The sequence below is a fragment of the Chrysoperla carnea genome, chromosome 4 (genome assembly GCF_905475395.1).
Source record: "Chrysoperla carnea chromosome 4, inChrCarn1.1, whole genome shotgun sequence".
NCBI classification, from domain to species: domain Eukaryota; kingdom Metazoa; phylum Arthropoda; class Insecta; order Neuroptera; family Chrysopidae; genus Chrysoperla; species Chrysoperla carnea.
Genome location: NC_058340.1, coordinates 62372527 through 62607591, shown reverse-complemented (window position 1 = coordinate 62607591; position 235065 = coordinate 62372527). Strand labels below are relative to the sequence as shown.

General features: G+C 28.5%; 5 protein-coding genes across 7 annotated transcripts; 4 read left to right on the top strand and 1 right to left on the bottom strand.

The window, feature by feature from the left end:
• The first annotated feature begins 6164 nt into the window (after window positions 1-6164).
• LOC123298333 (stress protein DDR48-like) lies at window positions 6165-8487 on the top strand. 2 transcript variants are annotated; one of them, XM_044880309.1, is made up of 3 exons: window positions 6165-6213; window positions 6275-6671; window positions 8305-8487. In XM_044880309.1, the coding sequence occupies exons 1-3, from the start codon at window positions 6199-6201 to the stop codon at window positions 8433-8435; spliced, it is 543 nt and encodes a 180-aa protein (XP_044736244.1). In that variant the 5' UTR covers window positions 6165-6198; the 3' UTR covers window positions 8436-8487. The 2 variants fall into 2 exon arrangements, with proteins under 2 accessions (XP_044736244.1, XP_044736243.1); XM_044880308.1 differs by having other exon boundaries at window positions 6275-6713; window positions 8305-8486.
• Window positions 8488-28815: 20328 nt separating this feature from the next.
• Window positions 28816-189479, top strand: LOC123298838. Its single transcript, XM_044880933.1, has 17 exons — window positions 28816-28920; window positions 162163-162210; window positions 167194-172140; window positions 172180-175313; window positions 175355-176570; window positions 177671-177884; window positions 178000-178186; window positions 178668-185022; window positions 185643-186284; window positions 186347-186603; window positions 186680-186934; window positions 186993-187065; window positions 187135-187291; window positions 187361-187420; window positions 187494-187605; window positions 188900-188977; window positions 189396-189479. Exons 1-17 carry the CDS (start codon window positions 28836-28838, stop codon window positions 189426-189428), a joined length of 17853 nt encoding a protein of 5950 aa, XP_044736868.1. The 5' UTR covers window positions 28816-28835; the 3' UTR covers window positions 189429-189479.
• A 15901-nt stretch (window positions 189480-205380) lies between these two features.
• On the top strand, window positions 205381-213714 carry LOC123297609 (outer dense fiber protein 3-like). Of its 2 annotated transcripts, none has more exons than XM_044879351.1 (4): window positions 205381-205572; window positions 211797-212063; window positions 212826-213259; window positions 213435-213714. In XM_044879351.1, the coding sequence occupies exons 2-4, from the start codon at window positions 211823-211825 to the stop codon at window positions 213501-213503; spliced, it is 744 nt and encodes a 247-aa protein (XP_044735286.1). In that variant the 5' UTR covers window positions 205381-205572; window positions 211797-211822; the 3' UTR covers window positions 213504-213714. The 2 variants fall into 2 exon arrangements, with proteins under 2 accessions (XP_044735286.1, XP_044735285.1); XM_044879350.1 differs by having other exon boundaries at window positions 205389-205572; window positions 212823-213259; window positions 213435-213713.
• Window positions 213715-215655: 1941 nt separating this feature from the next.
• On the top strand, window positions 215656-217009 carry LOC123297608 (outer dense fiber protein 3-like). Its single transcript, XM_044879349.1, has 4 exons — window positions 215656-215997; window positions 216270-216700; window positions 216762-216864; window positions 216942-217009. The coding sequence occupies exons 1-4, from the start codon at window positions 215757-215759 to the stop codon at window positions 216968-216970; spliced, it is 804 nt and encodes a 267-aa protein (XP_044735284.1). The 5' UTR covers window positions 215656-215756; the 3' UTR covers window positions 216971-217009.
• Window positions 217010-226338: 9329 nt separating this feature from the next.
• Window positions 226339-228449, bottom strand: LOC123297942. Its single transcript, XM_044879780.1, has one exon. The coding sequence runs from the start codon at window positions 228417-228419 to the stop codon at window positions 226515-226517; it is 1905 nt and encodes a 634-aa protein (XP_044735715.1). The 5' UTR covers window positions 228420-228449; the 3' UTR covers window positions 226339-226514.
• Between the last annotated feature and the right edge of the window lie 6616 nt (window positions 228450-235065).

Sequence of the window (235065 nt, the reverse complement as noted above, 5' to 3'; positions counted from 1 at the left end):
TAGATTAGATTTTTTCTCGACAGAAATATTTGATTTTTTTAAACTGAATAACTATTCAAAGAATGGAATTCCTAATTCCATACCAAGCCCCTGATCGCTTCAGATTTCCTTAGAAAATACTTTAGTTGCTCTTGGGTAGTTGAAATTCGAAATTAAATGGAATTTCAATTTGCGGTGTTCAATAAGTGTTCATCTAATCTTAAAAATTAAATATCGAACATTTTTGTAGGTATATTTTTATATGTAGGTATATTAAGAGTATATAGGAGTATACTTATATTAAATAAAAACCTAAATTTTTAAAGTTTATAAATGCTGATGAAATACTGTTTTATATAAGATGCAATGATATCCCAACGAAATAAAACATATTTTGGAACGACTTGCGAAAAATGTTTTCAACTTTAATGAAAGGCAGTTAATTAGGCATCAAAAATATTTTGACAAAAAAAATACGAAAATCAGATTTATTTGAACGTAGGTATATTTGCATCTGTTTCTCATAGACAATTACGAAAGAATTTTTGTTAGCGTTGTTTTCGCCCGGTTCAAATTATTCTATTGAAGAAACATGTTTAAAGATTTTCTAAAGGGCAACCCTTTGGAAAAAATTTTTTATTTTCAATTTTAATGAGTTGGTTACCTATTTTGAATAAATGTACCAATAGGAAGAAATGTTCGTGCTTGACACTCTACGAATTCGCTCCTGAAGGGAATTTTGGTTTTTATGTGATCCTGCATCATCCACTTTTATAATTATGATTTTTAGAAATAGGTATCTCGAAAGCATTTCCAACACCTTCTAAGTTTAGTTCTAACGCATCTAGTACACAGTGTATCTAATATAGAAGCTAGGACCGTCTTTACTCGGGAGAGCAAGGAGTGCGTCGCAGCCGAGCGCAGATTCTTGGAGGCGCGACGACGAACATAGCGTTGTTTATCCTCCTTGTCGCAGAAGTAAAATTTCGAGTTAGGGACGGCCAATCGACTTCAAATTTTTATGGTAATTGTATTATTACGAATTTCGAATTTTCTGCCACTCTGCACATAACGAGACAACAGCCCTAAATGAACAAATACCTACAACACAAAAATGAATGTTAAATATTCTTGTTTTTAAGGAGACGCTGACTGATTTTCGCATCCCGGAACTCAATATGGTTGAGACGGCCCCGATACCGATATTATTTTGTCTACTATTAGATTATAACTACCTACTATAAATAATTTTTGGGTTTTTAAAAAAAAGTTGAAACAATAACAATTAATTATTAGATATACCTAATAATTTAATTATATTATATATAGGTATACATCTTCCGCATAAATTATCTTTTGACGATATCACTGGAGATTAGATAATAAAATTAACCTTCGTGTCGCTTCCTATTATGTGCGAATTTTTAATGTGAGGTCAAGTGTTAAGATTCATGTTAACAAATACTATTCATTTAAAGAACATACGTGATTTATAATTTAAAATTACCTACTAACTACCTATTAATGTATAAATTTGGTGTAAAAACCTCAAACAGTTTTCTACATATTTACGTAACAAAAAAAGGAAATTCGAAAATATTATTTTATTTAAAAAAAATTGTTTTTATTTGATTATTTTTGCCTTTTTAACTCTTTCCAATTTCAAATTTGTAATAAATCATCACTTAAGTTACTGTATGTAACATATTTGCACCTGTAATGTAGGAAACGAAACCGAACTATCAGTCTAACCAAAGAAAAAACTCCGCGCCGGTAGATTTTTATGGGAGCTGATGGAAAATGTTTTTCTGAGTGTCCTCATCAAAATCATATCCATGAGAACTTGTCCATTTTCGATTTACGCCCATACGGTAGGGCATAAATTCCCTACTTCCGGACACCGCATTCTCTTTTTTTAACATCTTTACTATAACATTAAATGTAATTCACATATAATATTATAGCTATGACACTTAGAATGACAAAACACGTGTTTTTTGATGACACAGAGTGTACGACCCGACAAAACAACAGGTTGGATAACAAAAAAATCACAATATTAAATTGATCAGCTGATGTGACTCAAGTTAGCTGATATAAGTCACTTGAGCTGCCCAATAATTCAAAGTCAAAATTGATAAATTGATCGATTCGATATAGGATACATGGATATATCGAACGAAAAACAGCTGATAATTTCCCTTGAAGTTGATCGATTCAATCGAAGAACCCTAGGCTAAATTAGAAATACTTTGCACGCCCTAAAGAAAATGTTATAAGACATCTTAATACAACAACTTCTCAAGCTATCCCTGATCAGTTCATAGCTATCAGTGTATGGAGGTAAAAAATATGAGTCATTATGCTCATTTTTATTTCATATTTTCCACCTACACATAGTTTTTGATGTCAATACATTTTTTTAAATCAATACGACCTCAAACACTTGCCTAATTTGAATTTTATTTATTTTCAATTTTATGTTAAGGATATTTTAATAACTTTAAGGATAATGTCATGATCAAACACAAAAATGGTCAAGTATGAACCACACCTTTGGAAAAAATAGGTAATAAAGGTATGCGTGTATGCGACTTCTAAAATAAAATGTGTGATGTTAAAAGAAAAGTTTCCATTCTTGCACAATATAGCTGCTGTATTGAACGCTAGCTAAAGAAAATACCTTTTCATATTTCACTTTTCACCGTTCCACATTTTTTAAACTATATTTTCCGCGATGAAACGATGTGTAGATCTTATTGGAGCAAATTTATAATAATTGAGAAAATAAAATAGAAGAAACAGTCTGACTCAGAAAAATAAAATTTTTTCGCCCATACGCCCATAAACTGGGCTAAAATATCCTATTTCCGGACACCACTTTTTTTTATATATAACGTTTAAAAGAACTATTGAATTTTATATATTTCACAACTCTAAGCATTTTTTGAGCCTCATAATTGTTTTCGATTTAAGATTTAAGCATTTAAAAAAAATGTGGATTTTCTCCGAAAACTCTTTATTGACGAAAATAAAGATTATTTTGTAGCTCTGGTCAGTGATATTATACTTTGGATCATTTTAACCACCTGTTCAGTACCTACTAATCAATCTTTCTGAAGCTTTGATGTGTTATATGTAGTTTTTAATGGGACCTTCACTAAAGAGCAAGACCTGGATATTATTTAAAAAGCTTGTGTTCATTTTCGATTAATTTAATTCCATATTTTGCCAACTGTAAGATAAAAATTGCTATTGAAAGTTGAAAAAATTGGGCAAAAAAGGCAAGCATATTTTGTAGCCATTGAATTCGAACTTAGTTTTCAAGTTCAATTAAAATTACCCTCTGAATCATAACTGGTACCTAAGAGACATGACAACTCTATAAATTAGAAAGTTGTTCGAGAAGAACATTTTTTGTTTGAAACATTTTTTTGAAAATCGAATTAAAGGCAAGAATTTACCTTTTTGTATGCTCTTTCATTCAATTTTTTAAAAAGGTAGAGATAGAGAAAAACTTTAAACAACAAAAATTAACAGATTCAACAGAATGGTATACCAATTTTGGTTATAACTTTGCATTCAATTTCTGCCTATGCTATGCGATTTTCGAAGAAATGTTTCAAAAAAAAAAAAGTTTTCTTTTTAAAAAGAAACAACTTTCTAATTCAAAGGGCTCTTCTATATCTTACATACAGTAATGAAAAGCAAAGTTATGTTTTTGGATTAAACTTGAAAGCGAAGTCGAATTTAATGTCTGCGTCAAATGACATTGACGTTGTTCTCGATATAACTGATTTTTCAAGTTTCGAGTTCTTGTGCATATCAGGCAACGTAAACCAAACCCTTAAAGTTACACTAGTATAAATTGCAATGTCGAAATTGTCTATATGATTACCTAGTTTAAAAAAGCCGAAATAATGCAAATTTTCGACATTTCCCTTGGTTTTCAGAAAATGGAAATAATCGTTTTAAAATGTTCGATCTTGGTTTCGCTGAATTTTTTTTTTTAATAAAAATGTATTAATTCATAAAAATTGGAGTTTTTGTTAATGAAAAAAAAAAAAAATTGTTTCCTAGAATATACAATTTCAGTAGTACAATTTTTTTTCTAAGTTAATTGAAAAATTTACAAAAATTAAAAGTTGATTGACTTAAAAGGATATTTAAATTATATTTTCATTCATATAAAATAATAAATCTAATTATTTATTAAGTATAATTAAATTAATAACAAAATGAATATAAAAAAATACAATGCTTGAAAATTAAATTTCAGGTCAATTAATCTTTCATTCAAAAAAAGTTGAAGGAAGATTTTTTTTTTAAACGACATAAGATCCTGGTTGGTGGATCCTTGTTTATAGGGTGTCCCATAATAATCACGTTTTCAATATAGAAAATATTATTCTTAGCAGAGAGCCTATTAGATGTTTTTTTATTCGATTTTGATTTTGATTCATTAATTCAAATTATTTTCCAATATACCTCGACTTACGCACTTTTTCAAATCTGCCTATTTTACTACCTCGAATTACGCGACTATCGTACGATTCCACCTATCGCGGAAATTCAGGGTATTCTAGATCAAAATTGGCTTTATTTTGGAATAAATGTACTATTCTTGGGCACCTAAAGTACTACCATGATTATTACGAGAAATCCAATTATTCAATGATGTTTCCTCATTCGTCTAAATATGTACAAACCCAATTTCTTGTAATCCGTCCGAAAACCAAAATTTAAATTTTCAGTATGTGTTTGAGTTTTATGGCCAGGACAATGAATTAACACCAATTTTTTATTGATATCTGTGTGTATACACATGTGTGTATGAATGAATGAAAGGTAATAGTAATAGCGATCTCGGATTTGCGCTATTCAATGCGCAATTACTTAGGTTTACTTATCTGTTACTCGGGTATTTTTCTAGTTTTCTTGTCGCTTAACACGAATTTCGTGACAGAATTGGGTATTATGGGTACCAGGTATCAAAAATCAAATTCTGTGGCGATATTCTTGTTTAGCGACGCCAAAAATGCCCAAATAAGAAGTTTTGAATCATTTTCATCACGATTAACCGAATTGTGAATTTAGTATATTTACGGTGAATTTAGTATAAAAATTTCTTGTTGGTCCTGACGCTCTAACGAATCGAATGGCGAAAACCGCATTCAAATCCGACTTACTGTTCAAATTTTTCGAACTTTGACTGTTTGTACTGTTTTGTTTCTGCGACTAATCTGTCATCTAAGCTACACATCTCTGTTGCAATACAAAAATTAATATTGCAGTGATTTAGGCAGTTATATGGGCGGTTATTTTATCATCTGGGAAGTTGAATGAAAAAACCATAAGCGTCGCACTCACATGAACAGCTTTTTCAATAATTTAGAACTGTTCTGGGTGAGGAAATCTGCGATTAAATGCAATAATTCAGTTCAATTTTGGTGGGAGCACTGGTTGCATATACATTAAATAAATAAATATTTAATGCACTAAATTAATTGAACATAAATGCTGACTAAATTTCAAACCTTTTGATATAGTATGAAAATCCGTTAATAAGTCGAAATACGTAATTGCTAGGAAAATTATGGTCAGAGCGGTGATTGTCCAGGCATAATCATAGTACGATTTCAGAATTTTTTATAGACATGTCATTTTATTTGCTAGAGGCTGTTTTTTTTAAGTATTCCCTTTCTTTGTGTCATTCACAAACATCACCATGCCATACTTTGCGGAGCTATGGTGGCTATTTGGATCGATCGGAAATGTATGGCATGGTTATTTTCTTGCATCACAAGTCTAGTGCAATTGTACGGCTTCAATTTGAACATATTCTCCATACGGAGTCCTAAAAGTTGTTAGATACATTATTATTATGCATTTGTATTTCCGCTAATAAAACGGATCTTTATTTTTGACAATTAAAATATTAAAAGAAAAAAAACGATAACAAATTAAATCGTCAAAATATTTTAATGAGTTCCATGTTTGTAAATTATTATTGTACACGATATAAAGAATAAATTCATAGTACAAAACAATAATAAGAATTTAAAAATCCTTCAAGGTTTTTCCTCCCCTAATAAGTTCCATAGCCAATCAGTTATTATTTTTCCATGGCGGTCAATCTAAATATATATAAATTGGCAAATATTTGAACTTAAATCTCATTTCTTAGTAAATAGTCTCAGATACTACAAAATAAAAAAAATGAATTCGATAATTGTAAGTGATTTCGATATTTTGATAAATCAGTTAATTTTAATAATTTTTATTTTTGTGCTAGGTGTTTTTGTTAATAACTCAAATTTTATTGTTATTAACAACAATTATCCAAGCTGGTGGATATGGATTAATTCGACCATTATCAAATTATGGAAGTAATAGTTATGGATCGAATTATGGATCTAATTATGGATATGGATCATCATCGAATTATGAATATGATGATTTTTATGATAATTCAATACGACCAAGCAACAGACCGAATTATGGAGGATACGGTGGAAATGGTGCTAGTGGATCATATGGATCTTATAGACCTGGCAGTGGTTATGGTGGTTTAGATTATGGATCACGTGGGGATTATAATCGTGGTGGACGATATGATTATTATGGTGATAGTGGATATTACCGTGGCCGACCACAAAGTAATTATTATGGCAGACCATCGTATTATCGAGGTGAATATTATAATTCCAGACCGCGGTATGATTATTATTATGGTATGATTGTGGATATCATTTAATAATTAATACAGGAGCTAGTGAAAAATTTCTGAAAATAGAGACTGACGACATTCTAAGCATAGGGGAGACTGGGTACAAAAGTAACGACGGGTCCAAAGTAAGAAATGCTCTGTAGGTTTATCTAACAGTCGAAAAACCGTTTCGGTTTTCGGTGGCGTTCTCCTTACTTGAAATTCGTGTTCCGCGCTCGCCCTGCGCTGCCAGATTTTGTGAGAGGGAAATACGTGATTTTACAAATCAAAAGTAAGATTTATGAAGTTTACTTATTTGATATTTACGTCGTATTAATAGGCAGATATTAATCTGAATGTTTGCATATTATTTCTTGATTTGATTGATTTCACAGTGTTTTAATTCCTTTTTGCCAACCACATTCGTTTTAAAGTTATCTTTATTGCTTTACCAAAAATGTGATAGGGTACAAAAGTAACATAGCTCTGTGGCTACACAAGTAACATGTTACTTACACAAGTTGGTACAAAAGTAGGCAAGTAAAATGTTATTTGAGACTGATATTGAATAATCTGATTAGAATATATGATTATAATATAATAATAGATCTCATTACTTAAACTAAGAAAATTTCTATCAAGGAATATAGGAATATATAATTTTTGAATGCAAATGTTTATTTTTATAGCATATTTATTTCAAACCCCTTTGTCCTGTTACTTTCGACCCACAAAGTATTACACTTTCGACCTGAAAACGTGGTCGAAAGTAACAGCTTACGAATTATTTTTAAGTCTCTGTGATTCATACAAAATATACAATTATAAGGAAAATGAAGAAACTAATATAAAGACCATGAACGGAATTTATACATGGATATAATAATTTCATTAAAATACTAACGCCTAACCAGAAACCAAGGTGAAAGTACAAAATGTTGCTTTTGTACCCGATCTCCCCTACCTAAATTAATTAGTAGTTTAGTCTTTAGTGAAAAGCTGTTTTTGATGAAATGATGTATAACTTTAATACCTACTCGATGCTCTTGGTAATTGACCCAAAAAAAACTCGTCTTAAAATTAAAAGATTGTATTTTTCGAGATTTTTGACTAAAAAAAGGTAATTATTATAAATACCCTTAGAAACCCTTCGCTGATCTGTTACACAGTATAACAATGTCACCAAATTAGCGTTGAGTTACATCTCTTAGGAGAATAATTTCGATTAGCAAATTCAAATCTATGATCAGTACATTATAGTCGAAATACGTATTTGTAATAAAAAAAAAAAATTGATCTAGGCATTGGGGCGAATATCTAGAATTTCCTTTGATAATTAGACATTCAACATTTTTAATACAGTCCATGCTTTATGCCTTAATTATCTATTGTTTAATTCGGCCAGACCTGGATTTATATATTAGGGCACAATATTTTTGCATACCTACATGTGAATTTGATCTTGATATGAGAGACATGACGAAAATTGTTGAAGATGTTGAAAAAATTTTATACTTTTGAATTTCTGAATTAATTTGAAGTTTCACTAGCTCCTTACAATTATATTTCCTAGTGATAATATTTAATTTCTGAATTTTTTTTGTTTATAATCAAAGATGATCGAGAAAATTATGGAAATTATGGAAACGAAGGTTTTGGAGGTTCATACGATCGATATCGAAGTGGATATGGAAACAATAATAATAATAATAATCGATATGGAGGGTACCGATCAGGATATTATTAAATATTGATAATTATTTATTTTTCTGTGATATTTATTATTATTTTTCTATATTTTTGAAAATATTACGTTATTATATTAGATAACAATATTATATTATTTAAATAAAAATTTTATAACTACCTACACATTTTTGGATAATTTATATTCTATTTTATATAAATTTTTTTAATATACCAAGTTTTTATTACTGACTAAAAAGTATAAAATAATTAACGGACTTAACAGTCTAACATAACTCTTTATAGTTATGTATTACATGCGTCTCATTTTTTAAAAGCTTGTATACATACATTAAATAAAAGCTTTTAAAAATGGGATTCTTATAAGGATGTTACGGTGGATTCTTTGAACTCAATTTCGAAGTAGATATCTTCAACCGATTGAGCTTAAATTTTGCATGCACATTTAGTTTGGATGACAAAAAATGGTAAGGTTGCGTCCTGATTTTCCCATCGCTTCCACCATATTTTATAAAATTACATGAATTACATTACTTAAATGAAAAATTTTAATAAAAAATACTTTTTAAGGGAAAAGCTGGGTAAACGGTATCCCCGTCGTCTCCTGGAGTTTTGTGAATAGGCGTTATATAATCGGTCCAAACTCTTCGGTCTTTCTGACGCTCTAACAAATAGAATGCCGAAAACCGCATTCAAACCCGACTTACTGTTCTAATTTTTCAAAATTTCGTTTCAGCGACTAAAAGCTACTTTGTACATGGTAAAGTAAAAATTAGAGGCTTTGTCTCGTACGACAAGAGATAAAATTGAGACATTAAAATTTTTTTTTGTAGAAATGAATAAACACTTTTTCCAATCCATATGAGATCAGTCACCATGAATGAATCCCACACAAAGTGTCCTAGTTTAAAGACCTATGTATGATATGTCCAAAGATGTCGAGGGTGTGTGTATGTATATGTATATATCCCACAGTATTTTTTAATTCACGTAATTCATTTTATTATAACATAGAGATAGTTTCCATTACATCAGTTACCCATAAATAAATTGTAATAAAAATTAAGAAATTCACTTTCACTTAAAAACACGAATTAATCTACTTAGCTTTTTTGCATTGAATTATTTTGTTTTTGTTTTTTTTAAATTTCATACTTGACTTATTTTTAAACAATCATTTTGTTTTACATCAATTTATTGCGATTGAGATCTATGCGAATTGGCGTTTCAATCATTTGTTGTCTGTGAACTTATATAAAAGTGTTTATTGCATCAAAATTATATTTTTTATAAAATTAATTTTAAGTTTATTGACAAATCAGTAAAACTTTTCGTATGACTCCTGCAAAAATTATCCTACACAAAATCTTTCCGTATTTATTCTTTAAATAACCTGCGAAATAAAACAAAATCCCAGAAGCGCTTTAACTTTCCAATTATTAAGAAATTTTAATATTTTTCCGGGGCCAGGACTCTACATTCTTGAAACCTATTAGAGCTAGGTTAACTTTGTTCACAAATTTGAAAATTATAACCCAAATTTAGTAGGATTACATACTTGGTTTATCAAAATTGGATAAAATTTGGATGTGATGTGATTTGGAAATTAAATTTTTTGGATTCTGATGACGTCATAAAGTAAAAAAATCCGATTTTTATATAACACAGGCAAATTTGATTAGATCTTAATGGAATTTTTTTGAAACCCACTAATTTTGGGTCATTCTTTTCAGCTGTGATGTCAGTTTTTCGATAGCTATCACTAATGTGCTTAATTCCGCGACCAGGACTCCAAATTCTTAAAACCTATTAGAGTTAGGTTAATTTTGATCACAAATTTGAAAATCATGACCAAAATTTAGTAGGATTACATACTTATGGTTTATCAAAATTGCCAAAATGGAACTTTTAATACATGCTATTGAACAGCGAATATATTAATAATAATAACAATTTTTATCCAATTTTGTTTGTATTATTCTGTATTGTTTTTTTACTTTATTTATTATCAACAAAGCTATGATTTTGGAGATTAATCAGTTTCTTATACAAAATACCCCAGTATCATTTAGGAGAGTAATGAGTTCCTTAAAAATAGGTTTTGCTCTGAAACGTAGAGAGAAATCAATACTTAAATACTCTATCATTTGAAAAAATTAAAAGTATATCAATTAAATGTACAGACTCTTTATTTAAGGTAAAATGACATGATTATGGCTACTCTCTCCAATTTTGCCTTTACTCTTATGTTAAATACTATCAGTATACGAATTTTCATCAAAATAGTTAGAGCCGATTCCGATATGAATAGGGCGCAATCTAATTACTGGCCACCGGCGCTATGTTCCCTCATTACGGCCCTGAGAACTTGTATATTTTCTTTAAAAAGATTTTTTTTCAATTTTATGAAGACATTTTTGGAAGTATATTCCTACAATGGTTCTAGAGACATCACTATGATTTTCTTTATATAAAATCCAACTTTCAATAAAATTTAGAATCGAAAGACGTTAATATTTTTAATTTATGCGTGGGTTTTTTTTGCAAAATCTTCATTAAAAACTAAAAAAAGTTGAGTAAAACGACTTTTTACAAAAACAATAGCAACTTTTCTTCTCTCTCAAATTTTGTAAGACATATTAGATGAAAATCAAACACGCGTTTGAAGATCATCAACGAATTCTCTGCTTGTGTTAAGGATGTATGAGCATGACAACAATGTTTGATTTAAAGGCTCACAATTTTTGTATAGGCAGATTTTTACTCAAAGAATATGTGGTTAAAATTTCAGCTTAGGTATCCGTGCAAATTTTTAAGAAAAAAGTCATTAAAAATCGATATAAAATACATTGGCTCTTATGGAGGAATCTCAAAAAAACGACATATTTTGGAAGTTTTTGATAATTTTCATTTGGAATGAATGAAAACAAATTAAAAAAAAACTTTTTAATAGAAAGTAAACATATTAGCAATGAATTAGAAAAGAAAAAAACTAAGTGTCTCCGTCCATATACGGGATGTAAGAGCAGGGTAGATTAAGAGTTGAAATTATTTTTATCTTATTTTCAACTTTGATGATGAATTTTGTTATAACTTCATGAATGTAGACGAAAAATAAGAATAAAATTTTTCGATATGTGCCTTGGGTTTCGAAATATCGAAAGCTGAATAATTAAACAAGATTTTCAATTTTCGATATTTCGAAAATAACGCCAGATATTGAAAAATTTTATTCTTATTTTTCGTCTTATATTGTCAAGGTATAATATAATTTATCATCAAAATTGAAAATATATATTTTTTAAATTTGTGCTTCCACTACCGTGCTCATACATCCTTAAGATTCAATTTTTCTAAAAATATGGAAGGGAAAAATGGAGAAATCGGTCCTTTCTAAGAAAATTTCCAACAGAAGAATCAAAAAGATATATTTTGATGTCTCAAACTTCAATTGTTTTCATTTCTGATATTCAATTTTGACATTTATCTAGAGACATTCACCTAATAAACAGTAAAGGAAAAAAACTAAAAAACCCGACTGCGTTAAATAAAATGTGAAAAGAAAGAAACTTTTTGATTTTTTTTTAATTATTAATTTTATTGAGAGTTATGACAGAATACGAAAAAAATTGATCATAACAAATCAGCCAACCTCCTTGTTTTTGGACTCGATTTACAAAAATGATGAATATTTTGTAAATTTCCCATCTAAATGCCTATAACTTAAAATTACATAACGCTTCTGTTTTACATATAAAATTACTTAATAAATTTGGTATATATGCTAAATAGGTAGGTATTTCGTTAAAGTAAGATGGCTTAATTGATATTATCAGCTAAAAACATATGTACATTTCTCTTTTACAAATTCTTATAAAAGTATTTCTTGTAAAATACATCCAATAATAAAATATCAATTGTTTGTAATAATTCTGTTTTTATGAGAAACTTTTATAATCATGGTGTATTGTTGAAGAGAGTAGGAAATTAAACAATTTTATTCAAAAGTTGTAAAATATTTTCATGTCTAGTTATTTTGTTGACTGCGGGTGTTTTAAAATAGTGTTCGTTTTGTTAAAAGTGATTTCAAAAATTTATTAAATAATGTGGACTTTGGTTTGTATAATATTTATTAAGTTTACTTAGATTAAATTATGTTATCGTGTGACAAATAATTTTTATTGCTTTAAATAAAAATAGGTACAATGTGTCCAGCTCGAAATATTCTAATTTAAGACATTTTTTTTTTGGGGTTTTTACTGAAAAAGTTTATATTAAAACATCATATAAATTGCGGTTTTATTTCGGGTGCAAGTTTATAATTGGATAATTAGAAAAAGTACCTGAGTTGAATTGTGCACACTACTTTAAGCATTAGTTACCATTTTTTAGTTTCTTCAATTTTTTTAGTTTCTTTATCCTTTGGTTTTCACCGTCTGGGCCCGAAAAAAAAACCGAACTTCATATGATGTTAGAATTATTATATCATCTTATATTTATAAAAAGTTGGATTAAGTGTTTTAATTTAGGCTATTTTGAGTTGGACACCATATATTATGTAATTAATAATTTGGACGCCGTTTTAGTACTCAAATAAAAGGTTCTAAAAAGTTTTTACTTAATTCTTTATTATTTAGACACACAAAACATTTAAATATTAAACTAATTAATTCATTAATGCGTGAAGTATATAAAAATTTGTTGGCCTAATTTCATTTTAAGTGCTCGATTGTTAATTGTTAAGAGAGCGCGCGAAAAACCACCTAAAAATAACGATTTCCTGTTTTTTAAACATGCTATAAAGATCGGATTTTCACTAGCCACACGAAATTAAGTCAAACTAACTAATAAAAACTAACAGAAATGTTCCAAAATTAACAATATTCACAACGCAAACCCCCGGAAAGTTTTAAAAACCATTTTTCCGATTTTTTGGAGGTTGCGTTGTGGAAAATGAAAATTTTCCGAACTTATCTAATAATTTGACTTTATTACGGGTCGATTGGTGAAAATCCGATCTTTATACCATGTATAAAACAGAAAATCCTTACTTTTGTGTGGTTTTTCGCGTTCTCTCTTATTCTATCGGTTTATTCTATCGGTTTACCCACCGGAAACCGACACTTTTACGTTCAGAAGCATGTTTTAAACGGGATACTGAAAAAATTACCCTCGGATTTTCTGGGTTTAATATTTCTAATATTCATGGATTAAAATATAGAAATAACTTGATTGGTTAATGAATCTAATTTTCTTTTCAGGTGGTAAAAAATATAATTATTGCAATTATCCTTTTAAATTTGATCGAATTGGCATATTCACAAAGATATAATGACTATGACGACATCGGTGAAGAACGTTTGCATCATAAAAAGAAGAAAAAACAGGGATATCGACCATGTCGCCGATCAAATGACAATTACGATGGAAAAACTTTAGCTCTTAACTTATATGTGAACAATTATCCGGGTGGAGGATCTGGTAACGGTGGTGGCGGATATGGTGATCCTTGTCCTAGTGGATACCCAAGCAATGGCGGAGGTGGTGGTCATTTAGGTGGTCTACTTGGAAGTCACGGTGGAAATTTATTATCTAGTCACCCAATATTGAGTGGTTTACTAGGTAATTTCGGATTGGGAGGGGGTTCATCAGGTGGTAATAATCCAAGCACTGCCATAGCTACAGCAATAGCTGGTGCTGGAACAGGCAATACTCAACCAGAAAGTTTGGGTGGCGGTCAAGGTGGTAATCTTGGTACAATTTTGGGTGCGGTTGCAGGAGCAGGCAGTGGATCAAATAATAAAATTGAAGATAGTGTGCATGAGGACCAATCTGAAACAGATAAACGTGGACCAGTATTATTTTCGAGGGAAAGTAGTATTGTTGGGGCATATTTAGATTTGTTTGGTAATTGCATGAATTGAATTTATACATTTTTTGAAACATTTACATTTTGAACTTTATATTTTTATGAATTTTAGTAGAATTATTAAATGTTTATCGATCATTGAAATGATATTTGAAATCTGATCTTTGATGCTTTTGGTATTCGGCAGATCAAAAAAGATGGACTAAGTCTAATTCTATTCAAAAAATTTTAGGGTGGGGGGGGGGAGTTTGCCCGATTTTTTAAATAAAGAAATGACTTCAAAAGTAGGCATATTTAACATTGTACTAGGAAAACGGTAGATGGATGATATTTTTTTATGTATTTCCAAAACTAGTAGTGGAAATTAAAAAAAACTATTTAAATTAAAGATAAATCTTAATAAATTATTGAAAACTAAAAAAAAACCCGTTTTACTCGATTAATTACGGGGTAACGGGGACACAAATTTAAAAACAAATATTTTTTCAATTTTGATGGTGAATTGTTTTACAACTTGGCAATATAAGGCGAAAAATAAGAATATAATTTTTCGATATTTGGCGTAATTTTCTAAATATGGAAAATTGAAAATTGTGTTTAGTTATTTAGCTTTCGATTTTTCAAAACCAAGGCAGACATCGACAAATTTTATTCTTATGTTTCATCTACATTCATGAAAACTCGAAAATAAAAGTTGAAAATAAAGTACAAACAATTGCAATCACAAGTCTAAAATTGTCATGGCGCTCGTACTACCTTAATGTTGCAATAATTCTTGTTTTTTGTTAACAATATTTAATGTTATGTTAACAACAATTGATATTTCAAAAGCATTATCGTTGAGGAAGCATCAAAAGTCACAAAATCGTCTTAAAGAATATTAAAAAATTTTTTAATATTGTGTAAGATATGCAACTTGTGAAGCACATCTGTAAAAATATCGTATATTCGTTACCAGTTTACATCACATGCATATATAAAGGTATGGAAACTTCGTAGAGATCGAGATAGCTACAAACTCTGAATTTTCGAGATACTACCTACATTTAGGTATATTATCGGGATCTACATGAATTTGCATGAACTTAGTAGTTTTTAGAAATGCACATAGAATAGACTACACAATTGCATGAGTAGAAACTAGAAATTTTAGTTGTAGTAAAGTATGTATGTAATTTGTATTGGGTAAATTTTATTAGAATGTGTAATATTAACTAAAATTTGATTTATTTATTTATTTAGGTTTTGGTGGATACAACAATCGGCCACATATTTCTCATCGACCAAATTATAATCAATATAATAATAATCCAATTTATGCCAATCCTGATTATGGATATAATGATTATGGTCCTGGTTATGTAAATAATTATTATCGAGATCCTTCCAACGATAATAATTCAAAATTTTTAGGACATTCAAACAATAATTTGAATAATGGTTACCGTCAAGTGAATAAGAATATAAGTAGACCAAATTATAGGTTTTATAAATAAAAGATGATTACTTACTTTTATTATTGATATAAAAAATATTTATTAGCGTTTTCTTTCAAAATTTTTCGAAAAATTAAGATAAGTATTTTTTTAAATATCTATCAAAAATTACCAAATATGATACATTTCTTAAAATGTAATAAGTCTCTAAAAATCTTCTGCTGTAATAATCATTCAGTATTGAATTCTGGTTTGGAATTTCTATAATAATCGCAACTTAAGAAAACCTTTTGATAAAACTATTTTGTAGTAAATTTCAAAAGAAAAAAGCAATATCCATTGCCGGACAGAAGAAATTGACTGCCGAATAATTTTTTTCTGGTTACTGCTTTAACTCGGTTGTAAGAATCCGATGGTATACTCAATGTCACAAAAAATGCACTGAGTATACGTATTACGAAAAATTTAACTGCAGCCATGGACATAATGATGCAATAGCCTATACAAAACAATAAAAATATCTCTAGAAAGCCCAATATCCTCGAAACAAAAATTTGTGATAAATCCTTAAAAAATTAGAAAAAAATTGTGCTTATCAGTGATAAAATTTCAATCCTTTCATGTACCATTCTTCTGATGCGAGTTATCAAAAGAGTTAACAGCAGTCACCAGAGATTTTGTTTCTCAGAGATTTCGAAGAAATTTTTTCGGGATCTTTTTTCTAAAGATATGCTGCTCCTCTTTGTACATTAGGTACCGCAGTTTGTAAATTTAAAAATTGATTTATTTCTATAAAATTTTTAATAAAATGTATAATAAATACTGTTTGTTAAATTGATTATATTGTAAATTTATTTAATAAATAAAATATATAAAAATTTAATAAAAAATATAAAAGTATAAAAAACGTCTTAATATCATTAATTATTAATTAAAAAGGAAAATGTATTATTCCACAGTCGTATCTGAAATATAATTATTAATTTGTTCTTGTGTTGCTAATCCACCAAATGGCTTCTTCATAAATTCGGTGAAATTCGGGGTACCAAGTTTTTCTGTATCAATGGTATCATCGTTAACATCATTTTCTTCCCTTTTTACTTTATTTTCACCATTTTGTTGCATTTCCTTACATTGACTTATTGTTATTAAGCTATCTCCTTCTTTTTCTGCCAAAACACCTGACTTCGGTGAGTCATTTACTGCCATTACATTCGTTTCAGTACTGTTATCGTTACGAGATGTAATAGGGTTACTGGAGGAAAGATTTCCCTCTTCATTTGCATTTAAATTAGCTTGCGATGTTAGATTTTGGGAAGATGAATCGATTGAATCACTTTTACCTTCAAAATCTGACCCAACCACTACATTTTTATCCCCACTTGGCTCAAATTTTGTAGGTTGACGATGTATGACTTTTTTTAACTTTTTATTTGGTTTGCGGATTGCTATTTGAGGACTATATTGTGGTGTCTTAACAGCTTTAGGATTCTCAGATTTAATCAAATCCGATTGATCGACAGTTTGGGAAGGTTGGAAAGGTTCAGCAATAAAAAACATACGCCTTGTTGGAAAACCCATACGTGCCCATGACCGTCCCAGTGGTCGTATCATCATGTGCATATTTTGAGGTGCATTCTCGATTTCTGAATCTTGAGTTAATTCGCTAGCAACCATTTGAGAATCGCTTGTGGTTGATGGACCCATACGTGCCCATGACCGTCCAATTGGTCGTAGAATCATTCTCCTATTTTGAGGTACATTCTCGATTTCTGAGTCTTGAGTAGATTCACTTGCAACCATTTGAGAATCGTTTATTGGCTCATTTTCTTCGATATGATTAGTCACAGGGGAATTATTTTGCCTTTCCAAATTTCTTTGCCGATGTGCTTGAACTGCACTGCCTAACGATTGTATTGTATTTTGGTAATGCTGCACTGTTTTTTGACGATTTTCAGCTAATCTTTGATGTAAATTAGGATTTTGAGAATCACCAAGAGACTGTTCATTCATAAAACTTTGTGGTAAAATAAATCCTAATAGTGGTGTTTCAACTACATTAATAGCAGCACGCCCAGCCGAACCTAACGCATTTCGTAGATGAATAATTGGTGGTAAATTTCCTTCTGTTGGCGAGGCTGATCTACCCAGGGCATCATTGTTGAGTGCTGAAGGCTTTGCTAATAAATGTATTAGTGCTAACGTACGTTTTGTACGTTTCGTTTTTGGTAATTCTTCTTCAAATTCGTTAAATAATTCTTGTGGATTAAAATTTGTTGATAATTCTGTTTTTATAATTGGTTCACCATTTTTATCCTTCTCAAATTGAATTTTTTCGTTTATTGTATGTTTTTCTAAGAAATTTTCTACTTCTTTTAGTGGTCCCATAAAATTATTGGTTCCATTTTGATCCCCAAATAGATCTTCAATACCTTGTATAATGGGTATTAAAGAATTACTCGTTATATTTTGAGTTACAGAACGTTTTCTAAGTCGATGTGTAGGGGGATTTTGTACAAGCAACGTTGTCGGTGAAACTTTATTTTCTTGATTTGGATCGTTCATGCGTTCCATCCTAAAAGCTTTTATTGTCGGTTGTACTCCAAAACCAGATTTTCTAATAGTTGGATTATTTTCAATAATGATTGGTTCATTATTACCATCGTTGAACCTGAATCCATTGAAGAAAGGTTGTTGTGATACTCCAGAAGACTGTGCAAATGCTGATGCACTTGATCCACCTGATGGAATGAAACGATGAAAACCTCCACCATTTTGGAATGACGAAGCACTTGCTGACGATTGTGAAAATGTTTGGGAAGATGGAAAACCCCGATGAAATGATGAGCCGAATTGATTAATACTTGAAGTTGGTGAAATAAATTCGTGGCTCACAAAATTGTTCTTAATTATATGCCTCGCTTCGGAATTTCGATTATAATCTTGATTTCCATAATTATTTCCATGAGAAATCACATGAACAGGAGTAACGTGTGGAATATGTTTTATTTCTGGTTGTTGTTGAACTGGAGGTGATAAAATCCGTATTGGGGTTATAGTATGCTGAAATTCGTTTTCAGAAAATTGTTGTGTATTTCCTGCTTCTTCAATGTTATTATTATCTAATGGAATAACCAAATCAGCATCGGCTATAAATGTTTGACTTCTTAATTGATCTGGTAAAATATGATTTGAGGCATTATTTGCATCCGAACTTGGACTAATATCTTCTGGTGGCGCAAGTCGTTGAGAATTAATATTTATTTGTGGTAAGTCTTTATCATTTAGTGTAATGCAATACATCGAAGTAGGTTTAAAACTTGACTGGCTGGAGTCGTCAGAGCTAACTGAACGAGCTTCTTCTAGTGTTGATAATGTTCGATTTATTGCTTTTTGTAAGTCGCTAAGTTTTCCTGTTATGGACAATGTGGGTCGATTTAATTTATCTGAAGAGATTTCTGTCTCATTGGCTGATCTTGTCTCATTTATCATAGATGATCGATTTTCGGTCATTTGCTGATTGTTGGCAATTTTTTCAGTTCCTGTTGCGGCTTTCATGTTAGAAACATTTGGGTCATGAACTATTGGATTTTGTACTACACGAAATGCATTTTGTGAATTTTCATTTGGCATGTTGATTAACATTACTGTTGAGGGGGATCTAAATTCATTTTCGTCATTTATTGCTTGGAAATTTAAAAAATCATCAGGTAATTGCTCCATGAACGTAACTCCATTGTCATTCATATCAAAATAGTCTTCGTCGGTGAATGCTCGAAACAATTGTGCATTATCATGGCTCATTTCGTGAATCATTCCTTGATTGTCAGTTGTCACGGCACGGAATGATTGAGGATTTTCCATGACATGAACTACTTGTGGACTTTCATTTTCTGATTCTCGAAACATTTTTGAATCATTTGGCATAACTTGTATCATCATACCGCTATCTGCTCGTAATATTTGTTGATCATTTGTGGATTCACGAAGTTTTTGTGGCTCTTCATTTGTGGTTACACGAAACATATTTGAGTTTCCATTTTCCATGATATGTACTATTTGTGGACTATCAATTTCTGATTCTCGGAACATTTTTGAATCATTCGGTAATATCATTACCATACCATTATTTGCTCTTAATATTTGATGATCCTCATTAGTGGATTCACGAAGTTTTTGTTGGTCATCATTTGTAGTTGATACCATCATTTGAGGAGATTTATCTTTTATTGCTTGAACCATTATTTGGTCATCATTGGAAACAGCTTGAAACAATTGGGGATTATCACTCAACATTGCTTGAACCAATTCATGATCTTCATTTGTCATATCACGAAACATTTGAGGATTATCATTCATCACTGCTTGAACCATTGTAGATTCTTCATTTGTCATAGCTCGAAACATTTGAGGTTGGCCATTACTGGTTGTTTTAACCATTGTAGGATTTTCGACGACACGAAACATTTGAGGGGTATCATTTATGGAAGTTTGAACCATTGTAGGAACCCCATTTGTCATAGTTGTTGAGGCACGAAACATTTGATTCCTATCATTCATCGAATTTTGGACCGAAGAATCCGCATTTGTCATTGTCATTGCGCGAAACGTTTGAGGTCCAACATTAGTTACTGTTTGAATCATTGAAGGATCTTCATTGGACACGGCACGAAATATTTGAGGTTTGTCATTTATTATTGCTTGATTCATTGTAGGATTTTCATTTGCGGATCCACGAGATATTTCCGGATTTGTAATTTTGTCTTGTGGCATAACATTTTCACGCATAGTATTGGAATCCAAGGAATTTGTTTCTAAAATATTGAAACATTAATTGTTAAATGTTGATTATTAAACAAAATGAATGTAAAATTACACTTTTTGAAGTTACAAAATTTTGACTTTGTCAAAATAGAAAATATTTTTAGATTTTATGATCAGTTTTAAGCAAAAAAATATAATTTTTTCTCTAGATGCTTAGTTTACGAAATAAATATTCTTGAAAAATTAAATTTTAAGAAAAATGAGTTATTTCTTCAATTTCTGAGGAAATTCGCTTAGCTAACGCAGCTTCTGCACAAGGGTTTTTTTTATACTCATACATTTTTAAATAAAAAACATTATATATTACATAAAAATATAGGAATTGTGATTAAAATGGAACTGCTGCTGTAGTACAAATTTCGTCTAATTTTAGTAACTATGAATTTCACGAAGTTTTTTGGGTCGAGTAGCCCCAATTTTCTTTTTGGAACAGCTTTACAACGGCTCAGCATTCACTTGCTCGTCTTTTTCGGTTTCTGAATTGTATTAAATTTTACCGCTTACATATTATAAATTTTTTAAATAAATAAATAAATTTGCCATTATTTCTTACCAAAATCGTTGCCTTCGTCAGCATCTCTAAATATCGGTACAAGTTGCATATGTGGATGATGATGATGTGTTATTAAATTTGCACGTGCCATATTTCTTAAATGCTCTTGAATAGCATTATTTCGTATTTTTGCTGCAATCAATCCAGGTGGTATAAGCCCAACAATTTCGTCATTAATTCCATTTTCATTTTGTTCCGTTGAAGATAATGAAACAATTTTTATTACTCCAAATATTACATACATAAACTGTGGAAAGTATAGAAATTGATTAATATGTGTACCATTTGCCGAAAAAGTGAATAAATATTTTAGAGGAAGAAATATTAAAGAAAATATTAACCTTAGGAATAGAAAATTATTATTTTACAATGGTTAACTAGATAATAAACTTTAAATTATTGAAATTGGTTTCAATATTTAAACTTAAAATAAAATAGTTCAAATCGTTCATCGAAAATTGAAAAAAAATAAAAATATTAACATCTCTAAGAAATCAATGGTGCATGAAACTTTCTTAGGCAATGTATAATACAATTCAGTTGTAAACTTTGCATATAGTGTATATTATATGTTATTGTTCTAACATTTTTTTTCTATTAAAAATTAAGATTTTTAGCAAATTTTATGCGCTCACGTATATTTACGGAAATAAGTGAGTTGTGAAATGCTTCACTTCAATATATCGATACGTCTAACAATGGCACCACCGACCCGTCGATTTTGGTAATTGTTTACAAAAATTCATCAAAAAGGATGATTAATTGTGTCGAGTTGTTATATTATTTATTATGACTTTTTCATTACAATCCAGTAATCCGAAAATTTCAATAATCCGGAATCATCTGGTTTCTAGTAGTGCCGGATTAGTGAGATTGTACTGTATTATTATTTTGAAATATATTTTTCACTCACCTTTATAAAGTGTCCCATTTTAAATTATTTGTTCGTAAAATCACCATAGAATTATTTATCACTTTTTAAGTACCACAATTAAATTAAAAAACTATTTTTTATTAAAATAAAATATTACAAATTATTTTTTTTAAATATTAATAATGTTGTTATCGATGAACGTAAATTCAACGACTAACTAAATTTTTATTGAGTCCCGTGAATTAATAATAAAATTTTTAATATAAATATTTATATTTGATAACAAAAATAAAATAAATCTAATTCCAATATATTTAATAAATTTGTAATATAAAAATATTTTTTGCATTTTCAGCATAAAAAAAAGGTATTCGATAAAGTATAGAGTGTTTAATTTATGTTACTTTTTATTCTTTTTTATAATATTTGAACTTGAACATTAAATAAACCATTTTGGATGGACGTGGAAACCATTATAAATGAAATGTTGTTTAATCGACATCTTCTTATACCAATATTCTGCTATCGATGTCTTCTTTCAAGATGGATGAGTTAAAGGTCTCCAGTAGCACTTCAAAACGAAGATAATATCTTAAAGAATCATTCACAGGATCTTTCATTCACAGTTCAAATATTTGGGCCTCACATATATGGTTTTTTCGGTTCAGTCGAATGTACCTGAGTGTTATAAAAATCGCACGGATTTATACGATTGCGACCTCCTATCATGGAATTTTCACAATCTTTGTTTGAAAATATGAAAACCTGATAGATTTGTCAAAATTTTTCACACAAATTATGAAATTATGAAATAATAATATATTATGTACAGATATATTTTGCTTTACACAAAAGCGATAATTTATTATTAAAGGGATAGTTTTTCTAGATTATTGACCTGAAATTACAGGAAACCTATTGAGTTTATGAAATTAGTTTGCAATAAAGTTATTGGTTTTTGAAAATTTTCTGCATCTGAGCTGTTCTCCAGCTTGAACGAATTATTTTAAACTCGTAAATATGTACATAAGAAGCTATTTTAAGTTTTCGATTGAATTTTAAAAAAAACTGAATTGTGTTATAAAGAAGTTTGTTATAATGAAAGCTTTTTAAAAAAATGTATATTAGCTTTGAATTCAAATAGAAGTTACTTATTTCGATTATTCTTTTACACTATACGATACTTTATATGAATAAAATAGAAAATAATTAATTTTGATCTAAACTTTAAGAATAAATGAAGATTTACAAAAAATAATTTTTATTTATTAATTCTTTTAACACAATATTAAACAAGTAAACACACGGTGTATAAAAAAAATTTTCTAAATTTGATGACTTTTCAAAATCATTATATGACATTAATTAATAAATTTTTTTTAAATAACATTTACATTTATAAAAAATTTTGTTTTTAATAATGCGTTCTAAATTATTGATTTTGACCCAAAAAGAATTTGGTGTTTTTTGAACTAATTACAAAATATCGAAAATTTGTTCTGTAATTGAATAGGTATAATAAAATATGCGATTAATTTTAAAAAATCTCAAAGCATCATTAAAAAAAATTAGTTCGTAAAAATATTAAGAGAAATCATTCAATGAAAGTATAATCGCGAATAACTAAAGATTCATGGATTATTTTTCTTCGTTAATATGGATAAATAAGAGGCTAATGATTCAATTGCATTCGAAACAGTACTATTTTTTTCCTATTTTTTATCTTATCTTGTTTTCTACAGAGAACGAGGGTTGAAAAACAGAAGTATCTAATATATATATTTAACTAACTTTCGATAGAAAAAGATTTTTAATTTTAAATAATATTTTTTTAATTAGAAACACTTTTTGATGAGTCTGAACTGTGCCATTTTACAATTTTTCCTATAGATTTTAAAGCGTAATCTTAGGAATTATAACAATGATCTTGGGTTAGTTCATTTTTCGCCTTATTTAACCGCAGAGGAAGATAATTTATTTATAGTGGCGTGCCATCGATATGTCAAATCATTTGGAGAGATTTTTAGAGGGAGTCAATTTGATCTTTACAATCTAAATTCATTTTTTTAGGGTAAACAGTTTATGCCCAAAAATAGGTCAATTATACATTCTATGAGCATTTTAATCTTAAGAACAGAAAAATGCTATATTTTTTTCATTATACAATTTATCCATAACCAAAAAAAATTTTTTTAAAGTCGATTTGCAAATTTAAACGTTGATTTGTGAGAACTTAGCTTTGCCCCAGTTATTCATCAGAAAGTTATAAGAGTGACCTTGAGAGGTTAGCAACTTTTTTATTATAATCAAATGCGTATGCAATTTCTAAAAGCCATCAAGTTTAATCCTACTTTATGTTGTTTGCAAAGTTTAGGCGATTTAAATCTATAATAATAACGCAACCGATTAAATTAATTTTTTGGATTAAATTCATCTGGTACCTCTATATACAAAATTGTTGTACATAAAAACTATATATATTTTTATTTCGTTTCTGAGGTTTGTGTTCGGTGATAACTCTTATTAAGTTTAATCTAGATAACTCAAATGATTTAACATTCCCCTTGGTTTTTAACTTATCTACCTTAAGCAAACTAAAGAAAACTTCACATTTCAGGTCATATGATCTAAAATTGAAGAGTTTGAGACTCTAGCTTATCTAAGTTTTAGCTCAGATATAGATGGAAGTATGTGTGTAGGTTTTTGTACTTGAATTTTTAAGATATTTAAATATTAAAATGTATGTTATAGTACAGAAAATTTTACAAAAGATATTTTAATATCCGCAAACTTAACTACTGATATATGTATGCATAGTTATTATTTAAATTTTTACATATTATTATAGCCTCAAGGCAAATATCCTATTAAACTTTTACCTGTTGACTCTACTTAAATTAGTGATGAGCCACATATTTTTACTTTAATCTTATAATAAAATTTATAAATAAATTTTACTAAATTCATGTGATTATTACTAACCTTTCTCTTAATTGTTATTTTAGTTGAAAAAGTTATGATATTTGAAGAATTTCGTCTTCACATTATTCGGTTTATAAAACTTATTCATTCACATTATAGACTTGGAGATACTAGCACAAAAATTTCCTAACCATTTGTTACAGTATGCCAATCCACTAATAGATCAAATTATGTAATTAGTGATATACAAATGATCGTCATAGCGCTGATCGTCAGGGTATAATATACAGACGACTATAATCGAATTTTGATATGACGTGAGAAAAAGTCAACCAAACCTTTCCCCAAGTATTTTGGCTGGATATTCTCTCACTGAAAGAACGCTATACTTTTCTTGGCGTAATAATAATAATTACGTAACTGTGCCTATATTAACCAGTGTTTCCGGGGTGGCTTGTTCAGAAGTTTCATTAAGTGCTTTGAAAACAAACATTTTTAAATTAAAAATAACTCGGCATTATTTATTTAACTAATAAAAATTATCAGTCCATTTGGTAATTTTGAAGAGTGTTAAAATTAAGTGGGATCGCAAGAAATATAAAAGGCAATGTATTTCAAGCTTATTTCTAAAAATTTATCTATCTGCTCGCCCATCATATATATTAATTTATTTATACCATGTATATATGTAATATATATCAAGGTATACTAAGTTTAGTCCCGAGTTTGTAACGCTTAAAAATATTGATGCAACGAACAAAATTTTGGTATAGGTTTTCATAAAATTACCTAATTAGTCCATTTTCGATTGTACGTCCGTCTGCGAACACGATAACTTAAAAACGAAAAAAAGATATCAAGTGTCAAAAAGTGAGGTCGAATTCGTAAATGAGCAACATAGGTCAATTGGATCTTGGCTCCGCAGGATCCATGTTGTAAACCGTTAGGGATAGAACAAAAGTTTAAATTTAAAAAATATTTCTTATAAAAAAATAAACAACTTTTGTTGGAACATTTTTTCGTAAACATCACCGTTCAGCCGTGAGAGAACAAATTAGGCGTGAATTGAATGGTATGTATTATATAGGAATATCAGTTATGTATGTGAAATGCGACAGTGTAATTAACACTCTCTATACATGGTATTTCAACAATTAACTCAGTCAATTGTTTGTTTTCACTTGTTTTAAGATAAGTTTTCCTAGTTTAATTTTGGATACCTGTACCATTTAGATGTGTTAATGGACCAGGTAGTGTCTAATTCACACAATTTGTTGTTTTAATTATAATTTACAAATTTTTAATACAAAAATTTTACTAATTTTCGAATAAATCTTTGACAACTTATGAAAAGTGTCCCTTTCGCGTTATTGCTAACAAGGATTTATCCATAAGCCTTAGATTAAAAAAAATTGGTGTTTATCGTTAATTTTCATTTTTTTTTTTTTTTTTGAATTGTTTTTAAGAATTATTTCATAATTGTTTACATTAATTATTCAATAGCCACATCCTTTATAGCCCTTTTTCATGAAAAAATACATAAAAAAACATGCAATCAATAATTTCGAATACAATAATTACAATAACAATTACACGGTAACAATGGATAACCTAACTTATCATTGTATACAGCGAAAAATTGTATACACCTGTTCCCAGCACGTTAATTCATATATTTTTTCTTGTGGATGCAAAAAAAGTCACAAGTCTTTGTGTGTAAAATATACATATACCATTTACAGTGTCGTGCAGTGACTTGCGATTTGAAGAATGTTTGGTTTGGAAATCGGTCTTGCTTTTGCCCAAAATTCGATACTGAGACAAAGATCAATCCTGTATCTCTGGATGTGTGATGATAAAAAGGTTTCGCCACGTTTGAGACTAAGAACAATATCAGCGCCCTTGAGATTTTGCCAACATGTTTTCTACTTAGTATCTATCTTTAGAGAGAATCGTTAATTCATAAAAAAAGATATCTTCTTTTTCATTTAATTCAGCCAAATCGAAACATCTTACAGCTTACAAACATCTGTGCAATTAACTATCAGAAGAATTATTTAAGCCTTCCAGAATTTTTAAAACCTGCATTAAGATTGATGAATAGAAAGATTATTTATGATGGTTTTAAGAGCCTTAAATGCAAGTTCAAAACCAAGCCTAAGACTGGTTTAGGTAGATAGTTTAGCTAATCACTAGCAGTTATATAAGTTTACTCATAAGAACGTTGCATATTACTTATTTGGACAGCCAGTGCTGCTTATCAATTTTTTTTTTCTGTTTTTTTAACGTTTTTATCGTTAATGTTTATCCGACAGGAATTGCTATTTTATAGGCAGTTTTTACTTTTTTTGGATTAATTCGCAGTCAAAAATTAGTGGGTGTGTGTGTGGTTCTTAGGTAGAAAATAATAATAAGAAAGTGTATTAAGTTTTGGGTTTCGAAAAAATTAAAAATAGGACCTTTACCGCCGAAAAATTTGGATTTTTTTTTTTTAAATTCTAATAAGAATAAAAATTTCAAAAATTTCACTTTTGAATGTGTCGAGATTTCCATTTCTTCGTTTTGTTGAGGATCGGACAAAAGTTGTGAGCGTTGGAGAGTCGATTATCTGCCAATTACAATAAGCAATTAAGGAAAACTTGGACTTGAAAAAATGCTGCTCTCTCAATAACACTCTCTTTGAGCTTTGTATTTTTAACTAAGGCCTACGTCGCTATAAATTTTTGACTATCAAATAAGTCAAAAAAATGTAAGTTATATTGAAAAATCTATGGCTGATCAAAAATTGGGGGCACTGAGAAGAGTAAGTTTTATTCTTCCCTGCGCTTCCATATTTGATAAAAATATTAAAAGAACATACTCAAAATCGGTTCAGGTATGAAAGTTACGTCTCAACGGAATATAACTTTGGTGTCGCCAACTACCAGATTGTGAACAAAACTTTGGTTGTTCCCTTTGTCCTTTGTTCTTTGGTGAATAATTTTTCATCATACGACCTTACTTGGTTAGACAAGCCCTTGTATATTTTGTTCCGATACGGGGCATCAAACACAAGCTTTCTCGCAGAACTGGGGGAAACCAGGTTAAAAATTGTTAAACTTTTTTTATAAAAACAGTTTTTCTACGATTATTATTCCTAGTCCGATCTAATTAGAATTCATAACGCTTTTCATTAACCATTCTGTATACAAGATCTACATTTCTCTCCCACTTGAAATAGATAGAAGAAATATATATTGCTATCTTTTATTTTCATTAACAAATAAAATTAACTGTTTTTACATCGGGAACGTTATCAGAATATAGAAGTTGAATTAAATAAAGATCAACTTATACATAAACATACATTGATCTTTGTTAACCGGTTAACAGTATCTAATGTGAAAGTCTTACTATAAAAATTATAAAATTTTAATAAAGAAAGATGTACTTATTGAAATAAATATGATTATCTTTTTCTAACTGTTGTTTATTAATTTAAATTATTTGTGTTACACCTGAAGAATGGTTTTTTTTTTTACTTCTTCCACAACAATTCTATCAAAGAGGTCTTACAGTGGTGACTGCATGCAGTGTATTTGATCCGTTAAAGTCTGTGTGTACTGCAGAACATAAGTTCGAACTGCGATATATACATTATTGGCGGTGAGTTTAATAAGTGACAACAAGACCATCATCGTAGTATAGTTCCGGGAAAATTTTTTTGTATTTGGAACATAATGCAGTTTTTCAATACTTAAAATATTTTGGTGTTATTTTTAAGGAACTTTTTACACATTTTGGATTTGTGTGACATGTGGTACGGTGATATTAGTGTGATTTAGTGAAAATTTGAAATATTTTTTTTTTATATTGTGCAAATTTTTCTGGAGGCCGTTTTGATTTTGGATTTTTCACTTTTATTTTGTACCTTTGTAAATATTTTTAGATTTAAAAAAAATATGTTACAACCTCGAAGAAGAATGGATAACACTGCAACGTATGCTACGGCAATTTTATTGATTGCATTTATTAGTTGTAATATTTGTACAGTAAATTCTTTAAAAGGTAAGCAAGAATGATTTTGGATTTTATTTTTATATAATTTAAATAATTTACAATATTTGATTTTAATGATCTGGTAATGTTCATTACTGTCTGTTTTTTTTTTAAAACCGGCCCAATAAACCGTTATTATGGGAATATTACTAACCTATATTATATGATTCTAATAACAAACAAAAAAATATGTGTAATGCGACTAATTTCATATAAAAGTGTGTGAAATAATAGACATGTTCAAGTAACTTGTTGAAAAATTTTAATTTTAATATTTAGTTTTCCTTTTTACTAGGCCGTGTTTTTTTCTAACTTTTGCCAAAGTAAGTAGCAAAAAATGTGAAGATAGCTTTCAAAACTGCAGAAAAAGTATTTGAAAATTTAGTTCTTTAATAGTTGAAAATTACCATGAATTTAATAGAAAATTTCTTACGAAATGCACATTTCTCACACACAATACGCTTTAGACAAAATATTTTTATCAACTGTTGTAGATTATAGAAAAACAATATATTCTGACGAACAGTTTTAAAGAAATTCTAAAGCTTTAATCTAGAAAATACTTATTATCGATCTTATTATCTCGATAGTGAAATATTGTACAGTATAGTCATATGTACATTTCTTTCATTTTTCTCGAATTGTCTTCTAAGAAAAATCGACTGTATAATTTTAAAATTCGGGAGTATATAATCAGCCGCCAAAAAAAGCCAAATTCTGGATAAGTTATAGTTTAGATTATTCACTAGCTCTGATAAAATGATTATACTGTATAAGTAATAAATGAATGGCCAATATATTTTTCCAAGTTTTGAAAAATAGAAATTATTTGATAAAGTATTCGATATTTTAACTACGATTTTGTACAATATCATGTTTTTTATTCTCTTGCATAAACTATTTTTTTCTTCTCTTTTAAAATCTTGTTTCCCAAAAGGAGCTAACCTTGAATTAGTATGTTTAAGTAAATTATTTTTTAAAAATATGATAAATGTTTGGGAAATTTTATTTGTCGAAAAAAAAATCCACAAACCACTCATATTATTATTTTTTAAGTGTATTGGACGCCACTCAAAAATCAATTTTTGAGATTATTGTTAACTAATAATTTAATGCTCTTCTGGCAATTTCCATTCAGGACTTTATTCGTACATTGCTTTGAATTTAAAACTATTTTTAAAAATGGTTGGATATCTGATCAAGAATTTTGTTAGTCTCATTTTAAAATATATACAACCATGTATGCCATTTTTAAATTTTAGCTAATTTTGTATTCTATTCGTTGATATAAATGGCAATCTGGTCTAATTCTCGAATAAAAATAATCGTAAAAGAAAATAATCAGAGAAAGTTAAAATTTGAACAATTGATATGAAGGGATTATCAGAGATTTAATTCATTTTTACCCTCGACTTTTTTAATTTTGTATGAAAGGTAGTTTGATCGAGAGTGTTCTTAGCTATGTTTATAGTTTAGGGCTCCATACCGGATAATAAATAGAAAAGAGTTAATGACATTCTTGAAACATAGCTATAAGACCACTCTCGATTAAAAGACCTTTCAAATAAACAAAGAATCAATATCGGTTCATTCGTTTAGGAACTACTATTAACTATTAGAGAAAAATGATTTATCATACAAATTTATTCAATTAAGTGCCTCAATAAATTGACCAGTTGTCGTTCGAATTCAAATACTATACTTTTCGTTTTAAGCCAACAATAAATTTCAAACTATGTTTTTGAAATAAATTGTCTGCTCGAACATTCTTTACAATTTATATAAGATATGACTTGAATTGTTTTTAAATTATATACAATTACTTTGATGTATGAATGTATATAATACTTCTTATATTATGTACTGAAATAATGTTGTCGCTTGCATGGATTGAGTTTTACTTCCTATAACTTTGTAAATGAACCTCCTCCAAAGAAATATGTGAAAACATTATACTACACCTGTCTGAGTGTACGAACTTTTTTTTTAAACGGTGTACTGTAAGAGATAACACTTTCATTTAACTTATATTATGTCTATGAAACAAAAATATTATTTATTAACAAAAAAAAATAGGGACTGTTTTTTTCATCTTAATAAGTATAATAATTCAATAATCATATAACTTTCTAATAACAAAGCTAGAAATTTTTAAAGATTCTTTAATGAGAATATTACGTGTTTAATTTTAAGTATTTATGTCAAATTTAAGTGATTAATTTATACGTTTTTTTTTGTCTGTTATTGAGTGATAGGGTTTGTATCATGTACATGCATTGGTATCTCCATGTTAATTGTATATCTCCACTCACATACTGAATTGTATGTTTTAATTTTTTTAATATCGTTTAGTATGATACTTTTATAGAACTATTGGTAATTTATATCCAATTATCATCAAATTTTTTGGTAAAATACGACATTGCATTGCATTTTTCAGTTATGAAATCATTTTTCTCGTATTCGGTTTTTTTGTACAAAATAACTCATGTGAAACAATGAGGGATTGAAATGACTGATTTAATCAATTGTTCAAACATCTTATATATACAAGTTTATGTTTCTGCTGAAATTACGGTGCACCTGTGATGATTCCTTGATAAAATTTGTAAAGTCGGAAGCTGGGATCTTTGTGTCTTTGAGCATGTGCTCTAGAAACTAACTAATATAATATGATTAACTAGTTGTAACAGCGGAACATTTTGAGATTGTGGGTCTGTTTTTCGTCATTAGCTGACACGATAAGCTTTGAAATGAGGGCTAACTGACAGAAAACAGGCTAAAGAAATAATATATGACTACCACATATGACAAATTTATTATGAAAGGTTTATAGGAAACAGTTTGGTTAGATTTTATCATTAGTACAGATCATTTTTTAACCAGTTACATTTGTTTGATTGATTCTCTGTATAGAGGTACTAAAAATGGTTGATTTTATTAAAGCGAAATTTTTTAATTATTTATATGCTTGTTTTTGAAGGTCAAACTTTCATTTAAATTGATATTCGTTTTTATGTTTTAAAAATTCGTGCTCACCATTAAAAATACTTAAATCGTTCATTTAATTAAAATTTTAATAAACCACCAGTTATAATTATTATCTTATTATCTTAAATAAAGACTGGGTAGCCTCAATAAGTCACATATTTAACACATTTCTGTATAAAATTGATGAACACTTATTGAGAACGATATTCAATAAGAAGATAATTGGATAAAAATACAAAAAATTCGAAATTTTAAAGTGCTACCTGACAAACATCCTTGCTTAGTGTCGAACAAAATGACTTTTGCATTTCTTTCTCAATTATTTTCTTATTTGAACATCCGCAACTTCTTATTTGAATATTCATCAATTTTAAGCTTATTGCGCAATTAAAAATTTTGTATGTTCACTGAAACAGAAGTCTCCAGTAATAAAAATTTCCGTAAAGGAAACAGCTAATAGACACGACCTTGAAAACAGTCTGTCATTCAAGACTTTCTGATGTAGCTATCAAATGCTATATCTATTAATATCAAATGATTCTAAAACATTTCAAGGTTTTTATTTGATTTAAAAGCAGCTATAAATGTTCGCTTTGATTTTATATCCGATGCTTAGCATTCAAATGTTTCGATTAGCAAATAATATTGATAAATGCAATTTCTCCACATCAGAGGCAGATACAAGGCTAGGTTACAAAGGGGCGCACACGTGGAGGATTTTACACAACTATAGAATAAATTGTATATTTACTTATGCAAAAAATTACAATCCGTTGATATTGGCAATTTCTAGAGTTGTCCAATTGCATGACAGTCTTATCCATATAATTTTTGTAGAGAGGGAAAATTTTAATAAAAACAAGTGAAAACAAACAATTGACTGAGTTAATTGTTGAAATACCATGCATAGTCAGTTGATTTCTTTATCACATTACACATACAAACATGTGACACATACATAACTGATAATCAAGTATAGTACATATTATAAAATTTCCGCCTAATTGGCGCCCTCACGGGTAAACAGTGATGTTTACGAAAAAATGTTTCAAACAAAAGTTGTTTAATTTTTGATAAGGATTATTTTTTACATTTGAATTTTTGCTCTATCTCTAACGGTTTACAAGAAGGATCCTACGGATCCAAGACCCAATTGACCTATGATGCTCATTTACGAACTTGACCTCCCTTTTTACGTCCTGAGTACGCTGTAAAAATTTCAGCTCGATATCTTTTTTCGTTTTTGAGTTATCGTTTCCACAGACGGAAGGACGGACGGACGGACAACCAGAAATGGACTAATAAGGTGATTTTATGAACACCTATGATAAAATTTTTTTCCGAGCATCATTATTTTTAAGCGTTACAAACTTGGGATTAAACTTAATATAATATGTATATTTCATATATACATGGTATAATTAACAGCAAGTCTTGAAACTCGCAATATTCAAAGAATTTGAAAAGGACTCAATCCATGGCAGATGAATCTGCCGAAGATTTTACTTCTCCATGTTTTGGTCGAGAAATATTCAGAGTGATAGTATATTTAATAATTGTAGACAGACTTGTGGTTGAAAAGAGGCGAGAATTTTACAGCAATTTTAACAATAAATTTTCGAAATTTTAGGTTGAAATTATTTGTACCTTATTTTCAACTTTGATAATGAAATTTGTTACAGCTTCATGACTGTATGAAATATCGAAAGCTAAATAATTAAACAAAATTTTCAATATTTTGAAAATTATTCCAGATATCGAAAAATTTCATTCTTACTTTTCGTCTTATATATATATATATATACATATTTTCGTCTCTTCTAAAGTTTCATCACAATCTGATCAGCGGTTTAGGAACGCTTAGAACACAAACATACAAACATTTCTTTTTATTTCTATAGTTAGAGCCATAATATTATATTTATATGTTACTGTATACAGTTATTAAACAGTTTCAGTTCAAATACAGGTACTTGTGATAGTTGTATGATTGTTTATTACGTAATACCATATGCTCTCTTTATGCGACATAAGAACCCAGACTGACCTTGAAAGGATTTTTTACACTTGAAAGTTTCAAATAAAATGACTGAATTTAATATACTATCCTATATTTTCAAATATTTCAAATATTTAAGACAGTTTAAAATTTTAAATTAATACTTGTACAATATTTCGGTTTTTAAAAATAATAATTATGAATACATAAATCCTTTGTAATGAATATTATTTAAAATATTATATTTAAAATTATTAACCTACCTTGATTTGAACTTTCACTATTTCAAAAAATATAATATGACTAATTATTTATTGAATTAAATATCGACTTAAGTAATGTAATTATTATTTGGTTTAAGTCAAAATAATACATTATTTAAATATATTTAAATTTATCATATTTAATGTTTAGTCATTTGAAAAAGTACATTATTTTTAGTCCAAGAATACCTTTAATACATTTTTTAAATGATTTGTTCGAGTGTAGTATGCAAAAAAAAGGGGCAAATACCTTAATTTTATAATTATTTTCACTATATGGGCCAAGACTCAATCCTGGTAAACTGGTCTGAGATGCATCAATAACTTCTTTTAAACCCACGCGCCACAGTGTTTATCATGTTTTAAAGTCAAGATCTGCAAGTTTTTGAAAATGACCTAAGTCCTGAAAAAGACCACTTCCGATGAAAATACTTTAACGATTCCTTTTGAAATAACTTAAGTTCTACATTTTAAGGAAGGTTCAAATTATTTAAAAAAAAAAGTGAAAAAAGTCTCAATCTTCTGGAACCTTTAAATTTCGGTTCGGAATCTTCAATTTGTTTTTTGAAGTTGACATTTTTAAGAGTGAAGTTTAACGGCTGCTGTTGTATATAGATAACATGTCTCTCGGTATCTACAAATAACATGTCTTTAGGTGTCTGGTTTAGAGGTGTATCTACTTAAGAGCTTTTTGAGCTGCAGCCCAGGGCCCCATAAATACAAAAAGCCTCATTTTATTTTTATTATCCTTTTTTTTTCTTATACTACTATAGAAAATCATTCTAGAAAACAGTTTGCCTTCTATGTAAATATATCGATAAAACTATAAACTATTATTCCTGAACCATTTATACTAAAATTTTGAACTGATTAATATATTTAATATATGCTCGAATCGAAGTCTTCGTAAGTGAAATCTCGGACTACTTTTTGAAATATTATTTTTTATAATCTCTTTTCAACAGAAAACTATTATTGGAGTTATCAATAAAACTTTTTATATTTTCTTAAAAGTGTTTGGTAATTAGATAATGCAGGTTCTTGAAGGTGAAAAGATCGTTCACTTTTTTTCTTATTATGAAAAAATTGAATAAATTATGAGTTTATTTAAATATGTCTTTAATAATTGACATTGAAATTTTTTTCAATACAGTAATATATTGTTGTAAATCACTTTCAATTAATTTCAGTTAAATGAACAAAATTATTCAAAAATAATAATAATTTAATGCTAGTTAATACTTTATATCTAAAGTATTCCTATCCATGGGAAATTCTTGTATCACATATTTTTAGTTTTAACTCGAATCACTGGGATCAATCTTTTCGTCTTTCTTGGTTTACCAACAAGCAGAAAACGTGAAATTTTAAATTTGTTAAAAGCAATCCTAAGTAATTAGGTGGATATTTTAAGGATAATATTTTAATAGGAATTTTAACAACGTGAAAGTCAAAGGAGATCAGAGATCGATTTTTTCATCTTCAGATAATGTTTGGAAAAAGTTACCAAGTTTTAACAGTCGTAAAACGTATTACTTATCTATTCTGAGAGTTAAATTTTTTGATAAATTAGCTTCTAGAAATTCTCGCTTTTTCGTACTAGGCTCATAAACTTTTGAGAGTAAACTGTGCGTGGAAAATACTTTCGTTTAGGTTTGAAAGAGAATTTTTGGAATGTTATGTGTGGCACTAATACAAAAGTTTCACTTTAAATATTAAGAAGAATAAGGATATTTTAAAATTAAAAGTAAATAAAAAATATATTAAATTAAAATGAAAGTAAATCAATATTTAATCTCCCTAATAGAAGAAATTTTTCTATACTTGAAAACTTAAAGAAATTTGAAAGTTTTTTTTTATATTATTTTATCATTTAAAAAGCTACTGCTGCTATATAGAAGAAGTAAGACATGTTTTCTATAAAATTATTTAAATTGTGTGTGTATATTATATTAGGCTACACCTTAATTTGCCTTTTGGCTAAATTGAATTCGTGTTAAAGAAATAATAGAAAAAGAAACCATCTGCTATGGATATAATTTAAAATAAATATGAGATTTGTATTTACTATAAAAAATTATCTATTGTTTCTGCATTTTTTTTAAAATGGAAAATTGATTATTATTTTTATTGAAGGAGTATTTGTGCGTCCCAATTTTTTGCATGCTTGTTAATTTAAGGTGGGTAAATGGCTAAATGGAAATATATAGCAGACGATTATTTGAAAGTTAATTTTAAATGTTAAAGTTAATAATAAAAAAATCTAAATCAATTCGAATTTATAGTTTCTAAACTCTGTTTAAATATAAAACCAAAGAAAAATCTACACTAGTCATCATAAAAAAGCGAGTCACTTAGAAAATTATATGTTTTATTTACATTTAAAACAACCTTTAAACAAAGTTCCTCAGAAAACTTGCTGAAAATGGTAAAAAAAAAATATTTCAAAGCTCTGTGTACATTTGCGAAAGATCATCGGAGCTTCTTAGTTTATGCATCGATTGGGATGTAGTTTTCTCTATTCAAAGGCTATTTTATTTAGGTGGATTTTTAGCTCTATTAGCCGAAATGAGTAATAAAAATTTGAAGGCACTGAGAAGAGATTTTGAATTTGTGTATTTCATGGATTATTTTCTATTGAGATTAATTCAAGTAATCACGAATGCTAAAGTCAGTCACATGACTTATCAAAATTACTTTAAATTAAAAAAAAATATGGAGTTTTAAATTAAAATGGATAAAATTAAAACTTTTGGGTATTTATGGTAGATATTTGTAGAAAAAATTCACCATGTAAATATGTATATATAATTGAGTTTTTCCTTTAATGGAATTTGACCGATTGAGAAAATAAAATTTTAAAATATAATTAATATCAATAATAAAATAAAAATAATAATAATCTTTAAAACTTTCACTATACACTTACAGATATGTGGACAAATGATGTGTCTGTCTATACAAGTATTTTTGTTTTGGATCTGAAAAAATTAATTTGAAATTAATAAGACAACAAAACATTAAAAAAAAGTTATATGCAAGGGAAGTTATAGTACCTTGAATGTGTTTTTTCAAGCCATTTTTAAAAATTAGTGGAATTTGTATCTATTATTATGATTTAGGTAGGATGTGGTGTAGATTACAAAACCATTGTAAGTAAATCAAAATTTTTTAATTTGAAACACAAGAAAATTGTATTTCAACTTTACTTTAAAACACATGACCATGTTGGGAAAGAACACGTGAGCACATGTAGAAAATACATATAGAAAAATGATCATTCTTTTCGTTGCTTGCCTTTTAGCAACTAAACCTTGTCTTCAAATAATTGTTATCTCATAGAAAGTAATAATATCTGCGAAAAATTAGAGAATGTACAAAAGTATATATTCTACTCTTGGCACTACATCTTACCCTATACATTTGTCATCAATTATAAAGAATAAATTTTAACTTTCTATGAAATTGACTTTTTGTTTGTTTTTGTTTATAAAAGATGACAGTTTTAAAGCATTCCACCTGTAACAAGCTGGAATTTTATCTATAATTTATTATCAATAACAATCAATCTTGTTTAATGTCGTGAAATCATCAGTGGATAGCTTGATCTTTCCCATTTTGACTATGGAGCCCAATTACTTTTTTGTGATTTTAAGAAATCGGAATTGGTATTCTGTGTGATTTCGCCACTCTCTCAAAAGATATGAGAGATAATCAGTTGGGATTGACTGCTTTCCATTAATCAATGAAGTGTTGCAATGGGAAATTTTATAGTTTATTAAATCTATGGGATTCGTGGCACACACTAAAAATAAAGGCGGTACAGTAGATGAAACTGGTTGCAATAAAAAAAGATCTTCTAAGACTTATTTTTAATTCGAATCGCATCTAATCTACGCTTTTATTGAAAAAGGTTAATATCTTTTTTCAATTTGAATTTTACTGACGAGAAAATATAAAAAATCAAAAAATTCGATTTCTATAATCATCAAACTACCAAAAAACACTTTTGCTGTTTTAAGTTTTATAGTGTTTTAAGTGTGAAAAATTATGTGTATTTCGTCAGTGAATATGAAACATTTCGTGAAATTGATATTCTTTTCATGAATCTTTGAATGATGGAAAATTTAAAGATTTTTTTAAAGTCCTTATATATAGAAGGTGTATTTTAAAAGACAAGCTATTTATAAACGATGATTAAATTCCCTTAAAATAATTACGAAGCAAAAGTCGCACTAAGCGGACGTCGTCAATAACAGAGGAGAAGTTTATGTGTCAAAAAATTTATGCTAATTCATGTGAAAACCCAATTGAGGGTCATAAACAAGTGACAATGAAATTATACTGTGCTTATTTCTTTTGGAATTTAATTTCGAAAAGTGACTGCAGATATATGCCATTCTAGGATAATTTATAAGCCATATTAGGTATTTCCGATCAATAAATAAAAAATATATTTTTATATTTTATTCAATTTCTACATGCGATTAAATATATTTTTTTTTAGGTTATTTTAAAATTTAAACGCATTTACCAAAATGAAAATATGTTAATAATCTTACAAAACAACATTTTTGTTGTTTGATAGGTAACTACTCGTGGAAGTAAAATATGTAATTGTTTAATATACCTATACAATAAATAAATAATATTGGAACCTTTTATTATTTAAATAGTTACTTGTTCGGACCAACAACTTATACAGGCTGGCACATCAAAAATTATTCTTATTTTTGTTGGTATTCGTAATTCATATGATAATTAAGATTTTCTATAATGAAAATATTTCACAAAACCACTAGTTGAAGCTACCTGCCAATTCCTATCTTTTATAGTTTTGGAGAAAATGGGCACCTAACTTTGGTTCTAATTTGCGCCCTCACGGTTAAACAGTGACGTTAACGAAAAAATGTTTCCAACAAAAGTTGTTTATTTTTTATAAGAAATATTTTTATATTTAAATATTTGTTCCATCTCTAACGGTTTACAAAATGGGTCCTACGGGCCCAGACCCATTGGACCTGTGTTGCTCATTTACAAAGTTAACCGCACTTTTAATGTCCTAAGCACGCCATAAAAATTTCACCTTGATATATCTTTTCGTATTTGAGTTATCCACAGGCGGATAGCCGGAAATGGACTCTTTAGGTCATTTTATGAACACATTTACCAATATTTTGTTCGTAGCATCAATATTTTGAATCGTTACAAACTTGGGACTAAACTTCGTAGACCTTAATATATATTACTTGTATACACCGTATAAAAATGACTAGCCTATTGAGTGAATAATAAGTCCGTCCTGTATAAATTCGTGTATTTCTTTATACTACAAATAAACAGAGACACATGTATCTGTACACTTGAATAATTCCACTACTAACCCACTCACAAAATTTGCCTACTTGAAACACGTATAAGAAATATAAAACAAGAACCATTACAACGAGAGATATATAATTTTTTTTTTAATTCACCTACAGCTTCAGGCTTTTATTTTAAAATATTTTGAAATTTTTTTCTTTTAAAAGTTTGGTTTAAATATTTTGTTAATAAATTTTTTATTTTAAATTAATTTAAATGTGGTTTTTTGAATTCGATTTTCCAAAAAAAGCAAGTTATTAATTATTAATAGGCAATATTCATGAATAGGCATAACAAAATATGAAAATACCGTAAAAGAGATGAGAAAAAGAAAAATTATAAATCAAAATTGGCCAACAAATACGGATGATATAAGCATTTTAAACTAATAATTATACAGAGAGATAGCACACATGCTAAATTCAGTTTTGATAGAAAGAGACATAAACAAATCTTTGATGGCTTTTATCTTGGTTGTTTTTACAGTTATTCGAATGAATATTTCTAATTGCTAGTGTTTTTCCACAAAAATTGTATTTTTCATATTCTTTTTCTTCTCTTGGAGTATCTATGCGATTATTTTAAATAATTTATTTTATTTTTTTTTGTGGTGAATATCGGGTGAAACAAAAATTAAATGAATTTTATCAGGATATATGCTTCAATAGGTGCAAAACTTCTCATGTACAAAATATGAACAAAATTTAAGATGTGAATGAGGTTTTCAATTTTTAGTGAATCAGTATTCTTTACATTTCTGGCTTCTTTAGTAGATTAAAGTCCATTCCATGCAGTTTGGTTGCCAATCTGTAATTATCATCATATCTTTAAGGATTTATAATATATGAAGTAAGAATAGTGTTTATGGACGTTCTTATGTATAAATAAAGAAAGGGAGACAGGTAGGTAGTGTGTTTGATAAGCGTGTAATCAAACCATTTGATGTGTGTTACTTCATTTTTATACGTTCAGTTGTTAGAACACTGCTTTTGGTGATAACAATGATGTATGTTCATTCATTCAACGTGTTTTCTTTCTTTGTATTGTACGTAAGAACGTCTGCAAGAACTCTTCTTACTTCATATATTATAAATGCGTTACGGAATGGTAGCCAGACAATATAGGATATTTCAATGATATTTTGTAGTTTTCAAACTGATATGTCTAAAACCTCTTTTCTATGGTGGAGGTGTCGGGAAATATTATCAAAGCATTTTGTATAACATATGATGTATAACAAATGTTTACTTGTAATTTTCAAGATAGATATATAATTTTGAAAGCGAAAGTATCTTTTCACTTTGATCACTGTTTAGATTATAGAGAAATTTTTACAATCAAGCCGAAAACAGCCTTATTATCTGAGGGGTAAGGGAGGTAAAGCTGGTATAAAGTGGCTAAGATAGAGTAATTAGGGTTAATATTATTATGTGGTGACATTGATTTTTAAAGTTGGTATTGCCAACGAATCAGACTGGTAGCGGCTAGTACCTATATAAAATCAATTCAAAAAATATAAATATAATAGCGGTATTTAAATGATTGACCTCGTTTCTGCTCATATGTTTTTGCCTATTAAAGTGAACAACGTGAAGATTTTTTTAAATGTGTAAATAAGCAGTACGTACGCTTCTTGCTGTACCATTATTGCTTGCTTGACTCTTGCTACATTGAGAGAAAAAATCATCATCGGCTTTATGTCTTGTGTTGTACGTACACCTATCGTACATTTGTTGTTTGCTTGTCAGATGTTTTGTGAATTGAACCTGTACCTGTATATATTGTCTGTATCTTCTTTTAATACATCTTGTATATGGTTAAACATGGGATTCTTGTGATATACCATCTTTGTCTACTTCAATAAGTTTATTTTCATCTATATAGATAGCAGAGTACAGTCTATATAACTCGAACCCATTGTAACTTAAAGCTTGCTCAAGTTTTTGTTGTACATTGGATTTTTGGAACTATGTTCCTTATCGTACGTTATCTTTCAGATTTGTTTGCTGGTTGGGAAGTAAAACCAAAAAAAGGGCAACAAAAAAAAAGTCTAGGTCACCTAGGATACTTAAACTTTTTTAATTGATCCAGCTTACCATGAATTTTGGGAAAATGCAAAAATATTTTTATAATTTGTTAATTTGTATTTTTTGTTAAAATTTTATGTTTTATCATTAAAAAATAAATTGAGTTGTAAAAGTTATCAGAAGTTAAAGATAACAGAGATAATTTAATGTAAGTACAAGGAAATTTTAATGTTTTGTCCATAATAAATATCCTGATCAAACCAAACGTAATGTACGCACATATTGGGTTCACTATTAAATCAAAACTATGCCTTTTATAAACTAATATTACAATTAATTCAAACAGTAAAACAAGTGGTCATAGTGTCCGACAAATTCCTTGTTCCGTTTTTTCAAAACGATAACTCAAATATGACGTCATTTTGCTCATTTGAAAACGCATCTTTTTGAGAAAAAAAAACGTAGAAGAAAGTTTGGTAGATTAGTAAAAAGGAAGCCACTTACGAAGTTAGTGTATTCATCGTTCTAAAAAAAAAACGTGGTGTCCCATGTTTACAGACACATAATATAATAAATTGTGCAGCTATTGAAACCCCTGAATATGGCAGCAGCACGTGTTTTAAACGGATATTCATCACTAAGTGAACTAAACAAGATTGAGTCGTATTCGTTCGGATTATAGATATTGAACTGTATCAGTTAGTGACTTTATAAGTACAAACACACTAGTTAGTTAAATGCTACATGCTAAGAGGATCTATCTTTTCTGGGTTTACATTGTCAATTTTAATTGCTTTAATGAAATGACAAACATGAATTAATTTATCATTTGTTTCCACATTTTCTGGAGATCCTATTTGATACTAAAAAAAACTTAAATATTTTGATCTTATACCGAAGAAATGCGAAAATATTTATATTACCACGTACCTGACAAAATACTTTTGGCTGTTGGATTTTATTCAAACAATTTTGAACATAGCACAATGGCTAATATTATACTTCAAAATTTGTGCTAATTGATAGACCCAGAGGTATTGACAAGCAAGCTTTTTCTTTCTACTGTAATTTGAATTCTGGGAAAAAAGATGGCAGGTCAGTTTTTTCTTATCTCTCTCTATGGCATTATAGGTCCTTAATTGTTCAATCGATTTTTTTTTTTTAGAAATAATACATGTTTCGGCTTTTTTCTAGTGGATGTAAAGATCTTGAATTAATTAGAAGCATATATTAATCAAAATACTCAACGCTTCTTACTATGTTCCTTCTAATTTGAATTTTAAAATCCTTTTTTCCGTGACCCATAAAGATTCTGTTTCTTTTACATCAAGAACTGACGACGCGACGTAAATCTTTAATACATTTAACTACTATGATTGTGTAAAAAATTATTATTAGTCAAAGTATCCATCACAGATGGTCTAATTTAAATTACAGTAATTTTTTCTTACTTAATTTATTTTCTGATAGATAATACAGTTCATTTTTTCATTTGTATGAGAGAGCTTTGTACCTTGAATTTCAATTATCACTTACATGTTGTTTAAACCCATTTAAAAAAAATATAACAATAGAAATAGTCTCTTCTTAAAGCATCAATTCCACGCACTATGTATTTTTTTTTAGAATTAAAATATTCAAAAGCTACCGGTAGAAACTACATTTCACTCTAAGAATCAAAAAACCCTCTTTTTCTTATAGGAAGTTTCTTCTCGGAGCGTTATCATGGCTAATAAAGCTTAAACTTTTTATTATATTGAACAGGGATCTTTAGTACTTATTTGTTATTTTCTGGCTAAGTGGCATTTTGAACTATAGTAAAATAATTATAACATTGGCTATTGCAAACATTGACGTCGTGTTGATTTAAAATACATGACGGAATTCTTTCAAAACTTTACCTACTCAACATTTCACGTTATATTGTATAACAAAATACTTGTTAAACAGCAGGGTAGGTAATATGTTATTTAAAATATAAACATATTTTATTTTCTACATGAAAACAAGAGCTTATGAGTAAACAATAAAACTGAGCGATTCAAGGTACAACATTTTACCTTATAGAAGAAGTAAGTGTGTATTGAACTTTAAAATAATTATTATTTAAATAATAAATATTAAAAAAAAAATGTAGTAAACACAAAATAAACAAAGTTAAATATAGAGTAAGTAAATTTAAATATAATTATTTGTTAGTTGCACTGTTAATATTATTTGACGATGGCTAGGTAATGTTTGCTACCTCTATACAGGGTGGTCCAAGGTATGAGGTAGGATTTTATCAAATGAAAGTTAGCGTGTGAATTCAATGATAACTATCAGTGTATTGATAGCATTCTATTCTAGATAGAAGGTGCTTAAATATTGAGAGAAAAAGTATTTTGTGTGAATATTGCCAAAACAATCGCTAGAAAAATTTCGTATGATGATAAATTACGAAAACCGGTAGCAGGTATGTGACATCATCCCAGTTCGAGAAAAAAATATAGCAAATGCAATAACGTTATGTAAAGCTTTATGATTGTGGTACTGTGTACGTTGTTTCCAATTTTTTTTTCAGCTTTAGGTTTTGCACTATTCACAATTAGGCCCTTATTTCATCTGAAATTTAAATAATGTATCTAGAAACGGATGCTTTTCTTATTTGACTTTGATGAAATCGTGCTGTTATAACATGGACCATCCTGTACTAGTCTAGGTATGCAGTATTTTTTTACTACTGTAGTAATGTTCTTCAACTATCTATGGATATTATCTACCGTAAAAAATGTAATTTAAATAAACGGATTTAAAAAAATATATTATCAAACGGTATTCAAGAATTTTAATAAATATTTATTATATATTTTTTATGTTTAATTAATGTCCAAAATAAGTTTTTATCTGTTTGAAATTTTTCTTTTATAATAATAAAGTTGATATTTTAAGACAAATTTTAAATAAAAGATACTCGTGGGATATTTAGAGTTTCAGCTACGGAAAATAAAACCGGAAGCGTTATAGAATCGCTTCTACACACCCCAATGTGGGTCAATCTATCTCAAATTTGGAAAATAGATTTTTACCATTTTTTTAAAGTTATTGAGTATAAAATTTTGAGAAAACAATGTAAAATCGGGCCTCATAGATTGATTACTATTGTAATTACACAAAAAAACTTCTTAAAAAGTCCTTAAGTTTTCGGAAAATTAAAAAGAAAAAAATCGCAGCGCAGGAGTTGTGTTAGCTAAGCGAATTCCCTCAGATTGAAAATATAACATAATTTTGATTTGATACGTTGGCGGTGTAATTTATAACCTTGCTTGCAGTCCCTCGAAAATCAAATACCGAAGATTTTTTTAATAATAAATTTATGAATGGTTAAGTACACAATTTTAATAAAAAAATATATAATAATTTCATGGAATTAAACTCATTATTTGATTGGAACTTAAAGAAGCAATCAATAAATTAAGTATCTAATAAAAAATTAAATACTTTTATAAGATATATTAAAGTATCTTATGTGTATGTTTAAGTAGCAATATTTTTTTTTTTTTTTAATAATTTTTAATTGAGAAAAAAAATATTTAACACAAAATTTGTAATAGTTAATTTATTTTTTTGTTCAAATAAAAATTAATTGATTTGTTACAGAAAAGTTAAATATTTGTAACGGTTTATTTAGCCGTTTTAATAATAATATAAAGTAAGACATGTTTTAGGTGTCTTCATCAAATTACTCGCAAAAAAAAGTGTGGTTTGAATGTTTCATGCGACCTGTATATGCAGGCTGTCAGTCATAATGCTTTTGTCTTGCTTAAGCGAATGATTAACAGAGAAGTGAAATAAACCGGATGTCTAAACATCGAATGTATATAAGGGAACGGTCATTTTATATAAAGATTTAAATTTGATTAAAAAACTATTAAAGTAAAAGTTTTTCAAATCTATAAGATAATTTATAAATGCAAGACTTCTTGAAGTGGTAGATAAAGTTAAAATAATAATAATTCAATAATTTTGCCAGAAAAAAGTCTTTTTCAAGTTTAAGGGGATTGAAATTTTAGAAATAAGATATTATTGTCAATATTGCTAAAACGGCTGCTGAGAAAAATTGTAAATTGGGCACAGAATACGCCAAGCATAGTGTATTGCATAACGTTATTAGGCAGTTAGTGACGCTAGACATTTTTTCTCCAAACGAAATGATGCAAATTGTTTCTGCAGTTAGGTTAGGTTAAGTTTGTTTAGAGTGGCTGTCCTGGGGTGGGACACTCTTAGATCATGGGGTCCGTTGTGATACTGAAAAAGAGTTGGCCGGTCCGCGGCCACTTCTCCATGAACCATTTGGAGCTGTTTAAGAACGGCAGGAGTGCTTTGACGTCGACGGACTTTAGGTCGGAGAGGTCGTCAAAGAAAGGCTGGCTCAAGTAAATCCATCTTCTCATGCCCAGAGCTGGGTCATACCAAGATCTCTACAGTTGGTTTTCGTAATTTTCTCCATAAGTCTTAAATCATGAAAAAACTTTGCGTATGCTGTAAAATTTCGAAATTTTCTAAGCAGGTACTGTTATAGCATTGATTTTCTTGTATATAATAGTCTTGGAAATTTGATGATTCTGTATTTTCATCTATTTCATCAAAAATGTTCAAGATTTGTTCGGATTAAAAAAATTTTTTTAAAAGTTTTTTACTGGGTACGTGCAGGACTTGATCATAAAAAGAACTTAAAGGGCTTATGAAATATATAAAAAAATGTCAAATTAAGAATTAACTAAGCCAAAATTGAAAAAAAATAAATTAAAAAAACAATATTTAATCATTATATATATATAGAAGTATAAAAATTTTAAATTATTTTTTCTCTAATAATTAAAAATTAAAAAAATTTAATACTTATATTATACGATTCCAATTATTATTGGATTAATTGTTCAATTAAAATAATTTGGTTTTTATTTGTTATATTTGTAATTGGCAATTTCTTTTAGTTTTTCTGGGTGATAGTTTAAAAAAATTGTTATTATTTTGAGAAAGTTTTTATTTTTTTTTTTTTTTTTGTTAAATGGTATTTATTGAATTTTATAATATATATATATTGTAGAAATCGGAACATGGCCTTAATTAATTTAAAATTTGTAATAAAAAAGACATTTTTTTAATAAGACTTAGAAATATTTGGAATATAATATCTTGACTTATAATAAGCGATAATTTTTCGTTTTTATTATTATTTTATTTTATTATAAAGTTTATTAGGTTTTCTACAATTAAAGAATAATTTTAAAGAATATTAAAATAAATTTGGTGTAAAAGACACACAAGGCTTCTACTGGAGAAAAAGTGATTAATTTTTCAATTATAGAGACATTTTAATATATAACATAATTTGTTTTTCATGAATTTGTTTTACAAAATTTTTTTTGAAAATAACGAAAAATATTTTCTTTCTATTATTATGTTTGTAATAGCTTGTAAGAGGTTGCTCTTACATACATATACAAAGGGGGGAGTGTTGTAACGACCTGGTGACTATTATACATGACCGGAAAATATTTTTACTAACTTCTATAATCAGATAGAAGCTAGTAAAGAAGATATTTTTTGCAGCTTTTTAGGAATACGCACTTATCAACGAAGTAAACGCAATCATTATTAATAGTTAGACGCATTTCACCCATATTTAATTTCAATAAGATAAGAAATAGTGTAGAAAATTGAGCCGTCTTAAAATCAACTTTTTTTTGTGACGTTGCTAGTTTCTTAGCCCAATATTCATTTATTGAAAACCTAGATTTGTAAATTTTTTTTTTGTTTAAATTTTAATTTGAGAAATGTATAAAGGAAGTAAAAATTACTGTTAGATTATGGATATTGATTGACTACTACATAATCAAATGTTCCGTATTGATTTCAATAATATCCGGTCACGTTTTAATATATTATATACCTATATATCAATCAATCGACACCTCTTTGTACAAATAATATTTTTGGTTGTTTTTTTAATTAATGAAATTTTTTTTTTTTTTAGCATATATATTCTTTATTGATATACAAAAAGCAAATCAATTATTACAAAATTACAGCTTGTGTTACAGAATAGTACAAAATTATAAAATATGTATTTACGTAAAAATTTAAAAAACAAATTAAGTAAAATAACATAAATTCTTTACAATTTACTAGTTAAAAGTCAGAATGGCTCATATATACATTTTCATGTTTTAATGTGTGTAAAACAACAAACTTGGTCATCATAACAACAAACTCTTCGATAGTATGAAATTTGTATAAGTCGTCACTACTCCCATAGCATGTTTCGGTCGACTAAATCGAGAGCTTTTTTTTGAGTCAATAAAACAACAGTAAAGTTTTCGCCTTTTCATTGCTAAACATTTTTCATAAGGGCATCTATTATGACTATGTTGTCCATAGTTTCATATGATGCCCTAAACCCTGATTGGAATTCGGATATAATATTGTTTTCAATGATCCGGTTTTGTAATTCGTTCCAACCATTTTTGTGTGGTGACCAGGCTATGTCCTTTTGAAGGTTTGATATCTCCTTTTATGTAAGACCAAAGACATTTACTGTTGTGTTTCATAGAATTTCTTTTTTTACAACTGCTATTACATTTCTGCCCCTAAAACTTATTTTTACCCCACAAAACTTTATTCAAATCGCTTGAAATTTCTGTAATCTCTTAAAATTTCTGTACCTTCTAAACTATTTTTATAATATATTGCAATTACCGCAGGATTGCTACCTCGATTGAATAACCTTTTCCCACATTTACAATATTGTTAAATTATTCAATTTCCCACGGTTTATCTTTTGATGACCAAGTTTCAATCAAACCTAAAACATCAAATTTTTAAAATAACTTATATATATTGTAATATCGTAATTGTTTAATTAGGAGAAAAGTCCTTCTATATTCCAAAAAACTAATTTATACTTATTAACTACATAGGGATAATTTGTTTAATGCTTAATTTTTTCTACTAATAGCGTAGAAAAGAATTTGAAATACTTCGTCCTTCTCTGCTTTTCTTGTATTTAGGTTTAATTCCGTAAGTTTGACTATCTCCTTCTTCAGAAGATTGATGATCTGGATTATTTCTTTTCTTCTTTACATTTAATTGCTCTTTCAGTTTAGATCTTTCTTTTCCTAGTTCCATTCTTATTTCTCGTGGTAGATCGTTGTTAATAAAAATTTTTGTTCCTTTCAGCATCCTGCGATTTTTACATATATCTTGCTTCATCTTAAAAGTTGTAAACTTTACTTTGATAGGAGCTTTTGGATCTTTTCCTAATCGAAAAACTTCATCAATATCTGTTTTGTTAATATTTACATTCAATTGGTCTTGGAAAAGAGTAATAACTTCTTCTTCCAGTGTCGTTTCATTTTTATTCTGCTTATCATGACCAATAATGATTATGTTATTTTTGTTCATTTCCACTTGCATTTTAACAATTGTTCTATTTTGTTCCGCCAGCAAATTTTCTAATTCCTCATTCTTTTCTCTTATATATTTATTTTCATCTTTTATTTCTTTTAGCTGCGACATTATTTTGTTTTCAAATGTTTCCATTTTGCTGATTAGAGCGTCTATTTTACCTTCTAAATTACTCATTTTAATTATTTTATTTAAATCAAAAGTTGGTTTAATAATAATTATTCTTATAGTTGTTTAATTATCAGAACTTTTATGTTGTGTATTAAATATTTTATGGCTTATATTATTTTAAACTAGCAGAAATAAAATTTTTCCAGGAGGTGCCTAGCTTCGAACCCTTGTATGTAAAATTAATGATCATCAGATTGACGTATGCCTCTACCAATTGCGCCACGGACTGGTTGTATTACGTACACAATTTTTAATACTATTCAAACAGCTATATATTATTTTCTAATAATTATGTTTTTGCTGTGCTGTTAAATTTTTAATATTTTGTTCTTAAAAAAAACTTTCAAGAATATACTTTAGTACTGTTTTTAAAAAAAAAACTATGTTCCTTAATTAAAACACAATTATTTATAATTAATTATGATTAAAGTGTTTGAAATAGGTAAACTTCTGCTCCTTTTTTAAAAAATTAATGAAATTAAAATGTATAAAAGATATTAAAAAACAGTTTATATATAGGGTGTTTTTAATTACGTTATGTTTCAATATTTCATATAGATCATGATTTTCATTTAAATACTATTATATTAAAAACAAGATGATAATGCTGTTTCACAGAAAAATACCTGCGGTTGATATTAGTTTTCGTCTGGGTAAAATGACTCTATAGAAAGAAATCTGTATTACAAAATTTCGCTAGAAGAATAACTAACAATAACAATAGCAAGAGCCTATTGAACTTGGCACAAATTAAAGCGTTTAGTAAATATGAATAGTCTAATATCACCATGAAAATTTATAGCAATATTGCGCAATGATTAAATTTGACTATTAAAACTATGTTCCTTATAGCACGTTCTGATTTGTTTGCGGGTTGGGAGGTAAACCCAAAACATGTGTAACATGACACCAAAAATCGACATGTAGATTACTTAGGAAACTAAAACTTTTTTAATCGATTCAGTTTGCCATGAATTTTGGGAATATGCAAAAATATTTTACAATCTGTCAATGTATTTTTTGTCCAAAATTTATGTTTTTTCATTCAAAAAAATGAGTTGTGTGTTATCAGAAGTTAAACATAATAGAGATAATTTAAAGTAAGTACAAGCGAATTTTATGTTATGTCACATAAAATATCCTTATCACTTAAATTGTGGGTAATATACCCACATCTTGGGTTGACTACTAAATCATAAGTATGTCTTTTTTAAATTCATAATACAATTAATTCATAAAGTATAGAGTTAAAGTAAACAATAAAAACAGTATTTCACTTCTTAAATTAATACTTTAAATTTTCAGAATTCTGAATGCGAGATGCAAATAGTATCGTACAAAAAAAAAAAAAAAAAAAAAAAATTAAGAACGCACAAAAATGCAAAAAGTATCGAAGGAGAAAAACTAACTAATGTTTATAATTAATTACTAATACAGTTATTTGTACGAAAGGAACATGGTTTCTACCTGGTTCCCCACGAAACCTCTTCTTCTTTTTTACTATATTTCAAACATAATTCGTAATTAACAAGATATGGTAAAAAAAAGGCATATGCTAGGCATTAAAACTTCGATCACATTTTTGGAGAAAGGTCCACTTAAAAAGACCTTGTTTTAAAATTATATCGTAACATTTTCTCTTCAAACATATTGAACACATTCATTAACACCCTGTATAAAAATATAACCAATTCATGCATGTAAACATTCTTAGCAATTAAGTATGTTTTTTTTCTTAATGTTGATTCTATTAAATAATATTAGTTACAATTTTATGGTTATTTCTATTATACAGTGTTGTGGGTAAAGGTACCTTTTGTACGCGCTGCAATAAGTACGCATAGGCGGAAATAATTGTATTGTATATATTTTATTTATGATTTTGGAATGTAGACAAAAAAAAATTAATGAATAATTTAAATAGAAAATGTATCTTAATATGATGAAGTGCGAATCCAATTTGTTTATCAATAAAAACTCAATCTAAAAACTACTCAATTAATTTTGAAACTAAAGTTATTAGAATTCGAAAGAAGAATAGAATAATTTTGATGGAGGCATAGTTACCTTATTAGAATTCGAAAGAAATAACAAAGTTAATGTTTCACTAATGTTTTGGTATCACTTCGCTTTGTTTCGCTTTTTTAAATATTATGATGATGAGATTTGAAAAAAAATTTTCAAGTGTATTTATTAATTTTTGTATCATCTACAATTTATTTAATAATATCTATATAATTTTTAATAAATAAATATATTTCGTAAAATATTAAATGAAATTTATGGAGAAGGGATCGTTAGGCGAGGTTTTTGGGATAAATGTAGTCAGTTCGATTCGGTTTTTGAAACAATTTACCTCGCTTCGCTTCGATTAGTAACGAGCATTAAAATTTTAGACCTCGCCTCGTTCCTTGTGGCTGAGGCACGAGGTAAGGCTAGGTTACCTAAAACAAAACAAAATCAAATTTTTTGATGAAGAATTGGAGCGAAGAATAGCGACGCAGCAAAATTTTTCACGCATTTCACTTATAATATCGTCCTTATAATTTTGATGGAGGCATAGTTACCTTTATTATTGTAACAATTAGACAAACTTAATAAAGCTTCGAAGATTGGAAAACAATTCTTAATCGGGAACCTAAAATTTCTATTACAATTTGTGAAAAATAAATAACATACCTAGAAAACCGAGTCGAAAATTTCGAATAGCTTTTACGTAAAACATGATTTCATTCATACATTTTGGTACGGTACAATAATAATCTGTTGAATTATTTATTATTATTAATAAATATATGTAATAACCATATTAATATTATTTACAAAACAATATATAAATAAAAATTTATCAAACCAAAATTGTTTTATTCAACCACAAATTAAAATACCATTTTAAAATTTTTATTAAAAGTCATTGTATGTGAAATGAAAGTAAAATAATTTTTACACTACACATAAAAACAAATTAACATAAGTTTTGTTTTGTTTTTTTGTAATCTAAAGGTTTATATGGGTGCTGAAATATTGTCTTATATAAAAGAAATTGAAATTTTTATATTTCTCAAAATTTGAATTTTAAAATGTTTGAATTGCGTTGATATAACAAAATTTCAAATAAAATAAATAATTATAAAATTAAAAACAAGTTCAGTAGTTTACATAGTGACTTCAACAGTCGGGACCCATTAATGGGAAGATTTGAGCCGATCCAGATTTTAATGGGCACCGACTGCTATGTAAACTATTGTACATGTTTGTTCAGATTTTATTTCACACAGTCGGGATTTTAATTTTTCTAATTCTTTATTTTATTTTAGACTTTCTAGAGTCCCGGTACTCCTTTATTATAAATTTTAACATATAACTTATATTTATTTTTGTAATACCCTTTTAATGTTCTTTATTTTGATACCCGACTCGATAGGTTTTGTCATTTTTTTTTAAAAACGTATCCAAGGACACTTGGGTTTTAAAGATGAGTATAAATGTCTACATCCATCGAGCCGTTTGGAAGATACAAGGTAATAAAGAAATTTACAAACATACATACATACATAACATACGCGAAAAACATAACCACTTCTTGGCAGTCGAGTAAAAATTATTTTTTTAATGATTTATGAAGTTAAGTAATAAGACGAATTCTTTTTATTGGGAAAACTGCGTTAAGCAGTCAATAAAACAGTCATAAGCACTCTTGAATATTAAAATAACAGTAGCGGTGTATGGAATAACTAGACCATTAAAAAAGTGGGCTATGAATGTCAACTATAAGTTCATTTACACATTTGAACAATATTGTTGTTAATTACTATGGTTTCTTAAAGCTCATCTACTTATTTAATGCTAGCTGGAGTCCAATTTATGCCAGTTATAGTGATTGAATTTTAAGCCAACGGTTGTCGCATGTGAAAATGATTTTGCATTGTGATACCATATGTGTTTAACCACCTTTCCGCTGATAATTTCATTTATCAGCTCCTCAATTTCAGAGGCTGAGTGCATCTCCTTCATGCATTTACCATGCACTACACCAGCCCATTACAACTATTAATTCAATTAATTTTGTCGCGACGACGGGAATGAAACCCGTTACTCTAAGCATACCGCGGACGGAATTGGTTACGCCTTAACCAACTGAGCTAATAGGGCAACTATTAAAACATATTTTAAAAGAAAAATATGGACTGATTTTTATCATTAGGTTACTTTCGAAGCTCACCTTTATTTGCTCTGGTTTTTTTCACATAAAGAAAAAAATTAAATAAAATCGAAAATTTTGTTAACGATAATAAAATTCTATTCAAAAGTTGTTTCGATTAAATTTAGGTATTTAATATAGTTCTCATAACTACTATTTCTTCTAAAATGACAATTTTAATTTGAACAAAAAGTTGCAAGTGTAATAAGTAAAACTTGCTTTAACTATTAGCATAGTAAGTAAGAAGTTAGCTGTAAATTTTAAAATAAAACTGTAAATATAATAATATTGTGTAAATATATATTTATTATAACTTATTAATAAATATGTAAATTAATATAATTTAAAATTTTATTTTATTTCAATCAAGCGAAAATAGTAGAATAGTTTTTTCTAACACGAGAAGTGTGCCGAAAGGACAAAGTTTCGTTAATTGTTTTAGCTTTTTTAGGGAATTAATTTTGAAATATTTTTGCTTAGTCAGTTAGTTTTACAGGGTTGTTCTGTTAGATGTTACCACTTATATGATAACTACAAACTTTTTATTTGCAGATTAGATATGACCACTTGCCACGAAAGAAAGAACGAAGGTTTCACCTTAGAAGGACAAAACTGTTACCTTTATCTTTTTCTTTTCAAAATTAGTCGAACTGATTGGGGGCTACGATTTACGTTGTTTGGGCAGATAAAATGAAATGATGGATGGGCTAGATATATTCAGAGTTTGTAAGCTACTTAATATCTAATATGTGATAAAAATGTGACAAATAATTTTATTCTAAATCAGATAAGAAACATAATTTTATGAATTGTTTTTACTGTTAAATCAAAAGTTTATATTACTTAATTTTTTCTTTTGCCGCTATTTCAAAATCAAGATACTAACTATAATTTTTTTTGTCATAATATAGTAATAGTTGATTTAAGTAATATTAATTAAGAGAATATATACAAATTACTTTAAAAGCTGCATAATCTGAATCTTGTTAAATGTGTAGTTTTACATTATATAGCGGGAATTTTAATTTATATGATTTTTTAATAAAAATATGTTTTTTTTTAAAAGTATTAAAAAATAATTTTTAATATATTAGTCTACAATTTATATAAAACTTTAATAACTGTACAAATAACATACTGAATTAATTACCGCGAACGTATAAATATTATTGACAATTTGATTTTTGTCTTTTTTTCGACAAATTTTTACATAATTAAATTTTTATGGTATTTAACATTTTTATGGTACAAACAAAATTCAAAAAGATTGTTCCATGATGATGGAAATAGCGTTCCCGAATGGTCTTGCATCTTAACTGTCACTCGTCTGTCTGTCACCACGGTTACACAAAAACGAAAAGAGATATACCAAGCTGAAATTTATAGCCTGCTGAGGACGTAATTAGTGAGGTCGAGTTCGTAAATCAGCAACATAGGTCAATTGGGTCTTGTAAACCGTTAGAGATAGACCTATGTTGCTGATTTACGAACTCGACCTCACTTATTACGTCCTCAGCAGGCTATAAGTTTCAGCTTGGTATAACAACAGATGAAATATAATGTTTTCTATAAAACAATAAACAACTTTTATTTCAAACATTTTTTCTGAAACATCACTGTTTACCCGTGAGAGCGCAAATTATGCGCAAATTGTATACTATGTTTTATATGGGAATATCAGTTATATATGTATGACATGAATGTATGTGTAATGTGACAGAATAATCAATACTGTCTATACATGGTATTTCAACAATTAACTCAGTCAGATGTTTGTTTTCACTTGTTAAGTATATATTGTATACTTAAGTGCTTTTCTAAAAATGTTATTATTATACAAATTTCTAGTTTCTTAAGATTAACAGAAAAATTTCAAGATAAATTTTTCTCCTCTACCAAGCAGTAATTTCTATGCTCAGCTTTTGGCAACCTTTTCAACACATATCGATGATATTACGTATCGATTGGCGTAAATTCGAGAAAGATATTACTTTCATTCACGGGTATATTCTGTACTATTCTTGCACTCGTTCTTCTGTACTATTGTTCCTAATCGGGAACAATATTCACGGGTATATTGTTCCCGATTGGGAACAATAAAATGTCCTCAATCACACACACACACGCACGCATGCATACACATAAACATCAATCTAAAAGTGGTGTTAATACATTCTTATGAGCAAAAAACGTAAAGATATGCTGAAAATTTCGATTTGAATTTTTGGAACGATTAGAAATAATATAAGACGGTCAGTCTTTAGACAGTACTTAAAGAACAAATTATTTTTAATAATGTTTTTTTGTACAAAAACAATTATTTATTGTATTTATTATTTATAAACTGTAATATACCTACAAACAAACATACAGTATTGTGTTAATAAGGAGATCCCGCTAATCGGTCGGTTTAACGATTACAATAATTATTAGGTATATATATATATATATACTAAAGGTAAGTAAGTAAGTACAGATAATATACCTCAAGTCTAAGTACATAGATAAATATTATTTATTTATTTTATTTATTATTATGTCAAATAAATTACTCATTAATTGTTATAAAAAAAATGTATACGTAAGGGACAATTAAGTACCTGGGAAATACAATTTACATTTTTGTGTTTTTTAAATTTTTTTTAAGACTATACGTATATTTAAAGTACAATATCATAATGTACCATTAATAACACGCTTATAAACCTTGGATACTTCAATCAATTGTACATGAAGATGCTCCCTTCAATATGTAATCTTCACAGTCTAGGAAACATTATAATTAAATTATGTGATTGAAACATTGAAAACCCTATTTATTTGATTGACATCTAATTCTCTAGGCGTCCAGTGGTAGCTAGCTTCATCTGTTTTTATTTACTGACTTTGGTGAAAAATACTTCATTCTAAACATGATTTTATTAGCTTCATACGTATGTTAGTATCTAACGGAAACTTTGAATATGATTTTGACCCCCTTTCAAAACGTCGGATTAATTCGTCGGATTAACTTAATATTTAGCATACTTATCAAGGATCGATGACAATACAATAATTAAATAAGTTTACTTGATTATCCTGATCATACATTTATTTGCGCTTCCACCATATTATAAACTAAATTTTTATTAAATAAATAATGGTCGAAAAACTAAAAAACACGCTTTTGTAACAAGAGTAACTAAAAGGTCTTAATAATTTCTTTAAATTCCAAAAAAATCATTTTATCGTAAAAAAGCGTGGGATGCTTTTCAAAATATTTTATAATGACTTTTACCAATATCTGTATGTAAATATTTACAATAATTGAAATTTAGCACCCGACGTTTTTTTTTAATTTTTAGTTGGGCTTGTTACAATAGCGTGTTTTTTAGTTTTTTTAATTTATTATTTTTCCACTTTTACTATCCTTATATTTTTAATTTATAATAGAGGGAATAATTTTAGTCCATACCTATTATCATCATTTATTAATTGTTATCACCATTAATTTCAATTGATCAGACTGCCACTGGTTGAATTCGAGACCTGCAACCTTCCAGTCTAAGTAGTCAAACGGTTATGGACGATTACGCCTTTACTCGCTCAGATATTTAGCCGAGCTAAATAAAAACATAATGATTCACATTAAAAATGACCTTAGGTAATACACCTTACCCGATTGTAGTCATATTTTCAACAACGTTATAAATATATCATTTCCGGTTTATATATTTAAAACTATAAATAAATATATGCATGCAATCTAAATCTAACTTTAGAAGTGCACACCAATCATGTGTGAATAAATAAGTAAATGTATGATAGTTCGATCGATTTTTGAAAATGTGAGAGAATTTTTATCAGTTATATTGGAAAACATTCTCTTTGATACCTAATCAGAATGAATATGTTCATATTTTGCGTAAATGTTCTGTGTGATTTTTTCAGTCTAGCTGATTTGAGAACTGGCAGTGACGAATTTGTTGAAATCGATGATGGAAGATATGTTTTCATAGACTTCTCCAAAACTAGTAGGTGGAAATTAAGTTAAAACCTTAATAAATTATTCAAAAAAAAAAAATCTTGTACCCGAATAATTAAGGATGTATGAACACGGTCGTGGTTACAAATTTAAAAAATATATATTTTCAATTTTGATGGTTAATTATGTTCTAACTTGATATAAGACGAAAAGTAGGAATACAATTTTTCGATACTCGGAGCAATTTTTAATATATCGAAAATTGAAAATTTTGTTTAATTATTTAGCTTTCGACATTTCGAAAAACCAAGGCAGATATCGAAAAATTTTCATGAATTTATAACAAAATTCATCATCCAAATCGTGCAGTCCGCCACCAAATTTACAATAAGTAATATAATAATATGAGTAATTACGATTAGCTAATTCATATTGATGATGTCTACTTGGTAGTCGAAATACGTATTTATAAAATACAAAAAACTGATCTAGGAAATTGGGACAAAAATCGAAATTTATTTCGAAATATTCTAGAGTTCTCATTTATTATCTTCGATAATATTTATAATAAAAATAATATAGCATAATAAACATTAAAAGCTGCTCTCTATTTGTGTTCTCATAATTACTTCACTTAAGGAATATTAAGTGGATTACGGACTATTTTCTATAAAAAGTTAACACATTCTATTAAAAAATAATTTAATCTCCAGATATTGCCAGTGTGTTCAGAAAATTTTAAGATTCCCATTACCTATAAGATTATGTAGAATAAATTTTATAATTAATCTAAATTTGCTAAATAAGAAAATTACATAGAAACTTTCTACATATATTAAATAAAAACAATTATTATAAATTACCAACAAATCATCAAGTTTTAAACATCAAATAGGAAGATGACATCATATTATACAATTTTATGAATAAAATTATAATTTCATTTATGTCATAAGAAAATTCCCATAAAAAAATAATATGCGTTTACCTTTGAATGAGCGCAATAAAAATATTATGACATTTTGTTATAGAAAAAAATTATACCATAGATGACATAAAACTAAATATGTCATCATTTCATACAAAACAAGTGAAATATGTTCTAATTTAAAATATTTTGGTGTGAAAGTCACCCTACAACCTCTATATATATAAGAAAAATACATTTTTTTCTAGTGTTGCAAAAGCTGTTGCTAGCTGGCAAAAACCGTGAAAATATCTTTGAAAACCACAGAAAAAATTTTAAAAAAATTGCGAAATCAAAACATATCTAAACTTACAACTTATTTTCTCGGTAACGAATTGTGATCTATCGAATTTCACTTCAATAAATCTTTAAAATGATCTTATAATTGAATAAGTCAATTATAAAACCACGTATTGTTTTGTTCAATCGATACCTGAATTTTTTAAAGATTAATTCAGTCCAAAAATTAATTAAAATTAAAAAAAGAAAATTGCGAAAATATATAACAAGAAAAGGAATTGTTTCTTTTTGTTAGTTAATCTCCGTTTTATCAATTTGTAAATTATGAAAATATGTTCTATAGAATTTTGAAAATGGTTTTACTTTTAAACCAACATATTCATAAATTAATTGTTTATAAATATTCATACATTAATTCAAACGTGTTGAAAATCAGGACATTTTGTAGGGCTTACAAAACGATAGATATTGCGAAGGTTTTTTCCAGGGTTTTTTTGAAAAGAGAAATTTAGCGATGAGTAAGCCTCCGCTCTGTTCGTAAACCAAAACTTTAAAGTTCATTGGATACTTAGAAAAACTCTATGTGCCGTTTTTGAAAAAATTTGAATAAACCCATTACGCCTCATTTTTGATTGGGAATTGACGCTCATATTCCCATTTTTTGCATAATTCAAAGATGAAATTTTGGTAATACAAACTTACAACTCAATGACTAAACACGGTATTTTTAAACTATAAGCCCATAATGAAACGTAATTTTGACGATTCTAATTACCAGGTTTGGTAAAATTTGTGGAAATTGAGTTTTACGAATTTGCGTTACAATATATATATTATATCAACCAATTTTTAAAGATTTTCAGTCTATTTTTCAACTACTTTACTAGATGAAAATTAAACTTCATGCAAAAACATTGTCGAAATACAAAAATTGAAGCATAAAGATGGCCATATAAGATTTCCGTAAATTCGGTATTCTTATCTAAAGGAATTATTACAATTTCGCATCATTATGGGCTTACAGAGGATAAAAACGATATTTTTGTAATTAGGGAACCTCCGCCTGAAAACTGGAAATTGAATTTTCAGGTGAAAAACATAACTATTTTTATCATAGCGTACATAGAGGAGAAAAAAAAAAATTATACAAATGCATGTAATAGCACTTATATTTATTATTACAATAATTTTAAATAATTCATTATAAAATATAATTTTTAAACATACACACATATTGTTTTTTTTCTTTTTTACTTCACTCTCATTAATTAATTATTTAATTAATAATCTAATTAATTAATTTATACAGTGTGAATAGGTATATATGCAGATATGATTTATGAATATTTATTTAGTTTGTGTTTATGAAAGTTAGTAGTATTTGTTTTTATTTTATTTATACTATGAGAGAATTTTTGTGTAATCAATTTTTCAATTTAAGAGGAATAAAAGTAGAAATTATATATATTTTTGTATTGTTTTTTTTTTTTTGTAGTTTTGAGAAATTTTGTTTGTTTGTTACAGTTTGTGACAACATCTTTTTCAATTTAAACAAAAATAATTAGTGTAAACGTTTAATTAGTTTTTAATTGTTTTTTTGATGTGAAGCTATGAGTAGATGAAATATTATACCGGCATGTGAATAAAATTTAAAATAAATTTGCAACATAAAAGAGTCATAGAAATGTCAAAATAGAACCCTATTATCAAACTATTTAAAGATTATGGTTAGGGGAAAATTAACTCTCAAAATAGCTTAATCTCTCCTGTACATATAGCTATACACATCAATTTTCCGAAATTAAGAATCTTTTTTCGGCTATAAACTAACTTGTTTCGGAAATTCAATGCTGAATTCGATAATATGATTCGAAATTGAAATTGAAATGGTGGAGGTGCAGAGAAGACATACGTTTGGTTGGTATTAGCGGTTAGGTATTAAGGCTACGGTACATTTTTTGAAATGGTTTACAACAAGTCAATTATTTGTGTTACTCCCACACAAATAATTGACTTGTTGTAGTTTATGACAATTTTACAGAATTCTACAAAATTTTAAAAATTAGGCTTTTTTAAGAAATGCAGAATAGAGATTTTGGATTTTGACAAAAAATTTCCACTTTTACCATGTCTAGCTCAAAGCTTTAAAATGCTGTCTAGCTCAACTAAAAGTGTCACAGTAGCAAATCTAAACATTCTAGTAACAGTGTTTTAAGGATATTTTTCAAAATTTGACATAGCTGCAAATGTAATAAAAAGTTGAATGAATCTACATATCTACCTAAAATTCGAAAATTTCCAAAGTGGCCAGTTAAAAAATGTTGCTGTTTGATATGGATTGACAAATAATAATATTGGCCGATTAGATTTTTTTATAACATCCTTGTGCTTTGATAATAAAATCTTTTGTGGTAAAAAAGGGTATAACATTTTCTAAAATTCAATAGGTGGCCTCTTATAATCGTTATTGAAAGTGAAATTATTGGCCCAAAATTAAATCAAAATATAGCTGTAATGAATAATTTCTGTAGACATATAATTTAATCTAAAATATAACCCAAATAGCTAGTTGATTTATTTCTAATGTTGATCCACATTTATTAAGAATTTAAATGTAAACAAATCATATTTTTATTATAATAATAAAAAATTATAATATTTAATTTTTATTTTATGTTTGAGAAATTTTTAATTCGAATATGACTAATTAATAATAAAACAAAATAAGAAAAATAAAAATTATTAAAAAAATTAAATTTATTAGGTAAGTATAACAAATTCCATGAAATTTTTAATGTAAATCATTAAAATAATTCAAAAATATTCTTACTAAAAAATGATGAAAATGATTTCAAACTTGATACTCGGTGCTTTTTTGGGGTAACTAAACACGTGCCCATGCTACCTCGGGTAGTTTGGGTAGCTAGTTTGAACCGATTATGTAACGAATTTCTCGAAAACTCCAGGCGATTTCGTGGATATCGTTTAACCTGGATACCAGGTACCTCGGAAACTAATTTGACGCGATATTCGTGTTTAGCGAGCTCAAAAAGCCCCCGAGTAATAAGTTTGAAATCATTTTAATTTTTTTAAATTCTAATTTAATCAATGAAAACCGATATAAAAATGATGTAGTTTTTCGTTTTCTTATCTATAGAAAATTTAGCGAGATTATTTAAAATCTCGCTGAAAAATATTTTTTTAATAATTAATGACTAATTTTTATTCATACATTACCTCAATGTTCGATCAACTTTAAGAAAATAAAAGTGAATTTCTGGTACTTACAGCAAATAAACAAAAATAATTAATAAACTTGGATTGCGTTTATAATATAAATAATAAGCATTAAAATTCTTTTCTTACAAAAACAAACATATAATTATTTTTTAATTAACTATAGATAATTTGATTAATTTTTTGGATGATAGTAATGGAAAACGTGTCTTATAGATTTACAAATCGTTGAGAAAACTTTAAGTTAAGTTATAAGTGAAATTTAGTAATTATTAATTATTATGTATAGACGTATATATGAGATGGGTACTAATAAAAATGTTTACGTGTACTAACTACTTCGTATGTGGTAGAAAGTGAATGGATTTGATCTTTACCATTGCGAATCTGTTTATAATAAAAAAAATTGTAAGATCATCATCACATCTGCATTTTATTATAGGTTTGTTTTAGCTATTTTATTTACTGGAAATTTTTTCAGTTTCAATCTAATGAATCGAATAATACTTTTATACCTGTTTAAGACTAATTCAGGAGAGTATAATAACAATACATTTAAAAACTATCTTATTAAAAATATGTGAGTTAAAAAATAAAAATAATTTTCTAATGTAAAATTAAATGTTAAAAAAAAAGAGGTGTTTTCAACCTTCACTTCTTTTAAACAGTCTATCTGGCAGATATTGAGCACGATCATTTTAACATGAATAATTAAAATCATTTTGTACTTTTTAGTCTACCTGTAGATACAGTTTTTTATCTTTCAAAACAGATCAAACAAATACAATATATCTTATACATATTATCCAGACCAGCTTGATAATATTTTGCGAAAGTAACACTCACTGAATGTCAAACAAATATAGTAGTGGATTTCGCAAAAGTATTACCTCCGACATAAAACAGCAAATTATGAATATACACGTTTTTATACTATGTATATATGAAATATATCAAGGTATAATAGATGTAGTCCCAAGTTTGCAACGCTTAAAAATATTGATGCTACGAGCAATATCTTGGTATAGGTGTTCATAAAATCTATTTCCGGTTGTCCGTTTGAATGTCCGTATATCCCTTCGTCCGATAACATCAAGCTAAAATTTTTATAGCGTGCTCAGGACGTATAAATTGAGGTTGAATTCGTAAATGAGCAACATATATCAAGGTCTTGCCATAAGATGGGTCTATCCATCTTGTAAACCGTTAGAGATGGAACAAAAGTTAAAATATAAAAAATGTTAGTTATAAAAAAATAAACAACTTTTGTTTGAAACATTTTTTCGTGAACATCACTCTTTATCCGTCAGGCGGGTAATTAAGCACAGATTATATAATATGTATTATATGGGAATATTAGCAGCTATATGTGTGTGACATGTATGTATATGTGTCTCTCTAGAGTAGCTTTCTATCTTTATTTACATTGATACATCAACAATTAACTCAGTCAATTGTTTGTTTTCACTACAAATAAAAATTTCATATGTTCAAATAAAAATTTCATATTTTCACAAACTCTAACTTAAACATGGGCTGAAACTCTTTAAGCCTATTTTAAATTTACAAGTTGTAGATTAAGTTTTGACTGCTTAAAAAATTATTCTTACTATAGAAAAACCTTAAATGTATATTTATTTTAAAAACGTATTTCAAAACGTATTTTTAAACTGATAAATTCAAATTTCCATGGCTGCTTAGCTGTGTGCAATTATTTATTCCTGATAATTATCGGATGAGGCATTGATCTTTAAAACGACCAGCTGATTGTCTATTTTAGTTTGAGCTAGTTTTCAAAATAGAAAGTATAAAAGTTGAGAAAAGTGTTAATAATTAATGAATATGTTTCTAACAAAAATCAATTTTGTTACGAGGCGAATAACCGTATAGTATGTATATACCAATAGAGTTTCACCAATTACACCTGATTTATTATGTAAAGAAGGCTTTTCATCGACTCAAATTTAACCAAGATTGTGCATTCATACTTTTTGTAAAAAGAGCTTCGTGACTCTTTAGTCATAAAATCCGGTAAGATATTATGTAAAGTTAAATGATCTTATTAACCCCAAAGACTTTCTTTTAGGCAAAATCTTACAGTAGCTTATGTTAATTTCAAACTTTATGATATTTTGTAAAAAAAAAAAAAGAATTTTTATTACCAAATTCTTAAAATTTTATTACTTTCAACGAATAAAAAGATTATCTTTATACATAGTAGTCAGAATTTAATTTACAAATAAATTTAAATAAATTGGCGATTTTTAAAGCATAAACAAACTTAAATAATGTGCAAAATAAAAGAATATTATTTCATATATTTTTTATTGTAAAAAAGATAAGTAACATTACTGTTTTGTTTGCGAAGATGAATTAGTAGATTAATTTATCTGATATGCAATCTGCAAATACACACATAAACCACTTATAAATGAATTTAATATTATTTATTGAGTCATTAACCTTTTTATAACATCTATATACAGAAAATTAAAGGTGCAACGTAGCTTTTCAAACATTTTTCCACTTTTTTTGAGCTTACCGCTTTCTAAGGATTTCAGAAACAATCGACTCTATTTTATTTTGAGAGACGAAACACCCACAATTAAGAATTTTTTTTTTTTCAAAAGGCTATATATTCTTTAAGAAAATTGTAAGAAATCGAGGGCATTTTTTGTTACCGATTTTGATTTGAACTCTGTACATAAGGTACATTTTGCCCTAAAAACAATAATCGATTTTATATCATGATTAAAAGCATAAGAGATGTCATTCAAAATCCTATACTAAGCGATTTCTCGAATCAATATATTTTCGATCAAAATAAAGGAAGTAATCTTTTTATTCTAGATAGACCTACGTTCTATGGATCTTCACTATTCTACCTGTAAGGGTTTGTTCAATAAGATATTAATCCAGTAAATATGTATGAAAATATGCGGTTGCTGTGCAAAAGGTCGGGTAGTTTTGATTTTTGGATATGTTGTTAGTGTTGAGCCCATGACTTAAAATCCAAGTTTTCCACCTCGGGGTGCCAAGGCGTGCCGCGGGGCGCGCCACTTTTTAATGAAATATCGAAAATTTGACCATTTCTAAGTGAAATCTCGCGAACGGTTTATTTTACAGAAAATATTATTTTAATAAATTAAAGGGTAATAAATTTGTGACAGTTTAAGCCCAACACCAGGTTTGTAGCGTAAATAATGGCTGAATTATAGATCTTCAAAATAAATTAACTAAGATAATTGGGATCAATGATATAGGTTGGTAAACCTGCATTATTAATTGATCAGCTGAGTGTTAGTAGTTTAGTAAAAACAAATTAATTCTATTGTCATGTTATTGTCAGATTTGTTGTTTAAAATGATCTGAATGTTCGTGCATGGTTATTGCTTAAAAGTATCATTTTTAAGATACAGAAGTGGCTAGGTTAAGAGAAAAACCCTCTTGAATGGGGCTGGGTATCTACCAGATTTGGGCTCTCTCCCCTCAAAATGGACAGAGATGCAGATTGCCGTAAAGCTGGTCTTATATGTTCTTCTCTATGCACCTGTTCTCTAGGAGAATCTTGCGAAAACGTTTCGGAAATAAATCCGTTTGAGGGGAGCTTTGAAGACGAAGACGACATGCTGGCGTCAATAAATAACTCTAAACATGAAGATATAGGAGAGTTAAATTTTCCACTGGATGAAGAGAACAAGGAGCATCAGGCAGAGCTTGAGCATTTCCATCCTGGCCCATCAAAAATGCGAAAACTTTAAATAGATACTGTTATCGTTATTTGTAACAAATACTTCCAAAGTGTACTGTATTGTTTTAACTAAATAGGACATTCATTGATAAAAAAATGTTAATATATAACTCCTACAAACACACTTTTCATTCTTTCTTTCATAATTTTATTAATACTTTCTTTTATTCTTTTATAGCAAATAAACTAACATACACAATTAAATTATACGGCGTTTGATTTAAACAATTATATTGTGGAAATATTTTTAAAAAATCACGATTTTCACAAATCTTTGAAAAATTTTATTTACGCTACAAACCTGGTGTTGGGCTTAAACTGTCACAAATTTATTACCCTTTAATTTATTAAAATAATATTTTCTGTAAAATAAACCGTTCGCGAGATTTCACTTAGGAATGGTCAAATTTTCGATATTTCATTAAAAAGTGGCGCGCCCCGCGGCGCGCCTTGGCACCCCGAGGTGGAAAACTTGGATTTTAAGTCATGGGCCTAACACTAACAACATAGGAAAAAATCAAAACTACCCGACCTTTTGTATACCACAATGTATTATTTTACTGAACTATATTACAACTTGAGTTTTAAGTATTGTCACTCAATTTTCGTACCATTTGACTTTGGAAGAGAGAATGAACGTAAAAGTTTTATCCTTCAAAGCCGGTACTATTCTTCTCTCTGTCAAAACTAGTTGGACCTCCATATTTAGTCTACAATGGTAAAAAATGGTACCATCTTATTAAAAAGCCTTTTATATAGAAGTCCTATGAGAAATTATACTTGTATTATATGTGTAAATAATAATAAAATATGTTTTATAAAAATGCATATACAAAATTTTTTTATTCACTTCTGTTATTAATTTGCTCATCATTTTGTATTGTGTGAAACTTATGCTTATTTTACCAAACTTTCTTTTTTTTAAAAAGTTATTTTTGTTTCTTAAAATTTTAAAAGAAATTCCAATAACTTCTATAAAAAATAAATAAAGTAGTATCAATGCGAAGCGTTATGGTCACTTTTCCTAGCCATAAAAAAATATGGTATGATAATTTTTTTAAATGGGTGTTCGAAAATGATTACTCAGTAATATGATCTTCAGTATTCTTACACATAATAAAATAGGACCAGCAGCAAGAAAATATATGCTCTTATTTTCTTGGTTGAAAAAAAATTTGCTTGGTTAACTATAATTTTCAAGCAGTCAAATACCTCCTTTCTTGAATAAAGTATTGATATTGTTGATTCAAGAAATATTTATTTGTTATAAAAACATCCACAGCCAACTAAACACGCTTACTTCAATCTAGTATTTTTACTCTGTGTACAATAATTATGTAATTCAACTTAGAGGCTGATAAGAAATAATTTTTTAATTAAATTTTGTGTCAGTTCCTCTCGGCTTAGATTATTTTACAATGAGAATTCGCTGATCTGAAAAACACGACTGACGAAACTGAGAAACTACCTTAGAATTGATTCTTTTAATTTCGTTAGCAAAAAATTTTTAACTTTTCACAATATTAAAATGTAAAAAAATACAATAAGAGAAAAGCATAACTCTTAATCAAAAATGTAAAAGTTTTGTTTAATCAATGCAATTTTTTTTTGTACAATAGGTTGTGTTAAGATATTTTTGATATTACACAAAATAAAAAAAGAATAAAAATATTTCACACATCAAAACTATAAAAATTAAATAAATAAATACGGAAATAATTATATATTATCTATCTACATTTTTTATTATTTAATTAAAATTAAACAATTGTTTTTTTGTGTAATAAAATGTAATGTAAAACTTTATAGGTATTCTTTTTTGATTAAATAATATCTAACATTTATAAATATGTTACAATTGTTAAAAAAAAAAAAAAAATAAAGTCATTCTTTTTAATTTTATTATTGCTTTGCTAATGAAGATGCTGCTGGAGCACAAAAATTATTCATTATATAAATTTATTTTCTTAATTTCTACCTACTGTGTCATCAGTCAAAATTTATAAAATATTAATTATGTGTTAAGTTTAATTTTTTTTAGCGAAATTTTTATATGTAAGAAGTAATTTCATCCTATAATTCAATTTTTTCTTAATTTTAGGAAATGTTACTGATAAAAGTAAATTACATGTAAATATTTTGATTGAATTTCTTTATCACATGGTATTCTAAATGTACTAGTGTATATAAAAGTTCATGTTGTAATGTTTTCGAAGACAAAAAATTACAGACTTTAAACCTCCTGCTTTTATTACTATGAAAAAAAGGACAAAAAATCGATAGAAACATTAAGTATAATTTCACTGTGTAAACCGCATAGAAGTTGCTTTTTGGCAGAAAGTCATTCTGTTAAGTATATTATTGAAACTTGTCAGTTTTCAGCATAAAAAAGTAGACGTTTACTTCATCAGGTTATTATTTCTTTATCAGTGGGATTAGCTTCTAATTCAGTAATCAATAAAAGAATCATTGATGCTATATAAAAAATATAACAAAGTCATTATTATTAATTTTATTTGCTAATGAAGTTGTTGGAGCTAAAAATTAATTTTTTAATTTCTACCTACTGTGTCTTGAGTCGAAATTTATAAAATATTATCTAACAATTTTCGGTTATTAAATTTATTCGTAAATGCAGGAATAGATACAATTTCTTCATATAATTTAATATTTTTCAAATTTAGTTGACTGAAAATAAGTGAAATTTCGTTGATTGAAATAAATTATGCACTTTTTCATTTAAATAATAAAACAAAATGCACAATTTCTACATAAAAATAAGCCAAGGACGAATCGTTATACATTTGGAGTAATTCACTCTTTATTTATTGTAGTTATTCAGTTGATCCCAATAGTCGATTAAGATAAAATTATAAATTTTTCATCCAGCTAAGATCTCGCTCGAATGATAGATTCGGATTCCTATTGTTAGTTACCTAATTAAAAAATTATTAAATCTATAAAATACATTACAGCTTATCAATTAAATTGTTTTATAATTTATTTCAATATTATAAGAATATAAAAAATAACTAATTATAATTATTGATTAACAAGAAATTTTTTTAGCCATATTCTGATAGTATTATTAATATATTTCTTTAATTTTTGTTACAGGTGAGTTAACCGTTTACTACATAATTTTCAATATGAAAAACATTTAAAAGTAAGTATTTGAAATTATTATAAATAGAAAAACTTAGTTATGAATAAATAGAAGTGATTATAAAACGGCCGTGAATCGAGTATGGGTAATCTAAAAGAATCTGACATAGTTTTTCTATTATCTCAACTGCTCCATAACAACTGTTACAGCGAAAAATAATTGTAAGAATATTGCGTAATTCAAAGTTACTAGTTATAGTTAATATAGAATAAAGATGCCAACGGTCGTCGTGAAGAATTTAATTACTGGAATTATATTGTCATACTATTTTATTGACTATAGCTAAAAGCTTCATGGCCAAGAGATTCTAAAATCAAACAACTCAAGTTTTTTATTAAAATTATACAAATTTCTTATAAAAATTTAGGAAAAATTTTATTTTCATTTATTTAGATAATCAAAATAAATTATTTTTTTCTTGGAAACTCGCAGTAGAAAAGTTTTTGTAAATCGAGCATTGCCTACCTGCCAGATTTGTTACAAATGAATAAAATATATTAGATATTATAACAATTTTTTTTTTTACATTTTAATGTCTAGATCTAACATGAACTGAACTGATGCGTAGCTCAATCTTCATGTACCAAGTAACACACTATCAGAAGTTTAAAATAATAATAAAAATAAAGTTATGGTCCGGGAGATGCTTGGGTAAAATCCGTGAGAGAAGACTATATTGAGATTTTATTACCAGTCGAACATATCGTCCTATCTGCCGTTGCTACCAAGACTAAGGGAAGGGATTTAAACCTGTTTAATTGAAATAATTCCGGATTATTTTCGACATGGATGTGTTATTTTTTACAAAGGCGGGGATGGATGTATCTAACACGATCCAAATTTCGTCTATCTATTCATGGAACTTTCGTTTTTTGGGAAAAATTTGGTAACGTATCTGATTGTAGGACTTCCTTGACCATGTTCCAGAAAGAGTCTAATCAAAGCCTCTTTGGATCGATTTAAATTTTGGAGGCTTATATTTGCCCTCTCATGGAGTTACAAAATCTCATCTTGGAGCAAAATAGCAAATAGGATGGATTAAACCTTTGGCTGGTGTACGTAGGTTTGGCTTGCTCCGATTTTGTCAGTACAACTCCCGGACCAATAGTTATATATTCTTTATTTACATACATTCATTACTTGCAATAATTTATGTAAATCATATCCATTTTTCCGCTATATTGTTTAATTTAGTTTAAAAAAAAATACAAGTAAATTCACTTTGACGTTTAATATCGTTTATATTTTGTTATTCAATGTTTCATAATCGTTGTACATCAGTAAAGATGAGCGACTTGATACTTTTTTTATTTTTTAAATGTAAATAAATTAATTTATGCTTTCTTAACTTAATTAGTTATTCATTTAGTTAATAGATAAACACATGAATGTTTCAAAAATAAAAATGATTGCTTGTGTTGGTACTTGAGGTAGTTACTTTAAGTATTTAAATAGAAGAGAAAAATAACGGAAATGGTTGTATACAAATTTTGTTATTGTATTTAGCAAGGAAAACAGTAGTTGGTCTTTATTGAAATTGTGTTTATAGAAAATTATCATTGAGAAACAATCAGTCCATGGCTGCACTTAAATGCTTTCCTCTTTTTACTTAGGACATGATATAGGAGACATATTTTTAAAATCCACATGTTTCTCAACAAATTTTAATATCACAGAGTGTCACATTTGTTAGTTGACATAAGCTTGAAACTCAAAAAATAAGTTTTATCGATAAAAATGCTTCACGTAAAAAATTTTACGCAGTCATGAAACTTGACCTAGGTTTTCAAGCTCAACAAGCTTTATATTAGGAAGTTTTTATTGATTTTATAGTAACATTTTTGGACGAAACATTTTTCCACAAATCGTACATTTTTGGCAAAGTTTTTCCCAAAATCGTCAAAATTGTTAATACGTATAATTGTTTTTGCAAAATCTAGACACTCTTCGAGAAAAATTTTACAATAAAAGTGGTTTGTTTTTCTATAAAGATCATTTTTGTTCAAAATGAATGAACAAACGCACAAAAAGCAAGATTTTTACTATCAACTACTGTTTAATCTATTTGTTTTATAAAAATATGTTTCAGACAAAAGATGTTTGCGTATTTACAAAGAACAACTTCTAATTAAAAGCGTTCATACAATGTTTATCAGTTATGAATTAGGGTAAGGTTTTAATTGAATCTGAAAACTAAGATGCCGGTATAAGATGTGTGCCTTTGTCCACTTAGAAAGTCAGTCTGTGTATATTTTGTGATTTTTTCCCTGATACTAAAACGGAATCTAGAAAAAGAGGTTCAAAATTGTTTTCACCCAAAAACATTTATTATTATTATTATTTATTATTATTGGTTCAGATTGTATATAAATAGATAATCTCTTGTGACATAATTAGCAGACTTTTGAGTTTAATTATTTTTTATTTTTTTAACATAAAGCTATCAAATCGAGACCTAATCAATCTGCAAGGTTTAGACATCTGCAAGGTACCTAAACAAAAGAATTTTCCATAATTGATTGTTAAAAAAAATTGGAAATCAATTAAACATCTAAATTTAATTATAATATCAGTACCTTTTCAAAAGTTTACACGAACTTCACACAAAAAGATTCAGTTTCTTACTCAAAGTTTATTTCTTACTTTGCATATCAAATAAACACTATATCGATTATTATATTATTATAATTTAAAATTAAACAAAACTTTCACCATATTATAATATTTAAATTTAAAAAAAAGTATCGATTGATATATTATAAGAAACGCAAAATTAAAGCCGTTTTATATATTATCTAGCTAGCTAGTTAATAAATAATAAATATTAGCTAAAAAAAATTTATATTGGTTGGTAGCTGTAAGTTAAGTTAGGTATTATAATAAATGAATACCTTTCTAAAAAATCTGTGCTAAAAACATATTAAATACATGATAAATTATTAGTCAAAAGTGATCTAAACCAAATCAATAAATAATTTTTTGACTACATCCGTAAGAAATATCAAATTTTCCATGTTTGCTATGAATGCTGGACTATTTTATTGATTTTTGGGTGATTTTTTCATGTAAAATATTTAAAAGTGCATTCTAATTTGAGATCATAGTGCAAAGCGGTTAGAAATTTTGATCGACAAAAATTTTGATTTTGTGTTCATACAATTCAAAGTAACTTCTTCCAGCCAAAAATACGACTTTGAGAATTGTTAATGAATCTTTTTGGCGATTTTGAAGATAAGGAGATTTATGGATGGATGCGAAATCCCAGCTAAATAATTTGTTGTGAAATGTTATAAAAAGTTTGATTAGGTTATGTTAGGTTTTATTAGCTGTCCACAAAGGACACACTTAGACTATAGAGCCCATTGTGATAGCATATATGGGTTTTATCACTTTTCCGCTGATAATTTCATTTATCAACTCCTCAATTTCAGAGGCTGAGTGCACCTACTCTATGCATATACCATGCACTACACCAGCCCATCACAACTATTAATTAGAATAATTTTGTTGCGACGGCGGGAATCTAACTCGCTTCCCAAATCATACCGCGGACGGAATTGGTTACGCCTTAATCAACTGACCTAACAGGGCGAAAAAGTATGGTGGGCTTGAGAAATTTATTTTTTCTAATTTGTGATAATTTTTGAAATTTATTTTTATTGTGTTACTATAATTTTTTTCCCAATTAGACACTTTGCCAAATCATGTAAATCTCACTCTTCAGAAATCTATTTTCACTTTTCCAATCGTTAAGGAAACTTTTGATTATTATATACATGTGATAAAGCTTCGATATGCGTGATATTTATATGCCTATGATATTTGAATGCATGAATTGACACCAAAATAGAGTCTTAGCCTGTAGCTATGGAAAATATTTGAGTTCATGTTCAGTTAAGGAGCATGATCGTGGTACTTGCCACACAATAATACTAAATATTATAAATAATTTCAATTTTTTTTCCACTACGAAATTATCTTTAAAAGAATGAAAGTTATACTTTTTTTTTTTGTTTATTTTGTGGTATATTATTAGACAAAAATAAAATGACATTTTGAAATATAAATAATTGAATTATTAAATAATTATAATTAAAAAATTATGTTTATTTCGTTACACAAAAAAATAAAATTATATTTGTAATTGTTTGGAATCTAAACATATTACCACCTTTAGTTTATTGTGGTTTTAAATGATTTTATATATTGAGTGTGGTTTTTAAGTTAAATGTATATTTTATAACACTTCAAGTGAAAATTTATTCATATTATTAAATATACATTTTTTTTTGCATGCTTTATTTTTGTAATTTGATTTGTAGAGAGTAAAAGTAAGATGGTTTCTTTATATAAGAATTCATGTAACAGTATTCATGAAGAATATAAGTATTCATGTAACAGTAGACGGTTATATTAGACGATGATTGCGCCATGTATGGTAAAACATGAAACTATTCTTATTGATCCAGTACAGGAAAGTCTTAAGCTCTAAGCTATGTATCTTTGTTCCTATTCAATTTTATCACTTGAGTAAGCCAAGTCAAGTTTTGTTTCAACTTAGCCGATTATACAATCCCAATTGCTATGGCCTTTCAAATCTAAAACGAAATACCTATACATGAGTTGTTTTATCGAGGCCCAACTTTTTGACCTTCTAAGTGTGTTTTCGAGCCTAATACCTAGTACAATTTAAATGAATAAAAAAAGATTGTCATATACGTCGTGTATGGATAAGTTCGAAGCAATAAAATTTAAAATTTTCGGCGTTTTTTATTATAATTTCATGCAGGTTCAATCTAATTAATTACTAAAATTATAGATGATCAAATAGAATACCTTTTTTTGGGCAGGATAATATCCAATTTCTATTTTTGGAAAGCTGTAAAAATAATTAGTATAGAATTCTTAACTTGTTTATATAAATATTTTTCATGACCAAACAGAACAAATATGTGCCTACTGGAACAAGGATAACCACTTGATTTGCGATCAATAAAATACATATAATTATTAAAAATCATTTTAAAGAAATACCTATGAACTGCTCTACAATTTTCATTAACACAAATACTTTGTAATATATATTTAACACTGCACCTGTAGGTATAACAGATACTAATGCCGCAAGATGAAATCATACAAGAAAAGCATGTTTCTTATATTGTATCGGTTTGTAAAACTTTTCGGTCAGTTCTCGTTCTATATTTCTAACATATTCGCCCAAAAAAATACAAAAAAAGAGAAGAGTACAACATACGATTTACGCCCTTATCTCATTGTCTACGAGAGTCCACGATTCCAAATTTGCAAAAGATCGTAATTCGAATTTTCTTCTTGTCTCGATGACTTATTTCCGCCTTGTTTTGTTTTCTAGTCTTTTGTGACAAATTTTTATAAACGCACTGTTGGTACTAAGATGTATTAATTGCATCATATCGCAAATGTCTTCAAGGAATTTACTTTTCCACGTTTGAATCCTTTGAAACGATTTCTAGACTTACCTTTAGGAAAAAACATGTAAATACAATTTTTCCAATTGACTTTAAACCGGACTAATGGCAATGGATTGGCGAAAAGTTTTCAAAGAATTAAAGCTATGTGATAACAAAAAAATCATTGAAAATTACAAAAAATTCAGAATAGTCTTAAACTTTTGAAATTCTATTAACTTTTAAATGTTTTAAAAAGAAAATAATTATTCAACCAAAGTTATTGATAGTATTCTTCTCAACAGTTATTTCCCAATGTAAAACCAATATTTGACGGAAACAATTGGCTTCTGACCTAAAATTTTGGATGGCCGCTATCCTTAATGAAATGTAAAGTGAAGGATTGTTTCTTTTTTTATGGACTTTTTCTGAATTTAACGATGTAATAACCAATTGAATGAATAAATATTAAGAGTATGTAAATACAAATCTCATTTAAACAAAATTAATATTTAATTACCATTCAAGACCACACTAAACAGACAAAATCTAAAAATAATTTATTTGTGGTAAGATAAATTAACGGTTGTTTCAAGGACAAATATATAAATAAAAAAAAACTGTTTAATAATTTATTAAACGAATACATATTTAATAATAATTTTATGCTTGTAACACTTCATTTAAACACAAATAAATAATACTTGTGACTGTAATCAATAAATAAACAGTTGAACCTGTAAATTAAAATCAAGAAGTCCTTGACAATAATAATAAAGTTATATATTATTAATTTATTTATTTTATTAATTATATTAATTTTTTACAACGCTCGCACGGGAAGTAGACTTTTCGAGCGCTGTATGTCACCTTCAAAATACACAATAATCGCATACTTAACTATATGTGTTTCATAAACGCACATGTTCGGTTATAGGTGTTTCATAAACGCACATGTTCGGTTATAGACTACATAATTGTATGTACTACTGACACGCCATCTGTACTAAAAAAAAATAAGTAATCAATCTTAACCCTCATTTATTAAAGCTACCACACTGATTGTGTCAAACGCGAGTGTTACATACAAAAAAACAAAATTAAAAATTGAAATTAAAATGAACGAGCAATAAAAATTTGTATGCAATAAAATTTAAATTTAAAATAAGTAAATAAATCATTTCTCAAATTGATAAATTTCTCTCAAAGTCAACTTCCCGAGCGATTGTTGTAAAAAGTATTGAATGCTACTTGCGGAATAACTAGCAAATATGACAGTCGTGATTACGGCATTCGCTCTAAGGTTATGAGACATTCTTATGAAGACTCGTGTGGTTGTCGCAACTCGCCTACGGCTCGTAGCGACATCTACCACACTCGTCTTCATAAGAATGTCTCATAACCTTACGCTCATGCCGCAACACCACGACTGTCAGATTATTTGCTAGTTATCCCACTTGTAGCATTAATAACTATTACTTTATAATATCGAGTGATTTTTAATGATTCATGGTTATGAAACATAATTTTAGCAAATTTTGTATGGATTTGAAAACTCGATAAAAATTAATTTAATTTTATTGTACATAATATGTGTCATAATTTTTGGAATTTATTCTTGACATCAAAGCAATACAAAAAATTCATTGAAATTTGGGTCCGAAAAAGGCTTCTTTCGAAGCTATAGCAGTCACAAATTTCATTAAGTAATCATGATAAGTTAGCTAATCATTAAGCCTGCAGAAATATTTCCGCCCATTTTTTCACTTATTGATAAGCTTGAACTGAATCGATCTCAAATTCAAGATCATTTCGGATTAAAATAACACTAAAAACATTAGGAAAGAAAAGGTAAAGAAAAACTATGAATGAGATTAAGTAATTAAAAATACAATTTTTTTGTCTCTTACATTTTTCGGATAGCAGCTTGTTTTAATTATTTGATTCGCCAAATTAAATTTATTTATTTTTTCCAAGAGTAAGTACGATAGACAGAAATACAGGAGAGAAAATATTGTATTTTTAACCAAAAAGGGGATTTTTTAAGTTTGACCGCTATGTCTGTGTGTCTGTTTATCTGTAGCATCGTAGCGCCTAAGCGGATGGATCGATTTTGATTTTTTTTGTTTCGTTTAAATGGTCATTTAATGGAGAGTGTTCTTAGATATGTTTTAAGTGCGAGTTTAGGGTTCTGTACCCGAAGAATTTGTCGGTTTTTTTTTTTTAATTTTGTAAATTTCACTTGTCAAACAGTGACCAGCCCAAGTTTTTTACTAACATTATTGATTTGTATTTCGAAAACGAAGCATGATTACAAGATATGAACTTTTTTGTTTATTTTTGAGACATCTATCGCCTATTCAGTTTTTCGTATTAAAAGATGAGAACCTTGTATTGTTTTTCAATATATTACAACCCATTCAATCGTTATTAATCGATCTGTAGTTGTTCAGCCAGTAAAACAGTAATTTAAACATACCAATTGGTACTCATCACGTATGTATATCTATTACTTAAGACATAGTATTTATTTATGTCGATCAAATATAGGAGTCGATTGTAATACCTAATTATTTTGTATATAATTATGGCTACTTTATTTTTTTAATAAAATTATTTAACTGTAAAATACAGAAATTAAATAATAATTATCGCATACCATTTGTATAATTATGTGTACGATAATTAATTAATAATTATTTGCACGTTAGTAAAAATTGATTGTATTATATTGATTAAATTGTTTCAATATAGACATTGAAAATTTAACAAAAAACAATTATACCGCCTCATTAATATTTTTAAATGATTGACTGTATACAGCATACAGTTAGAAAATTGTAGGGTATTTATCATTTTAGGGGCCATGGTCTAAACAAATATAGACTGCTGTTGTATTTAATAGTACCTTCATTGCGTGGCAAGTATCCTAGGCCTCTTTCTTTGTACACTGTCATAAACGTAGCAACAAATATTTAGTTGACTTTTCATGAAGTTAATTAATAATATAATTCGTAATTCGGACAAAAATTAGAGAACTTAATTTTTTTTTAATAAATTCATATATAAATGAAAGAATAATTCATCTGAAGTATACTTAAGTAAAAGTTATTAATTATTAATAAAAAATAGTTCTAATTTAAATGAAAAAAATCTCTTGTTATTGGTTGTGGCGTATTAACACCCGTTGATGCTAAATTCACATTTTCTGCTTGTTTCTATGGAAATTATGTTATATTATTGTATAAGCAAGTACAAAAGAATTATATCTTTGTTGTTGTGGCGTTGTTAAATCGATATGTTCAATTGAAAAGTTACATGAAAAATTATATTGAAACAAGTGAAAAGAAACAATTGACTGAGTTAATTGTTGAAATACCATGCATAGTCAGTGTTGATTTCTTTATCACATAAGCACATAACACATACAAAAATGTAAAGACAGTGTTGATGCGCAAATGTTTGTTTTTTTGACGTCACGTAAATAACAAAAGATATTCACTTTTAAATAGACACGCCCACAACTGACATTCCTATATAAATACATACTATAAAGTTTGCACCTAATTAACGCCCTCGTGGGTAAACAGTGATGTTTACAAAAAAATGTTTCAAACAAAAGTTATTTATTTTTTTATTAGGAACATTTTTTACATTTAAACTTTTGTTCTATCTCTAACGGTTTACAAAATGGGTCCTACGGACCCAAGACCCAATTGACCTATGATGCTCATTTACGAACTTGACCTCACTTTTTACGTCCTGAGTACGCTGTAAAAATTTCAGCTCGATATCTTTTTTCGTTTTTGAGTTATCGTGTCCACAGACGGACGGACGGACGGACGGACGGACGGACGGACGGACGGACAGCCGGAAATGGACTAATTGGGTGATTTTATGAACAGCTATGACAAAATTTTTTTCCTAGCATCATTATTTTTAAGCGTTACAAACTTGGGACTAAACTTAATATACTATGTATATTTCATATGCATGGTATAAAAAAAATTTTTTTTAATATTTCTTAGTAATTTTTAGTAAACTTTTTAAAAAAAAAGTTCCTTACCCTTAGAAGTGATTCCTCAAAATTACATAAGCCTTTAAGAATTACATAAGCCTTTATTAAGCCCTAGATACTTAAGATTTTTAAAGAAATTAAAAATAATAAAATTTTGACGATTTTCAACATATTTAAATTGATAAAAATTGTACATATATTTAATATAAAGTTGTATATTTAAAATAATAGAGTCAATATGAAATCTTGTGAGGAATGTTGAATATTAAACCAATATAACAAGAATACAAAAATATAATATAAAAATTTGAATACTTACAATGTGTGCCATCAATTGTTGTAAATAGCAGAATAAATTTCAAACAAAGTATTCTAATGTAAAAATATTTTGATGAATATGGAAATTTTTCTCTCAAAAGACACTTTTACTCGAGTTGGATAAATCTTCAAATAGATAAAAATCAAGAAGTTTTGCCATGATATATCACGGCGAAAATATGAGCTACGATGGCCAAATAATGAATGGGGTGAGAAGCACCTAATATGCAGTCGTATAGCAAAGCTCTTAGAAATTTTGAATTTTATTTTATTCGAACAATATAATCTTTTATCGTGAGGTTACTTAAAAAATAAAAGTTTTAGTATATTTTAATTTAATTCCAACGATTTTAGACCAATGGATCAAATGATGAACAATAAAAAAGTTTTCAATGCTTTCATTACGAGAGACGTTTTAATCGTATTATGGATAAGTTTATGATTAAAAGGATATAGTAAGTCAATAAAAACGTATTAAAGTGAGGTTAATTCTAGGTGTGGTGTTTTATCAACTAATAAGAAAAGGTGCGCCTTGTTTTAGTAGTCGTTGCCTTGCAAATACATACATACATACATACTTACTACTTAGCTTATTTTAGATATATTAACACTTATTAGTCACATACTTTTTTTATATAAGAATGTGGTAAATTTCAATTATATTGAAATTTTAAATGAATATTTCAATTAGTTGGAAATTTTTGAATGTAGTATAAAGATACAAATCATGCGACTATAGAGCAGTTCCAAAAATTTGCCAACAAAATACTTACCTTTCACTGTTGTAAATATATTCTTCTTGAACTCCAATTTTCAACCATCGGAGATAAAATGGTAGTTAAAGTGTTGATTTTTAAACGATCGTACAGATTTTTATCAAATACAGATAAGAACCGTTCAGATTAATTCAAGTTTCAAACACAATTCCTTGAAAACTTTGATATATTTTACTGTTTGGCAAAGGTTAATAGGTATACTTTAGTTAATATTATAGACCTAGAGTGTGCATTGCTTGTTTAAATAAAAACTTTTTATTTTTCGCTTTTTAGTTTACTCTATCATTTAAACTATTATTAATGGAATGTTATCTGCGCTTCCACCAGAATATTAAGAATTGTTTATATTATAAAATCGTTAATTTAGTATATCCTGATTAAAATAATCGAACAAACTTATTAATTAATTGCCTTGGTCATGTTCAATGATTCCGTTTCATTGATATATAGATATAAAGATACATAGATACATAGATATATAGATATATTGATAGATACATAGATATAGGTATACCAAATTAATAAAAGCGTGTTAATAAAAGCAAGCATCACGTAAAAGTTGATTTTAAGACTGATAGATTAAGGACTTTTTGTTATAGATGTTAATTAGAGATGAAGTACGCCTGACACCTGAGAGCGTTTGCTGCTTCTGCAAGCGCGTGTTCACGAAAAAAGCTGCAAATATTGATGATTTTAAAACTAATTAAAGACAATTTTTTTGAAATCATTTTTAATGTCCTTTAATCAATATTAATTATAATTCAGAGACAGTTTTGGCGTTGCTAACACTGCGTCAGATATTTTTCTTATAATTACAAAAATATCAACATTTCAAATAATTGAAGCGTGGCTGTAATTTTATATGATTTAGTTTTATAGTAAGGTAAAGAAAGCAATTTTCATTTGCTACTTCTTGATTCGGCTACTTCATACCTTCTAAAGTTTAATAAGGAAAGAAGTATCCGAAATCGAGCCATAAACACTTGAAATCATTGCCACCTCTCCCACCATAATTTTTTCACTTTTAGAGAAATATTCAAACTCCTATTTCTCAAGACAATTTTTTACTTCTGTTGAAGAAAAAAATTAACGGAGGTTATGGAAAATTGAGATATTGAATTAAATATAATAACTACCTAGGAAAGTTTATACGATTGATTTACCATGCTATTTGTGAAAGTTTTCTTGAGAATCATATAATTAAAATCGTGTAATCCTTGAAATAAAACTTGCTTGCTTAACAGAATACGTAGAGATGTGTGATAAAAATCGTGCAGGCAGGCAGTGCAAAGATTCATCTAAACACAAAAATTATTCATTCAATTTAATTGAAAAATAATATAATTATATATAAAAACTTGTAATGCACATATACATATACATGTATTACACACACATACCAAGTTATTATATGAAAATGTCCCTAAAGGCAAATTTTAAAGTGACCTACAGAAGATTATTAATAAACAAAGACAAAATGATCATATCGTTAACAAACAACTGTATATCTTTCTTTACTGTATTATTAGGGTAATGGGTCGTACCTTGGATACAATGTACCTTGGACCAATGGTTGCCAACTCAAATTTTCTTTTAAATCGGAATTAAATATTTAGTACAAAGATTAAATTATAAAATTTCGGGTCTTAAATTATACAATTTTCTCCAATGATCTTCTATCATTTTTTCGTTAAGAATACGAACACCAGTTAGGAGGGGGGGGGTATAAAGCCTAATTTTTTTAATATGAAGTTAGCCTAGGTCTTAAGCAATTAAAAAACGGTAGATGGATGATATGTTTTCATAGATTTCTCCAAAACTAGTCGGTGGAAATAAAAATTAAGTTAAAATCTTAATAAGTTATTGTGAAACAAATAAAACCCGTATTGCTCGACTAATTAAGGGTGTATGAGCACGGTCGTGTGAACATAAATTAAAAAAAAAATTTATTTTTTCAACTTTGATGGTGAATTATGTTATTTTTTGATAATATTAGACGAAAAGTAAGAATACAAATTTTCGATATCTGGAGTAATTTTCAAAATATCGAAAATTAAAAATTTTGTAATTATTTAGCTTTCGATATTTCGAAAACCAAGCCAGATATTGAAAAATGTTTTTGTTATAACAAAATTCATCATCATAGGTGAAAATAAGGTACAAATAATTTCAACCACAAGTCTAAACTTGCCTTGGCGCTCCTACTTCCTTAAAAACTCCAAAAGTATACGGGGTGTACATTTTAATAATAATTGATATTTTTAAAAACGGCCTTGTCGTACCTTGACCAAGGTATGATAGTCTGCCCTACTATATATATATAACAGTTGCACAGTGATTGTGTCTGTGTGTGAGTGTGTTAATTCTTGGATGCTGCAGTACATCAGCCAGCGCAAGCAATACTTAAGCTATAGAGGATGATGATGATGACAATAAATCGACATCATGACCTACCAAACAAGAAATGATACAACTGATACCTACCCGGAGCTGTTTTTTTCTTTCTTCATACAGGATGACTCACAATTCATTGATTTTTTTTTTCAAATACAAAAATTTTTCACTTACATAATAAGTTTTTTTTAATGACAAAATTAAATAAAACCGTGATGGCTCATGCTAATAATATTGGTTAAAAAGAGAAATTTACCAAGTTTGAATCTTCACCGAAATTATTATTTTATTAAACAAATATCATATTATGAAAGTGCAGAGAACGAATACATGTTAATAATTTTAATACAAAATCAAATTTATTCCTCTTCCCAGATTTTCTATACAGGCATTAGATCCTTCATAAAAGCTTCGACAAGCTGATAAGATTTTCCAAAAACAAAGTTAACAAGCCTCCTTTGATTTCATACAAAATAAAACGAATAATTAAATTGAAATTTTATTAAAACTTGTTGATTTAAAAAAATCTTTACTAGTATGAAAAATTAGAACGTTTATAATTCCTAATTAAACAAAGAGGAAGGCTCCCACTAGTGACGTCATACGTGGATATTGCCATACAGATTACATATTAAACTTTGTTTTGCTAAAAAGAGATGGGTAACCTTTGAATGCTATCTTGGATTGCTTCTAACTTCTTCGTTTTTTAATCAATTTAAATTTCACTTTCAAATTTTGTCATGGTATCAAATCTTGTTTTACATTTTTATGGATAATATGGCCAATTCGACATCAGGTTTATCCCCTATTGCAGGCACCAATAGCAGTGCGGTGCGTAATTTCGAACCTTTAGATTGAATTACATTTTTTTTGCGGATCTAGTGAGGTTAGACGGTATAGCAAAAGTTTTCGCCACAAAATGAGGAAAATTAGTTTTAGAAAAAGCTGTTTTTGTTGTGATTTACTCAATCTTGAATATTAATAAAGACATTGTTGTGTTTTATATTGCCAACAATACAAGAAAATTTTTAATCAATTTCGAGAGTCGAGGGCCGAAATAAGAATTCAATAAAGAAATAAGTAAAACCGAAATGTTGCTGTTTGCGACGAGAAATAAGAAATCAATAAAAAATAAGAGAAGCTGTAATACTGTTTTCTCTCAACATAATACTTCTTTCAAAAGTTAGAAACATTAAAATTTTACCCATATTCCAGTAAAAATTTGCTTCCATTCTTTTAGAAAAATTGATTTTTGAAGAAATGAGAAAGCGATTTTCCCACCAAACTAAATGTAGTAGGTACACCAGAATTTTAACTTATTTTGTTTTGGGCAGAAATTATTTTTTCGTCATAAAAAAAAACGATAAAAGTTTAGCCATATAAAATATATATAATATCGAAAAAATGCATTTTTTGTAAAATAAATAAATAAATAACAATTAAATTTAATTAAATAAATAAATAACTAAATAAATAACTAAATAAATAATTAAATTTATATTCTTAAAAGGCACGCTGTGCAAATTCACATGATGTTAAATGCAACGCCCAAAAAATACTTGAATTAATTTTTATCTGCTTTCATTTTAGTTGTTCGCATGAATGAAGAAGACATGCAAGATGTATTTTGGGTTCAAAATAGTTTTCAGTTTAAGGTTAGCAAAAGAAATGAAAATAGTTTAATTCGAAAATAAATATCTTAAAGGTACAATAAAAATACGACGGTTGAGCCATGAATGATACGTATTGAGAAGTGTTTGGAAATTCAATTGCTCAGGCTTAAGGTTTACGGTTAAATTCAAATCGAAAAATGCAAAGTTTGGCTGATAGTAATTGAGATTTAATTCATTGAAGGTTCTATGCGATTCGAACGTTACCTGTTAGTAGAAAAAAGGAAATATAATGTGGTTTCCGCCTTTTAAAAATTTTAAGGTTAAATTTTAATGACATTCTTATATTCAAAAATATTTCGTTATTGACCTTCAAAACAAGAACACACTATAGATATTGTTATACAAGTACGCATCCACAATACAATGTGTTACAACTAGATAAACACCGACCGGATTGTAACAGCATTTAAAGCATCTTGACTCATTCAAGAAACACAGTAAATCGTCAATAAATGAGGATTGTAATCAATCAATAATGCTAATAGAATCTAACGGTGGGGTACTATCAGCCGTTATTAGTATAGCGCTACGATAGTCGGTGGAATACTAAAAGCTTGTTTTATTACATTTTACCTTAAAGTGAGTTTATGTCTCCGCAAATTAAAAGTATTTGTCATCCAATTTATATAATCATTGCAATGGTTTTTTGAATTATACAATAGGGAATATTCATGAAATTTAACTAAACCATTATTTTAGTAATTAATTACTTAAAATTAATTAATAAAAGTACAAATTCAGTGAGAAAAATTCAAAATTTCTAAAACAGGAAATTCAAATTTTTAAACGGACGTGACATCATAGTACTCGTTTGTCAAATTTGTTGATATACTGTATGATATTAATTACTTACATTAATGGTATTTCATTAAATTATACAATTCTACGGCTTTTTATTAGCAAACTTAATAATAACGAGTGTAAATTCTATGTTGTAAATTTATTTTTGTAAGTGTAAATTATACATTGAATTGTCACCAATTGACAGATCACGTACTTATACGTCATCAACAGAGAGCGCCAAAAAAACTGCGTTTAAATATCTTAAAATTATAATGTATTTTAAATATTTTTTTACACTTAAATACAGCATTTTTAAGCAGTATTTATATTTTTTAATTTGATATAACGGTGTAAACAATGAATTGAAAATATAAAAAAAATACATGAATATTCCCTATTATTGCAAATTTTTTTTTTCATGAGAATTTAATTTTTAATGTGTTATCTGCCAATTCAATATGATACGTGGTAAGTAAATATTTGTGTATCTTTAAGAAGTCCTCAGAACGCTTCCAGAGTTTTTAAACTGTTTATATTATACATTACCCCAATGCGGGTCGTCAAAAGTATTAAACGTTTTCCTTAAAGAAGTCTTCGGAATAGAAAGCAAGTAGACTTCAGACTCAAATATCTAAAATAAGATATGGACATCAACAAGAAAAAATTATACAATAGGGAATAAAAAAACTGCAAAAAACATCTTCTGGTACAAAAACAATTTGACTAAAAAGATTTTGATTTGATCAAAATATTTAAATGACTACATTTATTATGCACTTGTTTGAATAACCAAAGCGTAAAAGCAGAGCTATCTAATTAAATGTGGTTTATGAAAAGAATATTTTTTTCCTTGAATTCGGTAAAACATTCTGATTTGATCGAAATATTAAATTGCCTCGATATTATACAAAAGCGTAATTTTTTGCATTCAAATCTCTTTCTGAAATATTATAGAAATTAAGATTGAGTTTGTAATATTATAAAAATTAAGATTGAACTATAGATAGAACCAAAAATCTCTCTATGATCGATTTTCTTTAACCGCGTCAATAATATCCCAAGTAAAATATGTATAGTAATTATCGGCTATTAATCTTTAATTATTTGAATTATTTAAGATTTAGCTATTTCCATTTGATATTAACATATACTATACGCCAAAAAAGACAAAAAAAGTTTCAAAATAAAATTACGAATAAGTTTTTTTGTATTCCAAAATAGTAAACAGCTTCAATTTATTAGTTCTAAAGATCTTTGGATATCATGGTTGAAATCTGATAGTATTCAGTATGTAAAACTTGTATTTCTTGTATAAAAAAAGTGATTGTCAAGGATAAAATAACTGATTTGCGTTGAATTAAAATTTTTTTTACAGTTTTGAAGCTTGTTTTAAAAAAAAAATACTATTAATAATTATGTATTTATGAAGTCATAATAAAACTTAAAATGTAATTATTAATTGATCACTAATTATTATTATATTTTCTTTTTTGTTACAGGTAAGAAAATCCATAGTCAATTAAATATTATTCATTATTTTTCACATTAATATTCATCAAACGGTAATTATGAATTCTTTTTTTTTTTTTAAATATGTATTTGTAATTATGATCATTTTGTCATAAATAATAATGAATTAATGAAAATGATGATGACTCAGAGACTTATCAAGCCAGTATCCGCATACCAGGAAATCATAATTAACATACACTTAAAATGAAGAAAAATAACAAGTGGAGTTGATTTCAACAATATATTTAGCTTTATAGATCGGAATTTATGCTAAAAGTGGCGTGAAACAATAATTCAGTAAACTATATAAGTAAACGTTCATTTTAAGATACGGATTTTTATAAATTTTTGGATTAGATAAAACTGTTAAACTAAATTCTTTGAAGGTCCAATTCCCTAATCTTTTCTCTAACTCGGTACTAATTCGAGGTACTGTGATAAGTCCAAGCTTTACTCATGAAGCCTTTTTAGTTTTTATATAGATATGAATGAAGAAAATTCCAATTTTGTTACCTTTTCAAGGGATTATAAATGAAAATCAAAAGCGTGAGATCTCCTATATGTTTCAATGTATAGATTGGAATCAATATTCATTTTTTGGGCTATATACCAATTATTAATAATTGTAATTTTATAAGTTATAAAAACCAATAAATTTTCATTTTCAAACATACAAATTACATTATATAAGATATACTTTAAATTATATTATTATAAAAAGTGAATTTAATGAAATTCATAAAAATAGCATCATTCTTATAAATGGTACTTAAAAAAAAAATTACAAAATTGATTATGTTGGAAAAAAAATAAACCGCAAACACAAATTAATTTAATTAATTAAAAATAATTGGTAAAAAATTTAAATGAATAAACAATAATTTTAGTTTTCAATATAATTATTACTTAGATGATGGTATTTTTGTATGTTTATTTTTATAAAAAAATCATTTATTTTTTGTTTATTTATTGCATAATGAAATTTTAATTTTTTTAATGATCTTAAATAAATAATTTTATTAACATCATTATTATTCAATTCATTTTTAGTTAAAAGTAAAAAAAAGTTAATTTGATTAAATGATACACGTGAAAAGTTATTATACTTTCAAATCCATAGATATTTCATTTGATGTCGTGAGGCTACTCTAGGGCAAAACTTGCAATTAAAAATACTTTTTTTTTTGTATTTTTCGAGAAAAATTTTTTTGGATTGCAATGGTCGCGTTGCGTTAGTGGACCAAAGACCTAACTCTTTTGTTACTAAAGCTGTGATTGCACTGTTGAAAATTTGTTACTAATAATAAAAAATAATATATTTAAATAAAAATCATAAATCTATCAAAGTTATAGAATGTAAATATGATATATTATTAATATTTATGTCGTCTATATATGCAAGTACATTGTTATACCTATAATATATACATAATATAATATAATTATGATGAATAATTTTATAATAATGGAAATAAGAACTGTTATATAACTTTACAATTACAATAACAATAAATTGTAACAACAATAACATTAGTGTAGTGTTATAGTTACATATATGTACTTACATTGTACATATATTTATACAAAGTGGTCAAGGTAAAAGAGACCAGGTATAATAGTTTTTATTAGAACTATGTTCCTTATCGCACGATATTTGTTTGATGGTTGGGAGTGAAAACCAAAAAAACTGAAACATACACCAAAAATCGACATCTTGGTTATCTAGGAAACTAAAACTTTTTCAATCGATTCGGGTGGCCATGAATTTTGAGAAAATGTAAAAATATTTTTATAACTGTCAATTTGTATTTTTTCTCAAAATTTTATGTTTTATCATTTATAAAAATTGAGTTGTGAAATTTATTAGAAGTTAAAGAAAACAGAGATAATTTAAATTAAGTACAATGAAATTTTTATGTTATGTCATAATAACTATCCTGATCAAACCAAACGTAATGTACCACATATTGGGTTGACTACTAAATCAGAAGTATGTCTTTTCTTAAGCTAATACTACAATTATTTCATACAGCAAAAACTAAAAGTAGCTATAAAATTAAATTATTTACAGAATCAAACAAGTATTTGACTTAGTTTCTACCAGGTGTCCCACGACTCCTCTCGATTTTCATAATGATTAACATCATATTGAACAATCAATAGTTGACAGGTGTTGACAGTGATAACAATGAACTAAGATACAGAAATTTGCACATTCGAACATGTTTTCGAAAAATTTTGCCAGTTCATTTGGTGTAATGTTATTTGTGAATATTACATTCCAAATAAGTTTCAAGAATAAACATTCTTGATTCGATGAAAAACTGTGTTGTGAAGAACTTTAGTCGCAACCATCAACAACTGACAACGCGGGCAAACATGAAATGGTCATTGGTTATCACATGACCCTTCTCGAGCGCTTAAAAAATATCACGTAGAGTAACTCCGGACCCCTTTTATCATGACCACTCTGTACAACTAAGTATGTTATTATTGTATAGATTTTTGTATGTCGACGCGATGCAGTTAATAGAAAACATTGATGCAGTTTAATCTGTCAATCCTGGTTAATTCAGTCATTTTTCTTTTATTTTTCGAAACTAGCTTCAAAGCACACTTCACTGCTAGAAGTGTGTTTATTTTCTGCTTCTCTAGGATAAAAATGTATATATCCATCCGTACATATATAAATTTTGAAGTTCTTATAAAATAAATCGAAAAGTCTCTAGCATTAAATTTTCTATTCAGTCAACCGAAAGTCCTTTAGAGAATGCATATGGAAAATGAAATAAGAAACGGATTTGAATATTGATGAAACTACAATGATAAGGAAAAGTTTAGGTATGCTTATAAAAGACTGTTTTCGAGTTTGATTGAAAATTTTTGTTCAATAAATGTTTGGTCATACCAAAGAAAGTGTAAGTAATTACTAAGTAAAAGTATTGTTTTGAATTTTCATAAAAGGCATTGATTAATTTTTATTAAAACGTTAAAAACTCGTAAAGATAATAATTATTCGTATGACAGAAATTTCTTCAGAAGACAATAGAATGTATTAAAGTCTAATTCGGTTTTACTTTCATGCCTTGTAAACTAGAGATTGTACATCGGTATTTCCATCAGTGGATCCTTACCTAAAAGAATTTCCAACTTATTTATTTCTATGAATAATTTTATTTCTAATTTATTTCTATGAAATTAATTTGTTCCCCGTCTTCTAGAATATCTGTCCAATTTCTGTTAATATTATTTTTATATTTTTGTTTCCCCTGGTCTCATGTCAAAGCCACTTATCGACCAGTCTCATAACGCTGTTTACGCGATAGGTCTAGAAATTTAAACACAATTTAAAAATTTTTTGACACCATAATTTATTGAAACAAGTATTATTCAGTTTTACTGTTTGTAGATATTATGTATTTTCGACCCAAAAAGCAAAAAGTATTTAATGTTTTCAAAAATGCGACACAAATGCCCTATTTTGATTTATGTTTGGCCATTTTTATTATTAAAAAAAACTTCATTGATAAAACTTTCTAAAATTCAATAAAACTTTAAATAAAAAAAGTGAATTTGATCATATAGGTTACAATCATATACATGTATTGAAGTCTCCATGTTATAAAATCATATACTTTATACTTATAGTAATTAAATTACCTTTAGTCAAATATACAGTTAAAGAGTCATAAATTCACACATTTATGTACAAACTTACGTGTACAATGTATACATTATTGTGTATTAAATCATATATATAATTGTATTGAACGTTCAATGGTCGATATCTGCTGTCCTACAAAATTCAAGTCATTTCTATTATTTTGTCTTAATTTTTTGGAATAAAAGTGGAAGAAATATGTAGACATGTTGTGAAAGATAATTTCAATTTGTACCACCTGTGTCATATATCAATTGTAGAGGAAAGTTTATGGATAAACAAGTGAAAACAAGCAATTAACTGATTGATGAGTTAATTGTTATAATGTCATGTATAGACAGTGTTGATTGCTCTGTCACATTACACATACATACATGTCACACATACATAACTGATATTCCCATATAATACATACTATAAAATTTGCGTCTAATAATAACAGTGATGTTTATGAAAATATGTTTCAAACAAAAGTTGTTAATTTTTTTATAAGAAACATTTTTTGCATTTAAACTTTTGTTCTATATCTAACGGATTACAAGATGGGTCCTACGGACCCAAGACTTAATGGACTTATGTTGCTTATTTTTACGTTCTGAGTACGCTGTAAAAATTACAGCTTGATATCTTTTTTCGTTTTTGAGTTATCTTGTTCACAGGCGGGCGGGCGGCCAACCAGAAATGAATTTATTAGGTGATTTTATGAACGCCTATACCAAAATTTTATTGGTAGCATCAATATTTTTAAGCGTTAAAAACTTGAAACTAAACTTTGTATACCTTGCTATATTTCATATACACGGTATAAAAATGCTGTAAAATGATGTAGTAAAAAGCGAACAACGACAAAAACGTCCACCATTAATTAAAAAAGTCGATAATTTCTGATTGAATGGAAGTGAATTTGCCCGGAAACAGTTTGATTTCCAGTAGAACTGTAATTATATTATTTCATCATTATTTCTATAAATGTAAAAGCTTAATATTCAGTTTAGTTTAATGCCGTTTTCATTTAGTGACCAATAATTTTATCTTGTCATGACAAAACCATTGGCTGACTTTGCAATACTTAAACTTGATTTTTCTTTGAATTTTACTAGTATTATAAATTAAGAGTATGTTACAAAAATAAGTATTTTTCCGCTATTAAATGAAACAGTTTTTTTAAAACTAAAAATTTATATTTCATAACAAGAATGCGATGTAAAATATGAAATTACAAAATCGTAACTTTCTTTAATTGTAATATGGTTCTAAAAGTACAAAAATCAATTTTAAATTTACGATACAAAAAAGCATAATGTGCTTGATGATATTTTATTATATTTAAAAATAATTTTTTTATTTTTTAGTTTATATTTAATCTTATCTTTTAAAATGGTCGTCTTAATCTTAATAATCTTTCTAAAAGTCTTAGTAACAACTTTTAGTTATTTAACTTTTTCGTGTTAAACCAATTTAAATATTTTAAAAGTTCTAATTACAAGTGAGTGCAATAGGAATTGTAAAATTTGTTTAAATACTTGGAAATTCGTTAGTTAATTAATTTAGCTCTTTCAAAAATAGTACCTACTGTAGATTTTTCAACGTGCTCTCCATATCCCATAATGATAAAATTATGTATAGTGTCAAGGGTCATTCAACAGAGAAAAAACCAACGATGACTTGTTTTATTATTTTACATTAGGCTATAAAACTTCTTTAACAACTTATGGTATTGTTTGCGGATGGTATTAAAAATATTTATTGCGTATAAAAATATAATTTGCATTTTACATTTTAATACGATATGATTTAGGGTTACTACAAGTGTGTGTAGGCACTATTATTAAGGTCAACAGTAAATTTTATTCCGGTAACACATTTTTTATAACATTAAACAGGTGTATTTACAGGAAATATTAAGCAGAAAATAATACGATGTCAACTTTCTTCTCCTTACGTGTTTTTTATATCGAAATTTCACATTTTTTCTACGGTTTTTAAGATTTAAGGCTTTACACACTTCTAGACTTTAAATTGAGTTAGGTGGCTGAAAATTTGTTTGTGAATTGAGTTAATGATAAGGAAACGATTTTTGATAGTGTGTTCACTCTTGTATATTTATTCATTTAGGGGCAATGGTCTCAGTATTGGAGCTCTGATATTAATATTTAGTGCGTATGACAAAGCGTCTTGTTGTATTTTACAGTTTCTTTTAAAATGCAGAAAGTTTCCTTGGAAAATTAGATTCTTATTTTAAATCTTTAGCCACGTGCAAGTGTTATATCTATCGTTTTCCGATGAGAAGTTCTATTCAGAGCTAAAAAAAGTTGTAGGTGTTTTGAAAAGTTGAAAACAAATATTTCGATATATTAGCCAACGCGGTAAATTTCCCCTCATTCAACTCAAAACTTATGTATTTTTCAGTGTACTCCGAAGGTGAGAAAATGAACTGCCTTTTTGAGAATTAATATTGATAAACTTGGTAACAAAAAACTTCGCTACTTAATTCGTGGCTCGAGTGTTGAATTTATAGAAATCAAGGCAATGGCAGCTTGCAACTATTAAAAAATGTTGAAAAATGATTTTGTGTTTTACGATTACATTTCATTAGAATTTTTCACGTTTCCAAACTTCACGATTAAAATATCAAATTGTTTGAGATAATTCTTAAAACAGCAAACAAAAAATAAACCACGAAATTTCAGTTGATTATGAGCTCACAGTCTATATTGAATAGGTAATATTTTAGCTAATAATTCCAAAAATGTGTTGTATTATTATTATTAATAATTATACACAAAAAAGTTATATAATGTAATAATTGTTTATATAAATAAAGGAAATGTAACATTTAAAAAAAAATAATATTTATATCTAGAAATAAAAATAGATTTTTAGATCTAATAACAGTTATTTTTCAATCATTTATTTAAACAATAAATATATAATGTTTTTACAATATTAGTAGGTATTATTGTCGAGTATATAATGCACATATATATACATTGTCTTCTTGTACAAATATGTGAATTATATCACAAACATACATATTTTTACTTATTTTTGTATGTCTTATGTACTACAGGCTGTGTAATTGTTGATAATGTATAATGCGATAGTTAAATGACTCCATAAACAATAAGTATAGCAGCGTCCGAAAGTTTAAGGGTCGTAAGATATGCGGGAAAATCCATGCAAGATGGTAGCGTTGAGGTTTTAATAACAGTCAAAGATATTGTTCTATTCCTAATTAAATCTACGAATCGATTTCATCACTCTAACGGGGAGAGAAGTAGCTCCGGGGAAGCTTTTAAGACATGCCTTCTTGAAACATGAACAGATCGATAACGATACAATTAAAAAGCTTATCCTCTACTTTGTACCAAATTTCTTTCACCTTAAAAATATAATTATGTATTTATTGGCTTTGTAATTTAATTGTTCAATTAAACCAGTATTACAAAACCATTTTTATGTTCAATTACCTGTATGATTCTTGTTCTAAAATTGTCTAGATAAATTTTTGTTTTGGACAGCTTTTACTGAATTCGATTTAGCAATCATTTGAAAAGAAATACAATTTAGTTTAATAATGAAAAAGTTTGATTTGTTTGTTAATATCCGATACATATGAAAAATATACTGAAAATTTTGATCACGTATCCAATTTTTTAACCTTAATTTTTACAATAAAAATTAAATATTGGAGAAAAAAAATTCAACATTTCAAAGCATAAAAAAATAATTAGTTCATATATGTCCTACAATTAATTATATTTTACTTACCTTCATCAAAATCAATACAAATATTTTATTTATTTATTTTTTAACAATAGAATACACGTTCCATTATTAATTATTATTTATTAATGATCTATTAATTCATTAATTAATACCGTTACTGAAAATATTAGCTTCATTCATAAATAGACGGTACGCGTCTAACGCGGTCTAACGCGGTTTTGCACCTACTTAATAACTTTTGTTGAATGTTGTTTAAAATGTAGTTTTTAAAGAATTTTATGTATTGTGTGGGAAGAAAACCCTTTAAACATTCCAAACAAATACCTAATTAAATAATGTTTTGTTTAAAATATTTTTACATATGTGCCAAGGTTCTTAGTTTGGCATGTATGAATTTTTACAATAGATGCAATTTATAAATGGTATTATTTACTAAAGCAAAAAAAATTTATATTAAATCTTTTGTCGATGTTATTGTTTTTAATGGACATCGTTTTTTTTTAATAAAATGTAAAACAGTATTTAAAATATTTCATGGCCACGCAGAAAAAATTAAGGATATTTCTTTGATTATATTGGAAGTGTTTTTAAATTATTTTTCGAGATTTAGGTGCTAGGCGGATATGGATTTCTTCTGTAATTTTTAAACCATGTATATATGAAATATATCATAGTATATTAAGTTTGTAACGCTTAAAAATATTGAGTCTACGAACAAAATTTTGGTATAGGTGTTTATAAAATCACCTAATTAGAGAGATAACTCAAAAACGAAAAGAGATATCAAGCTGAAATATATAGCGTGCTTAGAACGTTAAAAGTGAGGTCCAGTTCATAAATGAGCAACATAGGTCAATTGGGTCCTTAGATAATAGTTTTTAATGGAGATAGATCAATATTGGAAAATCACTCTTATATAGATTGCTTTTTCACTATTGAGATAGTAGAGTGAAATTACGCCTTGTGTATGGATTAAAAGTTCGAGCAGCGAAACTTTGGGGTTTTTCTTTTCACATCAAAATAAGTATTTTTTGAAATTTTTTACTTTCCCGGAGTGGTGCAACATGTTTAAAAAACAAAATGGCGTCAAAAATGAAATTTTTTTCAGAAATTTTATCATTTTTATTTTATATTCGCAAAAGGAGACATCGGTGCATATCCAATTTTGGTAGGTTTGTAGTCAATGTTAAGAACTACTCCTCATAATTTTTTAGTGGGGTTTCGTCCCTTCCCCACCCAGTTATATATATATGTATACATACATATGGTAAAACAGTTCATTTGACTGTAACTTGAAAAATATTCGATTGATTTTATTGAAACTAATATCAATAGTAGGTTTTATTACTTACAACTTTCGGTTAAAATTTTAGCGAAATCCGTTAAATAGTTCGGCCAAAATTTATAATTTAGTAAATTGTTTAAAATGGCTGCCATTTTATGCCATTTTGTCCTACGAGGTTAAATTTTTTTTTAAATTGTAGCATTTTTTATTATCTTTCGATTTTATAATAAGTGACTTACCCGTAAAATGATTCCTTGATCCATATTTTTGCGAAAAACGGAAAATTTAACACTTTCTGGAAATAATTGTTTGGGGGGTGTATGGACTAGCTTTGGGGGGTGTTTTTTGCTTTGGCATGAGAAAACTATTTTTAAAAGAGGTCTATATGGTTTAAAGCAAAATTTTTAAGTTTTAACCCCCGCGCTGTAAGGGGGAAAGGGTGTATGAAATAAATGTATCTTAAAAGATTTTAAAAAGAGGTCAAAATGGTTTCAAATGCTAAAGTAACCCAAAATTTTAGCTGTTTATATTAATATAGCACTTTTTACAACATCCACCCCTTCCGCTCCCGCTTTCATATTTTTTGCAAATTCAAAATTTTTAAGATTTATGAAGGGGTTTTGGGGGTCGCTGATTAACTTTTAATCCATATAACAGCCTTTTTTTGCTTAGATTTACTCCAGTAAGAGTATAAGATCAATATATTCAATTGTAAGTAAAACTAAGTAAAACTTTTTGAAAATGACTAAGTTTATTTAGTAAATTCTATTAAATAATAAATATGTCAAATATAGAAAAAATATAGGTATTTACTAATTGTGAATGTTAAACACCAACTCATTTAGCCATGTTAGTTAAATAATAATTTATTGAAAGTATATCAATATTAATTAGTTTTAAAATATATTAAATATGGTTGTTGTTTAATGTATAAATTACTTGTTGGCTACTATGCAAGTATGTAATGATTTTAATCCAAATTCTATATTTAATTCTCAAGGTTAGGTACTTTAAATGAGTTTTTACATATAAAATATTTATAATTAGTTTAACAAAAATATCAATCATGTATCAAATATCGACTTTATATTAATTTTATTTAAATATATTTTTAATATTCAGACAAAGAGTAAATTTTCCTCTAGTGCTTTTTATTCCCTTGGCTCGTATAGAACCAAGTTGTTGCGAAATTATCCCATGATACTTACATAAAATTCAATAAGAGACTTTTTGAACAGAGCTTCAATAAAAAAAAAGTAGATACTATTGTGATTTTTTATCTAGACGCTTAGTTTTCGGAATAGAATTATCGAAAAATTAAAAAATATTTGATTTTAAGAAAAATGTGTTACTTCATTAATCTCTGACGGAATTCGCTTAGCTAACGCAGTTTCGGCGATACGAATTTTTTTTATGTGGGTAGACATTTTTATTGAATTAAATATCGTTGCTATGGATATTTTTAATCGCTGTAAGTATTTTATTCATTAACTATGAATTTCAACATGCAATTTTTTGTAGGTATGTTCGATTAAACTTCATTTTACATCCATTACTTATTTTGATCTCAAACAGCTCAAATATGGAATATAATATTGGGAACTATGTTCCTTATCGCACGATATTTGTTTGGTGATTGGAAGTTGCAACCAAAAAAACTGCAACAGATACCAAAAACCGACATCTAGGTTACCTAGGAAACTAAAGCTTTTTCAATCGATTCAAGTTGCCATTAATTTTGAAAAAATTCAAAAGTATTTTTTTATAGCTCTTAATTTGTATTTTTTGTCGAAGTATTATGTTTTATCATGCAAAAAAATTGAGTTACGAAAGTTATCAGAAGTTAAAGAAAACAGAGATAATTTAAAGTACAATGCAATTTTTATGTTTCAATACAAGTACAATACAAGTAAGTACAAACGTAATGTACTTACATATTGGGTTGCCTACTAAATTAGAAGTATGCCTTTTTTAAACAAATACTACAATTATAAAAGAATCAAACAAGTATTTGACTTCTAAAATTAATATTTTAAATTTTGAGGAAAATATCTTGTAAATAGAAAAAGTAAGCGCTATATTTATAGTGTATCAAGGTACGAAATGAATCTAGTTACTACCGGGTGCCTACGAAACCACTCCATCTTTTTTTATAATTATAAAATTCTTCTGAAAGAACACAATGTTTTTGTAATAATTTTTCATCTGTCAGTCTTTTGCAGAAGCTTTTATAATTTTACTACTTTCTACTTTCTTAACGTGCTAAGAAAATTCTTTGACAGTTTATATCTTAATAAAAAAAAAACAATAGAATGAGCGCTTCTTTTAATATTTTATGATTTAAACAGTAAAAAATAACCCAGCTAATTAATCTTTAACCTCGTCCGCTGTTCTAACTAACTTAAATAATTCTATTATATAAACAACAACAAAAACCACAAAATCTATTAAAACAATTATATTTATTGTTCAATAGGTCTGTATGTCATCATAATAAAAACAAATAACTTATGAGTGTATGTCTGTGTGTGTGTGTGTGTCATCGCCATGAATACGTGCAGCTCAGTCCACATAATAATAAAATATTACAAAATAACTAGGTAACCTAACACATCCAATTGATTACGTATTCAGATTAAATAATTATTATAATTTCATGTCTATTACCATACTTACCTAAAAGATGTGACTAAAATTTAGGTGTTATAAAATATTAAGACGAGACATTACCAACGCCTTGGCTTGTTCTATGTAAACACATTATAATATAAAGTTACAAAAACCTCATTTAATCCTTTGCATACCAATTAATGTTTAAAGAATATTACATATCCATTCAATATGCTAAATTCTTCCGCGTAAGTTTGCTATAATAGTAACCTATTATAGTTTGTTTTTAAGTCCATTTAATTACAGTTTTTTGGACTCAATTTAAGTTTAAAAAAAATTTCAAGTATAAGTCATAGAAACTTTTGCTGGTAAGAATATTTAATAAGTTTTATGGTTTTACCTGTACTTATTTTGATAGGGGGTGGTAAAATAACAACTGGTTATAAGCGATTCTCTAACTCACAACAAGGAATTCCGTTTCAAAATTGATTTGATGTTTTCCAATTGGAATTATTGGTATGTTTCTTATGGAAATTGAATTCAACTTATTAAACTACGCTGCCCTTGCAATTCTATTACCATCGTTTTGTGATTTTCTACAAACCAACATAATACTTTATTTTAGAAAGAATAGTCTACATTTTGATTGGTTGGGTATATTTGTTCAATTTTTTTAATCTACACTTGTTGTTGAGAGTGTATTGAATGATGTCGATATGGTTCGATATGTAATATAAGTATTAATTGAAAAGCGTCTGAGACTGAAAGTATCGTAAAATGATTCTGAAATGAACACTATATTATGAAAATCGTACAAGCTGTATGTAGATTTTTTCCAAATTTAAACGGTTTGGACACAAATGTTAGTCAAGCTTTACAAATTTCAGTCACAATATTATATACGCTTTTTAGACCATGTATATGTGTAATATATATCAAGAGGTTTACTAAGTTTAGTCTCAAGTTTGTAACGGTTATATATACCTAGGTGTAAAAAATCACCTCATAAACAAAAAGATATATAAAGCTGAAATATCTATAGCGTGCTTAGGACATAATAAGTGAGCTTTAGTTCGTAAAAGAGCAACATAGGTCAAAACTCAAAACCTGTCCAGCTATGCTGTTTACCATGAGGGTGCAAATTAGAAAGTCCGCCATATTTGTGTTGGTTTCTTAAATTCTTCTAATTAATAAAAAAAAATTCAGGTACTGACATTCAATACTTTTTATAAAGGATGTTTCAAAAATTAATTCAGTCAATTATTTCACTTGTTTTTTTATAGTTTTTGTACTAACTTGTTTTTAGTGAATGAAATCCTATTTAGCACATATTTTTCACATTGATTCTAACTGTAAAGAATTAATTGGTGGAAGTGTCGTGAAAAATACTTAGACTAAAAAGCGATAAAAATCGTTACAAAACATACAAAATATTTTAGCTCACGGTAATAATTTGGCCGTTAGTGATGTGCAAAATTAGCGTCTCCCTTAAGTTCAAATGAAATGAAATTCAGCATGAATTTTTTTAAATAATTGAACTAAATGCATGTTTTTAAATAATATTGTTAACTTTGTAATACGCAAAGCGATATGTCATATTTCATATAAAATTTCTATAGCTTTATGTAACAATAATAATTCATAAATTAATATTGATTTCATGTTATACTAAAAATAGAAATTATATTCAAAGTTTATTGACTATGTGATTGAATTTTTGTTTATGTAAAATAAATACTAATTTAGTCATTTATAAATAAATAATAGGGCATTATTTTTATATTCATAAATAATAACAGAACATTGTTTATTTGATTATACAATATATATTATTGATTCTAAATAATACATAAATAATTGTAATAATTATTGTGATATAAAATATTAAAATGCAATAATTTTATAACGAAAGTTTATTATCAAAATTATTTTACTTTATATGAATTACAAATATGATATTAATCAATAATAGATGATTTACATTCTTTAGGGTTATTGGCAGTATGTATTTACTTTCTCAATTTGTTTGTGAATATATATATTATTATAATTATGTAACGAAAAATATAATTTGATAAGAATATTTTATTTATATTATTTATATGTATTTCAAAATCGTAATTTATTTTGAAAATGATTTTACCTTGCTTAATGATGTATATTTAATGATTATCCGAATAACAGAAAATATTGGGAAAAAGATTCACGGACTGGTATGCTATCCTTGGCTGGGATTATGTCAAACGAGGGTGATATTTACAAAAATAAAGATATCTATAAAATTTTTTTTTTTAGTTTAAATATATATGAGCTTATATATTTTTACTCAGATTTACTCTAACTATTTTTAATTATTAAAACTCACATTCAACATTTTTGTTATTGAAGCATAGTTAGAGCAATAAGCAGCAAAAGTTTCGCCAGCACATGAAATAGACATGGAAGAGTATCAGTAGGGCACGCCATTTGGAGATGTGTTGATCACCAGAGATACAAACCACTGGGAAAATCGAAAACATTACGGTAACCGCTATATAATTATCTGAATGTCCCACTTCGTTTTATGACTGGCTCAATTGTGACTTAAATTGCTTCTTTTTGATTGCATATTTATTATGCCCACTCATTAAGAGTTAGTTTGATAAAAATCTTACGAATCATACATGAAAAGCGATTGATTTTAAAACGATGTAGTTCGATGTTGAATAAAATGGTCTGTATTTTTTGCTTGAGGAAACCCTTGTTAGAAAAAACAAAACAAAAATTTTCATGTATATTCTCACAAAGAAAGGTCTGACACAAATTAAGATATCAATCTTTGAATTGCATGAAAAAAAACAATTTTTAAAATTCCAATATGGCATATAACATGTATTCAATGATTTGCGTGCCGGCAAATTAATCTCCAAATAGTAGAAAATAGTTATAAACAAATAAATACCAGACAAAAAATTTTAATTCATTATTTACCTAAAGACCTATTAAAAAAGGTGAAAAAAATATCCAATTAATATAGGTAACTGCGACGCACAAAAACATTTAATTACATTATAATATAATAATTAATTTTAATGAGACAATTTAATAATTATTAATTCGATTCGGAAATTTTTATATAAATTAAATCAAACATTAACACAGTTTAATAATTAAGTTTCATTTCTCCAATGATATGGAAATAATAGAAATATCTCAATAAATACTTACCTTTATGTTATAAATTAATTACACCTAATCATTATGCATACAAAAAAGTTATTGCGAGAATGTCGTACCTAAGATCATAATTTGTTTTTATATGTATTTTATATTATTCGATCGATAATTGACTGAAAACCTTTTTAAATGAAAAATAGAAAACAATTTTGGAATTTTTCGTAAAAATAATTTATTTGCGACGGTAGGTCTTTGTCCTGATGACAATTTCAATGTGTTTTCGTTAAAATTTGAAAAAAGTGCGTGAATAGATGAGAAAATTTAAAATAAGAAATAAATCGATTGATAAGCATGAAAGATATAAGAAACTGTATCGTTCAATGAAATTATAGTTTTTTATAATTTTTAGAGCTTTTAAGTCTCTTTTTATAGAACCATTTAATATTATCCATTTAATACTATCACACTCCAATTACTTTTGGAACAAAACACTCTAAGGTACATTACAATTTAAAACATAAAACACGCTGGTCAAATTGTAAATAAGTAGAAAGTTAATTGAAAACAAAAGCTCATGGATAACTATTCTCTCGCTTTCTTGTCTTCTGGTGGAATATATTTGGTGTGTTCATATAGTTTCTATATAAAAGCTATATCGTTGGAGAAAATGAAGAGTGATCCATAGTAAATTGCTTCATGGCACAACACATTACCCACGAATAAATGAATTATAGCTAATTTTTTATGCATACAAAAAATATATGATTTATTTATTGAATTAATTGTAGACATATATCTAACCAATAAACCCACATTTCACTTAGGATATCAATTATTTATTAATTCATAAAAAAAAATATTTACCCAAAAGGAAGAATGATTTTATTTTTCATGGAATTTTATTAGTTTGGTGGTAGTCATTATTATTATTTTCGTCAGTGATGTGTTATTAAATTTTCATTTTCGATTTCCATTTTACGATTTAATTATTTCCTGAAATAATTAAATGCATTAATAATAATTTCTCTAAAAAATTAATTAGCGGAGATAATTTTCTATAGAAAATGCATCAAATGAAATTGTTTAAATTAAATTTATAACATTAAAAAAACTATATTCACAAAACCGTCGGAGTTAATAAATCAAAAAAATTTTCATGCATATTTGTTGGGAATACCGATTAAAAAATGTTTTGCGTGTAGCATATTTGTAGAATAATAATTGAAGATCAATTCTTCCCATGTTATACAGGATTGGACAAAAATAAAGTACGAATTTCATTCGTTGATTGTGCATAAAATCGAAAAATATAGAGTGCGACAGAAAGGATGTTATTTAAGTTATAATGGAGTGACATGGAAAAGTCCCAGATTGGAACACGTATTAAAGGAGGGTCTCAATCACAGCTTTTAAAAATGGCCTCTTGTTCATGGCACTCTCTGTAGCATGAAACGGATCAGATTACGTACTAATTATGTGATGTTAGAATCTTCCATATTTCTCAATATTTAAATGCAGTTCAAATTTGTTGCCCCGTGGTTAACATAGTAATCTCCACTTTTGAAGTACGCTTCAATCACAAAAACGTTATAAATTCTATTCCAACGCTCCATTACAATTCAAAAAGCATCCGCCTTACTACAATCTACGCTATAAGATTTTTTACTTGCTGCTTGGTCAAGAATAAGATACCTAGGATGGAAGACAGTAATGTTTTTCTAGTGAACCCCTTATAAGTAAAGGAAGAACCAATAAGAGTTATAAACGTTTACATTGGATTAAAAACAAGACGGTATGAGATATCATTCTGATTATAAATTAATCGTATGGAATCGTACGATATGATTCAATGAATTCATGTAAATAAAGGAATCTTCGAAGTTAAAAGAAGACTAGTTTCATTTTCAATAATACCATCCATTTACGCCACTATAGCTTAAACACACATCAAACCCTTAATTTTTCTGAATGTCAAGCAGATTCTTGAACTGGGTGTCCTACATAAACACGTTCATGTTAATTCCCGTGTTTAGTTTTTAGCAGATCCATTATTTTTTGAAAAAACGAATTCTTTATTTTATTTTATGAAAAATCTAATTTTTTTGTTAAAAGGATTTATGTATCTATAAGAATAATTGATGCTTCGAAGTTAAAAATACTTCCACAATAATATTATCAGTTTTCTGTGGTTTGTTTTATATAAGTGCAAATGGAAAATATTCTTTGCAAAAGAAAATAGAATTACTGTGATCGCTAAAAGTCGATGATTTGCATGCAATCAATTTTAATTATAACTGTTATATTTTTTAATATCCTTGTAGTTTGTTACACAAATTAATTAGATTTTCTTCTCGAAAGTACATACGTTCGTTTCTTTCAAAGGTAATGTTTATTAATAAAGTATATAATGTTTATTATTTATTATAAGAAAGTAAATGTTTTTCATGTATGAAAGCAAAATAAAAAATTTTTTTAAATCTACATAAAATAATAATAAAATGATCATTATTTTGCTATCATCATCAGCGTAAAAACTAATATGATGCTTTATTTCCTCGAATAAATTCATTTATAATCGGATGCAATCAACTAAGTGTATACATCATAATAAACAATATGATTAAATATTATGATGGATGTAGACACATCACTGTATAAATACGTTTCTCTAGCCAAACCACATTAAAAAAAAGGGAAAAGTACTAACTTGGAAGTACTAAGAAAACTGCATTAGAGTTTGTTTCCTAAAGATTCCTTTTTGCTAACTTTTATACTTCAAGTATAGAAATCGATGTTTAAGTAGAGAAGCTAAAAAAGGAATATTGAGGAATTATTGCTATTTGTGTTACTTATTTACGAATTTTTTACTAAAATGCTTTTTCCATCATTTTGTTGGCAAATATTATCAAGAACAGATCCAATTCATACAGCTTTCTATTAAAAAATTGCATTGAAATCGACTAATCGTCTGATACCGTAGAACGTTGGAAACGAATAGGTAAATATTATTTGATTATATGAATCACAGATATTCTAAATACTTCTACTTATAATTGTAAAATTGATTTTCATCAATAATATTTTCATTATCGATTTTCGATGCTGTTAAAATATTTATTTTCTCGAGTTAAAACCTAGGTGCCAATCAATTGATTCAATCCCAGGAATCGTACTTCTCAATAAATATGTGCAACATTGGAGAACTTACCGAATTTTCTATTGGTCGTGTTTCTAGCAGTTTCCATATTCTTAACATTATTGTTTTTAAAAAATTGAGTTTCTTGGGAGGTATCTCAAAGATTATTCAATAAGAAATGTTTGAGTCGAATATACCGACACGGTACGAATATGAACTTATGATTTAAAAAAACGGAAATACGCATGAGATGCTTAACATTTATACTTTTTTTATTAATATTTATTAATTTAAAAAATCAACAATAAATAATGCCTTATCCACATTTGATGCTTTATTAAAGTGGAATAATATTATTTAATCAAATATCGCACCACAATGAAATGAATCCAATAATCGCAATCAAATGAATATCACTATCAAATGAATTCAATGTTTAAAATACAAATAATAATGCTTTACCGGGATAAAACCTTGCTACTGGAATAAAACCTTTATGGCCACCAAAATATGGAAAATGCAGCTTATTAAGACCTTACGCTTGTATTTCTGAGCATGGCTATCTGATCACGAAATCATTTTTATTAAATTTATTTATTTTTTTTTGTTAAATATCACATATAACAAAGTTAAATTTTTTTTGCATCTAGAGGATAATCTCTGGAACTAGGAATTGGACCAATTTTTTCAAGAATAAGGTGTCATTGGATTTATTTTAATGTTAAGAGTAACATAGGCGGTATAGTGTCCCGGGAAGTATAAAATAGCGGCCACCATGTCGCCTTTAGCTTTACTTTTGAGATAATAAAAATTCGAAATAAATTTATAGCAAAAGTTACTACAGCATCTAAGATATAGATATTTACACTATAAGAGTAATACATATTATTATGAATACTATGAGTTCAAGACCAAAAGTCTACTAGCGAAATTAAGTGACCTACGAGCGGGGAGTAAGAGAGTGGTTGGAGAAAAATATTCAGGCCGAAGGAAAAGAGGTGAAAAAAGAATCAAGGGTGGCCAGAGAAGGATCAAGAAGTGTCAAGAAAATTGGCCAACAACACGGGCGGTACACGGCACGCTAGATACTACATGATAGTATGATATATCATGATACTAGATACATGTGAAACAGCCAGTCACTCAATAACAAAGTCATTCATTAAAAAAAAAAATACAAAAACATCATTTTTTTTATTGCTTCTTGAATTTTCATAATAAAATTGTTAAAAGAAATCAATATAAAGAATACAATCAAAAAATAAGGTTATGTTCATACATATGTTTTATTCATATGTAGTATGCAAGGTTATGTGAACTACATATTTTTCAATAAATGTCAAATTACAAAACGAAAAATTAGGTTAGATTTTTTAAGCATGATATATTTAACGTTTTAAAAAAAAATCTTTGTTATTAATGGTTTTTATATTTATTGTAAGTTCATTGTTTCTTGATCAAATCCAATGATATTTCTTTAATATAAAAATATATCAATGTAAATTGTAATTATACTTTTGTTTTCGCTTATATGATTTTATAAATTACATATTATTTTGCATTAACAAAATAAAAATAAAAATAAAAAGTATATCTAAATAGATAAACAAAAGATTATTTTTTTATGTATGAAATTTCTGGAATTATTCAAGGTTTATAATTACTTAATTATAATATTTTTTTAGTTTTATTACACCTACAACTTATTAAATGAAATATATTATTTTGTAATATTTATTAATAAATAATTTTGCCATTCTATAATTGTACCGGATCAGTGGACATTACCCTTATGCAAGTGAAATTTGCGAAAGAACCTTGTTGTTAAATAGCAAATCCTTGTCGCACCAAGTATGAATAAATTACAGATATTTATTACCGAAGCTTTTTATAAAGTGCATTTTACACCAATAGTGAAATTAAGCTCAGGGTTTTTCTAACTCTACACAGGTTTTGCACATTGGCCTTAGATGCTTACTCATCTAGGAAAAAATGGGTTTTTCATGTCGGTTTTTCAAATTGATTTAATTAGTACCTTTTAAACATTTAGATACCGAAAAGAGACCAGAAGAACGTTAGATAATATAAAAATACAAGTTTCTCCGGCTCGAAGGACCAGTTCAAACCATAAACAATATTAAGACTCATCTACATTATATATTGCTCTTAGGCTTATAATATTGTAGGAAGTACAAATAGATATCTATATATTTTTATTATAATATAATCTTATTTTTAACACAAGTGAATATGATTATATTTTGCTTTCAAATTCACTTTTATTTTAAATAAAACAACATGTATTTATTTATAATAATATTCTTTGATTATACCTATATTACAAGCTGTATTCTATCAAATCATTAAATAGATACATACATAATCCATATACATGCATACATACACTGACTTAATAATATTGTTTTAAAAAATTTCGTTCCATTTGAGTACAGAAAATAAAACTTTGTTTTATCTAACAATTATTATTTATTTTAATCAGATTTTCTTCTATGTAATCTAAACGAAAGAAACATGTCAAAAAAATTAAAACAATGCTCCTGTATGGCACAGAAGCTTCATGGCCATGGTAAATTGTCACTGTTACAGAAGCAAATTTCCAAATATATTTCATGCGACTTATCATCATGACAATCATAGTATCATTTTACGCCTTACAGCTCAATTAATTTCCCTAAAATGCTTATAGCCTGGCACTGATAGTAAGTATGCAGATATATCTTATACAGTAAACATATTTTGCATTTGTTTATCTCCATAAAAAGGTAGCCGGACTATTATAAAGCCTATGTTAATCCCGAGATAAAGATGAATGCAACAATATCTGATTTATCCAAATCGGCCCAGTTTTTATCCTAAAAACAAACATAAAAGAAACAAATTTTATCTCTTTATAATAGTTTATCTCTGTGAATTTAACCGAATCGACTGTTCTTATGCTTCGAAGTATTACATTCAATCAAATATATCGGTTTTTTCCATTTGAATAGGGTGAAGCGTCTTCTAGTCATTTTTTAATTTTATAGCTATTAAATATAAATGCAATAAATATTTCGAAGTGATTTGTACTTTAATTTCCAGAGTAAAACTTCCGATTAAGAATGAATGATGGCTTGATATGCAGTAAATTTTTCTCAGTAACCCATTTTTCAATGGGTAGATTTTTAATGGTTTGACTCTATTGAGTTTAAGCTTCATTTAGTCAGTTTAATTACGCCTTTCAAAGACTTAATTGATTCTGGGTGATTAACAAAACATTCATGCATGGCTCTTCGCTATTTTTTTTTTTAAATTTTTGAAAAATACTAATCCGATGAAAAATTCAATGCAAAAAGTTTATTTAAAATTTCTCTAAAATTACATACATTTTCTCGAAATTTTGCTTAGTTTATGAGATATCTGGAAAGAACCAAAAGGGGTGCTTTTTCATCCCTATCTTCAATATCCATCCCTTAATTTAATATCACTCTGCGATTTTTTTCTTCTTTAATAACCCCTTGCATTGATTTCTGCAATAAAAACCCGTGAACGTCTTAGTTTCTTTCTATATGACATAATCAAAATTTTATACACATATCATCAAAATTTACACAATTTTATAGTGTAAAAATATTGTACATTTCAATACTTTCAATAACATTTTTTTAAAATATTTTCCAACATCGGAAATATAATATTCTACTTTTATCACTTGTAAGACGTCCTTAGAACTCCGATTGACGAAATAATCGCTAACTCAAAAACTTTTTACTTCACGAAGACTAATGTCCCATGTTACTCTTTTGTTCTCTTTGTTCTGGTTATACCAATATTTTTTAAGATTAATCAAAAACTTGTATGGCTAAATTACGTTTAGACATATAATTGACAGGTATGCCTACACTAAACGTCTTGTTTTAAATATAATAATTTATCTAATATGTTTTTTTATGTAATTATTGTTTAAGTATTTAGTTCAGGAATTTCACCATTGGACCTTTAATAACAAAAAAAACTAAGTATATACCTACATAACGTTGATGTAATAACATGTAAACCTAAATAAAATTCAACCACAAATTGTGTTTAATTATAAAATTATTACATTTTATGTGTCTGTATGTAGATATGCATGTGTTTGTTTTGCTTTGAGAAAGGTTAAGAACATCATAAAAAAAAGTGAAAAAAATGTATACTTTTTAAATAATTTCATTGCATAATCAAGAAAAAAATAATTCTTGTTAATATAGCGTTACGATCACAAAATAAAAAAATAAATTTTTTATTAATGAGGCTTGTTATTTTGTACTAATTACTTACTTATATGATCATTAATTAATTATAAACAGTGAGCAGATTAATTGTCTTAAACTAATCAGTATTAAAAGAAACTAAAAATTACCAACAACAAATTCTGAAACAAAATCTGTGCTATTACCGCAATTCGTATAAAAATTTAAGGTGGTACTAGTGCTAAGGCAATTTTGACTTAGGGTTGAAATTATCTTATTTTCAACTTTGATGATGAATTTTGTTATAACTTAGTGAATATGAACGAAAAATAAGAATAAAATTTTCCGATTTTTAAGACCAATGTTAAATACGCCTTTGAAGTCATTTATATATTTTAATAATCGGACAAACCCGTCTAAAATTTGCAGAGTTGTTTTAGGCTTAGTCCAAAGTAAGTAGCTTGGCACTGGTACATCCTTAAACATTTTAGATACCTTAGTGAAAATGGTAGGCACAATTTACAGAGGGTAACATATAGCCTTCATATTGTTAGTAATCTTCCTGCCATGATTGGAATAAAAATGCTTTCTTTACATTCTGATAAAAAACACATATTAATTTATTAGAATCACTCTAAAAATGAAACTATATTAAAGTTTTTTTAAAGAAATTTTTCAATATTAAATTATAACAATAGAAATACTTTTAAAAGTTCTTTGAAAAAGAAAAACAAATTCTTAAACGTTCCTTCATTTGAAAACCACACCCATTGTACATTTTTCAATGAATTCCTCTCTTTCATCTGCAATAAAAATAACTTTAAAGACAAATGAATATCAATAACGATTTATATTTAAATTCATTTGTTTTACAATCAATTGTATGACCTATCATGACTTTACCTTCTCAATCAGATAAAAAGAGAGAATCTTTTTAGGTATAAGAATTCAAATTGTTTTCAACATAAAATATAATTTATAAGTTCAATGAATTAAAAATATTTACATTTTTTTTATTGTTTACCATCATTTTAGTTTACTTTTCAATATTACTCCAATTTTTTCCCGATTTCGACAAAGAAATTAATTTTCGTACACCATTTTTAATGTACATAAACTTTTTCGAGATCTACTCTAAAATAATTGCATCAACGCTAGAATATTCAAAGCACCAACGCTAGAATAATTGCATCAAACTAGCAGTCTGATGAAATTGAATTCGGTATTTTAATTAGCCCCCAGTAAACTAGCAGATATTTTCTAACTACTAAGAAAATAAAACTATTAAATATATTTTTTTATGAATCTGACAGTTTTATTAATATATATTCTTTTTTGTTACAGGTGAGCTTACGATTTCTACAAAATTTATTTGTATTAAAAAACTCGCAGTAAGTATTTGCAATATAAAATACTTCTTATGGATAAAGAGGACAAAGAAAGGTTTTTTTCCAAATTTGATTGGCTCAACTGATTGTAATTTTGTAGCCGTAATACGACGGTAACTTATTGAATCTAGAAGTAAACAGAGTTATCGCACTTACAAATATTTTTGTTGTCAGTTAAAAACTTGACGACAAAATATTTATCAGTGGGATACCTATATTTACCACCATAATCAATAAGCCACCATCACATTACAGCTTCTAAATAAAGCCACTGTTCTCGAAGGAAACTAATAACTTGTAATAACTTACAGAAGTAATAACTTGAATAAACATTAACTAATAAGCTATTTTCAATCATTGACTTAGTTAGATTGATTTCTTTTAACTGATGACGATACAATGACGAAATAAAGAGTAAAAATTAATAATAAATAAATTGTAAAGAGACATTAAACTGCAATGACAGTGGTATGTGAGTTTTTTATACAATATATGTATTTAGGTATATGTACTGATTTACTACAGTAGTGGAGAAAGTATCTCTATCAGAAATAAAATATTAAGAAAATAACATAATTATTATTATTAAAACAAGATATATATTTTATTATTTATCAATCATTCAATACACATTTTGAGTAGATTCAAGTGAAATTTGAAAAATTTAAAGAAGGCAGTACCAAAAAAACAATGCCATAGGTAGGGCGACCCTTGAGGTCCACACAAATTACTTCCCAACATAATAAATAGTTGAAAAAAAAGTGAAAAAATAAAAACTCGACCGAATCGACACCTAAACGCAGTCGATATCATATTTTGTCCGTCGTAGATATCAACGACGAAAAAAATATCTATAGACGTACTTATGTGCACACACACGCACATACACATACTTCTTCTCAAAATTGGTGTTATAGCCTAACTATGAAAGGTAAAGATATGTTGAAAATTTCATTTCCGGAAATTGGACCCATTACAATAACTTCCTATACTGGGAAGTTAAAAATTAATTACACTAAAATTATTTTTTGAGTCTCTTGTGCGTTATATTCTGTTAGTCAATACCCACCTTTTAAGGAGGAAAATGTTGGAGAGTAACCTTAATACGCAAAATACTTAATAAAACAAAAGTTGTTCGGTTCAAAAAGGCACAAAGTATAATAACCTTGAATATGATTTTGATCTTCAGAACTATTTACAAGTCGAGCAAATAATTAATAAAAGGTAGATTGCTTTAGATTAAAAGATGGTTTGACATTCAATAAAATCATAAATTACTATAATTTTTTGTGCCTGCCAGAAAAGTTTCGTTTGTGGCTTGAGTGAATAAAATTCTGAAAGGAAAGAAAATCGTTAAACATAGGTATAATAAATAATCCTTTTTTCGGAGGAGGGATCTAAATTTTTTATTGATAATCGAAATTACCATATTATAATTACCAAAGAAAACAGAAAATGGAAAACAATTCTTAATTTATGTATTATAATATTAATATTTATTAATAATCAAGTTTTACTGTACTCATTTATCTTTTTTTCATACGAATAGTCTTCGAATAGTAATAAAACTTGACCAATATCGTTCACTAAACCAGTAATAAAATTACTATTAAAAAACTTTCAACAAATAATGTAATAATTTTATGTTGTAATTTTAATAACTTGTTAAAATTATTTATTAATTTTATAAAATCTTTTATTACTTAAACCATACAAGACATTTCAATTATGAATACATAATAACCAAACGAAATCCAGAAATGTTCTATAATCTATACTAGGACTTCAAAAATTCTTCTTATTCCATAATTTGAGAATTTTAGAGGCATTTTTAAAGTACTGTTGCACCCAACTCGACTGTTGCGACAAGCTGTTATTATACTAAAAAGTAGACAAAAATTGTTTCTATAAGTAATTCATACACGAAATCTGTAAAAACTTGCTGGAATCTGTATTATCCTTGATATCCTTAATTGAGCGCCTTTAGTTTTTACAAATATTTGTGTATGAGTGGCTCATAGAAAAAGTTTAAGTACTATAAAAGCTTGTACTTTAAAACGTATTTTTTATTTAATTTTTTCCCCCAAAATGACTTCCTGATATCTACATACATCTAAGGAAAATTTACGTTATTCAGAAATTTCATTCTGTGGCCTGGTCATGGTATGAATCCAAGAAGTCCGGGTTCGAGTCCTGATTCGAGTGTATTTTTTTCAATTCTCTTTAATTAAGATTACTAGACAAGATATTTGTCAATATTTAGTTTACGCCTGTATGTATCATATTTCATCAAATATAGTCGAATAGACCATGATGTAAATAAATATCGTATGCATGACTATAAGTAAACAAAAAACAATAAATAAAAATTTACGTTATTCAGAAATTTCATTCTGTGGCCTGGTAATGACAAGTAAGTTACTTAGAATTAAATAAGTATGCATTTATTAAGAAAAACTATGCTCTCAATTCAAACCATCAATCGTGAATCTAGATTATTATTAAACAAGCACAGAACGCACCCTATTACATATTCTAATCACCTTACGTCTTGTATGCTGCTTACCTGTACATCGTGTATACTTCTTTACATGTGTGTTCTACATACCTGTATACATTAAATATTAAATTGTCACCAATAATTATAGACTACGAACAAACTATTCGTGTTTACAAAAATCATATAGATTTAAACAAAATACATACATCCGGGTATCAAAAAAAAACCGGATATAGTGAAAATAAGCTCTTATAAATTGTTTTTACTTTCTTTTTATTTATTGATAACAATTAAAAACTGTTTATTATTATCTTATCAATTGTTATAAGTATTTGAAGCGTAAAAACATATAATAATTGTTGGCTATAAGTAAATTATAAATTTCATTGAACCCTTAAATTGACAAAAAAAAAAGTTTATATTGTTTAAAATATAAAATTTCCTCATTTGATCTACATTAAGATAATTTGTTTAATGGTTTCAATTAACAGAATATTCACTTTTTAAAAGGTAATGAGATAAAACTTAATTACAGACGCATATGTTTGAAAAGTAATTTCGTATAGTTTATCTTAAATTATATACTTGCATAAAATTTTTTGAACCCATATCAAACTGTTGATTAACGATATTCTAACTGAAACTTAAATGATTCTAACTGGAGATTAAAAACTATTTACATTTAGTACAAGCTTGCTTTGAGGTAAATTTCTAGATCATTCTACATAATTGTCCCATAAAATCATTCGTAAAAATTAACTGAGAAAAACTGGTTGATAATTTGATGAAAACTGTGGTTTTCAAAATATCTTCATAACGTCATAGGAACTAAGGACCGTCTGATTGACGTGTTCAAGGAAATATAAAAGAACGGTAAAGAGCTAGGACTGAGTGTCAACGAAAAGAAAACTGTCTACATGTATATGTCAGCCTCACCCGATCTGAGGAAAGTCCAAGACCTTCAGATTGAAAATGTGATATTTAAAGGAGTTTCTTCATTCACCTATCTCGGAGAGAAGGTAATAACGAAGGAAAAACTAGCACAGTGATAAAAGAAAGACTCCAGAGAGGCAATCGAGCATACTTTGCAAATGTGAGGCTCTTGAAAAGCAAGCTGATTACAAGAAGAGCAAAGTTGAAAATATACAAGACTTTGGTTCGACCAGTAATAACCTATGAGAGTGAAAACTGGACACTCACTGTAGAATATCAGGAGAAGATAAGCAGGTTCGAACGGAAAATAATCAGAAGAATCTATCGAGAGGTACAAATCAATGAGACAGAATGGCGTATCCGGAACAACAGGGAGATATAAGAAATCCTGGACGGTGGAGTTAAGTTCATCAAATCCCAAAGACTCCGTTGGTTTGGGCATGTCCAGAGATGGAAGACGCCAGGATGCCGAAGAAGATACTTAACGCCAAGATCTATGCTACCAGGAAGAGAAGAAGACCAAGACTCAGATGAATGGACCAGGTGCTTGATGATGTGAGGACAATGCGAGTCACTGGATGAGGAACCAAGACCCAGGACCGCAACGCCTGGAGGCGCATTGTGGAGGAGGCCAAGGCCCACGTCGTGCTGTAACGCCTATTGTTGTTGTATATGTCTTATATATGTGTCGTTATTCAAGAATTGGACTTACCAAAAACTATCCTTATCTAAATTTTCCGCTGACTCCTTATTTTATAAAGGTCGTATGCCGGGGCCAAAGTAGGTACCACAATACAGCTCATACAATTAAAATAAGCAGAAACAAGCAGACCTTAAGTAAATTATTTATCTATTTCATAACCAATTACTGTCAAAATATTTTTTTATATAGTAATACTGGGAACAGTTAATTCTTTTATATTACTTTATTTATATAATCTAAAAATATCAAAATAGCCAAAAGCTAATAATTTGGCATGTTTTATTTACGAAAGACCTAAAAATAATGATATCTTTTTTTTAACAAATCGATATTGAATTGTGGGTGTTGGGTAACAAAAGTAATCATAAATTTAGTTGTCTTAAATATTGCTTGTCCTGTGTTCCATGTTTTACCAGTCTCGAAAAAAATGAGATGTTTCAAATTTGATTATGGCATCAAAACTTCGTAACGAGTGTATCCATTTCAATTTATTTAATTGAAGAGCTTACTGTTAAATCCCAAATTTTAAAACACGAGAAATTGCGAACTTTTCAGCGGAGTATCTCGCGATCTAGACTACAAAAAATTCGGCAACATCTGGATCTCATAGTTAACATTTTCTGAGTCTGTGAATAAAAGACTAAATCATTCGACAAGTGCTTTCATGCTGAAAATACCTTAAGAGTCGTATAAGTGACTTTTTTCAAGAAATATGGATATGGTTTACCAACTTTATGTGAATTGAGCAAGACCACGTAATCAAAAGTATACGAGGTTGTAGCTAAGTGATCCATAATATTTAAGCAAGCCTGTAGTCGTGGAGACGTTACACACAATATTCATGTGTACGTATACAACAACAATCCTAACACTCTTCTGTTTGACTCGCTACTATGTATACTCGCTACTACTTCTTCCTGTCTGACTCGCTACTATGTATACTTGCTTATAAACAAATCAATTAATAGACTGTTAGTTTTTGGAGAATATCTGACAGTTAGTTTGTTTTTTATAAATTAATAACTGATGAAAAAGTATAAAAAGTGTATACCATACATGTTAAATATCGAACTTTTAATTAATTTTATCTCGGATATTATTCAATCAGATTCAAATTTTAAGGGTAATTGTATAATCATATCTTTAGTAAGTACACAAAAATTTAGAATTTTCTGACGCTACTCAAATATCGCAACAACAATCTTAAGGGATGCATTATTATTACCCCTAAATCTCAGACTTTTCCATCTTCTAATGACCGAGTATTTTTTTTATCAAAATCCATTGATGGTTGATATCCTACTCTGTAAATTGATCGCTTATTTGATGTTTAAGTTTTTCAACGAGTTTTGTTAACGTCTCGTAATGAACGGAACGGTCTCGTAATATATGCTCTATTAAATCAATACGTTGACTTTTGTAAGTAACACAATTAAATAATTATTAATTTATATTAAAAACCTATTAAATCAACTTTCTTTTTGAGACGGTAAAACTGTATCAGCTGTATCTTAAACTAGTGATTATGAAACAAATGGCTTGAGTAGATATATGTAATGTATCTTGCTAAATTTTTAAATGCCTAATTTAAATTTTGATTTATTGTTAATCGTATGTAAATAATAACAAGACAATTTTTATTACCGGAAGTAGCTCACATCTTGTAACGTATGTAAAAATCTACTTGAATGTAGTAAAATTATTTTTACACAGTACTAGGAAATAAAGCATATTTTTTGCCTACAGTAATTACATTTAAAAAAATCTCAATTAGTTTTGTATTATTTTATCTTATCGAGAATAGAAAATCTAGAAAATGACTAACATATATTTTAACGGAATTGGTATGTGTTCATACTGTCATATTATTGATGTTTATATAAAAGTGAAATTTACAGAATTTAAAAAAACCTCCGACAAATGCGGTTAATTCCTTGTAAACCGATTTTTGGAATCTTAGCTATAAAATGTTCTGAATCGAGTCGGTTCGATCGTTAAGGGGCTACGATGCCACTGAGAAACGGCAGGCGCACCGATAAACACTTATAACACTCCTTCTTAAATCAATATCAAAGTGATGGTCAAGGACATCAGATGAGATGAAAAGGATACTTAGAGAGCTATCATTTTTGGGACAAATTTTTGGAAATATTTTAATTGAAATTGGTTTAATATTATTAATTTTCGACTTTCTGTTACATTCTTTTAGCTTCCCACTCCGAATGAGCATAAAGATTAATAAGAACCAACAACTACATAAGGTCTTGCCCAGAAAAGTTATTTTATTGTAAGCTTGTAAGCTTTTATGATGATCATGAAGTTTGATATTCATGCTAAGATTTTTGAGTTGAAATCTAAGTTAGTAAAAATTATAAATAGTTTAAAAATTTTGATAAATGGACCAATTTGATTTTTTATCAAATGTAAAATAAAAGAATCTAGACTATCTTTTGGATAAGTAAATCAAAAACTCAAGTCACTCTCACCCTACTCATATTTCACAATAATTATTCTGTTTTCAAAGATGCCAAGTTATTTTTTCAATCATCTAAACATATGACTCTGTGCTTATGACTCATACTGTAATATATTACAATCAACATTTTTTACAACATTTTTGAAATATTTATTAGATTAATAAGCGTATTATGTATAATATCTCACTAATTTAAATCTATTAGCTCGCTAAAAACTTCAGTTATATGCAAAGAATTCAAAAATTGGTCAGTGTCATATCATTTTATGAGGGACAACTACATTTGCACCGTTCATTGTTAAGCAGGAATATCTTTCTTTCCAATCAGCAAACGAATATCGTGTGATAAAGAACATAGTTCCAAAAAACGTATAAATAACTTGGACTTTAATTTTGTCTGCGTTTACAGGAGCTAAACTAAAAATACCTGGAAAAACTGCTTGACAACAAAAAAATACTGAGAAAGTAAATTGAGTTTGTAATTTGATTTTTTTTCAAAGGCTTTTCCAAGGGTTATTTTTAGATGGTAATTTTCCGCAAGCACTAGTTTTCCCTTTTTCGATTTACAACTTACAGGACACGAGTCATTCTTTGAGATTCACGCAGGATGATAGGATAGCTCTTAATACGCCCCTGATATTTATGATTTTATTTATAAGCATAAACTAACAACCTTCATTAGACTTCTATTATAAAATAAATAGCGTTACTTACTAGGCACAGCAAAGCATTGAGAGAGCATACCACTTATATTAATAAACAAATACATATTTTATTACTGGAGTGATACCCACCCGCTTCGTTGGGTTTAAAAGTAAAGATTGATCAAGTTTGCTCTCGCTTATTCCCTTTCTATAACACTTGAAATAATGGGTAGGATTATTTTACACAGGTAAAATATATGTATGGTTTTCTATTTTTTTAAATTGTATAATAGTCGTAATTATTCATTGAGTATATCAGAAAAGATGGCCGTGAAATTTTATATTGACTATTTTTACAGATTTCTGTAATTTATGGAAATGTCAAATTTAATTTTTGAATTTTTTTTAATAACGATGTTCCAGCATGGTATTTGCAGTTTCTATGTTAAAGCAATGGTACAATTTTTTTTTCGACAGAATTTAACGAAAAATTAAATTTAAGAATTAAAGAGAATTGAAAAAAATACACTCGAACCAGGACTCGAACCCGGACTTCTTGGATTCATGTCAAGCGCCCTACCAATTAGGCTATTCGAGTTCTAGACACGAATGCAATTTTTTCAACTCAATGAATTTTTTACTTTGTTTATCCACCTTATTTATTATTATTACTTATTATTGTTGTTCACATTTAATTATGCACACAATATTTACATCATGGTCTTTCGACTAATTTTGATATATAATATGTTACATTCAATCGTAAACTAAATTGACAAATGTCTTGTCTAGCAATCTTAATTAAAGAGAATTGAAAAAAATACACTCGAACCAGGACTCGAACCCGGACTTCTTGGATTCATGTCAAGCGCCCTACCAATTAGGCTATTCGAGTTCTAGACACGAATGCAATTTTTTCAACTCAATGAATTTTTTACTTTGTTTATCCACCTTATTTATTATTATTACTTATTATTGTTGTTCACATTTAATTATGCACACAATATTTACATCATGGTCTTTCGACTAATTTTGATATATAATATGTTACATTCAATCGTAAACTAAATTGACAAATGTCTTGTCTGAAAGACCATGATGTAAATATTGTGTGCATAATTAAATGTGAACAACAATAATAAGTAATATTAAATTTAAGAATTTAATAATGCTTACTATTAATTCCCAAAGTTTCAGAAATTTTGACCGTTTAAAATGGGAAATAATTATGCCAACGTCCCAATTTCGATCAATTTACGTCAAAATTAATATCTCGAAAGTGAAAATTAATTTCTAAATTTTTTTTTTTAGAATTGTATTGTATAAACATTTTTTTCTACTTTTTCTTCAATATATAATAATATCATAAAAAATAGTTGGAGAGACCGGACATTTTACATGCTTTAAATGGGACATGACCCTCAAAATCGCGAACTTTGTTTTTAAATATCTCGCGATCTAAACGGTCAAAAATTATGAAATTTTAGGAATTCATAAATAAAGCTATTATAAACCCGAGAAAAAAAATTCGGCCAAATCTGTCGAAAAGTGATTTCATGCTGGTACTACCTTAATATATCTATATAAATTATATCTCATGTGTTATTCTGATATATCACCAAATTGCTGTACAGTTTAAGCAAAAACCATTCGCTAGTTTTAGCGTGAAAGCGTAACATACAAACAAACAAACATGCTTACTTTCGCATTTATAATATATAAATAGGTGTATGTTATATGAAGAGTATAATAAAGTAAGAGTGAAAATTACCTATTAAATTCTTCAAGGACACGATACACACACAATATAAAGATTATTACATTGTATTGATAATTTATTTAATCCATAAATAATCATAGATATTTTTATAATCTATACAGTTAGTAAATACTTTTATGATAGAAATTAGAATTGTTTTTTTTTTTTTACATACAGTAATAATTATTTATTATTTTTCTAAAATATTCATCTTAAATAAATACAAATAGGTAGATAATTGATTGATTGTGAATTTTTCCTTGAATATCTTTGAAATTTCTTACATATTTTGCATAGCTTTTCAATATTTTTTCGAATTTATTTTGATTAGTTTTATACATAATATTGCCTTAAATGAATATGTATTTTTATTGATGATTGATTGGTTATTTTATGAATTTTTACTTGAAAATGATTAAATTCTTGTATATTTTACAATACTTCATTGGTGTGATTATTATTGCCCAAAATATTTAAAGGCAATCAAGAACGGAAACTTATGGCAATCGCCCATTCAAAGAAAATGTCTTAACTAGAAATTATTTTACGGTAGAAAGTGATACGCATATACTTATTACGGGTATGAAGGTAAGACCGTTACATCGTTACGTTAATTTCATACTTTTTGGCAAATAGAAACTAAAGATAATTTGTGCAATTAGCTAGAAAATGTAATAAGTTCTTGCTTCTCTTAATATTTTATCTTTCATCATGAATTGCATCTCTTGTCTTTTTTGCACTTTTTGCCGTCTCATTTTCTTAATTTCCTGTTTACCATTTCAGAAGCCTTTGTCTCCAAATATCAAATTCTTCAATTTTGCAGTCTCGTAACTGCATTATTGTAGTTTGGACTCACTAAACTATAATAGCTGTGGTTAAAATTTTTTGTTATGACTTCCTCGAAGGTTGATTTGAATTTAGTGTCCCTACTTTTTCCACTGATTACTCCTTGCCAATCGTAACGCGCTGTCTTATTATTTTTGTGGAAAATCGAATACGTTTCACAGAGGATATAAAATTATCTTTTTCATACAAAAAAATATATGTATTATTATGCTTCGATTATTTCATTATTTATTCCATACTTTCGAATGAAATAAAGAGACTACGATTATAATTCCCAAGACTATAAGACTTGGATCTGTCTCATTTCAATTTATTTTCGATTTTATTCTATATAAAAAAATGCAACATAAAATAATTATTTGCTTCTAAAAAATAAATTTCATCTTCAAATTCTAAACTATTGTATTTAATCTACCTGGAATACTTTTAAAATACGATGATCGTGACTTTTGACAAATAAAGGTTAAATTAGTCAATATATTATCCAATTACCGTTAAAGGCTAATATATTTTATTAAATTACTTTCATTATTCTCTGATCATACTCTATCTAATTGAGATGAAATTTTGTTCACAGAGTTGTATAAAAGTAGGTATCATGTTTGTTTGAATGATTTCTTAGATTGTTGGGTTTATTATTTCTGATAAAAATTATCATATTTACTCTAAGAACCGAAAGGTTTTTTGTTATTTTTAGTTGTTTAAAATTGTTTAAAATACTTTAAAAAAATGTATGTGTATACTGTATATGTACGACTGTTTGAAAGCCAGTCTCTCGGTTTACGGCCAAATTGTCGATTTTAATGTTTCATATTACAAAATCGAACTACTTTCTAAAGATCATACCAGTTACGGCTAGTTGTGATAATTTTCCATTTCAAAAAAAGCAAAGCTCCACATTCAAATTTTTACAATTAAATCCAGGGCTTCATTCCTAAAAAGGCTAAGCTTCCTTAATTATTTACGAAAATATGAAAAAAACCAACTTCAAAAGCTAGGAATCGAACTTCGGACCTTTTTTTTTGCCGGTTGGATGTGCTTTATGCTATTTGATATTTTATAAACGAGTTGAATTTTTAAACATAAGAAAATGAGTAGGTATTGAATAAAATCGTTTCTTCATAACATAAAAACTTTAAATTTGAATTAAACACTGAATTATTTTTCAGTTTATCAATAAAAAACCAGAATATATTGATGTCTGTTTAAGACAAAGTGCAAATAATTATATGACAACGATTATTTTTACATATATCTATACGATTTTAAAATATATTTTACAAAAGTTGAAGTGAAAGTCGTATTTATTAAACAAGTTTGTTTGTATATATACATATATTTCTATTGTATTTTATGTATAAATAAAAAAAAATAATTAATGCCATCGGCCATCACAAAACGAATTTTTTAAGCAGAGAAAAAAAAATCTATGTAAATCTTTCTACAATACATTCTTATATTTGCAAAATAATATATTATTATCAGAGTAATAACATTGTAAAATGAACCGTGTCACCATCATAATTAAAGTGGCAGTTTGGTTGACACAAACTATTCATTTACATACTTCAGTGTTTATTCGATTTATTACTTTTATACTAAAAACAATAATAACAAAAAAGGCCTTAATTTTTGGCCAAATACTATAAAATTTTGGCAACAAATACTCTTATATTCATTTGTTTTACTTTATATCAATACACATAGTGTCACCGGCCATAAACTTTCAGCGATTATAAAAATTCTATTTTACTACTACAATTATTCGATATTATCATTATGTTCTTTACCATTGTACTTCATCGAAAAAAGTCCGCTTAAACTTTCAGTTCTTGTTTGGCCAATGTTTATTACGCTTGCAAAAAACACAACAGATTTTAAACCCTCAAATCATGGAAAAAAACGCAAGAAAAATGGAATAGAAGTCTATGTTACACCAAAATAGAAATAATGTTAAAAAATACTGTTTAATACACTGTATGTAAGAAATACAGGTCAAGGTATACTTATTTTAGTCCCAAATTTGTAAGGCTTAAAAAAGTTGATGCAACAAACAAAGATTTGGTATGGGTGTTCTTAAAATCACCTCAGTAGTACATTTCTGTGTGTCCGTCCGCCCGTGAACACGCTAACTCAACAACGAAAAGAGATATTAAGGTAAACTTTTTATAGCGTGCTCAAGACGTATAAATTGAGTTTTTAAGTTCTTTAAAAAATATTGTTTAACATAAAAAATTATTGTTGTTAATTTTCTCCAAAACTGAAATATATCGGAAATTTTCGAAACAACTATGTCAACTTACACGGATTTTGTTACATATTCCAAAGATCTTGCCATACCTGGCCGAGTCCATGTTATCTGACATCGAATTCGTAATCAGCTACCAAAAGTACATCAAGGCCAAGACTTGGATTAAAAATGGTACGATTTTTGGAATATGTAACAGAATCCGTATAATCTGATTTCGGATTCATTTTCAGAGACCAAAAATACGTACTAGATGACAATTTTAAGCCAAAATAAGCATTTCAAATGAAATTTGGGATACACATGCCCACCACTAGGGCCCTATGCTCGACTGTGGCCAGATTAAGTTAGCTGAATGTTCCTTGGGGTCCTATAAACACATTACAAAATGTTTTATTAAAATCGGTACTGTTTCCCAAAATTTACAATGCATCCCATCTTATTAACTGCATTAATTGTTAACACTCGACTCCCAATTGCTCTGCTGGTTCAGTTTTTTTTTTTTTTGAAATTTGCAAATGGTACTTGTTAGTAGCTAGTAAAAATAACTTATTTAAATTTATAAATAAGCTTGTTACATAAAAGTTTACTTTTAAATATATTTACTAAAAACAAATCTTGCATATCTTTACTTAAGTTATATTGATGTTGATAATAGATATATTACATTTTAATTAGTTAAAGAATTTCAATATACGCTTCAATAAATTAGAATGTTTTAATTAATAAATTATTGAATACAGTAGTTTAACTAAATAAACTATTCAACTAGTATTGAGAAAATTATAAAAGATTATGTAAATTAAATTATTATAAATTAAATTGAAAGTAAATGATCCTTTTAAGTAAAGTGAATAAGATCATTTATAATTAAAATGCTTGGAAGTAGACTGAATTTAACAGGTAAGTTGGTAAAAAAATTTACCGTACAATTATGTTATAAGACCAGAAAAAAATACCGTTTATACATATTATTTTGGAAAAATCAGTACAGCAGTGAGATCATTCAGTAAAGCAGAAAATCCGATAATTATTCTTTATTTGTTTTTCTCTCATGTACCCAGCCTCTTTCAAACTTTTATTAGCAATTTTCCCCTCTACTTCCTCAAAAATATTCTAAAGTTCTAGATAATTTGATTTGATTTTCTCAAGATGTTGATTAAACGCCGTTTAAGGTTTTGTAGAAAAGGGAGTATTTTATTAACCAGCTGTAATCAGCGAAACTTATTGATTTATTATTGTTATAAATAGAAAGAAGATGCTTCTCCAAATTGGGTAATTTATATTTCAAAGTTGTAGTTACTAAAAAATAGCTTTAAATTCGAAATAGTAAATTAAGTTTTACGTATTATTTAAGTAAGTGAACTCGAAAGTGTCGAAATCACTTTCACAGCGGAACTTTTGTGCTGAATCCAAAGAGTATATTCTAAACAGTTTTAAAAAATAAAATAGGAAATCTTTTTAAATTCGAAAGTGTCAAACTTGCTTGGATATCGTTTAACTTAGTCAACAAAGCTCGCATGAGAATAAACTTTTTGTAAAATTTTTTACAATTGATTTCTTCTAAAATTTATGCGGTCCCGTGTAAGCTTTCAAAATTTTTCTAGATCTCGATACTAAAGAATGCAAGGGGGGTTATATATAATTTTCAATTTCATAATAAAAAACTACAATGTTAAATGTTTTAAATAAGTTATAGATGATCCCGATTAAACCAAATTTCTTGAAGATCCGTAGCAGTTTGAAATTTAGCTAATATTTTATAATACTTTTTTATGGTCATTGTATTTATCTGCAATTTCCTTAATTTATGAAACATAAAAAAAAAATTCCAAAGAAATATACAAGGAACATATTTTCTCAAAGGAATATTTAATGTCTCAAAGGAATTATAGAATTATTTAATGTCTCAAAGGAATGTTACTCACATGATGAACCTACATATGAATGGTATATTATTTGAAGAAAAAAAAAACATAAATTATTTAATATTAAAATTAACGGAATTCCTTATAAAATAAAACAGCATTATTAATATGCAATAATTAAATAATTATTTTCCGCTTAGATGCATTTTAGCATGTAAACAGTCGTTCTATATCATTTTTATGTAACAAATTCAACAAGTCAATAAAAATATTACTCGCAATTTTTTACAAGTCACATTAAATGCATTTTATAAGACGTAAGTATAATTAAAAATTATATCAAACTAATTGTAAGTATAATAAAAGTAGGTTGATTCATAAACCAGACAGCTTGCTTAGCAAGAATAAACGGTTTTACACGCATTCTCTTTTATACGGTCGCTTATTCCTGCCAAAAAAGCCCATTGATATGGAAGGTGAACAAATATTTTACAAAAATGTTTTCGAAAATTAACTCCGATTTTATAAGTTTAGTATATGTAAAAATTAGATCCGAATTTATAAGTTTAAGATAAGTCTCTCAGTCTCAATAAACCGGCTTTTGATCAGCTGAAATTGCAATACTTTACAAAACACAATAAGTGTATATTTTGGTGGAAGCTTATTTTGGTTTTACAGCAATCCTTAAAAAATTATTTTATATTATTGGCCAGCAGTTTACCAAAAATAAGTTTTCTTAGTTTTTAAAACTATATTTTTTTACAATAATCTGAATTGAATTTTGTATAGAAACGAATTAATAAATCAAATTTTGGTTCATTAAAAGAAGTAGTGAAAATTATTTGTAAGTTCTCAATCAAGGACTCTCTGAAACAACAACAAAAAATCATTGAGGTAAGTATCGCGAATATATAGTGAGAATTATGTTGGAAAATATGGCAGGCGACTATTCTTTCCTATTCGCTTCGTGCGTGAGTTTCGTTTCCATGGTAACGATACACTACTTTAATTATAGAATTGTATGGATGCATATATAATTGTATGGATTGCATTTAAGACTTACATTGAAAATTTAATATTATTGTCTCACAAATTTAAATAGATAATTATGATAATTTACATTTGAAAAATAATATTTGTGCATTTTGATTTCTTATTTTCACAATTTTTAATGCATTAAGTTTAATTAATGAGTGTTTTACAGTAATTTTAATTTGACATTTCTATAACATTAACATGTAAAGAACTGCAAATTAGTAATAACAGCCCCCTTTAACGCCAAAATTTTTCACTGTAAGCGCTGGCATCGATTTTATTGTCCCTACCATGACTACGCACACAACGAATACGTGTTTCATAGCTTTCTATAAATAATAGATTACCGGGACATATCTACCCAACTTCCGATTTTTATTATACGGCAAGCAAAACATACAGTTAAACATACAATACTCGTTCATTGATTCTTTGCAGTCCTTAGCATATGTAAGAAAGCAGCAACAATTGCTATCATTTTAAGTGACTTTACAAATGACTTTCACTGTACTATACATAGATTTTTTATGCATTTGTAACCCGTAACAAGGCTACATTAATTGACATTTTAATATATTATGTTATAATAACATACGGTAGTCATGGTTGCATTTGAATGCCATTTTAGATAACATAGCTTACAGAAGTGGTTAATTACGTGTTTATGAATTTTTTTTTTCTTTTCTTTAAAAGTTGCCCTTTAAATTGCACTAATAAATCATTTATACTGTCATGTTAATTATTCAAAATAATTTATTCATAATTTAATTTAAAATACCGTAAACAATAATAATTACTATAAGGAATAGTTTAAAATATCGTACAGCCATCAAAGAAATATTCTAGAGATGAAAGAGCCTAGTCAACAAAGAATGCCGCTGTCCTGGTTGACGCTTTATAATTAGTTAACTGTTTTAGCTCAGTAGCATATCAAAATTAGTTCCAGTAAAAAGTATATTTCCATAAATATTTCCAGCAATCGGAATTAATCGGTATTCGTTGATCCTCTGTCTAGAATGTTAGCAAATTTTATGATTATCGAGTAAGAAATAGAAAATATGTCCGATGAAATTAATTTAAATCGTCTTCAAATTCAGCAAATATCATTCTAAAATATTTTAAAACATTTATACTCTAATAATACTTAATCAATTTTTTGTTTTTGTTACAGGTGAGCTTACCGTTTTCTACATAAATTCCTTGCCAATTTTTTAGTAAGTATTCTATTATAGCATAGTTGTTCAGTTCTTCTATTTAAGCAAATATATCTCGCAAACTAAGGAAAAGCGTTGTGTTGGATTCCAAATTTTTTGAATATTCTCCACAATTAACGTATAAAGCTGCCAAAATGGAAAAAAAGATAAATGATAAAACAAAAGCAACAGAAAATTTGGTAGATATAAAATACAGGCGACAACACATTTCATTCTCAAACATACAGGGTGGTTCATAAATTAGGACGTTTTTAATATGTACATTAATTAAGAAAGTATTTTCAAGTGATGATTTCATCATTTTCAAGAATTAAACTTCCGTTAAGGAATGGAAAAATATTTTTTCATCGAAATAATTACCTTGGCTGGGCAATTACTTGTCTTTATTTCATTTACTTACTTAAATTACGTCCTAGCAAGGTAGCAAGGTAGCGTACCACAAAACTAATATTTATAATTAATTACAAATAGAGTTATTTGTACGAAAGGAATAAAGTTCCTACCGGGTGCCCACCACACCTCTTGTTTATTTTCTATAATTTATGGTGTCGCTCATCAATAATATTTTGATTTATTACTAATTAACCAAATTTGAATAACAAAAAAAAATTTTTTTAACAATACTTTTATAAAAAAGTTGAATGATTCATACAGTTTTTATTTATTTATTTAATAGAAATAAAATGATAATAATAATTATTAACGATATGTATATGTAATTTCTATTAAATTAAATGTTTTTTAAGTGTATTATTTACAGTTAGAGAGAGCTGTCTTTTCTATTTATGTAAAAATTTTACATTGCATTAAAGAAGAAAGACCTGTCTTTTTTATTTTATATATATTAAAAACTAAAACAACACACACACAACACAAACATGGAGTTCCAAGATGGAGTCAGAACAACATACCTACCTAATATAAAGTCTCTTATCTATTGAATACTTATCTCATATGACTTACCTAAGTCTAGTTAATAAATTACTTAGTTTTATTACTTTAGTTCAATAGTATTTATAGTCAAGGAGTTACATGCATTTCTATGAATAAATCCTAACTTTTTGGTCGTTGGTAGTTGAGGATAAAATAAAAATAAGACTTTAGTTTCCTCTACACTTGCCATTGAGGATTCTGGAAGCTAAGTGTTATTAAAATTCTTTAAATCTTTTACTAGGCCAGCAGAAATTTTAATTTTAACCTCTATTCTGGGTTAAAAATCAATATTGAAACGTTTGATAGCTGGAAGGGGTTAAAATTTATATTTTTTTTAAGGCTGGGACAAAAACCAAGTGTACAAGAAGAAACAAAAGTTTTATCTTATCGCTAACTACAAAATTATCAACCATTTGAAGGTTGTTTTTCAGCTTCTAGACTAATCATATTTATAGTAGAATAATTCCAAAAATGAGAACCAAAACTTGTTTGAACTTCCATTCATTAGTTAAAGAAATAACTGTAGACAGAACTTAAAACTCAAAAAATGGATTTTTCACTTGACGATTGATCGAGTAAGCATTTTCTATGTTGTTGTCCGAAATTCTATATACCGTGTGCCGCACTTAAGATGGAGACACGCTCATATTTTAGGATTTATCGTTATTTATAGGAATGCCAAATTTAAAATTTGCAAAGTCATACAGGATAATGGGTTACTTTTTTAAGATGCTTATCCGAAATCTGAATTTTAAACTCAGCCTCCTACGAATTGACAAAAAAGGCCGATTCTTGATATTTTTCCTAATATCATAGTTGGTTAGACATATCGAAGAAAATTATAAGAAAAAGTTGCTTAGAATAATTTTTTATACCCATATACCTACCGAGTTCATTGACTACTACTATACATAACACTATTAAATTATCGATTTGTCCAGTTTTTTCTTTCTATAGCACTCTAGTTAAATAAAAAAAATTATAATAATTTTGAGTACCTAAAGACCAAAAAATGGAATAATTAAAAATGCGAATTTTGTCATGAAAATCGGTATATATTAAAGTTCAGATTTCGGTTAACTACCTTAAAAAATGGGACCTATCACCCTGTATGACTGCAAAATTTCAAAACGATATTCCTATAAATAACGAAAATATGAGAATGTCTTCATCTGAAATGCGACTCACTGTATAGGTATAGTCCGATATATTAGACACATTTTCCCATCTAAGAACATCGCATTTGGTCGCCAAATTAACTGCATTTTTGTGATTTTTTTGAGTCTAGAATCCAATGTTACAAAAATAGAGACCATAAAAATTTAAATGACTTTGTATATTTTTGTTGCGTATCAAAAAAATCCCAAAAATAAAATACTTAGAAAATATTTTAAAAAGGTGGTTTGTGTGATTTGGATTAAAATTATTGTCTTAAGATAATTAAAATTCATAAAATATTAAAATTCATTTTATTTTTTGGGTACTTTCCAAGATTTTTTGATATTTCTTTTATTTCCCTATCTTTACTTGTTTGACCAGATATTTAGCCTTTTTTTTACAAGCAGGAATTTTTTATTACGACTTTTATTGCGTAAAATTATAAACCAAATGTTTTTTGTACTTTGGCCAACTTCACATGTTGAAACAGATAATATATTTAGGTACGTTTACTATATAATTACTACAAGATAGAAAGGTGACGGACAAGATAGAAATAAGCATTTATTTAGAAAGGCAACGTAAATTTTAATAGAAATAGACAATCTTTTGTTGATGTAAAAACAGTTCGCAAAATTTTAACTTTTAAACGTTTGAAATAAAAAAATATATAATTTAGTAGATTTAATGTTTTTCTAATATCAGTACCTAATTTTTGTAAGAAATTAAACAACACCATTTGAAATTTGACAAGTAATTAAATTGATCACGTTGTCAAATATAATTAAAATAGATGAACTCAAAATATTGGTAATAAAAAATAATGAAGTATCAAATAAAAAATGATTGATTGATTTTTTCCCAGATTAATTGTACACTTAAATCATAAAAATTGAACCAAGCTAAATAAAATTTTAATAAACAACATATTTTATTTAGTTAAAATTGCCTTGGTGTTCGTACATCCTTGGTACTGTATTTATTTTCAATCCGGACTGAAATATTCAAATGAAAACATATTTTTTCACTATACTTGTATCAATAACATTATTACATTTTTTTAGAACTATCTTTGGCCAAAAACTTGTCTGGGTGTAGTTGTTAGATGGCCCGAAAACATTAAGCAAGTGTTGTTTTGAGAAAGTTATGATTTTTAATGTACGGGTGCTATAAAAATTTTAATAGCGTTACCAGATAAACATTGGTAAATATTCTTTTATTGCTATTCTAATCTGAAAAAGTTATTTTGTCCATGTTTTTCATTTATCTGCTGAAGTCAACAACATAATAAAGATTTTCATCAATTTTGAAAATGATGTCCCACATGAAAATTGGTCGAGCGACGTGCATAAAAGAAAGCACCGTGCGTGAGTATTATTGGAGGCGATTCCATGGTAACGATACACTACTTTATAGAATTGTATAGATGCATATATAATTGTATGGATTGCATTTATGACTTACATTGAAAATTTAATATTATTGGATCACAAATTTAAATAAATAATGATAATATACATTTGAAAAATAATATTTTTGTAATTTGATTTCTTATTTTCACAATTTTTAATGCATTAAGTTTAATTAATTAGTGTTTTTCAATCATTTTAATTTGACATTTTCTATAACATTAACATGTTAAAGAACTGCAAATTAGTCACAACAGCCTCGTTTATCGCCAAAATTTTTCACTAAAAGCGCTGGCATCGATTTTATTGTCCCTACCATGACTAATCACACAACGAATATGATTCTACATATGTACAGTTTTCTGCAACATGAATTTACTGTGGATTTTCTGCATAAACATTACCTAATGTAAAAATAAAATCTATTTATTACTGTATTTCTCTGAAAACTCCATCTATTCGTCTCAAATATTTATTCTATTAAGGCTTAATTTTTTTTAATCTACAGTGTACACATATATTTCTAATGAGATCTATATAATAAAACTCCAAATGATTTATAAAAACAACAACAAAATATTATTGTAATTTGATACGCCTAATATTATTATTAATATTTTGGCCTTAGGATATCGGTCAATAATCATCATTATCATCGGTTTTTTGATACACATTCATTTGTTTTTTTCTTGTTTTTGTTCTAAAGCATATTTATCAAAATAAGCAAAACATATAAGTGAAATTTCTTTTTATATTTGTTTTTTAGAAAGAATGTCGTACAATGATGTGAAAAAAATTTTTTTTTGTCATATTTGTAAATTAAAATTATTTTTATGAGATATTTCAAATTTTATTTGACAAAATATGGTAGGTACTACATAATGAAAGTGATTTGATTTTTTTTCCAATAATCTTGTGAATTTTTTTTTTTTTTTGAAACTGGTATTTTTGTTACCGGATTTTAATACTATCACATGTTTACGTATAATTCGGTCATGGGGTCTATGTATTATTAATTAATATGTGATTAAATATTGAAATATTTTAGAATAAATGCCAGTGATTTATCGATTTTAATACATTTTTGGTAACTTGTAATACTTTTAATTTGTGAATATTTTTAAGAAATCAATCAATCTAATTTTTTATTGATTAATTAAATTAATTTTTCCTATTCTAATTAGTTATTGAACTTACCAGAATCATGTAATTTTAGTAGGATGGTATATTTATTTTAGAGGATATTTGGCAACAATGTATTTGTGATGACTGGATTTTATAGCTTTTATAGTAAACATTTAAGCCAAAGGATTCTCCTACTCGTATAAGTCCCTATCAAAAATGCTAAATTTAGCTCGTCTAAATAATCTTATTTTTTGGAAACTTATAACGATAATAAACGAGTTCCAAGTTTTAAGGTTACCTAGCCTTGAGGAATACGAAAGTACATTCGAAAATAAAATAGAAAAATCTTTTAGTCTATGTGATTCAAATTTACTATTAACCGAACGAAAAATAAAGACACGTTTTTGGAGTTATACGATTTTCAAGTTGTGCTCTTTCACGATATTAAAACGATTTTCTCTATAAAATTATATAATTTCTATACGTTAATTAGCTTATTGTATAGAAATATTGATATTTTCAAAAGTTTAATTTGGTTCATTGAAAGATATATCAAGCTAAAATTTTATAGCGTATTCAGCAAAAAAAAATGAGCAATATAGGCCAATTGGACCTTGTAAATCAATAGAGATAGAACAAAAGTTTAAATATGAAAAATGTCCTTTATAAAAAATTAATAACTTTTGTTTGAAACATTTTTTACTGTGAGGGCGCAAATTAGTTCTAATCTTTGGGTTCCGTTTCCTCCAAAACTTGAAAAAATAGGGAGTTGAAAATTTGCAGGTAGTTTCATTAAATGGTCTTGTAAAATATTTTTGTAAAACGAAAATTCTTGAAAAAACTTTCGAAAATTTTCGAAATTTTCGAAATCAAGATAAATGGCGGCCGAAAGGCTACCATAATTGTGTTGGTTTTTTAAACTGTTCTAATTTAAAAAAAATGATGTGGGCACTGATATTCAATACTTTCTATACAGATTATTCAACAATTTACTCAGTCAATTGTCTGTTTTCACTTGTTTTAAATATCAATTGATACATGCAATAATATACATTAATACATAATTATAGGTAGTTTTGAAGAATCGAATAAGTCAAGAAATTCAAAGACGAGTAACCTGAAAATATTTTGAATTTTTCGTTAGGCATTATTTTATATAGAATGATTAAGCCAATACGGACACTATTATTTCACATTGCTTTTTTGCAGCCCAAGGATTAAGTATTTTTTACTGTTTTAAAAATTAATAAATATTACATACCTACCGGAAATTATTTTTTTACCCACATCTTTAAGGACGGGTTATTTAAATTCATTCTATTTAAGATATTGTAATGATTCATAATTCATAAATAATTTTTTCTTATTATTTCTTATTATATATTCTTATATATATTTATTAAATGATTTCGAAATTAAAATCATCAACGCAAATTTTTTCATAAACATAAAAAATAAAAAAATTTAATATTATAAATAAAAATGTAGGTATTTAATTGATTTAATTAGCACATGCATTAATTTCTAGGTCAAACGTAGTAAAGTTAGCTTAGCTAGATAAATAGCTATATTCACACTACTAAATATAGTAAATTTTAATTATTTTAAGGCGGCTTGCAATAGAATTATGGAGAAAAAATGATCGCTGTAGCGCATAAATACATACACATATACACACACCCATTAATAAATTAATAAATAATTAAAAAATTATTATTTTAATTTGCATACAAAAAAAAAATAAAATAAAAATAAAAACTATATTTAAATAAATTAATAAAAATTATTAAAATATTTGTTTGAATGAATGAAAATTATTTATGATTTCACAAAAATCACAGCAGGGGAAATTATTTTAACACGTAGGAATGAGGACAATGACACTTCTCTTACGTTCAATGCAGAATAATTAATATAATTTTTGTTTTGATGAATCTAAATTAAATAATTCATTGAAATTAGATGCAAAAACTTCCAAGGAAATAAATCCAGTAAACTTGACGTTCTGCAATTCGATGGGAAAATGGTTAGTAATAATTTTCAGCTACATCTTTTTATAATTCTGCTTTTCAACTTTATAATTCAACTTATCACTTCTAAAATCAACTTAAAACTCTTTCATGTACAATTTTTCGTTTTGCACACAAAAGTCAATAAAAAATCATGGTGATAAAGAAAATAGTATGGCATTTTTGAAAATTTCCATATTTGTTTATTAGGTTGTAACAAATCGACCTCTCAGAGGAGGGCCTAAGCCCCCTTTTTTGGAAGATAGTTGGGCGTTTTAATCAGTTTTTTACAAATTACAAACAAAATGTATCAAATAAAAAAAATTCAACTAAAAACTCTAGCTGATTTAACTGTACACATTTTTTCGGCTTTTTAACTTAAAAATTGACCGAAATATGTCAATTCTAAAATGGTGTATTTTTTGCTCATTCAATCACATGAAAAATGATCAAACTTGTAAACCGTTTGAGGTAGAACAAACGTTTAAAAGTAAAAGTACTTACTTTTGCTTAAAAAACAATTTTTTCGTAAACATCGCTATTTACCCGTGAGGGCGCAAATTAGTACAAAACTTTGGCGACCCTTTTCTCCAGAACAGCCCTTGTTTTTACAGTTAAAATCGCCCAATGACACTTGCGCATAGCTACTAGTAGTAAATAAAGAAAAATGTAAATTGTAGAATTCCAATGATTGAAATGGGCAGAAAATATAAGCCCAGTAAAACGCAACAGCTTTCATGTGGCAGGCGACAAGTATCTTCACTTTTTTCAATAAAATAAGAAATATCCAAGATCCAACCGCCTTGAAATAATCTTTTCCGGGACGTTGCCAAGTCTTATACCAAAAATGTAAAAGACAATAAGCGTGAGTTTTCAACTGAAGTTTGCTACATTCTGTATAGTGTGGATAGACAAAATCCATAAACTTACATAATTTAGATGAACAAAAACATAAAAAATAAAATAAAATGATTAGTACACACTAAATTAATTTTAACTTTCTTTTAATTTAAATTAAATGTCAGCATGAATAGAAAGAGAAGATGTTACATATTCAAACATCTGACATTCATTAAAAATAATAAAATAAAAAATAAAAGAGAAATATTTTACTTAAAAATTGTGGTTTTAATCATTATAACCAGAATTGTTACATAAAACATTTTAAATGGAAATTTTATTTTAAAAATTGTTATATTATGTGAACTAAACTGAACTGTAACTAGTTAGTTAATCGTGAATGGTGTTTGTTTATTTACTACGTATCATTGTCGATTCATTATTTGGATATGATGAAACATGATGGTCAAGCATACCGCCGTGACCATAAACCGTCGAAATAATCTTTCATTAAGAAGAAAAATTCGTTTTTGTAACAACATGTGTGAAAAAAAGTAATTCTTCACTAGCTCTGATCAAAGTTTAAAATAGATAAAATAATCATTGCTCTTAATAATGTAATATTTATTATCTTTTTGATATAATGAATAATTACTTTACACTCTTATGAAATGAAAATGGAAAGTATTCAAAGAAAAAGTTTGCTAAAGGAGGTCCATACTTTTCAGCACATAACTCTTAATGATTGGTTGTAATGGAAATTAAAAGTATTTTCATGAAATTTAATTTTTTTATTTAAGCCACTTGATTAATTATAATACCTAATATTATGGTTATTGATAAATTATGCTTTCGATAAAGTTTTTTGCTTTTATTGGCTACATACGTATGTTAGTATGTAACGGAAAGTTTGAACATGGTTTTGACCCCCTTCAAAACATCGGATTAACTCTAAAGTTGGCATATTTATCAAGGACCGATGATAAAACAATAATATAATAAGTTTATTTGATTACCCTAATCTGGGTTTTTGAGGAACGATTTCCATATCTGAAAATATATACATTTATTTGCGATCCCGCCATATTTATACTGAATTTTTGATAAATAAATAAGAATAGTCTAACAAAAAACAAGATAAATAATAGTTTAAAAAATTAAAAACCTGCTTTTGTAACTAAAAGGTAGAAAATAATTTCTTTATTTTATCGTAAAAAGCGTTAGGTGCTTTTAAAGTACAGTTATTAATTAACATTATGACGTTACACGATCTTTTAGGAACATTTTTTTGTCGGGCGTTTTCGTTTCTCTTTTGATAAGTTCTTTTATAACTGCCTGTAAATTTAAAAATATCATGAAAAAATAAAAACGGTTTGTTATACAACCCAATTCAAAATTTCAAAATTACATTTTTATTTTGCAACCTTCAATCTTTTATGGTTTAGCAAAAAAAATTCCTTTACAAAAATAATCATAACCATAAGCTTAAAGTATAAAATAGTGAGAAAAAATTTTATAGTCTTTATTTTCAAGGTCAATCATGATTTATAATCAAAACCGCCATTCGCATATATTCTTAAAAAAAAAATTAAATTAATAAATTAAAACTTTTGAAAAATTCCTACCCATATAATTTATTGGAATAAAAATAATAAAATTATTTTTAAAACCAAAATCTAAAGCCTACTCTTCTATAGATGTTCTTTAATATTATTCTGATTTTATAAATAAATAAATAATCTAAGTAAGATTTTATGTTGCCGTTGCGCATTGAACATATTGTTTTTGTGAAAGTTAAAATTGTTAAAACAACATCATAACAAAAAAAAAAACCATCATCAGAGTTGATTTGAAATTTGACGTCTGTAAGTCAATTAGTTTGTGAGATAGAGCGTCTTTTGTGAAGCAACTTTTGTTATTGTGAAAAAAATGGAAAAAATGGAATTTCGTGTTTTGATAAAATACTGTTTTCTGAAGGGAAAAAATACAGAGTCCGGAAACTCATTATCAAGCCAAGTTTTTGCTTCCACTGTATTTTTTCCCTTCAGAAAACAGTATTTTATCAAAACACGAAATTCCATTTTTTCCATTTTTTTCACAATAACAAAAGTTGCTTCACAAAAGACGCTCTATCTCACAAACTAATTGACTTACAGACGTCAAATTTTGACACGAATCATTTGAAGGTTGGTACTATATAAAAATAATATGCATTTAATACTAGCGACGCCATTTATGTGTCAGACCGGGGACTTATCAGCCAACCTATTATTTAGTCACTATAGGTTTAAATAGAAATTATAATATTATACTAACACAAAAGGCAGCATCCCTAAAATTGATTATACTTCCATATTTCAGTCTAAAATTAAAAAATGAATATTTTGCCATGGGACATATAGACACACGGCGGATCTTTAAATTAACGATAATAATACTATTTTTCTTCCTTTGACTTATATAACTTTCTAGAAATTTCTTCCTTTAACTTCCTATAACTTTCTTTCTTTCTTTTTTTTAATGCCTCATAAGCCAGAAAATGTTTGAGTAAAATCTTTTACCGTTTCCTGGTGGGGTTAAATTAAAAATATTTATATTATATTAGCTTTTATCCGCGGCTACACACTCGGTTTTATGAAACAAACAGGCTGAAGGAGATACAATTTCTTGGAACTGTTCGAACAAGATTAATAAGGAGAAAACAGGATTAAAACCAACCGTATTTTCAAACAATTTTCTTTTGTAATAAGTGAAAATGGTTATTTCTTTTAAACTTCTTTTTTCAATGAATATGTAATAATCAAAAGTACACTTCTTCGATTGATTTACACAGATAAAAGTATATGTATCAAATAATCAGTTTTCAATTTTTTTTTAAATATAAGAAGTATGTCTGATAACTTTGGTTGAATAGATCCTTCACTCTGTTTTATGAGAAGTCAAAAGAATAAATATAATGTTTTTATTTATTTATTTTTTTAAATATATCTTTATAAATTATAGCTTATGTGTTATTCTGATGTATGAGTTATATTATTATCAAGTTTTATTCAGATCCATTGAGTAGTTTTTTCGTAAAAGCATAACAAATAAACAAACATCCTTACTTTTCCATTTATTATATAAAAAGGCCACATCCGCTTCGGCCAAAATGAGAGTGTAATTTCGTAAACACTTCGACTCAATTATGAAATTTATTATGCTAAATAATCACACACAAATAAACGAGCCTAATTTTCTCCAATGATTTATTTTAATTGAGTTTTATAACAAATTTGATTAGTAGCTCTCCTATTTTAATAAATACACCCCTGTCTGTTCAATATATAAATTCAAAACATGATTATTTACAAGAACTGAATAAAATAAAACAATGAAATTGTATTATTTTTTTTTCAATATTATTACTTCTATGTACAAATCCTCAAATCTAGAATACGACTAAATCAAAAGGCTTTGTCCCATCTAACATGGATTTTATAAATATATATAATATTATGATTATATTTATTTCGGCTTAAAACTGAAGGCATTATATTTTCATAGTTAAAGAAATCTAAACTTGGAAAATGAGAAAGATTATTTGCGTTTAATTTCTTCTTATGATTATTTTTTGGATGTTTTGACTTACCGTTGCTTCCAGACGGTTAGGTTCCACTTTTTTCTACAGATTTCTACACCCTAATTTATCTCTAAAATGGCCAATCTACTGCTTTATATATGACCTATGAGAGAAAATACTCCACATCAACTCAGAAGCTTTTTAAACATGCGGAAAGTTGTATAAAAATCAAATGTGTTTCTCGAATATTTTTAGTTGGAAAGTTTCTAGATTGTTGCTTTTAAACTAGTATAATAGAGGATAATCCTGATGTCGAATTGACCATATTACTCATAAAAATGTAAAACAAGACTTGCTACTATGACAAAATTTGAATCAGAAATTAAAATTGATAAAAAAAACGAAGAAGTTAGCAATCAAAGATTACATTCAAAAGTTTGCCACGTCCTTTTAGGAAAACAAAGTTTTATATGTAATCTCTATGGTGATACCCATGTATGACGTCACTAGCGGTTATTTTCCTTTTTGTTTAATTTGGAATTTTTAACATTCATATCTTCTTGCCTGCTGGTAAATATTGTTAAAAACCAACTTCACTTTTCTATTCGTGAATTGAGAATTCTTCGTCTGAAGTGAAAAATTTTGGTTCGATCTCCTATTATAAACACTGGATACTTAAGTAGATAATATTTAAATTCTTTTTCTTTGAAATAAAAATTTTGCACATTTTACTTCTTTTAAATTTTTTTTTTCATCGTTTTTAATGTTGAAACCTTGCTTTTAAGTATATAGAGGTCACGTGAGCACCAACTTTGTTTGTTTTTTCATTACTAGTAATATATTATTTTATTTCAATTATTTAAATAATTCTATAAAAAAGTTTTAATAAGAATAAATAGGTATAAGGTATATGTATCGCAGCACTTTGCGTTAGTCATAATAGTAATAATGTTCACATGATTATAATTCAAAATAGTGCATGTATACAATTTTTTATTATTTTAGATCAAGTAATTTTTAATTATGAGAAAATCTAATTAATTAATTAATAATAATATATGAAGTGTTACATATGGCATTTATGAAAAAAATTTATAATATTACTTATTAACGATTTCAGTAATAAAATTTTATTCAATATTTTGAAACTGGTAGAAAGTGGTTTAAGAATATATTCACTAATCGTTTAAATCATACACGAAAATGCTAATATTTAAAAAAATAAAGAATAAAGATAAAAAAACAAAATTTGGCAAAAAAAATATCAAATTTTATATTTTCGAGTATCGAATCAAAACAGCGTTACTTAATCAAATGTTTGATAACGTCAAAATAATGAAAATTTATTAATATACTTATATTTGGAAAAGCGCCTATCTTTAAATACAGGGTGTTGAAATTTTAGGAAAAAAAAAAGATTATTGTGAATATTAACAAAACGGCTATACTTCAAGGGGTCTCTCTGTGTGACAACAAAATTTTGGAAATTGTTTTCGACGAACAATGCAAGTTTTTATAATTTATTATTTTAAGACCATTTAAAAAAACGGAAGCTGTATCACTTAGAAGACATCCGCCTTGAAAACAGGACGCTAGCTTCCTCCACGATTTCGAAAAACGGCATTTTAATCTAGGAGTTCAATGTGCATGGAATATAGTTCAATCAAGAATTTTGGAAAAATTTACAAAATATCCTTTTTCTTTCAAAATATAAATATTCTGTATCTCGAAAAGAGCGCTATCTTGCCCATTAGTTTATTGAGAAATAGACATTATTTTAACGTTACCTACCATTTGATGAAGTCCTGCTGTCATAACTTGAGTTATTATTTATGTATACGTTCACATATCTCTGTAAATACTGACAGATGAGGGATTATAAGCAGTAAAATTTTTACAAAACCTTGATTTTTTCTAAAAATATCTCTGAAACGTCTAATAAAGGTCTAAAAGTTTAAAAGTTTAAGATTATATTTAAAGGAGCTCTATCTCGCGAGTGATTCATTCAATTAAAACATGTTCTAGGAAGTTTTTTTAACAGTATTATGTTATTCAATTAATTGCCATCCAATATTCAATTCATTAATCGAAGTAGATCGATGCTTTCACAATGTTGCTTTTCCACAACCAAAGACGTTTGCTATTGTACAGCTATACATATATTTCTATCGAAAATATATATAAAATTACGATAAAATTACAAGTTTTGAAAATAAACATAATGCATGGAATTATTATGTGAAAATGTGGGTAAATCATTTTGCTAATGATTAGAGGTTTTCTCTCTTATAGAGGTATAGCCAAGTTTATTAATTTAGCCAAGTTATAAGATTTATATTTGATTATAAATGACACATTTAAAAATTTATTTCAAAAATATCTCACGACATAATATCGAATGAAAAGACAGATAAATTTTATAAATGGATATATGTGTTAGATATTTTGTATTTGAGTATTTAGTAGTTTTAAAATTGAAAATAAGTCGAATAAATGTAGGAAAAGTAATATGTTTTAGTAGAATATTTCTTTTATAAAAGGGTTTCCTCAATTGTAAAGATGTTTGATAGTTAAAACGTTAGGATCTGAATAATATACTCATTCGTTGAATTGCTTACACTAGGTTATGAAATTCTAATTCATCCAAGTATCGTTACAAGTTTGTAGCGATTAAAATTAGTCTGTGCACGATTCCATTCAATAAGTGTGTCAGTTACATATCACCACAATAAATATACATTTTTCGATTTAGTCAAAGAAATTTTTACAAATTATAAAAATATTAAATATAATCTTCATAATTATGTGTTTATTTAAATAATAATAATATTTAAATAATAATAAATATAATTTCATACATGATGTGTATAAAGATTTGTTAATTTTCATGATGCCACAATTTGTCATATATACCACATCACACTTTACCACAAAATTATTACTACACATGCAATCAATATATGTGGAAGAGTACTGTACCTTGGATCGTGATGAAAACTGGATCAGAAAATTCATTTTTAATAGTCTCCTTTTATAGCATCATTATTCATACATACTTTGCATTTCTTTGAGAATTAAAATATTAAAAATCTATCAATAAAAATTTTGTTATATATTTTATATAATATGTGATCTGGAAGCAGCGGAAATGTAGTTTTATCAACAAAGTGAGCGTCTTTCATGGACTAACCACATCTCCTATGACAAAATGCTAAAAGTGTTGGGTGTTAAATAATAGAAATTTTAAGAAAATGGCAAGTTTATTCTTTTTGACATAGTATACGAGCTAAGAAGTTGGAATGCAATTTACTAACTGGGAAAAGTGCGGGATCAAAAGCAAGAGGAAAAAACTAAAACTTCATTAATAAGTTCTTCCATTCACAATAACAGACAATAACAGAATCATAGAAGATATGTAATTCATATATTTAAAACCTTGCAAGTTTCTCCTACATGCACCCTTTTCTGTTAGGCTCCAATCACAGCTTATACTAATTATTTCATTAACTTAGAGTATGTTACTTATGCTAACCTATAACAAAATAGTTTTGCTCGTTGGCCACTAATGCAGGACGTTGTTTTAACCCAAGGTAAATGAAGGTATTTTTTGAAATTTTACTCCCTGACCCTTCTACTTTATGTTTAAAACTAAAATATGGTTAAAAAAATTACCCACAAGTGAGTAGTTTTCCAAAATTGATATGAACTTATTCTAATCTCTCAATTATTCGCTTTCTGGTATATTAATTTAATCTTCATCTAAATCACAGTCACATAGAAAGCAATATCTTTCAAGACATTGAAGATATGTGATTTTGTTTCTAAGGTACAATACTTTATCCTAAATTATTTGTAATTTTACACGTAAAAATGTAATAATTACTGTATATGTTGGTACTCTTTGTAAGTGTATGTGTGTATAAAATGAATCCTTGGCATAATAAATGAAACGTAGATAATTATATTAAGTTGTATGTATTTATTATTTAATAAAAAAATATTCGGTCACAGATGAATTTTTTTGACATACAAAATGGTTACGAATAGTTTTATGAAATAATGATATTTTTATAAAAGAAATATTTTCATTTTAGATCAGACTATCTTGTTGCGAGTCTATGATTCCATGCTGACGTTTAACCATTGAATGTTTACTTCCTCATCGAGAAAAAACAGCTATTATATATGCACGACAAAAAAAGATCTGAGTATCAACAGAAAAAAGATTCTAAAAACATGAGCAACAAAAAAGTTGAGGGTAAAATTTAGTTCTAGCAGATTGGAATTAAAGCTAGAAACGGACAAAAATTGATTAGATTATCAAATTTAATCACTCGTGGTTATTTTCAGAAAAACTCTCGGTCATTGACACACTTCACTTTTTAACCCAACAGCACTCGCGGTGACCCTTCGATAAGCATTAGTCATTTGATGAGAGATTTTCTCAAACGTACTGCACATGCGTCGAATATTTCTCGCGTTAAATATTCTTCTACTTTGTAAATCATAACCTCTACATAATTTTATTTTTTAATGCACTAGCTAAAATATTAGTACAGAGAAATAATGTAAATAATTTCTAACAGAACAGAAAAATTTCCAAAGTTAATATTTTTTTGCTTACACCTTTACTCTCGTGATGAGAAAAATTCTCGCAATTTTTGAAGGATTTGATAAAGCATATTTTTTAAAATACTGTATTGTTCAAAAATAGATAAAAGTATATGAAGAGAGAAAAAATTTCAACCATACATATAACATTTGAAAGAACGCGAGTGCTTACATACTTCTCTAATTTTTTTGACTAATACCTAATTTTTCTTTTTGCTAACAAGTACAAGTACTGACAACCTTCTTCTCTTGCTTGGCCTGGCAAAACTGAATCCTTGTGTAAGACCTATTTAACATGCTGTATTGATTCTTGTACAGACGAATGGTTATAAATGAAAATTTTTTAATAAGGAAATTTAAATAAAAACACATTCTTTGAATCATGTAATTTTCGTTATCTTTGCATTGCCTACCAGATATAAAGAAGAGATCTGAAGGCTCGCACAAATGATGCTTGCGGTTTTATTACAGAATCCTAAAAATCTTGCAAAAAAAAGGATGAATATAATTAGTTATAAAGAAGTGATATGTTAAAATATTTTTATCTCATGTTTATTTTAATGTTGCTACTTATTGTTTGTTTTAAAATTAGAAAATATTAACTAATAATGGTCATTTAAATGATCGGATATCCTATTCAAAATATTATATAGCAAATACACTGTACACACGTTTATTAATAAATTAATTATACGATAATGAAATATTGTATTTATGCAGACTATAGTTTTATAAATAAATTATTGAATATGAATTCAATTTGAATACTGCAATGCGTTTATTACAGTAAATGATGTAATATTTCTAGATATAGTCAAAAGTAAACGTTATAGATTTACATGGATCTTGGTAAACATTTTCTTGACGAAGGATTTTGTGGGCAATCAATTGAGCCCTTTAAAACTATTCAGTTTTTCTAATTAGTAAAATTCTTCATCTGAAAGTGTTTTTGTCATAGGAATCTACTTAAGGTAGCACCAAGCCAAGTTTAGGCTTGTGGTTGAAAATATTTGTATCTTTGATATAGATTTGAACTTCATGAATGTGGACGAAAAATAAGAATAAAATTTTTCGATATCTGCCTTGGTTTTTCGAAATATTGAAAACCAAGAAAAATTCGTCGGGAGTTTTTCAAATTTTGATAAATTTCACTTGTTTAAATTCATCTAAACCGGCATTTTTTGAATCAAAAGTTAATAAATATCAATAGATCAAGTTGTATATTGTGTTGCATCGTTAAGAGTTACAGCTTAGCACACCTAATTCGAAAATTCTCAGAACCGCATGAATATACCCACAAAACTGAGGGATACTTTTCAAAATCAAACTACTTGAACATATTACGGAAACAGTTTATGATTGACGCACGTTTTTCAAACTATTTTTATATGATAACTTAAAGTTAATGTGTAATTGTTTTACGTATAAATTTTTTTTTTTATAAAATAAAAACAAGTCACCTGATAACCCACAAATAAATAAGAGAACTCACATACATATACATTCATGTCTGTCTGTTTGTCTACATGTAAACATGTTCATTCTATAATATAATAATGTATACTACACACACTTCGTGTAAAAATACTAAGTGGTTATTAAAATACCAAACCAAATCCCACGTTATATAAAATTTTTACTACTGGTATATTAGACCGTGAGCCCATAAGGAAGCGAAAATTTCATGGTTCTTATAGTCGGGCTTTTTCAGGATTGGTTACGTTAAGTTTGGTAATGAAGAAATATGATTAAAGTTATAGTCTTGGCTCGAATAATAAATTAGAAAATTGAATTCGATTTGCCCTAATTTATTAACTCTTATAGCTTTTTTGTTTCTCATACTGTTAAAATATGGCTGTTGAATGTTATATGTGATTAAAAATGGTAGTAGGATCTCAACTACGAAAAGTAAAATGGTTTTGTTCTTAACAACTTTACTCCATTTCAACTTTGCGAATATTTAAAAAAATGTCCATTTTCCCTATTACCAATCTTAAAATGGCATACAATTAGAATTATTGGATATTTTCTATTTATTGTGAGCTCAAGGTCTATATTCTATAATATTATGTATGGTTGCTTTAAATTTCTATTTTTTGTTTATTTCTCTGAATTGTTTGATTGAAAATAAATTGATTAATGTATTTACGTATTTATGGTGACATTATAGCTGTGAAAGTCATCGATTCGAAAATCTCATATAGAAAGCATAAGAAAAACGGTAGAAATAAATAATAAAATAAAAAAACGATATTTTTTTTTGCGCTCCCACCATATTTATCGAGTTTACTATATCGCATTCACAAAAAAGATGCCAGAAAGAAATTAGGTTGTTTTACCATACATCCCTCGTTAGATAATGCAACCACTCTTGAGTGCAAGACGTATTTCGTGCCTATCTAATTTCAATAAGGAAGGAAATATCCAAAGATAATAAGTATTTATATTTATTATAATCAGATGTCTATGAATATACCTGTCAAACTTATTTGTGTTATTTCGTATAGTGATACCCATAGTACGTCATCAAATTGGATGCCCGCGTTTTTGACAGTTTAAAAAAGGTTTTAAATTTAATTTCAGTTTTTGGCAAGAAAAAGTGTGTATTTTTCCGAAATACATTTTTGGTGGCTTTTTATTAGCAAAATCAACATTTTGAAGTACTTTTTCAAAAATAGTGGAATACCCTATTCGGACCACAATGTAATCTATACGGTACATTGTAAAATGTACTTATTTTACCTGTTAAAGTAAATACAAGACTCAATACATATAGACTTACTTACGGACACTACAAAACGGACAAACAACAAACGAACAGACAAAAATATAAACACTTATGTAGTATGTATATAAATATGTTGTTGGTCAGTGCAAAGTGTATTTAACAATCCGTTATTATTAAGTCCATTGGTCGATTGGATGTCGATGGCCACCTATGATCCGCAACTATCTATTAATATAATACCTTTAGGCTATTAATAAATACATATTAAAATGAATTGGATGGAGTTTTAATCAAGAGTTTTCCACTAAGAGTGACCAAACTTTAAGCATAAGATGATATGGCAGTAGGGACGTAAGAATTATCACATGAGTAAAACGTTAAGTCTAATAGACCTATAATCTATATATCTACTATCAGACCCGGCCGACGTTGTCCTGTGGAAACGTAACTGCAATTCATTAATAACTATTCTATATTTAGCCTGGCCGCTAAACCCATCCCGCTATACCCATCGAGCTAAACACAAATTTTACTCCTATCTATTCGTTGTGTGCATAGTCATGGTAGGGACAATGAAATCGATTCCAGCGCTTCCAGTGAAAAATTTTGGCGATAAAGGAGGCTGTTATGACTAATTTGCAGTTCTTTACATGTTAATGTTATAGAAAATGTCAAATTAAAATTATTGTAAAACACTCATCAATAAAACTTAATGCATTAAAAATTGTGAAAATAAGAAATCAAATTACACAAATATTATTTTTCAAATGTAAATTATCATAATTATTTATTTAAATTTGTGAGACAATGATATTAAATTTTCAATGTAAGTCATAAATGCAATCCATACAATTCTATAATTAAAATAGTGTATCGTTACCATGAAAACGCCTCCAATAAAACTCACGCACGGAGCCACGACTTGACCTTCGGCCTGGTTGGAGCCTTCAGCAGTGGAGCTTGCTGCGCTCGTATATAGCTCTAATAAATACCTATTCACAATACCTGAATAATAATAAATAATACCTCAATACTATAAAAAATACATAGTACATGGTAAGTTCTAATATAATGTAGTATATGATTTATATGCGCTCCCACCATTTAATGAAATTTAATTTTTTTGGTGCGGAACTCTCAAGAATAGCTGTAGGGGACCGAATCTAAACCATCATCGGATCCACACATCGAACACACACACACACACAAATTTCATCAAAATCGGTCCGCCAGTTTAGGAAGAATGCAGTCACTAACATTTACACACTCCAAATATAAATAATAGATACCTATTTTAATGAATACCCTATTTACAATACTGTAAAACACGATATTTTGCAGGACAAATTCCGTTTGCAGAAAAAAGTCACTTTAATGCCATTTAAATAAAATACTAGTATTTATAAAGCCAACACATATTTTTTGGACTTTGAAACAAGTTAAACATTTGTGCGGGCGTAGTTCTTAGGTAGTCTGGGCAGAGTTTTTAAATTCTGGTCCTATCAACAATTATTAATCGCAAAATGACGAAACAAAATTTGTTTGTTATATCTCATACAAGTTTAAAGCTCTATCACTCTTCATGGCAAACACTATATAAAGAGAAAAAAAAATCAATGAAATTTAATTATTTATTATTATATTTTTTAAGAAGTAGTCCAATGAATGTTTTGTAAAATTATTAATATTATTTAGCAAATTTTTGGTTGGGTACTTTAATTATAGGAAATAAATTAATTTTTTTTAAATTGCAAATATTGTAATAAGTAGTATTTTTGATGTTTAGCGGCTATTGAGACGGTAATTAGGTTTGTGTGTGTACAAAATGTTTTCTCATAAATTTTTAAAAAGGACACGCCTGTGACTTACACGTGGTGTAACACTGACATTATTACACAATTAAACGAAACATTGATTCTTAGAATAGGTGAAATTTAAAAAGTTTAAAAATCCCTGTGTTTTGGTCTAGACATTATTCTATGAGTCTTTCGAAATACGTCATTTAAACTTCTTGTGGCTGATTCTTCTTTTTTGGTCAATATAGCATTTAAATTATTTCACGATCACAAAAATATCTTTAATTTTTGATGCGTAAAATTTACATTTGTTGTATATCCCTTCCCATTAAAGCCCTCTATAAGCAGGTAAATTTGTAAAACTAGTATTCATTAGTTAAAAGCTTGAAAAATAATTTCCTATAAAGAAGGTGATAATAAACGGCTCGTTTTTCCATAAAATACATTTAAAGTGTTGAAATTACATACATTTGTGTATTAAGTGGTTTTTCTAAATCTTTAGGCATCAATATTTCAAAAACTATGGTATCGAACTTATATCGAAAAATTTCACTCCTAATATTCGTCTAATTTGCCCAAGTTTTAACAGAATTTATAAATAAAATTCGAAAATATCACCATACATTAAAATATTTGAGAAGCCACATGGAAGGTGTACTTGATCATATAGAATTTGTTGAGATACCCGAACCCTTCAATTTTTACCAAATTTTTGCGACTATCGATTCAGTTACTGATTGTTGTTTTTTAAGCGTTGTTTTATTATAACATAAATGCAATGGTATGTTACGTTTTCGCGATCATTCACGGAACTTATTTGGTAAGGAGCAGAAATTTTTCTCAATTTTCACAAATTTTATTTTCCCCCTTCCCCTCTTTGTCGAAAACGATCGCTCTGCCATATACAGGTATGTTCTTTGAGCGAAAATGCTTTTCATCGACTAAGGATCTTATTTTGCCTAGTAGCAGAAAGTTTGAGTTCATGGATTTTCTTACGTACCATATCCTAGAATAATATCTATATCACCAAATTCTTTTTTACTTGATACTTTATTGATATTCCAATAATTAAAATTATTTTGTATTTTCTAATAAATTTTTATTAGATCAAACAAAGTGCGTGCATATTTTAACCTCACGTATCTATATAAGTGGACCCAACAATTTCAAATTTTATGTAATTGCAATTAAATACAAATTTCAAAATAAAATATATATATTCCGAAAACTTAATTAATATTAATATAAATTATAGTTATAAAAATCTTTGTTCATATTAAATTAATATAGATCCTTTTATTACTAAAATAATAAAAAAACCATCTAAAAGTGATGAGTAGTTTTAATTAAAAAAATAAATAAAAAAATTACACAATAATTTTCATCTAAAATTCTCCTTCGTTCTTTATAAAATATAAAAGGTAAATCTAAACAAAAATTTAATTATAGAAATTTCATACATATTATAAGGGAAGGTGTTGTACCTAGGATCAAAATTTACATTTGTGTGTTTCTCAAAACCATCCATTTAAATATCATATACAATGCATATTGTCTCTGTTTGTAATACTGTTATTCCTCAAAAGTATGTTTTCTTTTGCAAATTTAAGTATGAAACTACAAGGGTATGAATGAATGATGGTACATGATGTGTGAACCATGGTACTATGACACTCCTTCTTCTCAAAATTTAACATTATGTTTAAAGTTGTAATATGGTATACCAATTTACTTGCCAATGCCCAATAATTAACGTTGCGTATGATTTATTAAACAATTTACATTTTTAATTAATAGTAACTTTCTAATTTAAAGGGTTTTTGAGATTGAAAAGCTAAGTCAAGTTTAATGCCTGCGTAAGATGTGCACCTACAAACCCAACATTTTTTGGTTGAAGAATTTTCATCGAAAAATAAGTTTTATCGATAGAAATGCTTCAACCCTGTTCACATATTTATTTTTACGTACACATACATATAAAGGCTATTATCTATAAATGAATATTGCTTTTTGCCTACATTATCGATTATGATTTCCAATAATTTCGTTGAATTTACTCACAAATGGCGAAGCTATAGTTCACTATATATCTTAAAGAAAATTTGCCAACTAGTAAATAGACATTCAAGAAAATCAAATTTTATTTTTTATTTTAAATTTATTCGAAAACTAAACCACATTGACAATCAGTCTTCACCCTACCTGCGTTCTCATAAAATACTCTTATTTCAACACAGATGCTGTCTAGTAAATAAGAATATCTACATGGTACATTGGATTCTAGGTACTACTTCTTACCATATTATTAGATATTACATAGAGTCAAAAAATAATAATTATAATAAAAGAATACAATTTTTAAATAATAATAATTACACTAACAATTTATCGTAATATTTTTGTTGCGATTCATTTAATTTACTACATACGAGTATTTTTACTTTCAAAATTTTTCATATTATTACGTATATTTTACGTTATTTTATTTTATTTTTTTTACATTTTTGGTAGTAAGTATGTAATTTAATTAGTATTGTGTATTTAATTTTTTAATTATTGTACAATAATCATTATAAGTAATATATGAAATTAATTAATGAATATTGATTAGAGTTTAGCTTTTACATGGTTTATTCAATAATTTTATGGTAAATTTATATTTCTTTTTATACAATTAATTATCTGTATGTATAACTTTTTGGAGAACAATTAATCTGTCAGTTTAGATTTTATCATGTTATAAAACACACGATGTGTAATAAACCAAAAATTAAAATACAAAATTATATACATTAAATTATGAGAATGGTCTGACACTAATTATTCAAAATTATGAAAAGTGAATTCAAAATTAAAATCAATATTGATTTTTCATCGAGCATATCGAGAGCTTCTTTGGCATATTTCTTCAAATACCTTCTCTATATGAGTATTTTTGTCAAGATTATTTTATAAAATTTTACACCAAATTTGCAATTTTATTTGGAATTAATGCTTATCCGTTTATACTTCAAAATAACCTCTATAAATAAAACAATCCATTTCTCGATCTGATTACAGTGGAAAACTATAAAGCACGATTTTCGTAGCAGATCTGTAGAGCTTTGTAGAAATCGCAAAATACCTAAAATGAACATGTATAATTTGTATATTCATTGCTATACATAATTTCACAGTTCTGTAAAGAAACCCAAGCTTAAATTCAGATTAAAACAATCCCTTATAATGCCAATTATTTACATTTGAGTGTATTTTTGCGAATATTCTCGCATGATTTTAAAAGTGAATTCTAAAATATACCGATTGAGTTAATTCTGTGTTAAAAACTTGCTAATAAAGTCAATGACAGATTAGTTAGATTTTTTTATACTATTTTTGTTAAATTTAAATGCAAACCAGTCTAGAACATATTTAGAAAGGTGTTGTTAACATTATCAAATGACCTATAGATTGAAAATATCACTGAATTTTTGATTATAAATGTAGGTATATTAATAATTTTATTATTTAAATTATTCAATTCATTATCTGACATATACAGATTGTCCCAACAAATGTCTAGTTTCGTTCAAAGATATTTTCTCTAAGTCTGTTACGTCTCTTTTCATGTAAAACCATTTTTCGTGAATAATCTTATCGAAAATAAAAATCGCGCAGCATTGAAACAAAGTATTTAAAATTTTGATTAATAAAAAAAGAGTTTCTATAATAAATCGAACCGAATTTCTTATGCTGAGGCTTGAGTACAAGTGACCAGAAGGAGATTAGGAATGTTGCACCCGTAGGCAGTTTCGAAAAAAGTTTATCAATAAAGACCATTTCTTTTCTTCTCCGGCTCGACTATCGTTGTTAAATAAGAACGTAAATGGATGGAAAAAAATAACATTTCTAAATCACTAGAATACATCGTTATTAATACACTTGCTCTTTTTTTAACTTCTTCAATGTTCAAATAGATAAAAGTGCTTCTTAAAAACGATAATTTGCCACAAGTTTGTCTTTAATTACTAGGTATACTGTCACTCTTAAGGGGAGCTTTTTGCCGCCAATGTTAATTAAACAATTTTAGATTACAAGGAAAAATAATTTTTTAAAGTAAACTTTCGATCATACACGTAAATTTTTGTGAAATATTTTTTTTAAATGTTAACATTTATTAACGACATTTGTCTTACGAGAAAGTAAGACCCAACCTAATTTGCTTGAATTATTTCACCAACTATCGATTAGATGGAGTAGAAAAAATACTGAAAATTAGTTTTCGAAATATTCAGGTCTCTGTTTTGTAACTAAAACGTTGTTCTTCCGTACTGTCTTTGTATCCTTGCCATATTCTTTGACTATTAAGATTTCCAAGGATTGTTGTTCATTTTTATTACAATTTTCCAATAAATTTTGCAAAAATTATATTAATCTGAATGTCATACATTTGAATAACTGTACAAATGCGAATACCAACGGACTGTTATTTTTGCATACTTAGTTACACAATTAATTTTATGTTTTGTTTAGAAACTTCCGTAGATTCGCCCACTTAGCCTTATGGATAATCTGCCTCTACAAGCGACCAAGCATAAATGGCTTTTTAAATATTTTATACAGATATGTCCACTGAACTGTATGAAACAATGGTTTTTTATGGAAAATTATTGAAATTGTTTTTTATTGAAAATTATAAGTTTTTGTTTAAAAAAAATAAAATTACCTACTGTTCTTTATAATTTTAGTATAAGTAACTTGTTTGCAAAATTTGTTATGCCACCCTGTTTACTAATATTAATTAATTTATATAACAATAATTTTTAAAGTTAATACAGAATGAGCTAAATAAGTAAATAGTAGCTAGGTATCCCAGATATCTATAGTGCCAGATGACATTTTATATGCCTATACTCTATATAATGCCTTATAGTCTTAGAGACGGTATATGATCGATCTTCACCCATTTGAGACAAATTTTTTAGGAAATCTTATTGATTTATATACATGCTTATGATAAGCACTTTTTGTTAGATAAGCTATTATAGGCATGTTTAAAAATAAATTAAATTTCATAAAAAATATATCCTATCTGGTTATCAGATGGATGAAGTTCGATCTTAAATCGTCTCCTGCACTATCATATCCATTAGACATGTTTAAATGAAAATATTTACGAAAATACGCATGGTCTTGAAATTACACCCGGAAGAAGTGTGCTTTTGACTAATTGTATCAATGGCCTTTAAAGTGTCAATAACTATAAAAGTTTAAAATAAAATATGAATCCTTAACATTAGAGCTTCGTTAATTCATTAGGAAACATTTTAAGGAATGGCCCAAAGGTTCCAAAGGTTTCACCAACTTTGCTGTATGGCTATTACCACTGCCAGGACTTGAACGCATTACCTCTCAATTTTAAGCAGGCATCATAGAAACGCGTTCTCGCTCACTTGGCTGATTTTTTGGAATTTTTTTTTTTTTTAAATCAACTTTCTCATTCTTTTTATTTAATAAAAGCTTGCCACATTAAAATATATTTCTTAATTAAGGTATTTCGAGATCCAATTAGCAATCAATGTCAGTGTTTTTTTGATAAAACAATAGTTGATTTCTCATAAACCGTGCAGAGAATGGATATGAATGTTTTACAGATTTATTAAAAAATAAAATTTTAAATTTTTGGTATTTAATGTTACATGTATACTGGGTTTCGAAGTACCTTAAATTTTTTAATTTGTAGATCCTGTACAATAAAATATTTTTAAATTTATATATAGGAAATTTTAAACTTGTTTAATAATTAAATGCAGTATTGGACCCTGACAACTTTACCTACTAATACAATCAATAGACTAATAGTAGGTACAATATATTAGTTTCAATAAAATAAAATTATTTCCTTATGGGCGGTCGCCATCTTATCTACGTTGTTATAATTGCTATGGAATTGTCGTTATGGAAGTTGATTATTATTAATTGTTTTTATTTCAATTTCTTTATAAATTTTATTTACTTTAAATTACTGTTCTTTTTTTTAAATATATTTCCTCTTAAATACCGTAAATAAATAAAACCGTCAAATTTCCTTATGAAAATAACATTTTTACTTTCTTATTATTTTCTAAATGCAAGTTGGTGATTTTTTCTTTTAACGACAATCACTATTTCTCCATCCCTTTAGATAGTCCCTAAAAAAACAAGCCATGCGGTGGGTCTGGTATGACTCTTAATAACAAGTGACATTTACAAAATTTAAAAAACCCCCGACAAATGCGATGTATTCCTTGTAAACCGATTTTTGGAAACTTAGCTATAAAATGTTCTCAATCAAGTCGGTTCGACCGTTTATAGGCTACGATGTCACTGAGAAACACACAGACGCACAGATAAACACTTTAAACTTATAACACTCCATCTGAAATCAATATCAAAGTGATTGTTAATGACTTCAGATGAAATGAAAAGGATACTTAGAGCGCTGTCATTTTTTGGGACAAATTTTTGGAAATATTTCAATTGAGATTAAAATATTGGAGTTGACTTTGTTCTTTTGAATTATGGTTTTGATTTACCTAATTATTTACCACTTTTCGAAATGAATGGAGCCAGGTTTATTTGGCCAAGTTTATGCGTTATTTCCATAGTAATTATATATGTTAAAATTATAATAATAATAATAATAATAATACTTTATTATTTCATAGAAAAATATACAAAATTTGTACATGAAAATTGTCAAAAAAAAGAAAGAAAAGAACAGAGTAGATTTACATGTCCAAAAATTCACTGACACTATAATTGCATCTCTCCAGTAACAGCTGCTTGAGACTTACCTTGAACTTATGTTCGTCGCGGACTTGACGAATTTCAACTGGGATTTTGTTGTAAATTCTTATCGTATTGTTGTATGGCCCTTTTAATATCGTGCTCAATCTCGTTTGCTGAATCTTGTATTCCCAGGTGGATCTAGTGATACGCGCTCTCATATTTTCCTTACACTCGAAAAGTTTTGGGTTTCTCTTTACGAATAGGGAACTTTCTAGAATGTAGATGTCGTATACTGTCAGAAGTTTATGCTTATTGAAGTAAGGTCTACAGTGCTCCTGTTGTTTTAAGGTGAACATTACACGAAGGCATCTTTTCTGGCATTTAAATATTTTTTCAGCATATCCCGCATTTCCCCAGAAGATTATTCCATACCTCAATATAGCATAAACTTGACTATAGTATACTTGTAGTAACCCATCAATCGGCAACTTAGACTTTAGAATCCTCAGTAAATATATAGATTTGTTGATTCTTTTTGCTACATAATCGATGTGTTTTTTCCAATCTAGATTTTTGTCTACAAATATTCCCAGGAATTTACTGCAGTCATCGATTTTAATTATTTGGTTGTCTATTATTTCTAGTTCTCCCATCTTTTCGCCATAATTTCCAAATTTTATTGCTTGCGTTTTGCAGACGTTTAGTTTCAGACCATTATTTCTAAACCACTCAGATAGTTCAGCAATTGAATCATTGATTTCTGTTTTCAAATCTGCGCTGTTTTCAGATGAGTATACAATCGATATATCATCTGCAAACAGTATCGGGTCATTTTTTATATTAGAAACTATGTCATTGAGGTATATTATGAACAGATATGGTCCCAATACACTTCCTTGAGGCACTCCTCTTTTTACTTCCTGATATGTTGATTCAATTCGATGATTATGACTCTGAATAACAACAGCTTGCTTTCTAGTCGATAGATACGATTCAAGTAGCTCCAATGCATTTCCTCTAATGCCATATCTCTCCAGCTTGTAGGCAAGAGCTGAGGTTTCTACACAGTCAAATGCTTTTGATAAATCGAAAAAAAGGCCTATAGATAGTTGTTTATGATTCCAAGCATTCAGTACCTTTGTTATTGCCTTGAATATTGCTACTTCTATTGAGCCACCTGCAATAAATCCATGTTGTTGTTCGGAAATAAGTTGGTATTTCATCATGTATTCCTCTATTCGATTTTTTATGGTTAGCTCAAATATTTTGGATATATTGGACAGCAACGATATTGGTCTATAATTGTTCAAGTTTCCTTTGTCACCTTTTTTATAAGCTGGTATTACAATTGCTGTTTTTAGGACATCTGGGAAACTACCTTCCTCAAAACATCGGTTTATGATTCTCGACAGCGGTTCACAAATTGTATGTGCACTTGCTTTAAGAACTTTTGTTGGTATGTCGTCCCAGGATACCGAATTTTTGTTTTTTAGGGCCATGCATATTTTATAGATTTCAGATGCTTCACAAGGATAAAGAAACATACTCTGACGTTGCCGTTCAATATTTGAATCTAATTTTGATGGTGTTAGATCTAGACTTTCTGAAATGTTCACAAAATAATCATTAAATTTATTTGCAATTTCATGCGGATTTTCAATACACGTATCTTCGACTTTAATTATCTTAATGTTTGAGTCATTGTTTGCATTTACGTTTGCTGTTTCTTTTATTAAATCCCAGGTAGTTTTGTTTTTATTGTTGGAGTTTTCAATTAACTTATTATTATAATTTAGCTTTGCCAAACGAACTTTAGCCCGAATTAATTTGCAGATTCTTTTGTATTCTTCCTGTTGAATGTTTTTTAGTTCAGTTTCAAGGGAATTTTGGAGGTGTTCAAAAGTTTGTCTTTTTGTCTTAACTAGTTCTTTTATCTCAGGAGTAATCCATTTATTTTTAACCGTGTTTTTATTAAGAGTTCTTGTTTTTGGAAAGCTGATGTCAAAGTTATAGGAATATATCTCAAAAAATTTGTTATACATCACATTTACATCTTCGTGGTTCTTTACTTCTGACCAATTTTCGCCACTTAACCTCCAGTTAAACTCATTTATTTGATTATCTCCATAATGCCTTTTATAAATGGAGTTATCCATTTTTTGGATTTGCTGATCAAGTTCAAAGCTTAAGAGTTGAGAGGTATGATCAGATATTAAATTATTCAATACATCAACTGTAGTATATTTTACATTTGTAAATATATTGTCAATGCAAGTGGACGTGTTCTGTGTGATTCTTGTTGGGAGGAATATTGTCTGGTTTAGGTTGAACGTAGTCAGAATTTCAATTAAATTTTGCGCATCTTTATTGCCTTTTAGTAGATCGATATTAAAATCTCCACTTACAATTATATTTTTGGTCAGTTTTTTTGATTTTCCAAATAGTTTGTGAAGACATTCATATAGTATTTCAAAAAATAGTTTTAATTCTCCTTTCGGTGGCCTGTATATACAGATTACAACTAGTTCTAACGCCGTTACTTTTATAGCTGTGCATTCAAACAAACCCTCTGTATTGAACATATCTAACTCTGGGATAGTACCAAAATCGAGTTGATGTTTCACGTATATACATACTCCTCCACGATTCATTTGAGATCGGCAATAATATGAAGCTAACTTAAAGCCATTTAATTTGATGTACTCTATTTCGTTCGTTCGAAGCCAGTGTTCAGAAAAACAAAGAATACTCGCTTGAGTATTAAATTCATTTAAAAATATCTCTACTTCATTGGTTTTTTTGCCGAGCCCTTGAATGTTTGTGTGTATGACTGTAATTTTGCACGGTGTCATATGTTTAACCTGATTTCGTATCAGATTGATTGTTGGAGAATCCTTTTGTATTCCAGTTTTGGTCTCGAAAAAATTTTATTCGAAATCGTCTAACAATTACTCCAGCTGGCCAAAATTCAGATTTATAAAGTTCATCTTGTAGTTTACTATCTACTCCAAGTTTAAAGGCAATATTTTTTCCTTTTGTTTCTAATTTTTCACATATAACTTCTTGGGTATTCGTTTTTTCCATGATATACTTCTTTACGTGTTCTTCAGTGATGGTAGATTCAATTCCTCCAGCATAAATCCATACTTTTTTTGGAGCAGCTCGAAATTCGGCGGTGTTATCCAGTTGTTGCCCTGTACCTATTATAGTATTCTTTTTTCCCATTTTTTTTTTTATTTGCTACTATTTTATAACCATTTTGAGAAATATCGTTGCTATTTTCATTTGCTTGTCTGTCTGTATCACTTTTGTTTTGCATATCTGCATTACTAATAGCTTGGCTGTATAACCTTTTGCCTATACTCGAAGCTGTAGATGAATCAATCAATTTTTGGGCGTGTACTTCTGTCAAATCAAGTGTTTGACGTTTATTTTCCAACTGAGTTAAAACTCGTACTGGTTCTCTCACCGATTCTCTGTCCGAATTGTTCTCCTGTTTCGATTTCAATTGTTTTATGGTTTCATCTTTATCTTGGATTTGTTGAATCAGTAATTTGAATTTGTCATCCATTTCGCGTACCAGCTTTTTCAAAAGTAAGTTTTCATTTTTTATATATTCATTCTCTTTTGTTATAAGTTCAATTTCCCATTTTGAAATTGTACTATCCTCCAATCTTGCTTCGTTTTCGCTAATAGCTTTTTCAGGAGACTTATTTGATATTATAACCTCTTTTTCTGTATGACAGGTCGAACATTTCCACATTTTTGTAGATTTTTCTTCAATCATTATGTTATATTCTTTAACATCTATTCCTAAACATTGTATATGATACGTATTGCTACACTTTACACATTCTAATGTAACATGATTACGATTTGTAACACTTTTACATTTCTCACAAATAATTCCACGTCCACCACCCATAGTGGTAGTGGAATATTGTGGATTATATATGTCATGCCTTTTCCAAATTGAATCGATTTTGAAGACCATCGCCAATGTTTTAGTTCTCTCGGGTACGGAACACTCACTAATCTCGCACTTGAAACATAGCTAAGAACACTCTCCGTTAAATTACCTTACAAAAGAAAACAAAAAAAATTGGTTCATCCGTTTAGGCGCTACGATGCCACAGATTGACAGACAGATACACACACATAGCGGTCAACCCCTTTTTTATAGTTCGGGGTTTACAAAAAAGAAGAAATTCGATACAATTTTTTGGTAAAATTCTCGGAGTAGGCTATAATTGTTTTTGGAGGCATTCTAACAATTTTTATGAGTAACGTCCAGATCAGAGGTTCAACCTATTTGTTCAGAATAGAATACTGACCAATAAGAAGGAGACAAAATTTTTTGGGTGCCAGCTACAGAAAAACGACCCACATTGATCCATTTTAATGATAAAAATCATATACTAAACATTTATTCGATTCACATATATGCAAATTTTTGTTGCAAACAACAACAAAAATAAAATAAAATAAAACTGACATAAATTTGTGTTAATTCACAATGGTAATAAAAATAAATAAGATTACTATCTCTATAATAGAATTTTATTTGCTATGTTTCATTAACATGGTTAACAAAAAAAAAAAACATACACAAAAATTTCACACACTTTAAAAACTAATTCAATTTTATTTATAATCTATTTAATTATATAGTTTTTACCTCTATATATACAACTTACGGTATAGTATTTAATAAAGAGGTTTTTCGATTTGTATAAAAAGCTCAAATTTTTTTCCATTCTTCAAACAAAAAAGGAGGAGGTTATCAATTCGACTGTATTTTTTTTAATGTGTGTTACCTCAGAACTTTCGACTGGGAGAACCGATTTCGATGATTCTTTATCTATTTGATAGCTGGTGGTCCCATTTCATTTTGGCCCAATTCTGACTACGGCATCCATGGAAAAACCATGAAGTTTTAAATTTGCATTAAATATGCACGGCAAGAGGACGAATAACAACTCAATATCACGCCAACCGATTTCGATAAAAATCATAAAATAAAATAAAAACTTTTAACAAAAAGAAAACCGACTTCAAAAGAAAAACTTTTCCAAAACAAATTAATATGCATTAAAAAGTAAAATATAATGATAATATAATCTAGTTAAAATAATTTTTGGTGTCGGTGTCAGCCAAATTAATGTAGCAAACTGTTCTGTCATAGTTGTTTCCTTGGCTGACACCGACTCCAAAAATAACAATAATTTTAACTAGATTATATAAGAAAAAATTGAAAGAATGCATTGAATAAATAAACAAAATACGCAGTAAAATATTTTTTATACACATAGATGTCTTGGAAATAAATGTTTTTATGATAGAATTTAATAGTGAAATTTTAAAATGAATCTTTTACCTATTTAAAATCAAATCATATACGTTTTTAATTGATTTCATTTGTCTTATTTTAAATGGTATATGATGAGAATATAATTAATTAAATTAAATTTAATGAGTTTAGTGTATTTAATTTTATTTACATATCCTATATTATATACCTACATTTTTACCAGTATAGAAGTATTTACCATTCATTTCACCAGTTAATCATTGACAATTATTATTAATTTTTTAATGGTTTTCCATTTATATTGAAGAAAAGTGATGATATTTATGTGTTTATCTTCATCTATATTTACACGGTATTGCAAAATAAATAATCCCATGATAAATATTCAGTTTCTTCACTCATATCTGAACTATAAGAACTGAATCGATATAAATTTCAACATCGATTTGTATGTCAAAAAATATCCTTGAAAAACATTCGAAATACAAATTTTAATAAAAAACATTTTTTATATCTTTTTTAGGGACAAGCTTTTATTGTACGAAAAAGTAGAAATTAATTTTTCCTTTAAGGGACTCATAAACAACTATTAGTCAAACCCCTCAAAGCCCTCAAGCTTTTACGATTAATCGTGTGTGAGTGACTCTTAACAAAAATTATTTTCCACTTTTTTCTACAATAAAAACTTGTCCCTTAAAAAGTATTTTTTATTAAAATTTTTAATTTAACTGTGCCCAAAAAATAAGGTGACATTGTATTTATTTTGAAAATTCTTTATTTCTCTTCCAAATCAATTTCATCCCCTTCAAAGTAATCAATCCCCTCCCGATGCAATGTACTTATGCCAACGGATTTTCCAATCTTCGAAATACTGGTTGTAGTCACTTTCCGGGATTGCCTTCAGTTCCGTCTTCGCTGCGGCTTGAATCTCCTCTGTCGTATCAAAACGGTGCCCTCAGAGCGATCATTTGAGCTTGCTGAAGAGCCAGAAGTGACGGCGCCAGATCAGGCGAATACGATGGTTGCGGAACGATTTGGGTTGAGTTTTTGACATAATGATCACGAATTAGTATGTGTAATACCTTATGGTTTAAAAAAAAAGGCCCTACAAAAAAATATAATCGGGCAGTAAGCATAGATAAAACAGAGGAGATATAATTGGATATTTCATAATTTCATAAATACTAAATGAATATGAAGCAAGATATATGCGAGCGAGGATCAAACCAGGTTTGAGCAATTTCTAGCAGACATTGATTTCATTTATTATTTACGTAAAATTATTTCAAATGTTCCTTATTTTATTCTTATTCGATTAATAACCTTATTCTGTCACCGTCAAATATTAGAGCAAAAAATTAATTTAGCAATATATATTGCAAATAATATGTAAAACTAAAAAGATCCGCTTCCATCTATATTTAGCCATATCTATAAATTATTCAATGTTCAAGCGCTGCACGTATTAATACTTATATCAATTAAAAAATTTCACTATAAATCTACAAATATATAAATAAATATATGTTGTGTAAAAATTAATAAATATTTGTAAATTTTAATTAAAGAATTCTATATGTTATTTAGCTAAAAATATAAAAATATGTACAGATCGTACATAATAACGTGGTAAAACTAGTAAATTAATGTTAACATTTCTCAAATATCTTATCGTAATAATAAACAGCCTTTATTTAACTATATAACATTTTTTCAAATAGAATGACTTAAATGGACTATTTGATAATTTTCCGTACAAGTTGTTCATAAATGTATAGGAATCGAGACTTCAGCTCCTTTTAATCATTTAATCGGTACTCGTACCTATTGTAGTGATTCGCTATAATTTACTGAAACCAAATTGATTAATTACAGATTGGTTGCTCCAAAAATAGTTTTTTCACACAAATAATACTTCAAATTAAAAAATATCTTTGAAAACTTGATTGAATAAAATTTAAAATCAGCGTGAAAAACAATATAACTCTTTTAAGCAGGGTCTTAAATTGCACTCCTTCAATTTCGTTATGATTTATTAAATTAAAGCTGGGAATTTTGAACTGCTAATGTTCATTAAACAAAGCTGAAAATGGTGCATATTAAAAATTAGTAACAAAGCAGCATTAAAATCGATCAATCCATTTGGGAGCTACAAAAAGCAAACCCACCAAGTTTTACAAATCCACTTTATTTGGAGGTGGCTAATAAAACTAATCTAATAAATAGATGGGAGGGAGCAAATACGCAGCTGTATCGCCGCACAATTTTAAAATTTTTCAATTAAATAATTTGTTTTTTCATACTTTTCTGTCTCTTCTTTTAAGTCAAATCCCTCGACTTGTTAGAAATAAAACTAAAAAATTTAAACCATACCATTCAACCATGGTAAATTATGGGCATCTGATTGAAATTGTTAAAATTTTTTAGTTATATTTTTAAATAAATAGAATTAGATACAATTTAAATAGAAGAACATCATAAGCAACTTCCTCCTGCACACTAAGTATATTATTAGGAAAGTTTAAAAATAATAAAGTTGATAAAATATGAGAATTGCAATGATTGAAATTTACATTAACTGTGGCAATTTATAATTAATGCAAAATATCAACAGTAATTTTTCCTTTTTATTGTGTATAGGCAATTTTATGACATATATGATTTACAAATTACCTACTTAACAAAATTTTGTATTAATAACCAAATTGATATGGTAAATTTTTAACCGTGGGTCTAATATATAAGGGAGGCATACAAATATGTTTTTGGAACTACAGGTTATACTGAAATCAAAACATAGTATAAAACAAAGTCGCTTCTCGCTGTCTGTACCAATTATGTCTCTATGCATGCTTAGATCTTTAAAACTACGGAACGGATTTTGATGCGGGTTGTTAACAATTAGTTTTAAATAAACTGACATTAATTTTTGCTACAGTCATGATAATAGATAGATAATAGTAGGAGAATTTATAATTGTAAGAAAAAGTAGTTATTTTAGAGAAATACATGTGAATTTTTAATCCAAATTATAATATTTTATTTGTAAATATAGATATATATTTTATAAACACGAATTTAAAGAAATGAATCATAAAATTATAAAGTACCAACTATGTTTGTATTTATATATAGGTGCACTTCATGAAGACCCACTTTCAGCATTATTATTAATCGCTAATTCATGATGATACCATCCGATTCATGATGGTGACGTGGGTGAATACATTAAAAAAAAACTACATAAGATATATTCAGAAGATAGGTATTGAGAAGATATATATACTACATACACAATCATCTTTAGAAGAAGGTTACATTTGAAAGGAAAATATTCCGATTATACATACTTTTGCTAAACATATTATAAAGGTTTTTTTTTTTTTTTTTGTAAGTATTATCTATCAACAAAAACTTGTAGAATTTTATAAAATAAATAAATAATATAAGATTCGATGATACTTAAAATATTTTAGAGAAACTTTGAAAGTTATTAGTGTAGTTATTTGCTTAGGATTGCTACAGAGGTAGATTGGATTTCAATAACAACTAACATTAATTACAATTATAGAGTTTTAAAACTCTATAATATTAACTGGCTTAAAACTCTGTATGGCTTAACAAGTAAAATTTACAAAATTTAAAAAACCCCCTATAAATTTTTTGGGTAAAGAACCCTAAATTCGCACTTGTAACTTATCTAAGAACACTGTCCATTAAATTACCTTTTCCCTTAGAGCTATTAGAGCCTATTTTTTTGTTTCGGGTATGGAACCCTAAATGTGCACTTGAAACATAGCTAAGAACACTCCCCATTGAATTACCTTTCCAACGAAACAAAAATAATCAAGATAGGTTCATCCGTTTAGGCGCTACAATGTCACAGACAGACAGACACACATACATCGCATCGCAGTCAAATTAATAACACCGCCATTTCTTGGTTCGGGAGTTAAAATGAAAATTATTCAAGCAAAAGGCACAATTTATATTTTTGAATATTTTGTTGACTGATTTCATTCTCTCGCGAAATCAGAGATATTTTACAAAGCCCAAGGGTATACTATGGAAATTTTCTCTTTTTGTCCTTCGTCAATCGTAGTGAATGATACAAAAGGGAAATTTTTGAAATTGTGTGTGATGATTTCATGCAGATATATTTTTAAAAACTTTTAGCCACTTGAATAATCTGATACACTGAATTTTAAAAGTTTAACATCATTGAATGTTAAAGTATAACTAACACTTTTGTACACGCAATATACTAACTCAAATGTCTAACAAATTGCCTATAATCATAACACTTTCTTAAAAACATAGGTAAGCAGAATTTTCGCTAAATATTATATAATTCCTCTTAGGTAATTGTCCATTTGCTAAACAAACTTAATATCTGTCGGTCCACATTTAATTTAATATACCAACATAACTTTGATTTATTTTTCAGCTAAAATTCGATTTCGAATTCGATTAGATAAGCATATTAAAAAATTGTTCCGTGAAAAGGAGATAATATAATGAAAGATAAAATAAGAAAATTTTATAAATTTCATAAATAACAAAAAATTAATAGAATTTGGCATAAAAAAGTCATTAATCATTAAGAATTTTTCTATCGCCCAATATTTTCTTTTTTTTTATAATTTTAAATATCTCTGTTTATTTGCATACGTGCATACTTCGAATTTACCGAAAATGAACTGATTTTCATATAAGTACATTTTCTGAAATTCGGATCATATTTTTTTTATCTAGTTTATCGAATTATTATTAAACAAATTAAATGATTACGAATACAAGATCTCTCAATTCTTTGAAATTTAGAAATAAGAACAATTGCAAAATACAAAATCGTGTATGAATTAAAATAATAATAATTGTTAATATTTTTTCTATTTATTTTCAGATGACATAGAACATGGAGCTCGTGTAAAAAGACAACAAAATGGCGACGGTAAGTTATTTTGAAAATATTATTATCAATTATATTTTCACACGATCATCATGACACCCACATAAATTTGTGAAACACGTATAAAACCACACCGGTATATTTATAAATATTAACGTAAAAATATTCAAAAAGTAATAAAAAATAAAACTGAAGATGATGGGTACTATATGACTTCATAGGAAATATCCTTGAAAAAACTAATACTCAGCGGTTGATATTTTTTTAGTATGCTTACGCTGTTTATTTTATGCAAAATTATTATTTTTACCTTGACATTTGAATATCGTTGATTTAATCTTCTGCTTTTTTTTTTTGGACAAAATTTGTGTATCTTGTTGACTAACATTTTAATTGTTTGAAATAAAAAAATATTTTTGGAATATTTTATAAAATTTATACAAAGTGAATTCAAAGAGAAGATCGAAAGGCGCTTACTTAATACTTACTTTTTCTTCATGAAGAAAAATAATTATTGTTAAAAATATTAACCAAGAGCACAAAATTTTTTCTTTTTCTAGATAATTTCGGAAATTATGTCGAAGTAAATTCAATTAGTATATTTTTAAACGGTCTCTTCTATAATAAAATTTTGAAGAAAATAATATTTTGAAACAAATCGTACATAGAAAACAAAATTTGTAACTTCCCAGAGGAAGTTAATATAGGTAATAGGGCCGATTTTTAAAACCTCCAGTTTTACATATTTCCGCGGTTTCAAGGCCGCAATATTCGAATCAAACCTTCTCAATATGATGTCTGTGTGTGTGTGTGTGTGTGTGTGTGTGTGTGTGTGTGTGTGTGTGTACGTATGTGCGTATGTTCGTATGTTCGTTCGGATTCTTTCGCCTCGATTATCACACGAACCCGTCATGCCATTAACACGTGACTGGGCTTATTCGACGCGTAATTGCATATATAAGAATTGAATATCAGCAGAATCAGTTGAGCCGTTTTTTAATGGTAATAAAAAAAAACTGGAAAAAACTGAATAAATAGAACCTTAAAAGTGGATAAAACATATAATTTATCTATGGAGATAATGATCGTTCCAGCATAAGCTGCAGTACATATTCGAAGAATAATCTATGAAAGCTAACAAGACCTTTTTTAATGTTTTTTCCCGTCTAGGAAATTAGTCGTGTGGACTACAGGGATCGCACTCACACGACTTCAGTACCACACTGACTATGTACTGCGAATTTTATTATTTTATTTTGATTCAAATTTCCCCTTTTTTAATGCTTTTAACTTTTTCCCTTTCGTTCGCCACCCTTAATATTAATATTACCCATTACTTAAAATTAATCACCTGTCATAATTTTTAGTAATTAAAAACAAACCTTGCTCGCCATCTAATTTACTATAAGAGAAAATGATTTTTGATTATTTTTACGTTATATTTTTAAATATATCATTTTTATTAATAATTGAATATGCGCTTGGCTATTAACAAGCACACATTTTTAGGATTCATCTCAAAAGTTATTATTAATTTATATTTGCACTTCATGTACAAAGCTTATGTAAATATACTTTTTAACTTGCTACATTCATGTAATGAATTTTCGATCATTTTTCTAACAACTAAAAAAATTTCCTTTTATCATTCACTTTCCTTAAAATATAAAATTTTATGTAATTATTCAAACTTCATACTAAAACTTGAACGTGTTTAAAATATGAAGTAATAAATTATCGTTTATTTTATGTGGTTGGAAACTTTTTCTCAAAAAATAAATGTTAGTATTTAGAAATTCAAGGATTTTAGTTATTAACTACGAATTGGGGTTATTGAGCCTGAACATAATTTTTGAAGGTCTTAAATATTTTCGTGATTTATTTTAAATTTCATAACTTTGTAAAATTATTAATTTTACAAATGCTATTGCAATATTAAATAGGAAGATTAATTTACATTATAAGTAAATGTTTTCCAATATACCTACGTGGTTTGATGTAATTGGCGACTGTTCCTTTTTGTGATTCTGGAATATTAAGTACTTTTAATAGTTGCATCAATTGTTATGAAACGAACTCATTATGGGACTAATGTTTCATGTTTCCATGCGACATTCCGAATAAACTAGTGAAATCAGTAAATAAACTACTCAATAAACAATTAATTGAGTTAATTCTTGAAATGTTCTATATAGACAGTTTAGTCCCAAGTTTGTAACGCTTAAAAATATTGAAGCTACGAACAAAATTCTTGTACAGGTGTTCATAAAGTAACCTAATTAGTTTTTTTCGGCTGTCTGTCCATCTGAGTTCGCAAATGTGTCCGGACCCATTTTGTAAACCGTTAGAGATAGAACAAAGCCTGAATTTATTTCATATATACACTATATCGACTCCTTGACGTCTAAACTGTATACCTTTTTTTACACTTAGCAAAATATCTCGTTAAAAAAACTATGCTAAATCGCTAAAGCATGACAATCTTTTGTAAAATCATACGCAAAGATACTGACAAAAATCTTCCAAGCACTTAAGAGAAACGATCAATATTATTTAATTTTCTTTAATGAAAGAAAACCAGGAACAAAATTAACATAAACAAACATTCATGATAGATTTTTCAGGTGTTATGTTTAAAAAACAAAACACCATATATAATTTTATAAAATCTCATACTAATTATCTATTTACTTGTATAGTAATATTTTTAATGAATAAATTAATAGATAGATAAATATAATTATATTATTTCATATATGAATTTATTTATGAATAATAACTGAAAATATTTAAATAATTTCCGCGTCATTCATTCCTCATATTACAAACTTTCTCCATGTTTTTATTTTATTAAAAACATTATCAGTTTTGTACATATTTGATATACCTACCTAATCATTTTGATTAATTGTTTATATTGAAAATATTTGAAATGGTGATGGAATACTTACTAAAAGACATTCTTTTATTTGTAGTTTTTAATTGGGTGTAGATATTTTTGTTTTGCTTTTAATATTTTTGTAATTTCAAGAACTCATAACGATTACATGAAAAAAAAAAACGTTTAAACATTATTGGAGTAAGACGCTCAAAATTCAGAGACTTCTGTATTGTCTCTTCAAATGAGTGATCGCCTTTATAAAAGCATCGAGAAAATCAAAACTCCGGTAGGGTATTTAAAGTCTGGGATTCGCCTCAAGTCAGTAATAATACGAGGCTGCATTACTTATACATTACTAGTTGGGGAAAGGCAGGTTGGGGTTATTTGTTCAACTCTTTTATAAAGCTAATTGCAATGTGAAACGTTGAAAATTAATAAGTTGTCGAGTCAAGTAAATAAATAAATAAATAATGATAAAACCATTACTAGCAGAGGATGATAAGTGATTTATTTTGCTTGATCGGAGCTTTGACTGCGGGTAATCAGTATAAATTAGGATACGGATATCCTGGCCTATTTGTTTTTAGATTAGCCACATTCTTCCAATTGGATTTATACAGCCTAAATAAAACCAAGATAATATGATTCGTTTCCTGTCCTGGTTAGATTCACTGGATCGAAATTTATTTTGACTAGACACAGTTTAAATTGCGACCTAATCTGAAATAAAACAGACTGGTAGTTTTTCGGGAACCTAATAAGTCAATTTAAATTTCTATCAGGAATTTAAAGACAATAACATAGTCAAGAATTTGGAGAATATTTCCTTAAACTTTAATAATATAAAGAGTAATAATACTCGGTAATATATGTGCGCCTTATATAAAACTGAAACGCAGAAAAGTGTGCGATTTTAAGAGCGCTGTAAAATAAAAACTCATTATTTTGTTCAAATAATTTTTTTACCATCTTAAAATACATAAAAAACCATTTAGAAAATAATGTAAATTGTATTTTAAAGTGAAATATAAATTGTATTTTTAAATAAATTAAGTAAATTGTATTTTTCACGACTTAATTGTTATATTAGATGAAAAATTATTCAAGAAAACTAACTAAATATAACTGAATTCAAAAAATAGCTCCAGTAAGATGTTGTCCATTCAATCGTACACATTCTTCCATATAAACAAATTATTCATCACAATTATTGCTTAAAGTGTTGATGGTTGGATATCCCGCGACAGTGTCTGTCTATTTTGATACTTATTTTATGAGTCGGAAGTTGTTTGATTCGATTTATTTACAACTTAAATAACTTTAGTTAAAAATACAATTTTTTATGTATTTTAAGACGATGTAAAAAATTATTAAGAAAAATAGAAGGGTGTTCTATTTACAGCGTTTTCCAATTCGCATACTTCTCTGTCCTACCCTATATAACAATTACTTCGGTGGGTAATAACTAAGCTGACTGCTTACTATCAAATAAAAACAATATGCAAAATTTCTAAAAATATTAGTTATTGAAATCACATCAATATTGCTAATGCTTCATCAATTGTCTGCAAAACATGCTTTCATTTTTGAAACATTATACAAATCAATTTTTTTACCCATGAGGAAAATGTACTGTCTTCTGGAATGGTTTTTCATGAATTAAATACCTAAATATCTGATTGCGGACGGAAAATTTACGTGTCTCATGAAAATTATAATTTGAGTTTCACAAAATATTTTTTCGCACGCAAAGGGAAATAATAGCTATTGATTGTACCCTTGAAGTCATGCAAAGAAAAAGAACCTAGCTGACATTCGTAATAAATAATACTATGTGCAATGCAAATTATTTTTTGATTCTTCTAAAAATTTTGGTAGAATCACCTAATGAATATTCGTTGAAAAACTAATTTGTAAAATGTTTCAAAATCTTTTTTAAGTTTTTGTTTTAAATTATAATTATTTTATGATTTTGTATTTATTTTTAATTTATTTTTTTGTTTATTTTTATTTTTGTTTTCTTTCCGCTCTTCTTCTCTACAAAAAAAAAATTTAAATAAATCTTCTATAAAATTGGTTCGGCTCTCAACAAAATAAAACAAATTCCAAACAAAACCAATATCTTCCTTCTGTACACACCACAGATGTCACCACTGTTTTATTGGTGGACAACAATGGGCAACATGGGCATGGAAGATATATCAATTTAAAACCGACGATTGGCCTACTGACATCGACTGCACGGACGTTTATACAAGAAGGTGTTACGACTGAGTACGCAACACAAGTACTTGGAACAACACTTGACAATGGACGTTTATACGCACAATTTTTAACAAAAAGTTCACGTGTAATTTATGACCATAATGATACACCAGCGACTAAAGCTAGTTACCAATTAAAAGAACAACAAAATCCGAAATGGAATTTTGACAATAACTTAGTATTACCAGAAAATGTAAATATTATTAAAAACACAGACTATATTACACCAAATAAGGCTGACGCATATTTAGTATTCCCTACTACACGACAATCACCTTCCCCCTCACCCTATAAACTCAATTACCAAAAGTTTGCTTCTTATGATCCACATGCAGCAGTTGTTACCGCATCGCCATGGGCTTGGACAACAAGTGCAGAAGATGAAGATACTACGAATCCAACAACAGAATTACCAGAACAATTACCAACGCCAAGAGCACAAGTTCAACAAAATGATGGTGAAAGTGATGAAATTATTGTACGTCAAGAGAGCAAAACCACCTTCAATACCAATAATGTGAAAACTTTCAAAGCAAATCCAGCAGCAATTAATTTAGAAAATTATTATAAGCTGAAAGAAAGTCAAGAAAATGATATTCAAACGGGTGCTACATCAGATACACGTCCGCGACAACCAAAACAATTAATCACTCCTTCAAAAGTTCGACCGCAAGGTCAATTACCCACATTCACAATTAAAAATGAATTTTCACCAAGTGGTTTTGATTACCAAGAAGATCGTGACCGTCGTGCTGGATCTTCCAATAAAAATAAACAATCTGATAAAGAAACACCAGCAGATCGTAAGGCCAAATTATTATTCCGCGGTGGTGTTAAACAAGATTTAAAAGATTTAGAAACAGTCACATATTATGGTTTTGCTGATTTTACGACGATCGTTGGAGATACTGTGATTGTATTTTCTCCAAGTACAACTCAAGATACAAAGTTACAAGGTTCAGGTCAAATAACTTCCATTAGTGGTGAAGCTACACTTTCTGATCAAAATGTGGCAACTACAGTTAAAACATTCTATTCACATGAACCAGGAATGGTTACGAAAACTGTTACTGGTCATAAATTTAATATGCACACAAGTTTACCAACAATGGTGATTGACGCATCAAATCGTCAACGCGATGGTAAAAGTCAAGATTTTGATGATGTAACAACACCCAGCGAAATTGATGAAGCCGCTAAATCTTCAGTATTAGCACAAGAACAAGACATTAATAAGGAATACGACGATATAATTATTCAATCAACACCAGAATTCACAGAATCTGATATCGCTACTATATCAAGTAGTCAATCGACTGAAACATTACCCTCAGCTGAAGTAATTCAACCATCTGAAGTATTAAGTCCAACATTAGATGTGACTCAAATGTTATCAAAACCATCAGATGAGGATATTGCACGAATTGTTGCATCATTAGCAGCAAATGCTCAAAAACAAAAGACAGAACCCTTAGTTGAAGGGTCTGCGACAACTATATTCGATAGTGTTGTTGAAGATGACCAATACTCGGTTGCAATTTTGAAAACTGACTCTGAAACACATGTGCTTGGTGGTGCTACAACAATTTTCTTCGAAGATGATCCGTTCTTAGCCACTGATTTCTTTAACATTAAGAGTACAAGCCCTGTTGAAGCTACTACACAAAGTACAGCTGCAATTACTACAACTGAGGATCAAAACAACGCAGAAACTACAACTACGAGTAAAGCTGAAAACTCACCAACAACTATTGACGATCAAAATAAACCTGTAGAAACAACTACATCAAGTGAAAAATCAACAGAAAAAGAATTGTCATCAGTGGTTACCACAGAATCAAACGAAAATTCTTTGACAACAACTTCTAAAGCTGTAGAAAAAGAAGATGAAGATGAAAATAATGAAGTAGACTTTTCAAAACAAAATGAAGATGACCAGCCAGTTAAATGTACACCAACAAATTTAGTTGAAACATCAACATTGTACAAAACTTACACTTATTTAACTACATTCTTTATTCCTGTCGACGATGACATTACAACTACATCAATAAAATCACATGAAGTAACGTCGACTGAAATAGATTATAACACGATAATACCAACATACTGTGAATCAATTGTTCCGACTTCGACTAGTTCAACACCAGATATTGAAAGCACTGTTGATGTAAATACATTGACAACAACAAGCGCACAACAAGATTCGGAAACAACAGAATCCGTAACAACGACTGTTAAAGCATCGTCAGAACAACCAACAACTGTAGATAATACAAAAGAATCGATTCAAACAACCACTGAAGAACAAAAGCCAACGACAATCGATGATAACAATGATAAAATAACAACGTTGAGTGATGAATCAATTATAAATACAACACCAATTGAAGTTATTACGACAGAATCATCAACTGATGACAGTCATGATGAAACAACAACAGAAAATCATGAAGATGGTGTTGATTATATCTATAAAACATTATACACTACATACAATTATTTAACGACATTTTATCTCGAATCAACAACGAGCATTTCGAGTCGGAAAGTAATTATAACAAATGTAATTACATCCACCATAAATCCATCAAAATCATTACAAATCGAAGAGGCAACAGATCCAGCTGTTGCTGGACTATTTGCTCGAGATGATAGTATTGTAGGTAATTTAGATGAGGATCATAATAGTGTGTTGTATTCAAAACCAGCTGTTAGTTTTGATGATTTACCGGAAATTGCACCGACAAGTGTTGGTATTGGACGTCCAACAACTTCAGCAAGCTTTGAAAATACTAGTGATGATGATATTTTGAGTGAGCCGACCGAAGATAATTTATTACAAGCAACACCAGCTTTGAATGGAATAAAAACGTATTATACAACTTATACATATTTCACGACAATCTTTGTTGATGGTGAGACTGAAATATCAAGCCGAACAGCTGTGTACACTAATTATGTTACTCCAACACAACAAGAAAATGTTAGTGCAACTTCTATATCAAATTTAACAACACCTGAAGAAGATGATAACGAAGATGAGCAAGAAATTGAATCAACTGTTGAAACAAACGTTGATGACTTAGAATTAACTGATTCGAGCCGAGAAAAAATTATGAATTTAAATTTAGACGTTTATAACAAATATAACAGTACAATTGTCCGAAATAATAACAAACAATTAACAATTGAACCGACAACGGTTACTGAAACAACCAACGAATTCGAAAAAACGAATGATAATGCAGAGAAAAATTATAGTACCATGTTACGATCAAAAGAACCAAATACTTCGGAGGAAGAACAAGATGAAGATGATATATTAATCGAAACACATTCAAGCAGTTCTTCAAGTTCAACATCCAGTTCACAACGCATTACCGATAAATTGTTCGATAACGTAGAAAAACGTAATATATTAGAAGATCAAATTAGTTCAGAATCAAATAATAACGATTCAGAATTAATGCCTTCGCCTACGTTACTATTACAGACTAGTTATACAACATTCACATATTTTACGACTATGTATTTGGGTACAACATCCTCAAATGTTGTCAGTAGATTAGAAACAGTGACAAATATTGTGACGGAAACAATTCAACCATCACAGATCACTGACGATTCAGCAACAATTGACCCATCCGCTGCACAATTACCAATTACATATTTTACGACTTTCACATATTGGACAACATTATTTAAAGATGGTGTTACGACAACTACAAGTCGAGAACAAACTGTTTCGAGTATTTATACACCAACTGCCACATTGCCTGCTATTGAAATCGAAGCAACTCAAGTTGAGAAACAAGAACTAGAAACATTCAGAGTTGGTAGTAAAGAGGAGGAAAAAGAAATTAATCCAACTACAACTGCTACTGACGACTTGACAACTATTTATACAACTTACACATTTTACACAACATCCTATATTGATGATGAAACGATAATTAATAGTCGTTTGGAAACAGTGACAAGTATACAATCGTCACAAATTGAACCTTCTTCGACTGTAGAAATAGAAGCTACGCCCACTGTAGTAGTGACTAACGAAGATAATTCATTGTTACCAACTGGCCTGATTTCTACTATAATTTCAACAAATATTGAAGATGACAAAACAATCTTATACTCAACTGATGTATATGGAACTTATATAAACGGTTTATATGCCAAAATTTTAGAAAGTACTACTAAAACTTTTGATCCAGAATCATCCACATCTTCAACGACAAGCACCAATAGTGTGATTGCACCAAGTAGTACAGCGATTTCAAGTCAACAACTAAAACCAACAGGAATAGTAAGCATAAATCAAGGAAAAATAATTGATGCGGAAGGAATAAGTACATTATTTTTCACAACTAAAGCTATTGGCACATATGTTGATAACTTATATGCCCAAGTTGTACAAAGTACATCTTCTCTAAGTGTTGATGAGGTTAAAAAATCACAATTACCAGTTGAACAACAATTACCTCAACAAAAACGTACTGGTTTAGTACGACTAATTGATGGTACAATCGTACAAAACCACACAACTACTTTATACCAATCAAAAGTTTTAGGAACCATCATTGATGGTCGATATGCACAAATTATTGAAAGTACATCCAGTTTTATAATCGAAAAAACAACAGCACCATCAACAATATCACCAAGTGCAACTTTAAATGCTGCCAACGAAATTAAAGCCACTGCTTCGCCGACAAGTAATCTAATTACACCGTCGCCAGTAACAATTGAAAGTTCTTTAAGTGATGATATTGTCGGTAAAAATGACGATGAAAATCGTACTGATCAAGATGATGATGAACAAGGTGAAGGTGACGAAGACGATGAGGAAGATGATGGAACAGGACGGAAAAAGTCAAGACTGACATTCTCAACACGTAAACGTACATTTACACCTGTAATACGACCATTTGCAATAAGAAATCGGCCAACATTTGCACCAAAACGAAAGAATATTGGTCCAAGCAGTGCACAAACAATAACACGATCAGACTTCACTCCCACAATCACGGCAACCCCAGCAATTAAAACTGAAACCACACGTGGCCGATTTAGTGGTACTGGAGGAAGACGAAATAATCAAATAATTGCTCCTTCATCACAACAAAATGCCATTTCACCATCAAGTAATCGTAAATTCTCTAGACAACGTGGCGGAGCAACATCAGCTACTTTCCAAGCCAGTTCTTCTAGCTTTTCTGGACGTAGATCGTCATCAAGAGTTCAACCAACAGCAACAGGAGGATATGGTTCTAGCTCCAGACGTGGTGGATTTAGAACTAGCATTGCAGTATCATCACCAGTGAGATCTAGTGCCAGCAATATTTTTGCAAGTAGTTCAAGATTCCGTGTACGACCTACACAAGTTTTGTCATCATCATTATATCGAGGTGCAAGTTCTAGATCTTACACAACTCCATCCACAGATACAACAGATCAAGAAAATGATCTAACAACAATTGTAACAGATGATCCAACTTCATCATTTGCTGATGATGAATATGAAACGACTTTGGCTTTAACTAGTACCACAGAATCGCAACGTAGACAGAATCCACTACTACGATTCAGAAGGCCTTTAAATCGACCAGGAATTTCACCAGTTGCATCAACACCTCGAACGGGAACTACATCACGAAGAAATACGAGAAGAACAACTACTACAACAACAACGACTACAACTTTGAAACCAAAAGGCAGACCTTTCCGACCACCACCATCAATTGCTCCACAAAATAGAGCACGACCATCCAATAGTTTATTCCCACGTCGAGAGTTATTCAAACCACGTACATCCACAACAGAAGAACCAAAAGCAGAAGAAATTCAAGATGGAGATGAAGAATTTGAAGATGAAGAAGGCTTTGATGATGGTGATAACGAATACGAAGGATCACAAAAGGATACACAAACTGAAGTTGCCCCAGTTACTATTAATCGGCAAACTGGCAAAGTATACAACGCTGTTCAAGTTCGTCCATTTATTCGACGTCGTGTAAAACGGCAAATTGACTATGGTAGCAGAAGCACACCAGCAAGATTCCGACGACCAAACGGTGCTCGCGCTATTTCCACACCAATTTATGAAGAAATATATGAATCATCAGAATTAACTACACCGTCACCACCTTCAATAAGAACAACAGCTCGTCGATTTTCAGGCCGAACTCGAAATAATCCAACAGTGCATCCCCCAACAACTCTACACACGCCATTTAATAATCAAAGGCCAAAAATATCACCTTCAAGGCCTACACCTAGTACTGCTAGATCACAGTTTACGTTACGAGAACGGGATACAACACCTAGATCAAACTTCAGGCGTGGTGGGCCTACAACTGCAGCCTCAAGGCGTACAACAGGATCTCCACAAGCAAATACACGACCAAAACCACCAAGGCTACGTGGAAGCTACGGCATTACAACTGAAACACCACGCCGAAGTACAGCACGCTCACGTAATGTAAATCGTCGTGGTGGAACCACACAACGAACACGTGGTCGTGTTAATTCTTACGATGATTACAGCTATGTTGCACCTAGTTTTGATGGTACAATCACTGTCACACATCATATACCAACAGAAGTAACAATTCCTGTTGTTAATGGCAAAATAACTGAATATAAAAATATTATAACAGCAAAATTAAGTACAGAAATTTTGGGACCAAATCAATATTTAACATCTACAGGATTTGCTGGCAATCCAATTTTAGTATTGACTAGTGAAGCCACAGGATTGGCTGCAAATGGAGCAACTGAAATTACTCAATTTATTTTACATGAAACACCAACGACAAGTGTTACGTTTACACCAACATATATTCGAGGACGTAAAACATCATTTTCACACATAATACCAAGCACAGTTTACGATGTTGAGCAGGTTGTATCAACAATTACACCACCTTTAGCTGCTCAAGCACCGTTAGCTAATATCTTATTATCACAATTATTATTGGGTAATTTAGGTGTACCAAATCAAAATCCGTTATTAGGATTACAAAATCCTCTATTAGGTGCGCAAAACGCCGTGCCACAAACTCCAACTACTGAGTATAAGACACGTACGACTACATATGTAACCACAGTAACATCGGCAACATCAACAATTATTCCACTAACTTTCCGTGGAAAAGAAATTTTAACAACAATTGTTGATAGTTCTGAAAATGTGATTACTGCAACGGAATTTATCACCGATACCGTAGTGGTTACTCCAACAGCGGCTTTACCTAATGCAAATATCAATAGTTTGTTATTACCATTGCTCCAACAACAGTTACAACCACAAACAAATCCATTTGGTCAACAACAACAATTAACTTTATTGCAGGATCCAAATCAGTTTTATTTACAAGATTTGGAACAAAAGAAACAATTATTAAATTCTGATGAGCTACGAGATATTCGGGAACTTGATAAACTTAAAGATCAAGATGTCATAGAAGATGATGAAAATTTAAACGATAATTTATATGATTTACCACCAACACAAGCTCCAGCCCGCCGAAAACCACCAAGCTCACGTACAAAACCAACCACCAGCAAACCTAAACCAGCTCCTGTACGCCAATCAAGTGTGGTTACAATTTATGTCTCTGGTCGAAGACCTGGAGAATTTAGTACCTCATTATCAACTGTCTATTCTGATGAAGAATATGCAACAAGTACCTTACGTAAGCGTGAAATAGATCATCATCATACAATTCAAGTAGAACCTTCAAGATTACCAACGAAATTTGAAAGCAAACAAATTGCTGATGATTTAGAAAAAATTTTATTATCAGGTGGATTCAATGATATCGTACATAGTAGCGAAGAAATGAATTCTGGTGCTACAGAAAGTTTAGAAAGCGTTGTAGGTGATTTAACCAAATATTATAATTTAAACACACAAACTGTTGAAACATTAACAAATCATTTAAATAGTCAATCATCGTCTTCCGATCGAATGCAATCAACTTTAACAGAAGATGAACAACATTTTTTAGTGTGATAGGCCTTGTGAATACAACCCCGCATATAGAATTCACGCCAAAGGTCGAAACAATACAACGGGGTGACATTAATTTTAATTTAACTAATTTTAATTGTAATTATAATTTAAACAATGTTTCGATGAATTCATTTACAAAATTTGGCACTTCACAAAAATTACGTTTAAAACGAGATGTAAGTGACGCAATTGGACGAAATGTTCGAATTGTTAAAAAACTTGTAGCAAAACGAAAATTAGAAACTAGTGAAATAACACCAACAAAAAGTCGACGAGTTGTTGTACGTACACATCGTCGAAAATTGGGGAAAAGTTTGCAATTCCCTGAAGAAACAAATTTAATTTCTAGTACACAACAGCATCGTCGTAAAGTAATTGTGACACGTAAACGATTATTAATTCAACCAACAGAAACTTTAGAAAGTATTGTAGCCACCACATCTGATCCAACGCCCTCTGAACTTGATTTGGAAATTGAAGTACCCCCAGAATTATATTTACAAAATACCGATGAACAAGTGATTAATAAAACAAAAATTTTCGCATCCAATAATTTAGTGAAATTCACTACATATATTGAACCAAATATATCACTAGATCCATCATTAATTTTACCAATACCTACCGCAATAGATAGAGCTGCCGAAGAAGATATTCCTTCATTTACAACTCTCAGCGAACCAAATACATCACTAGAGCCATCATTAACATTACCTAGTGAAGAAGAAACAACGGCTGAAGAAGAAGACCCTTCATTACAAACAGTTATACACATAACTCATGATCCTGTAACTATATTCCCTAGTGATGAATACACTGAACTATCTTCTCCCACTCCTAGTTCTTCAGTCCTTCCCTTATTAAGTACCAGTCTTATTTATGAAACCAAAGAATTATTATTTACAAAATTACGAACGTATACATTTGTTGTGACTCGTGTGAATGGAGACGAACAAATTGTAACATCAACAACGTCAATTAAACCACAAATTAAGACAACAGCAATTACAAATACTTTGACGACAATATTAACGATTTTACCAACCGAGACTACTGTTAGCGAACGAATAATGACGACTGTAACGAACATTTCGCCATCGTTGATTATTGATACAAAAAATATAAATAATATTAACAAAAATAATACTAATTTAACAACTATTGTATATTCTTCCGATTTCGATGCGCTAAATACGTCTACAGCAATTATCAATGAACAACAATCAAAAGTCGAAGGTGAGTTATTAATTACTAATTAAATGCAAATTTATTTAGAACTTATTTACGGCAATTATAAAGTTAATGAATTTTACATCAAAATTGGGCCTTTATTAGCAAAGTTATGGCTGGACGACAGGCATGCTGGACGCCTGAGCTTGACAGTGCAGGACGGCTATTGTAGGAGCTGCCACAGTGAGGAGGAGAAGGAGACAAAGTCTCATCTTCTCTGTCACTGTCCAGCTCTTGCATGAGAATATGAACTTACTTGAGCCAGCTTCTCTTTGACGACCTTTCAGATCTAAAGTTTGTTGACGTCGAAGCACTCCTGCTGTTATTTAACAGCTCCAAAATGTTCATGGAGTAATGGCCGGGGATGGGCCAACCCGAGTTGGTCCGAGTGCTATCGAATGCTATAAAAATATCAAGTGGTTACGCCTATGATCAAAATTCAATCAATTGAAATATTCAACTTGCCTAATAAACATTTAAAAAAAATCTTTTTAATAACAAGACGGTGTTGAATGAATGCTAGGGTAAATAAATTTCTCCAATGCAGGAAATTCAAGGGGATCTACACTAAAAAGACCATGAAAGTAATCAAAATCCATTACCCACCCCATTCGGCTTATTGGAGAATTGGAGCTTGGCTAATAATGACTGTGTTAATTGACTTTATAATTGTCTTAAAATTCTACAATACCTACTTAATACTTACGCAATTTTATGCTGAATTTGAGGACAATATAGAATAATCTTTTTTACGTGGATTACGTTTGTAAATTTACATTTTCCGTAGTTAGTGGATAAAATTCCTTTTTTTTTCCTGTAGATATATACAGCAAAATCAACTATAATTTTAGCTAAAAATCCCCAAAAAATTTTGTATATATATACCAACGATTATTGTAAAATACTTTTTTTTTAATGTAACATATTTTTCTTTTTTTTTTTTTTTTTTTTTTGTTATTTTAATTATTGTTTTTAATTAAATGTAATAAACCAAAATTAATAGATTCCTACAAAATTCTAAATGGTATGTTTTAATATAAGCAAATTTTGTAAATTTTGGAAAATTTACCTTTGACAATATTTAATTTGATTTTGTATTTATAAAGCGGACGAAGAAGACATAGAAGCCCGAGGATATAATTTAGCCACACGAATTATGAGTAATGGTGTTGAAGTAATTGTTGCTGGTGATAAGAGCACGATTCCTGGTGATCCAAACTATCGAAGGGTATTAAAAAATACTCAATTTAAACCCGTCACACTTGCACCGTCTACTTTACGAGATCATATGATGTTATTATCACCACAAGAAGCAACAAATGTGAGTTATTTGTTGATAATTATTACCGCAGAATTTTAATTCTACGATAATTCTAATTGTAGTGAAATACTAATTATTACTGTTTTTAAAGGTTGATCAACTTTCATCATCTTTGTATCCAAATCAATTTGTTACGAAGACTTGTATGACCACATTTACATATTTAACGACATGGCTACAAGATGGTACCACAACAGTTAGTAGTCATGAACAAGTAATTTCAAATATAGCAACCGAAGAACGAAACACAGCGCATGCACATATTGCACCCACATCAACTGCTGGAATTACTCTAACCCAGGTAAAATAGCTTTTTTGTATCGAAACTTCATTTTGCTGTATGTTTCTGCATGGTAACCTGTCATGCCATGCATAAACGTACTTAAAAATCTGGCCTCTTGCGATTATAAATTATGGCTGTACCAGTATGATCTCTATAACATTTGCAAATAGCTCTCAAAATTATATTTTCAATTATTAGTTTTAGAATAGTTTTAAGAATGATCGTCACTGAAAATTTCCAAATCCATATTACCTCCGTTGATTCCTTTTGGGTCTGAATGCCTAAAAAGACAGATTGTCTCTCATAATACTAGTTTATAAAAAAAAAAATAAATCACCAAAAAGTTTTGCAATTGTTTTGCAAGGTGGGGGCAACCCTCTCACCATCAAAGGGCCGCCACAGGTTAATAGTGAAAAATCATTCTATTACTTAAGGCCAGTAGTTTTAAATCTCTCGAGGTATATCTTTTGTGATTAAATATTATTTCTTAAAATTTCAGAATCCAAACTTGGCAACAGGAGTTTTCCATACAACGTACACATATTTAAATACGATGCATGATGGTGATCAGCCGTTAGTAGTAACATCCAAGCACACTGTTGCAAATACAGTAACTGCTCCAGACGACTATCTGTCTTTATTACAACCGTCTGAAACCGCAACACCTGTACACGATACCAATACATATTACAGCACAGTTTCTTTAACAAAAACATTAATTGAGGGTACAAAAAGTGAAATAATCAGTACAGAAGATGTGATTACACAAGTGGTAATTACAGAATCAATTCCACCAAAAGCTACATCAGTAATGACATCCTACATTGCCTTGGATGTGGAAGATATTGCACCCACAGCTACCAAAGAATACTCGACAACTGATGTAGTAAAAACATATTTTGTAACGTATACGTATTATAATACATTTATGGAGGATGGTAGCACTGTCGTTAAAACAAATGTTTCAACATCAAGCGATATCGTAACTGAAAAACTATATTTGTATCCAAAGCGAACACAATCAACAACTTCTGGTAGCGCTGTTATTAAAACAAACCCTGTAAAATCATCAGCGTCGTTATCAACGCGTAATACTGGCGAACCTTTGGAAATATTTGCAACCAAAACATATTTAACAACTTTCACTTATTTTACAACTTTGTTACAAGAGAATGGTGCCAAAGATTCAACAACAACGATTATTAGTTCTCGAACTCGAGTAGTTGAAAATGTAATCACTGAATCAATTGCAACAAATTTATTTAAATCTGATTACATTGATTCACTACGAACATCAGTAAAGAATGCTGGTAATGAAGTTGTACAATATGCCACTATGTTAGGTGGAGAAGAATTAGAAATTACTGCAGTAGATCATAAACAAGAACATACGAAAATAGCTCCCACAGCAACTAGTTCTTCAGCATCAATTGTTGCAACGTCATCACATACTGCAAAACCGATCACAAAATCAACGACAAAACCTTCTAAATCTACAACAAAACCGAAAATTGAGCCAACAATTTTAGAACCATCAACTCCATCTGTTATAACAGGGTCTACAATTATATTTTTTGATGAAGATGATCAAATCGATCAATCTACCACTATTCAATCCAAACAAACATCGTCGCCTACACCACCTCTAAATTTTAAACCAACAAAATCAGCCATTGTAGAAAGTAGCTCCAGAATAAAAACAAAAAATAATTCAAAAACAAAAATTAATAAATCAACTACACACAAACTTGAACAAACCAAAACCCAGTCGGTAAACTCTAATACCAAAGCGCAACCTCAAAATTATACTACTTCAATTTTATCTTCAAAAACAGTGACAAAAAATGGGGCCACATTAATGCCTGGTGATCAAGTAATTGTGGTCAATCGTAAAAATGGAACGAAAACTATTATACCAGTATCAGATCCTTCATTGAAAAAGCCAGCAAATAAAAATGAAGTTGTTCAAGACTTGTTGAGTTTAGGATCATTAGGAATCAATAGTTTAACTGCATTACGTCCAGTTTTCAGTGCTATTGGTGGTATGATTAAAAATAACCTAAATTCGAATCGCCGTAATGATACATCAGTATTAACGAATAATACAACATTGAAACCCCAATATGCCGATGTGATGAGCAAAAAGAGTAGCAAAAAGCCACCAGCAACTGCGCTAGATGCACAAAATCGTTCTCCAATCTACATTCCTGTAGGCAGTATTGGAGATGATGGTTTAGAAGTAGCTGAAAGTCAAAATATCGCTTCACATCTTGCTCTTAATGGTCATTTACTACCGGATCAAAAAGTAAATCACAAAAATCAAGTTATATTTGGAAAACCAACTTATGAAAGTCCACTTGTAAATGGAGGAATTCCAATATCACCTGGTCAGGTTATCACCGCTAATTCTGATGTAATTGTTGGAAAACCAGCTATAGTTGGACCTCGTGTACCGTTTTTAGAAAATAAACCAGAAACACCGATTGGCATGCAACCACCACCAAAACTTGCTCAAAAAGAAGTAATAAATGATGTAGAAAAACATAAGCGTAACCCTGACACATATTATGGCCCGCCACCACCTCTCAAAGAATCTTCTCGAAGGCCATTAATACACATTGAAAACAGTAATTATCATGACAATAAACCTTTATCGCCTCCACCATTTAAAAAAATGCATACACGAATCAGAGATTCGCATGGATCCCAAAGTATCCGCTTTCCTAATATTCCAAGCAACAGAGAAGATAATTTACATCTTTCACCACCTCCAATTCCAAAAATTCCTCCGCCATCGAGCTATCAAGAAGTAAATCATGCTGGAGTGTCCATTTCACATAAACATCAGCATGAAAATTCAGGAAAAGTGGTACATTATGGTCCAACTAGAGCTTCTGAAAGCATTGAAGTTCGTCCAATAACAATAGGCGATCCACATTTACTCCCTGAAGTTGTAGAACGAGCGACAGGACAACCTCTATTGGTCAACATTCAACCATCACAAGTGGCGAATGTAATTATACCTCCTGGTAGCTCAACAGCTTTAATTTTTGGCGGAATATCTGAGCCTCACAAAAATGGACAATACTTTGATGATCCCTCGCCATATCCTGAACCAGAAACAACATTTACAGGAATTAATCCACCAACTCATAAGGTAATGCCTAAACCATCTGGAGGTGTTATAAATGTTGATTCAAACACTGCAGTCCATGGTATCGATATAAATGTTCCACCACTTTCATTTGGGGTATCCCCCAATGAAAATCCAGTAAATGTTATTAAACCATCCGGAAGCATTATAAGTGTTGATTCACACGTAAACCATCATGATATCAGTGTAAATGTACCACCTATATCATTCGGTACGGTCATAAACGAAGATATCCATACTGCTTCGAATACACATCACTACGAAGGTGAATCAATAAAAAGTCAGGTTATACACCATGGAGTTGCATCCCATGGAATCAAAATAAATGCACCACCTGTCTCATTTGGTGTAAGTAACTATGATGATGAACATCGTCCTAATCATGGACCAATAAAACCAGGTGTAGTGCACAACGACTACGGTCCGCATGATCATGGCATAACTATTAACGAACAAAAAGTTTCGTTTGGGGGCCCAAATCATGACCTTCCTCCATATGGAATAAAAGTACATTTACCACATATGGACGAGGGGAACATAAATATTAACGTTAGTCCACAACCACTTGGAGGTATTAATAGCCACGAACATGTTGTGCCAAATGGAATTGTTTTAGACGCTCCTTTGAACAATAATCAATTTAACACCCGACCTGGATCTGTGGCGTCTAGACCTAGCATACCATTGAATAATTATGATCATTCAGTTTCTTTCGTAAATTCTCAAAGTGACACACCGAATTCACAATGGGGAAAACCACAACAAAAGCCTTTATTACCACCGAAACAACAGAATACTCCTTCCGAGTTTATGTCGCCACCGCCAATTTCACAACCAAATAAGAAACGACCAGAAGTGTATCATTCAACACCAAAACCAATACCTTTACATTCAAATGAGGATGACTTGCCATCCGATGAAAACGTTGATCAAGGTGAGAGTGTTCAAGAATCAAATCAATATCCATTACGGCCAGGACAATTACCGATAAATAAATATACAACTTTAAAACCGTTGACCACAAAAGCGGTCCAAAAGAAACCAGCGGATAACTTTACGATCATTAACGATATTATTCATGCATTTGATACTTCATTAAATGATCAAAAAATTGGACAAGTTTTTAAAATACCAATGGCTCATGATGACCTCAGCTACAACATTCCAAAACCACCGATATCAAATGTTTATAAAAAGCCTCCAACAAGGAAACCAATAATTGAGAGACCTACAACACATCGGTATAACAATAAATACCATAACGTACATCCTACTTCATTACCTGTGGACAATTCGCATAAAGTTGGTACTCGTAAACCGCCGGTAACTAACAATTACGAAAGTAAAGAAAACACTGGATCTCAAACTGAAAAACCATTTAACACCGCGTATACGAAACCTCCAGATCATAAACAAGCACATTATGCAACTACCACTCCGAGAACAAGCTTACATTTGGATAATTCTCCATCTTCAAATATTCAGATCAAATCAAACACCTCAAATATTCTAAACAATTCAATTGTTCTGCCACATTCCAAACCAGTAAATCCTCTTATAACATTATTAAATAAAGAAAAATTGGATTTGAATTTAGGTGAAATACCAAAGCCACCGACAAAACCATCGAAAGCTCCATCTAATATACCAAATAAACCACATAATGGATCAGAAGATTCCGATATTATTATGTCTGACGATGAAAAATCTGAATTATTTGTTACAAAAGAATCCACAAATCCGCACAATTATGGATCCGTACAAATTAATCAAACTGTGGATCCATCTAGTTTAGAAAAAATGCATCCGCCAACGATTGAAAATATATATGATAAAATGAAAAATATGGATATGGATATGAAACCACCGCCTCCTGTTCAAAACACTCCAACAATAACTCCAGAAAAGCCTCTATTAGATACACAATCTGTAATAACTCCAAGTTCATTCATACCAAAGCCATCGGAAGAAATGAAACCACCTCCAGCAATTGAGTATCATTCACAATCGTCTATAAAGAATGATGACATTGTTATGGGTTTAAATCCACCGCCCGCTGTAACAGCTCATACTTTCACCGAAACAACTCCTCAACCAGAAATTTCTACATATCGACCTGTGTTTAACATCGATCATTACAAAAAACGACCCAATTTAAATCGATATCCACAATATTCTACAACAACCAAAGCAACAGAAATTGTTCAAAATGTATCACGTCGACCACAAACGCCATCTCCACCAAGAGCTACAAAACGACCAGAAAGTTCCACCAAGAAAGCTCCAGTAACACCCGATCATTATCCAATTACAACGAGGCGTCCAGCCTTTTCATGGCCGAAACCACGACCACCGGCTCATAAACCGTATGTTGTACCGCCAATTCGACATCCACAAGGAACGACCGTCGCTATTACATTTTCACCAACTTCTAGCCATGTTACACCCAGTATGGATATCATTATTGGCAAACCAGAAGAATCTATAAATCCAACGCATGTTAAGGAAATATTCATGACAAGTAAAGTCGAACCATCAATTCCAACATGGAATCCAGATTCAATTTTAGAAAGTTCAGAAACTTTACTAACAGTTGACAGCATGAATATAATCAAAACATCATTAATAAATGATGTACAAGAAAAATCGGTTCCAGTTCTTGTATCAGATGGAATCACTACAATCTTTGGCAATTTGTTTACTAAAGATTCGAATTCAGAAATTATCTCCGGTTCTACAATCAGAGATTCAACTCCAAGTTTAGAAACAACAATGACACACCATGCCGGTAATGAAGTAAAAATTGTAGACGAAAGCATTCAACCCACGTCTAGTAATACGCCAATAATTTTACCGACAATAATTGAGGAAGATATATTACAATATCGTAAAGAAACATCGAAATCTCTACTGCCGACGAGGTACATAACACATACACAAACTTTAACAGTAACCACGACCAAAACTACTGTTGTCAAAAGTTTGGGAGCACCACCATCCACATTAACTTTGCTGTTAACAAAGACTCAAACATCCACAATTGTGGATACGGTCACTGAAACATATGTTCACACACTTGTTCAACCAACGAGCATTGTTTCCACAATAACGACAACTATAAACCATCATATTCCACAACCTACTAAATCTTCCACATATCCACAAAAACCAGAACCAACTACATATCCATCTGTTCCTGTAGCGACATCAATTGATAATTCTTCAGGAGAGATTGTGATTGAAGGAATAACAGATGAAGAAAATTTGAATGATTTTATCATCGACGATAACGAGCCACCACCAAATGTATCAAAACCGAATATAACAGAAACCTATAACGACAATGAATCTATATTTGTTGTAATGACCGATAAGAACAAAGGTGGTGTAGTCAAAGTACCTCCACATGATGATAAAAATGATAATAAGAATCATAAAGATGGAAAAATTGAGCATGGATATGAAACCGAACAACGGGATGAAATTGTTGAAGGCAACGATATTGATCATGTTATGGTCGGTGGAATATTAATAGCTACACCACCCCGTTTGGAAATTCCTGATATAAATGGTCGTCTAAATGAATGTAAACCCGATTGTAAACCATCCAGAAATGAGTTGTGCCAACGCGTTGAAGGCATAATGCGTTGTGTATGCCGTCCTGGCTTCGCTAGAATGTTCCCAGATCGTCCATGTAAACGTAAGTCAATTAAACTTACTTTTCTTTTAAAATTATTCTCCTTGGTTTAAAAATAGAAGAGCCTAAGTAGCCGAGCGGGTTAAAGTTGGACTTAAGTTGCGGGTTCGAATCCAGGCAGCGTTAGTGTGAATAATTATAATTAATGGGACGGTAAAATTGACCACACTGTCGTCATTTGGATAAGAACGAAGTAACCGATTCCACCCACATCATAAATTTATTTGTATACGTATGTAGTTTAATAAGTGACCTCTGTTATAGACGTATATGTCCGAGAATCGGAGTTTAAACTAACATTATAGTTTAAAAATAGAGTTCGCTAGTTCGATAGCGAATTGCCTAACGCCTGCGTAAACGTCCGCTAACGCCTGTATAAACGAAATTTACCTTTTTCAAATGCCATTTGCACATGTATAAGCGGGTCCTCTTTTTTCTCATTAGACGGTATATTACTTTGTGTAAAAGAACTGTTTTAGATTATTAGAGCGATTAAATTATTAACAACTGTTGATCCGTATGCAATCAATCTCTTGTATTTCCAAACAATATATTCATTTCTACTATTACATAAATTTTTTCTTTCATACAAATATTTTACTATTAATTATTTTCATTTTTAGCAACTTACACTTATCGAATGAAAATAGCTTTGGCACGTCATGGAAAAGAAAGATTACGTTACGTAGACAAATTAAATAACGAAAATTCAAACGAATTTACAAAATTAGCTCAAGCTACTCATGACGGACTTGATCGTATGGTTATGCAAAGTGATTTACGAGATGTATATCATGGTGTACATGTGGATAGTTTCGAACCAACACCTTCTGGCGAAGGTGTAATTAATAAATTTTATGTTCAGCTATCCGATAATACAGACGAAGGTCGTTTGATGGATGTGTTTAAGAAATACTTACGAAATAATAACTACAGTTTAGGTGGTACCGAAGTGTATGCTGCTAGAGAATATGTTGAACAACTTCAAGCTTCTGATTTCAACGAATGTATGAATCCACAATTCCATGATTGTTCCGAGCATGCTGAATGCTTCAATTTACGTGGAACTTATACATGTAGCTGTAAGGAAGGTTTTGCTGATTTATCCGAGAATCCATTATATCCTGGACGAGTATGCTCTGCGGAATTGATTGGTTGTGAGAAATGTAATTATCATGGAACATGTTATAATCGTGGCGATGAACAAGTTCTTTGCGAATGTTTCCAATGGTATGCAGGTCAAAATTGTCACATAAATTTGAAAGGTGAGTTTATTCACTCTGCAAAATGATTTGAAGCAATAACTAATACATTTTACGTTTTTCAGTTATGTTAATTGGTTTGATTATATTGGGTATAATTCTCTTCATTCTGTTGATTGTATGCTCAATTTTAACTTGCGTTCGTCATCAATCAAGTGATATTCGAGTGAACTCTCATCGAGGATCACGTGGAGCTCCGCGTGGGCAAGGTGGCACGTCGTTTTTACCACAAAGAGCGTCTTTAGATCGTAGAGCTATGATTCAAGATACTAGCAGTGAGGGTAGTCAAAGCGATGCCAACACTTTACCTTATGTAGTAAAAGTAATTTCATATTTTATTTTATTTCATTGTAAGACTGAACTATTTTAATTTTTTTTTAATTTTTACATTCTAACAGAAAAGCAAGAAACAAAAATCTAGTAACAAGAAACATGTCTCAGTTGCTGATTTAGAACAAGGTGATTCTGGAACGTTAGGTGAACAAAGAGATCGTTCTTTGACTGTAATGATACCTCGAGCTAAATATCATCCGGCTGCACCAAATTCCCCGTTAATGACAATGGGGCATGGTTATGAAAAAAGAAAAACTTCGGCTGGTAGTACGGAAGCGAAATTATTATCGTACTTAGATGCTGGGCCTTCTCCTAATAGGGTAGGAACATTAATTTTCATTATAATTTCCAGACTTATGTTTATACACTATTTTACAGCAGGAAAATCCAAGCCGAAAACATAGTCAAGCTCAAAGTGAAAGAAAATCAAGTACACACAAAAATTCCACAGGTAATTTATAAAAAAAAACTTTGCAATAAAATTGTAAAATACGAAGTAATGCTCGAATTAACTGCCTAGGTGCACTGGTTTCTGCTGGTTTTGAAGTATCGGCTACTGTTGGTAGCCAAGGAGTGGAAGCAGATCGTAGTGAAAATGCAACATTAATACATAAAGCCGACTTAATTTCAAGTACTGGAACTCGGTCACAATTTACTACACTAAGAAAGTCAACAAGGTAAGTAAAACGAAATCACTAAAAAAAAATTTTTTTTATTGTCTTAATACCAATTTATTGTTTTCTTAGCCACGAGGATCTTGTGGATCCAATGGCAAATTGGCTAGTAGATACAACACCTCGAGTCATGTAAGTTAATTTCACTAAATAATGTTTAAAAATTATTAAATAATTTTAAATAAATTTTGTGCAAATTTTTAAGGACCGTATCAGAGGCAAGATCGTATGATGAAACAACAATACAACCTCCAACGAAATCATTACGAAGTGTTGGAGGTTATGATTCAAAACCATCTTCACATCATAATAACGAGGTAAAAATATACACACAAATAAAAACAACTTTTTTCCTCTTTTTTTTTTTTAGTTAAAATCACAAAGTTGTAATATTTTATAAATTAAGAACACTCACAAAAATATTATAAATTTTTCATTAAACTGTCTTCAAAAACGTAAACAAATGTAGTTCACAAAATAAGAATATACTTAGATGACCTTACTCAACAGTAATTCAGGGATTCTATAAGCAGACGCATCTCATGTAAAAATGTTACAGATACTGGACCTAAAATTTTTAATTTTTTAAAAGGCAATGTTTTTTTTTGTCTCTTATCCATAATAAAATGAAATAATTTATAAAAAAACAGATTAGAATATTTAATTTTGAAATCAGGTTGAGTATTTTTACCGCCATGTTTAGTCAAAAAATATAGAAAGTTTCTGTTACACCACTTTCTAATTTGACTAAACATGGCGACTTCAACTTTTAACGCCAGTAAAATGTTAGAAAAAAATTAACAACAACAACAACAACAACTAAAATCACAAAACTTGATGTAAAGCTGATTTTTTGCTATGTTATTCTGACCTCTTTGAGGATCGTAAAACTGCGTTTTGCAAGCAAAAAAAGTTGTTCTACCTGTGTAATACATGAAAATTGCAAAATTTTCGGACTTTTTCAGTTTTTGCTGTTCAATACAAAAATTATGTGCTTTTGAAATTTGTTTCTACTATCATTTTGAAAGTAGGTATATTTAACTTGAAACAATTGAAGCCAACCCACTCCGTATGTTTGATAGTTTTTGAAACGTGATGCTTAAATTTACAAAGTTTTCAGAAATGTTAAAATTTTGTTTGAAACCATTTTTTCTTAATCATTATTTTCTCGTGAGGGAGTGAAAATAGGACAAAACTTTGGGATACTTTTCTCCAAAAATATGAAAGATAGAGAGATGAAAATTTGTAGGTAGCTTCAACTAGTGAGCCTAATGACAAATTAAAAAAACAAAAAACAAAACAAAACAAAATAAAAACAAGTTTTCTAAAAATTATTTCGAAAAATTTTCGAAAACTAGTATAAATGGCGGCTAGATATGTTATTTGGGCCCCTTAGGGGCAAGTAAAAAAAGTTTTTTTGTTTTTTTACACTCTCTTAAGAGATTCAAATATTTATACCAAAATAGCAGCTTTACATCGCGTTTTGCGACTTTAATGTAAAATCTAACTGCCGTATTTGTTAATATTATTAATATTATTCCCCAAAAATAAAAATTAATATATTTTATAATCACGGAAACTTTTTAGACTATAAACCTGGAATTTTTTTAGGAGGCAAACACGATGGCAGAAAGAGATGTGGGATCAACATTTTTATTACCCCATACGCACTTATATAAACCAGATCGCGTAAGTATTATATTGCATTAAGAGGATATAGCAACAAAAATGCGTTGATTTTGTAAAATCGATAAAATTTAGCAATTTCGAGCCGAACTCTATATATAATTCTCCATATATAAATAATTCTCCAAATGTAATGAAATTCGGCATGCACTCTGTAAATGGATATAAAAGACTCTTCGCTATGCTTTTTGGACAAAATTTAAAAAAATGTAGCCCTAATACATATTAAAATCAAATTAGAACCAAATTTATCGGTCGAACTTTGCACCAAAATAAATTTAGTATAATATTTTTAGTTATACAAACAAATTAATAGACGACAGTAATATCAAACAGAGAAAGATATTTTCAGAGCCATTTCCACTTAAAGTGTAAAGCTTCAAAATCAAACACCAGCTTAAAAAACGTTTTATTTTTTCAGGGAAGCGATATATCTGGGTTCGATTCACTTTGAATGGAAGAACAAATAATTTAAATCAAAAGTTTGAATTATAGTGATTGGTTTAAAAAAATTTTTTTGTTAATAATTATTGTTTTTACTTAAATTATTTAAATTAAAAAAACTGAATTGTGTGCCGTTTCGTTAGTGTGATGTGCCAACTGTGTCATTTTAAAAAAAAACTATATGTTTAGTATTTAAAGTTATAATTTAAAAAATATTTACTAACGAAAAATTTACACAATATTTAAAGCCTATTTCAAAACTAATTTGAAGTAGCCTTTGAAAAAGAGTTGAAGCAAATTTAGAAACCACTTATTTAAAAAAATTATAGTGAAAATTTTTTATTTTTTTAAAATTGTAAAATAAAAACTTTTCTCTTTTTATATTTAGTGAAATAAATAAGTGATTTTTAGTTTTGTTATTAAAAAACTCATTTAAAATGGAAATACGAAAAAGTTACCATTGTTGTTTTTAAACATTTCAGTAAAAAATCGAAATGTGGATGGTAAAAAAAAAAATATATGGAAATTTTTAGTCCATAAAAACAATTAAATAATCGAGTCATATTACAAGTTTATTGTAATTTTTATAAGAAAAAAACGTAATGCTATTATTATTTGTGTAATAAAAAGAAATTAGCTAAAAATATAATTTTAAGCAATGTAAATAAATTTATTAAGCTAAACAAATATTTTGTACATTATATTATTATTAATTATTTAAAAATCATACTGTGTAGTATAATATAATATAAATAACATATTTTTTTTTTAATATTTAAATAATTTTTTAAATGCAATATCAAGTTCTACTTAAATATTTTTTTAAGTAAATTCATAAATTTTACAATAATTGTGAATATTTTTATTCAAGAAACTACAAAAACAAAAAAAATTAGTAAATTGTATACCGGTTAAGTTACATTATTGCGTTAAAAAAATTTTTTTTTTTAAAATTTAATTAAATTGTGGCTTTTGTGACTTTTATCTCGGGGCATTTCCTATTTTGTTTTCTTTTTTCTTTCTTTACTCAAACGAAAAAAATACTTTTATTTGATTTTTTTCCACTTTCAATTTTTCCAATTTGTTACTAAAACTTCTTAGCTTGCGAGATAACTTTCAAATAATTGACCATCTTCAATAAAAACCTTCCGTTTAAATAAAAATTTATTTCTATAGCTGAATTTCAAATCTTCGTGTAAAACGCCGTAATGTAACCAGTACCTTTTTTGGTAAAATTGTTTATTCCAAAATTTTTATGTACAGCCTCTTAAATTGGACAAATTTGTAGTTTAAAAGCTACCACTTGATTGATGTCTATTAATTGTAAGTAAAATTTAATTGATTCTTCTAAAGTTATTTGAATATACATTCATGCTTTTTTGACTCAAGAGAAGGCAATGCTCTCCGATTTGACGCGGTCATATAGTAATACGCTTTTGATCGCCGTATAGTTGCCAAATTCAAAGGTTTTGAAAAGAGACTGAATGTTAATACACTCTCACTTTTTAATCAACTTTAAATATTTTTGTTGGATAAACCTGGCATACGAATCGGAATATTTCTTAACCGGCTCTGGTATGTTCTTTTCGTAACCTAGTGTTTAAACTATTTACTCCGAAAGTTAGTAGAAAATGATGGTCTGGAATATTACTATCCTTCTCTACTAACTGTCAGTGTAATAAACCATAGAGAATGGCATAAAAGTTTTGGAATATACGCATAATTAAAAAAAATTACTGTACGAAACATGAAAATTAAATTTTCCAATCGAAATGTGTGGGTTTTTAGGTATTTTTAAACAAATATTAAAAACTTATTATTTAAAAAAAAAAATACATGATACGATTTTAAATGAAATAATCAACATATACATATAAATACATCTCTTATGTAATTTTGAAGCGAAGTGCCAAAAAAGACTTAATTATTAATTATAATGTTTATACTAAATAAATAAATATATAAATATAAATACAAACAAATTTTTTTATACATGAATTATTAAAATATAATAAATTTATTTTAAACAAATTTATATGTTTTTCTTTATTTTTCCTCAGCCTCACAAATTAGCCTCAGCCTCACCATAGGGTCCAATGTGCAATAACCATAGGTTTCGTTGTGATACCGAAAAAGGGTTGGACCATCCCCGGCCACTACTTCATGAACTATTTGGAGCTGTTTAAAAACAGCAGGAGTGCTTTGACGTCGATGGACTTAAGATCGGAGAGGTCGTCAAAGAGAGACTAGATCAAGTAAGTCCGTCTTTTCATGGCAAGAGCTGGGCAGTGACAGAGAAGATGATACATAGTCTCCTCCTCCTCACCACTGTGACAGCTCCTGCAGTAGTCGTGATACACTGTCAGTCCCAAGCATTCGGTATGCCTGCCGCCCAACCAGTGTCCTGTAAAAGCCGCAACAACTTTGCTAACAGAGGCCCTTGGAAGTGATATAAGATCCTTGGGACGCCTACGATTGTACTCGTATCATATCTGTCTTGTAGTACCACAAGTTCGTTCCTCCCTCCATCTAAGATTGGTCTTTTTCAAGATATCCTCTTTGAGGAGCAACTTGCAGTTCGAAAATGGGACTCCCGGATATTAATTTATACTTATGTCTGGCAGCATTGTGCCATTTCTGGCAAGCTCGCCGGCTTCACAATTTCCTGGAATGTCCCTGTGTCCCGGTACCTATACCAGGTTTACATTCATTTGTTCAGCTCATTTAAGGACGTACGACAGTACTGTGCTACCTTTGACGTTAGATAGACTGAGCTGAATGATTTAAGAGCTGCTTGTCTAAATGAGTAAATTTCTTGACTTATCCAGTGTTTGGTATTTTCAAGATTTCGATCTGCCGATACAGTTTTACTAGTACAGATCCATCTGAACATAAGTGTCCAGCTTAAAAAATTTCCATAACAATATAATTTACCTACTGTAATATAATTTTTATACAATAAGATGACTCATTTTCCCAATTACCATAAGTGTAAATCAGTATTTATTTATAAACCTAACTAAAATGGCATATGTAAAAGTTTATTGCATTTTTTAAATTATATAAAAATAAATCGGATTTATTATAGGTACATTTAAAAAGAAATAGTGTCATAAGTTTTAGATTTATAATTTATTCACAAACAATATTATTTTTAAAATCTTGACCTCATTTTAATAAATAATGAACTTAACAAATATCTTACAATTACCTTCCATTATTTACGTGGGTAAATTTCGATTGGAGTTACAATATATTGTTTATAAGATGCAGTTTTAGTGGGCAATAAGTTATTCTTTTTACAACTGGGAATTTGAATTTATATATACCTACATTCTCTTTGCTGTGGTAAGCAAAGATTTCAAGCAATAGGGAATATTCATGTATTTTTTTTATATTTTTAATTCATTTTTAGAGCTATTCAATATTTCTCAAAAGGGATCGTTTTGACCGACCTCGTAAGAATAGTGAGTAAAATGATCCCATTACATTTTTTACCATACAGTTCACAAAAAGTATAAACTTTCTTTTACATTGCATCAACGATTAGCATGAAAAAATCACTGGTAAAACCATCTAAATCAATACATTCAAGACCCGTCAGATGATGGGAGATCATTTTACCTATTATAATTTTACACACAAAATAGGGATCATTTTAGCGTATATAAAGGGGATCATTTTATCCGTAGCGACATATTTGAATATCATCATAAAAACTGACCTTAACTGACCGTGTTGTGATATTATTAAAAGCCAACGAAAGCAAAGAGTAAAACAACCAGCCCGCAAAGACTTACACAAAAAAAGAAGTTTTACTGAAATTCGTCATACTATAAATCATAAGCAGTTAAATTAACATTATTGTTACCAAACACAAATTAACTTATACATCACCATAAGTCTTTGAAAAACGATTTATTTGATCGCGCGGGAGTAATTTGTCGATAAATGACTATAATGGTTCACTTAAAACAACGAGGGGTCATTTTATTCTGAGAGATTATTATAGGCCACTTTCTCCCTAAATAACGCCTTAGATAAATCGTGTCCGTTGGTAAAACATAGCCTTAATAATATCGTTCCTAACAATAAATGGAAGAATTTGGAAATTTTGCAAATCAATTAAATATAGTTATAAATATTATACTATAATATGTGGTGAATAAATGAAAAAAAAAACTTTTTGTGTAGGTACAATTATATGCAGCCATTAATTAATTACTTTATGAAAATAGACTATAAAAAAGTATCAAAGGAGTTGGATAATAAACAAGATAATTATTATTGGTAAAAAACATATAATTACATAACAATTGAAAAATATACATATTTATAAGGCTTTAAAACTTCCTATAATAACCATTAAGTCAATTGAAGGACATAATGTATGTTTCCTAAAAACAAGCTGATTGACAATATTTTAAAAGATATTGATTGCAATTTAAAAAATTAATGAAATATTTTGGAATTCAACTATTTTATATTGTCATTATGTACAAAGTGTACAAAAAATCGCAACAATAAATTATTCATAAATTCTTTAGCCAGTCTCTTACGCTAAAACATTCGTCTTTTACTTAAAAGGTTGGTATCACTTTAGTTATGTCCAGAATTAAATAGAAAAGTAATCATTGTAAGTTTTAAAGGCATCTGTAATCTTTTAACTTCCCGTAAATATTCGTTTTAGACACTAAACGGAAAACGTCCCTTGTAATAAAAAAAATACCAAACTCTAAAATGCTTTCAAATTATCTATATAAAGTATCGTCACTCTAAAAAATGTATGGGATCAATTATATTTTCTATTTGTTTAACTTAAGCAAAAATTTTCTTCAAAAAAAAATTGACTTTTTTATAAGGATTTTACAATAAAACATTTTTTTACATTTAGACTTTTTTGGGACTATGTTCCTTATCGCACGTTATCGTTCTGATTTGTTTGCTGGTTAGGAGGTAAAACAAAAAAAAAGCAGCAAGAAAAACGACACCAAAAATCGACCATTTTCACTTAGGTCACCTAAAACTTTTTTAAGCGATTCAGCTTGTCATTAATTTTGAGAATATGCAAAAATATTTTTATTTCTGAATTTGTATTTTTATCAACATTTTATGGTTTTTCATTCAAAAAAATGTGGAAGTGATTTAAGTTAAAGATAATACAGATAATTTAAAGTAAGAAAAAGGAAATTTTATGTTATGTAATAATAAATATCCTGATAAAATCAAATGTAGGTATGCACATATTAGGTTGACCACAAAATCAGAAGAATGTCTTTTTTAAACTAATAATAAAGTAAAAAGTAAAAGATAGCTAAAATTAAATTTTTGAAAGAATAAAACAAGTACTAAAATTAATACTTTTTTACAGAAAAATACCTCAAATAAAAACGTAAGGGCTACATTTATAATCAACGAACAACGAAGATACAATACTAACATAGTTCCTACCGGTAGTACCACACGGTAGATCCTACGGTTAGGTTTTATGGTTCCAAGATTCAATTGACCTATTTTTCTCGTTTACAAACTCTAAATTAATTTCTGCGTCTTAAGGACGTCATTCAAAAGTGGGATCAATAACCAAAAATCAACCCTTTTTCAAAATGTTTTCAAAAAACCCGTCATAAAAATCGTTCTGATTAAAATTTATTTTTGATAACATTAGGAATCCATCTCCTCTCAAATATTGAGACTGAATAGGGTATCCCACTATTTTTGAAAAAGTACTTCAAAATGTTGATTTTGCTAATAAAAAACCACCAAAAATTTATTTCGGAAAAATACACACGATTTCTTGCCAAAAACTTAAATTAAATTTGAAACCTTTTTTAAACTGTCAAAAACGCGAGCATCCAATTTAATGACGTAATATGGGTATCATTATATGAAATAACACAAATAAGTTTGACAGATATATTCATAGACATTCATATATTATTCAGTGTAGACAGTTGTCTACACTGAACTAATTGATGGTCTATGACTCATACCGCTATGACATCACAGCAGGGCTTGCAAGCGTTTTAGGTCACGTGATAAACAGTTTAAAAATTACGATTTTTAATTTTAATATTTTAAAAGAAAAATATGCTTTTATGACTCGAAATCAGAATATTTAAGTATATTTTTACATAAATTTTAACTTTTTTCAAATTTCATGATTTATTATCGACTAACGATAATACCCTATTATATTCTCCAAAACAACATCATTATCATGTATCATACTGTACAAATTACAGCCTTGATTTTTTTTCATTAATAATATTTTAATTTAAATACAAACAAGTTAACAGCAACCAATATTACATTAAATAATATGAGTATGTATTATAAAATAATAAACCTTCTTTATACAATATAATATATATTTTAATACATTCACATTCATATAATATAACAACAACGGTATATTTTACCTCAGTAATCGTCACCATATATAGGAATATTGAGGCGGACTACTTCGTTGACGAGCGACCGTTTAAAGGTATCAACAATCCTACACACTCAAACTTTATTATGTTGTGTTTTGTGTGTGTTTAAAAAAATAAGTATTTTTAATTAATAATAATAATAAAAGGTTTTCCATTAAGGGTAACTGAATTTTAAATTTAAACAATTTGTATATGAAATATCGTTCAAAACAATAAATTCTCTAGCACAAATAAATAAAAAAGTTCATAAACAAACGTTTGACTGAGTTAATTGTTGAAATACCATGTATAGACGTATGTTTTTTACAACATGTAAGTAAAGAAAGATAGCCACTCTAAGATAGCCACACAAACATAACTGATAATTCCATATAATACATACTATATAATTTCTGCCTAATTTGCGCTCTCACGAGTAAACAGTCATGTTTAGGAAAAAACGAAAGTTGTTTACTTTTTTTTATAAGAAACATTTTTTATATTTAATCTTTTGTTCTATCTGTAACGGTTTACAAGATGAGTCCTTTGGACCCAAGACCCAGTTGACCTATGTTACTCATTTATGAACTCGACCTCACTTTTTATTTCCTTAGCACGCTATAAGCATTTGTTCGTTTTTGAGTTATCTTATTGACAGACAGACGGACAGATAGCCGAAAAAGGACTAATTAGGTGATTTTATAAACACGTATACCAAAATTTTGTTGGTAGCATCAGTATTTTCAAGCGTAACAAACTTGGTACTAAACTTAATATACCTTTGATATATCTCATACATGCATGGTATAAAATTTAGTCTCTGGCACTCTTAAATAGGCGCCATGATAAAGGATGAAGTGTATGGTTTATATCTAGTCTTAGAAAATTGTAAAAGCCTCATGAAAAGTTACTTTGACTGTTTGTAAAAAGAATAGGTAATAGATATTTTATATATACATGGTTCCCTATATTTTTTGTACAATAGAATAGTGCACAGCTAAAATAGTGCAATGATACATCCTATTAAACCAGTGAAATCACAACCGCTGTTTTGCAGACTACTCTAGTAATTTAGAATAACGCAAGAAATGATATCGATGATATAGAATTGTATTTTTTGCATAAGCAATTTTGCGCGATTGCCATTTGGCTGGAAGTTTTCTCAAAAAAAAAAAAAAAAAAATGATTATCGTTTCGACAACTTTTACACAACTTTTAATTTCAGTTTAAAGTTCCGACACTCTTAATGAGAAACTTTATAATAAAAAAATACATTTATTAGTCTACTAGAGAGACAGGAAAATTTGTTTAAATAATAAAGAGGAAAATTTGTTGAAAATTCTAGAACAGCATTTTATTTTTGCTCTAAAACGTGACGGAGACCTCCGTTAATCCAAACATTTGTTATTAAACATCTTGTAAGCGGCTAAACTTAAAATTAAGATACAAATATACACTGTTAAGAAAGTTACTTAGTAGACAAGAGAAAACGTTTCTAATTTCTAACCAAAAGAAAAAACTAATTTTTACGTTGAAGATGGAAAATGACATATACAATCATTTTTATTACATTCATGGCCAGTGAACAGTTGTTTGTCACTTTGTCAAGTGTGGGGCTATTTCCCTGTGGCTTATACACCATTGTTACACATGCTAGAAGCCATTTATGTTCATAATATATTTTCAGAAAAAGATTTTTTTTAAATTGTTTTTCAAGAAATTTTTTTTTATTTGGCTACAATAGGCAGGGTATTCGAATGTATACATATGCCATTACTTCGTAATAGCAGACGCCTTCTTTTTGGTTTAACCTAATGTACACCTTACAAAAACCTATCATTATTAGACTGTAATTATCCAAACAAATTATTATTTATTAAAGTTATAAAGCATTAAATTAGGTGTGAAATTTTCAATGTTATTCGAAAATGATCAAAGGAAAACTTTAATTTGAATTAAAATTGTGTTTTATTGTTTAAATTACTACTTTTTTTATATTATAGACTGAGAGACATTAACACAACAGTAAAGTAAATTACCACTATTTCGAACAAATTCAGTAATCGGAACACTCCCGATTATCGAAACTTTACTGTACCACGAGAGACATTCAAAAGTGTTGAACAAAAAGTACTAAATCGGGTATTACACTCACTCTACCTCTGGCTTCGACGAGTGGTTTATAGAATCAATTTAACATTTTTGTAAATAATAATCTAAAATTTAAAAAATAAATGCTGATAATGATAAACCACGGGCAAAATGATTATGGCCGTCATAAATGCACGGAATCGTTTGAAGATTCCTATGAGGAAGCCATTGACTAAATTTTCCTTTTTTGAGAAATTAGCAAAGTTGTTGCTCCATAAAAGCATTGCCCTTTAACGTGTTTCCATATTTTTCTGTCATTATTATGACTTTCATAAAACCTAGCTAAAAATTATTCGAATAAAATAAGCGTCTAAAAAGAGAAATCTGCATTGAAATTACTTTCCTAAAACTCTAGGAAAGCTATCCTTGATAAATTCATTCAACTCTTATATATTTTTCATGTATAGATTAATAAAATTTGGGATTCTAATAACTGAAACATGAATGTCACCATATTGAATACGGTAATGCTCGAAATTCTCGGGAATATTAATGTATTTTTTTTTATATTTTTAATTCATTGTTTACACCGCTATAACAAAGTAAAAGATATAAATACTGCTTAAAAATGCTGTATTTAAGTGTAAAAAAATATTTAAAATACATTATAATTTTGAGATATTTAAACGCAGTTTTTTGGCGCTCTCTGTTGATGACGTATAAGTACGTGATCTGTCAATCGATGACAGTTCAATGTATAATTTACACTTGTTATTATTAAGTTTTCTAATAAAAAGCCGTAGAATAGTATAGTTTAATGAAATACCATATAAAATGTAAGTAATTAATATCATACAGTATCTCAACAAATTTGACAAGCCCGTACTATGATGTCACGTCCGTATAAAAATTAAAATTTCCGTTTTCCAGAAATTTTTAAATGCCCTCACTGCATTTGTACTTTTATTAATTAATTTTAAGTAATTAAAAAGATATTAATTACCAAAATAATGGTTTAGTTGAAATGTCCACACATTAAAGTTACGGAAGAAAAATATTTGAACCAAATTTAAATTTCATGAATATTAACTATCCAAAAAAAAAAGATTACTCGCAAGAACTTGATTGAAATATCATTAATCTGCTATGCTGTGACTGGTGCTAAAGACGAAACAAAAACGAAAAAAAATGCTTTCGAATACCTAAAACCTTCAAAAGAAATAAACATTGAAAAAATGGCAATATATAAATGTACTTGTTTTAAAAAGATACAAATTTATTATTGAATGAATTGTATTGAGTGAGTCATTATTTGAAAGAAAAAAAGGTCCCTCCTACACAATATTTATGGGGATTGTGGGGATAAAATATTCTTCAAGTTTATATATGATTATAATATATTAAATCATTTAATATATGTGTATGTCCTAATTTGTATAAATTTGAATGGAACTCATTACAATGTCATTAAAATAAATTTATAAGTTTATTTTTTATTATTTTGGATAGATTTATGTTATTTTTTGAAAATTTACTTATTTAGAGTGTTCATATGCTGACATCACGAATCGATTCAATAATTTTGAATCGATTTGAAACTACCTTGCAAGGAAAGCTGCGTTTTTGTATTTAAACTTTTAAAGAACAAAGATTGCATATAATTGCCGCCGTGATTAAGCAATTAAGTAAATTATAGTTTAAAAAAACTAAAAAAACACGCTTTATTGCATTAAAAAGTGGATAATAATTTTAATTGTTAGTTTATTTAAACTATAATTTATTTTCTTATTTTTAGGCTCGAAAAGGCTAGATAGCTTGGATACCCTTTGGGTAACAAAGTAGAATTTAAAAAAAAAAAATGTAAACTGGCATGGGTTTCGATCTTACGACCATATGCATGAAGAGTGGGCACTATGACCACTCCACCATCTGTTTGTTGAGAATATTAACTTTTAATATTTCACGGTAATATTTTAAAAATAATAAGGATAAGTTTACCGATAGTTTTTCCTAATGATCCTGATCAGGATGCTAAGATAAAGTTATTAAATTATTGTACTGTCATCGGTCCTAGACGTCTGCTAGTTGGGAGAAATTACGTTGAAGAATGCATGCATACAATTCCGATCAAGCTTATAAAAACGTGTTAGAAAAGATCAATGGCAAAGAGTATTTAATTATGAAGTATCTTCTATTTTGAATAGCTTAAATTGAAATAGGGGGAGGGCTGGTTTTTTGGTTACTTAACCCATAATATTTTATAGCATTCTTTCATCAATTCATAAAAATGAAACTTAAGTTACCTACAATGATGAACTACTTAAGTTACGAATCTGGCAAGTTTTTAATTACCCTGTCGCGGTAAATATTACGATAAATTTATAAATATCAGCTTTCTTTTTTATTCTAATCTCGAGAGAGTTAAATAGTCGATTATCTTCTTATTAGAGTAAGATAAAAGGTAGATATTCATCAAAAGGATATTCTAGTATGTTTGAAAAAATACTTTAAAATGGTTATTTTCCTAATAAAAAATCACAAAAAAATGCCTATTTTTCTCGCAAAAACGCTGTCGGTCATTTTGGTGACGTAATATTGGTAAAAACAACATTCGTGTATGTAATTATTATATGTATCTATCAACAAATTAGTAATTAATGCATATTATTTTTGCCTTTATGATGTCACATTATGGCGGCTCGTACTACTTTTAATTTTAATATAATAATACAATTATATGCTTTTATGACTTAAAATCAGAATATTTAAGCATATTTCTACATAAATTTTAATTTTTATCAAAATTCATAATTCATTTTTCACTACCGAGTATTTTATTTTAAGATGACGAGGCAATTAAAAATTTTCGGGGTCCCAATATTTGAAAGAGCAGTTCTTTCAATAATGCTCTGGCTCAGTGTTTCTTGACAACATATGAACTACGCCCACACAAATTTTTGGCTTGTTATAAAAAAATTTACGCTATCTTTATGCCTAGCAGAATGATATAAAGAAAGTTTATAGTATTGTAAAACAAGCTTTATATATTTTAATTACTTGACCTCATCATCTAGCATTGACCATGCATATATAAAAATTAAACATATATGGCTCTAAATAAGAGGTGTTTTCAAAGGTGTTGTTAAACAAACCATCAATAAATTTTAATTTACATAAATTGGTCTTTGTAGACATATTTAGACAAAAAAAAAATTATATTTAATAGAAATTTTCCTAATTTAAATATAAATAATTCTATGTTTAAAGGTATAACCTATAATTTAAGAACTAAATTATATAAAATTAAAACTATTCGACTTCTTTATCTTAAAGCTATTAATTCTTATTTTGGCTTCAGATTTGTTAAATTATTTCCAAACCTTCAAAGTAAGTTTGTTTGTTTATAATTTTAGTTATTGAAGATTTAAATTAATAGTTAAGACTGATTTTTTTAAACCGCAACCATACTACCAGCGTGATAAAAAAATTAATTACAGCGGTATAAGCAAATAAACTGGTCCTTATTATTGGGACTCCTTTAAAACACATTTCTATATTCTTCTCTGATAATTGTTATTCACGTTTACTTCGAAAAATATCGATTTAACGATTTTTTTTTTAGATTCGTAAATTAGGTCTTTTATTACAAGCAATAAAAAATATAAAAATGCAACAATAAATTCTACGTTAAATTTAGTTTTACGCTAGAATATTTCTATTCCAATATAACATATCTCTACTTTTTAAGAATTAAATTTTAATTAAATTATACTCCTAAATTGTACTACTTAATAAAACACCTGCTTTAACAGAAAAAAAGACGGGAAAAACAGCCCCCAACCAACTCCTCTATAGTCGAGAAACTCAACCCAATCTACTCGTAATTACAACAATACTCAGGGTTTATAACAAAACACCTTAACTCCTTGAAAACTCGAGAAATCAATTTCGTGCATTAGGTTACTAAAAAAAACCACGTAATGAGTTTTGAGTGTCACATTGCTGTCAACGAACACGTATATTCGCTGGTGGCGAATGCCTACTCTTGTACAAACGTGGTAAAGATACTCGAAAAATCGGACGAAATTATTCTTTCCTCGAGAAATAAAAATGATCGACAAACCAGAAACCCTAAAATACAGAAACTTAAAAGATATTTCGTTGACAGCATATTTATTTTCGAGTAATATAAAAGTAAGATTTTTTAAGTAGTAGAAATTATTTAAAAACTTTATTGTAATTAAAGTATAATTAATTCTAAATTAGAAATACATTGAAATAGAAACAAATTAACCGAAAATTATTTTAAAGATGGAAAATTGTGCAATAGAAATGTTTTGTCGTAGCAAAATACAAAGTAGAATTATGTCTGTGCTTTATATTTTTCTCTTTTGAAAATAAAATGAATGTAAAATAATGGTGGAAACGCTGGGTACGTTTGGTTTTGTATAAAAGTAGGTATGTTCAATCCACTTATTTGCGCTTCCATCATTTATTAAGATAGATAGATGGATTTATCTTTAATCGGAATTTAATCAGTAGTAGTTAAGAACGGGATTCCCAACTGAATCATCAAACTGTTTTGGAAGCTACGATACCATAAGCGAGAAGCAAACAAAGGTTTTAATATTATAGCATAGCTGCTTTTTGTGAGGTATTAAAAATTACAGGTATTAAAAAATGCTTGCAGATAGAAAATTCTAGAATATATATTTATATGAAATAAAATACAAATATTTTTATAGTAATTTAAATTTCTAAATCAATACCGATCAAATTATTTTTAGATAATTTTGTTATACATACATTGCAATAAAACAATCAAAAATTTGTTATAAACATAGATAATAAATAAATAGATTCTAAGAGAACGAGTTAAAAACATGAAATACCCACATACCAATTTTTTGAATAATCTAGAAAAGTCTTTATGTATAAAATTACATGGATAACAAAAATAAATGGTAGGCAGATACATGCCATATTCAACAATAAGTCTAAAAATAATATTCGATTACGTGTAGAATTTAATAGATAATAATAATAATAATAATAATGGCAACGAACTAAGTATTATACTAATTCAAAGTTAAATCGGAATATACAAGAAATTTCTATATACAGTCTATAATATTTCAGCAGTATAATAAGTGTTCCAAATAAAATATAATTTTCAACAAAAATTTTAAACAACTGATACATACAGTTGGTACATTACTTACAATTGATGTTATTGATAGTATTTCTCCAGAAATGAATTTGTGTAGATAGTAATACATACTCTTTCGAAATTCCTAATAGCTATATTTCCGCTAAAAATCAACGAATCAGAATTACGCACTGTCCATTCAAAAAGATTGTACATTCTAGTTTCTTAATCATATGTACTCTATGCTCTATCGTAACCTTTGTGGAGGATGGAATTCCTGGTCAAAGTTATCCCTTTCATATAAACTTTGAAAGCGTACACGGGTCGCATAAAAAATATCCAATGAAAGCATTCAAAACCTTTTTCAGTTACATTTGAATTGCAATTTTTATCCATTCATTCACTGTCGTATATTCCTACATAATGATCATACTAAAATTTTTCCGACATAATTTAAATGTGCTGTCTCTCAGACCCTTCGTCCCTCTTTTCTTCTCTCTCTTTTGATTTTTTTTTAATATTTAGCTATACCTAGCCGCCTTACTGTAAAATTGGCACTAAAATCTCCGTTTCTCGTTTCTGCTAATGAGACCGCAGGACCCCATGCAGGTTTAAGAAAGTAAAAAGAGATAAAAGGATTAAGAAAAATATAAGAGACCTGCCCTATGAAGCGAATGAATAACGGCTAGGCGCACATATACCGCCAGGAATCATGTTGAAAAAGATGCTCCTATATGTAAAAGTAAGTTTAAGTACCATGGCGTCAGTTTTGTGCGATACAAGGTGAGTGCAGATGAGAATTGAATGTGACATCCCTTGGTGAATCACCCCTGTATTCATACGAATTACATACCGGAATTGACTTCCGGTACTGAAGTTACTGGATTTATTGCTGTACAGCATTTATGTAATTCGCTTCTCATACTTATGCAAAGTATCCAGCAACGCCGTACATATTTGCTCTTTCAGAGGTTAGACACAAATGGATGTGACATTCAATTCTCATCTGTTCTCACCTTCTACCGAGCAAAATTGACGCCATAGTGCTTTAACTTATTTTTACATACAGGAGAATCTTTTTTAAAACATGATTAGAGGAGCGGAGGGTAATGCCGTACACCTAACTTTAAACGTGTATTTCTTCGAACCTATTTAATAGAATACAATGCTTTATGTATCAAGCCATCATAAATTTAGTCTAGTTTTATATAAATAATCCATTATTGACAGTGTCTAATATGACAGTGTCAAAATCAAATTATTCTATAAAGTTATTTGTACGGAATTACCCGAGACTTGCGTCTAATTCCGTACATAATTTTAAGAACCTAAAAAGCCTGAAAAGGTATTTTTTAATTAACTGTGTGGGTAATCTTTTGCTTATTCACAAAATACACAGATATAATCGTCCGCAGATTTGCGCCACTACACAAAGCATGTGCCCATTTGTCACATGACACACATCTGTACCATAATTCTACATCCTTACCAAATTCATTACATATTACACACAATTCATGAACTCCTGATATTTCTGATTCTAAATTTACTGCTTCTACTGGTGAAATGAGTTCATGTGATATCTCTGATTCTGCATTTACTGCTGCTTCTGGAGAAATAATTTCATGTAATGCTTCATTGCGGGTAATACCGTACAGTGTACGGAAATTCCCGAAACCGAATTCGAATTTCAAGTATGAGTATTTACCTAAGAAAAATTCAATAAAGGGATTCTTTGATCAAAATCTTATTATAAAGATATTTATAGTCCGAAATATAATAATTTCATTATAAAATTTAATAAAAATAGGTGCTTAAATCTTATTTTTTGATGTTTAAAAGTTGTAAAAACGAGCGCTAAATCACATAACATCTATTTATACCAAAATTATTACCCTTAATAACACAGTAACTTAAGAGGCTACACTAACACTACTGCGCTAATGATTGACACCAAGAAAACGCACGCAGCTCAATTCCTTCAGGATAAACAGTGATGTACGGTATTAGCCTCCGCTCCCCCCTACTGATGAGTCATTTCACCCGAAAAATTTTTAGCATGAGCTTGTAGTCTTATAAAACCACAAAAAATTATTTGGTATATTTTGTAAACAAAAAGGTATAGCAACAATACAATAGCGCATGCGTAGTACACCGTAATAACTTTTGATTAGTTTTTTTTTCAAATACATATATTGAATATAAAATTATAATACCTTGAGTATTCCTGAAGTATACAATAATATTAAACATTCAAATATTATATTAGTGTGATATTTCATTCGGGGTCTTTTTTATACAAGAGCAAAATAATAGTTAGTGTAGTGACTAAAAATTTATACCATCATTCACGAAAATACGATCGACGCGAACACACGTACTAATTTGCTAAAAACAACAATATCACTGTGTACACAAATATTATAACAATCGAATTTCAAATTGTGTGGCGGGATTATTGAATTTATTTGGTGATTTTATATTTTTAATTTATTTCAGTAAGTAATTTTTTTTATTTTTAAAATTTTTATTATACCTAGAATAATTAAGCTTTGAAATTCGAATTTGAACCCACTAGACTTCTGGATAAATAAATTTTTATATTCATTCTAGTCTCATTTGAATATAGAAATATCTTGTGGGATATATCGAAAGTCGTTTTAAATTTTAACCAGATCTTTGGTTTTCGGCTCTTTTTATTTTGAAAATATCAATTTTTGTTACAATATTGGTCGAATATTTAAATTATAATTTTATATCATCAAAGAATGTGAAAATTATTACACAATATTTTCACAGTTGTAAAATTTGAAAATAATTGTTGCGTTTTATTTTATTTTTCGGGTTTTCAAACATTTTTAACAATGGGTTCTAAAATTGACATTCTGACCTATCTGAAAAGGCCTTCAAGTGGTATTAATACTATTTTTTTAAGTAAAAAAAAGAACGGGAAGTGTCGTAAGACATTCGGTAGGAACTATATTCCTTTCGTATCTTGTTACATTATAAATGTAGCGCTTACTTTTTTAATTTATTTTTCTGAAAATTTAAGATATTTTTCTGAAAATTTAAGGTATTAATTTTAAAAGTCAAATACTTGTTTGATTCTTTAAAGTACATAATTTTATAGCTACCTTTAATTTTTACTGTATGAAATAATTGTAATTTTAGTTTAAAAAAGACATACTTCTGATTACGTAGTCAACCCAATATGTGGGTACTTTACGTTTAGTTTGATCAGAGTATTTGTTATAACATAACATAAAAATTTCATTGTACTTATTTTAAATTATCTCTATTTTCTTTAACTTCTGATAACTTTCATAACTCAATTTTTTTTATTGATAAAAAACTAAATTTTGACAAAAAATATACATTGACACTTATAAAAAGATTTTTGCATTTTCTCAAAATTCATGGCAAACCTGAATCGATTGAAAAATTTTTAGTTTCCTTGGTATCCTAGATGTCAGTTTTTGGTGTCTGTTGCAGTTTTTTTTGGTTTTAACTCCCAACCAGCAAACAAATATCGTGTGATAAGGAACATAGTTTCAAAACTATTTTTTGCTTGCTAATTCTAATATGATTACAGTGTCTACCTAACAGGAAATATAATAACAGGTTTGGTAGAATCAGTTTTCGATCAAAATCATTCGAGAAAAATTCGTAAGAAAATGTTCCCCACTAGTGCGCTTCAAATCTGCTATACTTAGACTACACTATATTCGGAAAAAAAATAAATATTAAAAAAGTAAATATTTTTCAAGACAGATATATGAGAATTTATATTTAAAAAAATTTCGTATACGCTAAGAATCCTTAAAATTATGTTTGCATGTTTGTCGAAATTACGGTAGCGCACGCGATCACCCAATATTTTCACATTACTTTAGAATAAATGGTAAACTAAATTTATCTACATTAAATATAAATTTCCAAGTTTATGATAGATAAATAAAATGTTAGTTTTGCATACAAACACAGTGGCTTCAATTTGATTTATCTGATTTATTTAACAACAATATTAGCCTTGACTTTTTATACTATTGTTTTATAACACTGTAGGTTTCAATAATGTCATTTTTAAATTCAACCAATTACATAATTTTGTACGGTAGAGATATTAAGTCATATTTATAATTAGACATTCACTAATACTATAATTAATCAAATCAGTTTGATTTAATCGAAAATTTAGCAAAAAAAGTTGACATTTTTATAGCGTGCCCAGGACGTAAAAAGTGAGATTGGTTTCGTAAATGAGCAACATACGTCAATTGGATCTTGGGCCCGTAGTCTCGTAAACCGTTAGAGATAGAACAAAAGTTGAAAAGTAAAAAATTTTTGTTATAAAATAATAACCAACTTTTGCTCCAAACTTTTTTTCGTAAACATTACTGTTTACCCGTGAAGGCGGGTTGTTAGATTATAACATTATACAGTATGGGAATATCAGTTATATTTGTGTAACACCACAGTCGTGTTATATATACACGGCTATATAAGAGTGGCTGTCTTTCTTTACTTATATGACGTATCTTTCTTTACAACACTATCTAAGCATGGTATTTCAGTCAATTATTTGTCGTTCTTGCTTACATTTATAGGAACTACGCCGAAATATGCTCAAAACACTCACGAGTATAGCCGATCACTTCAATCTCATCGATTCAACGGCAATTTAATTAAGTAATCGCCCCTTCCCGCTAATTACAATTACAACTTGCAAGGTCTAAATAATTAAACGTTAAATATTTTAGAGCTCTCGGCCGATTGGCGTGTCTCTCAGTTACCTATTATTATTTATAAAGACCCGGAACATTAAAGTTTTTAGTAAGTCGGAATTTACATTTTGTAGTTAATGTCTTTAAAGTATTTTAATTTAAAAAATATTTTTAACTATTTCATTTTTACTCTATCAATTTGAGTTTGTAAAAAAAATACAGAAATAATCACATTCCAATTAACATTTCTATAATGAATGCGAAAGTATGTCTGTTCATTTCATAGACAAACCCACTGAACCGGTCTAATACAGAAAGGGATAACACAGAAAGAGATCAATTACTGTAGAAAATTAATTCAAAGTCAGGTTCAAATAAACGAGAGTTTTAGGAACTTAATGCCGTTCTATATCGTCTAAGTGATTGCGAATTTTAAGTGAATATTTTGTTGCATTTGTCCTGGCTCACTCTGTAAATGTACACAAACCTACACTAAATATTTTGCAAATTATCAGTATTTTCAATTCAATTTCAACAATTCAATCTCACCTTGTAATTAAAGAGACAATTAAATAATTGATTTTAATAGGCGTAATATCAAGGCGGGCTTGATGGACCAACTCCACCTTATTTTGCTGTCTTTCTTCGATTGTAAATATTGTCAGGAATTTAACTTATTACAAACATACCTTTTCAATTTCAATTGATCGTAAATCAGAGATCCATATATGTAAAAAAAATATTTTCAAAATTTTGCGAAAGTTTTTTTTCTACGAAATACTGAAATCAATTCTATATTTGGTTATGCATGAAACAATTGTTTTTTACGTAAATAAAAAAACTTGTTTTAAATTTTTGTTTTTTGTTGTTGTCATAAAATACCCTCAAGGATCTCGATTTTAATCTATCTTATAATCCGGTTTTAAATTGTATTTATTTATTTACAACAAAAAAAGTTATCATACAATTATTGATTTTTTTAATAATTTAAATTGCAGTTTTTTTCCAAAAAAAAAACTCTTCTGGAAATTTTATGAAAATTTGTTCAAAAATAACATTTAAATTTAAAATTATCTAAGATAGACGTGACGATTTTTTTTGCAAACATGTAACTTTGTTTTACTTGATCTTTTTGGGATGTACTAAGGCTCATTTTGAAGATAATGAAATGCCCTTGCAGATGTGTTATTTTCTGCTGTTGTCAAGATACGTTACTTCAATATACTCGAACATTCGAAGTATTGTCATGGCAATTGAAAATTCAAGACTATTTGTAAAAGCAAAAAAAGGTCAATGTTTGTCTCGATATATCTACACTGTTTCTCATTCGAATTAGCTTAGTAATTCTTGAAATTTTAAATATCTAATATATTTTCGATACACACAATTTTTAAGTGTCACCTTATCGATACTAATGTTAGTGTTTCGTGAGAATGCGTTGAGAAATCTTACTTATACATAAGATCACTTTATTAACGAACTACTATACAATTTCTAATCTTGTATTCGAAGAACTGACTAGAAAAAATATAATTCGTACCGTACAAACAGAGTCACGGATAACCTATTTAAGGTTTTCCATTAAGAGTGTCCAGGCTTTAAGTTTAAATTAAAAAACTTCTGTATGCGATTTTTGTGATAAATAAAACCAAATTTTACCCACTGCTTCGGTTCGATATCATCGATGATATTGTTTAAGCGCAGTATTGTTCAAGTACCTATTTAAGGGCACCGAATCAAACTTTACGCTATGAAAGGGTTAGTGTGTTGTGCTCATTATTTACTGCACCAATTGCTTTCAAATTTTGTACTAAACTATGAAGTCGACTTATATTGGTGATATGAGCTACTTGGTAAGTTGCTCGAACCGAATACTCACATTGTGATAGAAAAATTCAATAGGGAATATTCATGTATTTCTTTTATATTTTTAATTCATTGTTTACACCGTTATAACAAAAAAAAATATAAATACTACTTAAAAATGATGTATTTAAGTGTAAAAAATTATTTAAAATACATTATAATTTTGAGATATTTAAACGCAGTTTTTTGGCGCTCTCTATTGATGGCGTATAAGTACGTAATCTGTCAATTGGTGACAGTTCAATGTATAATTTACACTTTAAAAAAATGAATTTCCACTATTTAGTTATTATTAAGTTTTCTAATAAATTAGTTTAATAAAATACCATATAAAATGTAAGTAATTAATATCATACAGTATCTCAACAAATTTGACAAGCCCGTACTATGATGTCACGTCCGTATAAAAATTTGAATTTCCTTTTTAGAAATTTTGAATTTGTACTTTTATAAATTAATTTTAAGTAATTAAAAAGATAATAATTACCAAAATAATGGTTTAGTTGAAATGTCCAGTCAATAAAGTTACGGAAGAAAAATATTTGAACCAAATTTAAATTTCATGAATATTCCCTATTGTGTAGGTACCTACATGTGTTTTTCAACATTGCACGTATGTTTTATGATGATAAATTTCGCAATATTCATTACATCAAACAAATTACTGTATATTTTTTAATGATATTTCATATACAATTTGTTTAACATTAAATTACAGACATTATTAATGGAAAACCCATTTTTACATATAATAAAATTAAAACTACGTTACATCATTTACATTGATTCGATTTAGTTCTGTTATGCTATTTTATACATTTCTCTCATTGCACGAGTTAACAAATATACCTCCCTACCTGATACTGGCACTAAATGATACGAAATATAATCTATAGATCTAATTCGAAAATAATAGAATTTTCGTGTTTTAAATCATAACAATAGTTAATTAAAAGTGGCTTGTGTATGACAAATACTTCCGAAAATGTTTTTCCTTTAAATAAATTATTAAACTGATTCGTTCTGACTATGTTCGATAATCGATATAGTATAGATTAGAATAGGAACAATAACTGACAATAGATTATTGAATTGGATTCTAAAACACCGTTTTTTTATTCCATTTATTTTTCATTTTTGGAATTCGACAACATTCTATACTTAACGTAGTTCCAGCATGGTATTTGCAGTTTCTATGTTAAAGCAATGGTACAATTTTTTTTTCGACAGAATTTAACGAAAAATTAAATTTAAGAATTTAATAATGCTTACTATTAATTCCCAAAGTTTCAGAAATTTTGACCGTTTAAAATGGGAAATAATTATGCCAACGTCCCAATTTCGATCAATTTACGTCAGAATTAATATCTCGAAAGTGAAAATTAATTTCTAAATTTTTTTCTTAGAATTGTATTGTATAAACATTTTTTTCTACTTTTTCTTCAAAATATAATAATATCATAAAAAATAGTTGGAGAGACCGGACATTTTACATGCTTTAAATGGGACATGACCCTCAAAATCGCGAACTTTGTCTTTAAATATCTCGCGATCTAAACGGTCAAAAATTATGAAATTTTAGGAATTCATAAATAAATCTATTATAAACCCGAGAAAAAAAATTCGGCCAAATCTGTCGAAAAGTGATTTCATGCTGGTACTACCTTAATTCGTTCCAATACTGTCAAATTTAATACTAATACGAATTTAACTTTCATTTTTTCAGCGATTTTTAATATTTAATTGTATAGTGACAAAATATTTTAAAACAATTTGGAGCTTGTCTTAGGAAAAAGACAATCCACTCGGAAAAAATTTAACGCGGATCACCGCTTTAAGGTCAAAGTATAAAATGTAATAACTTTGTTATATAACTTTCCGTCGCTTACACTATACGTTAAGTTTTTCGTTTATTTTCATTTGTTTTCGGTTATTAGGTAATATAATAATAATATTAATTTACCTATACAAAGTTGCCAATAACACATAGTCTATAATTTATAAAGATAGCAGGTACCCGCCCGCTTCGATAAACGATAACGATTTCGATTCGAATCACCCTGCAAATTGGGTGGATTAGGATTTAGTTAATAATAAATGTGTGTTGGTAATCAAAAATTTTTCTTCAACAGATTTGGTATAATAATCTATTAAAACAATGGGTGGATTTACACAACGTCAATGGGTGCCAACAAAACGTCGAGGACCAATTGCTGCTGAGAGTGCATCACCAGGACCAGCATTTGTTGCTTTACCATCATTAATTGGCACAAAGAATGTTCCTCAATCAAAATTAAATCGAGCACCAGCATTTTCATTTGGTAATCGTCATTCCGACAAAGATGATACAACTGGACCGGGACCAGCACAATATGACGTGACGGGTTTAAGTGCAAAGGGTAATTTTTATTATTAACAGATTTAAAAAAATTGCATATAGACGTATTTCCAACGGACTTCATATCAAAATCAATTGATATGAATCGTATATCAGTTATTTCGATTAATTTATTACATCTTTTGCTATTAAAAGTGATTTTGTCCTCCAAAACACCCAAAATGTGGAACAAATTCAGTAATTTTTTTGAAATAGCCCCACTTCCGAAAGGCAGACATCAGATTATTCTTATAGAAGCTTCGGGTTAAAGACACAAAGCTTTAGCTTTTGAAGATATACATTCAGATAGCATACAAAAAGTATGAATCCAGCTTTCAGAATGCTGCGACTATCCCAAACTTTTTTTTTAAACAAAATTACTTTAAAAAATGTCCGATCTTTTAAAGTCGAATAAAACAAAGCTTTGTGGTAGTACGAGCGCCAAGGCAAGTTTAGACTTGTAGTTGAAACTATTTGTACCTTATTTTCTACTTTGATGATGAATTTTGTTATAACTTCATGAATGTAGACGAAAAATAAGAATACATTTTTTCGATATTCCGCCTTGGTCTGTTTTTCGATATTGCCTTGGTGCTCGTACGTCCTTAAGTCAGAAAAATGAATAAATATTCATAAAGTTTTGCAACTTGTTTCGCAAAAGTCTTCAACAATCTCGACCACACTCGAGGTCTATCAAATATTACAAGCCGCAACTATAACTCACTTTAAATATATTTAAACAAAACTGAGCAAAATAAATACCGTGCGTATATATTTCAAGTAGGAAAATCAACGGCACCATCATTAAGCATTCATAGTCGTAATAAGGAAATGAGCAGTTTTACAACACCAGCACCTGGTGATTATGCACCAGAAAAATCTGTAAAAGCATTATTGGATTCATCACCCAAATATACAATTGGATTACGACCATCGTTAGAGAAGCATGGTGATACACCAGCACCAAATGTATACACAATTCCATCGACAATTGGTGGATGCAAAGAAGGCAATAAACGAGCAGCTCCATCTTATACAATAACTGGACGACATAAAGATGTACCCGATGAACGTGTAAAAAATCCTGGCGCAGGTTCATATGATCCAACAGATGGTTTTATAAAACAACGCGCTCCAGCATTCACAATTAGTCAACGTTATGAACCACCTAGAGATTTATCGGGAAAACCAGGACCTGGTGAATATGCTCCAGAAAAGGTATAACGAAAAAAGCATAAAATACATGTTAAAAATCGTATTTTTCCATTTTCTTGGGACTATTTTTCCATATTCCTGTCCCAGTTCAAAGCTGTAAAACTTTTAATCTATTAGAAATAAAGAATTTGGTACCTACGTTATCAAAAATTTACGTTCTAATTTTTTTTTTTTTTAGGTTGTACTGGATTATCCTCCAGCGCATAGTTTTGGAATAAAACACTCACCATACTCGTGGAATTACTAATAATTTATATTAGAAGATAAAAACAAATTTTTGAAATAACGTGTCAAAATTACATTCAGCCAATGGAACATGCAATAAACTATTAGGAGCTTAATTATGAAGAAAAGGTTAATTATTATCAGATTTTTCACAGAGAAATAATTAAGTTAAATAACCATGTGAAGCAAACACAATAAAAACCAATTATTTAGATTTTTAAAATCTAGTTCGAAAGTTCTAGAATGCTTTTTTCAATATAATATATATTTTACATTTATAAAATGTAGGTATATTTTAAACTAATGTTATTTAATTCAGAGAATATATTTTTGCTTTTTCATGTTCTAGTTTATTTCTTTTAATGTTCTATGACCCTTTATATAGACTCCTACATTTTACAGCTCAGTTCAAATCCTGTAATTATTGTTTTTCTTTTTATTTCTACAACTATTCTGGAAGAGGTTTTCACCTCTCAAAAAGGACAAACAACCATAAAGTAATGAAAATATATCCTGTTTGAAGAGTGGATTAAAAAAAATGTTTTCAACTTAAAGGTTGCGGCTTACTAACTACAGACATAGCTTTTCTGTTCTGAAAAGCTTTAATTGCATGTACATCTACATAATATGTAAAGTATGAAAATATTTTTAGAAAATCGATTTGAAGAGCTAAAAAGTTACTACAAAAAAGTTTTTTTAACAAATATTTTCACTCCAAGAAATTAAAATTTTATTGAAGTAACTTCGTATTAATGTTGAAAAAAATACATGAAACTTTTTTTAGTGCCTTTTATCTAAGATGTATATATTATACGTATTGTCGCCAGGAAATTTTTGAGAAAAACTTTTTAAACAAGATGAATTTCTCGAAACGTTACTTCTTGCACATCTTCTGGACTATAAAAGAAACATTGATGCAAAATTTTAAATTACTGCTAGTATTGAGAAACCTGGTTACACAATAATCTGTGAACTAGTCAGTAAATTAGTAATTATATGCATGGATTTCGCATATACAGACCGTATAGAATAGATTTAAGAATGGTCTATTTTCAGTGTTAACTAGATAGGATCGATTTAAAGAAATTTTTCCAGATTTCCTTTCCTCAGTACAACAATACCCAAATAGTTAACCATTTACTTTCAGATGCAAAACTCCCCCCAAAAAAGTCGAAGAGATATCAGAACAAACCAACTTATTACAAAGTATAGTCACTATAAAGCTTATGGTGCTTTTTTTTAAATTGTTATTTATTCCGAAATTATAGTAAAATAGTATTAAAGGAAAAATTACATTACGTACCGATCAAAAAACTTGGTAGTCTGTTCATAGATTTATTAATAAGCATGTTGCTGATGAACGTAAGGTGATAGTAGTACAGTGTTAAGGATTTTTAGATTTACTGGTAAGTTTATTATGATTAAATTTGCTAAAATATTGATTGGCATCTCTATATATTATAAGTGCGAAAGTAAGCATGTTTGTTTGTTTGTTTGTTTGTTAGCTTTCACGCTAAAACTAGCGAATGGTTTTTAATGAAACTGTACAGAAATATAGCCGATATATCAAAATAACACATGAGATATAATTTATAAAGATAAATTAATAAAAAAATTAAAAAAAATTTAAAAATTAATTTAATTTGACATTACCATAAAATACAGATTTCTGTAAAAATAGTCAATATAAAATATTTCACGGCCATCTTCTCTGATATACTCAATGAATAATTACTATTATACATTTAGAAAATTAGAAAACCATACATATATTTTACCTGTGTAAAACAATCCTTACCACCATTATTTCGAGTGTTATAAAAAGGGGATAAGCGAGAACAATCTTTATCAATCTTTACTTTTAAACCCAGCTAAGCGGGTGAGTATCACTCTAGTGAATAATTAAGCCGTTTTAAAGGTTTTCAAATAATTTTATCGAAGATACCGTTAAGAAAGGGATTACTGACACCAATAAGAACAAATATAATAATTCCTTTGATTATTATTGATATTTGGTTTAAACTCTTAATATACACCCACTTTAATAAGAAGTGTCTTAAAAATTGCTGAAGGTTGTAAAAGAATGTAGGTTTTTGGTCTAATTGCTCTTAGACTATTTGAGAATATATTATTTTGACAATTTAAAAAAATTGAATGCTTACCTAATAATACAACATATTCGAAGAAAATCATAGATTTTTATTATTTCATCATTTTTTATGGTTATCGAAAATTTCTATTCAACAGATTCGGTATTTATTATCCAGTTATAATAATGGGTGGATTTACACAGCGTCAATGGGTGCCAACAAAACGGCGAGGACCAATTGCTGCGGAGAGTTCATCACCAGGACCAGCATTTATTGCTTTACCATCATTAATTGGCACAACAAGGCTTCCTATATCAAAACTTAATCGAGCACCTGCATTTTCATTTGGTAATCGTCATTCAGAAAAATACGATACAACTGGACCTGGACCATCAAAATATGATGTGACTGGCTTAAGTGCAAAGGGTATTTCTATGATTAATCGATAATTTTTTTGTGTGCCTTTGAAACGTATTTCTTTTGAAGCATTTTCCTTGACTCGATTTATATATCGAATTTCAAGCATAAGTCAACTTAAAAAAGACACCATGCATATGTATAGGCCACTTTTGCCTTGACGGTCTGAATTAAACAAGAAAAGCTAATATCAATCTAGGTGACCAAGTTTATAGCTCACTTTTATTATTATACCTAAATGAGTTAAATAAATTAATGTACCTTATTATTATTTTAAGTAGGAAAAGCAACGGCGCCAGCATTAAGTATTCATTGTCGTAATAAAGAAAAGAGCAGCTTTACAACACCAGCACCTGGTGATTATATGCCAGAAAATTCGGAAAAAAAATTGGATTCATCACCAAAATATTCAATTGGTTTACGACCATCGATAGGCAAACATGGTAATACTCCTGGGCCAAATTTATATACAATTCCATCAACAATTGGTAGATGCAAGGAAGGAAATAAACGGGCAGCTCCATCTTATACAATAACTGGAAGATATAAAGATGTAACCGATGAACGGGTGAAGAATCCTAACCCAACTAAATATTCTCCCAAAGATAATTTTGTAAAACAACGTGCTCCTGCATTTACAATGAGTAAACGTTATGAACTACCTAAAGATATATCAAGAAAACCTGGGCCTGGTGACTATGCTCCAGAAAACGTAAAATGAAAAAATGTGTAAAAGACTTTTAAGTATTAAATTTATAAATTGTTTTTTACAGGTTTACCTCAATAAACCCTACTATCCAGATTTTTCCTTTGGTATTCGCCATTCTAATCACAGAGCCATTTTCCCATTTCATCCTGTCCCAGAAAGCGTTGAATGTAATTATATCCTTTCTCATATTTATGCGTAAAAAAATATCGTTATTAAAACTTTTACGTGTTAAATTTTTGTCTAGGTTGTGATGGGTTATCCTTCAGTGCATAGTTCTGGAATAAAACACTCACCACACTCGTAGAATTCACCCCCCATACTATGAATTTTTTTTTTGAAGATAAAAAGCAATTTTTTTGAAATAAAATGCCTGATAATAAAATCGAATAGTTAAAAGTTTAATAATCATATTTTTCATATCAGAAATAATTAAGTTAAATAACCGTTGTGTAACTGAACACAATTAAAACCAAATATTTAAATTTATAATATCTAATTAATTCGAAAGTTCTAGAATGCTTTTTTCAATGTAATGTATGTTTTACATTTACAAAATGTATATATTTTTAACTAATGTTATATTATTTTAATTCAGAGAATATATTTTTGTTTTTTATATTCTCGTTTCTTTCAATGTTTTAATGCTCATTTATAGAGCAGTTCAAATTTTTTAGTTTTTTTACTGGATATCTTATTGGAAGATTTCATTTAGACACAAAATCATCGACAAAGTAAGGTAAGCAAGGAACGGAGGGAGCTCTCTAAATATTGGTACAAATTTAAGCACAAGCATATCATTATAGCCCGACATATATTTCCCGCCCGATTGATTGTATTTCGTGAGTAGCTGTGAGATTCCGCATAATTTTTTGCCTTTTGCAAAATAAGGCAAAAATAATAAAATAAATTTTACTTATTTTATTTTTAAAATTATATATTCCTCACTTCACACCATAAATTTTATCTCTTCATCATCCTACTAAAAGTGAGCCTCGTAAGTTTTTTGACTAACAGTGGCAGATCTTTTTTTCTAACATCCTTAAAATTGCCACTTTCTAAAACTTTGTATTGACGGTGTATTGGAAATCTCGGTTTATCAGACGGATGTACGGTTAAAGTTAAAGGAGAGCAGAGTCAGAAACTCAAGTTTTTCGAAGACTTGTCATCGATAATTCCTCCTGATACACTCTAAGTGAATCTCTATGTTATGTGACAATACTGTTCTTTTTTCTAACATCTACTTATAATATCCATAACTGCCACTTTTTAATACTTTGTATAGACGGTGTGTTCTAAATCTTGGTTTATCAGACGGATATAAGGTTCAAGTTAGAGGAAAGGAGAGTCAGAAATTAAAGCTTTCGTATAGTCACGCCATCGAAAATATCATAAATAGTTAAAAGAAAAATAGATATATTTTCGATAATTGAAAAGTGGTGCTTATATTTAGTTTGGAAGGGGGGGGGGAGTAATCCCCTTTAATGATGGATTCGTGAAAGGAACTCACGAATGTTTTACAAACAATAAAAGCAAAAAATCGTATCGAATTCCCGTAGTAAAGCATTATTAAGAAGAATTAAGAAAAACATATTTTGTTTTAACATTTATTGCGATAATATCTCTTACAACATGTTTTTTTTTATTATTAAAAATTACAATATTACAGTTGTTCTTTTTACAATACAAGATTCAATAATCCCATCTCCAATTTTAAAAACAAATTTTTAACGACACCAATTTAACGCCGAATCATAGGTAATTCCAAAAGCCAAAAAATAATGGTTGTGGTTCCGGTCGATACTTCGTTTTTTTTTACTGGAGTCTCTGTAAATTTAGCAACAATTATGCATTTTTTCTTAAAAAAAAAGGAATTTAGTTCAAAGGAACAACTAAGCACATTCATAATTTTTTTTTACAGGAATAGTACATCGAGTGTGCTTTTAAATCTTTATGACGGTCATTTTTATCTGCTGAACTAATCAGTGATCAGTGAAAGTGTTCAGAAGATAAAAAACGCGATCGTCTGTAATTTTACTACTCTCTGATTTACCACACGTTCAATGATTAGTTCAAAAGAGAAAAAGCGCGGATGGTTTTTTTACCTCCTCGTCGTTTTCTCTGTGAATTAAGCTGCCTCATCCATTCATGGCATTTTTTTCCAGACAAAGCATACAGCGGATGTTAAATTTAAAGACAGATCACCGCACTTTTTATCTGCCAAATTAAAAAGTAAAAAATATGTTGAGAGATATGTAGATCGCATTGATCAGGAACTATTGCTGGCTTTTCAAAGTAATTAATAAAACCTTCTTCAATCCCCGAAATATAAGCCTCAAATTGTTTTATACAATACATAAAATTATGCTCACTTACGATGCCACGCTTACTTGGAATACGTGAAAACGAAATAACACTTTCAAATTAACACAATCATTTGCTTCGATACAATTTACAATATTTGGCAGTCGTTAAAAATATACAAATATTTTTAAACTCGGAGATAATTTAATTATACCAGTGACTAAAAATACAAAAAGACTTTCTATATTTCTTTCGAATTTAAATTAAATTTAAGATTGAATTTTTAATCATTGATCGAATAAAACTAGAATTTTTCTGCAAGAAAATTAAAACCAAGAAATTTGCTTAATTTAGATAATGAAAAAATCCTTTCTACCATTTGTATGACGGTAAAATCAAGTTCTCTGAATATCTTAGAACCAAATAATTTTATATTAAAAACGGTATAGACTAAGAGACTGTATAAGATCGACCTCTACCCATCTGATATCCAAATGAGACCAATTTTTTATGATATTTTATTGATTGAGAAACACGCCTATGATAGTTTGTACCTCGAAAAATTTGTATGGCTATTTCTATTAAATGAATTTAATTTAATCAATTATTTTTCTACACCGATCTTTTAACCAATCGAAACTGGTATTGGAAGTAAGGTATTGGTTGGTATTGGATTAAGATTAATTTATATATGAAACACTTTTCTATAGACAAGTTATCATAAGCGTGTTTATCAATCAATAATCAGAATTTAAATATCAGATGGGTGAAGGTCGGCCTTATACCTTATACCTTATACCTTCGCCTGTACTTGTAGTGATATAAGTTGTAGCTTATTAATTTATACACAAAAAGGTCTATATACTTTTTTCGTTGGATCAGATATATTTACGTAAAAAAAATAAGAAAAATTGTAAAATTATTTGTGTAAAAATACTTCAATTTCAAAGTATAATTTCTATTCCGCCATAAATTTATTTTTAATCACTGCATTAAAGGTCAAAACTTTATCTATTTTTGTTAATATAATATGGTACATTTTTTCTTTTAATTCGTTACAAACAATAATAACTGATTCACATGTTCCTTAAAAGAAAAACAATTTAAAATCTTAATTTATGCCTTCATTTAATAACAACTTATGATCGCATGTGAATCAGGCACATAATTTTATCATAAATAAACTTTTTTCAAACATAAATATTATTTTTAGCTCCTTTGATTGTATTAGGAATGAAACACATCTAGAAAATTATCGTACAAATTTATTTGGAAATAATTTATTATTTTTATAATTTTATTAAAAAATATGCTGGAATTTGTCAAAATAAAACAATGAAGATGAAGTTACTTTTCGAAAAGCCGTATAACAATTTCTCATAATTTATACTTTTGAGTGTTTTTCATAATTTTATTTTTATTTAAGTTTTGAAATCTCATCTCTCCAAAAAAATTATAATTTTTTCAAATTTCGGATAAAAACTTATCTCTAGTAATCATAGTTTCCAAAAACTTGCTTCCAATTTATTCGCGACTCCAAGAAATCATAGATAGCCCTATAATGACGGTTGAATGGCTATGAAAAATCACAGAACATATAATCTGTTTTATATCATTGACAACTCTAGTTCGTAAGTCCATATAAATATCCTTTTTATTGTCATTTAATTATATCCCTCGTGGAAAAAATATTTGAAGAAAGAATAAGTATTATAAGTCATCGAAAACTCTGAAAAAGTCTTATGAATTTCTCAACGTTTTTGGAGTAGTCTAATTCATATTTATTCAGACTAGTGCAAAAACGTTGAGAAATTCAAAATTTTCTAAGATTTATTAAGACTCATTCTTTCTTCAAATATTTTTTCCACCAAGGACGTTCTAAGATAATGTTTACACCCTCTACAACTCTCATTATGTAACACAACAGCGTTTTCTATAGTTTCTTGAGGGCCCGAGAAAAACATGAAAATTCTTTCAAACAATAAATACGGATTTTTTAGTAGCTTAGGCAAGTGGCGAATTGGAAGAGCAACTAAAAAATGTTTATTTTATTATCATCAACAAATGCCGTAGCACTATTTTTAAAATACTTTCCAATTTATTTCCAAATAATTAGTATAAAAAATTAGATTCCAATTCATTCCTATTTTTTTCCTATTATAAAGTTAATAACAATTTACAATTTTCATACTTTCCGTACACAGTGTATAATTCGAATTTTCATTTTTTTTTTCTTAATTTTCAAAATTAAATTCAAATTGTATACTTTGTAAATATATAGGTTTTTATATATAATATATAATTTTGTTTGTTCTATTTGCTAAAAGTATCCTTTTTGTTTTCTATACATTGTGCTTTTTGGACTGTTCTTATAAAGCCACAAACATTTAAGAGGCATCATAAATTTTTTTTGTCGAAATTATTAAAAATTGCTAAAGAAAATTATTATTTAAAATATTTACAAGATAATGAATTAAAATTCGTTCCATTGTTCTAGTTGTTAATTTTTGTAAAATAAAATATAATCTCTATTTAACAAATCTATTTGATAAATAACAAAAGTTTTCAGTTTATTTTTACAAATAATGGACCAATCAACTTTAATTCTCTTTTTTGAAACCATATTTGATATGTATTGGTTATTATTTTTATGATAATCAAAGTTTTTTTATGGAAAATGCCAAAAAGTGAATGTATAGTAATTAAGAATCACATCGTTAACCACGAAAATATTTTTGGGGCTGTACAAGGTAACTACGGTCTTTTCTTTTTTACAAATAAGTTGCCTAATTTTTTTAATAATATTTCAGCTCTAGGCAACTACATAGACATAACAAATGATGCACATTGCCTATGTTTACTATTAAAAATGAAATTTATGTAGGACTTTTTGAGGATATATGACGTATTTACAACAATTTTCTAAATTGGCCAATGCAATAAAATAAATAAATCTTATTATTATAGGCCAAAATATTTTACCATTTTAACATAAATGGTTATTTATGTTTTACCTCACCTAAAATTTAATTATTGCTAATATTCTAATAACAATTTTAAATAGGTTTTGGTTTTTTTTTTTTTTTATTGTAGTTAAACTTTTAACATTTTAACAAACATTTTTTTTTTATCAATCATTTTTTCTCTTTGGTCTATTTGATCATATTTATATTATAAATATTCTTTATGGTCAGCAGCACCACTGTCAAAAATTTTATTTTTCTTCTAGAACAGAATTTTATTAAAAAAAAAATACTACCTATTCACGCAAAGGATTTTGAAGTTATAAGAATAATATTATTTAATTATTATATTTCCACAAAATTGAAGTTATCAATGAATATGGAGTTGTTGGAATACTGAATGAAATTTAAAAGTACAAGATTTTGTAGTGGTATCACTGCATACAGCACATATTATCGATAGTACCGTATCTTGTGGCAAAAACTGTAACTATTACCTATAGCTAACAAATTATATAATTTATATAATAAATACATTTTAATATATTACTTAATATATTGATATTTTAGAATTTTTAAATGTAAATAATGGATATCGATAATATCTGATACAAGAGTAGAAGTAACAATTTTTGTCACAAGATAGTTTTCCATCTATCAGCATTAAAGCCAAGGTACGAAAGCCTTAAAAAAGTCGTATATTTCAATTCACATTTTTTAGAAATAATCTGCATATGTAGGTAAAACCCATTCTTACGTAATATTTTGTTAGTTGAAATTTAATAATAGAAGTCTAGTTCTATTTCGAACGCCGAATGGTTTTCTTTATTCTACAATGTACACTTCAAATTACATCTTGAACCTAAATTATCTGTTTAAAAATAAAAATATTTGATTTACGTCCAACTGTGAGTTTTAGTGTATCTGAACTTTTTTTTACAGCATGTTATTATCATAAAAAAAATTGGGGGTTTGAGAAACCGTATACCCTCACATGGGTGAGGGAGGGTGGAGTAGATATGTTCAAAAATTGCCAAAATTATCCTTACGTAATTAATGAATGACTTTATCTTTTTCGTTACTCTGAGTCGGAAATGAAGCATTATCGATATCCCTTTTTTGTGTCTTTCCCTTTTAACCTTTCTCCAATTCCACACTTCGGCTAGGACAGTTTCCTACTCGGTCGAATGGCTAACCCTGAATGGCTAATTCTAGAAGAAATAGATTTATTTATTGATTTCATATATAGGTGTTAAGGTCAACGAATTTTTCATTTAGAGAAACAAATATTTTCTAATTAACAGGAGACAAGCTTCAACTACTAACATCTCCGAACTCTTCATTTTAAGGCAAATAAAATTTGGACATTTTTTCTTCTAATGAATTTCTCTATCGAATATTCGATCCAAGAAGAAATTTTTGTTAAATTTAGAAATCAAAGAAAATTTATATGTATATTGGCTATAAGCAACGTTTTTCAAGCCTGAGACTTCAATTCTGGGAAATTTTCAGTATATTCAAAATATATAAGTATACACACGACTTTGGTACTAAATTCCTTACTGATACCAATTTTTCTTTTGTTCGATCCTTATCTTTATGGCTCATAATTAATGACTCATTAAACAAACCTTTCGATACTATGATACACTGATTTTCGTTCCAGCTTTAGAATAAACCGATTACTGATTAATTTTTTTATATTATTCATATAACTTCATAAAAATAAAAAAATAAATTAAAAATACACTTTGGAAATTAGTCAATATATTTAATAAAATCAATAGAATAAATAATACAATAGAATAAGGTTTTTTTTTTTGATAAATATTACCATTAGTAAATAGATTATGTAAAATTACATTTTTTGTTTAAAATTGTGAAAAAATATTAGCTATTTGATTTGAAAATTGTTATACATTTTTAGTTTTTTTTATATATATATATAGAATTATGTAAAAAATTATATATTCATATATTAATAAGTACATATATATAACGACGTTTTTCTTTGTTTCTATATTTTTTAAAAGATATCTAATTTTTTTCTCATTTAGTATAATTTTTTTTTATATCAAATTCCTTAATGGTTGGACTAACAGTCTATAATAGTTGACAAATGTTTTTTTAAGAAATGTGTGTAATTAAAAAATTACCCTGATCTTATTAATATGTTTTTTTTTTTCAAATCAATGAAGAAAATTATTATCTTATTGAAAATCTACTATTTTTTTCTTTTATTGTTTTTATTTTCGATTTTCGAACTAAACTAATATATGAATTAAAATATCAGCGAAACAAAATAAGATCTTTGGTTACTCTTGATAAAAAGATAGGAGGAGTTTAAATCTTAGAATACATAATTTTAAGTTTTTGTAAACTTTTTCATCGGAGTAAACAACATTTTACTCAAATTTGTTCAAGTTACTCAAAATGTGTAATTAGTCAAAAATCACTTATTTGATGTTTCGCTTAAAATACTAAACGAAAAAAATGGTAGATTTTATCTTTATATTGTTCAAGTTGAGATAGAACAGTCAAATTTAGATTGGATTCAGGTATTCATTTTAAAACTCGTATTAAATTTTAGATTAAATGTTTCCTATTATCTTCGGATTTCATCATCATATAAAGTCTTATTAACACCAGTTGAGTCAAAACTGCCTTATCAAGCGCTAGAAATGTATTTTTGATATAAAACTCGAAATTTACTTGTTTCATGTTATGGCGTCTATTCGATACATGGCACAGAAATAGTAAATTAATTCGTTATTTATAGCATCCAAATCGAAATCTTATACAACGCCATATACAATGTAGAATGCACTTTTAGCGAATTTTTGTAAATATAATAAAAATAGAAATACAATATTGGATAAAATGGTTCAAATTCTAGAGTACTAATAAAATGTATGCATTATACACAGAAGTGCAAAAGCACTTTTAAGCACCAGTTATTCTTAACATTATTGCGTTTTAATGATTTCATTGTTAAAATTTAATATCCGAATCCAATCTTGAATGATTCTTAAACGTCTTACATACTAAGCCTTCATCTATAATATTTAGGCAAAACCCATTTTTTTGTATTAATTATTCCAACGAAGGGAATAACAGACTCAAAAGTGTAAAAAAATAAGAAAGTCTAGGTCGCATTATTGTATGATTTCATTTAACACATTCGTATATTGAATTCTTTGTCTATAATAAAGATAGATAAAAGGGGTAAAAAATAGAAAAACTATCGTCAGATAGACCTTTTTAATTAGTTCGGGGAGACGGATCTATACCTTTGATACATTAGCAATGTTAGTGGGTAAAACCAAGTGTGCTAAAACCATAGGTTGTGGTTACACGGTACTATGTATAAGATGTTAGCAAAATAGGCAACGAAGCGCTTTCTAGACTTTTAGCAACCGATAATTTTATTTATATCTTTACTAGCTACCCGTCCCGGCTTCGCACGGATGCAATGCTGATACTTAATATACTACAGAATGTCTTTATATACAAAATTTTGTTTTTTCACGACATCACATTAGAAACCTCATCAGTGGTCTTCTAATACATGTATTATAAATATAAACTAAACGCATCAAAATCCATTGCGTAGTTTTAAAGATCTAAGCATACATAAGGACAGGCAGACAGCGGGAAGCGACTTGATCTTTAAAAACATATCGTTCTTATGATTGATACCTCAAAAGCGTGCCGTCCGACTAAATCGACATTTATCAGTTAATCAAGGCCATTATTTATCCGATGTTCATAATATATCAAAAAGAAATTCTTGAGCAGTTACGGCCTACACAGAATAAGGTAAAATAAGAAGAGTAAAAAAAAACCGATAGGAATGGAAAAAGGCATAGTATGTAAGAGCTTAAATTTAATTAAAATTATAAAATGTCTGAGGTTAGATTAGATGAATATATAGGTATATCAAAAACAATTATTATCAATAATTATAACATTATAAACAAATAAAATAAATGCTGATATTTTTAAAATTTCTTCATAAAATGCTTCTTCTAGCTCTATTACGCCAGCGACGCAAAGTACGGAAAACGCATTTGAAAAATGCCAAAATTAGGCACTTTTTAGGTGCGTATTCGGTATCAAAGTCAAAAACTAGGTGCTCTGTAACTTAGGTAGCTCTGTACCACGCATATACCTGATTAAGCATTCGTCTTAGTTTAAATTTTTAGAGAGATCTAATTTTAAGATCCGTTATTTTGCGAAATTCAAGGCTTTCGTTTATTAATTAGGAAATTTCACGATCTTGTACGTTTAGCACTTAAGCACATAATTGTGTTTCCTTAACATTAATTATTTCATTAAAATTTTTATAAGCGTTTCTAACATCACATAATGCTGGCAACGCAATTTTCGAGTATTGATTTGCGGTGTAAGTTACAGAACACCTAATTTCTGACTATGGTTCCTAATTAGCACCTAAAAAGTACATAATTCTAGTATTTTTTAAATGTGATTTCCGTACTTTGCGTCGCTGGCGTAACAGAGCTGCTTCTTCTTCAATCACAAAACAGAAAAATTTAGAATAAAGTCTCTTGTGATGCACCTAATTCAATATTTACTAATGAACTAGATTTTTTATTTTTATTCATCTTTTGTTGCGATGACGTAGTCGATGGACTACTCACCATATAAAGTGTTGGCGGCATATTTAAACTACACGATTGTGTTGTATTATCATCACTTAAATGTGAAGTAGTTGCAACTAATGTTGATGTATCACTTACATTTGTGGATGATGCATCAATTGTACATTGGGAGGGTAAAGGATAAGGTGGTCTTTGAGCTATTTTGACAGGTGTTGTAATAGATGTATTAGGCTTAAAATCGTTGTTACTAACTGTGGCAACGGCGACACGATTATTTAATAAACTTGTTTCAGCAATACGATTTAATAAATTTCCAGAGTTTGTATTTAAACGTCGCGTTGATGATAATCGTAATTGAATATTTTCTGATGATTTTGATATTAATTTTAATGAATCAGATCTACCATTATTTAATAAATTTATTGATTCTGCATTTTTCATTAAACGTTGCTGTTGTTGCTGTGTAATACTTTTTCGTCGTTGTAATGGAGCTGATGCACGCCGTTTCCAAGAATGTTGTCGTTTTAACGATGGTTGTAATTGTCGACCACTATATTCTTGCAATTGTAAATCTGTTGTTATTAAATTCTCTTCGCTACTATCAGTACTAAATTGTGTAACTTCATCATCTGTATCATAGCAATAATTATCATCGTCCATAAATACAGAATCCGATCCAAGTTCGGATCGTTGATCTAATTCTGTACCTAACACTGAACTAGCACAACTACTAATTGTAGCCAAAGGCGCTAAACGTGAAGGAACCACTAAACCAGATGATGATGATCCTGTCACAGTTAAATTTGCAGCTTGTAATCGATTTACATCGGTCATAGCTCCACCACCCGGGACAGTATCATATAATACACATCGTTCACTACTACTTGGTGACATATCAGGTGTTGGTTGAATTACTTGAATGTCAATTGGATAATAAAAATCCCAACATTTTTCAGCAGAACTTCGTCGTCTACTCGTTGGTAATGCCGGGGGTGGAGGCAAACCAACAACAGCACTGCCACGCCTTTCTAGATAACTACTATCAGAACTAGAACATGTTATGTTGCTACATCTACGGTAATTACGTTTATTTACATTTAAAAACTGAAAATCATCGTCGAATTCATCAAACGCATCATCATCCGCACCACCTCCTCGATCATGGTCAGCATCGTCGTCATCGTCATCATCATCATCTAGTTCCTTACACGATGGTTGTGTATGAAATCGTAAAGCTGAGCCTGGTAAACTTTTAGGTCCGTATGTTTGTGCACGAGTTGGTGGTGTTAGTAAATTTGCATAGCCACCTCCGACTGATGAGAATCGTGGACTATGTGCCCACATTGTTGGTGCACTCATATTACCTAAACTTTGGCGTGCGGTACGTGATGCACGTGGATTACACGACCATGCTGCAGTAGCTTCTAATGCTGCTTGTAACGCCATCTCTTCCTCTTGTAAATCAGCTTCAGCTTCTGCAACGGCTTCAGCTGCCACAGCTGCCAGATATGGATCATTGAGCGCTTTCTCAGTTTTTGATTTTGATTTATATACAACTAATATTACAACTAAGCCAAAGAAGCCTCCCAATGTCGCTGCAATTCGTATACCAGTCATTACGTCATAAGTTGCATAAAATTCACGTTTGATTAATTCATTTGCGCTAATTGTTGTTGTACTTAATGGTGATTGTGTTACTGATGATTGTGATTTTGAAGATAGCGATGATGATGTCACTGATGTTGGTATCGTTCGACCGCCATTACTATTAGGAGTGGTCACAACACCCATACCACCACCACCAACACCAACACCTCCACCACGAGTACCGTGCATCACGTGCTACACAACGTCATTATACGTATTGCATCTGTAAGCAGAACAAGATAATAATGTTAATATTAATTTAGTTTAGGATAGTAATTATTTTAATTAGTATTTAAAATTTAATTAGATAGAATACAAGGTGTAATTAAAAATGTATGACTGTATTTAGTTGTTATTTTAGAAAATCATTTTTTTTTTTTGGCTTCCACAAATAAAGAGAGTATTTGAGGAACTAAAAACATGGTACATAGAATGACAGAATAACGAGGAACAAGCCTTTATTGTAATAGGTCGTGAAATAGTGACAGATTTGTATGCACCATTTTCCTTTTTCTCAGTGTCAACTTAAATGAAGAAAAATTTCCAAATTTTCCGTATGAATACCTAATCGATTCAGCAAATTTCCCTAATTTATGCTAATATTATTTGTAAACAGCATTGTATCCACTTTTATACTTTCAAAACCATTTTACTTAGAAAGTCCTTAATTCATCCACTTGCGACCTTTATGAATATCGTTTTCTAATGGTAGATTCAATTGGTCTAAGATCCGAATTAGGATAGACCTTCACTCATATCTGCTTACCTAATGTAATTACGTTCATCTGTTAAGTAATTACGTTCATCTTGTTAAGTAGATATTGACTCGCATATCTAAATAAAAATAATTTTATTGCAAATACGGAGGTATTTTGGTATTTTTATTAAAAATAATCTTGACCATATTTTTTTAGCCACCCAATACTAAAACAGAGATATTTGTTAACATTTTACATTTCATAAAATATAAAACTTTCGTTCGGTTAACAGATAATCAAAAAATATGTTCAGAATAAAATTTTTAAAGCAGTTAAGTACGTGAAAATTTTGGAAATCCCAATTAGAGAGACACATTTGAGGTGTGTTCACATATTACTGAATTTTACACTTTTATTGTAGATAATTCAAATGGATTGGTAACCCATTAAAAGCCGCGAAGCAAAGAAATTGAGAGGTATGAAGGTGTCAAGCATCTTTAAAAAATTATAAATGAAAGTATCTGCGATTGCCTCACAAAAGTATGAACTTTCCGGATTTAAAAGAAAAAAAAAATTTTGTTTGCTTTCTAAATAATAGATTACAACATTTATTATTATCAAAAAATCTTCAATCAGATTATATATATTTAAAAATTCTTAAATCTCAGGATTAAAATATTTTATAAATCGGAGATCGGTGTTGTAGAAATTTGGAGTTATCAACGCTCCAAAAATTACAGATTTTGTATAATTTTCTGTACAATTCTTTTAAATTCTCATCAAATAACAAAATTATAATTTTACAAATATAATTAGTAAATTTTAATACAGTATGCAGAACATATACAAATTTATATTTGTTGTTACGAAACGACAAACTCGTTGAAAAATGCATCTCGAAAAATAAGAGGCTAGTTGTGGGAAAGTGAGTCTCCAGCCCTTTTGAAACGATATTGATGGCGAAGGTGGTGAAAACTATTTCTGCTTTTTAAAAGTTCATCTTTTTAAACATTCGGTATTTCTCATGTAGATACATAAAATTTTGATATTTAAATACATAAGAATTTAAATAAGATAATTTATTTACATAAATACGAATTTGGCTTGCATAAAATATACAAGTAATTTAAGACTTAAATGGAAAAGTGTGGAATTAAAAATTTAAAATTCCAAAATGATGCTTTACCGTCCTAAATATATTTTGGTAAACAACTTTCCTTGGGAAAAATCCTATTATCAGTAATACCAGAAGATCACAAGCCCATGCTTTAATTTTTCGGTTGAAATGACCCACTAGGAATCATGTAGAAAAAAAGTAAGTATAAGCACCATGGCGTCACTTTTGCGAGGTACAGGTGAGTGCAAATTAGAATATGAATGCCACACCCCTTGCTGTCTCACACCTGTACTACCAAATATGTACGGCTTTGATGGATACTACATAAATGCCGCACAGATATAAATATGGTAACTTCGATACCGGAAGTTAAAAAATTTTTTTTATGCCCTGTAAATTTTGGAAGTGTTTATTTCTGTACGGCATTTATGTTATTCGTATCGAAAACTTACATAGAGCTAATATCCAGCAACGCCGTACATATTTGATGGTGCAGGAGTAAGACACCAAGGGATGAAACATTCATATTCCCACGTATATTCTGTACCACCGGTACCATGCATAACTGACGCCATGGTACCTAAACATACTTTTACATATAGGATCATCTTTTTCAACATAATTCCTGCTGGGTCATTTCATCCGAAAAATTTCATTATGTGGTCTACAGTTGGAACTTCTGTTCTAGACAATTACTATAGAGAAGTCATTGGACAAGGCATATTCATCAAAATTATAAAGATGATCATTTATATTATTATTATGTTGACAATTTAAAATTTAATTTAATAAATTTACGTAATAAAATAATACGTTTAGCGTAGACTTGTAGAGTATTATTATTTTGTTGTAGCCAGTATGTCTATGCTATAGAAAAAGACAAATAAATTATGTAACTATTACATGATATTTTCTCTTTATTTACAATAATAAACTCATTCTATAACTGCTCTCAATTATGATGTATTGTTTTATGTAGGTACTGTGAGTTATATGGTGCAAGTAAACGTAAATTTAGGCAAATAATTATTTGACTAGCAATATTATTTAACTCTCACAGTTTGTGTGTTCTCAAAGAGCAGTTTGATCATTGTTAATGATACTTGATTTACATTAATGACTAGCGACCCACCCGGCTTCGTACGAGTGCAATACTGATACTAATATCTTTATATACAAAAATGTGTTTATTTACGACATCACATTAGAAACCTCCAAAATTATCAGTGCTTCTCTACTATATTATATATGTATTATACAATAAACATTCCTCTTAAATCACTCCATTTATTAAAAGAACCGCGTCACAATCCGTTGCGTAGTTTTAAAGATCAAAGCATACATAGGGACAGGCAGCGGGAAGTGACTTTGTTTTATACTATGTAGTGAAGTGATGCAAACTACGTATTTTCGGGAATGATTTAAATATTTGGTGAAAATAGGTGGAAACTGAAGTAAGGTTGCAGAATATTATTACTCATGGAGATTAAATTAACCCTAGAATCATTTAAATGCAAAGCATTAAAGATTAAAAAAAATCAGGACCGATGGTAATGAGTTATCGATTGAATTGCCAAGACACACATAAAGAGAGTATTTGAGGAACTAAAAACATGGTACATAGAATGACAGAGCGACAAGGAACAAGCTTTTATTGTAATAGGTCGTGAAATAGTGACAGATTTGTATGCACCATTTTCCTTTTTCTCAGTATCAACTTAAATGAAGAAAAATTTCCAAATTTTCCGTATGAATACCTAATCGATTCAGCAAATTTCCCTAATGTCTTGTCTAATTTATGCCAATATTATTTTTAAACAGCATTGTATCCACTTTTATACTTTCAAAACAAAAATTACTACAAAATAACCATTTTACTTCGAAAGTCCTGAGTAAATTTGTTTGACAAAATGAAGTAATGAGTTATCAACTGAATTCCCAAGACGCCTGTGTTTCCAGGGTAAATTTGTTTGAGGACAAATTGGCAATGCTAAAAATCGAAAAGGATTACCATGAATATCAAGGTCCCAAAAAGAAAGTTTTGATGCATTTATAAGAGGCGCTAATGAATGAAAATAATTGCAAGGTGTTTGTAGCAACCAAACACCTGCTGAAGCACAAAAAGACCTTGCCTGCATATTCACTCAAGCAATCATAGTATGCTCTGTTTTGGAGAGGAACATTAAAAAACGTGATGAATCATTTGCTAGAATTTATCGAACTAGAAATGTTTCAAAACAGAGGTTTAAGAAAGTTTCAAAGTTTTGAATACTTGGAACCAAATGAACCCAATCTTCGGTGCCATAATAAGTAGCATAAATAAGGTTTCTCTAATAAAATTTTCAAAGGGAAAAAGTCGATTGTTTTAATATTTTCGCGATTCAATTCTCGATTCTTCTTCTCCAAATCTTTACATATATGATAATCTTTGGTGTATCTACTTTACCGATTGAGGTCAAATTCGAAAATTATATAAGTATTGTGAAGACGATGGTTCTTGGCTTATTAGCCTTCTTCTTCCATAGAACTCCCAGGAGTGTCAATTTTCAAGCAGGTAAAGGATCTCATTGATTCACTCACTTCACGCCTTGATTGCCCACCCTCTCTTTTGCCTCACTTTGGATGTGCCAAATTTCGAGCGAAACTAACTTCTAAGCGAAGAAAGCTCCTAAGTTTTTTGATGCCAGAAGTACAGAGGGTACAGAGGGAAGCCCTAAGGTACAAGTGGGAAAAGGGGAAAATTGTGCACCAATATTTGTTTATAAAGTAGAAAATGACCAGCAAATTAGACAAGTAACGGCTAGTTTATTATAAAATTAATATTAAAAAACTTAAAAAATCATGCATTGATTAAACTGATGATACTCATTTATACAAATTGTAAACATATAATGTTGTATAATGTAAAAAATATTGAATTTATGTACTTTTACATTAAAATGATTGATTTTATTTTCGAAACGAACTTTTAAAATATAAAGACGATGTTGTATATTCTAAAATACATGTATATTTTATCAGTAGTTGAACAGTTGGCAACACTTGTTACTATATATATATATATACATATTCCAGAAAAGAGTACATCCTCTGCCTGTCTGTCTGTGTCTAGTTAGTGGTTTTACATTGGTACTTCAGAGAATAAAACACTTTTCATACATACAGAATGAGCAAAAAATTACTACAAAAAATATTCGACTGGTAACAACGAAAATCATTGACATCAAGGCATGCGTAATGCCAAACGGAACTCTAACTCGAAGCTAAACTTCAAATCCAACCCGTACCTGAACTAGCTTAGCTTTCAGTACACAATTATGACATGTATTCATACGGCCTACCGAACACGATATGGGCGTTGCCAAGAGAGGGATAGATTCGTTCTAGGTCATTTAATCCCGCATTTGAACTGTTGTCACGTCGACCTTAGATATTTTATGCTCTTCACATTGATCCCCGAAAATTTTATTTTTGTCATTTCGCCCCCGGTCATTTCATTTCTGAATATTATTTCTTCTTAACTATTAACTTTCCAAAAAATACATATAAATTTTGTTAAACTTATTTTAATATTGTGATTGAAATACCCTGGAATTTTATGGGCTTGCCATGCTTCTAATGGGGTTCATATGCACGAGTCTGAGGGTTTTTGGCCTTGCGTTAACCCTATGATAGAAATACCCAGGTGTTTTAGCTACCTAAGCGTTCTGCACCTGGGTATTTCAATCAAATTCAAAGTAATTTTTCTGAGGAAAGATTGTCCAAGAACCAAATGATTGAAGGATAAATTTCCATGGGCAAATGGTCGGAAGAAGAAATTTCAAAAACGAAATAACCGCGGTGAGATTTACGAAGATAAATCGACATGGAACCATTGCCAACAAACTAGTTGTCAAATTCACTCAGCTCTACAACCTGTTGAAATATTTGTACAAAATTTTTGATCATCCTGTATATTTATATACAAATATATCGTTTTTCCGAGCCATTTTCCTGTCTTCTAGTATTCTCTACTGATCAGTAGAAATTATTTTATATCAACCCAGTTATTGTAAAGAGTCAACATTCAGCTACGTGAAAACTAAAATGCATGTGAGACATGTTTTATTTAAATGAAATTTATCTTTTTTTTTTTGTCCGTTAAGGAAACTTGAATTAATTTTTCGGCAAGTATTTCAAAATTATCATATCTATAATATTTTCAGTCATTATAATTGAATATTACTATAGTTTTCTAAAATTATTTTTATAGGATATCTTATAGAGTTTTTATAGTTTATAAATTTCAAAAGATCTTTAAGTTTAGTCCCAAGTTTGTAACGCCTTAAAATATTAATTCTATGAACAAAATTTTGATATAGGTGTTCATAAAATTCCTATTTAGTCCAATTCCGGTTGTCTGTCTAACGTCTGTCTGTCCGTCTGTCATCACGATTACTCAAAAACGAAAAGAGATATCAAGCTGAAATTTTTACAACCACTCAGGACGTAAAAATTGAGGTTGAGTTTGTAAATGAGCAGCATAGGTCAATTGGGTCCGTAGAACCCAATTTGTAAACCGTTAGAGATAGAACAAAAGTTTAAATGTAAAAAATGTTCCTTATTAAACAACTTTTGTTTGAAACATTTTTTGTAAACATCACTGTTTACCCGTGAGAGCGCATATTATGCGCAAATTGTAGTATTATATGGGAATATCAGTTATATATGTGCAACATGTATGTATGTGTAATGTAACAGAGTAATCAACACTGTTTATACATTGTATTTCAGAAATTAACTCAGTCAATTGTTTGTTTTCACTTGCTTAAAATGGAATGTTTCATTTCCAAACAGGAATGGATAATTGGTAAATTATTTGAATCTTTTAAAACAAGATTCAAATCAATTATTCTGGTTGTTTTTATTTTAAAGAAGAGACAATTTTTTATGATTAATTTCCGAAAAAAAGCATTTATTATAAAATACCTAGTGGTTCAAAAAAATTAATACCATATAGAAATCTAACAATTTTTTTATT

Coding starts and splice junctions, on each gene's coding strand:
- LOC123297609 (XM_044879350.1), top strand. CDS start 211,823: ATGGGTGGATTTACACAACGTCAATGGGTGCCAACAAAACGTCGAGGA. Junction 212,064..212,822: donor GACGGGTTTAAGTGCAAAGG/GTAATTTTTATT, acceptor ATATATTTCAAG/TAGGAAAATCAACGGCACCA. Junction 213,260..213,434: donor GTGAATATGCTCCAGAAAAG/GTATAACGAAAA, acceptor TTTTTTTTTTAG/GTTGTACTGGATTATCCTCC.
- LOC123297942 (XM_044879780.1), bottom strand. CDS start 228,419: ATGCACGGTACTCGTGGTGGAGGTGTTGGTGTTGGTGGTGGTGGTATG.
- LOC123297608 (XM_044879349.1), top strand. CDS start 215,757: ATGGGTGGATTTACACAGCGTCAATGGGTGCCAACAAAACGGCGAGGA. Junction 215,998..216,269: donor GACTGGCTTAAGTGCAAAGG/GTATTTCTATGA, acceptor TATTTTAAGTAG/GAAAAGCAACGGCGCCAGCA. Junction 216,701..216,761: donor GTGACTATGCTCCAGAAAAC/GTAAAATGAAAA, acceptor TGTTTTTTACAG/GTTTACCTCAATAAACCCTA.
- LOC123298838 (XM_044880933.1), top strand. CDS start 28,836: ATGGATAACACTGCAACGTATGCTACGGCAATTTTATTGATTGCATTT. Junction 175,314..175,354: donor AATCAACTTTAACAGAAGAT/GAACAACATTTT, acceptor GTGAATACAACC/CCGCATATAGAATTCACGCC. Junction 187,421..187,493: donor GATACAACACCTCGAGTCAT/GTAAGTTAATTT, acceptor CAAATTTTTAAG/GACCGTATCAGAGGCAAGAT.
- LOC123298333 (XM_044880308.1), top strand. Junction 6,714..8,304: donor GCGGTATGATTATTATTATG/GTATGATTGTGG, acceptor TTATAATCAAAG/ATGATCGAGAAAATTATGGA.